The sequence below is a fragment of the Sceloporus occidentalis genome, unplaced genomic scaffold (genome assembly GCF_023333645.1).
Source record: "Sceloporus occidentalis isolate IW3139 unplaced genomic scaffold, rSceOcc1.0.p SCAF_1, whole genome shotgun sequence".
Lineage (NCBI taxonomy): Eukaryota > Metazoa > Chordata > Lepidosauria > Squamata > Phrynosomatidae > Sceloporus > Sceloporus occidentalis.
This window is the reverse complement of record NW_028316981.1, coordinates 152,890,790-153,179,147: the sequence shown is the minus strand read 5'-3', so window position 1 is coordinate 153,179,147 and position 288,358 is coordinate 152,890,790. Positions and strand designations below refer to the sequence as shown.

The following is a 288,358-nucleotide window of genomic DNA, read 5'->3' as shown; positions in this document are numbered from 1 at the left end:
GGACCAAATCTCCTATAACACAGTCTTTCCAAGTGCCAGTGAAGAGGGGCCCAGAAGGAGTCCATGGTGAATGATATTAAAAGCTGTTGAGAGGTCCAGCAGAACCAAGAGGAACACTTTCCTCATCCCCAGCTCCCAGTGTAGAACATCTACCAAGGCAAGCAAAAAGGTAATGGTAAAGGTAGTCCCTTGACATGAATGTCTAGTTGTAACCAGCTGTAGGTAGCACTACTCATTTCCGTTTCTAAGCCGAAGAGCCAGTGTTGTCCGAGGACTGCTCTGGTGATAATGTGGCCAGCGTGACAGCACCGAACACTGTTACCTTCTCAACAAAATGGTACCTGTTTAACTACTTGCATTTGCATGCTTTCGAACTGCTAGGTTGGCAGAAGCTGGGACTAGTGATAGGAGCTCACCCCATCATGCAGCACTCGGGCTTCGAACTGCCAACCTTCCTATCTTCCAATCATCAGAACTGACATCTTAACCACTAAGCCACCTCATCCCTAGGCAAGCAAAGCCATACCTTAATCAGACCTGAAGCTGGAATGAAACAGATCTAGATCATCTGTCTATTCCAGGAACCCTTGGAAGTGGGAAGACAGCACATCCTTCAGTACTTTGCCCTAGAATGGGATATTAGAGACTGGTTGGTAATTATCTAATTTGTCGGGGTTCAGGGAGGGCTGTATAAGCAAAGGCCTTACCATCACCTCTTTTAGGCAGGCAAAAATCCTAGGCCCGTTACAGATGGGCATAAAAGTACGTGCTCAGCACGTACTAGGGTTAGAAAGGGGCATCCCTTCCGGACGCCCCCAACCCTAGTACGTGCTCAGCACATACAAAATGGCGGCTCCCGTTCCACCCTAAACGGGGCGGCACAGTTGTGACGTAGTGGGGCCACGTGAGGGTGCCTAGAGCGCCCTTTGTGCACCCCCGGAAGGAGCTCCATTTTGGAGCTCCTTCCAGCTTTGTGTCTCTGGGCACAGCCTTTACATGGCTGCGCCCAGCGACGCAGAGGAGAAAGGGGCCGAGCAGCCCCTTTCTCCTCCTCCCCGCTGCCACCAGGTGTCCTTGGGGCTTGAAGCCCCAAGGACACTCCTTTCCAGGCCACGGGGAAGCGGCCTGGAAAGCGGCAGATTGGGGCCTCGGAGGCTGCCGTTCTGGCAGTTGAGGCCCCAATACAGCGGGGAAAGGGGCGGGTGCAGGCCGCCCCAAACGGGCAGTCTGTAATCCACCTTACCTTGCTATAAAAAGGCATTTGCCATTCTCCTTAAAACTCAAACAGCCTCCTCTGGAAGCTTTTATAAGCCCAAATGGGCTCAGAATCAACAGATCACCGTGTTCAAGGATTAAGTCCTGGACTGTTCCTGTTTTATTATATACCAATAACTCCCATGGCAGTTAAAGTACTATCAGACTGGTAGTGTAGATGCGCTCACAGCTGATCAAATGTGAGGCCGCATCCCATGTGCCTAATTCCTTCCTTTTACACTGTCATAATGGTAAAAAACCAGCTGTATCCATTAATTCTTTTGAGACTGAAAAAAAGAAATTTGTAGCATGAGCTTTCTTAGGCAGGGTACAGACCGCCCAAAAAGGGTGGTCTGCCGCCGCCTCCATTTCTGCCAGCGGAAAGCCTCAGCTGCCAAACGGCGAGGCTTCCCGGCAGCAGAAAAAGAACCCTCAAAAAGCGGGTTCTTTTTGCATCGCGCTTGCAATGCCCGAGTGCGCAAATGGCGCACTCGTGACGTCGTGCGGACGCTATGCATCCATCGCGTCAAAATGGCGGTGCCTGTGTAGACAGGGGGGTGCCATTTTGACATAGTGAATACGTATTAGGGTTAGGGAGCGTCTGAAAAGGATGCTGCCAGGCAACCCTAGCACGTACTCAGTACGTGCTTTTTGGCCCATCTGGACAGGGCCAACGACTGGGTCTATAAACCAGGATCACTGAGTAGTTAACTTACTCCCATATCTCAGGCACTCAAGCAGGAAAGACCATCACAAGGACAAGAGCAGTGGTTCTCAAACTGTGGGGTTGGACTCCCATGGGGGTTGGTGAGAGTTGCTCAAGGGGGGGCATGAGACTTGGAGGCCATGATCCCTCCTTATCCTCATCCTCCCAAACTTTTGTATGTGTAAAATTTACACATGCATTGAGCTAAATATTGAATTTACTTAAATAAAACTGTTTTAATTTGAACACTGTTATTTTGGGCCTAGCCTGAAGAAGAAGAACCCTTCCTCCAAGCTATCTGTCATCATCCGACCTGTGAGGGAGTGAAAAGGCAGGGCCAGCTCCATCAGGCCTGGCCTCGAGTAAGAAGCAGAGCCCTCCCTCCAGTCCATCTGCCTTGGTCCAGGGAGAGAAGAAAAGGTGGACCTGATCCCCTTCCTCACCACAATTTCCTTCTCCTTTTGTGTCGTGTCTTTTTAGAATGTAAGCCTGAAGGCAGGGAACCGTCTAATTAAAAAGACTGTATGTACAGTGCTGTGTAAATTTACAGCGCTATATAAAGCTTAATAATAATAATAATAATAATAATAATAATAATAATATTTCCTTATAAAATGTTAAAATATCAATATACAAGAATGTGCAAATGAAAATATGCATACTAAATAAACAAATTATTTTTACGTAAAGGGGCATCCCACGGATAAAAAGTTTTTTTCCACCAGACTAGAGCAAGGAGACTTGCTATATGACAAGCAGAAACTGCCAGGCAGGGCAAGTCCAAGATATTTTGCTGCCTGAATCAAGGGACAATCAATTCACATTCACATTTCCACATACAAAAGCCAAACAATGTAGCAGCTGAATCTTTCTTGAACACAAACACTGGTCACAGGACAGTATTCCCTACTGTACCTTGGGGCAAATATGGTGGGGTTGGAGGCTAAAGCCTACACCAGGTGCACAAATACTGACAAATTAGAGGGGGAAATGGAAGTTGATGGATTACCTACTTTCAGTTCTAATTTAGAATGAAGGGGTGGTGCACCATTCCCCATGCAAAATCTGTTGCTCTGGAAATCTCTATGAGTTGGCGAGGAGACCATTTTTCTGGGCATGTGTGTGCCCAGAATGTCCTTTAAAGCCAGTCTCAGGAAATGAATGAGGCCAAAGCAAGGCATTGTGTTCACTTCTGGAGGTATACTTAGGTATATGGAACACACAGATCTATGTGAAGTCGAAGGCTTTCATGGCTGGCATCCATGGTTTTTTGTGGGTTTTTTGGTCTATGTGGCCATGTTCTAGAAAATTTTCTTCCCGATGTTTTGCCAGCATCTGTGGCTGGCATATCTGAAGATGCCGGCCACAGATGCCAGCCACAGATGCTGGCGAAATGTCAAGAAGAAAATCTAGAACATGGCCACATAGCCCGAAAAACCCACAAACCACACAGATCTATCTTCCAACATCCATTACCAACCAGCATCTGCTACCTAATGCAATTGCTTCATTCTATCCAGTGTTAGGACTGGCTTTGCTCTGTGGGCAAGTTTCAGTAAATCTCATGGCTGGGAAATATCACTATGGGAATGCCACATTGGGCCCTGTAGCAGCTATACCCAAGGAAAATCATTAATAAAGTGCCACACAGACAAACTGGAGATTTGCAGCTGCCATGTTTGAGGAAGTACTACAAAATGTGATTCCACCCAAAATTTTCACACAACAACAGCGAATGCAAGCCCACTATGTCCCAAAACCTAAGAAACACTTTTGTTCAGGGCCAGCAGGACTGAACAATCATTGCCAAGAAGTGTGATGTGCTCAAGGATATGTGCCTTGGACATGAGACTTTGTCATCTGTATTTTCTCATCCCCAAACAAAGTGGTAGTGTTCAGAAACACTAATGTTAACCTAAACTTCATAATCAAAGGGGTGTAGGTTTAGGATTTTAGATTCATCTGGCCCAGGATATCCTCTGGAGAAGTAATGCTGATTTATAGCTGTGCACCTGCTTGAGAAAAGCTATGCTTATGCAGATGGATATTTCTAGACCTTCCTCCTGCAGCATGGCCCTTGGCAATCTACCCTCTCCGGTGCTATTTTAATGCTGTGTGAACCATTTGGGACACCCACCCTCCACACATTTCTCAAGTAACTACAGTGAGCTAATAATATTAACAGCGAGACTCTCTTGATTCTTGGTTAGCTTAAACTCCTACTTCTGTATGCAAGGCATTTCTGTTCTCAGTGCTGCTGTCTAGGAATGTGTTCTCTATCATCTCTTTGGTTGAGCTCCCCCTACACGCACACACATGGATTTTTACAGAATGGTTGCCAATGCATACCAGCTTCTTAATCACAGCCCAAACTATGGAAAACAGAATTAGCAAGCCTTAAAACATTACTGGGTCTCAAATGAATAAGCATATGTAGGCAGAGCTGGGTGGCTATATATCTTGCATTAGCACAGAAGACATTGTCCTTTTGAAGGACTGGCTAGGTCTGTAAGAAAGGAAAACAGGGGCCTTAAAGCTGTCCATCAGCTTTTAGCATCCGGACAACAGACTGAGCAGTCACAAAGGTCATCTGGACCCTTTCCTAATCCAATAATTTACATTGTATTTCTATTTTAAATGGCTGTATTTATTTACAATTTGTATCTTGCTGGCGTGTAAGCAGCAGGTGGCAAGTGGGGCTCAATGGAAACCCTTCTGTGCTCACTCTGGGCGTCTCACCAATCAGCTATATGGCAGCTAGCAAATTTGGGCTGGATGGTGAAAGGCTTAACACACTGTCCAACCAGATTCTTTCCAATTTGTCCTGACTTCTGTCCACTAAAGACTGAAGAGCATCCTCTTCCCATCCCTCTGTGTGTATGTTCGTGTGAAACCACAATGGCAACTCTTGATTCTTCCACTGTCTCATTTTTTTTAATGGCCCTCAATGATAATTCCTGATTCCTTTATGGGCTGCTTTTTAAAAATGGCCCTCAAACATGACAACTCCTGAAGAACAGTTGCAAAATGCAAAGTAGCCTTAAACATAATAAACAAAATAAATACCACTGAGTGGTTTGTTGTGATTGTGCTTGAGCATTGGACTATGACTCTGGAGGCCTGGGGTTTGAATCTCCGCTCAGCCATGGAAACTCACTGGGTGACACTCCTCCTTAATTTCTAAGCAAGGATCAGGATAAGGATCCTCAGGGTACTTTTCCTTTTTTCTTAGTTACACTTACCTCCAGTGCCTGAGTGTGTTACATTTCCAGACTACAACTCCACGATTCCTCAAGATAGTATAGCCATGTAATTTTTCCAGACTCTGCTTCTACTCTGCTTTTCTGCCAAAGAGCACACAGTAGAGTATGTGGCTCTCTTCCTGCACTATCGTATCCTCAAAACAACCGTATGAAGTAGTTCAACCCAACATCATGACTGTTCCAGGCTTAACTACTGAATTTTTGTAGTTTAGTGGAGACTTGAATCTGGATCTTCCAAACCTTGGCCTAACACGCTGAACACTACACCACGTTGTCTTTCCAAACATGAAGATATATTGCTCCATGTCTATTTCTTTACAGCTGGGTAGGAGAAGTGCAACCATCAGCTAGTCCCCAGAGCTGGACTTGGGAGCACAAATTTCAGGCAATTTTCACCCCAAAACCATATTTAAAACACTCCAATATAAGGAGAAATTATGCTGCCTACAGTCCAACACCTCCCACAATCTCCCACTCCTCCATACTATCTTTTTAGCCAGACCCAAAATGGCAAGCAGAAGTCGGATGTCACTTCCAATGTGCCCAGAAACAATGGTGCACTCCATGGGAGGGAGAGTTTGGAGTAAAACTTGTTCCCTACCTCTGTTATTTAAAGGCAGGCACACAGAGTGGCTCTGAATATGAGGAATGATGCTAATTTTGCATAAGCAAGACATTTGTAAGCAATTTAAATGCCCACTCCCCATCCTTATACTGCTAGTAAAATATCTGTAGTGTTAGAATAAATGTTATGGAATTTTTTAAATTAAAACCTGAAGTAGTGTTAAAGGAACCAAAATTCATTCCTAACAATGTAGCTGGCATGCAATGGATTTTTAAATGACCTGTGGTGCTGGAAACTATAGTTTTTCTCCTTAAACCCCTTTTACAAAGAACTACCTAGAAATGCCAACACATTTCAAAGGAAACCTCTTTTGCAGACATCCAGTGGGCTATGATTTTGAATAGGAAGCCAGCCTGGGATAAAAAGGCATTCCTTTTAGGAGCAAGGGGAAGCTTAGCTTTATCTAATAAATATAATACAAAAAGCTGGTGTGGGAGAAAATGACAGTAGCTGATGGATTAGCACTATGTATGCAAGATATCTCTTTTTGTGTGCCTCAGTCTGGATTGACACCTGCCCAGACTAGCTGTAGGAAAGAGAGCTTCCAAGTTGCACTACGGGAATTAAACTTTACATAAGCAGCTCTGAAGAAGAGTTCTCTTAGTGTTACAGACTGCCAAAATAAAGCTGCTTCGGGTCTCTTTGGAGGTATGCTGTTTAAATGATGCATGCATTCTAAGAATCCGGAAACTGCACCAAAGCTGCACTCCAGTGCTTAGGAATGGAGTGTGGCTTTGGTGCAACATGCATCATTTAAATAGCATACCTCCAAAGAGACCCGAAGCAGCTTTATTTTGGCAGTCTGTAACAGGCCTAAGTTTCATTGTTAGCCACTTCTTCTTTTTCTTCAAAACTAAGGAAAGGGGCTTGCCATTTTACTTCTCTTTGATTGGCTAGTTCTAGTATCTTAAGCACTAGTTGTTCCAAGTGAAGAATTTATATTCCATGTCTTCTGAGAATTTTGCCAATGACTACTAAAGTCTGCCCCCTTGTGTCCAATTCTCTTTAAGCAATGGCATAATCTCTAGCAACATTTCTAATTTTATTTATTATCAAAACACAAACAATCAGAGACAACATAAAAGAAAACACATAGACACAAAATCATACCAGGCAGACATCCACATCACTACTTATCAAAAAACATTAAACATCATTACTAGTCTAGAAACACTAAGCCTAACATTATTCATTCCTTCCTGTTTTCGGTGAGATTTCAGAGAGTGATAATATAAATATACCTTTTATTTCATCTATTCTATTTGATTTTCTAAGTACCTCTATCTTGTATATACAATGATTCTTTAAAGACTGATGTTTTACATGGTTATTCTCTTCAACTGAATTATAGGAATTGTTGAGTGTATAGCACTGTTGTTATTATTATTATTATTATTATTATTATTATTTATTAACCTTTATTTATGAAGTGCTGTAAATTTACACAGGTATCATTATAAATCTTACAAATTCCTACCTATATAAAACAGGTGTAATTATTTATTCTAATCTCATGGGTATAAACGGGTCTGGATTTTCTATATCTAATCTTTTCTTATGCTGATTTTAGATAATTGTACAGCATGCCCCAGTCTTTATTAATTTTTTCAACTGGAGTATCTCTTAAATGTAGTGTTAATTTGTTGCATTCCATACAATTGTAGAGTTTTATTTTCCAGTCCTGAATATCAGGTATCGCCATCTCCTTCCATCTTCAGTATAAAATCCTGGCTGATGAAATCATGTAATATAAGATTTTCTCAAATTCCTTTTTCATGTTTTTTGTCTATCATTCCCAAGAGGAGGATTTTGGGGTCTTTCTTCAATTTTATCTGCAAAATTTCTGTAATGGAGTCGAGAATGGCTGACTAATATTTATTGGCTTTTTTGCAGGTCCACCACCATAGCAACATTTCTAAATGAAGCTTGCAAAACAAGTTTTAATCAGTAAAGCTTTAGTGGATTAATCAACTAGCATCTGCTTGGTTAGCCCACAGGGCTAAAAGAAGAGTGCACCATTTTGAATGTTCCAGCTATTTTGGTCTACATGAATTAGTGTGACACAGAATGGAAAACATCAGGGATGATTAAAAATGCCCTTTCCTTCTAAAAAATGTGTGGCAGGTACTATCCTTTTTAACTTAAATTATATTTTCAGCAATAGTTCCAATAGCCATTGATACTGATAATTGTCATATTTACAGAGTGATCCTATGGTGGTGGGGAAGAAAAGAAAATGTGTGATAGTTAGTCTTGAAAACTGAAACAGTAATTGATTGATTAAAATATAATTAATTAATTAATTGGTCACTACTTATGCTTTAAGCTATATTTCAGCCCTGATTATGACTGTAAGTTACACAGATCCAGTACGCTACAGATCACATGTAGTGACACTTATTCTAGATTGCTGTAGTAGACCTAAAGAATTGCTATACTTGAACTGAATTGTCCGAAAGGAAAACTGCCCTGCCTGTTTGTTAGGAAATTTGATTGCATTTCTCAAGGACTGAAAAGGGAGAGAGGCTTTCTCATTACTAAATATGTCCAGAGTCCATTTTGTGATATACCTGCTGCCTTTACAGCTCCAATATTAACTTTGTGTTTGATGTTCATATCATCTTTAGGACTCATTTTGGGATTTTGTGGATTTATTTCCAAAGGTACATAACACATTCTGGTAGGGTTTCTTCACTCTCCAGTTAATAATTCTCTGTTTCAGTATTTGATTGCTATCTTATCGTAGATGTTTCTGAAACGTTTCTCTCTTGTTTTTAATGTATAATTTTAGTTACTGTGACTTTAACCCACTGTGAGCACAGGAGTACTCCCAGGTCTGAAAAGGCCTACATGACTGGATGATCTGAGCACACAGGATGCGGCTCAAATGGGAAAGTTGATCTTTGAAGAAGAAATAATGCTTCAGATTGCAACAACATCAAAAGAAAATCTTCTGCATATTTATTTTAACTTAAAATCTGTGTTGTAAAAAAGAAGGTCCAGCCAAAGAATTCAGAAAGAAGCCCAGGTATGTGCAAAACCAGAGGGTAGACATTTAAAAAGTAAACAGAGTAGACCCAGTGGCGGATGTAACAAAACATGAGACAGAAATAGACTGAGGCAATCAATCCATTAGAGGAGAAAGTGGAAAAAGTAACAGCAACAGAATTAAGCCCAGAATGGCATCACTCTCGGCTTTTTAACAGAATGAATGGCCCAGATCTCACCTGCTTTCTTCTCATCTACTCCCAGATCTATGTCCTTTCCATTCATATTTTGTGCTTAAATCTCTCTCTTTCTCTGCCTGTTGGACTGTCTTCTGATCCTCTCTATATGACTTGTGCTCAGCATTCCACTGCCATGAGGAATATAAAAGGAAAATTTGCTGCAAAGTGATCAATTTCTCCAATCGCAAATTCAGCATATTCAGACTTATTGGCAAGTTGCTGCAACCACCAGCTACAAGAACAAGCTGACTGTATTAAATCAATCTATATCCTGTGTAGGTGATGGAAATCAACATTGCTCAACAAGGATGGGGCTAAACTCGCTCCTGGGATTTACTCCTGGGATTACTGGAATTATTGATCCATGAGACTACTGCAAAGGGTTGTTACTATATCAAAATCTCCAGCAGTAAAATGCCAACAATAAAGCAAACTACAAACAGCAGCATGGCCTAGTTTGCAATAGGGGGCCACCTGTTGCTTGAGGATGATCTATGAAAACCTTAAAAGATCACTATTAAAAACTGCTGCATATTTCCACATATGTTCTGCAAGTAATTATTCTGACATGGTCCAGACTCTCCTAGCTCATCCACAAGAACATGTCCTGTGAGCAGCTGATGTATGCAGAAGTCAGATCCTATTGCTGTTTCTGACCCCCCTAAAAAAGGAGCAAAGCAAAATTTAAGAGTAACTTCATGTTACAAGTGTTAATTTTCAAACAAAATAACCATTTAGGTTATTTCTTTCTGAAGAGGAGCCATGGGAATGCACAGGGTCCTTAGCCCATTCCACTTCAGCTACCTTCCATTCAAAATCACCACTCAGTGATCTGGAAGCAATATTTACAAACAAGTGGGGGAGGAATCTGGTACAGATGAAAAGTAGCTGGAAACATGTGGGTGAGTCAGGGGAAAAACTATCTGGCAGAGAAGGGCTTAAGCATATACTGTAACTATAGCTGTTCCTACAAATGACATCCTCCCAAGTCTACTTTATTTAAGTAGTTCTTGGGAATTTGTTGTGCACATTTGTATGTAACATTTTTATTCCTCAACTCTATGCATTTTTATTTCCTTGAGTTTACACTGCATCTCTATCAGCTGATGGTGGCGTATACTAGGATTTGACTGGATTCAAGGGTCTGCCATGCCACTGTCTGAGCCCTGAAGGTATGAAAAAGTATGAGCTACTTGAGGGCCAGAGGCAGGGAGCTGGAGATAGAAAGCTAGAAAGTACTATTCTCTCTTGAGTTCTGAAAGGCAGAAGGCCATGCTCCTATTACTTACACCAGGCTTGGACAATCCAGAAGCTTCAAACTACCTACTGCAAGGGATGATCCTTGGTGTCCATTCCCCACATTCCCACATGTATCCTACCTGTGTGTGGAGTGGACATCCCATGGGAAACTGGTTGGATACTGCTTGTCTTCAAAATGCCAGACCACACAGCCTTTCAATCTAATCCTGCGAACTAGGCTGCCCTACAATTTTTAACCAGCAAGTGCAGGATGCATTCAGCAAATTGTGTTTCATCAGTTTATAGCAATGACATCTGCTACTTGGGAGAATGGGACATAAACTACTGTAAGTCACAGAACTAGAACGTAGTAGTTATAAAGAGACGGGAATCAAGGAACGACTAATTCCCTACCAGTTAGTCTGAGCCCTTGGATATAAGACAAAGGACAAAGATTTAACTCTCTCTCAGCCCATGAAATAAGACAGACCAATAAATAATTCTGTTTTCAAATATGCCAGATGAATATAAGTGGCAATTAACCTGGGCCAAAAACTGCGTGGACTAGGACTCAAATCCCACTTGGCCATAGAAACCTATTGGGTGATCTTGGGCAAATTACATACTCTCAGCCCCAAAGGAAGACAATGGTAACTCCTCTCTGAACAAATCTTCTCAAGAAAACCCAATGACAGAGTTGCCTTAGGGTCACCTTAAGTTGGAAACAACTTGAAAGCATACAACTATAACAACAACAAAAATAGAATTGAAAAATAAACTTTACCAAAATTTTTTACTCTGATTAAAATATAAAGGTTTCCCCTTGGTGCGCTCATCTCCATTACTAAGCCTAAGAGCCAATATTGTAAATAATAGAAATAAAACATGCAAGTTTCAAAAACTCATTTCTTTAAACTAGTTCTTTTAAGTAGCATACATTCATTTTTAACAACTTATGGGCCCAATAAAGCACCATTTCAATGTTATCTGATCAGAACTGACATTGTTCCTGATAACTATATTACTTGGCTATGTATGAGTGAACATTTATTATTGAAGAAGCATGCCACAGATTAAGGGGTGGATGTCTCCTGCCCCCTACAGGCTGCATAGACAAAAAAAAGCAGAGTCTCTGAAACTCATCCACAAAGTAGAGGACTAGCCTGTACTTGTACGTGCATGATATGCATTTTGACAAACTATCACGCTATCAAGCACTTTGAGAAATCATCACTATCAAGCATCAAAATGTAATTTATTCATCTGGGAAGGAAGCATCGACTTTTTTCCCAGGGGTGCAGGAGCATCAAATCATCTCAGTTCAGGCATTAAGTGTATGTGCTTCCAGAGCATCTCACACATGAACAAGTTACACAATAAATGAAACACACAAACAATGTAAAAAATATCAAACAGACTGTATTCTTCAGAAGTCACCCCATCAAGATCTATATCTCCAGCATGGTAGAGATCTCCAGTATATAATAAATAAATGCACACAAGAAACTGAACTGCAGAAGTCATGATGCTGAGTTTGTAGCACAGAAATAAATATGCAACAACACTATTCACCTTAAATAAAAAAAAGTAAAATTGCATGGTTTATAAGAGAGGATAATGAGAAGCTTATCAATGGCAGTAACCACAACCATTAATTTAAAATAAACCCAAACCATTTGTAAGACCATTGAAACCTGCAGTTGTCCTCTCTCTAGTTCCGCAAACTTCCAGTTCTCCAGTTTCAAAAAATGTTATATACAATGCAGTCATTCTTAAATACAAAATCTACAAATAGAAAATTGTATTTGTTGATTCCCAGATCAGTTTCATTGAGATATCCAGAAGTAACATTTCAGCCATTGTTGAGAACAAACATAAGCATAAGTGCTAAAGAACAAGAAGGCAGAACCTGCATACAGCCTGAATATAATACAAACATATTGAATATAAATATGTTCATAAATAAAGCATATAAATATGGGGAAAAGAGAATGCTGATCAATAAAAAAAAAGATTAGAATGTCAGAGGCTCATTCACTCTCCATAATTATAGCACTCTATTCCTCTTTAACTGCTATGGCGACATCCAATGGAAGCCCACGTCTTGCAGTTTAATCAGAGGCACTGGAGTTCTCTGGCTTAGAATTCTAAAGGCCCATCCACCAACCTCAAATTCTGGGACTCCGCAGAATTGAACCATGTCAGTTAAAGTGGACTTATAATGCTATAATTACATTCTGTTAATGGGCCCCTACTCATGAATGACTTTTAGGAAATGGTTTTTTTATTTTATTTTTATTTTATTTTTTGGATTATGAAAATCTGAACACTTGAAATTAATGCCTTGTAATTGCACACTCTGAAAGAGGTTTTGTATCATAATAGGACTATGCAAGGAATGTTGGCTTGCTATATTTTTGTATTCTTAATAACATTACAACACTGTATTTCTAATATATAGTTCAATGTATGCCTTGTGCGATATTTAGGCTGTGTGCAGCTTCCTACTTTTGGTTCTTAGCACTTCTTGCATTTATATTTACATCCCTGTTTAGAACCATTCTTCTTTGTTGATATGCCAATCCTGAAAATGCCTCAGTCAACAGCATCATCAAACTGACCGTCAACCAGCACAGCCTCTACCTGCTTCAAAGTCAGTGGTGCTACATGGTGCAAGCTGGGATCATAAAAAGGCTGTCCTTGAACTGAACATGGTGCTGCTGGATCTTGATCCAAGAAATCTTCACTTTGGATAACATCATCAAAATCTAAACAGATAATTAAGGAATGGGTTTAAGCCAACATAGTATTTTATTATCTTTGACATATCTGGTTGTCTTCATTAGATAATTAGATCTCAGCTTTAATTGAAAACATCCATGCTAAGGAATAAGGACCCACAGCGTAGCAAATTATTTGCATTCCTTAAGAATAAACAAGCTGAAATACAAGTGGTAATGCATGATTTACCAAGGACAAGTTAACCACTCATTTGAGTATGTTGGCAGGTATTTCCTTTGCATTATTGTGATTAGTAAGCTAATACATAAACCTACTCAGTATTAATTCTTAGAAAATATAACAGTTCATGTTCATCTGGAAATTCAGTTGATGCAACCTCAGTCCAAATACGTTAAAGGACTCTTAAAGAAGAGAGCTTATAATGATCTGTCATGGATGATGAAATCTGGGTCTGAGTCAGGGCTGAGTAAAATAATACTGCCAGTGACTTCATTATTTCCAACTTTGAGACGTATGCAACCCTCGCTTTCCTTTTCTGTGGCAACATGTATTATTGTCTACCCACCAGCACAACATAATTTTTTTGACACTTGATAACTCATTCTTCTTTTTTACGTTATACAACATGTCATCAATAGTGCAGCATGTTATGTTAAAAACTAGCAGCTTACCAACTTTCTCTTTTGATTAAAAAAAATTCAGGAAGACTTCAAGACAAAGGACTTTCAAACAAGCCTGCTGTCCCACCCCAATTACACTAGTTTAAGAATGGAAGCATACAGGTTTTGCATAATTTCTTATCACACATTCCCACACAGTACCACTTTGGAAATCCATAGTTGTGTGATCTGTTTTCCACTTCACCAAACACTGTTTTCTAGAGGGAAGGGGTTTGACAAGCAATCATGGCTGCTAACTGCCTCCCGAAACTGGCTGCTGTGTGAATGTGCACACAGCAGCTGGCTTCAGGAAGATGTTGCTTGCCACAAACCTTGCAAGAATGAGAGGGAGAGACAAGCAGAGTCATGCCCAATTATATCACTCATATGACTGCCTGAGAAGGGACTGCAGCACAAAGGACCTATTGGCAATAACAGAATAGCAGCAAGACTGAGACCCTATTGCCCATCAGTGAAAAGATGCACTACAGAGATGAATGGGATGCAAGGCTGGAATATGACTAACAAGTGGCCAAATACACTTTTATCCTATTAAAATTCTGCTTTCCTAGCCTCCTACCATAAATTAGTATACAATTCTTCCCTCTCCCATGGTGTTTATTAAGATTTTCCTGTTGTTATAACATATAAGAATGTTTGAGGGAGAAATAAAATTAAAATTTAGATAAAACCTTACAAGTTATTTAAAAAGGACACACTGTTAGAATACTTCTGGAAATAAGTATGGAATAATCATGTTACATCTCTGTTAAAACAATTACTGGAAACCTAGTTTTCTGTTTTCAACCCAGAATGTAAGAAGTCGTGTATCCCTCAGATCCAGACCACAGCCAAGGCTTGTAGATTCTTTTTATACAATATTGCCAAAATCCGACCATATCTCTCCGCCTCTACTGCCAAGATCCTGGTCCATGCCCTAGTGATCTCACGACTTGATTACTGTAATGTCCTCCTGGCTGGGCTTCCTCTTTCTCACCTCCGTCCTTTAATCTCTGTTCAGCATTCAGCTGCACGCATTATCACTTCCACCCACCGCTCTGACCACATCTCTCCTGTGTTGGCATCCCTTCACTGGCTCCCCCTCCCTTTCCGTATTCAGTATAAGCTTCTGCTGTCCACGTTTAAAGCCCTCCATGGACTGGCCCCTCCCTACTTATCAGACCTTCTTTCTCCTCACCTTTCCACTAGGGCCCTCCGTTCTAGTAGTCAAGGTCTGCTGTCTCAGCCCAGGATTTCCTCTGCCCCATTCCGGATTCGCCCCTTTTCACTTGCTGCCCCTCACTCCTGGAACCTTCTTCCCCCACAAGCAAGAGCCATCACTTCTTTAACCAGCTTCAAAACGGAGTTGAAAACCATCCTGTTCAGAGAAGCGTTCCCAGGCATTGCATAATTGTCGCTTACTATTTGATGTTCTTGTGGTGCCTGTTTATTGAACCCTTTCCTGTATTGCTATGTACTGTATATGTATTATCCTACTTGAGAGTATGTATTTTCCCTGGAAAATGAGTAACCATCCATTATGAAGCCTCCCCCTCCCTCCAGTCCATCTGCCTTGGTCCAGGCCTTGGAGGTAGAGAGGAACTGCTGGACCTCTTACCCTTTCCCTCCACCACTCCCTTCTCCTTCTGTGTCATGTCTTTTTAGATTGTAAGCCCGAGGGCAGGGAATCGTCTAACTAAAAGATTGTATGTACAGCGCTGTGTAAATTTACAGCGCTTCATAAATAAAGGTTAATAATAATAATAATAATAAAGAAACAATATGGACCCCCCCCACTCCTCAAAAAAAAAAAAGAAAAGAAAAAAGAAAAAAATCAAGAGATCTGGGGAAAGGCAAATCTCAAGACTTTTGCTTCCTGTGGTAAAAGACAAGATGGAACTCCTCCACACATCCATGTACAGAATTATGTCTGGAGTGTCCATTAAATCTTACTTTCACATTAGTAATGGTCCATCAACTTCTACTTCGTCCCTAGACACTGATGAACTCCAGTGCTCACCATCCCTGGTCACTGAACATGTTGACTGAGGGTGAAGGGAGCTGGAATCAAGCAACCTCTGAAGGGTTAGTTTCTCAGCTCCAGTTCTGTTAATCCATTGGCTCTCAAACAGTGAGGCGGGACCCCCTAAGGTGGATACATGAGGGGACATGAGACTTGGGAGCCCTGATCCCCCCTCCTCCTCCTCCCAAACTTTTTTGTGTGTAAAATGTACACATGTATTGAATTAAATATTGGATTTACTTAAATAAAGCTGTTTTAATTTGAACAATGTTATTCTTCATAGAAAGTTAAAATATCAACATACATGAATGTGCAAATGAAAATACACACACTAAAAAATCAAAGTATTTTTATTCATATGTTATGTTGGGAGGGGCAATGTCTGCATGTACATGTAAAGGGAGGTCCCAAGGGTAAAATCCCTGTATTAATCCCTTACATTCCTGTCCAGCAGCAGGGACTGAGCTCCACAGTTGGTCCTGGATAGCATCATACCTTCTACGATTTCACAAATGAAAATAAAGATACCCTTGTGCAACTGAAAGGCCCCTATTTTCAGCTCTCTACTAGTAAGCTCTCTTTTACATTCTGAAGCATGACAGTTTATAATCAGCTCTGCTCTGGGGCCTCCACAAACTACAATTCCCAGAATGCCATAGCATTGCATCAGGGCAGTTAAAGCAGCGTCAAATCGGATTATTTCTGCAGTGTGGATGCATCTTATATCAGACAGAAAAACAATAATAGCAACAGTAGCAATTCCCTTTCTCTTTTTGGAGCATTCAGTTTTCTATTTTCCTCAAATAAGGGAGCACTGCAGAGATATTTGCACTGGTGTGTTAAATGGCTGATCCAAGAGAAGCTACCTTTTTCACAAGGCACCTCCCCCTCCTAATCACCTGACTTTCTAACATTCAATTTAATAGAGAGAGAGAGAGATGGAGGTCTCCACCTACCATAAGGATTGTTAATGTTTTCTTTGTCTGCCAGCTCTTTATCCCAGTCCTCTTTCTCATACTGGAGAATAATTTTCATCTCAGGGAAAGTTGTACTAGTAGTGGGCACACTGCCATCTTCACCACATGATTCCCACTCCAAGTCTTCACTGTCTGACTTCAAATCTCCAAAGTCGTCAGAATCTTTTAAAGTGTCTGATGCTTTTTCCACCACACTTCCTGCCAGATCTAGAAAGAAAGTTCCTTTAAAATTGTGGGGGAGGGGGGAATCTGGAAAATGAGTGAGGAGTAAGATGGATTAATGCTATAGACAAACCCACCACTGTACAGAGTTTTTTAAAAAAACTTGCATTCATCTTCAAGGCAATCTTTATAGTAGGAATGGGGAATATGTACCCCATCTAGAGCCTAGATGTTATTGCACTCCAGCAGCCCACAGTGAAAAGGAAGGACTGATAAAGGTAGTCTAGCAACATTTAGAGAGCCATAGAATCAGTATCTCTGCTTTACGTATACAGTATTTGAATATTATGACTTCAAACATGACCATTTTCTATTCTCAACATATAGCTCCTTCTTCCTTAATTTAGTAAGGGAAGCTTTCTGCATCTGCCATATTATGTTGATTTGCCCCCGTTTCTCGTATATACTATATTCTAGGCAAGGAAAAACAGGTGTTACATTCCCAGTGTACCAACAGTGCTCTCCTCTTTAACCCCATCATAGGAGACTTGAAATGTCAATACCCCTGTGAAAGAGCCTATAAAGGGGACCTAATAAATGAACCATCAAGACACCTGCTTCTGGATCATTTGGGAGCTGCACCTCCTGCACCACCATGTTCACAGGAACAATATATTCTCTATGGGGCAGGGGAACATTTATAAACCCAATATTCAAAAGCTAGCTATTCTTCCAACTCCCAGTTAATATTACCATTGAGGACTTGTGATAAAGTAAGCAATAGACATTATTATTATTATTTCTATATATAGTGCTGTAGATTTACACATACATTTACAAATACATTAAGAGCATTGTACCATATTATTTCTATTTAGAGTAGTATTTATTTTTTCTGACTACAAAAACATGCCTTTCTTCTACTATCATCTTATTTTGGACAGCATCAATTGTCTATCTAAATGAGCACTGAGTAACTGCCTCTTTCTTCTTTCCCAGCCTTACGTGCTATGCATCCTTCTCTAAAGAACATGGAAATACAGCCAGCCCTCCATATCCATGGATTCTTTATCCACAGACTGAAGCATCCACAGCTTGCAAATATACAAAAAAAGGTGTATTCCAAATAGCAAACCTTGATTTTTCCATTTTATATAAGAGATATAAGAGAGACCATCTTACTATGCCATTGTATTTAATAGAACTTGAGCATCCACAGATTTTGGTATTCACAAGGGGCGCTGGAACCAAACCCCAGTGAATAACAAGGGCCCACTGCACACTATATACTAATCTGGGGTAATACCTCTCAACCATTATATCCCCACGCCCCACACTTGAATTACCTTTACTAGGCTGCCAGCTGAAAATCTTCAACATTTCTATTTCCTTCTGAACAGCAAAAGCAGATTCATCGTTCCTTATCTGCAGGACAGAAATGCTGATTTAAGTCAAATGATAATTTCCTATAGGAATTTTTATTATTATTATTATTATTAACCTTTATTTATAAAGCGCTGTAAATTTACACAGCGCTGTACATACAATCTTTTAATTAGGCGGTTCCCTGCCCCCAGGCTTACAATCTAAAAAGACGCGACACAAAAGGAGAAGAGAGTGGTGGTGGGGAAGGGGATCAGATCCAGCAGTTCTTCTCTACCTCCGAAGCCTGGACCAAGGCAGATGGACTGGAGGGAGGGCTTGGCTTCTTAATGGATGGGTAAACTTCTTCCAGGGAGGCCTGTTGGAGTTAGCATGCCTCTCTAGTAGGATAATACATATAAAATACAATTCTCTTAAGACTGCTTGATAAGTAGTAAATAATTCTACATGTGAGAATTTTTTTTCCCTGCAAAATTGTTTATTGTGTTCTATGCAGCTGTTAACAAAATATGTGTGACCATTCTGCACATATTTTCTATATTAATGCCACTGTTACATTAAACAATGTTACTGGCTGATGATGATTTGCAACATGTGCTTGGAATTCAAAGGCTTTCTCTTGTAAACCTCATAAAACCAATCCCAAAATCTGTTAGGCCTTTTCCTTTGCCAGGTACACATTGGGATATTTATCCCACAATCTGAAGGAATCCCACCATCCAAACCAGGGTGTCGCCAAATCTATCCAAATGACCATATGTGTATACACACACCCCACTACCCCCAAATTGTTCAAATCTGGTTGTGGCCTGTTACAGACTGCCTAAATAAAGCTGCTTCAGGTCTCTTTGGAGGTATGCTGTTTAAATGGTGCATGCATCCTAAGAATCCAGAAGCTGTGCCAAAGCTGCACTCCAGTGCTTAGGAATAGAGTGTGGCTTTGGCGCGACCTCCGGACTCTTAGGACCCATGCATCATTTAAATAGCATACCTCCAAAGAGACCCGAAGCAGCTTTATTTTGGCAGTCTGTAACAGGCCACAGAGTGTATAGAAAAGTTTCTGTATGTTGGTTTCTATTCTGATCATATAAATCTTTCGCCTTTTATGAAGGATTTCTGCAGACAGAGGAGTTTACTTTTGGACCTAAATTCAATTATTAGTTTCAATTAGAGTGGATCCATTCAATCAACAGAACTTATGTAAGTGTTGCCTAACCAAGGCCTGTTACAAACGGGCATAAAGTACGGACTGGGTCCGTATTAGGGTTAGAAAGCGGCGTCCCTTCCGGACGCCCCTGACCCTAATAGTCTGTACAAAATGGCGGCGCCCGTTCCACACGGGGGCCGCCATCTTTACGTAGCGGATGCGCTGCTGACGCACGCTGCGCCCCAGATGTGACGCCGCAAGTGCGCAAGTAGTGCCTTGTGGCATCCCATCCCAGGCGCAAGAAGAAGCACCATTTTGGCGCTTCTTCTTCGCTGTGTCCGGGAACCGTGCAGTTTGGTTGCTGTGGTTCCCGGACGCAGCAACTGGCGGCGGCGGCAGAGCGCCGCTTTTCAGCGGTCTGTAACCCGCCCAAGTTTCCATTGATTCAATGGGTCGATGTGATTGTTTTATAGTAATCAGAATGCTAATCATCACCTATGGTGGTCCCACCTCAAATCTCTACCCTTTTCCTAGAGTACTGCTGCTACCAGGATCCCTAATGGATTCACAACTGTCTCTGTATATATGGCTGCTCTTTCAGGCTCCTGGCTCCTCATCTCCATTACACTGGAGTGACCAGTCTATAGGAACGCTTATATTAAATAACCAATACAAATTTATTAAATACAATTAAAATGTTACACCACCCTTTAATCTCTGGCATGTTCTAGTGGTTTGAGTGTTAGACTATGACTCTGGACACCAGGGTTCAATTCCCTCCTTGACCATGAAGCCCACTGGGCAAGTCACATATTCTTAGCCTCAGGGAAAGGAACGACAACCTTCTTCTGAACAAATCTTGCCAGGAAAACCCCATGATAGCTTCACCTTAGAGCTGCCATGTCAGAAATTACATGAAGGCACACGACGACAACAACAACAACTCTCCACTACACAAATATTTGTAGACTGCAGCTTTTTCTTTTAATATACTACTGAATAATTAGTTCAGCACAGGAACCTCTCTCACAGAATCTCTCTTTCTCTCTCTGGAACATAGATCATTCCATTAACTCCCAAATTATATTTGTTAAATATGACATCAATCTTGGATAAGGAACTAGAATATAAATATTGGAGGTTAATCCTATATTTGTTGACAGCAGCAAGATTGATAACTAATAGAAAGTGGAAACAAGAAGACATACCTCAAATAAAGGAATGGAAGATAAAATTAACATTGATGGTATATAATAGATCAATTAACAAAGCAGAGAAAGATTGGTTACCTATCACAGTGTGGAGAGAGGAAAATTGGGGCATAAACACTAATTTCTTATGAATGTAACTCACAGGAATGAAATTACAAAGTCAGACACAATTTACAAGGATTGGAAAATAGTTTGTGTTGTAGTTAATGTAAAATAAAGGAACAGGAAGGTGTCACAAGGGGAAAATATATTACTGTGGAAGATATTTAGGTTCAGGTAATTTAATTATGTATTTTATTTTGTAAATTATTTTTATGTTATTGTGGTCAGACCGAGACAGAACAAAAATAAGCGAACCTAATATAAGGGAGAATTTAATATAAAAGAGGGACAGAATTTAGAAGTGCTCTATTGTTCGATTTATGTAGTATGGCAAATAAAATGAACTGTTTATACTGAAAGTTTTTTTCATAATATGTTGGATTATATTCAGTTATATATATGCAATATAAATCAACTTTAAAAAAGAACACAGATCCTTGTCTTCATTGTAAGTATATTCTTGCATAATTGAAAAGTGCCACCGACTACCATTCTCTTAACCTATCACCATCCACTAACTCACTAATTTACTCTACTCCAACTTTCTAAACCCAGAAATTTTCATATACAGTTGGCCCTCCATATTTGTGGCTTTGATTCTGCATCCCACAATTCATGCAGGATGTATGTCTCGTTTACTGTTCAAGAGTTATGGATAACCAGCTGCTTGCCTAGCCTCCTCTAAAAAAAAATAATGAAAATTTGCACAACATTTCTTAACATTACTTCTTTTACCATAGTAAAAGTCAACTGGAGTTGAGTCAATAGCATCACTAAACACAATGAAACTGCTTCCTACCAGTGTGCATCATTTCTGCAGACTGCTCTTATGCACATCCTGCTCCTTTCTGCAGGGTTAAATACCACCTGAAGGACTGTAGCTAGTAAGTTCAAATCAATCAGTTTATGCTGTGAAATGCAGCACAAACACACATCCCTTGGCTTCTTGACTTTTGCTAAGCTTAGGATTGCCTAGGGTCACAATGTTATGGTGCCAGCAGAAGCCAGAACAGACAGGATTGCCCTGTATAAAGCATCCACTGTTTTCTTTTCAGCACACCCTTTTTCTTGAGCAGTCTCATTGGCAGTCATGTTTTTATTTCCCTTCAGACATAGCCATAGATGTTATACACAGTGTCATTTCTTCTGAACAAGTCTCCACTTGGTACAGCAGAAAAATGAAATGCAAGTCAGCTTGCCCAGAAACTCTAAACTGACCACAACAATTGCATTTAAGCATTCCTGATAGTCTGATAATAAAAGGCATCAGAGCCAAGTTAAATGTAATGCTAAACAGATCATTAGGAAGGTGATCCAATTGTTTTGCATGTTTAATTTAATAGCACTGCTTAAGAAGGGACCAATGGAAGTTTATTTTTTTGAGCTAGTAGCATACATTAGGACTATTTTAGTCAAAACAAAATGTAAAACTGGAACTGCTAAACCTCCCCTCTACATGCTTGCCATTTTCAACATTTTCAAGAACAGAGAGGAGTGGAAGTATTATATGTGTAATGTGTTTGTAAGGTTATGTGTTTGTTATGTCTGATGCTTGTTGAAGTAATTTTTATGTTTTGCTTTGTGTGATTTTAGTAAAATATATATATTAAAAAGAAAAATGGACAAGATTCCTGATACAACATTTAGTGTTGTTTGGATACAGGGAAGGGAATGTAGAGAAAGAGTTTGAAAAATTATACAAAGAAATAAAATGAAGGGGAAAAGTACAAAAGAGAACATTTCTGAGATCTGCAAGATCTCAACCATCTTCTATGGGCATTGTGGTGGCTTTGGATAAAGTCCCCTTCAAGAGCAAGTTCAATCTGTCTTAGTGCTGGGGGTAAGGGTGACTTCTTCATTTTGCGTATTAAATGCATACCTCTCAAAATGACAACACTCTCAGAGCTTTCAGAGGCTACTATTCGATTATGCTTTTATTAGGACCAAATAGGCACAAGGTTGTGGGCAAGCTTTCAGAAGAACCTTAGAGCCGAGAAGACTAAAAGCCTATCCAATCCAGCATTCTGTTCACACAGTGGCCAATTAGCTGGAGGAAACCCACCATTAAGCCCTGAGTGCGACTCCACCCTTTAGGTTCAAGCATCACTCCTGAACGGACTGAGGAGATACATAAAAAGGCTGAAGCTGGGGAAGGAAACAGGCATGAAATGGCTGCCTCTTTGTACAAAGATTATAGTTTGTATAATAACAATTTTAAGACTGAGTGCAAAAGGAGTGCAAGAGATGTAATAGCCTCATTAGCTGCTTTCAAGAGGCACTCAAAACTACTGGGCATAATGATGATGATGATGATGATGATGGCTGTGCTGTTCTTGAAAACAGAATCAAGAAGCCATTAGATTCTTTGTTCAGTCCTAATCAGAGCACACAGGAACCTTGTGAGGAAGAAAACAAAACTGGGGGAGGAAAGCTTGGCAATATTGTTATTAGCAAAGTATCTTGAAACCAGTGGATTTAGTTCCCAAAGCCTGGAAAGGTTATTTGTTTATTTTGGGACTCTACTGGCCATGTTGGCTGGGGGATTCAGAGCCTTGTAATAAAAAGTAACAATCTCACCCCCTGCTACTTCCAAGCAAACCATACTTGGAGATAACACTTAATCCAGTCTACTCAGGAGGGCAACAAAGCCAGCCATTATTTACCATGTAAACACTGATTTGAAGAAGGACCTAACATATTACAGGCGTGCTGTTCTGGCCCTAACTTCAGGACTCCTGTTTGCAAATGTCTTTTAAGTATACTAATTTTACTACAGCTCTTCATAATAATTTTCTACCTTATTCGTGCAGCGTAGTAAACTCTTGAAGCATTCCACCACACACCAACCAGAGAGTACAGTGGTCCCTCCACATTCACTGGGGTTAGGGACACAGGACTCCCGTGGAAGTGGAAAAACCGCAAATAAACAAATTACTACTTTTTAACCTGAGACCACCTCTCTAGGAACCTCTAGGTCCTCCATCAGAACTCTATGGTCAACATCTGCCAAAAGCTAACCATAGAATCATGCAAGAGGACATATAAAGGCCTAGAGATCTAGTAATCTCTAGATCAAACCTACACAACTTGGCAGTAGAAAGGGGCCAAAATTATAATGGGCTAAACCTCTTTGGGGAGCAGATAGGTTTTAATTAAATATTTATTATTATTATTATTATTATTATCATTATTGCTTAATAATTAATAACACATATTATTAATATTAATTCTATCCTCATCCTCCTCTGCCCGGCCCTCTCCTCAGGAGAAAGCCAAGCAGTGCAGGGTCCTTGAAGTCTTCGCGGGCTGCCCAAAATCCTTTGGGGCCATATGTTGTGCAGGCCTGTTCTAGATCCTCCAGCACAACCCTATGGTCAATTTCCAGCAGACCCTCCAGTAATCCAATCCACAAATCATCACAACCGCAAAAGTCAAAGAGGCAAATGTGGAGGGCTGACTGTACAGTATTTACAAAATAGTTAACTTCTGTTTGCTCTCCTGTGCCTTCAAGCCGTTTCTGACTTACGGCGACCCTATCACAGGGGTTTCTTGACCAGAATTGTTCAGAGGGTGTTTCCCATTGCCTTCCCCTGAGGCTGAGAGAGTGTGACTTGCCCAGGGTCATCTATTGGGTTTACATGGCGGAGTTATTTGAGTGGCAGAAGGTAAATAAGTGAGCCTTGTGTTTCTGAGGAGAAAGGAGAAGAGAGAGGGAAATTCTGCAGTAACCTATTTATACCTAAGATCTGTTTCAGATGCACTCCCCAGCCCCACTGAGGAGGAGAGGGAGGACCCATCACTGCCTCTCAGCCTGACCACCTCCTACCCCCATAGGGTTGTGTTGTGGGGCAGGGGGACCAGCCGTCCTCCTTTTCCAGGACACATCCTCCATTTCAACCATGCATCCCGGCGGGCATCCCAAAACATCCTCCATTTTGAGCAGCATGAATTTGCATTTCTACGAGTGTTTTGTAGCTTTTCTTTTGGAACGCCTCCCTTTTTTCCCCTTCAACTTCCTCCATTTTGAGGGGGCCCTGTCTTCCTCGGCTTTTAGGACACCTGGGTCCAAACCACACTGCAGAAATGATCCACTTTGAGATCACTGCCACTGCCCTGGCTCAGTGCTAGGGAACCCTGGGAGTTGTAGTTTAATCACAAAACGACAACTCCCAGGGTTCCCTAGCACTGAGCCAGGGCGGCTGAAGCGGTCTCAAGATGGATTATTTCTGCAGTGTGTGTTTGGGACCATGGCTACCCTGGTTGTGGGGATAAAATGGTGGGGGGAAGGCACAGGGATGTAAGGCGTTGAGCCAAGCCTCCCTTCCCAGCATGCCAGCTTCAGTCAAAGTCAATCAAAACGCCCCAGCAGCCTCCACGACTGAGGCTCCTCTCTGCGGCCCCTGCCTCCTTCCTCACCCTCTGCTCCAGAGGAGCCTGCTTCCCAGACGCCTCCATCGCCCTTAAGCAGTCCCTCCCTCCCAAGCGGCCCCTTCTCCTCCCGAAGCCAAAATGAGCAGCAGCAGCTCCCTCAGGCCGCCGAGAGGGAGCAGCAGAGGGTCACGTGACCCCCCTGAGGGGACCGACCAATCAGCGACGCGCGGAGGAAGAGCCTCGCTTCCCATTGGCCCCGTCAAGGCTTCGCGCGCGCTTCCCTCGGGCTGCTCCTGCGTCCACACTGGAGAAATAACCCGGTTTGATACCGCTTTGACTCTTTGTCTGGCTCAAGGCTATGCAGTTCTGGGAGTTGGATTATGTTGTTGTGGGGCCCAGAGCGGACTAGAAACAGAAAATGCAGGCCTATAACTAACGTCTTCAATTCCTTTCTCCTATTTGCCTGATGAAGAAGAAGCCAGTGTGACTTTGAAAGCTTGCAGCATGTAATTGCGCATTTTGGTTGGCCCCATAAAGGTATCATTGTTTGGATGTTATAGGATTTGGTGTATGGCCAACATGGCTAGCTCTAGAAGTCTTATGCTTTTTGTTTGGTCAAAAAGGTACCACTGTTTTGTGGGTTTTGAAGGGTACTGTACTCTGCTCTGTGGCCAAATACCTTTCCTGTCCAAACAAAGTTAGCTTGCTCTCTCCATCATCACTGATTTTTGTTGTATGACCAAGGAACAGGAAAGCCAGTTTTTTGTTATTTATGTGACGAAAATGTGAGATAACTTGAAAATAGCCAAAGCCATGTTAGTCTGTAGAATCAGCACATAGAGAGATCTTGTAGCACCTTTGAGGCTCACTGAAAGAACAAAGTTGGCAGCAAGGGCTTTTGTAGTCCGAAGTCTAGTTCCTCACCAAAAGCCTCTCAGGAAGTAGTCTGAAGTCTACGAAAGCTCATGCTCCAACTACTTTCTTTCAGTGAGCCTCAAAGGTGCTACAAGATCTCTCTAGATACTGAAAACAGATGCTATTGGTTAGCCTGATAAAGGTATGATCACAATATGGATTTCAAAATGGCTGTCTTGTGGGCCCTTTTCGGATGCTTTGAAGGCATATTGAACATGCATAATAAGGTTGACATCTAGTCATGTGGTGTGTTATTTATACTTTTATAAACATACTTTTCCTGAGAAGTGAGAAGCCAACAGTGGCAATGTTTACTGATCCAGTTTCCTTTAGATAAGGGATCACAGGAGACCTTTCCTTTGTAATGCCGAACAGTGGCCACCCCGGTCTGCCTTTGCCTTTTCTCAGCCCCACTTTGCCAAGTGCTCAGTTCAGATCCTGTCCCTATAAGTGACTGCTGATAGCTATTAAGAAATACACTGGTATTGCCAGTTTTGTTTTAACTCTAATCAGGCTTCCTTTCAGGCAAAACTGTGACGAAATTCCCATTCACAGTACCTAGACAATCCTTAACAGCATTCTATGCTACATCCATGAAATCTTTATTTGCAGTGATTTGAATAGAAACAGCATCTTTCTCTCAAACACACATGCAGACACTACTCAAGACATGCAGTACATTTGATGCCAGCTATCACAGTACTACTTTGCTATGCAAGTCTATTCATTGCCAAGTCATTTAATGGAACTAGCATAATATTTTAATATTTGGACTGCCCATCTGAAAACAAATCCAATTTCAGGACAGGGCAGAATTGTTAACTGATGGAAATGGGAAATGAAATCCCAGTTCCTTTCTGGCCGTTCTTTTTTTTAAAAAATAACATATTTTAATGATATGTTAACACAAACAGGTTTGTAAAAGCACAAGACACTACAATGCACAACCCTCTGTCAAAAATGCCACTAAACAAAACAGTAAATATATAAAAAGATAACAAATATTGACTTCCCATTTGCCGAGACAAACAGGGTATTGCTTAATCCTTTCCCGATTCCCTTATATACACTTCCTGTATTCAGTTTACTCTTAATTTTAACATCTTATAAAGCAGGAAGAAGAAAAACACCACTCTCCTTATAACATCATCTCCTTCTTAACCTAAATAAAATGAATAACACTTCAAAACTTGCTGATGCCACCTCCTCCTCTCTAAGCTGCAAATAAGCTGTAAGAGGGTTCCATTCTTCCAAGAATTGTTCTCTGGGTTTCACTTTCATTAGCTGTGTTAATTTATCCATTTCTGCAATCTCTACTAATGTATATATCCACTCATCCTCAGCTGGAATCTTTGGGGTCTTCCAATATTTAGCATAGGTCATTCTTGCCACTGTCACTACATGCTGAGCCAGTCCACCCATCTCTTTTTCTATAAGTCTGTCAAAGCCAAAAAATCCCAGCAGGAATACTTCAGGTATATAAAGTTAATTTTTATTTTCAAGATTTTCTGGTCATTGTTATATATACACATACTGTTGTACCAAATTATGCACATTAGCCAAAATCATGTACCTGGGGGAGGGGGGGACAGCAGAGGACCATTTGTGACTCCTCCCTGTACACACCCTTCCAGCTGAAGCACCCAGAAGTGATCTATTTCATTTTCAGCCGATTTTTGAGAAGTTGAGGGGATTGTTGCATCAAATTGGAGGCTTGGATGAGCAAACTTGCTGTGTTTGTGACACTTTTGATCTATTTTTGGCCATTTGGACATTTCAATATTTCAAAACTAAACTGGGGTAGTGGTATAATAGTTAACGTTGCAAGTTTAATATAGGAAACAAGTGATAAAACTAATCTGTTTTGTAGTAATGAGAATATAAATAGATAGGCCTTTCCATGGCATTTTTTTTTTTGAATCAGCACAGTGTTTGGCACGCAGTGAAACATGTAATCTTTTACTCTAGCCAGGCTAAAAATGAAAAGACTTGTAACTTTCATTTTATGTGCTCAATCCAACAGCATTAGTCTGTGACACTCTGTTCCCCACTTCTAGTCCTTTGCCCTAATGGAAATCACCAGCAGCGCACAGACTAGTTCTTATCTAGCATAAAACTGTATTTGTCTCTGGAAAATCAAAGTATACAAAATGTTTAAGGAAAAAGGGGAATGGTTTATATTGATCCATAGTTCTTCTGATGTACATCAATCACAACAGTTATCACAGGTGACCAGTTTGTAGCAGTGTGTACTTTGAAATAAAAGTGTCCACTTGTTCTCCCTGCAGTGCTTTCATTGCTCTCCAATGAATACTGCCACAGTTCTCTGGCTTCCCTTGGGTATGATTCAGCTCTTCCTTGATGTAATCCAGCCAAAGATCTTCAAACGAAAAGAAAGTCCAGTTAAGACAGTAAGAAAGGGAATGTAACAGAAAGAGAAATCTGTCTAGGCCAAAAATTTAGCAATCCATGATCCTGTGTATTTGTATGGATATACATGCACAATACTTTGGAGCACTGAAGCATAAGTGCAAAGAACTCGAATCTCACTACCACTACAGTCCCATGGTTGCTCCTTTGGAAGAGTGAGTACTCTGCAGCAAAGTGTGTGGGGGGGGATAGTTGCAGCAGTAATAATGACGTGTGAATCTCCATTTCTATCCCACACATCTCTCCAACGACTTAAGCATACTCCTGCTATCCCCTATCTCAGCTTACAGCATACATGTTCCAAAAAAGAGAAAAGAAGGGAAGACATACTGTTGTTCCTTGTCAGAAAAGAAACAACCAAATTCCATCCATGCCTTATTGTCATATCCTGGGTTCAAGAAAGAGAAAAGAAGAAGCTGAAGGCTCCAACATTCCCTTGACTTGAATAAGAATAGCATAAAGAAGAAAGGTCTTCCCCACCACCCTGCTCACCTGGAACCAATTTACGTGGGAACATCAAAATGATGTGGTAGGACGACAGAACAGAGATTTTTAAGGATAAGTCATCTCCCTTAGCAACTAGCTCTGGTTTTGACATCCTGATTCTAATCTAAACAGATTCTACCACTGTCACAAAAAAATCCAAAGAAAGGTTAAAAAAACACCTTTAGGTTAAAAGGAAAGTTAATTTACAGAACATTGTTTTAAAGATACAGCACTTGCTGAACAGAATCAGTAATTGGTATCAAACCATCCCTCGCCTAAATCTGCCACAGAAGAATCACCAGGACATCATTTACCAAGTGCATTTGCACAGCAAATGGATTTCAATTCCAAAGGAAATTTAATTCAAGAGAGATGCTACATGGGCTGCCTATCAAACTAGTTCATGGCCTCTATTGTTGTTGTTGTTGATGTTATGTAGGCTTGGACTTATGGAAATGGCAGTTCCAAGCCTGTGGAAGGGCATTAGGTCGGGACACATTAGGTTTAACCCATCATAGTTCAGGATTTGCCAGGAGAAAGAAAGGATTCTTACCAGGTTCTGTGGCACCAAACTCCCTCAAGGCACGTTCATAATATTCTCGGATATTAAATATTTTACCTGAATCCTTTAAAACAAAACAAAAAAAGTGAAAGACATGACTCAGAATGCTGTTTTTGCCACTTCATGAGAGTTAAAGACAACTGTCATTTGCTCCAATACTAACATTTCTACAGAAGTGTTCACAAACCCATATACTTTTATTACCCTACATCTACTGGGGACCTTCCATGATAAGGGACCAGCCAGAAGAGAAGAGGCAGTGGTGGGTCTGGGGAATGAATTATGAGCTTTTCCATTGGCAGAGGCTCTTTCTGTGCCCCAGTTGCCTACTTCACAGCCTGTGTGCTTCCCCACCCTTTTTGGTATGGCTTCTGCCAATCAAACCGACTGCCAAACATTCTCCTATTCCATCACACCCAATGAAGTTCCCTTTTAGCCACAAAGAAACAGATACACACTAAACAAGGGCTGTAACTGAAAAAGAACACACCAGGTCCATCAGTCAATATCTACGCCTGCCAAATGAATGACATTTTCAACTGAGGCTGAATCTGCACTGCAAAAATAATGCAGTTCGACACCCCTTTAACTGCCATGACTCCATCATATGGAATCCTGGGAACTGTAGTTTGTTACAGAAAAGGCTAAATATATCACAAAACTACAAATCCCAGAATTCCATAATATTGAGCAGCGGCAGTTAAAGGGGTGTCGAACTGCATTATTTCTGCAGTGACTAAGAAAAGGGCAACAAAAATCTTCTAAAGCAGGAGCTTCCAGTGAGTTGATGCGGCTTCTAAAAGATGTTGTCACACATACTCCTGTCAACCGCACCTCAAATAGGATGGAGCATGTGATTAAGGTCTGTCGTGTTAGGACCACAGAGAAGATGGCATTCTATGAAGTCTCAAGGTTTCAAGAGGCTTAAATTGTTAAAATAGAGGTGGCCAACTTGTAACATTCCAGATTTCACTGAATAATAAACAGCACTTTGAATCATATCAGAATTCTGGTTCTCTTACTACCCAATATAACCCTGTATTATAGTGAATTACTTCCCACTTCCATGAGAAACCACACATCAGTACCATTCCTAAACATACAGCATATCATACAATAGAAACCAGTCCTTATATTCATTTAAAACACTTACTTGCTCCTTTTCAATCTGTATCATCTTCTTGAACAACTCAAGGGAAAATGGTCGGTTTTCATGTAAACTAGGACATACAAAAGTCATGTGAGAAATGCAGTTTTTAAAAACAAGTTGGGTGAGGAAAAAAGTATTGTGTTGTGCCTTCAAGCTGTTTCCGATTTATGGAGACCCTAAGGCAAACCTATTACAGGGTTTTCTTGGCAAGATTTGTTCAGAAGAGGTTTGCCATTACATTCATCTGAGGCTGAGAGTGTATGACATGCCTAAGGTTGCCCAATGGGTTTCATGGCCAAGCCAAGCTTTGAACCTGTCTCCAGAATTGTAGTCCAACACTCAATCCAGTACACCACATTGGCTCACAGAAAGAAATAAGGTTTTTAAAAGGGATGTTTTCTAACCTTGTAAAGACCTTCCTTGCTTTTTTATAGCCATCTGTCCTATAAGCCCATTCAAGGTACTTCTCTTTCATGGTTACTGAGTCAACTGGAAGTGTGGCAAGCAATGATTTCTGCAAGTTAAACACACACAAAATCTTCATTTGGAAAACAGTTATGAAGTTTTTACACATTTCACATGGAGTATGAGGAGGTCTATATTTTTTTAATTGTATCCACAAAGAAGAGCTTCTATTTAGCTAGATATCTGACATGTCAAAATGTCCCTTACCCTTCACTGGGACCCTTGGCTCAACTTAGTCTGTCTCCTTTGAACTACAAAGCTCATAAGCTCTGGCACCTATTTATTGAATACATCCAGTGAGATTTAGTCTCTGGACATCCCCCATTTTAGCTAAATTTTTATGGAAAGATATCTTTCAGGATCCCTGAATACACCTTTTATCTATAATTTTCAGGGGCTTGTATTTTCAGGTATTGCCTGTATTTATTGTTGTTTTGGTGTACTGTTTGTTGTCATGTTTTGTTTTAGAATGTATTTTTTTTAAATGAAGAAAAAAAAAACCTACAAAGCTTGAGCTCCTATCATTCCTGTGTTCTCTACAGCACCCCATCACATTCTAAAACAAATGCAACGAAGAGTAATAAAACCACCCAGTTGCCTTCCAGAACAGCTGTACCCATGATTTATAGTTTGATATACATGGCATGTCTGTTACCTGATAGAGAGCTTCAGTTTCAGCCTTGCTGTTAACATTCTCACTCCATTCAACCCATAAAATCCAGAGTGGCAAGCTGTCCTACAAGGAGGAAATGGATAACAGTGAAAAACTAGGCTAGGAAAATGGTAAGTAAGAGGTCTGTTATACACATGATAGCAGCTGTCACCAACACTACCTGAAACCTAAAAGAGGACTAGCAGAAATGAATTGTTGTGCTTATGTGCAATTGTCACCTTCAAACTTTGGCAACCCTATGAACTAGAGACTCCAAGATGCCCTGTTATCAGCAACCCTGCTCAGGTCTTGCGAATTCAGGGCTTTTGCTTCCTTGACAGACAGAATCCATCCACCTATTTAGACAATCTTCCTCTTTTACACCCTTCAACTTTATTGAGCATTATCATCTTTTCTCTTGAGGCTCCTTACTGACGAATATAAAAGGCTGGCAAGGCAGGAATAAAGGGCTTCAGAAGAGACCTGTGAATATTGCTATCACATCTATGTGAGCTGCTCTCTCAGCCTTTAAAAACTGTCACAATGTCCAGTAACTCTGAGATGTGTCACCACAACTGTGTACTACTCACAATGTGATGGTGGCCATTCATTCCAGGTGAGGTAGCAAATAAAAATGATGCAGTTTTTGAAAATATGTACATCAACAACTTTCCTGTTAGTACAACCTCTACCTATTGTCACTTAATGCCCAGAGGCATTCAGAGAAACAACAGCCTGAGCTCTCTGCCGTCTGTTGCCTACACAACCACCACATATGACAAATAATGGTTGGAACACATCCAGAAGAAAGTGGTCAAGATGTTAAAAGGCCTGGAACCAAAGCTCAATGAAGTTTGACATAGGGAGTTGGGTGCACTTAGCTTGGAGAAGACTGAAAGCTAACATGAAAGCCATCTTTAATTATCTGAATAAGTGTTATGTAGAAGAGATGGGACAAGTCTGTTTTCTTCTGCTCCAGACAACAGGGCACAAATGAAAAAATTCAAAACTTCAAGAAAAAAGATTCTGACTAAACATTAGAAAGAAGTCCCTGATGGTATGAGCTCTTTTGACACTGGAACAGACTGCCTCAAGAGGGTGGTGGATGCTCCTTCATTGGAAGTCTTTAAACAGGTTGGATGGCCATCTCCCAGGATTGCTTTAGTTATGCATTCATTCATGGCAGTGTTGGACTAGGCGGCCCAAGCTCCTTTCCAACCCTCTTATGAAAAGTACTACTTCCCTGGCTGCCACAACACGCACTCCTCACTGGTACTTCCCCCAGATCATGAAACAAGGAAAATATTTCCTCTCACCACAAATATTCATCTTCAAATTTGGGAATAGGATATATTTCATGCAGTCCCTTTTCATTCACAAAGAGGTGCTCACAACCATCAAATATTTTCACATAGCCTAGTAGATTCCAACCTGTTGATCCACAGATATTTTTTTGAGCTATACATCTGAGAATCCCTTACCACTGGCAATGACAGCTCAAGCCTGTGAGTGTAGACATTCAACAATACCCTGGGACCGAATCTGAAGGAACACAGCTGGCGAGGCCAGGTACTTACTTTAGCATTAACCACTTTAAAGGCTTCCTGGAAACATGAGGCTACACCATCACTGTTCAGCTTCAGTAACAACTGCAGTCTCACTTCCCACATTTCTACCACCTGGCTGAACCGGGAGGTTGCTGCTGCTGCTATCTCTTCAGCCTTCTTTTTGAGGTCAAGTTCCATTAAGAGCTGAAGCTGGAAAAATGCAATAATTCACAGATAAAATGATATGGTTTAATTCAGAAATTTGTTCCCACCTTCCTGTTTTGTGATAAGGTTTCTTTAAAAATGCAAAGGACTGCAAATGATAGGCATATAGGAAGCTGCTTTATACAGAGTTAGATCAGTGGTCCATCCATACCAGTATTGTCAATTCTAACTGGCAGTAGTGGCTCTCCAGGATCTCAGGCAGGTTTTTCTTTTCCTAGCCCTGCTTGGAGACCATTTTTTCCCCACTGATTCATCACCCAAATCCTAACCACACCCAACCATGTTTAGGTAAGACATGACATGGGTGTGTTCAAGATGGTATGATGGATCCCTTACCCATTGCTTATAGAGGGAAGATGGCAGCAGCTGCAATTCATGGGCTCGACTGTAAACACTCAAAATCCTTTCAAGTCTCTAAAGTGAGCAAAAAAAGAGAAGGGAAAAATGAAATATGCTATCTAAAGCAGACACTGTGAAAAATAAAGTAGAAACTTTGAACATCACAATTCTAAATACTAATAGTAAAGCCATTCTACATGAGCCATTTAAACAATATGGCACCCTTCATGCACAAGAGCATGTGGAAACTCCCAAGTGAAAGCAGATAAAGTCCAATATAGCCTAATACTGAAAATAAAAAATTTAATTTGTTTTCTAGGCACTCTTTTGGCCTCAGAACTTACAATCCTGATTCAGTTACTTCAGTGAAGCAACCAGTAACTGGGGGGGGGGGGGGGGGATGTTATTCTGAAAGGAAGGAGAATTTACCTTCTGCCTTAACTCTTCACTGTTGGTCTTCCGCTTAAATCTTTCCAGGCAAAAAGTGATGTAACACTTCCACATGTCCTCTGAAGGGTTAAAAAAATTGTTGTTTTTAATAACAGCAATTATTCCTTCTAAAAAATGTAACTGTCACACAACTCAGCCACTCCAGCATCAGGAACAAAAGAAACCAACAGGTAAGCAATCTCTATTAAATCAAATTAAAATGGCAAGAACACTCATGATTCAGAAGAGATGGTATATCAGACAAATGTTAACTTGTTCCCTTTATTGCTCTCAAGTCCACATTTTCATAATTGTAGAAACTCTACTATGGAAAGGGGGGGGGGGGGGCTTGGGAGGAGAAAAGCAGTATTTGACTATCCAGACACAGTTTCTAACCTGTGGGGAGTGAAGTGACTGCTTCCTCAAACACTGTGCAACACCGTTCTTCTTTGCGGGCCATGTCTAGTGCTTTTGATTGTTTAGATATATGTTCCAATGATGGCAGAGCTTCCATCTCCAATTCTCGCCGGGCCATGTAGTCCCACACAAGAGGATCATTTGTGTACTCTGCCTGCAAGCTACCAAGAAGAAAATGTATCATGCCAATGTAAATGCACATGTCCCTCTTATTATGAAGTTCAGGAGTAACTAGAAGTGCTTTCATTCTCTGACAAGCAAGCAATCACAATGTCCTTTTGTTCATTCTGATGTATTCTTGATACTGTTCAGATTTTTTTTAAATTGCTTCAAGTGGAACTATATCAAATATGCTAGAGTCTATCAGATCATAGCCTGGTCTTTGTTGTTGTTAACTGCTATCAACTGCAACATGGGGACAGGGTGGATCATGGCCAAAAGATTCTGGCATTGTGCTTACAGCAAATCACATAGTTTAATAAATATATCAGTCTTATAGATAATGGAAGAGCTTTCAAGAGAAAATATGTCCTGACAAGAATGTACTTATCCAACACAGCCAACTTAAATAGAGCACAGGCAGCACTATTGCTCCACACCCCATACTTCTACACCCAACCCAAACTTACTTCTCAATAATTTCTTTTTGAAGGTCTGCAGTAAAATCAAAAAGTTTTGCAATCGAAAGCAATGACAGAAGGAACCCTGCATCTAAAACGGAGAGAAACACACTTTAATCCTGGATGACTTTAGTCTTACAATAATGCTTTTGGAGATGTCATATATTTAAAGAAATGACCCCTATTTATCCTAAACCAAACAACACAACCCACACAAACAACAGAAAAACAAACAAAAAACTGTCTATTTTTTTCTTAAAGCATATGGACTGCTAGTGTTTCTAAAGAGATGGACAGAATAATATATCCTTGCCTACACAATTTCTGGATTTTCAACCAGCAACAGACCAGATGATTGTCTCATTTGGCCTAGCATCCTAAGTCTGAGAGAGGCCAGATCTTTCCATTTCAAGAACCTTAACAAAGAATGCAAGAATTTGCTCTGTTGAAGTAGAATGACATGATCTTGGATCCATTATGCAAAGAGGCTAAGTAATTAATTGTATATACTGTATTAATAAACAGATTACAGGCTATTAATTTAAAGCAAACAACATGTTACCTTTGATTTTTTGAGTGGCATTTCTGTAGACGATTTGAGCTATTTCACCATTAAGCACTTCCTCAGAATAGTTGAACTCACCCTGAAAATTGCAGAAAAAGCCCTCCTACAATTAACTATTTATTTCCCAGATATTTCAATGGAGACAACATTTACAGCACATGACCAATAGTTTTCCTTCTATGTTTAAAGTTGCAAGCTGAAGCTCCACAGGATTCCAAGACCCACAGGGCCATCTATCTGCACAAAAAAGAGCAACCATATACTTTTCAGGGTCAGGCGAACACTTCACAAACAATGGTAGGTTATGACTATTCCTTGATGAAGAGAAGTGTCAGACCTTCCTGCACAGAGTTGTGTTGGCAAAATGGAGGTGCTAAGGCACATGCATCTTCACCTACATCCTGAGCCATGGCTAGCAACTGACCCTACGAATGATGTTGGAACACAATTGGCAATGCTAGCAAGGTTCTGATGAGAATTGCCCACTTCTTCTCAAGAGAGATAAACCACAATGTAATCAAGCCCAAAGTGGAAGAAAGCAACCCCAAACCAATTCATTTTGTTGGAAGAATTAGGCAGAATAAATGAGTTTATTGTTAATCCACCACATGCCCTTGGTAAGGGCTAGGTTTTACATTCAATCAAACAAAAATTAATATACTCTGAATCTGACAATGTACTTCTGACACAAGGTGTGGTCCCTGAAACAGTTAACTGAGTCAATTAAAGGTTATCCATTCTTCATTTTGCATCTATTAACAGCTATGCAAGTCACTAGAACATTTTCACTGTTCACAGATGAGCTTCTCAGACTCCTGACTTGGCAATAATGCAAAACAAAGAGATGTTTTATAAGAGAACAGTAGTGCCCTGTCATATAGAGCGCCTTCATACGCCTTCTGCATTTTAATGACAAATATAAACCTATGTGGCATCTACACTGCAGAAATAATACACTTTGACACTACTTTAACTGCCATAGCTCAGTTCTATGAAATTCTGGGATTTGTAGTTTGTTGTGGCTATCTGACAATGTAAGCTAAATATTTCACAAAACTACAAATGTCATAATTCCATAGCACTGAGCCATGGCAGTTAAAGTGGTGTCAAATGGCATTATTTTGATAGTGCAGATACAGCCCAAGAGCGAATGTCTTGTCTGTTGCATTTGCTTTCAGTTTAATCTATCAAGTGAAAAAGAGCACTGCCTAAGTGTATACTTATTATGAGATCACAAAAGTATACTTCAAATGCTGTAAATCTGAAGTTTGACATTTGAAACTGTTTCTGGTTGGACATTTACTTAGTTGGACATCTATAATAAGTCCTCTAGCTTCTTACCAAGTCCATCTTTGCTTGTTCAAATTCTTTCTTCTCTTTCCTTTGCTTTTCTGCATGCATTAGCTCCATTCTAAAATACTACAGAAACAAAGAAAGACAAAAAGGGGGTCATGAGCCCAAGGGATCCAAGAATCACAGAGCAAACAGCTTCAAACTCCAGTTTTAGTTCCTAGTTAAGAAGAATGTCATGTTAATACTGGCAAAATGTCACTCTTAACTGGCAGAGAGACTCCATGATCTGGTCTGCAATCTCCTCATCCCTAATCAGCATCTTCTGGCTGAGGATGATTAGGGTTGTAGCTTGACACCCCTGGAAGATGTCATATTGGGCAAGACTGCTCACCTGTGCCCAAGACTTCCACTGCTTTATCTACACATCTCCCAAAAAACTTACATAATTTTTGTCTTCATGAACACTGTCATGTTTGTTTTTGAACTTTTTCCCCCCACTACTGTCTTTGAAATTAATTAAGCATTTGCATAGTTTAATGCTTCACCAAAACGTAACATCATGATTATGGTAAGTCTAACACAAGCATGTCTGTTTTACATCTGCAGAAATTGTTACTGATGGACAAAAGCAACGCCACACAGTAGACATTGTGCAAATGAGGCTGTCATACTAAAATCTTGAGGATACAGCTCCCCTTAATTTAAAGATAATTTTAAGATGAACAATTTTCAGGGTGCAATGATGTGTTCACCATGTAGTTCACAAACTCCACCACAAATCCTGCTTTGCCTGGATGGGCTGAAACACAGACTTTAAGGTGGCAAAGGAGGTGGGGCAGAATTTACCTCTTGATAAAGTTTTGGGCACTCAGGATGGAAACGCAAGGCACGGAGGAACAACTGCCGGGCACTTTCAGATGACAAACGATCCTCCATTTCCCACTTTGCAGCCATGATCCACAAAGCTACAACACAAGGACACATGATGTTGTTTAGTACAGTGACTCCAATGGAGAAGCAAGAAGTTATTCCAAATAGCACCATTTATACTTTGTCTTCCTAGAAAAACACCCTCCTGACTTCTGGCCAAATACATTATACTGTATATCTATATTCCAAGACAATTGGTTCATATCTCTTTTACACTGCTGGGAAAGCAGTTGTTTGTTTGTAAAAATGATTATATCCCATCTTCAAGAGCCATGCACATGTCTGTTGCATATTTTCAGACAAGCAACTGCTGTTCAAATGACCTTCATAAACTATGAGTACCTAACATTCTCAGGCTATTCTGAATAAACACTACATATGGAGTGCAGTTTTCAGTTGCTATTGCGACTGCAAACCCCAGAAGCTCTTGTCATCAGAGTCAATGGTGAGGGATGCTGGGTGCTGCAATTTAACATCAACATCTAATCCAACATTACATAATTCCCACCCCTGCACTAGATAAAAATTAGGTAAAAGACTGATATGAACAGTCAGATCTTCACTATACTTACAGGCAGACAACAAAAACCCATCTAACTCTTCACAATAATGGATCATTAATCCTATCTGACCTACTTTCATTACAAGAAAGGGTTAAACTGCAGTACCTGGTTTATTTGGATGAAGGGCTAACATGGATGAAAACACCTTACTCAGCTGTATTTTCTTGTTCTGTTAAGAAACAGAAAATATAATTCACACCCATATACCATTCAGATTTCAAACTAAAATGTTTATCTTCATTACAGAGGACTACTATACTGCTGTTTGCCATACTATAGTGACAGGCACATTATACAACTGCAGTGCAAGCAGTTCCATTTAATACCTGACATCCATCTCAGTAAAAACAGGGATTGGTTGGGTCGTGGAACAATAAAACCTAAATAGCAATATGACTACAGAAGAGTGCCAAGTGTAAGTAAGGCAAAAATGCCCATGGTCACCCTGGAAAAAATACATGGAAGCCATCATGATCAAGTCACACAACAACTGTTGACACAACTCTTCAATGTTCACATGATGAGGTTATCTCAACAGGATTTTAAAACTGGCATAATGTTTAGACTTACCAGGGCAGCAGAAAACGGCAATTTCCTAACCACCTCAAGAGACTACTTTACCTCCCAATAAAAAAAAATCACCTTAGAGTGATCTTTTCAATTAAAAAATTGATTATTAACATTGGTCCACCTTTGATAGAATTGTTTCCTCTTTCAATTGTATATAGAAATGCATGCGGAATAGAGACCCCCATCACACCCAAAAACAAATCCAGCAATTTCAACAAGATTCTACCAAATTTTCTCACATGCTAAGACTATGTTCAATTACTTTATCTGAAAGAAGGCTCTATAGTTTAACCAGTCCACTTGCAACACACACCCAAAATAGGAACATTACACCTCAGTACTCACCCATTTTTTGCAAAATGCAACATGAGACAACCACAACTGAAGGTCATCCTATTGGAATGAAATGGGGGGGGGGGGGGAGAGGAGAAGGATCAGCAGAGAACACAAGTACTATTCATCCATCACAGTGATCCTTTCTACAACAATCAGCAACAAATGTTGGAAAAATGTCAGCATTTCTACAGGCAGCAGTTGAGGGAGAAGTTAGGTGGCTTTATCATCTCATCTGACCAGCTTTTGATAGGCCTGTCCTTCAGGAGAAAGAAGAAACTTTTCAACCTAACATTTTTAGAAAGCAGAAATGCACAAATACAATCTTTATGATTGCAATGAGTGGATTGGAGGCTCTGTTTATTTCTGATATATTTATTGATGGAAATTTAGAATCCACACCATCTTGATTGTCAGGAAGAGGTAATAAAGGTGAGGTTATCTCAACAGATAAGCTCATTAAAATTTAACAGAACATTATGGATTTTAATACACCCTGGTTAGGCTCACATGTAAATACTTGTAGTATTTAAACTAGTACCTAAAAAAAGTGAAATAAAATGGTTTGTTAGCCACTCTAAGTCACATTTAGAAGCCACAATTTGCTGTTGGCTTATGAATACTTATTTGTATAAACCATGGCTTGTCCCATTTGAATCTGCACCTGTGGTTTGCCCCTGGCTTGCTTTGTCAGCTACCTACATGCAAACATCAGCTTATAAAAGGGACAAACCACCGTTTTCATGGTCTTTTGCAGAACAATTTATGTCTAACACAGACAATTGTTTGAACAGGGCCATTATCTCTTGATCTTGGTCTCTCTTCCAGTCCTTCAGGATAAACTCAGACAGAAAGATCTACCAAAACATACTCAGGTTAATTTTCAAGGGGTGGGGCTCCTAGGCATGAGGGTACTTCACTAAGAATATCTCATTATAAGTTCTTTTTCTATCCCCAATCCTCTCTGCATACCTGGAGACAAGCCGCCTTGAATCCCATTTTGGGAGAAAAGCAGAATATAAAACTAATAATAATAATAATAATATAATGTCTATGTGTTTTAAAAAAGATGAGGGCCACACTTCTTGAGAATCCTTATTTTGGTATCACATCTTCAATCACATGCTGTAAAATACACCCACAAATGCATAGGAAATATGAAGCTGTTGCATTCCAATGCCTCTCCTACTATCACTCATTTAGATCAATGAGAGGATATGAGGTACCTTTTGAGCATATTCATTTCATACCAAGTGCCTGCTAGATAAGAAGCAACATTTCATGCAATGTCACCGTGCTAAAGACTATAAAAGATGGCCAGACAACACATGGATTACTGGATTACAGTTTCATCACCCTTGACCTTTAACCATGCTAACTAGGGCTCTAACAATATCTGGATGACCACAGGTTCTCCATCCCCAATATAACATCTGATAACAAGTTAGCCAAACCAATTCCTAGCTCACCTATGTGATTTATTCACTGTTCCAAACTAAGTGACATGTTAATTCTGAATGTAAAACCAATCTGAAAATATACGCTGCTCCCATTTATCTATTTTAGTGCTATATTACAGAAGAGATCATGCAAAACCATGACCAGCAGAAAGAAAAAGGCTTACTTTCCATTTTGCTGTGGCACGTTTGAAGACGCTATGTATTCTCTGCACAATGGAGTACTCTATCTCTTCTTTCTTAAAGGAGTAGCCAATTCGCTAAGGGGAAGAAAAACAAAGTCACCAACTTTACAGTCTTTTAAACTTGCATAAGAATCTCTTCCAAGTTCACAATTTACTTACTGATCTTCTTTTCTTAATCAGTTCCAATAAATTGATTTCATACTGGGGAAGAAAAATATTTTCAAGTTAAATAATATCTTGAGGCTGTTCAAGTTGAGCAGGCAAACACAGGAAAGCCATACAAATTATTTGAGGGGAAAAGAAGATGAAAATTGCAAGTTAGGCAGGTGGTTCATAACAGAGATGCTAATTAATCAAAATCCAATTTAGCATTATTTATACCATTTCCTAAATGTCTATTGAGACAATTCCCTATTGAGAGCAACTCATTCTGCAAGGGACTATTCTTATGTAGCTAGAACACTACCAGCAACACACAAGAGAGCAATATGAACCAGCCTGAGAGAAACACAAGATTAAATATAACGAATATCTTAGAACTGTAGATATTACAATCTCCTTTTACAGTCTGAAATTAGCAAAATGTCCAAGGAGTTCATTTCACAAATCTTAACAGAATGTGATCAGTGGCAATTGCACTTTCAACAATTGAATGTTGAATATGGGCTCTCAACTAATCATCTGGGTTTTGGGCATAACAAATACTAATAAATTATAGAAATAGACAAACTAACAATACATATTGTGTATGGACAGACAAGTAAGTAGACAAAATAATTCATAGGTGATCTGATAATATACGTTCATGAAGATAACTTATATATTGTTATAATTATGGTGTTAATTTTAGGGGACTGGGTTGCAGGGATTGATTTGTTTGTCCCTGCTAAATCTTATAATAAATGAAGTTTTAAAAACTAATGCCAGTGAAGATATTCAAGGCCTTAAATAACTTCTTGATGCTTTCTATATATACCTGTCTCAGGATTGACATAAATTGGAGAGGACCTCCATATGTTCCACCAGTAAGAGCAATACATTGCGAGAAGACTTGGGAGAGAGCCTTCTCTGCTGTGGTACATCAATAAAGAATGCCTTTCCCTTAGAGGTCCAACACAAGTCTGATGCCAAGTCAAAACATGTTTTTTATTAAAGTTTTTGAGACCTAGCTTAGCTTTCACACATAAAACAGTTAAACTGTTTTAAACTTTTTGGAGCTGTTTAAATTATTCTATTACTGTTTTAAACATAGAATTCTTTTAATTGCTTATATTGTTTTGCTTGTACGGTGCCCCGAAATCCCACAACATAGGGCAGAATATAACTATTGAAAAATATATTAATAAAATGCAATATGCATAAGGAATCCTCAACGTTTTGAGAAGCAGAAAAAAATAATTGGAGGAGAAAAAAAACTAAAGGGAGGAAAACATTCTCCTCACACCTGTCATGTGTGGACTTAACCTGTTCAGTGGCAACGTAATTTTGATCATATTGGGATGTGTGTATGTGCAGAATGGAGCATCCTGAAAGAAACCCTAACTGAAAGACTGGCTGGTTTGCACTCTGAGCAGGAGCTTCCTACACTTGTAATAATTTCAAATATTAATCTTAAACTATCATTACAGTACATGGAAAATCATAACTAATTTAACCCTATCTCTTCCACTGATGCTTCGGGAAATTGTGTTTTATTAACCACCTTGTCCGCTTGACTCCTTCCTTTCGAGAAGTCCTCTACCAGCAATCATTCTGGCTTCTTCATCAGGAGAGACAAGAAAGCAAGCTGAGCTCAACTGGCCTTGCTATGGCTGCCATTTTGCTCCTCTCCTCCTAGAATTGCCCCCTTCCATGAGTGGCATGGCTGGCGGGTTACAGTCACCTAGATGTGTTTTATTAAGCATATGCCTTCACTTGTGAGCCCTTTCAATGCCATGTGCTTTATAATACAGTTTATGGTTCACTAGTAAGTAGTAAAGACTCCTGTCTCAAATTAGAGGGGCCCCAGCACAGGGACAGATCACTCAGGCTGCATGCAAAAGGTCTCAGATCTCCAGGTAAGGTGGGACGCTGTTGCCAGTCAGTGTAGAGCACATGTGGAAGTTGTGGAGCCCTCCCAATGTTGCTGAAATGCAACTCCAAGCAGACGATAGATCAGACCCTAGAGATATTTCAGCCACTAAGCAATGCTTTCTTGCATTATGTTATTGGTTCACATTTAAAAGATAAAGGAATCCATGAAAGAGGAAAGACAAAATAATTGTGATGCCTCTCACGTGATGGAAAGAGATTGGCTTTTTAAAAATTACCTGAATATAACTGACAAAATCTTCCTTGTGAAGCGCTCTCCGCTGTATTTTATATTCAAGGGCTGAAGACTTCTTAATGACTGCCCTGTAAGAATGTAAAAAGAAATGGTAAATGTCCTTTCATGGTTCCTGTGGCACATTAGAGTTCATAAAGGGTACCCTTTAGCCAACTGGCTGGGGGATTCTGGGATCTGTAGTAAAAAAAAAGTACCATAACCTTTCCAAATTCCCACCACACACACAGGCACTACATTTTTAAAAGGGGGCCATAAAGTATTAAAAGGTTTTGTTTTAGATGGGCTATTTTTTAACAAACATCCCTCTACAGCAGGGATTAAATACATATGGCCCTCCTTATTTCTTAACATGAAGCTCACATTAGCTCCAATGCATACAGCCAATAGGGAATGAGGCTTTAGCTTGTGCAGATGCAGGTCCACACATTGCTGCTGAACTGATCTCTGTGACTGGAAGCTCAGGTATTGGCAGAACTGCATTTGCACAATTAAGGGTTGTGCATCAGCCATACCGCCTCCCTTAGATGTCAGACCTGGCCACAGTGGCACATGTCTTAGTTACATTCCATTTGGATTACTGTAACAAACACACTGAGCCCATGTATGTGGTTCAAGTGTTGGATCATAACTCTGGAGAACAGGGTTCAAATCCCAGCTTGGCCACATAAGCCCACACTGGGTGACTTTGGGCAAGTCACTCTCTCTCAGCTTCAGAGGATGGCAATGACAAACCCCCTCTGAAGAAACTTGCCAAGAAAATCCCATTATAGATTTGCCTTAGATTCACCATAAGTCAGAAATTACTTGAAGGTACACAGCCACACAGAACAACACACTCTACATCAGGCTTCCTTTGCAGAGTATCTGGAAACTTCAGCTAGTTCAAAGAGCTGCAGAAAGATTGTTAAGTGGAGCTGGCTACAGGGAGCCCACAACTTCCCTGTTGCAGGAGCTCCATTGGCTGCTAGTCTTTCTGGGCACACAGAACACTTCAGCCTACTAATAATGGGAAACACAAGGCGGGGAGAGTATAATCGTACAAGACCTATTCCCTAATCATGATTTCTCAACACCTGTTCATTTGTCTTCATGGTTTTCATTATGCATTGCTTCCATATTTACAAACATTTCTCCAATTTGAGACATTAACTTTATCAAATCTGGTTCTCTGCAAGTGCAGCACAATTTTTTAAGCATTTACTTAGAAATAAATCATACTGCATTCAATGGGGCTTACTGCCTAGAAAATGTGTTTAGGATTAAAGATTTAAATCAAAAAATGCAACCAGCTTTAAGTAGTAATGACATTTTAAGTTCCAATTAATTTACTAAATTATACAAACAAGCAATTCAAATTTTGTTAGAAACTCTGGCTCAAATGTGTATGGACTGTATACAGAGAATAGTCGGTACAATAAATGGGAACGGCTGCAACACAACTTCATAATTACAATGGAAGTTGTAAGTTCTGAATGCGTGCTGCAAACCTCATGGTTTTCCCAATATAATTCCTCTTCGCTCTAAGGAATTTTGTGGTTCTAGTCTACAATTAGACTTTGTCCAAGTCAAAGGGAATAACTGTCAAGGTAGGCTTTTGGAAAAAATTCAGTGGGCAGTCTTGATAAGCTAATTAACTTTGGGGCCATCAGTTATGAGCAAGGCAAGTGAAAGCAAGTGCTGGATAGATGCCCCCTTCATGCATCACAGTGAGACAAATGAGCCCATACAGACAGGCCAAAATAAAACTGCTTCGGATCATTTTGGAGGTATGCTGTTTAAATGCTGTATACATCCTAAGAGGCCAGAAGCTGCGCCAAAGCTATGCTCAAGTCCTAAGAACCCTATGGGCAAGTATTCCCCAATGATTCCCTATGGGGAAGTATTCCTCAATGTTTCCCTATGGGCAAGTACTGTTACATGGATTTGTAACTAGTTGACTGGCTGAACCCAAAGGGTGCTCAACAATGGCTCCTTTTCATCCTGGAGAGAAGTGACCAGTGGGGTCCCACAGGGCTCTGTCCTGGGCCCAGTGCTTTTCAACATCTTTATCAGTGACTTGGATGACAGAATTGGGGGCATACTTATCAAATTTGCAGATGACACTAAACTAGGAATAGTAGTTAATACCCCAGAGGACAGGATCAAAATTCAAGATGACCTGAATAGACTAGAAAGCTGTGCCAAAGCTAACAAAGGGGCTTGATTGATGGGCCCTATAGGGCGCTGTTGTCACGTGTAAGGGGCGGTGCTTTCAGACGCCACTCGCCCCTGATGAGGGTGTCAAAATGGTGGCGCCCTGTACATATGGGTGCTGCCATTTTGATGTGATGGATGCCTAGAGTCCGCATGTCTCGGCGCCTTTATGATGCTGCAAATGCACCATTGGTGCCTTGTGGCGTCACAACGGCGCTGCAAAAAGAACCCACTTTTTGCAGGTTCTTTTTGCTGCGCGAGGGAACCGCACGATTTGTCCACTGTGGCTCTCTTGCCCGGCAAACTAGGGCAGCGACAGACCGACCTTTTAGGCAGTCTGTATCCTGCCAAAATGAACTTCAACATGGAGAAATGTAAGGTACTGCACTTAGGGCAGAAAAATAAAATGCACAGATATAGGATGGGAGACACCTGGCTGAATGAAACTACGTGTGAAAGGGATCTAGGAGTCCAAGTAGACCACAAGTTGAACATGAGTGAACAGTGTGATGCGGCAGCTAACAAGGCCAATGCCATTTTAGGCTGCATCAATAGAAGTATAGTGTCTAGATCAAGAGAAGTAATAGTGCCACTCTATTCTGGTCTGGTCAGGAATACTGTGTCCAGTTCTGGGCACCACAATTTAAAAAGGATGTGGAGAAAGTGGAGTGTGTCCAAAGGAGGGCGGCCAAAATGGTGAAGGATCTGGAAAGCATCCCCTATGAGGAACGACTTAGGGAGCTGGGTATGTTTAGCCTGGAGAAAAGAAGGTTAAGAGGTGATATGATAGCCCTGTTTAGATATTTGAAAGGATGTCATATTGAAGAGGGAGCAAGCTTGTTTTCTGCTGCTCCAGAGACTAGGACCCGGAGCAATGGATGCAAGCTCCAGGAAAAGAGATTCCACCTCAACATTAGGAGGAACTTCCTGACAGTGAGGGCTATTCAACAGTGGAACAAACTCCTTCCTCGGAGTGCAGTGGAGTCTCCTTCCTTAGAGGTCTTCAAACGGAGGCTGGATGGCCATCTATTGGGGATGCTTTGATTGGATTTCCTGCATGGCGGGGGTGATTCTATAATTCTGTAAGTACTGCCATTTGTTTTAGTACATCCCGCGTCAAGCTGCGTTATCCCCACAGTACCGATGCGCCCTTGGAGACAGAGGGATGGCCATTCCAGTTTCATTCAGAGGCAACTCCAGGGGATGCAGGAGCTCTGTTTTTGTGTGTTTTGTATTTGTGTGTCTTGGGCCCAAACACACTGCAGAAGTAATCCAACTTGAGACCGCTTGAACTGCCCTGGCTCAGTGCTAGGGAACCCTGGGAATTGTAGTTTATTGTGGCTCCAGAGCTCTCTCTCTCTCTCTGACAGGGAAAGCTCAATGTCTCACAAAACTACAGTTCCCAGAATTCCCTAGCGTTGAGCCAGGGCAGTTAAAGCGGTCCCGAAGTGGATTATTTCCGCAGTGTGTTTGAGACTTTAATGAAACTGAACCAGAAGCGCGTGGCGTGTTCCGGGAGATTTGATTCCGAGCCAAAGCGACCGATGGACAATGTCCCTATCCCCTGCACTCCCTTCCCAGCCTTCTCTCACCGGATCTCTTTGCGGGTGAAGAGCCCGACCCGCTCCAGCTGCTCGAGCTCCGGGATCCGGTCCTCGATGCGCTGCTCGATCCGCTCCGCCATGCCCGCCGAAAGGGGCCCTTGTCACCGGAAACACCAGGAGCACGCCAGCCCCCAACTTCCGGTTACGCCTCCCCTCTTCTCGTTGGTTTTCCCCGTCTGCCTAGAAGGACCACTGCGTCTCGCTGCTGCCCCCCTGCGCCTCCCAGAGCAACTGCAACCTCCTGCAATGGAAACATTATAGCGCTGCTATTCCACTAATGGCTCTGGCTGCCTCCTCCCGTTGCATTGTGGGATTTGCTGTTTAATGAGGGGCATTTAGAATGCTCAGCCAGAGAGCTCTTAGGCCTCACTGGACTACAAGCCCCAGAATGCAACAGGAGGCAGCCAGGGCAGTAAAAGCGGAATAGCAGCACTATAAGAGTATAATATTTTAGATTGTAAACCTGAGGGCAGGGAACCGTCTAATTAAACATAATAATAAGTAAGCCACTCTGAGAGCCTTTAGGGCTGAAGGGCGGGTATAAATACCCTAAATAGCAGCACTATAAGAGGGCAGTGTGATAAAGCAGTGCTCCCCAAACTGCGCCCTTACTGAAAGATTTTGGACTTCGGCTCCCAGAAACCTCAGCCATGTTGGCCAATAGTCTGGGATTCTGGGAGCTGGATGGCCCTCTGTCAAAGGGGGTGCTTTGAGTGAGAGTTCCTGCATGGCAGAATGGGGTTGGGCTGGAGGGCCCTTCCGGTCTCTTCCAACTCTAGGATTCCATTAAGTTGCAACTTGACATGCATTTGCTTAGGAATAATAGGAACTTACTTATGAGTCAGCATATCTAAAAATGAGCTGCATAATTTAATTAGAAGCAGTAGAGAACACATAAAGTTGCCTAGTAATAATAAGTAAATAATAATAACAATAATAATAATAATTTAGTTAGCTTCAGTGGAGATATATTTGCAAAGCCAAAATGAAGACAATCAAAAAAGCCTTCAAAAAGAGGCTGGGGCTGCTCCAGCTGGAGATCCTACACTTAGCAGGAGGTTGGACTCAGTGGCCTTTGAAGCCCCTTCCATCTCTACAGTTCTGAAACACACTGCAGAAATAATCCAGTTTGAGACCTCTTTAACTGCCCTGGTTCCACACTAGGGAATCCTGGGAATTGTAGTTTATTGTGGCAACATAGAAAAGGCTAAATGCCTCACAAAACTACAGATCCCATAATTCCATAACTTTGAGCTGGGGCAGTTAAAGCAGTCTCAAACTGGATTATTTCTGCAGTGTGTTTTGGACCAGTGTTAGCAGTGTGCAGACTGCATACTTTGCCAGTGTCAGTGAACACAAACAAACATCTGGGCATCTAATGGTCACCCTGTGAACAGAATGCTGGGCTGGAGAGGCCTTTGTATTGATCTAGTATGGCATCATCTGTTCTAAAATCATAGTACACATTTGAACAACCTCAGTATCTCTTTTTGTGTTAATATGCCAAATACAACACATTTCAATTTTGCCTTTAGCTTGAAGTGAAGTAGGACGCAGGTTGTTTGACTCATTTTCCTCAGAAATATGGGTATGGGTTCTGAAAGCAGGAATAGGAAAATAATTTATCATCTTCACTTGTTTCAATTTCTCTAGAGACTCTTTGATCAAAACAGCTAATCATAGACTTTTAACATGAAAGTTGTTAATACTTTGTCCACATATGAGTAAGACTGTATGGCAAAGATGGTCAATTGGCCATTAAAAGCCCTTGTTAAAAGTTATAAAGGCTTTACAGTCTCACAACTGATACAATCATATTTCCAAAGCTGAAACCAGTCTGTATGACCCATAGCTGCTAGGCTTAACCCAGAACAAAAAGAAAGACAGCAGTGTGCAACAGAACAATGTGATTCCAAAGGTTTTCGATTTTGGACTGCTTAAAGCCATGTTGCTAAAAACGCAAGCACTGCGTAACAACCAAGATATTGAAAATGCTGAGGCAAACTCATCTGTGATGTTACGTGAGTAAAGTACAACTGTATTGTTTCTGAAAATCAGCCCCAAACAGCCCCAAACAACAGCCAACAAAGTGATCCTTAGAACAATTAACATTATGGACTGTCAAAACTATTCAGACCAAAGTAATGCACGCAGCACATGGCAGGGAAGCAAAGACTGAATCTACGAGAACACTGCACAGTAGATTTGGAACGCAAATCAAAATGCAACCTGACGTTTCCTTTGTTCTTTCCTCCCTTCAGAAAATCTACTTTCAATGCTTCCCATGTGCCCCTTTTTATAAGCTCATCATCTGAGCAGATCACAGAAAAATAAGTGGGGGGAAGGATCCATTACAAATTGCTAAGATTGGGGGATTGAGGTCTCCAAAATATTACAGGGAAGTAACTAGAAGGAGACTCATAATTGTCTCTCCTGTTCTCCTGCCGCCAATTGTTTGTTCATGTTTTCATAAAAATAATTTGCTCTTGAGCAAATACATGAAGTACCATACATTACCAGAACTTGTGCCCTGAAGATTAAAGTAAGTCACCTCAAACTATGCTGCTAGCTCCTATAAAAACATTAAACTATCATCAGAATGATCACTTTGACTAATTTAAATTCCATTTTAAACAATTTAGGACAAGGTACACTTCCTATTTTAAACAGTATTAAGCACTGAAATCTCTTATGAGAGCAGTGGCCATTTATTCTAAAAAATAACTATACTGAAAGTGGCCTATTTTCTATTAGTGCCCCTTATTTTCCTTCTTAAAATGGGATGGTGATAGCATTAACCCCAACCATTTTTCAAAGAAAACTATATACTAATGTCTATTCAAGCATATATATTTCCTATACTACAGTTCTGCTGCTTCTATAAAAGGAGACTGCAAAAATGCTCTGAATCACTAACCAGAGAAAACAGTGTTAGTATGTTAAAATGTCTCATATGTGAAGGAAGCTAAACTTATATTTTTGCTATCAATAGCAAAAATGCAGCAATGGGCATACATTTTATTTGCATTTGTGTATGAATGCACAACCACCAAGTTCCAAACATTGTAATGTATTCTCCATTTTGAACAGTAAAGATTTGGGAACTTCTTACCTACAACTGAAACATAATTTGAAGCTTTAACTTTTATGAGTCATAACATGATTGCCTATTACTCATTTTCAGAACAACGCTTCTTGGTTGCCTTTGAATTTGCTAATCTGTAGGAAGGCCATTTTCTGTAAGTGATGGGGTTGCCATGACTTCAGTTTTTCCCCATAAATATTAGTCAGCTATATTAAATGAATAGCTTAAATCCAGGATGCAGTCCTATGCTCACTCACCTAGGACACCACACTGAATTCAGAAGGAAGTATGAGTAAACATGGATAGAGTTATGCTTTCAGTAGCTTACTAGCTATTACGGAATTTATTGAGGCATGTTATGCAGTCTGAAATTACAGTACTACCACCTGACAAAAGTTGCATACACATTCGGTAATTTAAATGTTGCTCCTATGTCTTTTAGTAAGGCAACCTGATTATTTAAGAGCTGCTTGCCAGCACTACACCTGTAACCAAGTCTCCAGTTTAGTACCATGTCTCCAGTTTAGCACTTCCCGTTTGTCCCCAACCTCTGTCAGTAAAGAAGAAGTCACAGTCAGTTCAGAACTGCTGCTTGGATCTGGCCAATATTTGGAAATACTCATCACAGAGGCATATACAAGAGTCCCATATAGATGAATGAATTAAACAGTTCCTTAAGATCATATACAAATAAAAGCTACACAACATAAAGCCAAACTGGCTTCCAGAGTAAGCTATATATCTATTTATCCATAAATGTTTATTCATCCTTTTACAGCCATTAAAGACCCACAAAACACATGCATAAATGGACCCAGTAGAGTAGAAAAATATGGCTCCCAGGATGATCTTTCCAAGGGGTGCGTCCCAACATTTTGTTTAAAATCATGCAACGACACTGCCTTGTTTATAGAATTTTATGAACAATTCAGCCTTCCCTTTGCAAATCTTCATTGCCATCTTTCTTCTTAGCCATAACATATTGGTTAAGGCCAGAAAAACAGAACAGCTGCATCATGTTTTTGGATTGGTAGCAGAAAGCATGAATGTATTTTTAAAATATTTTTATTATTATTATTATAAATATACAATTATGTACAAAATGTAACAACAATAAAGGAAAATAAAACAATTAATCTCCCAACTTTGAATTATCTTCTTTTTGGGTTCTGTTCAGTGTAAGCAGTCATTTTAAAGTTCAGTGCTGTTTCTGTATAAATCTAGTCCAGAATGTCTGACCAAAGGTTCAGGTGAGACAGAGGTTGTCTTCTCTTGTTTCTGTCTTTGTCCACAAAGTCAATGGGTGGGAACCATTTGTCCATGAAAGGTCCTGATTTTGGTTGTCCTGCGTTACTTGCCATTCTGTCAGTTTGTCAAGTAACCATAGGCCCTGTACCTTTTTCCATCATGTATCTAAAGACACCTCCAGTGTGAATGTATTTTAATAGTTTTATAGTACAAGTCGGCCCTTCTTATACACGGATTTTTTATACACGGATTCAAGCATACACGGTTTGAAAATGTACCAAAAAGTATAAATTTACCTTGATTTTCCATTTTTTATAAGGGACACCATTTTGCTATGTCATTATATTTAATGGGACTTGAGCATACATGGATTTTGTTATACACGGGGGATCTTGGAACCAAACCCCAGCGTATAACAAGGGTCCACTATATTGTATCTTAACTGTGGGTTTATACGTTCTTGAGTTTTGTATTTTAACGTGTCGTATCCCACCTGAGCCTTGAGGAGAAGTGAGAAAGAAATTAAAATTCATTGTTGTTGCTACTGCTGTTCTTATTATTATCCAGATTCCCTAGCAATTCTGAAATGGTTAGTAAAACCATTGTTTTACTATCCCAAGCCAATTGTTTGATTTAATGCATGTTAGAGAGAGCCAATGTGGCACAGTGGTTTGAGTGTTGAACTATATACAACTCTGGAGACATGGTTCGATCCCAAGCTTGGCCATGGAAACCCACTGGGGGTCTTTGGGCAAGTCACACTCTCTCAGCTTCAGGAGAAGGCTAGGACAAACCTCTCTGAACAAGTCTTGCCAAGAAAACCCCATGATAGGGTTGCCTTATGGTTGCCACAAGTCAGAAACAACTTATTACTTATTTAGTTATTGAAGGGATTTATATTCCAGGTTTCTCCCAAAAGGTGTAACTAAAACACAGATTACAAAAGCTGAGTCCTGCCCAGAAGGGATCCCAAAACGCCCTCCATTTTGAGCATAACTGTAAAGCACGGATTAATATTTCTATGAGCGCTTTTAGCTTTTAGTGGGCCATGTCCACACATTATTGTTGTTGTTGTTATTAAGCTTTAGTTACAAAGCGCTGTAAATTCACACAGCAGTGTACATATACAACCGATTGAAAAAGAATAAAACAAAACCTGCCATTGGCGTACATTCTAGGCAAAACACTTAGAAGTTAGTAATATTAATACGTATAAAATTCAATATAATAAAATATAGCAAATAAACAGGTCGAAATAAGAATTTCACCATTTTAATGCCCTCCGTTGTGTTGTCTTAACTCGGTTTTAAATTACGTTAGCTGCCTTGGGTCCCTATACGAGGAGGAAGGCGGGATATGAATAAAATGAAATAAATATTATATCTATTATATTATATATAGATATATAATATGTGTACATATATTTTTTATATATTTGAAATATAAACTTTGATTTAATCATTGTTTAACGAATGTTAAATGTGCGACCTGACATAACGATGGTTATAATGTAATTTGAGAACATTTTAATAATGATAATGATAATGATTTAAAAGTAAAAGGTACGTATATGCAGAATATCCGGTGAACAAAATTATAGATGAAGAAGGCGTAGGAATAAGGAGTTGTGCTTTGTGTAAAAATAATACAAACCGCTATTAAACCGGCTTAATTGTGAATGTTGAATGCGTAAGACATATGATGACAGTGATACTACATGAATTTTATAGGGTTTAATAGCAATAGCAATAATAATAATAATAGTAAATAATAAATATCGAGAATATGATATCTCTGGAGAAGCGCGCAAGCGGCCTGTGACTTTGGGCATCTGTATGACCCTTTATGGACCATGGCCATGGCATGTGACACAGGGAGGGAGGGCGACCACTGCGGATGCTCTTTATTGTTATGCTTTTAATAACGCGCGCGCCAACCGCCAGTGCCTCAGAAGCGCCGCCTCCCTTCAACGAAATGGGCGCGAATCTGAGGCGGCGTCGAGAGCGAGCGAGGCCCGCTCCCATCATGCACCGCGGCGTGGAGGGGGAGGGGAGGGAGGAAGGAGCCTGCCTCTCTCTCTCTCTCTCTCTCTCTCTCTCTCTTTCCCGCGAATTCAGTTCAAAGGCGAAGGGAGGGGGAGGGGGCCGCGGCGGGGGAAAGCTCCCAGAGGTGAATCGCGCGGCCCAACCAAACTCGCGCAGGGCCATTCTGACGTCACACCGGGGCGTGGCCTCTCTCAACCAATGAGACTCCACGGCGCCACCGCCTTAGCCAATGAGCGCTCGGTTTAGGGGGCGGGAGCCGCGGCCCTGGCGCCGTCCGGTTTGGCTGGGCCGAGAGGGCGCTTGAGGAGAAGCGAGCGGAGGAGGACGCCGCCACTTCCTCCTCGCCTCTCCCCGGGTGGCTGCTCCCCTCCCCGGCTCCGGCCCTTCTTCCTCTCCCGCTCCGGAAAGGCCCTCATGGCTCCTCAGAAGCACGGAGGAGGAGGAGGCGGCGGCAGCGGCGCGGGGCCCAGCTCTGGCGCCCCGAATGGCGGCGCGGGAGGAGGCGCCGTCGCGGCCGCCAATGCCACCGCCATCGCCGCCACTGGAGGGGGGTTCGGCGGATCCACCTCTGCAGCGGCGCCGGGCGGGAAGTCTGGGGGCGCCGCCGCCGTCGCCGGAGGAGGAGGAGGAGGAAGCGGAGGCGGCGGCTATTCTGGCGGAGGAGGAGGAGGAGGGGGCTCCTCGGCGTCTTCTGCCGCCGCCGCCTCGGCCGCGGCCCTGCCTCCGGTGAAGAGGCCGAAGATGGAGCAGATCCAGGCCGACCACGAGCTCTTCCTGCAGGCCTTCGAGAGTGAGCGCGGGAGCAGGGAGGGAGGCAGGCAGGCAGGCGGCGGAAACCCCAGATATACATACACACATACGACATACATGCATATGTACACACACACAGACAGCCGACATTTATACATATACATGCAATATATATGTATGTGCACACACACACATATATGTAGGTATGAATTTGTGCATATATATACACACACACACACACACAGGGCAACCGACATATATAGATACAACACACATATATGTGTAGGTATGAATATGTGTATGTATAAATACACAGTATGTGTGTATATATATATATATATATATATAACATTTATATGTATGAATATACACGAACATATATATAGAGATATGTATGCGCGCACACAGGGCAACCGACATTTATACAAATACATACAACGTGAATATGCACACGTATACATATATATGTTGGTAAGAATGAATATATATATAGACACACAGAGGGCAACCGACCCTCCCGCAGCCTGGTCCCCTGTTGTGGCCCTCTGCCTCCGCGGGTGTCTGTGTGTGTTTGTGTGTCTTGGCGCGGAGAGAGTGGGCCTGGGGCCCTCTGGGCGGGAGGGCCGTGTGTGTGCCCCTGGGGAGGGTGCCTGGGCCCTTGGGGAAGAGGGAGGGTGTGTGTTTGTGTGTGGCCCTTGGGAGAAGAGCGTTTCTCCCCTCTCTTTTGGCGGGAGGTCCGTGGGGTTGTGCCTGTGGCCCTGGGGAGAGGGGTGCCTCTGCCCTGGTTTTCCCTGCGTCCTTTGCGGGGAGTTGTGTGTCTGTGTCCCTGGGGAGAGGCTTCTGGGTCAGAAAGTCTTTGTGTTTGTGGCCCTGGAGAGGGTTATTTCTCCCTTTGCTTTGCTTGTGTGTTTGTGTTGTGTGTGTCGCTCTGGGAAGTGCCCTCTTATTTCTTTGGTCCTTTGGAGGGGGGTGTTTGTGTGTGTGGCCCGAGGAGGGGTATTCATCCCGCTTTTGTGGGGGAGGTTGTGTGCCTGGGGAGGCGTGTTTCTCCCCTTGCTCCTGGGCCCTTGGAGGGGGCTGTGGGTGTTTGTGTGTGTGGCCCTGGGGAGAGGGGGTGCTTCTCCCCTTTCTGGGCTCCCTAGGGAAATCCGTGCCTGGCTAATTGTTTGGTTAATGAGCAGTTGCCACATAGTGCCCGCCCAAGAGAGTTTGGAGATCCTTATTGGTTTCAAGGGGCAAGGAGATTGCACACCTCTTTGGGGCTTTGTGTTATTGGGGGGCTTTGGGGAGGGGAAGGTGTCTTGCCAGTTGGTAGCCTGTTGTTTTGGGTGTCTTCTTCCCACCCTTGAGAAAGCCTTCAGGGACAAAACTAAATGTCTGATCGGAAAGTTGGGTTTCATAAATGGCTTAATAATTCTGAGTGCCTTGCTCTGGAAAGTGTGACTTTAGAAATCCTGATTTTACGCACTGTAACAAAACTGCTTCCTTGCTGTTTGAGGCACAGAAGGTTAAACATATTGGCCCCAGTTTAGAGATTGAACATATTGATTAAGGTTAATAATTGTCCTTGCCTTCATGGGATTTTCAGGATCACCAAAAAGTTTTAGCTGTTTTGGTCTGGTTTGATTGACCAGTTTTTAGATTCAAAGGTCAATTCAAGCATATTGATCAAATAAGGAAACTTGAAAGATCAGCAGAGTGGTTGGCTTTACAACATTTCAATGTTCCTTTTCTGATTCACATGACAAGAACTTTCTTGTAAGATAAGGTTGTGAATAGTAAATGTTTGATACATCACATGGAGTTAGATTTTCCAATCAGGCAGGAGCAGAAGGAAATGGATGTCGGTTGTTTCTTGGAGGTTAGTTTTGCAAAACCTATATTGTGATTAGACTTTTTTCCAGACACTTTGTACAGATACTTATGGCAGGAGGTTGGATCGATGGCCCTTGTGGCCTCTTACAGCTCTATGATTCTATGTTTGCTGAAGCTTCCGGAACAAATGTCTGCTTTCTTTATCTTCATTCTCTCCTGTAGAGGATTGCTGGTTTGTTCTGTGTAAATACAGTATTTTGCAGAAATAAACAATGTTGTTAATTTAAAACCTAAGTAGAACATTCTGTGTGTTAGCACACAATAATGGTTTTACTAGCACCAGTAACACAAAATTAGGTTGTGACAATATTAATATTGGCTTAGGTATGTTTTTATAAAGGTATTTTAGATCCAAGTTATTTGCTTTACCCCTGTATGTTACCAGTGTTTATTTGTACTTGATAAATAGTGCCATATTTACAAATAGCATTGATGTCATGTGGTTGCACTGGTGTGTGTGGTGGTTGTTATTTTATCCCCAGAAGCACCACCCGTCTCACTATGATCAAGGTTTTGTTACATTATGCAGGTGTGATAGAGTGGAGAATGTTGTATATGCAAAAGCCTATTGTATTAGTAAAAAGGCTTAGTTGAGTGTCAAATTATCTGCTTTGTAAAATAGTGTTCTATTTTCTCTCACAGAGCCAACACAAATATATAGATTTCTACGTACCCGCAATCTTATAGCTGTGAGTAACTATTAATTATTGCCTTGAATTTCATACGATCTTTCATGGCAACCTTCAGTTGACCTTTTTCCTTTCTATTGCAGCCAATATTCTTGCACAGAACTCTCACTTACATGTCCCACAGAAACTCCCGAACAAATCTCAAAAGGTAAACTCACTCTTTAGAAAAGGCACTTTGTTTAATATGTTGAAGTCCCTTCCCATTCCAATAAATGAGCTGATTATTATAGTAGACTGAATAGTGTGAAATTAAAATACAGTATGAATTGTATCTACCTCTGAAACTGGGAGTAAAAGTCTTGTGATGGATGTTCAGCTGGATATACATGACAACACAACATGTAGTTATGTAAGACACTGTCCTTTTATTTGTCTTTAATTGCCACTTGGTTTGGTCTTCAGTGTGAGGTTCTTTGAAGATCTGCTTTCTTGTTTAGGAATGAACAGCACTGTGATGATAAAAAATGTTAAAAGATCACATTAGACAAATAAAAATTAACCATAGAACTGGTACAATGTGGAAGTAATTCAGTGTTTGCTAGTTACCATCATTTAATGCTTGTTTAACTTGTTGTATGTGATACTATATGATGTCATAATGCCGTTCCTCAGCTAAGTGTGGCTGATGCCTTTTAATTCTAGCTTCTCAGTATAAAACATGTATTGATAACATCTGGTAAGTTAAACAAAAGATCTGGTATTGCTAGCCCTGAACTGTTCCTGTTTGAGCAATCAGTTACTCAAAATACTAATACACTCTAAAATAATTAAAACTGCCTGTAGCTTTGCTTCCTTGTAGCTTGGTGTTATCTGAAACGGTATAAAGATGAATTTTGCAACTGAACTTGAATGGAATTAGAGGTGCAAAACATTATTTAAGTCAACAAGATCCAAAATGTATGTACAGAGCAGAAAGAGCACAGAAGTAGTAAAATGTGAAACCCTGAGGGAATGGTGTATGTTTGTACAAACAGATACTGTGCAGATTTGTTCCTGAAACATAAAGAGCTGCTGTCAACCATTAATGGAAATTATTTTTCACAGTTTTAAAATAAAGCAAAAGTCAACACATTTAAGTTATATATGTTATTATAGAGGTATATTAAGTTAAAATTTGTTTAGTTGTTAGACCTGGCAATAAAATAAAGTTTAGCAGGCATCTTGCTAAATCCATCATTGGATAGGTGGATTAATTAGATGGATGTGAATGTGTCATCTATTAGTAAGAAGGAATGGATCATGCTTTTATCATATTCTGGTTCTGAGGTAATTTATTGACGAAACTGTAATGATATAGTTTATTGGATGACAAAAAGTATTCCTGCCACATGTAGCTGTATTTTTCTCTTGTGCTTTTCTGTTTCCATGTCTGTATATACTCGTCTATACGTCTAAACATTTATGCCCAAAAATTGACCCCAAAATCCCAGGTCGACTAATTTACTTGTCACTATGGTAATGTGATAGCAGCTCTTTCAGATTTCCCCATGCAGTGTGGAGAGGAGTTTATTTCTCTGGAGCCAAGCAGAAAAAGTCCTGAGTGATTGATTGATATTGCTGTTTGAGTCCCTCACTTTCTCATACATCTGGCTGAAATGAAAGCTGAAATGATGAAGCAGAAAGCCTCAATGAGAGTCTCTCTTGCCATGCACACAGATACATACACTGAAGGAGCTTCTACATTTTACCCTCGACCTATCCATGGGTCATGGCAAAATCCATAATTTTGGCCTCAAAACCTGATCTTGACTTAGACATGAGGTTGATTTATAGTTGAGTACAGTCGGCCCTTTTTATACATGGATTCAAGCATCCACCGTTTGAAAATGTTAAAAAAAGTATAAATTTCAGATATCAAACGTTGATTTTCCATTTTGTATAAGGGACACCATTTTGCTATGTCATTTGTCATATGCATTCTGGTTGCAGGATGGGCTGAACAGAGGGATCGGGAGCAAGAGAGGGGAATTCTTCAGCAGCTGGCCTGCTGTTTCAATGCAAACTGCCTCTTCTCCTCTTTTTTTGGCTTTTAAATAGTTATCTCCTGAAAAAACTGGTCTGTACAGCAGATTGTCTAAATGCAGTGACGAAAGATGGCATGGACATAAGTATTTTAAATTGTAGCTAACTGATAGGGAAATGGTATATTTCGTATTCCACTTTATAAAATGGCCTCTGTTCTCAGCTGTAAGCTGTAAAATGTGTTTGAAAATAGTCACTCGGTTGGTACACTTGTTTGTGGTGAAGAAGAAGAATGTGATATAATATGTTCTTCATGAGCTATGAACTTAAAGCTTCTGTAAATTTAGAACAATTTATTTCTTCAGTTTGTGTGCTGCAAATGATTTAGCATAGGTAGGCTATAGATTATTGGTAATTTTTTTTACAGCTCTTAACTACCTGAGATACTCATAGACTATAATACCATTAGTTCTTAAACAGTGGCTGAGATCCAGTTGCTAATCACTGCTAGATAGACCAATTAATTCATTCAGTGAGATTTATATAAGTGTTGATTTAATGTTCAATAATTGATTCACTGAGTCTCTTCTGGTTGGAACTAGCAATTTGATTTAGGCTGTAGTCATGGAAATGGAAGATGAGGTGTTACAGGGAGTACTTATGTTGCTGCTGACCTGTGGCTGCTTATTTCTGTAAACTGTATTCTATAAGGAGTTAAATTACACAGTTGGTTTTCATTTGTAGTTATTTAAACTTATTTACTCCACTGGAACATGCTCAGGATGCTTTACAATAAAATTCCAAATCATGAAATTCAAGCAAAAACCAAAATAGTAAAAAATCAACATGCAAAATCTGTACTGAACTATATTTGTCTTCACCATTCAGCAGGAAATGGGAAGGGGGGGCACACACACTATAGACACACTGTTCAGCAGTTTGGACACTAGTTCAGAAGGTTCACACCCATGGGCTTTCTAACTATGCTAGATGGGTAGAAAACATAAAGGAGGCTCTCCATTGTAAAATATAGGCCCATTACAGACGGGCTAAAAAGTACGCGCGGAGCGCATACTAGGGTTAAGACGGGGCGGTGCTTCCGCACTGCCCTAATCCTAGTGCGCGCTCTGCGCGCACAAAATGGTGGCAGCTGTTCCACACGGCCGCCCCCATCAATACGTAACGACCGCGCCGCCTCCAAACGAGGTGGCGCGGTTGTGACATATTGGGGTCGTGGCAGGGTGCCTAGGGCGCCCTTTCCGCGCCCCCGGAAGGAGCTCTGTTTCGGAGCTCCTTCCTGGTTTGGTCCACTGGGCGCAGCCTTCAGAAGGCTGTGCCCAGCGGACCAAAGAAGAAAGGGGCCAAACGGCCCCTTTCTCCTTCTCCCCGCTGCCGCGGGGTGTCCTTGGGACTTGAAGCCCCAAGGACACCCCTTTCCAGGTTGTGGGGAAGGGGCCTTTTGCTGCTTCCCCGCAGCCCGGAAAGCGGCGGATTGGGGCCTCAGCGGCTGCCGCTCTGGCCACTGAGGCCCCGATCCGGCGGGGAAAGGTGCGCCTACAGGCCGCCCCAAAGGGGCGGTCTGTAACATGCCAATGTTCCCAGGCAGGTTGATATGGGAGGAGAATATCCCTAGCTCCATACTAATTAGAACTTTGAAGATAAAGTCTAATGTTGTGAGCTGATCCCAGAAGTATGCTGTTAGCTACAGTAGATTGAAGATCTGATCTGCCCTGTGATCAGACATCCTCCTTCTCCAGGTCCTACATTTCAGCCTGTTGTCCAGGAGGAATTGTGAAATGTCTTCTATTTTGAGCATGACTAAGAAGCATGAATTTACATTTATATTAGTGTTTTTAGCCTTTATTTTACAGTGCCTGACATCTTCCTTGAATGTCCTACATGTTGAAGTGCCTTGTCCTCCTTTGCAGTTATGACATTTGGTCACTTTGCCTCCACCAGAGTACAGTCACCCCTCTGTTTTCATGGGGATCCATTCCGGACACGCACACCCCATGAAAATGGAAAATAGCTGATGTTGGAGTCCCTGTTGACTTTAATGGTGGCGTGCGGCACAGCGCACTATTGTGTCACTCCATTTGCCCCTCGTGTATTTTCGAGGGTCGCGGAGTCTTAAGTCCATGAAAAGGGAGGGGCGATTGTGTTCTGGACTTACAGTTTCTGAACTGTCTGGAAGGGCAGCCCTACATGCTCATTCTTCAATCTAACTTGGTGGTGATCTGATCTGGGATTAAGTACCACTTCTTTGGGTACATCTGCAACTCCCCCTGTACAGTGAGGATGAATACTAGATACAGGAGCATTCCCAGGCTGCAGGTCTGTCTGGGTGGAATTGTAGTGCCAACCAAAACAGTCTATACTTTTCTTGCAGCATTGCTAGATTCCCTGACTAGCAGTAACTTTATTTTATCTAGACAAGGCTTCAATTTTTTTCACCCACTTCTAATCCAGAACTACTCCAAGCATCAATTTAGAGCCCCAGTTCCACAATCTCAAGAGAATGAAGGAAAGGGTGCCTTTCACATGGATAATTATTGTGCCAGAGCCTCCAGATGGTCTCCCCAGCAGTTTCATGTAGATTTTACAGTATAGGCAACAAACCTGAATTCTGTAGCACTATATAACGAAAAGCTTGAGGAATAATGGCCCAATGTCACCTGGGACCTATCCTTAGAAACACAGACAACCATAAACCTGTGTTTTAGCCTTATCCCAATAAGGCAGTCTGTAACTATACCTTGTTGATAATACTGAAAGCTTCTGAGAGTACACGAGGACCAGCTGGATTGTATTTTCTCTCTTTGGCCCTATACAGACAGACCAAAATAAAGCTGCTTCAGGTCACTTTGGAGGTATGGTGGCCTGTTACAGACTGCCAAAATAAAGCTGCTTCGGGTCTCTTTGGAGATATGCTGTTTAAATGATGCATGCATCCTAAGAATCCGGAAGCTGCACCAAAGCTGCACTCCAGTGCTTAGGAATGGAGTGTGGCTTTGGCGCGACTTCCGGACTCTTAAGATGCATGCATCATTTAAACAGTATATCTCCAAAGAGACCCAAAGCAGCTTTATTTTGGCAGTCTGTAACAGGCCGGTGTTTCAATGATGCATGCATCCTAAGAGTCTGGAAGCTGCACCAAAGCTGCACTCCAGTCCTTAGGACTGGAGCGTGGCTTTGGTGCAGCTTCTGGACTCTTAGGATGCGTGTATCATTTAGACAGCATACCTCCAAAGTGACTCGAAGCAGCTTTACTTTGGCCTGTGTATCAGGCCACAGTATCCCAGCATGGACCATCTGTGGGGATTACCTTTGTAGCTTTCGTTCCAAGTCAGTCTGGAGGCCAGCCTTTCCAATAATTGCTGCTATCCAAGAAATCTTGGACCTAGTACACTACCACTTCCTCAAGTACAGTGTGCCTGCATCATACTCTGGAAGCCACACTGGAAGACGTGGTGCTGTGCCCCAGAAAGAGTAATGGGACGCATTTGGCACTGCAAGCACATGCCCCATTGGCTTTAATGGAGCTCGAGCATACACGGAATTTCTCTTACGCGGGAGGTCCAGAACGGATCCCCCTTCGTAAGGGAAGGGACCACTGTATTTTAATTAAAATTACAGACTAACATTGTCAAGTCACACAAACTAGGAAGTACTGTTAGAAAAATGGAATGGAGCTCTTATACCAGCTAAGACTAGCTCTGAAAATCAACGTCTACCAGAGTGGATATCAGTTACTATATTTTTGAAGTGTCTTTGGTTGTACAGATCTTACGTATTTTTTCTTTGACCACAATGTAGTGAACTTTTAAAGGATCGTGGCTCATTGGTAGAGCACCTGCTTTACATGCACAAGATTATGGTTCAACTCTAGATATCTCCAGGTAGGGCTACGAAAGAATCCTACCTGAAACCATGGAGAGCCACTGATGCCAGTCAGAGTTGACAGTTCTGGTGATGAGCCAGCAACCTAATTTAGTGTAAGGTACCTTCGTTTGCTCCCAAGCTTGTTCTCCCAATGAGAACAGTGGTTCCATTGCTGAATAGATGGTGACAGATGTAAGATTGCTTCACTGCCATAACACCCCTTAATGGGCTGTAACCTACATGTGTCAGATCCAGGTTACAGCTTCAGCCATTTGTTGCAATCACTAGCCTTTGTTTCATCATTCACTACCTGTTCATTAACCAAAGAGAAGATTTGGTGTTGCTAGATGCAATGCCTGGCTTGTTATGTTCTATGCATCGGGAGTACTAACCATGTTAGCAGGCATCTCAAAACCACACAGATCCAAAATTCAGCAAGGATAAATTGTTCTAATAATTCTCCTGCTTTTGGAAAGGCGAGAGGAAGTTCCTAGCCAATCAGGTAGTGACAAGGAAGCCACATCTCAGCTTCATTACTCAAATATCTCTCTTGGCTTTCAAGTCAACATCACACATATGACTTGCTATATATGAAATACAGTCCAAAGGACCTGAAACAGAGGACTGTTTGCAGTGGTTACCATGAATTCCTGATCTGTATCTTATAAGTCTGCCATTGTAAGGGTGCTGAAGTTTTTAAAGATGACAGGTTAAAGCGCTCTTCCCAGCATTATTTGTGAAATCACGTCTGTTTTTCAGGCAGGGAGAGTGTTGCGTGATAGGGTGGATAAACCTTTCAGGTATTAGTTATAGGTTATTGTCAGGTTGCTGGTTAGAGCCCCCTGGAAAGGGAGAGGAAATTATAATAGACTCCCCTTCTATATCCCTAGTTTAGATGGTTGTATTTACAAAACAAAGCCTTGAACTGCCAGGTATTGCTAAGAGAAATACACACCTTCCATTTCTCCCGATCAGAGTTTGGTATTACTTGTCAGTTCATCTGGAATCAAGTCCTGGATGCTTGGTGCTTTTTTATTTGCTGAGCTGGCTTCCTTAAGCTTAGAGAGCTGTTGAGCCCAGCTGTTGAGCCTGTGCCAAAAGGCAGGCTTAAGGGATGCGGTTGGAGCTAGGCAAGGAGGGCCAGCTCCTTGCATCCAAAAACCCAACAAGGACTGCAAATCCCATCTCTGTGTGAGTAGCTTAGGAAATGTGATAGCTAGTGCATCTAGGCTTTTGTTATGTTTATCTTTTGGCTTGCCTGAAATTAACATCTTGTAACTATGTATTCTGTACCTGCAAGGCAAGGAGGCCTCGCATGAGTGATACCTTATTGCTCTATTCTGTCTACTTAGAATAAATACCTTTCTTTAAAAAGTATCTGCCATCTCTGTGCTCCTATGCACGTGTCTTAGCTTGGTTACTGCTTGTTCAGGTTAGCAAGGGAAGGAACGTAAGTCTAGACTAGAGGATCTCAAGGGGTCTCATTCAGCTCAGCAGGGAGTGGGAACAGAGACCCAGGAGACTCTAGGGGAAATTAAAGGGATCCGCTGGGTCTAAAGGCCAAGAACAGGGTGGCTGTTTGGCCGCTTGGACCCCAGGGATATCACATGTTTATTCCCCAGATCCAGGCCACCGCCAAGGCCTGTAGATTCTTTCTCCACAACATTGCCAAGATCCATCCATTTCTCTCAGCCTCTACTGCCAAGACTCTGGTCCATGCCCTAGTGGTATCGCGACTAGATTATTGTAACCTTCTTGTGACAGGGCTTCCTCTTTCACTACTCCACCCTTTAATCTCTGTCCAGCATTCAGCTGCCTGTATTGTCACATCCACTCGCCGCTTTTACCATGTTTCTCCTCTCTTCTCCTCCCTTCATTGGCTTCCCTTCCGCATCTGGTACAGTCTTTTTCTGCTACGGCTCCAAAAGCTTGGAATGACCTGCCAGAAGAGATTCGCCAGTTATCCTCATTGGAGGCTTTTTAAAAAGCGACAAAAACCCTTCTCTTCTGGCAGGCCTTCCCTGAGTGATAACTGCCCAGAACCGATTCTACCCATCCTTCCTACTATATCTCCTCGTCATTCACAAATTGTAAAATAATCTTGTGATATTGTACTGCATTGTTATATATTTTAATCATGTTTTATGTTAATTTTATAGTTTGGGAGGGAGGGTTAGGTCAGGGTTTTGTGAGTTTAATTGTTTTTATATTGTGTATCATAAACTCTGTTGTTACCCGCCTCAATCCCCAAACGGAAGAGGCGGGATATAAATAAATATTTTATTATTATTTATTTTATTGTTGTTGTTGCCTTTCAAAGCCCTCCATGGACTGGCTCCTCCTTACTTATCTGACCTTCTTTCTCCTTACATTCCTACTTGTACCCTCCGCTCTGGTAGTCAAGGTCTCCTGTCCCAGCGTAGGATTGCCACTGCCCCCTCCCGGATTCGTCCCTTCTCACTTGCTGCCCTTACTCCTGGAACCTTCTTCCACCACGTGCACACCTCATCACTTCTCTACCCAGTTTTAAAATTGAGTTACACTATATTGTTTAGCGAAGCATTCCCAGGGGTGAGCCCCTCTCTGCCCCAGGATGCCTCGTTTTAACTATCCATTAAGAAGCCAAGCCCTCCCTCCAGTCCATCTGCCTTGGTCCAGGCATCGGAGGTAGGGAAGAACTGCTGGACCTGATCCCCTTCCCCACCACCACTCCCTTCTCCCTTTGTGTCGTGTCTTTTTAGATTGTAAGCCTGAGGGCAGGGAACCGCCTAATTAAAAGATTGTATGTACAGTGCTGTGTAAATTTACAGTGCTTTATAAATAAAGGTTAATAATAATAATAATAATAATAATAATAGAGAGTGCCCGTACAGACAGGCCAAAATAAAGCTGCTTCGGGTCACTTTGGAGATATGCTTTTTAAATTATGCATATGTCCTAAGAGGCCAGAAGCCATACCAAAGCCACGCTCCAGTCCTAAGGTCTGGACCACAGCTTCTGGCCTCTTAGGATGCATGCATCATTTAAACAGCATACCTCCAAAGTGACCCAAAGCAGCTTTATTTTGGCCTGTCTGAATGGGCCCTCCGTTGCTAGCAAAGCTACCTGATTTCCCATGAGAAATGGGCAGTGGGGGGGAGGGGACTTGTCCTGGATCACTTTTACCTTACTTAGCTTGACATTTTTAGAGGGGGGAAAATGACTAAAGTGTTGAAATTTCATTATATGTATTAAAAGTCTTGTACGCTCTTGTGGAGGCTGAATTCCAGTGCATTTTAAAAATTCACCATGGTCTTTCAGAAAGAAAGATTTACATTTTTGAGTGTGCTGTTATTTTCATCTACAGTGCTATTAAAACCTTTAAGAACCTTGTGGTTTTTTTACTTGTGTTCTTCATTTTATAGATTGTACTTTAGCTTTATTTGAAAATACTTCTTGCTGTTTTTTTAAAAAACAGGTTGACAGCAGCTCCCTGAGTGTAAATAATATAAATATACCCAGATTAGAAAATATTCATATTGCTACCATCTGAGATTGAAATATTTTAACATTTTTCAAAGTGTCTAGTATGTTATGATTTCTCAGTATGTAAGAGTGAAGGTACTAATGTTCTGAATCTTAAAAAACCTAAGTAATCTAAATCGTAAGAAACAATTTCTTACCATTCCGCATTTTTCATTGTTTTTGTCAGGCCAATACCAATTTTCTCACCTATTTCTAAATGTTTGAACCACCTCCTGATGCTGGATTTTGATGCTTCTGAAGATTTTGTTCTGAACCACCAAACCTGAATGTTAATTTTAATATGAAGAATTTTTGTTGCTAATGTTCACATGAGCTCTCAAAACAAAATAATGCTGAATTCAAATTATAGAAACCTAAAACGGAGATCGTAAATCACGATCTTCAAATCCATGGAATCTTTATCCATGGCTTCAACCACCCACAGCTTGAAAATATTCAAACAAATAACAATTCCAAAAAGTAAACGTAGATTTTGCCATTTTGTAGCAATTTTACTACCGCGTTGTATATAGTGGGACTTGAGCATCAACGGATTTTGGTATCCATGGGGGGCCCTGGAACCAAACCCCAGCGGATACCAAGAGCCCTCTTTACCCTTTTGTGTTTTCATGTTTTTGATGTGGGTGACAATAAAGTGCAGATAGGTACATTTTAATTATGTGTGTCCTTAAACCAAGAGTATAAATATTTAAAAACTAAATAGTTTTTTTTAAAAAAAATTGAAATGTTAAGGGTTGACTATTTCATAGTTAAAAACTAGGATTTCTTGTAAAATTTTGAAAGATCCCACTTTTTTGATGCCAGCGACTTTTCTAGATCTGCAAGAAAGTGTTGTTGGAAGAAATCTTTATGAAGCACAATTGTACTACATAGTGGAAATCAATGAAATTTCAGAAACCAACTTTTATTACAGGAAAACTTTCAGAGTAGACGGGATGCTGACGAAAGTAGAGAAAACAAAGGGAGAACACGACTTACAAAGGTAACATTCATTTTGTCAAGTAATATGTTTCAGTGTTTCAGTAACAATGTTTCAAATGCAGTTGATGCATAATGGGATTAAATATATCCATGTCAATAGAATTCTTACAGAAGTGACAAAATAAATGTTAGGCTGAAGATAATTTATATCTGCTATAATAAAACAAACTGAATTTTGCTAGAGGGGAATGTGTGTTTCTGTTTGTTCATTCTCTGGTGAACTTATGCTTTAGCAGATTTTAACTTAATGAAACACGTTAGCGTTATCTGTAGGCAAGATGCCTACACATAAGCAGGTTTCTGAGTGTATTCACTTTCTGAATAGGAAGTAAACATTCAGATTGGAACCAATGGTTGATTTGTTTATTTTCATTTTTTTATTTTTGGAATTTCATTGATTTCCATTATATAGTCCAATCACCCTTTACTTTTAATTGTATTGAAATGAGCTTTTACTCTGCTGTTGTATTGCAAATGGGAGTGTGATTCCTCATTTACCATTTTAGGTTATGTGTTGCCACATTATATTGTTGGAAGAAGGCACTGTTGTATTGTCATGCTAGTTACTGAATGTTACAAGTTTGATGTAGTCTTTGAAATCACAGACTTTTATTTCAGGATTGCTTCTGGATCTGGTCTTAATCCTGGTTGCTCAGGTGACAGCAGAAGGGACAGTTGACTATGCCAAACCTTTGTCAGAAAGTCTTCACAGAGTTCCTGGTATCGACAGGAATATATATTTGTTGCAAAATGTCTCCATGTATTTGAGATTCTGCAGGGAAAAATCACTGCCTGCTTTATCTCTAAGTAGTTTACAAATAGGTAACAAAACCACTAAAGCAAAATACAGAATTATTTGAGAAACTGGTGCCTGTCTTTGGTTATCAGAGCACTTTGTAAATTTTTACCATAAGTTTGAAGTGAAAAATTTGGTTGTTTTCACCCATAACCCCTTATTAGACAGGCATACAAAACAGAATGCTTTTAAAGAATGGCTTGGGGTACTGTATTGTTTTAATTGTATTTTAAGCATTTTTATTTTTTTAAAGTATTTGATATTTTAGCATTGAATTTGTTTTAATTATTGTAGTAGTTTAATCCTATTTTAATGTACTATTTTTGTATGTTTTTAACTATGGTTTGTTTTTTAATGCTGTAAGCTGCCCTTAGTCCCAGTCCTGGGAGAAGGGCAGGATATAAATAAAACAATAATGATGAGGATGGCGATGATGAAGTTAGGAGGTCACTAGTACAGTGGTGCCTCGGGTTACGAAATTAATTCGTTCCGCTGTCAATTTCGTAACCCGAAAGGCTTTCGCAAGCCGAATCCCCATAGGCGCTAATGGGGAAAAGCCGCTTTTTGGTGCGAAATCGCGCCGAAAAGCACCAAAAGTTTTTTCGTAACCCGAAAAAACTTTCTTAACCCGAAACAGTTTTTTTAAATTATTTTTTTTCGTATCCTGAAAATTTCGTAACCTGGGTAATTCGTATCCCGAGGTACCACTGTACTACGTTGTTTTTGTATCAACAGCTGACAGCTGTTGAAATCACAGTCTTTCAGGAGTGTTTGTGGATCTGGGATAGGTCTTGCATGCCCATGTTGGAGGTTTGCAGCAGCTACACCCAGCTCTTTAGAAAGCAGATTGGACTGTGGTGATGCTTGGTTTAGTTACGTTATATTTTCAGTATGTTCACTATGGATCTGCCTTTGAAAAGTGTTCTGAAACTTGTAAAAAAAAGGTAGTGGAGCTGTTTGTTAACTGGATTTTTGGAAGCTTATGTTACACCATTGCTGAAGCAGGTGCATTGACTCCCATTTTGGACCCAATTCAAAGTGCTAATGGTGACCCTGAAAGTACATACACAGTTTGAGGCAATGAGGTGACATGAAGCACCAGCTTTTCCAGTTTGAGCCTAGTTTGACTAAATTGATTTGGCTCTGTAACTTATACTTTGTGTTTGTGCCTGGGAAGCAAGTTGGTCTTTCATATCATGATCTCCTTTTGCTCTAGAATTTCCTTACTTAAAATAAAGCTTTTCTTTAAGATCCTCTGCCTCTTGCACTCCTTTTTCACATTCCTTAGCTTGGCCCAGTTCTTCCTTATAATTGGCAAGGAAAGTACCAGTGCAATTCCCCAGCAACACCTTGATGTGTTGATAAGGTGGGTTAATTGAGTCATCAAGTGGTGATAGTGAATTCTTTAGATAAAAGGTGGACTCAAGGGGTCCCATCCAGCTCAGCAAAAGAATGGCATCAGTAGAGATCCTCCTTACATGCTACAGAATCATGGTTAAGTAAGGCCAAAGAGAATCTTTCAGTGACTCCTTCTAGACTCAGGAATTTACTATACCCAGGTTCTTTTCACTAGTCCATGATTTTAATTTAATTTTTTTGGCCATGAAGATCTTGCTTTTAAGGAGGGCTGCCATTCGTTAGTGATTTTAGTGATCTCATGTGTAACAGATTTTTACTGCTGTTATTGTGAGCTGTTTTGGGTCTCATACTGGGAGAAAAGTGAGATATGCATTAAATAAATAACAGTATATAATAATAATTGTTCCGGTTTCTTGAATTTTTTTTTACTCTGCTTCTTCTTTAAAATAATGTGTTACAGTTTTATTTTATCTTTATGTGCTTTTCATTCCAATTTCCTTTTCCTTGTTAGCAATTATAATCTTTTCATAAAAGTCTAATATAAACCAGTGTTGGTCAGAGTGGTGTTCCACAGACTGGACTGCCCTATGAGCCCTCAGCTGTTGATCTATTAAGATATTTTCCAGGAAACAAACAAACCCAGTTAAGGTGCTGTCCCCCTACATCAGGTAGCTTAAAAACCCTGATACAAAGGTTTTTAACAAACTGGTTTATTTTATTTTTTAAAAAATGTTTGTTTAAAATTCTTAGCTTAACATTATCACTTTGCTGCTCTTTAATTGAATTCGTGATTTTTTTTTTAAAATCGGACATGTTGCGTGAAGGTTTCTTTTACATCAAAATAAAACACTATGAATCAATGGCTATGTGCTATACTGCTTAAAGTCAAATACCTAAACATAGCACAATAGAAGTCTATTGTATAGTGTACATGATAAGTCGTGAAATTTTCTCATCATAGATATTAGTAGATTGCCAAAACCTCAGGATGAAATATCATGTACAGGTTGAGTCTCCCTTGTCTAAAATTAATTTGTGTTTTGTCTACACCTTGTACTCATAGCCTGAAGGTAATTTTATAAATAATACTTTTAATAATTTTGTGCATGAAACAAACCATTGTAAAGGTTCTCAGCCACTCATGGGGATAATTTTAATTTTGGAGTACTGGTATTTTGAATTTTGGAATTCTGGATAAGGGATATTCCAGTATCTCAATACTATTACACACTCCACTTGCTTGACTTTAGGGGGAAAAACTTTGATTAGCTTTCTGATAATGACTAAATGTCTTCACCTGCCAAATAAAGCAGGGACAGATTTCATTCAAGATCACTTAACAAAACCAACCAACCATTTGGCTAATAAGTATTATTCTTTGCTTTGGAATTTACTGGGCCTGTTCAAGCAGTAGTTTGACCCACCATAGTCTCAGAGGGAGGAACAGATTATGGGTTAAGGAAAGCTTTCCTGATTCTGACTATAGGCCTCTCATAGCAGCCAGGTGGATGCTTCTAGTAAGCTACTAGATAGGTGTAAAAGCAATTACTCCTTCTTTCTCCCTCCTGCCCCAATTATGGATGCACTAGCATGCCACCTTAGAAGAGAAGCTTCATGTAGCCATGGTGGCTAGTAACAATTGCTCTAACCGTATGTCTAATTTGCCCTTTAAACTTTATCTAAAGGTTAAACTGCATTTTTACGCAAGTTATGATCCTTTAAATTAGTATCCATTGTGTCATAGGAAGATGGGAGAAACGTGTTACCACTTTTGTAGCAGTTTATAAAATGATGCATGCTATGAAAGTTGAAACAGATTTTTCCCATTTTATATGCCTGAGACCAGGTTAGACAATTTATGTTGCATAAATGTTAGTGCATATGATAGCTGTTTATAAAATTAGAATGCTTTTAAAGATTTGCATGAGTATGGAAAACAGAATATTAATTTCAATAAATTCTTATTTCTAATTAAAATTCTGTGATGCAAAAATGTTGGATTACCCTACCAGATTGTGTGGCAGCTGAAGTAACCCAAAGCAGCTTTATTTTTGCCTTGACCTGTCTGTTTGGGCCCTAACTTAAAACACTTCAACCAGTAAAGTAATAAATATATCTGTCTGTCTTGCTTTATTTTTAAAATGTGTCTTGTTAGCTTTTAGGAGGGGAACTGGAAAAACATTTCACAGTCAGTTGGAAGACAACATGAAATGAAATCAAGCCACTTGTAGGGAAGGGAGAACATAACATAATTTTGGTTTTCCTACAAAAAAAGCTCTGCCCTCCCTTAGAACTTACACCAAGATTATGGCTCTTTGTACCACATTAGTAATTTTTTTTTACTAATTGTTGAATTTTTGCATTACAGCATGTTTCATTGGTATTTGGAAGATTATGTGCTTAAGTCTAGCCTTTCTTCTTGGAAGATTTTTTTACACATTTGTAATTTTTAAATGCTGCAAATTGACCTTGGTACTTTTACATTGGAATGGTACAGTGTAAATAACACTTGCTGTTATATTTCTGTTGAGGAAGGGATTCAAAGAACTCTCCACCACTGATCCAAATGTTTAAACAGATTCCTATCAAATGGTCTCATACCGGGAAGGACTGCCTTTTTTAAGATGGTGTTTTCCAAGTGTCTCTTACTGTAAAAACGCCACAATCCTCAGGCACCATTGACAGTTGACACCTGTAAAAGGACTTGTAGCTGTCATTTCTGTCTTTCTGTCAAGAACTAGTGCCTGGTCTAGGAAAACCCCAAGGACTCTTAGGTCGCCTTATTCTTCAGCCAGCAACATTCACTTTTTGTGTAAATTAAGCTAACAAGGAGTAATTATAGGATAAAGGTGAGGAACTGGTCAGTTATACTTCAGTTATACTTGCTGACTGTGTTAAGGACAAGAATTTAATAATTTTGCTTATTGTATTACTGTAGCAGTTAAGATGTAACTGTTTTTATTGCTGGCCCCTTCTCATTGATGTTATGTTTTTATGATGTTTTTGAGTGCTCTGTTTGTAGATGCACATAGACTCTTTTAGAAATTATTAATAAAATGTCATACGTACAAAATGTCATATATACAAAAAATAAATATGTGTTTTATTTTGTTTATTTAGTTTGTCTGCTCATCTACAACTCACCTTTACTGGTTTCTTCCATAAAAATGGTATGTATAGCATCCACTTTTTTTTTGCAGTGCCAATTACTGACAAATGTCATTAGTTTCATAGTTAAAGTATGAGGCTAAAACAGTGTAAAAGGCAAACTTGGGTCCTATATAAGGAAACGGTGATATATAAATCAAATAAATAAATAAATGAGAAAAAATTGCCTTGCCTTTTTGCTCATTACACTGGCCTGTAATGGGCAAAAAGGCAATTTTACTCATTTATTATCTTTAGTGTTTGAAGTTAAGATGAAAGTTGATTAAATAACATATAAAATGATTTGCTTTTCTCCCAATAAATTGCATGGATCTTAGTAGTTGTTACTGGTTCAAAATCCTGTAAACACATTTAGAAAATATGGTGGCATTTTTACGGAATTAGTGGCAATCTTGTACATTCTTTTTGCATACATATGGAACATTCAGAATTATAAGTCATAGAACAGGGGTAGGCAACCTGCAGCCCGCGGGCCGGATGCGGCCCGGCGAGGCCTTGGGACTGGCCCCAGCCCGGTCCTGCCACTGATTGCCGCCAGGGCCTTTGGCCTCTCGTGCGCAGGGGCAATTGTCTATAGAAGCCTCAGAAACATGCATTTATATTAACATTTTTTTAAAAAATCAGCAATTTTTTTCATGTGTCCTCCACTTTTTAAAAAAGTATCCACCATTTGAAAATTTGGTTCTACATTTGTCCCGGTTTATTTATTTATTTAATTTTAATTTTTTTAAAAAAAAATTTAATTATTTATTTTTTGGCTTCGGCCCCCCAGTTGTCTGAGGGACAGCAACCCGGCCCCCGGCTCAAAACGGTTGCCTACCCCTGTCATAGAACATGTCCCAACTGAAGTACTAAGACAGTGATGGATTAATATGATGTTATAGAGGCGTTACAAACCGCCGCTTTGAGGCGGTCTCCCGGCGCTGCTGTTTGCTCTGTGAGGGAGCCGCCGCAGCCAAACTGCGCGACTCCCTTACGGAGCAAAAAGGAAGCTCCAAAATGGAGCTTCTTCTGGCAGCACGCTCATGACGCCGCGAGGTGCCAATGGCGCACTCGCAACGTCATTAGCGCCGCACGACGTGCAGTGTCCGTTACGTCAAGATGGCAGCGGCCGTATGGAACGGCCGCCACCATTTGTTATGGACAGAGTCTGAAACAGGAATAGGGGCGTCTGGAAGAGACGCCCCTTTTTTAAACTGGGACGTTCTGAGGACATCCCAAGTGGCGGTTTGTAACCCGCCATAACTGTGTCATGAAAAAAATGTGTTCTACAGAGTGTGAGTATTCCCTCTTCATGGGAAGCTTCTAATGTCAAACTTTTTGGGTGATCTCATTTTGAGTACAAAGAATGTTTCAGCTACCTTGCCTTCAGTGCCTTTGCCATTTCTCCAATTACTAATTTTAGCAAGACCATCTTATCATCTAGTACCATGAAGTTTTTCTAGTTCGCAAGCAGAGGAATGCTTTCATTTTCTGTCACTGAACAACGTGCCCAATAATTGTTCATTGGCTGCAATTTTGTACCAATGAAATACAACATCCTTCATAAGCTCATTTTCCATTGGACAATGATGTCATCAGGGTCAGGTTTCCAAAAGGTCTTTGTGCCCTGAGGGAATGCAATGGACACAAATAATGCTGGATCTTCAATAATTAGACCTGTCTTCTTGCATGTCAGATTAGTGCTTTTTGAGCGGTTAACACCAGACGTTAAGACTTCTGACACCACAGGTTTCTGTTGACTTTTGCTTATCTGTGCCTCCTTTGTTGCATCTTTTTTAGGAATATTGTGTATTCCTCTGGTTTAGGTCACCATTGTATACAGATAGTTCAAGGTTTAGTGATTGCTTCTGGTCATTTTAGCATAAAACTTCTTGTCAGAGGTTGCACTGCCGTGAATGAATCCTGAACTGGAGAAAAGGCATGATATAATAATAATAACAAGCCTTTTCTTTATGAAGTATATAGTAGGTTATTTTCTATGTTGGAAGTATCAAGTAGAAAGTAATGATGAACATAAAGTGAAGCCAGACCTTTGTTGGCAGTGTTATGCAGGCGGAGCTCATCAAGACTGAAAGATAATGAAACAGCAATGAGTGCTGTATAGTGAATGTACATCTGTTATGCCATTAAAAAAAATATCCAGTTAGGTGCAATGCAGGAAACGTGTACAGAATGTAGGTGTCGTCATATTACTTAAAGTCAGTAGCATCATTGGGGGTGCGGACCACACCGGGTGACACCCCAGATAGTGGTGACACCCAGTCACCCTGCTGCTTCTTGCCACAGCCCGGTTTTCATCAGAGGAGAACTGGATCATGGCAAGGAGCCAGATGAAGAGTGTGGCAAGCAGAATGGGCAGTACATCTTCAAAGAGGTGTTGAGAGGCCAGGCTCAGCCTTGCCAAGCGCGAGCACATCCCTCCCCCCCCCTTGCTGTGGCCTGGTTTCCCTCTGAGAAAAACCAAGCTGTGGCAAGAAGGGTCGGGGGTCCTTTCCACACTTCCTTCCAGAAGTTCCTCCCCTTCCACTTTGGAAAGCCCACCTCTTCCTCTTTGGAAACCTTGCCCTCTGCACCGGGTGACACTAGAGAAAGGTACGCCTCTGCTTATAGTGGAGATATGAAAGAAGTGTGGCTTGTCTCAAAATTGTTGATGTCCTTACAATTCCACCTCATCTCTTTTCAGTTCCATTAGGCCATTCCTGGGCTGCCCTTATGAGATTGTAAAATAAATGTCATAGAAACATTTCTGTAACTTTGGTTTATCAGCCTATTTTGGTACTGTAAAGCTAATGCTAATTTTTGTAAAGCTGCCTACAAATATCATATAAAAACAAAATTTTAATTGTACACAATAACAATAAATGTGAACGTGAGTGGCTAGTTTTCACGGTGGTACACTAATGTGTAATGTTCTGAGACCTAGGTTTTTGAATTCAGAACACATTTTCATAAAGAAACATTTCACTGCACTGCTTCCTCAGTTTTAGAAGAATGATCTGGTCTCCCATTCAAATGGTACAAAGGATATGGAAGTGCCATATGTGAGGGACATCAGTAGTCCAGATACTTAACATATTTTATCTTTATCTATAAACTGGCTTTCCTTTTGTTGAGAGAGAGGGAGGAGATTATTTTGGAGAGCAGCTAGTGGAGGTCTGTATTTCTGTTGCTTAACTACAACAGCATCAAATGGCTATTGTAATAATAATAATAATAATAATAATAATAATAATTTGTTTTATTTATATACCGCTATTCCAAAGATCATAGCGGAGAACAGCAAGTAAGCTAATTAGCAAGTAAGCTAATTTGCCCCCAACAGTCTGGGTATTCATTTTAGCGACCTCGGAAGGATGCAAGCCTGAGTTGAGCTTGGGCCCTTTTGCTGGTCTTGAACTCGCAACCTTGTGGTTTCGAGTGAATGGCTGCAGTACAGGCATTTAACCACTGCGCCACCAGGGCTCCATATTGTAGTTTGCTTATGGGCTGTACAGTCAGCACCTGTAAATTCTTTTAATTATGACTTAGCTGAATGGTACTCCCTTTCAAAGTTTTTGTCATGTACTCTTAACTACCAATGACAGAAACTTTGTACTAGTTTATTTATACAACATTTTCTGTTATACAAAAATAAAACGAAATATATTTATTCTCTTTTTATAAGGACTTGGAAATGAGGCAGATTTAAAATTTAGAAACAAGCCTAGGTATTCTGTCCTGGTAACTGAATGTTTTTGTCAGCAGAAGTGGTGGATTGCAGGGGGCCTGGCACTAAAATCTGATCTGGGTGAAATAAAATATATAAAATATTTTGATGAAAGATTTCACCGTTAGTGATCTAACCCCTCTAATTCAATTGGGACATCTCCAGACAGGCACCACTGCCTCTCCACTCTGTTAAATGTTATTGTACGTACATAGATGCTGTGACCACAATGAATAAATACTTATGCACAAGTGAACATATGCTGTGCGCCCTTGCTATCTGCAGAGGATCTGTTCCGGATCCCCCCGTGGATACTAAAAAATGTGGGATGTTCTTCTCAATGGGCATGAGCTCCTGCTTGCTCCACCACATGCACATGCGCCCATTCAGAAAGCCAGTGCTTGCTGTCCACGGAAGCAAGCTCACGCTTGGTGCGGATGCAATGTAATTGCACTAGTGCATTTGCCTCTTGCTCATAAATGGAAACTGCAAGTGTGGTGCCTGGTTTGAGCAGGTCCGGGACAAGATGCCAGGACAAGAGGGATCTTTGACCAGTTCACAAAGACTGGATGAGCATCCCAGATCATAGCATTTCATTGTTCTCCCAGTCACAATTAATAAAATTGCTGCTTTCCTCAGTATTTTAAACCATTCCTCCCTTTTGGGGCTCTTTCAGATAAGCCATTGCAAAATTCAGAAAATGAACAAAGTTCTGTAAACCTGGAAGTACTGCTTGTAAAAGTCTGCCACAAGAAACGAAAGGTAAGTTAAATCCTAGCAAAATACAACAATTTGTGCCAAGCAAAGTTGTGATGTAAAAGAAATGTGTAGTTGAAACTGAAATGCTCTTCCATGGTAAGCTGATAACTAGTGCTATATTCTTAAGCTTTCTGTCTTTTATCTTTTATTTAGAATTTCTTATTTAAAAGTAATCCAGAGCTGATGGTTTTGATGAAACCCAATTACCTATAAATTACAGCCTGTTACAGCTGTTCTCTTTTCATTTTGCTTTAAGAGTTTGCTCAAATTTGGCAGATTTTGGCTGAAACCCTAAAAGATGAGGGGCCACTAAAGGTGGGAGGAATGCAGGGATTCTTGCATCTTTTGGTTTTTATCCCCCCCCCCCCCATGTTCCCCCCACTTTCAAAACTGCTCTTTGTTCACAGAAGGCAGAAGTGGTGTATTTCAAGGTTTAGTATTTTTAAAGTGGTTTTTCTTTAAGGCCAAAAATTGGAAGAAGTATAACTTCAGGCAACAGTGTTCCTTGTAAGGCCAGGGATCTTCAGACACCTTCACTATGCAGCTGCCAAATTGTATTCAGTCTTCCTCCAACGTTGGAGCTGAGTTTGATGGTGGAGTTGCTTGAAAACTGCTTGGCGATCCCCACCCATGTCTGCAGAATGGAGAGGAAAGCATGATACTCACCATATTTGACTCAGAGAGGAACACCTCACTTGTTATAGCTTGGTTATACACCAGTTTCATTTCTAAATCAAAATTATTATTTTTTAGAAAGCAAAAGCAGATTAAATTAGTTGGGTGTATACACACACACACACACCCTGTATATATTATATGTCTATGTGTTTCCAAATGCGCACATATAAATAAATGCCTTTTATTCAATAGTCATTCATCAGATAGTATTGCATTCTTGTTACCAATTTATGTATTGTAAAATATTTATTTAAAATATTTACAGTATGTACAACTTTTATATACATCACAAGCTTATAAATAAAATAAATTAAAAACATTTGAAAAATTAAAAACAGTATAAAATCATTTAAAACAGTTTAAAAGTATTTTATTTATTTATTTACTGTATTTAAACCCCCGCTTTTCAGCCAGTGAGGCCAGATGAGCAGCTTACAGATAGTTAGACATTTCCCTGCCCTCAGGCTTACAATCTAAAAAAGACATGACACAAAAGGAGAAGGGAACGGCGGTGGGGAAGGGGAATATGTGCAGTGGTTCTTCTCTCCCTCCGAGGCTGGATGATGTCAGATGGCAAATAAGACCTGATGGAGGTGGCTGTCCTTTCTCTCCCTCTGAGGCTGGATGATGTCAGATGGCAAAAAAGTACATTAAAAAAGTATTTTAAACAACAACAATTTAAACAAATCCAAGCAGTTTAAAATAATGCAACGGTAATTTTTGGCAAAAGTGGCATGCCCTAAAGGCTTTTATAGCAGTTCATGCTTTAGCCTGGCATCAGAATATTGTGAGAACTGTGGGGCTGAGTTCTGAGTGGATAGATGATAGATTCTGAAGGATGATAAGAGTGGTGTGTATTATGAAGACCCAGATAAATGAGCTAGGAGGGAAGACCCGTCATAACTTTGTCCATAGAACTCTCAGTGCAGCACCAAGCTAACATTAGTTAGGTATTCTGTGTGGGAACAAGTAAGACGTTCTTGGCCCTCATAGAGTACCTACAGTAACTAATGTTAGCTTGGTGCTGCACTGAGAGTTCTGTGGACAAAGTTAGAACAGGTCTTCCCTCCTAGTTCATATATGTGGGTCTCCATAATACACACCACTCTTATCATCCATCACCATTGTCTGTGTTGGCTAAAGCTGATGAGAGTTGGAGTGAGTCATTCGGAAAATTCCATGTCCCCTACCTATTTGAAGCAGTTGGTCATTAACAGGACAGAATTCACAAGTGAGTCATGTCTCATTTCGATCTCAGATGGCACTGACATTTTCTTTGAGAGGAGGAGGGTCATCTCCCCCTTCTAGTTTGAATATAGAGTATACAATCCTAGAATTAAAGAACTGTACTGTTGCAAGACACTCAAAAGGTAATTTAGTCCAGTCACCTGACGAAAATGCTGTTACAAGGCTGGTCCCATTCTAGTATGATGTTAAGTTCCAATTTTGAGAGAAAGGCAGGATATAAATATTGGATGAATGTAACAGTTGATGAGTTGCTAATTATGTTTTTCTCAAAAAAGAAAGTAGGGGAAATTCTATTATGTACCATACCAAGCTTGACTTATTTGAGTATAACTGAAAGAAATTGGCAGCATAAGCTTTTGTAGACTTCATTCTACTTCCTCAGATGCATTTAGGAAGTAGACTGAAGTCTACTAAAGGTCATCCTGCCAATTTCTTTCTTTAAGTTAGTCTCAAAAGTACTATAAGATCTCTACATAATTTATTCTAAAGACTAACACGGCTATATCTTTGAATTCTACCCTTATTTGAGTAGGCTACAGCTTCTAAGTTCCAGTTATAACATGTTCATTATGTTTATTTTTATATTTGAAAATCATTTGGCTCTCCAGTCTCCATATATGGGGATGGACATTTGTATGTGGTTTAATTACCATTGCTGCCCAGGCTGTGCAGAGGTCACCCAGTTAAAGAGTTGATTTAATACCTAGACCCTGGTTCTTCCCCTAGCTTTTGCCTTTGTCTAGCTCCTTGTGGTCTCAATTATCTTTCTGTTTCAGTTTATATCTGTTATTTCACCTTAACTTTATTATCTTTTGGACTTTATTTAGTCTTTCTCACCATCTTATTCTAAAAAAAAACTTTGTTTCTTCCTTTTCCTTGTTTTCAGTCTTTTGCCTTTACTTGTTCTCTTTTGGAGTTTTTTCTTGGCATGGCTTCAGTAGGAAGGTTGACCTCCAGATTGTCTTCTAAGAGGCTTCAGAGGATACCAGTTCATCATATTAAAATTGTAAAAGACACCTGCACAATCCTTTGAAAGCCATTTGGATCATCATAAAACCATTTCTCATTCCTCAGCAGGGAGCACCCTACTATCCCTTGAATTAGAGGTTCCAAGTAGTTAGAGGAAATTATTAATCTCAGTGCTTCTATACTCAGTTAAACCAGCATCTCTGTGGTGTTTGAGGCAAATTTTGGAGATTATAGAGAAGCAGAGGGATTAGCAAAATTTGGCAGATGGAAGCATGGAGAATAAGGGTTGTGGGAGTCAGCATTGACAGTGGTGCCACAGATGCTCTGAAACAGAGTAGTCAGGCTTCTTCCCACCTTTAAGAAAATTAATTTTAATCCATGAGGCATCCTAAACAGAGCACCAGTAGATGGATCTGTTTTTGTGTTTTCTTAGTACTGTGAAGAGGAAGATCAGCTTTCCCCCTAAGGTCTCATACCTTAATGGAAGTGAATAAAGGGAATGAGGGCAATGGGTTGGAGATATGTGTCTGCATATGCTAATGGACCTGTCTGTGAAAGAAGAGGAAGAGTGGCCCAGTTGACCTCATGAGGAAGAATCAAGCAGAAACTGTATATTCTAGTTAAACTTCGCAAATATCTTCCATGTATTTCAGATGCCACCAGGGATTCCTTCACTGTGGCAGTGGTAGTGGCAAGGGGATCGGTTTGGTTAGAGCAGGGGATTGGTCATATGCATTCTTGACAAAAGTTAGCCATAGTTCCCTTTTACGAATTCTTGTCTCTTTGGTGAAGGTGTTGTCAAGGTTATATAAATTGAAAAAAAGATGAAAAGAAGATCATGCTTTTGTTGTAGAGGTGGGAAGACAACCACAGCAATGTTCTTTGATTCATTCTTCCCTACAGAGGATTTTTATGTTCTCAAGACTGAAGAATTTTAAAGCCTGTTTTGTCCCATTCCCAATTCCAATCTAGGTCTCAGGGTGGGTCATCTTATAATTCTGGTTCTGGGACCAGTCTTCCAGAACCAAAACAAATAACTTCTGAGTAATGTGCCCTGGTGGTGCAGCAGTGGTTAAATGCCTGTATTGCAGCCACTCACTCACAAACCATAAGGTTGTGAGTAATACCAGCCAGGGCTCAAACTTGACTCAGGCTTGCATTCTTTTAAGGTCGCTAAAATGAGTACCCAGCTTGTTGGTGGCAATTAACTTACGGTTGTAAACCACTTAGTGACTGCTTAGGTGGTATGAAGCGGCATATAAATGAAGCTGCTATTGCTATTGCTATTCCCCTCCAGTGAGAAGCTTGACAAAAGTCTTCAATAAGTCTGTGGTTCCTAAAAGTCCAAAGTAGTGCTCCAAAGGATTCAGTCATTTCCTCAGAAAGCAGAATAATTTCATCATCCATCTCAGTGTCCTCCATAAAAAAGGGCAAATAGTTCATCAAGCCATGCAGCATCTCATAGACATGGGGTCAGTTAATCTGTTCCCCATTGACTCAGTCCATTTCTGGAGACCTACTTTTACTACCAAGTGTTTTTTTGAGAGGAGCGTTTGCTTCTTATTCCTTTAGTGGTTTGCCATTTTCCAGATCAGGCAGGGTTGCATCCTTTCACCCTATCTGTTCAACTTGTATACCGAAAAGATAATGCGAAGAGCAGGCTTCGACCTGGAGCAACTATTAAGAAAGATCAAAGAAGGAAGGGCAGAGGGAGGCTTACTGCTCAACATAAAACAAAAGTAATGACCATGGAAGATCTACACAGATTCAACCTAGACAATGAAAAAATTGAAATAGTAAAAGAGTTCCCTTACCTTGGTCAAAAATTGATCAGAATTAGGACTGCAGTAAAAAAATAAGAAGACTAGGAATGCAGAAGGCAGTTATGAAAGAATTAGAAAAGATTTTTTTTATTGTAGTCTCTGTTTTGATTAATGACCAAGCCAAGGTATGGAAATCTTTTACTATCTCATTGGCTTCATTGTCCACTTTAAAGTTATATAAATAATCTGTGATCATTATTTTTATTAATGTTCATCTGTAACCCTGCCTTTGTACTTTCTTTCTTGACTTTCTTCCATAGCTGTTCCAAGTCTTTGCTGTTTTCTACTAGTAATATGATGTCATATGCATATATTAAATTAATGTTCTTTCCGCCAATTATTTTCTTTGTGTCTAACCCAGTAAGCCTAGTCAAGTTTGACAGCATTGTCTGTTAGTATTTCCCTGGAAACCATCTTCGTGGACAACTACCTGTTTTGCTCTATCAGCACTTCCTAGATGCTATTAATTGGATAAATGTGTTTCTCTGGAAGTGGCTTTCAAGAAAGGAACACTTCAGCAAGTTCTTTCAGTCGTCCCATGCAGGCTTGCGTCAGAGTTGGCACCCTTCTGGTGCCATATTCTAGCGTGGGTTTATCCAGTATCCTGGATGTCTCCTTTGCCTTGTTCAAAAGATGGTATGTTGAGAACTTACCATGAGTGTTCAGTCCTGTATGTCTCCACACACACCCTCTTCAGTGGCATCTATTCAGTTATCTAGTTTGTGCCAACACTTTTGAAATCTTAGGATACCCCTTTTTTGTTCTGTTCATGTTTTCTTTAGTTTGGCTACAAGAAGTGGAAAAGTGTCAGAGTTCTAGATATTAAATCAAGCCTTTTTCAGTCATGTGTCTTTAGCCTAGCAGTGGCAGGATTTAACCCATGGGTAAATATTAACAACCAAGAAAGTGCATTCATTGTAAATTCCCAATATAAAAGTTGCATAGACAGTGCTGCTTTGATTTCATTCCAGTGTTGAAAATATTAAACATGTGTTTTTTTGTTTGTTTGTAGGATGTTAGTTGTCCCATAAGGCAAGTACCCACTGGTAAAAAGCAAGTACCTTTGAATCCAGATCTCAACCAAATGAAACCAGGCAACTTTCCATCACTTGCAGTTTCCAGCAATGAATTTGAACCTAGTAACAGCCATATGGTGAAGTCCTACTCATTATTATTCAGAGTAACTCGTCCAGGAAGAAGAGAATTTAATGGGATGATAAATGGTGAAACAAATGAAAACATTGGTAAGTAGTCATGAAGGCTATTCATTTACTCATTTCAAATTACAAGGAAAATCAGGATGCTGTTGAAAGAAAGACAGAAAACAAATAACTTAATGTATCACTGTCCGTTGCATAAAAATATTAATTTACAGATTTGTTCATTCTTTTAGGGTTTGCTACCATTGTCATCAGTCAGTATGGTTTCAGAACTTATGTGAAAACACTCAGGACTGAGTAACACAGAATGTCAGATTTGGGGGCTTCTATCTGGACTAGAAACCATATAGACTATAAATTTTTGTCTAAGATCCCGGGGTTAAGCAGATGGGCAGCTTGGAGCAGCCTCTGGCCACTCCAGCCACAATTGCCCTGCAATCAGCCGGAGACCACAACAACCGGATGGCCAACTCTGAAAACTGGCCACCAGTAAGGAGTGGACTTTCATCGCTCCTTTGTATGTGATTGCAGAATGTAATCTGAATGAAGTAGTCCAGTATTGCTGGCCTTCAACTCCCAGAATCACTGATCAGTATTGTTAAGGGTATTGAGAATTTAGTCCAACAACATCTGAGGAGCCAGGACCATCTGCATTTTGTGAAGTTGAAGTCTTTTATGGCCACATACCCCGAAAAATGCACATAAAAGGACCATCTGCATTTGTTGCTTTGACTTTTGCGGATTTCATTATTCATGGATTTGACTGATATGTGTTCTCTAGGAATCTCTAGATCCTCCAACATGACTAGTATTGTCAACACCCACCAGACTGCACTGGAAGACCTAGAGATTGGTAGAGAAAACTTCTCTAGGCATTTGTAAGCTCTCCATCACAATTCTGTAGTCAGCCTCTTGGCAATGTTGACTATAGAGTTGCACTGGAGGGCTTAGAGAAATTTCTCAGATACAGAAATAGTGGGATTTTTGTTTGCTGGTTTTCTATTTTCATGGGAGTCCAGTGTTCTTAACTCCAGGGAATGTGGAGGGCCCGCTGTACTAGAGTACATTAAAAAGCCAGTTCATGGCTCTACTCCTACAAATCTTTGTTTTGTCCCTTGGTGTTTTTTTATTTAGAGAGTATATCTATGCTTCTGTTGGAAGAATGGGAAAATAAAGTATGCTTTTCTCATCTTGGGTGGCATCAGTAGTGTCACTGGGGGGTGCACACTGCACTGGGTCACACCCAGAAGGGGGGTGACACCTGGTTGGCCCCCTCCCCCTTCGAGGCAGCAGGGGTACAGCTGCACCCTTGCTGCCTGCTGTGTCCAGAGCTTCCTCTCTAGGGCGAAAGCCCAGGATGGAGGAAGACCAGCCCTGGTGGACTTGGAAGGCATGGAGTGGCGGGGAGAGCCTGCCTCCCAGTCCAGCGGGGACTTGGGAGGGCATGAGGTGAGGGCGAGGGGAACCTGCCTCTGAGTCCCTGCTGGATTTGGAAGGCATGGGAGGGGGAGCCTGCCCTTTTGGTCCCCCCCTCAACCTGCACCACCAGAAGCCCTGCTCCTGCACTGAGTAAGACCTGGGCTGAGAACATCACAGGGTAGCATATTACCACCTGGTTACTTAATGTACATTTCTCTCACATTCCTCCTAAGTTTTTATTTGATAAGGGCACTTGGGTAGCTCATATCATTCTTTTGTCCCATTTAGACAAAGTGGCCATTCGTTCTGTATTTGAAATAATCACCTTCATGTTTCTGTCCCAATGTTTTGCTCTTCCCCCAGCCTCTGAAACTTACATTTCCACAAGTTATTAGTGGAGTAAAAGAAGATGGTAGTATAGCCCTGTGTCCTACCTGTAACATTTGCTTGATTGTTACCTGCTGGTCAGTAGTGTTATGCTTGTGAAGCCCCTGAAAAAGGTTGGCTGACCTAATAAAGTAACTTAGCATATTTGGTTATTGAAAGAACTAAATAGTTAATACTCCATTCAATCCTGATTTTACAAGTTGCCGAGGGGGGGGGGGGTGTCAATGTAGCTGGTATTAAAATTTCATAACTGCTAAGAATTAGAAGGGTGTCTGTGGGCCTAAGAGAAACAATGGGACAAAGAGTCATGGTAATCAGTGCACCAGGAAAGGAACTTGAGGGAATGGTAGATAGTGAAGAGCCTTGAGAAAAGAGGCAGAGGAGGTAGGAAACCAAACAAAAAGAGGATAATTGGAAAAGAGGAAAAGAACTATGTATAAATGGCATACTGTATATACTCATGTATAAGTCTAGAAATTTAGGTCAAAAAATTGACCCCAAAAACCTGAGGCGACTTATCCACGGGTCAGTGTAAGTACTGTACTTTAACTCTTATTTAAAAGAAGGAACCATCTCCTGATGAAAAGCAAAATTATAATATGTTAAACTCTGACCCCCCTCTACTCTCTCATCCATCCAGTCTTAAGAACAAGCACATAGAGTTATGTCTGCTGGAATTTTATAAGTTCTTTGACATTATTTTGCCTTGCTTCACCCTTTAGATCCTTTGTTATATGCCCCTAAATTTTACCCTCGACTTATCCATGGGTCATAGCAAAATCCATAATTTTGGCCCCAAAACTTGCCCTCGACTTATACATGAGGTCGAGTTATAGTCAAGTATATACGGGCAGTTCTTATGAGGATTGCATTTTATATGTTGGGTGATGAAGGGAGGAGTTGGCTATGATTGACGTGAAGTACACTGGCTCAGAAAGCAGGAGCTGAAGGAATTGAGTGGTGAAGACAGTAAATGGAAGAAGAGAGGAACCAAAGAGGGTAGCAAGAATATAGGGGGAAACTACATTTTGATCTTGAGTTAGGAGGGACTGAATACTAAAGGAAGTCGGCAGTCAAAGGCAAGATCAAATGCAGTGATAATCATTCTGTCTGTTGTAGCTTTTGTTTCTGCAGCTCTATCCTGGTCTGGCACTGGAGAGTCAAAAAGGGGAGTGGTGTCAAAAATACTCATGTTGATTAAAAGTAGCCTTCCTGTTTTCTGGCTGTAGGATTTTAAGTGGCTTTCTATGAACTGCCTTGGGTCCCACTCCAGGATAAAGGCCTCATAATTAAATATAAATAAGCAAACAGCAGGCAAAATGTGGCCACCAAGCTTCCCACCCACTGGAATTTGCCAAAAGGGACACAAGAAGAGCTGAGATGGAGAAGTAGAATTAGTGCTGATGTACTCTATGAGAAGGCTGTAGAATAAAACAATAAACAGTGGGGAAAATTTGACTACATTGGTTCCAAGATCCCCCGTGTATAACAAAATCCGTGTATGCTCAAGTCCCATTAAATGTAATGGCATAGCAAAATGGTGTCCCTTATAAAAAATGGAAAATCAAGGTAACTTTATACTTTTTTGGAACATTTTCAAACCGTGTACGCTGGAATCCGTGTATAAAAAATCCGTGTAGAAGAAGGGCCGACTGTACTACATTAGCAGTATGCCTCCAGTCAACCACCTGCTTCTTGAAGTGTTTTTCCCTCTTCATCTCTATCCAGTCCCAGGCTCTTCAAATTAATGTTAGAGTGTAATAATAATAAAAACTCACGCCAAACTATGACACAAATTGAAGTTGTGGAATGGAGGAAAGACTGCGTGCTGCTGGATATTCTTATTGCTTGGGGATTCATATGTTTTATCTGGTTGTAAGTGCAGTGGTTAACAATTAATTAGCTTTGTATATTTTGTTAAGCTGGGGTAGAGAAGTCCTCCAGTCCTGATATTATGGACAGTTCTGGTTGGAATTTCCGACAAGGGATCAGTAAGGGACCAAGAATCAATTAAAATTTCAACAGAATCATAAAGACTGAAAAATTAAAATTATCTTTCCTGTTCAGCTATACAATTAACAAAGAATGGAACATAAATTTACTGTGTTGAAGCTAAAACTAACTAGTGTGAACTCATCCTAGATGGCCATTAAAAACTGAACTCATTAAATCAATTTTAGCTGCTTTTTTACTGAATTGGGGCAAGAAATTTGTGAATTTATCCCTAACAACTTGAATTTTTGATGTGTTTATATGCAGATGTTAATGAGGAGCTTCCAGCTAGACGAAAACGCAATTCTTCCAACCGTGAAGATGGAGAAAAGACTTTTGTAGCACAGATGACTGTGTTTGATAAAAACAGGTAATACGTTTTCAAGCAGGGGATTTTATGTGGGCAAAATAATAATCTTTATTTGGATTTAATTTTAATCTTTTAAATACTCTTTCATACAATTATTATTGGAGACCTATATTTCCCAAAATAAAATTCAGATGTTCTTTATCATGACAGTTTATAAGAACTGCTTGACACAGGCTTATTTCATCTTCAGTATGTTAGTCATGCATGTATGTTGGCTTCAGAAAAAATCTTATTGCTTTTAGAATATAAAGGCAAGCGTTTTTATTATTTAACACTGTGACTGAATCTTGTTTCTTGTGGTGGAGCCCCTTTGTGTTCACATGTTTACTAATTTATTTTGGTTTGGAGTTGTGTTTGGTATGGTTTGGCTTTTGGCTTCTTCAGTCTTCTGTGCAGTGGGATTATAGTAATCAGATCAGATATTGTGAAGAAGTAAAGCAAAATGCATATTAGATTTCTTTGCTCCATTTAAAAGTTGTACCTGCTAGGATCCTTCCAGTTCATTAAAATTCTCAAAAGGATGGAGCTCAGGCTGAGAATATGGGGAAATAATACAGAAACAGCAACAAGAGGAGGGAATCTTTGGTAACAAATTGAAAGATGGCACTGGACCAGATGGAATAGAGGGCTTAAAGCAGCAGAGAGGAAGAACTTCTTCATCTTTTCACAAGGTCCTATAATGGACCTACAATCATTTATAAGCATCCAACAATACAGTGTATCAATCTCTTGGCAACTATTTCTTATGTTTGAATTGCAACACAGAAAAATTCAACCGGAGTGCTGAAGAGTTTTTTCTCTTGAGAAAAAGAAGCTGTGGAGCTCTCACACTCTAGAGTGCAGATTGCCTTTCAGAACTTTTATCACACTAGTCTTCTGTCCTGCCACAATCGTGCTAGTTTAAGAATGGAAGAATACTGGTTTAACATCATTTCTTATCGCACTTTTCCACATGATAGCATTTGGGCAATCCATGGTCGTGTGATCTGTTTTCTGCGTTGCCTTACAAGAGGAAGGGGGAATGCACGATCATGGCTACCACCCACCTCCCAAAGCCAGCTACCATGTGAATGTGCACATAGCAGCCAGCTTCAGGAAGGTGTTGGCTGCTGCGATTGGTGCTCCACCCTCCCCCATGAACTAGATAGTCTTCATCACAATCTGAAAAGAGTCAAGTTGTTTGATTTCTAATCCTGTTTCCTCAAATATTATATTAGTAGGTGAAACAAACTTCCTCAGATTCCTAAACTTCTCCATACCTTTGTTGCTTCAAACACTGATAATTCTGATTGTGGGTTGTAGATTGGATAAAAGAATGGATAACCTTAGAGAATAGAATGTTATTGAATGTGGAGGGAGACGATCTAAATCCGGGATGGCATGCTTTTCTGGTTTATGGAAATAACACCCAAAACAAATCATTCGCGAATCATGCGCTTAGACGCCCTCTTTTTGAGATTTGGAAAAAGTATAAGAGGCATATCCTTCCGAAAATTTGTGGATGGGTATCTCCACACGAGGCTATCTGCAGAAAGGAGACCAGTGTAGGAACCACTTGGCTCAAATACGAGGATCTGTGGGTCAAATCAGAAGGAAAAATAATCCTAAAAACAAGGGAAGATTTAATTAAGCAAGGGGGTGGCCTAAACATTAATTGGTTTACATATAGGCAAATTTGCGAAAGATTTAAGATGGACGTGAAAACGCAGGGGTTTGAATTAGAGATTAAGAATGTGGAGCTTGGTAAAATTCTGTATTTGGATAAAGACAAATTAATTGGGAAAATTTATGCAACACTTTTATCTTTAGAAATGGAGGAGGAAACGGTTAAAGACCAGATGATAAAATGGGCCACATGTATTGGTCATCCAATTACGTTAAACCAATGGGAAAAGGCTTGGAAAGATGTTAAGATGCTAACTCTCTCTCAAAGTATCAGGGAAAACTTTTTCAAGATGATGTATTTCTGGTATCTTTCACCTTACAAATTGGCCATGATTTATAAAACGAAGAAAGAAAACTGTTGGAAATGTAAAAAGAAAAAGGGGACGTTCTTTCACTGCTGGTGGGAATGCTGCAAAGCAAAAACATTATGGAAAATGATTAACAACTCAATCAACCATATAATGGGAACAAATCTAACTTTAAAACCAGAGTTGTATTTACTAGCGATGATAGATGAAGGAATCAATAAAGAGGATGAAAAGGCAATATTTTATATGATCTCTTTAGCAAGGATATGTTATGCCCAAAGGTGGAAGTGCGAATTAACCCCGTCCAACGAAAAGTGGTTATTAAAATTGTATGAGGGAATAGGAATGGATATCTTGACCCAGGCATTGAAAAATGAATACGGGGAAAAACCGCTGGACAATTGGAAAAAAGTAATAGTTTTCTTTGAAAAAGAATGGGGTAAAGCAGCAACTTTTAATTTAATTTAGAAACTTAATTTAAATTTATAATCTAATTTAGAGTATCCTGCCAATCTCTCTCTTTTTTTTTTAGCGGTACCGGGATATATATGTTTAGTAAGCAATTTTTTTGAAATAACCAATTTAAAAAAAATAATGGTAATGGATAGCCAAGTTCTAACGTCAAGATTCTGACTGGTAGGAAGGAAGTCAATTTGTTGTCATTGTTTAATGTTTGTTAATGTTTGCTTAGTATAAGGTGTTATAGGATAGAGGTAGGATAGAATGGGGGGAAGTGGGTATTAGACTGGGCTGTTGTTCTAATTGTTAATTGTTGTGTTTATCTGATTTGTATTTTTGTAAATGTACGTATATATGTTTTTATGTCTGTTTTTTAATCTAATAAAATTTATATTAAAAAAATCGGTGCGATTGGTGCTCCACCCTCCCCCATGAACTAGATAGTCTTCATCACAATCTGAAAAGCGTCAAGTTGTTTGATTTCTAATCCCGTTTCCTCAAATATTATATTAGTAGGTGAAACAAACTTCCTCAGATTCCTAAACTTCTCCATACCTTTGTTGCTTCAAACACTGATAATTCTGATTGTAGAAAGTTCTGCAACTGGGCTTATTTCTGCAGAAGAATTTTTAAAGCATTGTTTTGAAAGGGAAGGCTACCTAATTCCAGACAAAGTTGGAAACTTGTTACAAGGCTTGTAAGATGGAGTTTCTAACAAATATCAGATAATAAATGATACCTCAGAAATAGGATGTAGGAGAGAAATGTCCAGTTCATCTGGAAAAGGAAATAAGACTAGTCACTTGGCATATATCCCTGGCTGTTAATTAATTGAAGTGAAAAGTATATGTCTTACAGTGGGTTACCTTGCTAGCATAAAAAAAGAATATGTGACTTTTTAAACATTTGGATGTAGCCATCCCTTATCTACAAAATGTATATGTCAGAGGAGCAGAAATAGGAAATTCACAGCATGTATATTAGAATTGGCAGATAAAACTGTATCTTGAACCATATTAAAATTGTCATCTGTGTAAAGCAGAATTTTCCAGTGTGTTTTGTAGTTAGACACTGAGGGCACTCGTTGAACATCTGCTCAGAACAGATGTTCTGGTACTACAGTTTCTGGAGTGTGTCTGGCACTTAAATCTGAAAATACCTGCACACACTATATTTGGTCTGAGCTTCATGCCAAGCTGAAACAGTTGGAATGAACACTTGGGGAAGAAAAGGGAGGGGGGTTGTCAGCTGGCACTTTTGTGCATCATATACATACTACAGAAATGTAGATGAGAATTAACAGCATTCCTGAAATCAAAATATGATGCTTTCTTGAATTGGTTGATGATGCTTTTGTTATCAGCCACTTTAATGCTTGAATGCTATGTTTTCTGCAAATTTGTATCCAACTGTATCCAGTTGGATTCTTACCCTGAGAAAAGAGGTCCATTAGTGGAACACAAGAAGTCCTCCCCCTGGAACATATATTTGGGGAGATGAAAGGCTTCCATCAGCACAGTGTCCTCATATTCATAATGGTAGAATTCAAAGATAGCCATGTTAGTCGGTAGAATCAGTACGTAGAGAGATCTTGTAACACTTTGTGACTAACTGAAAGAAAGAAATTAGCAGCATGAGCTTTTGTAGACTTCAGTCTGCTTCCTCAGATGCATATTCATAATGTTAGATTTTCAGAATATAAATGGTGTTTGTGTGTGTATGTGTGTTTCCAAATCTAGAGATGTTGGCAGTTCATTGTCATTTAAAGTGAACCACATTTAAAATTTTACTTAAAATATTTAAGGCAGCCCTCGCAGTAATTGTGAAGGAAAGCAAATGCAGATCTGAATCAGTTTATCTTCAAGATTTAAAGTCAGGAGTAAGAAAGTCATCTATTTTTCCAGTGGTCGGGGGCCCAGAACTGTGGGGCCACCACCATGGAGAAAGCCCCATTTCTCAGACTTGAAGGCTTAATGTCTCCTGTGTTGGGGCTGAAACATAAAAAGCCTCAAGTGCTGATCATTTAGAGATAACGGCTTGGCATTCATTGTCATCTGTATTTGTGCAAAGCATTCCTGCATAAGAAGGGGTGTATCTATTATGGTACCCAAATGTTACTGCAGACTGCCCCATAACAATCTGCATTGGCTTCAGGGGGAAGGTGTCAAAGCAGTCTGAAGTAGAACTGTGCACAGGCAGTCATCTAGATGTTGGCTATAAAATATGTAAAAAAATTCATGCAGATTATTTTGTATTAAAGTGGTATGCTTATTATACCAACTATACAACTCTCAGTAAATAAAATACTTAACTTTTTTGTCAAACAGACGACTACAGCTTCTTGATGGGGAATATGAAGTAGCCATGCAGGAGATGGACGAGTGTCCAATCAGCAAGAAAAGAGCTACATGGGAGACAATACTTGATGGGAAGGTATGAGTCACTGTTGTTTGCCAAAAGGCTTTCTTGAAAGGAGTGTATAAAATGATAAATTGGTTTTGTTTGCTTTGGAAGTTTAGAACACTTAGTCACTTGAACATATCAAATAAGAGATACTTCGAGGTTATCTGAAGTGGCAGGCAACATTTTCCACTCAGTTTCTACATGAGCCAAAATGTACATTACCATCTAAAACCTTTGAAACTACCACAGTGGATTGGGTTTACCATTGGAGGATGGAACAAATAATGTGAAGAGAATTGATCTTCACAGTATTTTGTTTGAACTATCCTTTGGATCTCTTTTGGTGATAAAGATCTCTGATGTGCCTGAGTGTATGCCCCCTGAATGTTACTTCATATGAACTCTAAATATATATTAAGGCTGCAAGACACACTGCCACAAATGAGGCTATGCAGCTGGGGAAGCCTTCATTTTTAATAGCTGGGCTAACTGGGAACAGGACTCATGCTTAACCTCTGCCACAGCAGTATGCTTGAGTTCATCTCTCTATTTTCCATATAATGCAATAGCAATTAGTCCCTTATAAAATCAGCAACAACCTGCTGCAGTAAGGGCAAAAATCTACTCTGTGGTCTGCACTCTGCCTGGCCTAGCTACCATAGAGATAGATCCCACATGATCCATTTAGAAGGGAAATGTACTGTACTCCTATAGATCTTTGATGTACAAAAACAGTCTCCATACCCTTAATGCCAGGTATTTTGGTAGTGATACAGTTAACAGTGATTTATTTTTTCCATTATGTTTTATTACCATTATTTAAGTCCTGTTTAGTACTTGGGTGGTTGACAGTTAATGAATACCAAGTGTTGTAGGTTATACTTAAGAGGAAGGAACTGGCAAAACCACCTCTGAGTATTACTTGCCTACGAAAGCTATATGAAATTTGTGAGGCACCATAGGTCAACCTGAAGATACAAGGTACACACATACACCATATCTCAAAACTCATAGGTTGTTTAAAACTCCTCTTTGAAACTATCACCAAGCAACATGTTTGTTAATTTTTTTATTTATTTCAGAGGCTGCCTCCATTTGAAACATTTTCTCAGGGACCCACGCTGCAGTTTACTCTTCGCTGGTCAGGAGAGGCAAATGATAAACCTGCAGCTCCTACTGCCAAGCCTCTTTCAACACGCAATTCAGAAAGCCTCCCTCAAGAAAACAAACCCAGTTCTGTCAAACCTACACAGACTATAGGTATGGGACTATTTGCCATGGAATAGGTTCTGCCTCACATAAGCATTGCTTCTTGTTTACTTGCCCCAGTTCTGTTCAGAAGTCTCAGATAATTACTAGGTTAAAATCAGAACAAAATATATGCATGGTATATGTCAGTTTGTAGGATTACATGTACAATACTGAAATGAATTACTCTGATGAACTATTTGTAGAGAGGTTTTGTAGCACTTTTGAGCTCTCTGCAAGCAATTCTACAGATTTAACACGGCTATATCTTTGAATTTTACCTCTGAAGAACTATGTTTGGAATTCAGAATAAAAATGTGGCCTTGTGCAGGAAAGCAGATTGTCTTGAAGAGTTTCTGTTGCTCTAGTGCTGGTCTTACCTTTAAATTTATGCTTTATATTTTTTTCTTATGATTTAGATTTGTTCTTAAAACCAGCTTGAGATGCTAGTGTTTTATTGCCTTTACTTAGAGGTGGAGCCATGTTCTTGTCAAGCTCTGTTCTTGTCCCATTAGTGAAGTCCATATAAATATGGGGCTGAGCTTTTTCCATTGCCTCTCCAACTTCTCTTTCTCTCTCTCCCTATTCTCTCTCCATATATATATATACTTGCCCATTATTTTTACAACTTTCCCTGTAGAACCTTCTTCTACAATAAAATGCCCTGGTGTTGTGGCTTTTTTGTTTGTTTGTTTTTTGTTACTTTTTCTGCTGGTAATTTCACTTCAGTTTTCTATTCAGCAGCCTTAAACTTTATATATTTAATTTTTTTGCTACTTTTCTTTGCTGCCTGAAATGTTTTACATACGTTAGAAACAGTGATGTACACCTTAAAAACAAAGTTGATGGAATTCATAGATAAGTATATTAAAGTTGTCCCTGTGTATCCATGGGTTCAACCATCCATCATTTGAAAATATTCCAAAAAAGCAAATCTTTATTTTGCCATTTTATATAAGGGATACCAGTTTACTATGCCATTGTATTTAATGGGAGTTGAGCATCCATGGATTTTGGTATCTACAGGGGTTCTGGAACCAAACCCCAACAGATACCAAGGGACCACTGTATGTAACAGCTGCCAGCTTGTAGGTAATTGCCTATATGGTCTGTTACTGTATTAAGCAACTAAGTGCATGCTAGTATAATGTAGACGGGTTATTTTAAAAAAAAAGTGTAATTCTGTGTCCATATTCACTCCACTGTGTTTTGGCTCGTAGTTATCCCAAGGTACCTGATGTTCAGCTGTCAAAAATCACATAGCTTGTTGATAGGCATAAAAAATAGATATAGAGTAGTTGTGGATGTCAAGTTTGATTCTTGGAAAAGATGTAGAAAAAGAAGCATTGTGTCTTGTAACTTCTTCTAGGAAGTAGATGCTCCTTGCTCTAGAGTAGTAATACTTACTAACGCTACCATTGCATCTACGTAGCAGTGTTATAAGGGCTGAGAGTCACACTTTTTCTACTTCATTTGGGAAAACAGTAGAGATAATCCACAAATGGACAAAAATGGCTTGCTAAGGATGAGGAAGAATCCCAATAGTGTCTTGAAATGTTATCTCAAATACTTACTAGTCACCATTGTTTGTTTTGAGCATTAAACACTGTACACCTGCTTCCTAGTCACACAAAATTTACCTAACCAAAATCACTTTTATCTTTCCAAAAAGTCGGTGGAGGTGAAATCGTCAGAATCCTATGTGTTTAATCACAGTGACAGACATATTAAAGTGTCTGAAGGATCCTTTTAAATTTTATTTTCTTCTCAGTGGACTAAAATGTTAGTTTTAGTTACAATGGATGCACTGAATCAATGAGAACAATTATGTAACTTCCATTGATGTAGTAGGCCTACTGTAGTTGAAATGAATGATTGGATTTGGATCTTTAATCCAATTATTATTGTGTCATACATATTTGTGGAAAGGAATGCTTTTCTGTTTGGAATACAGCAGTGGATTATTTCCTCTTAGGGCCAGTTGTCCATTGTACTTGCTGAGTAGCTGTGGGCAAGCCACAGTCTTCTAAACAAATTAACTTGAGATAAAAATCTCCATATAGGAAGAGCTGAATGCAAGTATAAGTGAGCCAGCATGGTATAGTGACTTGAATACTGGACTAGGACTCCAGGATTGGAATCACCAGTCAGCCACAAAAAGACATGGGCAAGCCACACGTTCTCAACCTCAGATGAGAGCAATGTCAAATCACTCCTGAATAAATCTTGCCAAGAAATCCCAATGAGAGGGGTCACCATAAGTCAGAAATGACTTGTAGGCACACAGTAGCAATGTATGTATAAGTGTGTGTCTGCTGTATTAGCACAACTGATCACTATACCTTCAGGAGCAAATCTGTAGAGTCTGGATCAATATGGAAACTTCTAAATCTAACGTTAAATGTATGATCTGTTCTCCTGTAAGTTATCTTAATTGGGGCACCTGTCTTGTGTTCTAAATATGTCAGTTCACTCTGTTGCTGCTCATTATGTGAAAGATAAATCATTATGCTCTGTTCAGTGTCATGTACAAATATTATTAAACATGTAAAGTTACTAACTTGTATGTTCACTTTCAGCTGTGAAAGAAACGTTGCCATCAGACCTACAAACAAGAAAAGAGAGAGATGTTTCAAATGAGCCTCGACAAAAGCTCAGAATATTTTATCAGGTACTGGCACTTATATCCTGCTTTACAAGTGTGAGAAACACTTGTTGCTCCCCCTCCCCACTATCTTGGTGCTCTTTCTGTTCACCACTCCTCATTTCTTCTTCACCTTCTGCTCTTTTATTTTCCTGTTGGTCTTTTTTTTTTTTTTTCTCCTCACTGGTTTTCTCTGATATTTGTGAAACCCTTCTCTTTGCTTGAGTTCTTTCTTCAGTTCAACAGGCAAGACCTTTTTCTCACTCTTGATTTTAACTGTTAGAAGAAGAGTTCAGGGGTCATACATAAGGAAGTAGCCTTGGAGCTGACTAGAGCTCATCTGAAGAAATGACTATCCTAGGCCTGACTGCTGGTTCTTTTGTATTCGTTGGGGAAGTCTAGGGATTCAAAACAGTTCTTAAGTAAAGTCGAAGGCTTTCATGGCCGGCATCCATAGTTTTTTGTGGGTTTTTTGGGCTATTTGGCCTTGTTCTAGAAGAGTTTCTTCCTGACATTTAGCCAGCATCTGTGGCTGGCATCTTCAGAGAATGCTTGCCTGGAAAGGAGTTGGGTGTGTGTGGGTGTGTGTGTGTGTGCGCGCACGCGTGTGTATATACTGTGTGAACCTAGGAAGGCAGGAGCAACAGAACAATACACATGCAGATCACTCCTGCCATCCCAGGTTCACACTACACACACACACACACACACACACACACACACACACACATCTCTTTTCCAGGCAAGCATTCTCTGAAGATGCCAGCTACAGATACTGGTGAAATGTCAGGAATAAACACTTGTAGAATATGGCTACATAGCCCAAAAAACCCATAAAAAACTATAGTTCCTAAGTAGTTTCAGTTAGCCTTTAGTTAACTAAAATTAATCTATTAAAATGCAGCTCTAAGACACACATCCTTAACATGAACTTGGTATGCCAAGTTTAGGTTTCTCTGTTTCACCATTTTGTAGTTGTGTTCAGACACATATTCTCTTTCATTAGTAAATATCTAACAGTCTTAATATTTGGTGTTTATAGCAGCCTTTGGTTAATCCTGATGCTTGCAAGTATTTTTGTTTTGTTTTTGTTTTGTTTTCATTCTGCAAGAAAAAGAGGAGATAATCTTTATACACATAACTTCAGGTCCATTTTCACCAAGTAGACAGTGTTGCTGCACATTAAGAGGACTGCTTCTGAAAACTAAAATTATTTGCAATGCTATCTATGCTATAAATGCTATGCTATGTATAAATTCTCTAAAAGTAACTGAGGCGAGGGACAGACTGCCCAAACAGGGTGGCCTGCCGGCAGCCTAATTTCCTCTGGAGGGAAGCCGCAGCCGCCAAATCGTGCGGCTTTCCTACGGAGGAACAAGAACCCAGAAAAAACAGGTTCTTTTTGAGCTGCAGGGGTGGCATAACAAGTCAGGTCGCCCAGGAGCAGAATTAAAATGGCTTCTTTTTGCAGTGGTTTTGGGCTGTGTTTCACGGCCTTAGAGCAGCTTCCGCACACTTTGGATGGGTGTGTCATATAAATGCCCACCACCAAAGTGGCCAGAAGCCGCTTCTTTTGGCCTCTGCATTTTGGGCCTGAGTGAAAGAAGTTGTAGCATAAGCTTTTGTAGATTTGGTCTTCTTCCTCAGATGGATGGAGTTGTAATTAAGACATTTATAATCAGACTATGAACAGCCATAGAAATGCAAAACCTGTGGGTATGGGTGATGAAGTGACAAGTTCAGTTGCAGGCAGGAAGAAGGTATTGCCTAAGTCCTGTGTGTGTGAATGAGCACATGACTGGTGGAGGGCATTTTGGAATGTGGTGTGTGCAGCCTTGGAAGTCTGGAAAAGCTTTTGCTACACTTCTTTCACTCAGTCCTGATACAAACGGGCATAAAGCACTGTGCTGACGCCGATTTTAGCTTACATAACAATGGTGGCACCCATGTACACAGGGCGCCACCATTGTTACAACACTGCACCTTTTTAGGGTTAGGGATCATGCGGTTGCCGCGTCAGCTAAAATCAGCGTCAGCACAGCACTTCATGCCTATTTGTATTGGGCATGTCACAACTCCATCCATCTGAGGATGTAGACCAAATCTACAAAAGCTTATGCTACAACCTCTTTCACTCAGGCCCAAAATGCTGGAGTCAAAAGAGGGGGCTTCTGGCCGCTTTGGTGGTGTGGCATTTACATGACACCCCCCCCCCCCAAGTGTCCGGAAGCTGCTCTGAAGCCAGGAAACACAGCCCAAAACCACTGCAAAAAGGAGCCATTTTAATCCTGCTCCTGGGCGACCTGACTTGAGACATCAGGTGGCAGCCCATTTTGAGAATGGGCTGTGAGATTGCTGCAGTCCTGGCCCGATTGTGATTTGACTGCAGTTGCAGGCCGTTCTTTGCCACCCGTTTGCTTTGCCCTATAGCAGGGGTAGGCAATCTTTTTGAGCCGGGGGCCGGGTTGCTGTCCCTCAGCCAAAAAATAAATAAATAAATAAATAGTTTAAAAAAATAAATAAATATATAAATAAACCAGGACAAATGTAGGACAAAATTTTCAAATGGAAGACACTTTTTTTTAAAAAAAATGGAGGGCACGTGACAAAAATTGCTGATTTTTTAAAAAATGTTAATATAAATGCATGTTTCTGAGGCTTCTATAGACAATTGCCCCCCAAAGGCCCTGGCGGCAATCGGCGGCAGGACCGGGCTGGGGCCGGTCCCAAGGCCTCGCCGGGCCACATCCGGCCCGCAGGCCGCAGGTTGCCTACCCCTGCCCTATAGTCTCAAAGGTGCTACAAGATCCCTTTGCATGCTGATAATTCCATACTAATACTTATCTCTCTCTATAATTCTCTGCTCCTAATGCTTGAGTCTTGGAGGAACATACATGCATTTGTGAAATATTTATTGGAAAAATGTTATATGGATTTCAGAAATAACTTCTAAGCCTGTATGCTTTGCATTGATACAAATTGTTTTTACCAGTTCCTTTATAACAATAACACAAGGCAGCAGACGGAAGCTAGAGATGACTTGCATTGTCCATGGTGCACACTGAATTGCCGCAAGCTTTACAGCTTACTCAAACATCTCAAGCTTTGTCACAGCCGGTTCATTTTCAATTATGTGGTAAGAATTCTTCCTTGTTAAATTTCTTGGTATAAAACTACATATTATAATGGCATTGACTAAATACAAGACTATTCTTGGTAGTATACATTTTTATGGTGAGTCTAAGAGGTAAAAATGGAATAATTTTGTACATTCTAGTTAGAAGAAAGTGCAGAGTGATCATGAATAGTAATGTCTTTCATCTTTTTTAAATGTGTCTCTTTTTTCAAAATAGAATAATGGTAGTTGAAAGATGTTCTGTAATGTTTGGTTGATATTATTAGCAGTGCTTAGTTGTTTCCTTAGACTTATGCTTACGTCGCAACTTCAGTGTCCCTGGGTTTTGCTATAATGAATGACGATAGTGTTTGTATTTCAGAAGCTGGGATTAGGAGGAACCCTGATTGCACTTAATATACTTTCTATGTTAAATATTTGTATATTTTTATTACAGTATCATCCAAAAGGTGCTAGGATAGATGTTTCGATCAATGAGTGTTATGATGGCTCCTATGCAGGAAATCCTCAGGATATTCATCGTCAGCCTGGGTTTGCCTTCAGTCGTAATGGACCAGTCAAAAGAACTCCAATTACTCACATCCTTGTATGCAGGTCAGTGAAAGGATTGTATTGCTCCCTAAATATATGCAAATAAAGATGGTGTTTTTCCAAACCAAGTTGGTATGGTTATTCCACTGATCTCCTGATCTTCATGTTTTCTTCCATTGTAGAATTAAAAATGAAAAATTAACTTCTCACTTTTTGTACAAACATGCAAATTGAAGTGAAGCCAATTATGATGATTTATGTGAACACTATGTTCAGCTTTCTCGAATTAACTTAACTATCACCTCCAGGTACTCTTTTCGTACAGTATTTTGGTTAAATTGAAAGTAGAGTCTGGGCGTGTCCTCCAGCACGGACACACCTAAATAAATCAGACACATAAGCCTTAGCAAAACTTGAAACTATTAACTGAAGAACTTTAATGTGATTTTCGCCTTTTAAAAACATCCCTATATTGTTAAAACATCGATAAACATATCTTTTGATCAGGAGCCCACAACATTTGGCTAAACTCGGTAGCCAAATCCAAAATTGTCCTTGCTTCACATTTGCTGCTTTGACTTCTACGCTTTCCCATGAAATAGTGCCTAGAGAAGGCATTAAGTTGTCTAGCTGACTGCTGTGCTTCAGGTGCCTCAGTTAAGTGGGAATCAGTGAAGCCCCCTGTGAAAAATGGCATGGAGCTTTCCTGCTTAGCCTTTGTACAGCAATGCAATAAACAAATGATGGACAGTTTACCTTCTTTCCTTGGAATTTGGAAGGAGATAGGAATTGATGTAGCTGGGACAATCCCTGCCCATCTTAAACCTGTTCAGCCTCAAGTGACTCTGATGAAGATGAAATTAAGCTTGGTGTCAGCAGCATGCTGATAGCAACCAGATGGAAATGCATATTGCGGATTCCTGCTAGAATGTGTACACACCTACTAGAAATAATGTGTATTTCCTTTTTCAGACCAAAGCGTACAAAAGCAAGCATGTCTGAATTTCTTGAATCTGAAGATGGAGAAGTAGAACAGCAACGGACATATAGCAGTGGTCATAATCGGTTATACTTTCACAGTGATACCTGCCTACCTCTCCGCCCACAAGAAATGGAAGTTGATAGTGAAGATGAAAAGGATCCTGAATGGCTAAGGGAGAAAACTATAACGGTAACTTTGTCAGATCTTTAGAGTCTACCTGTTTTGCAATTAAGTCCTTTTGTTTCATTGAATAATATTTCTGCTTCCTGTTGGACAAAACCAAATAGCCTACCTTCTACTCAGCTGCAAGAATCTTGGTGATGTAAAATAAGGTATATTTTGGCATTGTCTTAATTGTTTAACAGAACAAGTAGATGAGAGGTGTTGAAATCTGATGTAGAGAACAGCAGCAATAATCTTGGTGATGTAAGGGATGTAAGCTTGTGGTGGTTGACATGTGGTTACAATAACATTCTCAAATATTAGAAATCATCGTATTTCATAATGATTGTTCTCTTTCACAAACATTTCACTGCCTAATTCAGGAATGGACAACTTTGCCAGGTTCAAGGGTATGTATTGCTTTCCTTCAGACTTTGGTGGACTGGTGGATTTCAACACTGACCATTCAGCATTGAAAAATATATATGTGAAAATAGACAGTTGGGCCTTGAGAAGGCTGGGGAGAGCAGTTGGCTGTTTAAATGATGCCCTCTCTCCTTTCAGGACCAGAATGTGATTGATCAGTCACAAGTTTTTAAAGACTGCCATCAGCCTGTACATGTATTATGCTATGATTCCATTTTAACTGTCATGGTTCTATCCTAGGGAATCCTGGGGTTTATAGGTTAGCTCATTTACAATTCTCAGCCAGAGAGATTCTCTAGTGCCTCACCAAACTACATTCCCTGGGATTCCATACAATAGAGTCGTGGAGTCACAGTGCTATAATTGAGTGGTGTGAAAGGGCCCCTGCTTACTACTATTACAGCAAAGAAAATGTAATTTGTGTGATTAATATTAATACTGGTAATGGGCTAGTGTGACAGAGCATACTGAAAGTAGGCAAGTTAAGCCTCATAGCAGTTAGCCTAAGATACATTGTTCCAACTGTGGTATTAGATTTATTGTGCAGAACAATTATGGTATCACAAAAAGAAGCCATCCCCGAATCCCACCCTTTTGGATAATTATCAGCCAGTCTCTACCATTTCATTTTTAGGCAAGGTTCTGGAGCGCTTGGTGGCCTCCTAGTTCCTGTGGTTTCTGGATTAAATCTAGGTTCATTTCAATTTGTTACAAGCCTGGTTATAGGACAGAGACGGCTTTGGTTGCCTTAGTGGGATGATCTATGCTGGAACCTAAATGGGGGAGTGGGTTGCTGTTGTTTCTGCTGGATCTCTCAGCAGCTTTCAGTACCATTGACCATGGTATACACCCAGGTCATCTTGCTGGGATGGGACTTGGGGGCATATTTTTGTAGTGGCTCCGTTCCTTCTTGCAGGGGCAAGCCCAGAAGGTGGTGCTGGAGGACTCCTGTTTGACTGCTTGGCTGTTGGCTTGTGGAGTCCCTCTGGATTCACTCCTCCATACTAAGGTGTTTATCACACTATACTCTTATTCTCTGCCTGAGAATTCTAAATACCCCTCCTTAAAACTGAAAATCCCAGAATGCAACAGGAGGCAGCTAGAGCAGTTAAAGTGGAATAGTAGCACTATAAGAGTATAGTGTGATAAACACCTAAGTAACGCATATGTGAAATTGCTGAGAGACATGTTTTGGGGTTGGTTCCATCAGGATGGTGATGACACCCAGCTCTATTATTTCTTTCCAAAGCCAAGGAAACTGCTTTAGTCTTAAACTGCTGCCTATTATGAGTAATGAACTGGATGAATGTGAACAAATTGAAAATTAATCCAGAGAGGTGCTTCTGGTCCATCAAAAGGCAGATCAGGGAATAGTGCTTCCCCTGACGACACAGGTTTGCAGCTTGGATTCAACTCTGAGCCTGGAAATCCTGGTCTCAGCGGTGACTAGGAGTGCATTTGAGGTTGCGCACCAGCTATGCCTTTTCCTTGAGACATCTCGAGACATCAGATCTGGTCACAGTGACACATTACAGTAATCCTGGTTGGATTGCTGTAATGCGCTCTATAGGGGGCTGCATTTGATGAGCGTTCAGAAACTTCAACTGGTCCAAAGAGCTGCAGCCAGATTACTAATGGGTGTCTGGATACAAGGAGCACACACAATTTCCTTGTTGCAACAGCTCCACTGGCTGCTGATCTGTATCTGGGCACAATTTAAATGGTTATGACATTTAAAGCCGTACATGTTTCAGGTCCAGCTTATTTGAAGGACCAGATTCTCCCTTATGAACCAGTCTGTGCTCTGAGATCTGCTAGGGAAGCCCCTCTCTCTGTAGCACCACCCTCACAGATACATCTGGTAGAAACATGGGAGAGGACCTTTTCAGTAGCAGCCCCCAAGCTCTGGAACTCACCAGCAATTAGACTGGTACCCTCCCTGCTTTCTTTTCACTGACAAAGACTTTTCTATTCCAACTGACTTTTGATGAGTGATGATATAAGGCTCATCTTACACAATAAACTGGATATTGCTAATTGCCATGCACATGTGTGGTTATGTATGTTTCAATATATGTTTAACTTGGTTTTAACTTTTTCTGATTATTTAATTGTTTTAACTATTGTATTTGTGGATTGCATTTTTTTAGTGGTTGTAAACTGCTTTGACTCCCAATCTGGGGAAAAGGCAGGACAGAAGAGATGATGATAATGATGATGATGGATGAGGAATTGATGGTTTACTGCATGAATAGATTGTTTAATAATAATTTTTTAATGGTTTGGTTGCAGCAAATTGAAGAGTTTTCTGATGTTAATGAAGGAGAAAAAGAAGTGATGAAATTATGGAATCTACATGTTATGAAGCATGGGTATGTTCTTGAAACTTCTTTTTGAATCAGATCAAGGGGATCAGATTATAGGTACCCTAAGATGTTTTCACAGTTTGCATTTCCTACTATTTTGATGTTCCCATTCATCATGTGAAATATTGAGCATATTTTGCAAATGCACTAATTGTAGAGTAGCAGGTAACACATGGCAGCTCATCTGAAAAAGGATATTGAAACAAACTTGCATTCTTTTCAGAATGTCTGAAATCCACACTTTGACCTTGCAGGCATGGAATAATGACTTGCTCTTTCTTCCCCTTCCCCTGCTTTATGTTTAACAGGTTTATTGCTGACAATCAAATGAATCATGCCTGTATGTTGTTTGTAGAAAATTATGGACACAAAATAATTAAGAAGAACTTGTGTCGAAACTTCATGCTCCATCTGGTCAGCATGCATGACTTTAATCTTATAAGCATAATGTCAATTGACAAAGCTGTTACTAAGCTCCGAGAAATGCAACAGAAGTTAGAAAAGGGGGAGTCCCCTTCTACCACATCAGTTGAGGAGTTTTCTGAAGAACAAACTGAGACAGCTAATGGCTGCAGTGAAGCTAACACTAGGGAAAGATCTTCAGAAATGGATAGTACCTCATGCTTGACAAAACAGAATAGAAAACAGAAGATTTGAAAAGGAAGAGCAAAGGTTATTGTTTGGCCAGATACTGAAGTGACATTCAAAGAAGCATGAACTCTAAAAGGAATGGAATAAGATACACAGGTTCCTAATGGGCACTGCTGGAAACAAAGGATTTCAACAAGCATAGTGTTAATGTGGTTCCTATTGAGTTAATTATGCAAGTACTACATGTATATCAGTTCTAGTGATGTAATGACAATACTCAAAGTTTGAGCATGAAGAGCAATACAATTTTTGGGAATTTTAATTATGAATTGTACTGAATTTACATAACTTGAGTATATGTAAACCAGTTTTTATATAAAGATTTTTGCATCTGTACTGGCTGTCTTTCCTACTGTGGAGTTAAAAATTAGGGAAGGATATGGGGACAGTTTATGCTTTGTATTTAGAAATTCTTTAGGTTAACTTTTTGTGGGAAATAATGTACCATTTAAAGCTTAACTTTATCTTCTTTTCTTTTTTTTTTAATTTGTATTAATAACAGTCAAACTACCAATTGAAATTTTTAAACACATTTTTAAACCTTCAGCTGTAACATAGCACTTCTTTGTCTCGTGCCTGTTTGGGGGGAATCGGTTGCTTTTCTCATTAAAAACTTAGGGAAGTTCCATCTTCATTGTTATAGTGACCTAGTAGAACATGTAGATAACTGATCAGCTGGTGTACTAGATCAAACCTTTAACCTTCTTAAGCAGAACTGTCTAGGGTTATATAATGGCATACTGTGTTAACATCTACAGGCTGTGATAAGCAGTGCCTGGATCTGTGCCTATTTTTTGCTTATGTACAGATTGCAAGATCAAAGCATCGACTTGGGATTTGGATGCTACTGTTGAGGGGGAAATGCACTGTAAAATTGGGCCCAAAAATGTGTTGCACTTCTTATGCAAGTATTCTGTGATGTATTGCATTCAATACAGATGCTAACTAAATAGTCTTGTGCAGTCTTGCACTGCTGTTAACACATTTAAGCATATGTTTACAGATTTTCTTTTTTCCCATGGAAAGTAGTTTCACTACTGGTACAATATCAGCACCAAGGGTTTATTTCAGCAAGCACTGTGGTTGAGTTACATCACCTCATTTTTTTATTCTTAAATAGTTCATTTTTCATATTCTTTATTTATAAAGGATCAGTTCTGTAAATACCAGTATTTCTAATTTTTTATTTCATTCCAGCACCATAAGAAGGCAGTTCCTTTTTGGGGCGGGGTGTAGGAGGGGGAGAAGCTTTCTAATGGGGATGCTCAGAAATTTATAAAACTGTAAATATGACTTTGGTCCCTAAAGATGTGTTTAACTGTGAGACTATTTAACTAATTGTGTGGATGTGATTTGTCATCCAGTATTAAGTTCTTAGTCACGGATTTGTGTCAATAGGAAAGAGGGAAACTACAGCTTTCATTAGACTGCCTAATTTGCCTGCTCTGAGTTATAGCAAACTCTGAACACACCTTTGATAGCTGGTCAAGCATTTCTCTTGGGCTTTAATTTGCTAAAACTGTGCACATATGTAAAGAATATATTTTAGGAGAGACATAGTAGAACTATTGCTTATGTCACTTCTTAAGCAGTTACACTCTTAATGCTTAAAAGGAGGCTAGCATTGTTTGCACAAAAAGTTGGTGACCCCCCCCCCAAAATAGTAATGAAATTACTTCTGTCAAGTAAACTTTGTATGTCACGTCCATTTATAATAAGAGCAGAGAATCCCTTTGTTTCTATTTATAATAAAGATGGATTTTCTATATGTACCCTTAAGACTTTGAAGAAATCATGTAAACTGGTTGAACATTTGAATGGTACAGTAGATATAAAGAGACAATTGTTTAATGGATCTTTTTGTTTTTACATTAAATGTTTATTTGAAATTGGATTTTGTACATAAAGTTCAGTAATATAAAATTTGCCAAAGTGGTGGTTATTCTTCTCTTGTACATATTGTGTAAGGTATGACTCACAGCCAGGCAGACATCAGTCTGGAAAGACTTCATAGATGGTCTGAATTTGGACAGTCTGTTTAATCTGCAGTGACACAAAATGGATAGTCTCTACCTTCATTTGAACAGTTTCTGCTTATTTATTTGGGCTTCTTGTTTTTAATGAAAGATAGGCTGTTAACACCCATTTTATGTAGTATCTCATATGTTCTACTCATCCAACATAGCTGCATCATCATCCAAGAACTCTAAATTTGTTCCTGGATTTGCAAACAAAGGTAATGGAATCTTTAGAAATTGAGGGAAAGTTACTTGCTGATGGCAACAATGTTTTTAAGAACTTTGTAGTCATTTATAACTCATTAAATCTTGCTGACCTCCCACAATTCTTTAGCTGCCATCTTTTGGGGGTGCACTCTGAATAACAGCAAGCATTACTGCAACAGTACTTAGTGGTTAAGATGGTAGTTCTAACGATCGGAAGGTTGGCAGTTCGAGGCCCGGGTGCTGCATTACGGGATGATGGGCACAGTGGGTGGGGAGAGGAATCTCACAAAATCAAAGTACTGCAGTCTATCATATATTGGTGGGTTTGGTGTAAAATTTGCCATGGTTGTATTCTTTTTCTACAGTCATTGTAAAGCCAGCCACAATGAAATAATTTGGCTCCTTTTGGCAAGATATCAAACCAGTGTATTCTGCTTTTTGTGGCTTTATTGTTTTTCTGTTGGAAAGCTCTTTTCAAAGTGTGAAGACAATTTTTGTCTACTGTTAATCCGTTTTCCTGCAAGAAATAAGCATGTTATCCTGAAATTTAAAGAGTAAAACAGTCTCCTCTAAAGTCACGTCACTCTACAGCAGTTGTTGTTAAGAGGGACTCAGACTTCACATAATCTTCCAGTCTGGTTTCATAGAACAAAATGGGATTTTGACTTCAAATCCACAACACTGAAACATCCTTAGTTATTCTACTCCTGCAGTAATACACAGCTCAGTTCCTAAAGTTAAGTGCTGGTGTGGCCTGAAGGAATGCATAGTAAAATTCACTCTTGAAGAATACAAGAAGGGAAGTGTACAGCAAAATGTTTGTGGACTCCAGTTCCATATAATCTTGAAGAGAACCATGTAGTGGTAAGCCTGTGTGTTTCCTTAGTAGATAAATGGGGGTGAGAGGTGTATATCACTGTTTGCTATGCTACAGTCTGGAAATAGGTTAATATAGAAACAGCACACATACTATGTTTCCCTTGGCTTAATGGCCATCACCTTAAAGATATGGCATGCTGTCAGGGGTTCAAGCAGGCTGACACTTCCCCTTGTTGCCTCCTTTCATCCAGCTGGCATTTTCAACAGGTCAAAGATCTTGAACATCCCATGCTAGGCCCATCTTGTTCTTAATGGAGCCCCTTAAAAGGTGCACGAGGAAGCTCTAATACAATCAGTATGAATAAGCAGAAGAGTAAATGGCAGATCAAATGCTTGTTTATTCCTTGAAAGTTTTTACAAATGTTTTAACTGGTGCCAGAAAGAAATGTGTGGAGAACTAAATTTCTAACAGAAGAAAGTTCAAAAACAGGTGCCACATGGAGTAGCCCCTGGGCCTTGCTACTGTAGATAATTGCAAGAAGGGTCTCCTTGTGTGGTTTTAAATCCCAGGTAGGTTGATACTGGAGGATCCTATGTTTTTAAGCATTCAGAGCCGTCTGAGGCTTCACTTTGAATCTTTAATAATAATGGTAATGGAGAAAGCTATTAGGAAGGGGATGTGTGCTGAAATTGATTCATCAGCAATGTTGCCAACCAACCTCAAAGGAAACCCCCCTGGAAATCCCCAAAACTCCCCCAAATTCCCTGGGGCATCTGGGTCAGGGGTAGGATATTCAGGTCAAGGGGCTGCAAAGCACTATGGGAAGGCAAAAGGGGGCGGGGACTTCTGGGTTGGCCAATGTTTTGGGCGGGAAAGGCATTTTCAGCTATTGGGGGGGGGGGAGTGAAATAATTCCCCATAAATTTTTTATACCCAGAAACCGGGGAATTCCCCAGAAATTGGCGACACTGTTCATCAGCCATCTGCAGCTGAAAGACTTAACTGACAATTAATTCAGGGCCAGATTTCCATATGTTTACAGCATCGACCTTGAATATTTTTCAGAATTAACAAGATCCTATTTTTTGTTACCTTCCTGAATTAAAGCAGTTCTATGAATGAGGGACCTCCGAATGCCCCAGTCATCAACTGCCCTGCGCAGGTCTTGCAAGCTCAAAGCTGGAGCTTCATTGAGTCAATCCACTTATACTACATCCTTCCTCTTTTCCTACTTCTTTCTACTTTGCCAAGCATTATTGTCTTTTCTGGTGAGTCACATCTCATGTTAAGTCCAAAATAAGACAGCCTCAGGCCCGGTACAAACAGGTGATGAAACGCTGCTCCTCTACTGCACAGATGCACACTAAAAAAGGAGCCGCTAACAACTGAGACGCACCCCTATGGCACCACTTCTGCCAAGAGGTGTCAGTGCAGTGCTACAGCTGCGCAGCTGTGGCGCCCACCGTGTGGACTGGTGCACACACCTATAATGTCACTAGGGCTGGGTGCCCAATCCTATCAAGCCCTAATATTGCTGCAATGTGCCTGTCTGTACTGAGCCTCAGTTTAGTTATTTTCACTTCGAGGGAGAGTACAGGTTTTTATCAGCTTTCTTCACTGTCTCTCTTTGACAACCATACACAGAAACTGGCCTAGATAATTTTATATTTTTTATTTTCCTGCCTCTCCCAGGTGGATGGAGGCAGGATTACAACCTAATATAAAATACAAATACAAGCATATCAATAAAAATACATAAAAATTAACAATTAAAAATAGATGATTGTTGGGCCACCATATCCACTGACTGATTCAATCATCCAGAGCTTGGAAATATTTAAAAAAAACTAAATTCCAAAAAGCAAAGCTTGATTTTGCCATTTTATGCAAGGACATCATTTTACTATGCCATTGTTTTTAATGGAATATCAGCATCCATGGATTTTGGTATCCATGGGGAGGGGGTGGTCTTGGAACCAAACTCCACCAGACACAAGGGGCCCCACTGTATGTCTTTACACTTGATCTAATCTAGTTCTTTCATGACTGTAGTCTCCATTTTAATGACTAATTTGAAGTATAGGAAAGCTTAACTTTCAATGTTTTTATTACCTGCTTTATTATTACATTTATTTGTATCCTGCTCTTTTCCCAGGACTGGGACCAAGAGCAGCTTTAAAGTTATGTAAATAATCTTTGGTCATTATTTCTGTCTTACAATAGCACTGTAACTGCTTTTGCATGTTCTTCCTTAATTTTTAATTAATCGTTCCGAGTCTTAATCATTCCAGGTCTTTCCTATTTCTACAAGTCCTGTGGTGTCATCTGCATATCTTGTTAATGTTCCTTCCCCATTTTTGCACTTGCTTCCTTGGAGTCTAATCCTTCTTTCCATACAATATATTATGTGCATTAAACAGATAAGGTGATAAAATGCAGTCTTGTCTGGCACCATTGCTAGTTGTAAATCACTCTGTTCATCGATACTCTCATAACTGTGGCCTCTTGTCCAGAGTATAGGTTAGGCATCAGGGCTGTCGAAATGTGACACTTTACTTTCTTTTATAGTGAACTATAATGATCTACAAAATCAAAGGCTTTGCTGTAATCTATAACACACAGGTTGGTTTTCTTCTGGAATTTAGTGCATTTCCTAGAGTCTTTTAACTTTTCTGAATTCATACATTTTTTTAGTGTAACATAAATATGCCAGTATGCAAAAGGATCTTGCAGCACCTTCAAGAATAACAAAGAAGCTGGTAGCATGAGCTTTCATAGACATGCACGTACTTCCTCAGGTGGAGTGGAAAGTCCAGAGACAAACCTATATAAGCCAGTTGTTTGTGAGAATGTGAAATGAAATCCAAAACCATGTGGGTATGGAGATGAGGTAGCAAATTGATGGTGTTGGGGGACAAAGGCAGGAGGAAGGATGTTGCCCAAAGCCAAGGAGAGTGGATAATCATATGAATGAGTATTGGAATGCAAAGTGTGAACCAGAGGTGATGAAATGGTCAAGGGCACCCTCATGAGGTTGAGAAGGTTAAGTGTTGAAATGTGTGTAGTCTAAGCTCTTGACCATTTCATCACATCTCCTGCAACCATCTCTCCACTCCACCCCATGCATCTGAGGAAGTAGGCTCAAGTTTACAAAAGCTCATACTACCAGCTTTCTTTCAATTACTCTCAAAGGTATACAAGATCCCTTTCTACACTGAGGGCCAAAACAGATGGCTGTAAAGGTTCAGCTTAACGCACACCGTGGCCCCAATCCGGTGTTTTTCTGCTCCTTTTTGGGGTGGGAAAAAGATGACCTTTCTGCTGCCGCAGCGTTTTTTCCACACTTCTGCGGTGCATGTAAATGCTGTGATGCCGCCAGCAGAGCCAAAAGCTCATGTGTTTTGCCGGTCTGCTTTGCCCCTAAGTTTCCAAACTAACATGGCTATGTCTTTGTATAAAAATGCCAGTGTGGTTATGCTGGATCCATCAGTTGTGCAAAAGGTGCCAGGGCCCTGAGTAGAATCATCAAGTAGCTCACCACCCAGGCAGTCAAAAGTGAGGTGGGATGTACCTGGATAATGACTGACTTCACTAGAAACTGCACTTACACAACCTCTGAAAAAGCATAGGAAGTTGTGCAACAATTTTTGTGTTACTGTAGTGCAGGGGTAGGCAACCTTTTTGAGCCGGGGGCCGGGTTGCTGTCGCTCAGACAACTGGGGGGCCGAAACCAAAAAATAAATAATTAAAAATTTAAATAAATAAATAAACCGGGACAGATGTAGGACAAATTTCAAATGGAGGACACTTTTTTAAAAATATGGAGGACACACTAAAAAAATAGCTGATATAAATGCATGTTTCAGAGGCTTCTATAGGCAATTGTCCCCCTTGCCCGCCGCTTGCTCCTCTTGCCTGCCCCTTGCCCCCCTCCTCCTGATAGGCCAAAGGCTCTGGCAGCAATCGGCAGCAGGACTGGGCTGGGGCCGGTCCCAAGGCCTTGTCGGGCCGCATCTGGCCCGCAGGCCGCAGGTTGCCTACCCCTGGTGTAGTGCTTCGTCACTATTCTGGAATTAAGGAACTCATTGATACCCAGAGAATAAGGACTCAAGGCAGGAAAATATGAAGTCTTAAATAGAATATTGCCATTATGAGGCTGGCTTGTGTAACGTTCAAATGGCTGCTTTATGATCCATGCCTCTCTATGGGTTAAAATGCAGTAAAAACAATTTTTAGAGAACTACCTCTCACACCTCATAAAGTCATAGAAGACTGAGGTTACAATACAGAATCTTGCCAAAGTTTTGGGTTTTGGTAGGTAATTATTTATTTTTCTAACACTATTAAGTACTACTTGGAATATACACAAAGCTTTCAACATCGTGAGGTTAAGAATAAAACAAAGTCACAAATAGGGGAAAGAAAACAGTCTCAATCTCTATCTTTACACACACATCAAATTGCAACATTAGAAAAAAGATACCATAATGATCTGCATCCCCAAAGTCTTGCAGCATTGTGCCAGGACCAGGTGAATCCAAATTGAAAGACCTGCTAAGCGAGTGAACAAGTCACATTTTGGATAACCCACCATTTTGTGGAGAAGTAAAGTAATTATGCCACTCCAAGATCTGTGTGGGAGGATGAGATGATTTCCATGTAATAATACTAGTCAAACGGTTTAACAAATTTTATTATTAAAGTCGTGATACAAAGTATCTTGAGGTAAATACATACGTGGTTCATAAACATACTTCTATTTCAGCTTTGGTTTCTAATACGGACACCTCCATAACACTATGGGTAGGGTGTGAGAAAGGAGCAAGCCAGACATTTTATCAGTGGCACACTTCATGATTGATGCCTCTGAATTTTGGTCCTTGTATCAACAGCCAGCTAAGGTTCTGAACAGCTCCTAAATTATGGTCCTTAGGTCAACTTGCTCAAACAAGCTTTTTCCTTCTCAGATGGATCAGACACCATATCAATTTTCAGTGGCATAGAATCATACAATACTGTCTTTTTTATGAGGGGGGGAGGGAGAAATGTCCTGTATCTCTTATTAGAAAACTACTCGTGCTAAATGGGAGTGTGAGATCTAACCAAGTATTTGTTACAGACCATTGACTAAGAATGGATTTTTAATGAAGTCTTTGTATTCCTTCCTCATTCAGGAAGGGGTGCTGGGCTGAGAAGTTAAGACCCTGATTGAACTCTTTATTGGTTTCATTTAGCCCTACATACTGTACACTTGACACACAGGAGTCTACTGCATGTACAATTTTGGTTTCTCCCATTTGCCACAGGTAGAAAGCATGGAATGAAACAAGGACTTTGCATATATACATCTGTGAGTAGCCTCTACCCATTCCTTTGGCGGTGGAGCTGCTAAGTCATTCAAGAGGTGTATTCATATTCAGGAGTACAGATATATAAGCCCTGATTTACATAAACAAACTGGGAGGGCAATCGACTCTCTGCCAAAAAGCAAGGCACACCCCAGTACTAAATGTGAATTGGCCCCATTCTTACACTATTACAATTTAAACACTGGTTTTGTTTATTCTGTTTCAAGTATGTAGTCACAAAGATCAATACTGAGACATAGAAAGCCCATGGGTGGGGTGGCTTGCTTTAGACAATTTTATAGAGGAAACCAAACACTACCATCCACATCCTACACTAGCATGAAAATAAGGCAAATGGATGATTGCTTGGATGCAAGGGAAATCTTTTGGTATGGCTTAACGACTGGGAGAAAAATTGGTTCTGTATGGCTCAGGAAAAAAAAAACATGAAGAAACCACAGTTTAAAAAACAAACAAAAAAACAGCAAATTGGGCCTCAGTATACTAAGAATCACTATCCTATGTTCTGCTCTATAGATACGTTCCATGACAAAATTATCTCCAGGGTCCCAGCTGTGCTTGCCTGGAGAAAAGCTGCTTAACGCTATTGACAGGTTTCAGTACAAAGAAGAAACTAGTGCTTGCTGCAGAAACTGGGTTATCCCCTTGCACCCCCAAACCCAGGGCCCACTGGAGATCTTGTGGCTGCCTGGGGTGGCCAAGTTCTAGTCTAGGTTAAGAGCTGCAGATAATATTCAATGGTATAGTATAGCTGCCATCAAAACTGGAAAACACGCTAGTTATTGCAATGGGCCATTTGTACAGAATGTGCTATTTTAACCAGATGCTAGATCTCTTTGATAACTGCTAAAATTACTTGTTTCCTTTGCACAGTCACATGTGCCTGAACCATGTGGGCAAGCATGTAAGCAAGGCCTTCACTGCATATGGTGTGCAAGCCCAGTTTATTATTTTCTGCCCATATGTTAACTCTCTTCAAAACACAGCAAAATATAGAAATCCATGGTGAACATATTCATATGTCCCTTTTTCTACAACAGTACCTCATTTACTGCAGAATTCTTATAGCACAGGGTCCTTTCCCAGTAAATTACTGCAAAATTGCATAGATAAGAAGGGAGACAGAAACTCTGATTCACAACCATTTTGTCTGCCACTTCATATTGGGTTCCCCAAACAGACAGTTTTATGTGGGAATGTGTGATAGGATCACAGTCAAGGCACTACCTGTGGCACTCAGCGCAATGCTTTTCTAAAGCAAAATACACACTAGTAATATAAAGTTCGACCTACATGCCAATAATTTAGTGACACAACTGAATGAAGTAGGGTCATAATTTAAACTTCTTCAACACCTACAATGCTGTTCAACAAAAGCTTGAGAACTAAGGCACACAAACAAATGCTTCAACTCAGGCATCTTTGTTGAAGAGGCGAACAGCAAAAATTCCACCAGAGGTAGAAGATATCTGACAGGCCAAGCAGCATCAATGCTAAGTGGATAGCATGCCAGCTACCATTTACCGTTTCAGTACCTTGCTCTAGTGATTAGGATACCATGCATGTAACTTTGGTCCATAAACCCTGAGCCAAAAGAATACCATTAGACAAAACTGGAGCTGTTGTGTAAGTATACCCATTCATAGACATGAGTGCAAAAATATTATAAATTCTAGCTTCTCCTCCTGAAGAATTCCCCCACTAAAAAGACATGACGTAACAGCAATCATGAAACCCTACATAATTTTCCAGGTTACTCAAAAGTGTTTCACCAGTATTTTATGTGAATCCAGTAAAAAGGACAGAGTTCAAGTAATGTTGACCAGGCTGCATTAAGGGACTCACTCTCTTACAGACCTACAACACTGTATTAAACACACACAAAGTGTTGAGTCTCCACTAGTAAATCATTGCATCACCACGCCCAGCCACCTGAGCAACCATTTAAAATGATCACTGTTTCTGAGATCAGAGGTTAGAACACCAACACTTTCCAGCCTGGATAGGAGAATGAACATCCAAAATAAAGAGAGACACAGCACTGGTCAAGTACCCAGTCAAAGACCACTTCCCTGTTGTTGGAGCTAATTGTCACTCTGAGTCTGAAGTTCCCTCCCTCATTATTGTTTGAAGGACCTATATTCACAGCTTCCATGTCAAATGTCACAGCTGAGCCCGAAGTGAATGCAGGCAACTGGTTTGTCATCTCTTTTCCATTTACAAAGACAGCCCCTGAAAAAGAACAAGGTAAGAAAATATTAGTATGCACATATAAACAAATATATCTCTGTGCAGTCATGAAACGCCCATGAAAAACCAATAAATATTAATCTGTCTTTTAAAAACCTTACAAATGAATCCTGAAAAACTACCAGTCTGTAAGAAATCTACATATTTGCATATTTACTCTCCCTTGCTGTGTGCCTTCATGTTGTTTCTGACTTATGGTGAATCTGCTCACGTTATGCTATTATTAACAGATTGAAAACTCTCTTAATCGTAATATATTGAATTCCTTTTTAAGGGGGGGGGAATTATAATTTTATGTACAATATTGTATATGGATGTTTTAGTTGGTAGCCGCTTTGTCTTGCTACAGAAAAGCGGGACAGAAATAAGAGTTTTATTTATTATTTATTTAACCTTTTCACAGGGTTTTCTTGGCAAGACTTGTTTGGAAGATGCTTACCTTTGCTTCCTTCCTTAACTAGTTCTAAATAGTTGTGGAATTTAAAACAGTATGTTGGAATAGCTGAGGTCTAAGAACCCTAAAGGCAGCAGATCCCCTCTGATCTTGGAAGCTAAGTAGGGTCAACTCTGGTTAATACTTGGACAAGAGACCGCCAATGAATACCAGACACTGTAGGAAGGAACTGGCAAAAGCAACTCTGAGTATTCCTTGCCTAAGAAAACCCTATAGAGTTTACGGAAGTCACCACAAGTTGACAGGCAACTTGAAGATACATATCCACATACATGTTAGGATACATTAGAGGTCACCACAGATCATGTGGGCTAACACTTCTATCTAAAAGGAAGAAAAAAGGTGGAAGTATAAGAAAGTTTGCATGGGGATGTACTCACCGTTTGTGCTAACGCATACCGCTTTATCTCGCTGTAAAGAATCCCAGCCATTCCGCTGCTCCACACAAACACCTATGCTGTCCCTTTTGTCTGGTTGGCCAACTGTTTCAATTCTGTGAAGAAAACAAAAGAAAGACTGGTCTCATTAGATGTGACCATTTCTTGCTGGTAATGGATGAGGAACAACTGATTTCAGAAGTCTCCATGCTTTCAGGACTAAACAGTAGTGCTGGATTAGCCTCAGAGCCACACCACTGCTGAGATACAGTCCATTGCACTAAAATGGGCTACTCTGACACCCTTGTTTCAGCTTGATCAGAAGTCATTTCCAGAGAAAAACTGTTAATTATCTGTCATTCACTTGAATGGTTGCATCTTCATCAAGCAGCTGTCTGGGACAAAAACTCAACCCAAGAGTATGGGCTTGGGACTTGTCCATTCACTTCAGTGTTGGGGCAACTTGGTGGTTTTCAGCCAATGGACTCTCCAAATGCACACTAAAACTACTGAATTCAGGGCAGCTTTAATTAAAGGGGTGCTGCTATTATGCCATTTTGAGGATAGTTACTCCAAGGACAGTGAACAATCACATCAATTCAGAGTGCTAAGCCTGGGATGCTGAACCTCTGTATAGGAAAAAGATCCAAAAACAAAAAACAAACAGCTTCATTTATATACCGCTTCATACCAAACTAGCAGTATCTAAGCGGTTTACAACTGTAAGCTAACTGCCCCCAACAATCTGGATACTCATTTTAGCAACCTCAGAAAGATGCAAGCCTGAGTCAAGCTTGAGCCCTTTTACTCGTATTGAACTTGCATCCTTATAGTTTTGAGTGAGTGGCTGCAGTACAGGCATTTAACCACTGAGCCACCAGGGTTCCTCTATCCTTGCTCAAGTAGCAGGGCTCCATTATCCTTGCTCATATTCTATTAGTATGTTATTTTAGGTTTACAGTGAAATATTATGAAAGAAAGTACCTCCAGATCTGATCTCTACAGGATGAGAAGCCAATATGCTCCAAATGTTTAAAGAGTTGCCTCCTTCTAGTCATCATATTAGTGTCTTCAGGTTCAAGAAATAAATGGGCACAGTTGTTGTTTTTAAAATACATGTGATAATGTCTTGTAGTCTGTAGTGAGAATAACTGGTTGTGGAATGTGTGCTCAGACATAAATAAATTTTAAGCAAAATGTTTTAAGTGCAGGAAAATAGTTTTGGCTTTGCTTATTTTTTTTTTAAATGGTAGGCTGGGTAATAATGGTTTAATGGAGATTATCGTACTAGTCCCGCCTCACTTTTGCTGCAATCAAGTGACTTAAAAAACCCACAAACAAACCTGTTTTGGAACTTTTAATACTGCACTTCTCTTCAATAGGGTGATGGGACTTTTTGCACTATCAAGGGTCCCTGCACACCCTCTTCCTCATTCTCCTTTAACCCTGCCTCCCTGTCTTAGTCACTTCTCCCCCTCCCTCCTACCAAAGAAGCAATGGCTGCCTCCTCATAAGTAAACAGCCATTCCTTCTTTGGCAGGCTGCAGGGGAGCACAGAGAAGCCTACTTCTTTTGTTCTCAGCACTGGAAGTAGAATGTCTATGGATGTTCAGGGACAGAGGGGTAAAAAAGGGAGTAATGTCCACACACACCACGTGGGACCATCAATCTCTGAAGTACCCTGGAATGACCTATTGCATATACCTCAATAAGGTAAACAGCTTAAAGAGCTATGCACAGGATTTTCCAATTCATTAAAAGTTGAGGCATAAGCATGGATTGGCTACATGATAGCTACTGCCCAGCCACGAGATCGTGCAGTAGGATCTTGCTATTACAGTTAAAATCCTGCTTCTATTCCACTATTTAAGAACAGTATGATAATCTCCAATGTTTCATGCTATAATTCAAAACTAGAACCATACTGTGCTGCTAATACTCTGAAGGAGAGGAGGATAAACACATATTTCAACAAGAGCAAAGTAGGAGGCAGACTTTAAGTGCTGATAGATGGTCCCTTTAAAAGCCCAATATGTTTTGAACTTTATCTAAATTGGCCTTCTTCAGGAGCTACACTATAAAATACAACTAAAATTCCATTAAATATATTAACCCAAACAACACAAAATCAGTTATATTCTCTACAAACATATAAAATACATTGTTCAATGTGCCAAAGTGTGCATACATACCTTGAAACAGAAATCCGTTTCTGATTGAGACTGGAACATGTTGGGTTATTTAAAAACAATAATAAGAAAATAAAGAAGTGGCCATCTATCAGCACGTGGAGCTTGTCTCCTATTTTGTTTTTCTGTTAATTATCTAGCCAGCATTCTTGTTCTCCAGGAAACTTCACAGATAGCTGAAGGATTGCTTTACAATATCAAGGCAGGAGGAATCTATATCCCTTACATCATGGAGCAATCTATAGTTTAGAATCTTTCTTAATGTTTTATCAGTGTGTACCATTTAAAAAAAATATTGTCCCGAACTTATGCACTTAGAAGTGAACAGCTCAGATGTCTCTCAAAGCCAATGTGTTTGCCTTACAGCAGCAGTAGTCCCTTAGGGTTTACTTAATGCCACAAGTTCATTTTTGTACAAAAATAGTAAGAACTGCCTTACAGGATACAACCATCATGTCTAATGTTTGGTTTACAAAGGTAACTGACCACTGTGGGAAAACTCCTAAGCAGGGCAGAAAGGAGACATCACTTCTTTAAGGCAATAACTTTGTATTCCACTGAGTTCTTATAGTTGAGGTTTGCTCTGATCCATCTATATTTTGCAGGTATGGTGGTTGGGGAAAAGATGCAAAATAAAATGTTTTGTCACCCTGCTTTGTAAAGCAAGAACAAGTCATCATTTTCATGTCTGGACAAAACAGAAAATTATGAGGTGCCTGAGTAACAGTTAGAATTACCATAGAGGCTCAAGGATCATGCTGGCTCATTTTAATTATAACCAAATGCACTGTGACCACTTTGTGAACCTCCCTGGGGAGGGGATCAAACAGCCTAGGTGTAACAGTCTAATAGACCTAGGCTCACATCTCCACCCAAATAGCCATAGAAAGCCAGAAAATCCAAAGCATGGCCTCCACTAATGACTTATGACAGCCATATGGAGCTTGTTAGAGCAGTTAGGAAAGCCTATTAAGGAAGAACCACTCAAGCTAGGTGACAGTGTAATCAGAGAGTGAGTCTCTTACTTTAATAATTACAACTGGCACCAGAGCATTCCCACAGAGGCCTTCCCATCGCCAAGACAGCATTATCTTGGGGGAAGCAGCTCTGTTAAGATTTTTAATTGCATTATATTGAATTAGAAATCTTAATTCTGAAAGCAAACATAGCCCAAGCAGCCTTTTCCCACAGGGAATGTCCACCACAGCCAGCCCTCCCAAGTTCATCAGAACTATAATTAAGTGGGAGGTAGCAAAAGCTGGATACAAATGGATCTGTACTGTCAATGTGGAAGGAGAAGTAACTGTTATAAGAGCTCCAGGGGGAAAAAGCGAGCTTCTCTATGAAGAAAAATGACTAGTTAAGGGATCAGTCAGAATAATATTGGGTAAATGGGTTGGAAAAGATCTTTGAATTAAGACACCCAAAAATAATTAGCAAGTCCTGGAAGCTAGCAAAGAGAAATGCGAAGAAAATGTTTCCGTTTCTCATTCAGCCCATAGAAGAATATTTGTAATGTACGTTTATAGCAATCCCTTGACATATAGTAAAGAATCTCCTTGGATAAAACAAGGGACACTACTTGATTTATGTAGCATTACTTACCGGAAGGTCAATGTCTGACCACAGTAGTAGGTTGGAGCCTTGGAGTACAGCACTCCACCTGCTTGTGAATCATTTCGAAGGGCTATGTTTCTTCGGCTGCTCAGGCTGTAGCCTTCAAAGCCAGGCGTCCACTCTATCAAAGGAAGCATAAATGGTAGCTAAATACACAAACTGACCATCATCTAAAGAGGCTATAAAACACTATTTTGTATTCTAGATTGCTGGCACCACTAGTTTATCCTTGGAGAAATATATCCCATATTCCTTTGGTGTGAATATATTTGTATGCATTTCAAAATGGGAAGCCTCTGCTATTCAGAGGTAGGAAAAAACTCTGCAAGGCCCATACACTTTAAAATTTTCATAGTTACACTAATGATCCTAAGCCTATAACCTGACAAAAAGATGAGTATTGCATCCTCATAATAATGTTCAGGATTACAGTCTCACTTGGATGTCAATGGTCCGTTACAGACGGGCTCTTGAGGCGCCCCCCATCATGTGCTAGGGGTTGGCCGGGGACCTAGCGTCCACACCGGCCTCACCCCTAGCACGTGACGGGGGCGTAATAATGGTGGTGCCCTATACACAAGGTGCCGCCATTATTATGTGTTGGACGCATAGCGTCCGCACGTTGTGCGGCGCTTATGACGTTGCAAGTGCGCCATTGGGGCTTCTTTTTTGCTACATGCGGGAGCCGCACGGTTTGGCTGCTACGGCTCCCTCACGGAGCAACCACCAGCGCCGGCAGACCGCTGCTTTTAGGCGGTCTGTAACGCGCCAATGTAATTTAAAATAAGTGTCTCTGTGATTGAGAATGCAAAATCCATTTAAAACTAAGTATTTTACCATGAGCGACATTAGCATCTAAGGAACAAATTGCCTATTAAAAAAAGGTCAAGCTTGAATTCTGTGAGCTGGAACAAAGCATGAGAAGTGGTAGGCCGGGGAGGGGGCAGAAGAGGGAGGGAATTAATATTATGGGAAGAGAGAGACTGAAATATTTGGGTGATATCATATAATGTCTGACATCAACACAAAATAAAAACAGCAACCAATACCATGAGGCACTAATGTGGAACGGCCAATTTGAGAAACACTCCATGGACTCCATTCCTGACGGCCATCTCCTCGCGCACAAACTCTGAACTGGTAATCAACATTGGGATCAATATGCAGTACTATGAATTCTGTGTCTGAGCCAACATACACATCTTCAAAGTGACTACCAGTACTCTTTCGATACTGAAGCCTGTAGTCTTGTGGGATGAAGTCTTCATCAACCTAAACAGAGTAATTTATAGTATTTACACCCACTCTTTCAACATCTTTTAAATATAATCTATCAAGGCAATATTGTAAAGTAGTGGTCACACACATCCTTGCAGGTCTAGACAAATGGCTGACAGGAAGTCATAAAACTCCTTTTCTGTCCCTGAAGAAGGAAGTTTGATAGTGAACAAAGAGGTCCACCTTGAAAAGTTTCCGATGTCAGAAAAGTAAAGGCTGCTGCTGCTATTTGTTTGCCATTAGAAATTCAACAGAAAAGCAAAAAATTAAAAATTAAAAAAATTAAAAAATTAAAAAGAGGTATTCTAGTGGCAGGCTTGGATGAAAAGTTATCCAAAAAATCCAAACCATTCCCATCTTCATGGCACACACCCAAGAATAGATGGTAAACTATACGACTGGAGCTGGCATAGTTTGTGTTCCGTTGGAAGCAATGAGAATTTTTTTTTAAGAAACCCATCCAGAAAAGGCGGGGGGGGGGGGGTAGGGGAGGTCAAATACACACTTCTCTTGTGTCCTGTCAGCAAAAGCCCAGAAGGGCATAGGAAGTGGCACAGATCCACCCTTCCAAAATCCTCCTGAATTGCTCTATTAACCACAACCAAAAGGAGAAAGTGTCTATTATAATGGATCTTAGAAGTACTCTGTTACCCACCTTGCTCCACCGTACCAGGATACCTCCAGGCTTCTCAATCAGTTCTTCTATCTGTACTGGCGGTCGAGATGCAACTGTACCATGGCTGAAGATCTGACTTCTCACGACTGTAAGGAGAGAATCATCCAACTGGGCGGATAAACAAGGCACATCAACCAGTGACGGCACTTCAGGTAAACTAAAGAAAGAAAACATTGACCTAACTGGTAAGATAAGTTTTTCATCCAAATCATTAAAAAAATCATTAAGATTTTGGAGCTCTTGACCAGGGATCAGAGAAAGAGGGCGAAGCAGATACAGCAAATGTATTTGCTTATTCATCACCCACACTCTCAAATCTAGTTGCTAGATTATCATCAAAAGTGTTATAGGTTTTTTAAGCCTCAGTTATAAAAATGATTTATGATTAGCTGAAATTTAGCCTAATTACACTACTTCTTCCTCTGGTGTTCTGTTCCAAAATGAAGTTTTTTCTGAGAATTAAAATGAGACTGTATTTGAAGGGGAAATAAATCCCAGTCCCACTGGTTCATTATCTGAGCAACCCAAGAAAATCTAAACTTACCTTTATAATAGGTAAGAGTCCTCCTTATTCAGATCAACTGTCCTAAGTGGCAAAAGGCAGATATAACCTTTTATTTGTTTATTTAGAGATAAGACCATATCTCATCATATGAACATGCCAGAACCCCAAAATCTTCAGGGAAAGGCTTTCTTGTGGTCTCACAACATCATAGGCTCATTTGGCGAGGACATGAGAGAAGCCTTCTCGGTGACTGCTCCCACCCTCTGGAACTCTCTCCTGTGAGATGCTAGGCTGGTTCCCCTCTCTGCTCTCCTTTCACTGGCAGGCAAACTTTTCTTTTCAAGCAGGCATTTAATACATAATTGTGCCCAGGGAGGCTTCTTATTGGGGTGTTTGTTTAGTACAGTGGGATCTCCTTATCCACAAATTTGCCATTCGCAGATTTGAGCATTTGCAGATGGCAAGCCTGTATTGCCATTAGGCACAAAAGTCCTTCCCCCTCCTTCTTTTCCTTCTCCCATCCTCCTTCCTTGCTTCCGCCGAGGCTTCTGCCCTGGCTTGGCTTTCAGGGTGGACTCTGCTGCTCAATCAGCTGGGGCCAGGGCCAGCGCTGAGGCTTGAGTCTCTGAGCCCCTGCCCCCCCAGGCCCAGCACCTGGGACGGAGCACATGGGCTCTGAAAGCCAAACCTTGGCCCCAGCTCCGGCCCTGGCTGACTGGGCAACAGATTCCACCACCATAGCCAAGCTGGGGCAGATGCCTCGGAAGAAGCAAGGAAAGAGATAAGGAAGGAAGAAGGAAGGGAAGGAGAGAGGGGGGAATTCCAGTCACATTCTCCCTAATGGTGGTGCAGCCAGGTGGCCACGCTGCCATTAACAATACAATTTGTGGATTTTGGTATCCGCAGTGGGAGGGTGTCCATAATGGATCCCCACAGATACCAAGGGCCCACTGTATTTTTTAATGGTTTTATATTTTTACCTTAGTGATTTTTAAAGGATTGCTCATTTTTATTTGTTATAGTAATATTGATTGAGAGTTCCTGCATGGTCTTTTCCAACTCTATCATTCTATTATTATTATTATTTTATGGTGTTTTAATTGTGTTTTAAAACGGTACTGTTTTATTGTTGTTTTTAAGCTTTTGTGAACCACCTTGGGTCCAAGACAGAAGAAAGGCGGCAATATAAATGAATGAATAAATAAATAAATAACCCTACAGTTTATCACTCATTCCTTCCAGTGTCAAATGTCATTTTGAATTCTGATTTTACTCTACCTAATTTGATTACATCTGCAAATGTATGTCTCTTACCTATCCAGCTGAATATGCAGTGCCTTTTTGGTAAAGCTGCAAAGCTTGTCATTGTTCTCCCCTGTAACATCATGAATAGCACTTTCTCCTGGAATGAAAAAACGTAAGATATTCCTGTTGAGAAAAAATAAGTTCCCTTCACATCTCAGTAGGGATCTCAGTAGGGAAGGAGAAAAACCTGGCTCTCCAGATGTTGTTGGATTGCTATCTCCCATCACACCTTGCTATTTACTGACAACAGCTGATGGGAGTTGTAATCTAACACTATTGAGACGTTGTCTGGATTTTATATATCAAGATATGATTTATCATTCTCTGCCTGAACACAACTACTTAACACCTTCTTTTACATTAGGATGGACACTATGTGGCCTCCCAGATGCTATTATGGCAGCTAAAAATGTGATACTGTTGCATCAATAGAAATATAGTATCTAGTGAAGTAATAGTGCCACTCTATTCTCTATTCGACTTTCAAGTCATTAGTAAATATGTTCCACTAGTAACTTCTCTTAAAATGAAGAGGAACCACTGACAAGTGCTATTTGGGTTCGATCCTTCAACTAGTTACAATTCCATCTAACAGTAGAACTGTCCAGCCCTTATTTGAACAGCTTGTCTGTAAGAATATAATGAGAAACCTTATCAAAAGCTTTAGTGAAATCAAGATGTACTACATCCAAGGCAGTCCCCTGAATGAAGACCATCATAAAGCATAAGCTCTAGCAGACTATTAAATTATGTTTATTGCTGATACACATCACTCCTTTTCCCACTGCCATCAACATGTGCTGTTCACTCACTCTTCAAATATCACAGATTGTTTATGTTAGAAAAAGAGACTGTGGAATAATGTGTTTTTAGACGACATTGTTCCACTGCAATTATTGAAGTGCAGAACTAACTAACTACAAAAATAAGTTGATAGTTCAAAAAGTGACACGTTCTTAATATGAAAGAGTTTAAGTGCCTCTGAACACATGCAGATTATTCTTCTGAGCTACCGAATAACTGCATCCTCTGTCTTCCCACTCTTGCATAACCTCCAATGATCCATGTTACAGCACATGTTTTGCAGAAATTAGATTAGAGTCCCAAATTCAATCTGTGCAAATTCTCCAGTTTCTAACAACCCCTGTTTTCAATCACTCTCTTCCTCTTGCGACCATGCTTCAGCAACTAACAAGGCAAAGCCACTTATTTACTGCATCATCGGAACAGTTAATCCTGTTAACCAGCAAATTTGCTTTCTAAGCCTTGTTGGGGAAAAAGAGTAATATATTTTTAAAATACCTACTTAAATTTAACTAGCCATTTCCAAGCTCTGAGTGCCTACTAATCCACAAATTGATCTGTTAAGATTCGTTGGGTAAAGGGAATAACTAATTAGCTCTGACACCAATATTCTGAGTCAATAGAGAGCAGTTTTGTACATACGTAAGTTAAGATAGAAGATTTAGGAGTCTCAATTGAAGATATCAGAGGGTTGAACCTGGACTTTCTGCATGCAAACTATGTGCTCTACTACTAAGCTGTGGCCCTTCCTCATATTTCCTGTGAAACAAGAGACACAAAATTTCCCTACCCCAAACAGGTGCAAGCCAAAGCTGTTTTTATGTGAGTAATGCAGCTTGTTATGATCTAATTCTAAAATATTTCACATTCTAACATTAATTGCGCAGTCAGCCTAATCATGGTATTGTGTTTGGCACAGCAAATGAAATTAAAGAAATGGTAAGGAACACAAAAACATATAAAACATATTGGATTCTATTTGGGACAGAAGAGAAAGCTACTATGATGGCTCATCCTGCCCAACCTTAGACAAAGAAAAGGAGAGAGACCTTAAGGTTTATGGAAGAGCAAATATTAGCAAGTTTGAAACCACCACTTCAGTCCTTAGGATCTCCAATTAAAGCATATCCACAGTATCAAATATGCAACATATTTGCAGAAGACATATGGTTACTGCTTATTCACATCTGCATGGTAACACAGTTAAATAAGATACATGACACAATCTTATGCTCCACATTTTCCTTGCCCCACTACGGCCTACCACATGTGGAGCAGGGAGGTCAGGGAACAGCTAAATCAAATAATGTCAAGTACTGGGTTTAAGCCACAGAAGATGTGGGTCTGGGGCAGACAGCCACACGTCTACTCTCAAAAGCAACCAACACGAGTTGGGTACCCTGGGCTAGACAGTCCAACATGCTAATACTCCAACATTAGGCAGGCTCTGTTTCAAGCAGCTCCTGATATCTTTGTGCATACAGTTCAATAAAAACAATTCCAGAGAGACATTCTGATCTTCATTTGGGGATTACAATGTCCACTGACTTCTGAATTATCAGATTGGCTGTAGCTGTGGTCTGTCCCCATGCATTTAGCATGAGAAGTAGCACAGTAGTAGCATAGGGGCAAAGTCAGAAGGGCAGGGTTCCTTATGCCACATCCCCTTCTAAGGATCTACAACCTTATAAAAGAATATATTAACAATACTCAGTGACTGAGGGTTTTGGCAAACTTGAGGCTTGAGAGATACTCTTTGTGTTTTGTTTCATTTATTTTTTTCCTGTTAAAACCCCAAGGTCTACCCAGAAAAAACAGAGTAAAAGCAGTTGCTGAGATGAGTGAGGGGCACACTCTCGAACTAGGGCACCTCCTGGCACATGCTCAGCACAGACCAAGGATTTCTTTATACAGAAATGAATTCAGAATCCTTTCACAAATAACCCATCCCCTTTCTTCTCTGTAGCTGGTAAATTTGGTAGGGAGGGTGGACTTTTCTGTTGTTGGTGTGATTGCTAAATAGGTTAGCTGCCAGAAATGTGTGCCAAAATACCAACTCAGCCAGAGACATCTCAGGAGTCTAATCTTGTTCCTGGCCAACCAACCAGAAAAGAGGTTGGGTAAAAAGTGTTCGCAAGAGGACTAATGTCCTCAACTGGGAAGACACGAAGGGGAGACAAATACTTCTACTGCAGCTGCTGAAAAGGAGGGAACCACCACCAATGCAATACAAATAAGAGATGCCTGAGGAAAAAGGTTGCAACAAGGAAGTCCCTCTTGGCTGACCTTGAGCATCTGCATCTTAGGACATCCAGCATATTTATGTTGCCAACTCTGAGGCCTGGAAACATACATATAGAGTACAGAGTATAAGATATAATGCAGAAAGCAGCCTGGAGAAGAGAAGGTTAAGAGGTGATATGATAGCCCTGTTTAAATACCTGAAGGGAGGGAGCTAGCTTGTTTTTTGCTACTCCAGAGACTAGGACCCGGAGCAATGGATGCAAGCTACAGGAAAAGAGATTCCACCTCAATATGGAACTTCCTGACAGTCAGGGCTGTTCGACAGTGGAACAAATTCCCTCAGAGTGTAGTGGAATCTCCTTCCTTAGAGGTTTTTAAACAGAGGCTGGATGGCCATCTGTCGGGGATTCTTTGATTTAGATTTCCTGCATGGCAAAGGGTTGGACTGGATGGCCCTTGTGGTCTCTTCCAACTCTATGAGTCTATATGTATTAGAATATTGTGTTACTAGGAACAAAGAGGCTAATGTAAGATAGAATTCCTATTCAAAGGTCAACAAAGAGATGAGACATCTGCATTTCTATCAACATTGAGATATGAGCAGATTTTACCACTAATAAACCTTGCAGGTGCAATAGCTCATGTAATCTGATGGAAGGCAGCCAAAAACCAAGATCTAGCTCTACATGGTTTTAGCTTCAACAGGATCCAAAATGCTGTCACATTTAAGATTTCTGTTTTAATTGGATGACATAAACACCTTTATTTTGACAGGACAACTGACAGCAATCAGACTGTTTTGCCAGTCTCCATCATATGAAGAGAGGGATACAACATAGCCTAGAAGCTATGCTGCTCCTGATAACTTGCAAACGGCCTAGACAAGGTGATGCTGGCAAGATAGAGATAATCTTTACTCTCATCTAGGCTTTGCCAAAATACATTTACAGTGGACCCTTGGTATCTGCTGTGGTTTTGTTCCAGGACCTGTGGATACCAAAATCTGTAGATGGTCAAGTCCTATTATATACAATGGCATAGTTAAATAGTGTCCCTTCTAGAAAATGGCAAAATCAAGGTTTGCTTTTTGAATTTTATGTCTTCTCGTGTTATTTTCAAGTTGTGATTGAATGACTGAATCCATGCATAAAGAATCTGTGGATATGGAGGGCAGACTGTATAGCCCATTATGATTGTAATGGATGCTTGTTAAGATGCTTTGGAGCTGAAACCGATGGGCCCAATAAAGCGGTCCATGGCCGCTGTGGTGCAATTTGCACTGGGGCCAGGGCAATCCCGATCAGGGCAGCTGCCACAGTTTTGAACCGAGCTGGCAAAAAGAGCAGTCATATACTTTTTTACCACTCCTTTTTGGTCCAGTTCTTTGTAAAAGATGCAGCCTTGGTGCCATTTCCAACAGCTCTCGGGGCGTGCATCATCTAAACCAGTGGTTTCCAACCTGTGGGTCAGGACCCCTTTGGGGGTCGAATGACCCTTTCATGGGGGTCACCTAAGGCCATTGGAAAACACCTATTTAATTACAGTTATGAAGTAGCAATGAAAATAATTTCATGCATTTGGGTCACTACAACATGAGGAACTGTATTAAAGGGTCGCGGCATTAGGAAGGTTGGGAATCACTGATCTAAACGCTTTGTCCCGGATGCGACTAGAAACCATTTTATTTGGCCCGTTTGTTTCAGGCATATGGATACATAATATATGCTGTTAAATTTAACAATGCTCGATGAGATTTAACAGTGCTCGAGTAGCCTGTGTATTCACAGATGTCTATTTAGAGATGTTCTGCTCCTCAGCAGATGAGATGGTATTTCTTAATGGAGAAAGGGCTGAGCTAGATTGTTTAAAAATGTACTTCTATGTGATCTTTATAGAAAAGCCTGCTAGAGAGATGCAGAGAGAGATTCAGTCCCTATGAGGGTGTAACATCTTATTTGCCATATACTGTAACATAATCAATGTATGATGCTTTATATGCAATATAATGTGATGGAAGAACAGTGCCAAGCCTTAGGGTCCCCCCAAGTGGTTTAAGTGGTATATATCTAAGAGGACTGTATATATATCTGTATATCTATAATTTCATATAATAAATAATTTAAAAGATTCCCAAAGAGGCTGGTCATTTCCTCATATAAATATCCTACAATTCCAAGATTTAAAGATGCTTAAGGGAAGTGTTGATGGTAAAAATCAGACAGACACAGTTAACATCATTATTTGGATGCCCAGGTGGCCAGAAAGTAGTAATGGGACCACAGACAGAATCCAGATACCATAAGTGACAAATAGCAAAGGACCCTCATTCTAAAGAGATAAGGCTGGGAAACCATGCCTGTTTTACAGAACTACTCTCCTCTTCCCACTCAAATGGAGCTGAATCACTTTCACCTTGGCAAGATCATGAAGCCTTTTCCATGGGAACAGCCCATACAGAAACCAGGATGGATGAATAAGGAACTTTCAACTGAGCTAACTTTTAAACAGAACATGTATAAGAAATGGAAAAATGGGGAAATCATCAAAGAGGAAGGAAGGATCTATACAACTATGTTGGTACACATGTAGGGCCAGTTACTACCTGGTTCAAAGGGGGTGACATCAACCAAGGGATGAGACTAGTTGATGCAGCCCCTTCGTACATGCTCTCAGTGTACACAGTAGTTTGTGCAGAACACATACAATCTAAAAGAAAAAAAATTAAGACATCCTATTACCTTCCCGGAGGAGCTTATCAGCAGTACCAACTCCATGTTCTATTAGCTTTTGGCACTCATCCAATGGTTTGATGCTTTCCTGTTCTATGGCATTCACTTCCTGCAGCAAGGACACCAGTCGTTCATCCAGCAGCTTCCTCAAGGTCCCTTTTAAGTCATTAAAATGCTGTTCAAGTACATCCCTTGTCAATGCAGCACTATCTTTGATCTATATGGAAACAAGAGAAGTAAGTGCAGCCTTCAGAAATGATGGACCAAAACCAGCAGCTCTTGCCATTCTTAATGTGGTCACCAGCAGCATGTCAGACCAACATTCACATAATCATGTTCAGACACATTCAACTTAAGTCAAGCATCACAGAAAAGGACCCAGCACAGAGAGCAGAAAGACACATAAAAACTTTAGTGCCCCTCCCCAAAGGGGAAAAACCCACATCAACAGAATTTACATACAGGTTTCTACCCAATCCAATTCAGAAGATCTATTATCATCTAATTACCCTCCACCCCCATTCTTGCCTTTTATAACCCTATCTAAGGAAATAAAGGATAACAATGCAAATTAAGGAAAGATTTTGGGGGGAAGGTTTTCTCTCTGTCCCACCACCATCACATGCATGTCTGGTGAGGACACAGGAGAGAGTTTTCCCAGTGGCTGCTTCCAGGTTGTGGAATTCCCTTCTGTGGGAAGTTCAGTATACAACACCTTCTCTGCCTTCCTTTCACCAGCAGCCAAAAACCTTTTTATTCAGATAGGCCTTTGGTTTAAAATCAATGTAATAAAGTGTCTGTGATGGGGTTGTGTTTTTAATGTATTTATTATGTTATGTGCTTTTATATTGCTTTAATTTTCTGCTTTTAACTTAATAGCTATTTAATTTTTTCCCAAAAAACTTTTGTATAAATAATATTTTAATTATACCCCTTTTTCTAAATGCTGTATGCCAGCTTGGATCTTGCATAGCGAGAATGGTGGTATATACAGTGGACCCTTGTTATACGTTGGTGTTTGGTTTCCAGATCCCCCGTGGATAACAAAATCCGTGTATGCTCAAGTCCCATTAAATATAATGACATAGCAAAATGGTGTCCCTTATAAAAAATGGAAAATCAAGGTTTGATATTTGAAATTTATACTTTTTTGGAATATTTTCAAACCATGGATGGTTGAATCCGTGTATAAGGAATCCATGTATAAGAAGGGGCGACTGTAAATCAAATAAAGAATATCAGTAAACATATGGCAATATAGCAGAATTTCAAAACAGATGTCCCAACAACAATAGTTATCAAGATGTCTGAAAAGTTTTTCAATGGAAGAAGACTGATCCTTTCATGAGTTTCAGGTTCTTGCACATCCATTCCTCTCCAGCAGAGAAAAAATAAGAAACTGGATTTGTACGAGATTTATCTGAAGGTGGGACAACATAGTTCAGCTTTTACTTTCTTCCCATAAGGAGAGAGTGTGAAAAGACATCATTACAGAAAGAATAAAGCTTGCAAATCCATAAAGTACTGAATAGGAGAGAAATCAATCAGGAGCGAACCAGATGGGAAAGTAAAACTGACTCATATACAAAAAAGGCTGCAGAGATATTAGCCAGATGTAACTTCTTGATCTTTAGAGGTACCGAGAAACAACACAGGATGCTCTACGACGGTTATGTAAAGCTGACTTCCTGTTTAAGCTGCATTCAAATGGCTTTTTAGTCCTCCTACAATTAAGCCTTCTTCACATGTTATTTCAGGACTTCAAGGGGTGGGGGGGGGAGGAAGTGTGTGACTACATACATAAACCAGAAGAAGCAGGAGAGGAAACAGGAAGAACTTCCTCAATTTTTAATGTACTGTATCTTCGCCTTAGGGCCTCCATACATCGGAAATAACTTGAAGGCACATCACCACCACCACCACCAAGTCAACTGTTTGGCTATGCAAAGTAAAAAGCATATAGGCCCAGGATCAGATGCAAAGGCTTTCCATTAATCAAGTCTCTTATGCAGTGATTGTCAACCTTTGGGCCTCCAGATGCTTGAATTTCAGTTTCCGTAAATTATAATCATTACGTCTCATGGTGATGGAACTACTTGGCCACTGCTATTAGCTTAAAGTATAAACAGAATAATGAAACAGTAGTACACAGCAGTCCAAGAAGTTTGCTTTTGTTTTCCAAAGATATTTCCTGGCACTTTCTTTATGGTGGAGAAAGCAAATCATTGATCTAAGTCCTATTTAGTGCTAACCCACAAACTCCATTCAACATTTGTTTCAGTAGGTCTATTCTAGTTGGAAACTAAACAATTGGAGTCAGGCCAAGCATTACAACTGTTCACATGTGGAACTGGAGCCTCATTATGAATAACATACACCTAAATATCACACTGGTATATACAGGTATACACTGGTTAAGGAAGTCAATGGGTTCCAGAGCATCAATCTTTCACAGAAAAAAATGGTACTAAAGGTGGAAATACCATAGAATGAATAGGGATAGATTCCTGCACCACAAAAAAGAACAATTCAGTGTGTTTCAGCAACCTTTTTACTGTTCACACTTCCTCAGGAGTTCTAGCAGCAACAGCAGTAGCTTACTTTGCCCATTGTAGGCAGGCACACATGGCTACAGCAAGATTGGCTAGAGTAAAATCCCATTCTTTCCCAAATTTCCTTGTATTATATACTGCAGACATACTGCTGCAACCTAACACTATAACTTTCCTTTTTCCTCCCAGCCCCTCCTTCACATATTTCCAAAACTGACTGTTTGAAAAACAACTACTCAGAGGATAAGGAGGAAAAGCAGGGCTGGGAGCCTTGAAAGGACTTTGTTAAGGAACTTCTTTGTCAGATGCTTTAACTAAAACATGTCTGTAATTTGAATTACTAAGTACTTCCAGACTTTTATGAAGCTAAAGAAACACACAAGAACACCACTATGTTTTTTATTGGGTGGGCACCTTAACATATTAGGCTGATACCTACAGACTAAGATCAAAATCCTATTGATAGCCTCCACCAAAACTGTCACATTTTATTAACTGTTGAATTATGAGTAAACCCTTAAGTAAAGTCAAATGATTTATAGAACCTTCTCTAGCTGGGACTAAGAGGATTCTTAAATATAACTTTGAAAATAGCAAATTTTAAAAAGTGGCTTTAAGTACTTTTTTCAACATGTTGGACTCTTTCAGATATATAAGTACTTTTGGCAAATTCTCAGCCATGCAGCAATAGTTCCCCAGCCCCATTAAATATTGCTTCTCAGGATTATTATTATTATTAACCTTTATTTATGAAGCGCTGTAAATTTACACAGCGCTGTACATACAATCTTTTTAGTTAGATGATTCCCTGCCCTCGGGCTTACAATCTAAAAAGACATGACACAGAAGGAGAAGGGAGTGGTGGAGGGAAAGGGTAAGAGGTTCAGCAGTTCCTCTCTACCTCCAAGGCCTGGACCAAGGTAGATGGACTGGAGGGAGGGCTTGGCTTCAAAATGGAAGGTTAATCTTCATCCAGGGAAAATACATACTCTCAAGTAGGATAATACATATACAATACATAGCAATACAGGAAATGGTTTGATAAACAGGCACCAAAAGAACATCAAATAGTAAGCAACAATTATGCAATGCCTGGGAAGGCTTCTCTGAACAGGATGGTTTTCAACTCCGTTTTGAAGCTGGTTAAAGTGATGGCTCTTGCTTGTGGGGGAAGAAGGATGCCTTTAAAAGCAGACAATTAAGAACTAACTAGGATGGTTATCAGAACATATCACAATATCACAGATATGCATCCACTACCCAACAACTTTGGATTTTTTCCAAAAAGAAACACATCCGGTTTTATGCAATACCACCTGGTCTGCTATTATTTTTATCATTATTTAAATATGGTTTTTTACTTGTTGTTAACCACCCTCAAGACACTCTTGACCCATGGCAATCCTGTGGATGAGACATCTCCAAGACCCCCTGTCTTCCACTGCACTGCCTAGTTCCTGCAAATTTATATTTGTGACCTTAATAGAATCTAGCCAGCCAGCCTTCCTCTCTTTCTACTCCCCCCCCAGCTTTCCCAGCATTATTTTTTCCAGTGAGTTGCGACTTCTCATGATGTGTCCAAAGTACAACAGCCTCAATTATATATGGTTACCATTATGAAAATATAAAGCTACCCACATTTGGTAACTTTAGAGACATGAGCACACAGAATTGGAAATCAAGAGTTAACGTTTCTTTTTAAAAAAGAGAGTGACCACTGAATCCTGTCTGTATGTTTCTGGGTTGTTTCTACTGGATGGATGGGGAAGCCAACATCCATCAGCTATTAAATGTACTTTTGTCCACTGCTGAATGGGAAAAGAATTTAGAAGGAACAGCATTGAACACTTTTAGACCCAACAACCTCTCTCCTTGCTTCCCTTTAATGATACATATATCTACATATGTACAGGTCCTGGTAACATTTCACTAAATCAATGAAGTATGCATAACCTACCATGGCATTACTTTCCACATGGTGGGATTACTTGTGTCTGGGAGGCAAGAGGTTACGCTCATGGAAGCAGTAATGCTAGCAGGGTCTTCCATGTCAGGAAGGCTTTTGTGGAGGAGTCAGCGTTAAGTGTATGTTATTTAAATGTATACCAAACAGCTACTGGACAGCCGCAATAGTAGGGGGTTACACTGGTGGAGGATATCAGATTCGGTCCAAATTGGATGCTACAATTAATACAATGTCAGTGGATGTTACCTTGGCTCCTACTGGTCCAGTGTTAATGGATACTTTTCAACTTGTGCAGCCTGATGATGTGGACAGAATCCTTGGAAAGATAAGAGCCACCACATGTGTCTTGGACCCTTGTCCTTCTTGGCTTATTAAACAGGCCAGAGGGGGACTGACTGAGTGGGTAAAGGAAGTAATCAATGCCTCCCTACAACAAGGCAGAATTCCATCCTGCCTAAAGGAGGCTGTTGTGAGGCCTCTGTTAAAAAAGTCATCATTGGATCCCACAATAATGAATAACTATCGGCCAGTGTCTAACCTACCATTTCTGGGCAAGGTTCTGGAACTTGTGGTGGCTTCCCAACTCCAGCGGTTTCTGGATGAAACGGATTATCTAGATCCATTTCAATCTGGTTTCAGACCTGGTTATGGAACAGAGACAGCCTTGATCGCCTTGGTGGATGACCTATGCAGGGAACTGGACAGAGGGAGTGTGTCCCTGTTGGTTCTTCTGGACATCGCAGCAGCTTTTGATACCATCGATCATGGTATCCTTCTAGACCGCCTCTCTGGGATGGGGCTTGGAGGTACTGTTCTACAGTGGCTCCGTTTCTTCCTGGAGGGGCAAACTCAGAAGGTGGTACTGGAGGACTCCTGTTCGACCCCTTGGCCATTGTCCTGTGGGGTCCCTCAAGATTCTGTGTTGTCCCCTATGCTGTTTAACATATACATGAAACCGCTGGGAGAGGTTGTCCGGAATTTTGGGGTGCGATGTCATCAATATGCAGATGACACTCAACTCTACTACTCCTTCCCACCTCAATCCAAGGAGGCAGTCCTAGTTCTAAACCAGTGCCTGACTTCAGTAATGGACTGGATGAGAGCAAACAAGTTGAAACTTAATCCAGACAAGACAGAGGTGCTCCTGGTCAGTCGGAAGGCAGATCAGGGAATAGGGGTCCAGCCTGTGTTAAATGGGGTCACACTCCCCCTGAAGACACAAGTTCGCAGTTTGGGGGTAATCTTGGACTCAGCTTTAAACTTGGAGGCCCAGGTCTCTGCTGTGACCAGGAGTGCTTTCGCACATTTAAAACTTGTGTGCCAACTGCGCCCGTTCCTTGAGAAGCCAGATCTGGCCACGGTGGTACATGCCTTGGTTACATCCCGTTTGGACTACTGTAATGGGCTCTACATAGGACTGCCTTTGAAAAGTGTTCGGAAAATTCAACTGGTTTAAAGAGCTGCTGCCAGGATGTTAACAGGCGCCGATTACAGAGCCCATACAACTCCCCTGTTGAAACAGCTTCATTGGCTGCCAGTTCGTTCCCGGGCACAATTCAAGGTACTGGTTATATCCTACAAAGCCCTACATGGCTCAGGTCCACATTATTTGGCAGACCGTTTCTCCTGGTATGAACCTGCCCAGACTCTGAGATCCTCTGGAAAAGCCCTTCTCTCCATCCCAACACCTTCACAAACACGTTTGGTGGGGACACGAGAGAGGGCCTTCTCAGCAGCTGCCCCTAGACTCTGGAACTCCCTGCCCAGGGAGATAAGAACGGCTCCCTCCTTGATGGCTTTCCGACGGCAGGTGAAGACCTACCTGTTCAAACAGGCATTTAAGGAATCACTATAAGAACAGGCAGGAATGTTGGACTAGTTTAATCATTCTGTTTAATGCATGTCATTTATCTATTTATTTTTTAAATGTTTTAATTGTACTTTTTGTTGGGGTTTTTTGTTTTTTAATTGCTGTGAAGCCGCTCTGAGTCCCAGTCCTGGGAAAAGAGCGGGATCTATCTATCTATCTATCTATCTATCTATCTATCTATCTATCTATCTATCTACCTACCTACCTACCTACCTACCTACCTACCTACCTACCTATCTCAGGAACAGCAGCGGTGGAACCATAGCTAACACTTGTTCGTACTGCACAGAAGGAGACATGATAAAACCCTTCTGAATTATTTTTTAGAAAGAAAACCCTATGATGAGACAATCCAAGATGAAACAAGAGGTAGTGCCAGAAGTTGGAACTCCCAAGCCAGATAACACTCAATGAGTTACTGCAGCAGAAGATAGCTACAAATAGTACTGTGGCTAATGACAGAACTGGTCTCAAGCCAAAAGGATGTTCTCCTATTGATATGCTCAGAGGTAAAAGGAAAGTCTGAAGCTGCACAACATATATTGTAGGAACATGGAATGTGAGAAGAATGAATCAGGGGACATAGTAAAAACATGACATAGTAAAAACAAGAAAAACAAATGTTGCAATATTGGCATGAGGAAAATGAAATGACCAGGAACAGGACATTTTGAGTCAGACAGTTACATAGTTTTACATTAAGAAAAAAACTGATAATTTATATAACTTTCAAGTAGATGACAAAGACACATTGGCGGTTTACAGACCGCCCTTTTGGGGCGGCCTGTTCCTGCCCCTTTCCCCGCCGGATCGGGGCCTCAGCTGCCACAGCAGCAGCCTCTGAGGCCCTGATCCGCCACTTTCCAGGCCACGGGGAAGCGGCAAAAGGCCACTTCCCCGTGGCCTGGAAAGGGGTGTCCTTGGGGCTTCATGCCCCAAGGACACCCAACAGCGGCGGGGACAAAGAGAAAGGGGCCCCTCAGCCCCTTTCTCTTTTGTGATGCTGGTGTAGCCGTGTGAAGGCTTCACCCAGCAACACAAACCTGGAAGGAGCTCCGTTTCGGAGCTCCTTCCAGCGCTGCAGAAAGGGTGCCCCAGGCGCCCTCACGCAGTGCCAGGACGTCACTTACACGCCGCTCTGTTTGGAGGCAGCACGGTCGTGACGTCTCAATGGCGGCGCCCATGTAGAATGGGCACCGCCATTTTGTACATACTAGGTACATACTAGGGTTAGGGTGTCCGGAAAGGACGCCCTTACCTAACCCTAGTAGTATTTTTTGCGTGTCTGTAACGCACCATAGTTAAAGATTTTCCATACCTTGACTCCTCATGAATCAGAATAAAGACTATAATCAAGAAATCAGAAGAAGATGTACTTTTAAGGCCTTAAGGACAGATTTAATCAAGATAAGAGAAATGCAGCTATACATGGTGGAGAAAATGTTTTATTTAGTGTTGTGTAGGGATCATGACCACATATTTTAAAAAGTGTATAAATGGCTTTTGAAATTAAAGACAGAAGATGAGCTGGTAAAAGAGTACATGACAAAGTGGGCCCAAAATTTTGGGCACAATGTCTATATGGATGCAGTGGCATCAGTAAGGGAGTATGGGGGGGTGAGGGCTGCACTGGGTGAGACCCCAAAAGAGGGATGATACCTGGTAGAGCCTTCTTACCACTGCGGGTGTCACACTGCTACTGCCAGTGCCCACAACTACTTCTTCACTTCTGTGGCTCCCTCCTTGAGGAAGCCAAGGCAGCAAAAGAAGAGGAAGGGTGAGCATGCCCCTCTTGGCTTCACCTCCATGCAAGGCAAGGGAGGGCAAGCCTGGTCCTCGTGGTTTCGCCTCTGTGCAGCTCTCTCTTCATGAGGAAGACAAATTGAGGCAAAGGAGGAACCAGCTCGGCCTTTCTAGCTTTGCCTTCATGTGGCTTCCTCGTGAGGAGGGGGGCATGTGGAGACTTTTGGGGGGCGGGTTGAGACCAGCCCTCCTGGCTTTGCCTCCATAGGGCTTCCTTGTGAGAAGTGAGCCTTGTGGAGGGGGGGGAAAGTCCAGCCCTCCTGGCTTCGCTTTTGTGCAGCTTCCTCAAGAGGAAGGAGCCACACGCTTTGCACTGATTTAAAAGGAAACCAGTATAAGGGCTAATCCACACTGCAGAAATAAAGCACTTTCACACCACTTAACTATCACAGCTTCATCCTGGCGAATCCTGGAATTTGTAATTTGGTCAGGTATTCAGCCGGGTTTGTCAGAGAGCTCTGGTGCCTAGACAAACTACAAATCCCAGGATTCTGTAGGATAGGGACATAGCAGTTAAAGTGGTTTCAAAATCCTTTATAGTTGCAGATAACCTTTAAGATAATGTATAGATGGTATCTAACCCCAAATAAACTGTCAAAACGTCTCAGAATGTTTCAAATCAATGTTGGGGATGTCAAGATATGGAAGGCTCTATTTTTTATATGTGGTGGACTTATAAGAAGATGAAAAATTACTGGTCTTTGATTTATATGTCAATCCAAAACATTTTAAAGGTATTTTTTTTAATGTATAGTCGAAGGCTTTCATGGCCGGCATCCATAGTTTTTTGTGGGTTTTTCGGGCTATGTGGCCATGTTCTAGCAGAGTTTCTTTCTGATGTTTTGCCAGCATCTGTGGCTGGCATCTTCAGAGAATGCTTTGCCTGGAAAAAGTTGGGTGTATATATACTGTGTGAGCCTGGGAACGTTTCTTGACAAGTTTCTTCAGAGGGGGTTTGCCATTGCCATTTGCTGAGGTTGAGAGAGTGTGACTTGGACTAGGTCATCCAGTGGATCTTTATGCTCGAGAAATGGAACCTTGCTCTGCAGAGTCTTTAAGTCTGATGCTCAAACCACTCTGTTATTCCTTTATTATTGTTGTTGTGTGCCTTCAAGTTGTCTTCTGACTTATGGTAACCCTAAGGCAAAACTATCACAGGGTTTTCTTGGCAAGTTTCTTCAGAGGGGGTTTGTCATTGCCTTCCTCTTCAGCTGAGAGTGTGACTTGCCCAGTATTGCCAATTGGGTTTCCATGGCTGAGCCAATATTCAAAATCATTTCTCCAGAGTCCTAGTCCAACAATCAAACCACTACACCCGGCTGGCTCTCTCTGCTACTCCTCGCACACCAGTCAACAATCTGACATTCTGGTTTATGACAGACTGGGAATGTGTTGTTGATGTGTGCCTTCGACGTCTTTTCCAACTTACGGGGACCCTATCATGTGGTTTTCTTGGCAAGATTTGTTCAGAGGATGTTTGCCTTGGCCTTTGTCTGAGGCTGAGAGAGTGTGACTTGCCCAAGTCCACCCAGTGGGTTTCCATGTGAAAGCAGTGATTCGAATCCTGGTCTCCAGAGCCGCAGTCCAACACTCAGCATCACCACACTGTCTCAGGGCCAGACTGAGAGGACTTCCACCAAACGCCACTCGCACACTCCCAGCATGGATGGACATGGCACATCCACACTGCAGGAATAACACAGTTTGACACCCCTTTCGGTGCTGCAGCTCCATCCTATGCAACCCCTTGGATCTGTAGCTTTACAGGGTCTTTTAAGCCTCCTCTGCCAAAGAGGGCTGGTGCCTCACCCAACTACACTTCCCAGGATTCCATGGGATGGAGCCAGGGCAGTTAAAGCATATCACAGCTGCGTTATTTCTGTGTGTAGATGCACCTTGAATGAGGAGGGACAGAGATTGATGGAGAGAAGAATACACACACACATATATATAAATATAGTACAATACATAATATATATTATGTTTCATATATATATATATATATATATAGAGAGAGAGAGAGAGAGAGAATATACATTGCTATATATATATATATATATATATATATATGAATATATAAAATAAAGCACTCCCACTGCTGTGCATGGTCCTTTCCTGTGCAATTCCCCTCCCTGCCACTTCAGGGCAGAACTAATCCACTTTCAGACCGGTTTAACCGCCTCAACTCAATAGCTAGGGAATTGTGGGGATTTGTAGTTTTCTAAGACACTCTCTGTTGAGAGCTCTGAGGCCACAACAAACTACAGGTCCCAGGATTCCTCAGCACGGAGCCGTGGCTGTTTTAAAGCGGTGTGAAACCGGGTTATTTCTGCAGTGCGGCTGCAGCCGGAGTCCCACCCGACCCGAGATACCTGCTGTCGGGCCAAATGGAGGCCCCTGAGGCGCTGCTGGAGCTCGCGGCGGTAGCTCCGCGCGGCCTCGATGCTCTCGCGGGCCTCCTGCAGGAGCGCCTCCGTCTCCAGCTCCATTCCCTGCTCGCAGGCCCCACTCCTGGCAGCGGCCTCACACCCGGAAGCCAGCGCATCCGGGGATCTCGGCGCGAGAGGAAGGGGGCGGGCCTTCGCCTCCCTCCCTCCCTCCCTCCCTCTGCTTTTTATAATGGCGGACAGTGGGGTCCGTCCACAGCAGAGGGTCCCTTAGGTCTTTTGGACTTCAACTCCCAGAAGCCCAGATAGCTTGGTCAATCGCAAGGAATCCTGGGAGATGAAGTCCAAATTAAAAAACCCAACAACATCTGAAGGACCAAAGTTTGGGAACCAGCGCTCTCTAAACTGTGGGAATAAAGTACACCTGTCCCTCCATATTCATTAGGGTTAGGGGCAGAAGACCACTGTGAATTTGGAAAAACCGCAAATAACAAAAGCCCCCCGTTTTTACCTGAGAGGACACCTCTCTAGGAATCTCTGGGTCCTACAGTGAAACGTCCGACAGACACTGACCATAGAACTGCCCTGGAGGAGCTACAAAGGCCTAGTAGAGCATTCTCTCAGGAATCTCTAGGTCCTCCAGTGCTACTTTTAGTTAAAGTTGACCATAGAGTAGCACTAGAGGAGCTAGATATTCCTAGAGAGAACATATTCACCAAATCCTTCAATAATCAAATCTCCAAATATCAAACCTGCAAATATGGAGGAATGAGTGTAGAACTGGGATGTCCTTAGCAGCCAAGGAGGGCAAGGCACCGTCAAATGGCAAAAAGGCCAAACAAAAGTTAAAAACACTCCTGGAAATATACATTCATGCTCCCTAGTCCTGCTCAAAATGGAGGACAGTTTTGGAATTCCTCCTCCTGGACAGCAGAAGCCTGAAATGGAGGACAGGTCCTGGGAAAGGAGGATGGCTGGTCATCACCCTGTGTTGCTCAGTTTTATCAATCTCAATCTGGGATTTGCAGTTTTACAGGGTCTTTTTGAGCCTTCTCTGTTCAAGAGGGCTGGCGCCTCACAAAACTGCAAATCCCAGAATCCCATAGGATGGGGCCATGGCAGTGAAAGCGGCGTCAAAGTGTGTTATTTCTTCATGGCGTAGTGGTTTGGGTGTTAGACTACCAATCTGGAGACCAGGGTTCAATTCCTTTCTCTAGTATAAAAACCCAATGGGTGACCTTGGGCAAGCCACACTCTCTCAGCCTCAGAGGATGGCAATAGCAATAGCCCTCTGAAGAAACTTGCCAAGAAAACCCTATGATAGGTTCGCCTTAGAGTCACCATGTCAAAAATGATTTGGAGGTGTACAACATATACGTTGCCCGCGTTTGTGTCTCTGTGTTGTGTGCCTTCAAGCAGTTTCTGACTTGTGGCAATCCTATCAAATCCCAGGAAACGAATGGGTCTTCAGACAAATTAAGCCTGAACTCTTGTTGGAAGCCAAGATGGCTGATGCCATCCCACTTTCTTTCTACCATGAGATGGCATGACTTCTTGGGGGGGAATGGGACAACGCTTGGCAAAGTGGAAGGCAATAGGCAAAGAGGAAGATGATGGCATTCAAGTTACTTAATGATAATAATAATAATAATAATAATAATAATAATAATAATAATGTTTATTTTTCTCCCACCTCTCCCTCGGGATTGAGGCGGCTTACAGCAGGGATAAAACACAATGTAAAATACATCACTAAAATACCTATTGTTCCCTCCCTCCCTCCCAAAACAACCCATAATAAAATCAAACATCATTAAAACAATCAAGGAATCAACAAATAAACAATAAATAAATTTGTGAGCCGCCTTTTAGGAGAAAGGCGGCATTTTTAAAAAGAAAGAAAGAAAAGAAATTTATTTATTTATTTATTTATTTGATTCCCACCCAACCCCCCAAAATGCCTCCTTTCTCCCAAGGGCCAAGACAGAGGCGGCTCACAAAAAAAACAAAGCAAGTGTAGCGCGCGCCCCGCTCTTTGGAGAAGATTGCCGCCAAGAAAGAGTGAAAGCAAAGCAAGCTAGGGGCGGGCTTTATGACTGAGAGAGAGAGAGAGAGACCGTTCTTCTCGGGGAGGCTGGTCACGTGACAAGGGCGGGAGGGACTAGGGAGGGAGGGAAGAGTCGAGGGGCGGGGCCTCGCTCTGGGCGCCCCTGTCACGTGCTCCTCCAGAGAGGCACGCCCCGCCTTCCGGGAGCTGGGGATTCGTTCTCCGCGCGCGCTTTTCAGCTTCTTCGCCCGACGGCGGGGTGGCCTCGCGCGCCTCTTCCACTGACAGCGGCCTCAAAGCCAGTCACTCAGTCCTGAGGGAAGGAGGAGGAGGAGGAGGAGGAGGAGGAGGAGGAGAGGGGCGCCTGCATTCGGGCGGCCGTTGAGGGGGAAAATGGCGGCGGCGGCGGCGGCGGCGGCGGCGGCTGCGGCTGCTGCTGCTGCTGCTGCTTCCCCCGCAGACGGGGACGTTCAGGTGAGAGACCTCCTTTCTGCGTGGCGAGGCATCTTTCCCCATCTGTCACTTAATGTAAGCCAGTTAGTCTGTCAGCTAGTGCAAAATGGCTCCCAAGAAAGGAGCGTAATAATAAATAACAACAACAACAACAATAATAACAATCTTCGTGGCCAGCCTTTCATTCAGCCTAAAGTGCCTCTAATTTAGGTCCAAACACACACACACAATGCGGAAATAACCCACTCTGAGGCCGCTTTAACTGCCCTGGCTCAGTGCTAGGGAATCCTGGGAATTGTAGTTCTGGCTCCAAAGCTCTCTCTCTCTCTCTCTCTCTCTCTAACAGAGAAGGCCCAGTGTCTCACAGAACTAGTTCCCAGAACTCCCTAGCACTGAGCCAAGGCTTAAGTTAAGGCGGTCTTAAACTGGACTGTTTCTGCAGTGCGTTTATCCTTTTGCCCCTTGTTCTGTGGCAGGAGTTTGTGTCAAGAGCTGTTCAGGGCTGCTTCCATTACTATAAGCAAATCCAGCGGTTATTTTCTTCATCCGCCTCCTCTATCAGCGGAATGACCTTCTGGAAGAGGTTCGGCAACTGAACACTCTCTCTGAATCTAAAGAGCAGTAGAGTCCAAATGCCTTGGGCCAGGCTTTCCCAGATGATATTTAAGTTGTGGATGTTAAATGATGAATTCCAGGTGTGGCTTCCAGGCACAGGAAGAAACTCTTCTAGAAGGCGGCCACAGAGCCCCCCCAAAAACCCACAGAAACCTTAGATGTGGATTGTTTCAACATCTGTATACTGTATGTTATTTGCCCTTTTAAACTGACGTTGTTTATCTGTTAATGGTTGTTGTTCCCACCTCAGTCTATGGGGAGAGGCGGATAAGAAATAAGTATCATGATTATGATTATGATTTTACTTAACTGCGCATGTCACTTTGTCCTTCAGGCACAGATTCCTTCTGCCTGCCTTAGGAAATAGAGGGACTGAGTTGGGAGGCAAGACATGGGCTCCAAGAGTGCATCCACACTGCAGACATTATGCAGTTTGACATGGCTTTAACTGCCATGGCTCAACTCTGTGGAAATCTGGGATCAGTAGTTTTGTCAGATATTTAGCTTCCTCTGTCAGAGAGCTCTGCTGCCATATCAAACTACAAATTCCAAGATTCTGCAAGATGGAGCCATGGCAGTTAAAGCCATGTCAAACGGCATTATTTCTGCAGTGCAGACGCAGGCCAAGTGATTGAAACTTCAGACAAGAACAAAAACTACAAGGTAAATATTCAATCTGTTTGACAAATCCAAACTCAGTGTCTTCTTCCTTGGTTTGATCCTTATGCAAATTTAAAGCTGAGGCCACTGGTGTCTTGGAAACACATGTTGACTAGTTTGACAGAACACTGTGTTGGTGTGCTGTTGCGTTTGCTTTCTAATGTCGTTTTAAAAGCCTGGCTAAGTTTAAAACAGCTACAGTATTTTCATACTAGACCCGTGACATTATAATTAAAGCCTCGCAAAGTGCAGCAGTCAGAATATCTGGTCTCAGTTTCTAAAAGATATGTGGAAGTGTTTTAGCTGATCTAAATGGGTTTAAATACAATCTGTTGTAGTGTCCAAGAGCTTATAATAAAATCTGATCTGCTGACCTTCACTCATTATTCTAATACTATATTGTTTTCATTAAGTTTCTCCGGTCCTGCTCTAGAGCGGCCAAACGTCTTTGGAGAAAGTCCAAAGAGTGGGCTGATTTTATCCATTTCAAATTTGTTTTTTCTTCCTTCTCATGCGCCCTCTCTATGGCAAAACAGAATTATTACAAATCATTGATTTCCGCCAATGAGAGGCGCCCGCAGCGTTTGTTCTCCACCTTCAACACTTTGCTTAAACCTCCCTCTCCTCCTGTCTCTTCATCATTCTCTCCTAATGACTTTGCTAATTATTTCATCTCTAAGATTTCCACTATTCGCTCTGAGATAGTCCCCCCCAATTCTTCTTCTGCTCTTAATCTTCTATCACCCTCGCCTAACAAATTTTCTGTGTTTCCTCCTGCCTCTTTGGATGAACTCTCTACACTTCTGAACTCTTCCAAACCTGCAACCTGTTCTCTTGATCCAATTCCTACTCGTCTTCTAATCTCTATAGCTCCCTCCTTTCTGCCCTCGCTTTTCCATATCTTCAATCTCTCTCTCTCTACAGGCTCCTTCCCGTCAGACTTCAAACATGCTCTCATTTCCCCAATTCTGAAAAAACCTTCTCTCGACCCCTCCTCTTTGTCTAGCTATCGTCCGATTTCTCTTCTTCCCTTTCTTTCTAAGGTTTTGGAACGGGTTGTTTATTCGCACTGTCTTGAGTTTCTTGAAGCCAACTCCATCTCCGATCCCTTTCAGTCTGGTTTTCGCCCAAGGCATTCTACTGAGACAGCTCTCACTAAGATTTCGAATGACCTTTTACAGGCCAAGGCTAATGGCCTTTACTCTGTACTCATCCTTCTTGATTTGTCTGCTGCCTTTGACACTGTTGATCACTGTCTTCTAGTTGATATACTTTCTGACCTTGGGTTCTCAGACTCTGTTCTCGACTGCTTTAGATCTTACTTGTCTGGCAGATCTTTTGCAGTAGTTGCAGGGGGCCAGACTTCTTCTCCTGCTCCCTTATCTGTTGGAGTTCCCCAGGGCTCTGTTCTGGGTTCCCTTCTGTTTTCTCTCTACACACTGTCCTTAGGAAAACTCATTAGCTCTCTTGGCTTTTCCGACCATCTGTACGCCGATGACACCCAGTTGTATCTTTCCGCCCCTGACCTTTCTCCAAGGCTTGAACAGCAAGTTTCGTCTTGCCTCACAGCTGTCTCGCAGTGGATGCGCCATCGGCGTTTAAAGCTCAACATGTCCAAGATGGAGCTTCTTGTCTTTCCTCCTAAGTCCACTCTTCAACACTCCTTTTCTGTCTCTGTGGACAACATTTCTGTTCAACCAGTCCAGCAAGCCCGCAGTCTTGGTTTTATCTTTGACTCTTCTCTGTCGTGTATCCCTCAGATCCAGACCACAGCCAAGGCTTGGAGATTCTTTTTGTACAATATTGCCAAAATCCGACCATATCTACTGCCAAGATCCTGGTCCATGCCCTAGTGATCTCACGACTGGATTACTGTAACGTCCTCCTGGCTGGGCTTCCTCTTTCTCACCTCCATCCTTTAATTTCTGTCCAGCATTCAGCTGCACGCATTATCACATCCGCCCACCGCTCTGACCATATCTCTCCTGTGTTGGCATCCCTTCACTGGCTCCCCCTCCCTTTCCGCATTCAGTATAAGCTCCTGCTGTCGACATTTAAAGCCCTCCATGGACTGGCCCCTCCTTACTTATCAGACCTTCTTTCTCACCTTCCCACCAGGGCCTTCCGTTCTGGTAGTCATGGTCTACTGTCCCAGCCCAGGATTTCCTCTGCCCCATCCTGGATTCAGCCCTTTTCACTTGCTGCCCCTCACTCCTGGAACCTTCTTCCCCCACAAGCAAGAGCCATCACTTCTTTAACCAGCTTCAAAACGGAGTTGAAAACCATCCTGTTCAGAGAAGCCTTCCCAGGCATTGCATAATTGTCGCTTACTATTTGATGTTCTTTTGTTGCCTGTTTATCGATCCATTTCCTGTATTGCTATGTATTGTATATGTATTATCCTACTTGAGAGTATGTATTTTCCCTGGAAAATGATTAACCACCCATTATGAAGCCAAGCCCTCCCTCCAGTCCATCTACCTTGGTCCAGGCCTCGGAGGTAGAGAGGAACTGCTGGACCTCTTACCCTTTCCCTCCACCACTCCCTTCTCCTTCTGTGTCATGTCTTTTTAGATTGTAAGCCCGAGGGCAGGGAACCGTCTAATTAAAAAGATTGCATGTACAGCGCTGTACAGCGCTTCATAAATAAAGGTTAATAATACTAATAATAAATAATAATTTGTACTTCTGCCTATACTGTACAAATTTAAATTTAAAATGCAGAAGTAAATAAATAAAAGCAAAGGGTAACCATGGATGATGTTTCTCTGTTTCTCTGGATGAACTCTCTACGCTGCTAAATTCTTCCAAACCTACTACCTGCTCTCTTGATCCTATTCCCTCCCGTCTCCTAATCTCTATAGCCCCTTCTCTCCTGCCCTCGCTCCTCTATATCTTTAATCTCTCTCTCTCTATGGGTTCCTTCCCTTCTGACTTCAAACATGCTCTCGTTTCCCCAATTCTGAAGAAACCCTCTCTCGACCCCTCTTCTTTGTCTAGCTATCGTCCAATTTCTCTTCTTCCTTTTCTTTCTAAGGTCCTAGAACGGGTCGTTTATTCTCGCTGTATTAAGTTTCTTGAAGCCAACTCCATCCTGGACCCTTTCCAGTCTGGCTTCCGCCCACGGCACTCTACAGAGAGAGACAGCCCTCACCAAGATCTCAAACGATCTCTTGCGGGCCAAGGCAAACGGCCTCTACTCTATTCTCATTCTTCTTGATTTGTCTGCAGCCTTTGACACTGTTGATCACTGTCTCCTGGTTGATTTACTTTCTGACCTTGGGTTCTCCGACTCTGCTCTCGACTGGTTTAAATCTTGCTTGTCAGACAGATCTTTTGCAGTGGTCACGGGTGGTCAGACTTCATCCTCTGTTCCCCTGTCTGTTGGAGTTCCCCAGGGCTCTGTCTTGGGTCCCCTTCTGTTCTCTCTATACACACTGTCCCTAGGTAAACTCATCAGTTCTTTTGGTTTCTCCTATCATCTGTACGCTGACGACACTCAGCTGTATCTCTCCACCCCTGACCTTTCGACGGGGCTTGAACAGCAAGTTTCTTCTTGTCTGACTGCCATCTCTCAGTGGATGCGGCTTCGGCGCTTGAAGCTCAACATGTCTAAGACTGAGCTTCTTGTCTTTCCACCTAAACCCACCCTTCACTATTCCTTTTCTTTTTCTGTCAACGACACTTCTATTCAACCGGTTCATCAAGCCCGCAGTCTTGGCTTCATTTTTGACTCTTCTCTGTCATTTATTCCCCAGATCCAGGCCACCGCCAAGGCCTGTAGATTCTTTCTCCACAACATTGCCAAGAGCCATCCATTCCTCTCAGCCTCTACTGCCAAGACTCTGGTCCATGCCCTAGTGGTATCACGACTAGATTATTGTAACCTTCTTGTGACAGGGCTTCCTCTTTCACACCTCCATCCTTTAATCTCTGTCCAGTATTCAGCTGCCTGTATTGTCACATCCGCTCACCGCTTTGACCATGTTTCACCTCTTTTATCCTCCCTTCATTGGCTCCCCTTCCCCTTCCGCATCCGGTACAAGCTTTTATTTTTGACTTTCAAAGCCCTCCATGGATTGGCCCCTCCTTACTTATCTGACCTTCTTTCTCCCTACATTCCTACTCGCACCCTCCGCTCTTATAGTCAAGGTCTCCTGTCACAGTGTAGGACTACCACTGCTTCCTCCCGAATTCGTCCCTTCTCGCTTGCTGCCCCTTACTCCTGGAACCTTCTTCCCCCACATGCACACCTCATCACTTCTCTACCCAGTTTCAAAACTGAGTTAAAGACTATATTGTTTAGAGAAGCATTCCCAGAGGCTAGCCCCTCTCTGACCCAGGAAGCCTCCTTTCAACCATTAATTAAGAAGCCAAGCACTTCCTCCAGTCCATCTGCCTTGGTCCAGGCCTCGGAGGTGGAGAACTGCTGGACCTGATCCCATTCCCCACCACCACTCCCTTCTCGTTTTGTGTCGTGTCTTCTTAGATTGTAAGCCTGAGGGCAGGGAACCGTCTAACTAAAAGATTGTATGTACAGCGCTGTGTAAATTTACAGTGCTTTATAAATAAAGGTTAATAACAATAATAATAATAATAATGTTGTGATGCACTAGTAGTACCTAACGTAAAGGGCTGTTGTGTTTTATTCTTAATGACAGTACTGTATGACATATTCCGTTTTAGTATCTCTGAAGACTCACACCTTAAGACTACAATCCTGTTTAGATGTATCTAACTGAACTTTATTAAAACCTTAGGGAGTAGTTCCTGGAATTTAAATATTTTAAACGAAACATACCATTGCTCACTGGAATTTATCTACACTTAAGAGATGTTTTCTTTAAAGGTTTTGGCAGCTCTTCCATCTCTTTCCCCAATGAAAATTTAGCAATTCATCACTTTCAAGGTATCACAGTGGTAGAAAGTGGTGTTCCTTGTTCTAGGGCTTCCACATTCCATTCCACACTTTCTATACTAGCTAAGCTTGCATCTACACTGCACAATGAATCCAGATTGACAACACTCTAATTGTCATGACTTAATGCTATGGAATCCTGAGGTGTGTAGTTTTGTCTTTATTTAGACTCTATTTAGTCTTCTCTATCTAAATACCACAACAGACGACAGAACCCAGGATTCCATAACAACCATGTTAAAGTAATGTCCAACAGCATTATTTCTGCATTGTGCCAGCATTGTAAGTTTATATGCAGCAGAGATGAGACATTTCTTTCATCTCTTCAGATAATAACAGAAAAGTCTGGTAACTCCTTAAAAACTAATAGACATAGTGGTTTTCATGAACTAGGGACTGCTTCATCATTTAGTTCATGAGCAGTTAAAACTAGCTGTGCCCATTCCTTGAGACATCTAACCTGGCTATGGTGACACCCATTTGGACTACTTAACAAACTATGTGGGGCTGCCTTTGGAAACTGTTCAGAAATTTCAATGGAGCCAAAATGCTGACCAGGGCAAGTTATAGGAAGCATAGAACTCGCTTGTTCAAACAGCTTCACTGGCTACCGGTTCATTTCCAGGCACAGTTCACAGTAATCGTTGTGAGCTATAAAGCCCTATACAGTTTAAGTCCAGAATATTTGAATAACTGTATCTCCCCATATGAACCTGCCAGAGCTGTAAGATCATCAGAAGAAGGCTTTCCCTCGGTCCTGCCACTATAGCAGGCTTGCCTGGTGAGGACACGAGAGAGAGCCTTCTCAGTGGCTGCTCTCACCCTCTGGAACTCCCTTCCATGAGAGGCCAGGCTGGCTCCGTCCCTGCTTGCCTTTCATTACCAGGCAAAGATGTTTTTATTCAAGCATGCTTTTAATGGTTAGGAAGAGAAAGTTCTTATTTAAATGTATGTTTTATTTGTTTTAAACTTTTGTATGATTTTAAATCAGTTTTATAATGTTTTAATGTGGTGGTTTTAAATTGGTTTTAAAACTTTTTATAAATGTTTTTAATTTGTTCTGTAAGCCGCCTTGGTTCCTGTCCTGGGAGAAAGGCAGGACATAAATAAAGTTAAATAAATAAATAACTTGTCTTAATGACCCCTTTAAAGTTGGAATATAAAGCACTTTTTTGTTAAAAGCATAACAAGCATGTTAAGCAATTGGGGTTTTGAATAAGGAAGAAGATATATGAGCAAGGTAAAGATGTGCACATTTCTAAAGTATATAGATAGAGCATTTCTAAAGATATAGCTGTTCTATTATTGTTCTGTTATGCAAACAATTCTCTTTTTCCTTCTCTTTATAGCCATGTAAAAAACGAAAAGAAGATGATCCTTCTATTAAAGCAATTACAAAATATTTTTCACCTTTAGAAAAAAATGTTGATAGAGTGGCGTCACCTCCAAAGCCTAACAATATAATGGACTATTTTAAAAAAACATCTCTTACAAATGAGAAGATTGTTTCACCTGTAACAGAGAAAGAAAGCAAAACAACCAGTTTATCTTTGGAAAATTCTTCAAAATCTTCAACAAGGCTTAAGCGAAGGGGAAAGAGGTGCAATTTAACCAATACATTAAAAGATGTGAAAACACTTGACGTATTGATAGAAATTAATAGCGATGATAGTAGAGAAATACTGAGTCCAGAGGAAAAAGATCCTAAAGCTAGTTCCATTAGTCCCAATGTTTCTACATTGCTTGGCCCCACAACTGTAGAAGAAACGTTAAATGCTTGCAGCAAGAACCCTGTCAGCATGGTTGGCTTCAAAAATCAAGAAGAAAAAATTAAGATGGAGGGAGATAAAATAAAGGCTAATGTAAAAAGATCAAAGAAAAGGAAACATAAAGATGAGAGTGACTTGTCTGAAAGTTTTGTCATTGAAACCCAACACAAGGATCTGTATAAAGTGGTTGATGAGAAGCAAGTTGTTAATGAATATGAGCATAAAAACTTAGTAAATATTCAAGATAATGACACTAGTGCTCGTGAGACACCACAAGTAAATGACAATACTGTGACTATATCATTTGAGGACTTTCTAAAAAGTCAAAGAGAAAATAAAGTTGATCACATTCCAAAAGCACAAACATTGGATAATTGCATTGCATGTGATGAATCAGACAAATGTGAAGAGATTCAGCAGTTACCACTTAAGAAAGTCACTGTCCTTGCACAAATCCATTCTGTCCCCCCAAAATCATCTTCTCAGAAAATAGCCTCAATTTTTTTAAAGCAGAAACCCAAGAAAGTTAAAAGACAAAGCAGTCCATTAGCCTCAGAGGCGGAAGTTACTGAACACATGACTCAGAAAAGAAAATCTAACGTGGTGATAGCAGAAGAAGAGTTAGAACTGGCTATATTGGAAACTTCAGGTTCAGAGGCTGCGAAGTCTAAGTGCACTGCAGAAGAAAGGTACCAGTTTATGAAAGCTTTTAAACAACCAGAATCTGAAACAGTGAAGACTGGAGCTAAAAGGGGGTCTGGTAAGCAAAAGGAAGCAGGAGGAAAATCTTTAAAACACAGTCTGGAAATGGAAGAAGGTGAGGATGTTTCTAATGAAAAGCTAGAAAATGAAGTATCAACTGTTAATACTAACAGCAGTTCCCATGATAAAGATAGCAAAAGTGACAGTGGCAGAGTAAGAAGTGACAAGCTCAAGAGGAAAAAGAAGATACCGAAAACAAAGGAGAAAGATTTAAATATAAATACCAACCAGAAAGGTGAAGTTAATGATGAAATTAAAGCAGGGACATCAAATGAGATTCGCAACAAACTAACTCAGAAAAATAAGGGATTGAGGAGAAGTCCACGACAAAAAAAAGACAAAGATATGATACAGTGTACACCAGAAAAAGCAGAGATTACTGAGGCTGTTACAGAAAGCACACCACCTGCTATCCCTCTGCAGGCTTCAACTCCAAAAACAAACAACAGGATGCTTAGTAAAAGTAATCTGTATAAAGCTGAGATGATTATTGAATCTTTGGATTCAAAGAGCCCAATAAGGTAAAATTATATTTAAATTCTTTCTAGAGTACAAGAATCTTTTGTTTTAATGCAGTGCTGCTCAGACCTGGACCAGTGCCAGTCCCTGAGCTATTGCTGATCCTTGGTAAATTTCCAGGAAAGAAAAATCATTGTAGACAATGGGCACAAATATGGTGCCATTCTGTGGCATATTGGAAGAAAATAATTGCCAGGCCTCCATATCAGATAGTTTGCAAAACAGTGTTTCTAATACATACTTTTTATCTAGAAATGTCAGCTCTAAATGTATGCAACTAGGATATTTTTAAAAATGGTATTAAGTGGGATCTTTTTTTTTTTCTTATTCAGGATGAAATTTACCAGAATTAGTATAGCTGAGCGATTTATGAAACAGAATATAAAGGTATTGTATTGAATTAATCTGACTATAATTAAACTTCATGTTGAAAAATACATTGATGCAGTTGAATTAAGTATTCCTTGGTGAAGTTGTAAAATTTGAATGGGGTGTAGGGTACCTGTTTTGTGCACCAAAGAGGCTATTTAAATGATGCTGTTCCTCCCCTTCAAGCCCAGACATTTTTATACAATGCTTATGAATGCCCTTGTTCTACCCTTTTCATTGCAAATAGAATGTTACACTTGAATTGGGAAGTACCATCTTCGTGACCCCTTGATCCAAATTCCGCTTTGAAATAACTGCAGAACTGCACAGCGGTTATGTTTACACATATAAATGGGATGTATGAGGAGGACAAAAGTATAGCCTTTCTAGTCTTTCCATGCTTAGAAATATTGAGTGAAAACTATTGTCTGTAAAGGCTTGCCATAGGTGAACTACTGGAGTATTTTTAGAAGTAATACACAATAGTTCTTTGATGAAGTTTTTTTTTTTAAAAAAAAGCCTATATCTTTCACATTTTCTAATTTCAAGATTTTTCTGGATTTAGAAATTAAAATATGAGTCAAAGCCTTATGACATGACCAGCTAGGAACCCTGATTTATGTACTTCTGCTTGCATCAGGAACAGCTAAACAAACCATTGTTTTTCTGCCATATGAATACAGGTGGCTATCCTTTGATTTGTTGTAAAAGAGGCAAAAAAGTAAAAAGCAAATCCTTATATCATTATTCTGGCTTTTGGAAATGAACAAAACAGAAAAGGGTTTTTTGTCCACATATATAAGAGGATAAGTGACCTATGGAACAAAATTCCATGGTTTTCTGACTTATGTCATATGAATTTGCTTATGGTATCACGACAGCATATCACACAGCTCTCCAGATATGGTTGGATTACAACTCCTAGCAGTGTTTCAGATCCAAAGGTGTCCTACTTGTGCGGAAAGCGCTTTGTTCATGTACTGTAGGGTGCCTCACTTTTTGCCAATTCTCCCTACATGCTGTAACTCCCTTCGTCATATCCCATACTATTCCAGATGGTCTCCCACCTCTCAGAATCAATGGGAGGGTAACTACTCCAGGTAGAGGGAACTGGAAAAAATTGCACCGGGCGGGCAAAGTAACTTCTGCAGAGCCACAATTTGTCTTTGCAGTACTTATGACCAAGTAATTATTAATTTTAATTTTATGGTAGGTGAACACCAACTCTAACAACATGTCCAAAGCAAAGAAATTAGTTGAGAAAGCAAAGGTTCTACAACATAACCGAAAAACCAGGATTGTTGAAGATACATTACATACACCTTTGAGACGTTCATCTAGACAGCAGGCAATCGCTGATAGGAAAAGGTCACAGAACATGGAAGTAAGTTTGTAAAATCTAGGCTATATATGAAATCCTTTTTGGCTTTGTAACTGATGTGCCCTAAATAGTCTTCTGTCTTGTAGTATCAGACTGTTTAAACAGACTTGTAGTGATAGAGCATAAATATTACAGTGAATTATTTAAAAATGGGTGAATATCAACACTATTGGGTAAAAGCTGACAGTCTCAGACTAATTTTATGAATAATACCAAGTAGACACATTTTAAGTGACTGTCACTGATGTTCTCAAGCATCCATAGAATTTGGGCTTGTCTGTATATATGAGTGTGAATATTTGTCGTAAAATAGTATGTAAAATTTCATTACACCCTGAATTTGAATGATTTTAAATCAAGGTTAAGCAAAAATTTTGAAGCAATGATTACTGAATTTTTCAGTAAAAATAAAGTAGGCTTTCTAGGAAGGATTGCATTATTACTAACTATTTCTGGAGCAGTTTAATACTCAGAGTAACTTCCAATCCACATTGTGCTTGCCTAGGAAGCTAGGCTGCCAGGCTACCTTTTTTCTGTATGGGTCGTTGAGGGTAAGGACAAATGCTTGTTCAGGACTGCCAAATGAATTTATGGGTGAGCAGGAATTTTGCTCATGTCACCAGTATTCTGAAAATGTGCATACTCATTCTAGAGGAGGGATCAGCTTCAGCTAATTATAGGAAGATGTTTGTCTGAAAAAATGTTCAATTAAAATTTAATAACAAAAAATAGGCACATTACAGTGCTATCCAAATGTGTGCTGGGCTCTAATGACATCACAGGTACAAGAAAGCATGTGTTTTCTCTTTCATGTTCTTATTGGGGAAACCTCCATGACTGCACTGAGGTCAAGGGTATTAGTGTTTATTCAGTAGTTAAGTGAATGGCAAATGCCCTTTCCATATAGGGCTTCACACGCATACTAAAATTGCATCAAGGTATAAAACTATAATAATTTGTAAGAGAAACTTTACATTAGGAAGTATTATGTGATTTCTTTTACAAATCTGAGGAAAAAAATGTCAAGAGAAAAATATGTGTATGCAAGTGCTAGGGAACAGGTGATTAAATGTTTTTACTGCAGGTTGAGTCTCCATTTTCAGAATTCGAAAATAAAAAATATTCCAAAAAAACCCCAAAACTTTTTCATGGGTGGCTGAGAGAGTGACACCTTTCCTTTCTAATGGTTCAGTGTATATAGAATTTGTTTCATACACAAAATTATTAAAATATTGTATAAAATTACCTTCAGGTCATGTGTATAAGTTATATATGAAACATAAATGAATGCTGTGTTTAGACTTGACTCCCTTTTTCAAGATAATCTCATTATGTACATATATTCAAATATGCAAATATATATGCTAATTCCAAAATCCAAAACAATCTGAAATCCAGAATACTTCTGGTCTCAAGCATTTCAGATAAGAGAGACTCAGGGGTGAAACAGATGGTCAAAAAGAGCCGGCTTCCTAGCTGACTGGGGGTGTGGCATTCAGATAGTAGCACAGCCCAAATCTGCCGGGAAGCCAAACAGCTGACTGCATATGGGGCGGATCCATGGCATTTCGGCAGCACAGCATTTACATATGGTGCACCGAAGAAACACTCAAAAAATGCTACAGCAAAAAGCACACTTTCCCCAGTGCAAAAAGAAGCCGCTTTCTGCCACTCCTTTTTGCGCTGGGAAAAGGCTGTGTTGGGGACATGGCGTGTGGTTGCTGCGGCCTCAACCCAGCAAGCAAAGGGGCAGTGGGAAGCCGCCCCTTACCAGCTGTCTGTTTCATCCCTCAGTCTGTAGTGTAAAAAGTCTGCAACTTTTTCTGTCAGTAATAAAGTATTTATTCCATTTACGTTCAGGATTCAGTAATTATTTTGGATTCATGCACAAGCAATATCGCTACTGCTGTAGGAAGTGTGGACAAACAAAGGAAACTCCAAAATCTGAATGATGTATTGGGGAAAAAGGCTGGAAATGTGAAGGCAACAAAGAAATCAAATGGTATATAATTTTACCTAATTACAGAGTATTAACTACCCACCCCTCGGATTTCTGTTTCTTCTACTGAGCAATTAACAGGAATGTCCATAGCTCCTTTCCCTACCTAAATGGAACACCAAGTGTAGAAGGACATATTTCAAAGCCAACAATTTTACTTTAAGACTGGTATCATAATCTCATTAAGTGTTTATATTTTTCTCCTGTTTAGGCACAGGTCCTTGTAAAAGTATAAGAAATGCAGAATTTTTATAACTGAGCACAAAATTCACGGATTGTTGTATCTATTTAGTAGCTACTTCTGTGTTATTTCTTTTAGTTTTATCTTGTTTTGACAATTCGTACAGTTTGAGTCTCTCTTATCCAGAATTCTAAAATCTGTAGTATTCAAAAAAACCAACCAACCATTTTTTTCATTGCTGGCTGAGATAATGACACCTTTGGTTTCTGATGGTTCAGTGTTCATGCTCAAAATTCTTTAAAATATTGTATAGAATTACTTTCAGTCTATGTGTATATAGTGAATGTGAAATCCAAGTTTTGTGTATAGATTTGGATCCCAACTACAAGAGATCTACTCATGTACGTTTATGCAAACACAGATATCTTGAAATCCAAAATTCAAAACACTTCTTTTTTCCAAGCATTTCAGATAGGGACCCAGCCTGTACAAACATTTCTCCTGTAATGTGTGCAAATTTGAGGACAGATTTCCAAGTTAACATGAGAAAACATACAACATGTTTAATAATCTATGAACCTACTATCATAAGTGGGATAGTAGGTTTTTCGGGCACACTACACATTGGAAATAAGATATCAGAATTCCTGTCTACATTTTTCAAAAATTTGCTTGGGGATGAATTCTTTTTTTATATATATAATATATTTTTATTTCATTTATATACAAACATTATTACAAAAACAAAGATGGGTTTAAAGTAATTGCATTTTTCAGTCACAATTCACCTTTGCCTTCTTTACTTCCAAATTAGTCATCTAACCACATAAAAGATTATTATCCTTAGTGAATGTTATCCTGTATTGCATGTTATCATTTCCCCTTTCAGTTACACATTACATTGAGTTCTTATTTATCTTATTCTTTTTTATATGTAGAAATGAATCTTTACCTATTGGTATGAATATTAAATTATATCTGTAAATAATCACAAAACAAGTTGTGTGTGTGTGTGTGTGTGTTTGCCTTGTGCCTCCTCTTCTAACCTAGATGATTATATTTAGTTATTTCCACCAAATTAATATTTTTCTTTACTGCTGTTTGTGTTTATCTCTACTGTTCAATAAATGTATTTAGTATCTTGGGGAGCAATTCTGATAAATCTTTCCCCTGTGCTGTGTTTTGATAGAAGTTTCCAATTTCTTTGTCCTGTATATGTGATCTTGAACCATTGAAACATGTTTAATTATAAACTAAAAATACTGTACTGTTGTTGCACTATGAAGGGAATGAAATTGTGTACTTCAAAAATTAATTGTTAAGAATATAAAAGGTTAATGTTTATGTGGCTAACTGCATGTATCTTTGTTCCTTCTGCTGTTTCATGTTGTAATACAGTTATGCTGTAGTGACATCTGCTAATCCAGAAATATGTTATGTTTAAAGGAAAAGAAAACATATCTTCCTTACAAAGGAAAAAAATCAAGAAGCCTACAGAGGAAGAAGCTATTACCATATTACATGTAAACAGGTAAGTCCACTATAGAATAATGGGAAGATTAAATGTTTATGGGAATCAATAATTTCTAATTATACTCTGAAAATGAAAATGACATTTGCTGCTACAAGTTTATCCCTCTGGTCAGGGATAGTCTCACCCCTCAACTTTCATGTGCTACATAGAGTTGAGCCTGTGGAGGGAATTGGTATTTGTGGAAACACCCTTGTGCCTGAAGAACTGTCACCATCACACACACAAAAAGGTGGGAATGTAGGTGAGGGGAGCTTAATTGGGATCCTGTGACCATTCAGGTTTCATTCCCATTCCTTGTGACAGTGCAAACATATGTCTGCAAAAAAAAATGTTAAAAATAAAAGCGTCCTGTTGGAGTAAGTGCGAAGTCCTTGCTGCTTTGCTCCATCTGCCAGTGCAGATGAGTAACTCAAAAGCAATCATGATACAGCCACATAATAAAGTCAGGTAATATGGAACACATGTAGCTATCTTACTCATCCTATGTCTGAGGAGCTATAAACTTTGTGGTTAATAGTTGAACTGTTTTAGTGGGAAAAACTAGGTTTAAAACCATGTTCAGACATAAAGTTCACTGGATAAACCTACTCCTTGGAAGAAAGGCATGGTGATATTATAACATAAATATGATTAGTATAAAAATGGAAATTTTGTGAAGGGTGCAATAAAACAAGCAATTGTATTTCACAAAGTAAAGAGTGGAAGATTCTGCTTGCTATTACCACCTAAATGTTGCTACTGATCAACCAGACACTTATGGGAGAGGCAATGCTGGCTAAAATGATGTGGGCCAGGCACAATGATAGTCATTCTGAGGCTGATCATTGCCAGTTCTTCTCTGACAGTTGAGCTGCACAACTGTTTTTCCTACAACTTGAGCATAAATTAAATTGTTAATATATTCCACTGTCATTAGCACTGCATTGTGGCTGTCAGTATAATGGAACTGTAAAATCACACTAAATAATTCACACTAGTTTTGATTAAGTGTTCATTGCCATTATTTTAAAATAATTATTTGTACTCTCAAAATGAAAGGAAAATTTTAGACCTGGACTAGCAATATGTGTGTATACAAAAATGTATCTCTCAAAAGGAAGAAATTATCAGGGATTGTTTCACCTGTGCTTGTTTAACAATAGATATGGAAAGCCAGTTTTCTAAAGCCAGTTTCATAAGCAACTCCAGACAACAATAATATGTAAATCATAGGGATTATATTACTCCATTATGTCAGTAGTTCTCACAAATTTCTTTGATCAAAGAAACAGTTCCATGTTCATTATTTTACTGAAAAAATTGTGTTTCACAAGTACACAGTCAGTTCTTGTGGCCTTAGTTCTGTCTGATCTCATAACTGTCCCTCCGCAAATGAGAACATACTCTTATTTACCCAGTATTAATCATGGCCAGATGTTACAGGTGAAATTGGTACTTAAAGGCAAGTGGTCTTTTGGAAAAGCTTGCCTTACATTTCTGATCTCTTCACTGAGAGATGTGGTAAAACTCAAGATGTTCTTAAATGTAGCTTGAAAACCATTGTGGAAAGTAACATATAACCTTACCGTACTATAAACTGAAACATAAATACTTCTGGTTGTCATTTGCATTAGTGAAGATGATTCTGAAAATTTTCAAGATGATAAGCAATTCAGAGCAAAACGTGAATTTTTAATGAGTGGTTTGCCAGAGTCTTTAAAAAGGCAAATTACAAAGAAGGCAGCAGCACTGGAAGCATATTCCTTAGCTAATTCCTGTTTTCGGACAGTTGTTCACGTGCAGCAGAAGGATGAGGGTGAGTACTGACCTACTGAAATTATTAAAGCCTTTGCCTTAAGAGGAAGCTTATTGCCGTTTTTTCCATTTTAGGAGCAAAACAGATTTTTTTGGTGCTTCAAGCTTAAAAAGTTTATTGACTGTCACTAAACAGGAGCCAGGTTCCAACTGTACCAAAAGGTTCTGAGAAAGATGTCTGGTTCCTTTTTTTAATAGACACCTCCTCCTTCATCCCCACACCAAGATACTGCATAAATATGCCAGGTGAAAATTTTCCTTTGCCAGCATTATCTTGGATCTTGGCCACTATAAATAGTTTTCTTGACTTAGTTAGCCTTTCTCAATCTTTTTAATCTGGAGAAACCCTTAAACTTATTTTAAGGTCTCCAGAAAGATATTATCTACAATAATTTCTTGATTATGTCGCTCAGCTAAAATGTGCATTTAAAAAAAATCACAATCTGTTGCAGAACCCTAATTGGAAGACCCTAGCTTAGAGGATGATTGATTGCTCTCGCTTGGAGAGAACAGAGGAAACCCTCCCCTCCCCTGCAAAAATGGAAATTTGCAAACATTCAAGACCCATTCGCTTGAATGGCCTCATGCTCCAGGGCATGTGTGACATTTTAACCCTCCCCGCTTGCCCGTTCACAAAGGACCGAGATCACAGACTCAAAGTCCGTGAAAATGGAGGGATAACTGTACATATACCTAAGGAAATATGCACTTTTGTGTGGAAGGTGTTAAGGAAGCAAAGTAAACTGTAATCCATTCCTTCCTCTGTATGCCTCAGCTCAGCTATAGGATTTAGCTATGGGACCCCCCCCCCCGGCTTGGATGACAAAAACTGTGGGACCTTAACTCCTGGAGTCTGTAATGGTGACACATTCATGTACTGTCACTCTCCCAGGGCTATGTGCACACATGGCCTTTGAAATCGATGCAACCTGTTATCTCCGGATGCTCAAATCCATGGATGGCAAGCCATGGTTGGGCCAGGTGCACTGTATGCACATTCTTTTTAAAAAAGTGTTGGGTGTAGGAACTAACATCTATACTCTCTTGGCGGCATATTACATCAGGAAATTTATAAGCAGGGTAGGAGTCCTATAAAAGATTATAGATTAAGTACAGTTGCATAAGAACAGCTTAGAAATGAAAATATACCATATTTTTAAAAGCAAAAAGTATACTTTTTAAACACAGCACAAAAGGGATTGCATAGTACCAACAGTGCACTAATTTTATACCAAGATTAGAGGATCAGTGGTTTCTTGTTCAGAGTACCAGACCTGATAGGTTCTGTTATTCAAGTATTGTATATACTCATCTATAAATTGAAAAAATTATGGCTCAAATTTGATGCCAAAATCCCTGGTTGACTAATTTATGGGTCAGTATGGTAATATGATAGCAGCTCTTTCAGATTTCTCCATGTGGTAGGGAGAGCATTTTCTTTCTGTCCTGAGCAAAGCAGAAAGAGTCCTGGGTGATTGCTGTTTGTTTAAGAGTCCCTCTCCTTGACTTATACATGAAGTCGACTTACAGTCGAGTATATACAGTATATCCCATGAGTCTGAATGCATCTTTTTTTACAGTACTGTTTCAACATTCTTCACAACTAACCTGGCTAATTACAGAAAATATGTTACAAGTAGGTGGATAATCCCCCATCGTTTAATTCTTCTGTAAAGCTATATAGCAATATCTTTCTAAAACTCATTTTAACTGATTTTTTTACATTCCTTCATAGGATGTTTGATGTGGAGGTTGATGTTGCCTTCATGCCCTCTCTTAACTAACTTAAGAGAAGTGGATTTGGATGTAACTGATGTCGCAAAACTCACTTTTTCACTTGGTGAATTTTCAGTTTTAAATGCACAGCCTCACAGCACTGATTCTCAAATGACTGTGGTTAGTACTTTGCACATTTGTATTGTCATTGTTTTTCAGTATCTGCTGTTCTAGAATTTTGAAAATCATGTTGGCACACAAGTTTGACTTCCCTCACCAGAGGAAGCGGCTTCAGTAAAGAGTAGTTTGTCAGCCAATGGCTAAGGGACCAGCATGAATCCAGGGGTCACCACTTTATGTAACCTGTTGCTTGCATAATGTGTAAGCTAGGAACCTCTGAAATGCTGACTTATTTGCTAATTATTTGCATCAAGAATGCATTTCCCCTATCACTTTTTATTGCAACATGAGTCCTACCTACTTAAATTGTTTTGACATTGTCTGATTTCTATTAGATTTCCTCTGTGCATTGTTTGTTTTTCTTAGGCGGGTTATAAACCGCCGCTTGGTCCGCACGGGAGCCGTAGTACCCACACCGCGCGGCTCCCGCGCGGACCAAAGAAGAAGCTCCAAAATGGAGCTTCTTGTAGCGCCTCTGTGACGTCGCGAGGCGCCAGGGGCGCATTCGTGATGTCACAGACGCCGCGACACGTTCGGACGCACAGCGTCCGATACGTAAAGATGGCACCGGCCGTGTGGAACGGCCGGAGCCATATTGTACGGACAGAGTCCGTACTAGAGCCAGGGGCATCTAGAAGAGACGCCCCTTTTTTAAAATGGGACGTCCTGTGGACATCCCAAGTGGCGGTTTATAACCCGCCCTTGTTTTTTTTTTTCATACAGAAAGTTTTACTAATGCATACATTTTTTTTCCTGTTTGCAGCCATCTGGATGGCGACCTGCATTTTCTGATGCACAAAAGAACTGTTTGTTGGAGGAGATTCAGTGTTGCAACATGCATTTTCCTGTGAAACAATTTTTTGATTTAATCCTGAAAAAACAACCTGTGCCTGAAAAAAATAAACAAGGTTAGTGGTACGTCTAAGATTAAAGCATAGGTATATAAGTAATTTGTAAACTTTTACAATGCAATCCTATGCATATTTATTCAGAAATCTTTGTGTTAAATAAAACTATTCTCAAAGAAATATGCATTGATTTCCAAGGTAGCTGGCTTAAAAGGCCTTAAGCTTGAATCCAGACATTCAGTATGTTTCTGCAGACGTACAATGGTGCCTGGAATTTTGCTGGTTTTTCTTTTTCTGGCAGTAGCCTCTCTCCCTCATGGACTGCTGCTTCAGAAAGTTCCCCGACTTTTTAAAAGCACAGTTTGGGAATACAGGAGATTACCAGGAAGGAGGGAAAAGTCCACATGTACACTTGGAACACTGCACAGAGTACTTATAGCCTTCAACTCTTGTGATTAAGGCCTTTATCACACAAAGCTCTTTTTCTAAATCGCAATATTTGTAAAACACTATCCTGTCACACATTAGGAACCATTCCAGGTTTTCAATCTTCATTTGTGCTAAAAGCTCATCACATAGGGCATTTGGGACTGCCACCCAGTATTAACTAGTACCTCCTCCAAGACATTACGCCCACCTTTTTCCAAATTTGACGTGCATGCATGCATACACACAGATACCCCTCCCAACACAGAAATATAAATGAAAACTATCTTATGTTTTAAAAAGGCCTTTTTTCCTTCTAGGGAGAGGGAGCTTTTGGATTGGGATAGATGAGATGTCTAGCTTCAGGTAACTAATCACTGGCAGATGAAGGCCAGCAGCTACTGATCAATCGGTCTGATCTGTAGCAATGCTGGCTTTCATCTACCAGCAATAAATTAAGTCTAAAGCTAGAACAAAGAGCAAGAAAGAGGTTGAGGAATAATAAAATAAATACACTTTTCAAACTGTAAGACTCATTTCCACTTATCTTTCTAGGCATGTGTTTATGGGAAGTGGGGGAAGAGCGAGAAATATACTCCCGAAAGGGGCTACAAGGTGTTGGCACTGAGCAATGTTTTGGTTTCTCTAGCAAATCCCAGTTGAGAAGTGGGTAATCATTTACCAATGGATTTTTTTTTCTGTAGAGAAAAAAAGTTTGAAAATCTCTCTGTTACTTTGCCAGTTGAAAAGAATTCAAATTGAAGCTTCTGCCCCTTCTCACTTTACCATCAGGGCACCTAAGCTATGTCCAAGCACTGAAAGCATTCCAATGGCCACCCCCTGATAACTCAAAAAAGGTATTAAAACTTTTGCTTTGGAAATCATGGCAGGACAGTAGCAGGAAAATGTACTGTAAATGAAGCTTGTGAAAACAAAAATGATAGGATTGTACTCAAAGCAGAGATAAATCCCTTGTCATGGATAGAAATGAGATATTTGGACAACTCAGAAAATGGCTTACTCCATAAAGGAACAATTCAAAAAGACAATCTATCAAATAAAATTGACCCTATCAATACCAATATTAGCTGTACCTACCCAATTGTGGAAGCCATTGAGGAAATAACTGCTAGACCTGAGGATTTACATCCAGTCCTAGAGATCCCTTCTCATGTTGCAAAGATGAATTTATGACCTCAGGTAAAAGCCTCACTCAAAAATACAAAAAATATTAAAATTTCTATCTTGGAATATTACTGGTTGGAGAAGGAATGTTGGAGACCCTTCCTTTGTAGAGTTTATTGGCTTTGATATAATACTTCTTTAGGAGACTTGGTTGAGGGAAAAGATAGCCTTAAATGTTTTATAGCACACTCCATTGAAGCATCTATGTCTGTCAAAGGTGGCTGTCCTAGAGGTGGCTTGTCTATTTTGGTCTCTATTAGAATCAAATATGTTTATTCTTTTGTTTCTCGCTTGACAGATTTGGCCAACACCTTGCTGGCTAAACTCAAAGATATCTGTCTACTAATTATGAATGTTTATATCCCTCCTTTACAATACAAGAATATGTTAAGAGATGCATGGTAGCAGGAAAGGAGGTCATTAATGGATTTTTTTTAGTTAATAAAAACACTTTCAGATGGTCTCCCACAGGAAAACAACAGAAGAGGAATGGCATCATGTGATAAACCCAACCGTAGTCATTATTATTCTGGTGTAATTGGCTCAATTTAGACGGGCCTTTGCGGCGCCCCCGTCACGTGCTAGAGGTTGGCCGAGGACACACCGTCCATATTGGCCTTAACCCAGCACGTGACGGGGGTGTCAAAATGGCACGCCCTGTACACACAGGCGCCGCCATTTTGGTACGACGGACGCATAGCGTCTGCAAGTCGCATCGCGCTTGTGACGCTACGAGTGCACCATTTGCGCACTCGGGCGTCGCAAGCACAACACAAAAAGAACCCGCTTTTTGCGGGTTCTTTTTCTGCCACCGGGAAGCCTCGCTGTTTGGCGGCTGAGGCTTCCCACCGGCGGAAATGGAGGCGGTGGCAGACCGCCCTTTTTGGGCGGTCTGTATTCCGCCATTGTGATTTATCTGCCTCATATGCCTGCACTTCACTATTCATCATTGATAGTAACAATGAGGTGCTAGGATCTTGACATGACATTGCATATTTTGTTTTTCTCTGGTCTAGTAAGTATATGTGAAGTTGTAAATCCTGAAACAAGCAAAAAAACTGATAATCGGAAAAAAGCCAAAAGAAAACAACAAACTGAAGATCACAAATCCAGAAGAAGGAAGCCAATGGAGAACACAGAGATTGACTTGCTAAATAAAGTTTCCAAAGTATTGAATGTAAAGCAGGCTGGCATGGAAAATACAAGCCACATAATAGATATACATGAGACAGAAGAGTCTGAAACTCTAACAATAGAAGACTCTGACCTTGGAACAGAAGTTAGTGCTGTGTCTGGTAAGTTGCACATTATCTATTGTACAGTAGTTCAAAATCAAGTAGATTCATTAACTAGATTTAAAACAGTCCTATAGTCTGGAATGACCCCTGCTGACATTTTTATATAGGATTCTACTGAAATTCTTAGTCTTTACAGTCTACAGTTGGCTGTGCAAATTCATGGGGTTCAGATTTGTGGTTTTGACTATTCATGAGTTTGTAGCTGCTGCTTAACAAGATCAGCCTCTTCACTCCACTACTCCTTACCCTTCTTCCCAGCCAGCCAAAACCAACACTGTACATTCCCCTGCTTTTCCAAACTTCCTTTCCAAAGACCACCCCTTTCAATCTCATGTTTGCAGCCATCCTTGGGAGGATCTAATTTTTCTCCCCTCCTCCCTCCCCCCCCCCCCCACTTTCCTGACCAGACAACATACTTTCCCTTACATCAGGTTCAGACTGGAAAGCGTTTGGAAATGAGGAGAATGCAAAGTTTGAAAAAGTGAGGAAGATACAGTGTTGCTTTTCTGTGGGCGGGAGGAAGGGGAAGGAGAAGAGAAAAGAGAGAAGACGGATTATTTGCAGCGCTAGCTGCTAACATTAGATTGAAAGTGAAAACAATTTGGGGAGGCTGTATGTTGCAAAGAGAGTTACGGGTGGTGCTTTTGGTGGAAGAGGACTGTTTATCATTCATGTTTGAGGGGGGTAACATATTCATGGTTTTTCCACTTTTTGCAGGGCTCCTTAGCCCCTAATCCCCACAAATGTGGAGGGATGACTGTATAAATATTCTATTCACAGTAAAAGTCACCAGAGCAAAAAAAACAAAAACAAAAAACCATCTTGACCTAAATGGGTTTAATACATTGTGTGTACTAAAAATTCTGGCTAAAATCATGGTCGCTTGTATGCAGAGATTCTACTGAATGAACAGAAGGCGTATCCATGTGTGCAAGAATTAAAGACGAGAGATTTCACCACTTTCTTCCATAATTCCTTAAAAACTGAGGTTGACTAGGTCTTCCAAATCCCTGGAACCAAGGAGTAGAGGGGAGAGTGTAGAGTACTGCAAACAGGAAAGGTTTTTGCTGACAAAGACATGCACATGCTTGCACGGTAGAATTGTTGAATGTAGATTTATTACTTTTAGTGGTATATTTTTGTTACAATTCAGGCCTTTGTTAATGCAGTTCTATGTCCAATTTCACTAGTTAGATTTTCACAAAGTACAGTTTTCAACCAGTTTATCTTCAATTCTGCCCTGAAAATAATAGAATTATTTCAGAGTAAGTAGTTGGAACATTTTCCTTGGATTTCATTTTTTTCTAAACAGGAAATTAATCTAAATCTGACTTCCAGTTCAGTTGAGTGAGATCTTAGACTTCTAATTGGCCAGTTTTTGTTGTTGAAAATACAGTATGTCAAAGAGGGTTAAAGCCAAGATGTTCAATAATAATTCTATAATTTTTGTAATGAGTGAAGGCAACTGAAGGTTATTAAAGTATAGTGTAATTACAGAATGGGGCAGTCCCATTTTGGCTATGCTTGGCTGTCACTGCTGTATCATAATTCAACATGACAAGAATAAACTGCAATGAGATTTAAATTTAAGCACTTCCCCTTCTTCTGGCAGTGCTGTGAAATAAAGTTGGAGATTTTTGCTTCCACTTTAGATTAACTGTGCCTTTTCTTGTCTTCCAACAGACTGATTAATTTTAATTATACAGTCAGCCCTTCTTATACACTGATTTTTTTACACACGGATTCAAACATACACGGTTTGAAAATGTTCAAAAAAAGTATACGTTTCAAATACCAAACCTTGATTTTCCATTTTTATAAGGGACATCATTTTGCTATGTCATTATATTTAATGGGACTTGAGCATAAACGGATTTTGTTATATATGAGGGATCTTGGAACCAAAACCCCAGCATATAACAAGGGTCCACTGTAGTTTATAGGGTTGTTTTGAACAACGCCAACCACAGATTATAAAACAGGCATGGGGCAGGGTGTTATCAGTATGCGGATGACACCCAAATATATTTCTCCATGTCCCCATCAGCAGCTATGACAACAGATGGCTTTTCTCCCCTCAATCATTGTCTTGAAGCAGTAATGGGCTGGATGAGGAAAAACAAGCTCAGGCTGAATCCAGACAAAACGGAGGGACTTACAGTAGGGGCCCTCAAACCAGGTATAGGGTTGCAACCTCCAATCCTAGATGGGGTCATGCTCTCCACAAAGGACCATGTTTGCAGTCTGGCGGTGCTCCTACATCCGTTGCTTCACATGAGAAATTAGGTGAATGCGATGATCAGGAGCTCCTCTTATCAGCTTCGGCTGATACGCCAGCTGCACCCTTTCCTATAAGTAAAGGACCTAAAAACTGTTGTACGTTCACTGGTATCTTCACGACTTGATTTCTGTAATGCGCTCTACATGGGGCTACCCTTGTGCCTAGTTCAGAAACTTCAACTAGTGCAAAATATGGCAGCCAGGCTGGTCACTGGAAAAACTAGGAGTGGCCGAATAACACCCATCTTAAAATCTCTTCATTGGCTGCCTATTAGTTTCTGGGCACAGTACAAGGTGTTGGTTATAACCTTTAAAGCCCTACATGGCTTGGGCCCAACCTATTTGAGGGATCGCCTGCTCCCACATAATCCGCCCCGCACCCTCAGGTCCTCTGGGAAGAATTTATTGCAGCCTTTAAAAACCAGACTAACTGCTACTTCCCAGAGGGCCTTCTCTGCAATTGCTCCCAAACTATGGAACGGCCTGTCGGACGAGATCTGTCAAATTGCCAGCTTAGACAGCTTTTAAAAAGCTGTCAAGACAGATCTCTTCCGGCAGGCCTTTCCTGAATAAAAGTGCCCAGCCACAGAATGACTGCCCCCCACATCATGTATTAGCCCACTGCTCTGTCCTCGTTGTATTTTTTAATTGTGTTTTTAATAGATATTTTAATTGTAATATGTTTAATCCTGTTTTAAGGGGAGGGGAATTTGAGACATGATTTTGTAAATGTGGATTTTAATGTGTTGTGAGCCGCTTTGATTGTCTCATCACAGAAAAGCGGGATACAAATAAAAGTTTTATTTATGTTATTTATTATTTAAGCTGTCCTATTTAAATAATCCATAGTTAACATTAATCACAATTTATGGTAAGGATCACTCACCAAAGGGTCCCGTTCTTTATATAGTCTGCCACAAGAAAAGATCCCAGAAAATGGATATTTGAAGTACTAGATAAAAAAGAGAACAATCCTGAAGACTGCAAAAGGCAATATCCCAGAGTCTTTACTTAACCAATGTTAACATCAATATGCCATTGCATACTAAAACACCACAAAGTTTTCTTATAAATTTTGATCAAAACTGATCCCGATTTTCTTTATGTAGCTCAGACTTTTATTTGGCCTAAATACACTTCCCAAAATTGTGCTAATCTTCACATTGTTTTGCTTATTTGCATTGGGTAGTTCTTAAAATTAGTAGTTTCTATGTTCATGCCTGCAGATTTTACACATGAAGACATCCTCTGGACCGAAAAATACCAGCCACAGAACTCCAGTGAACTTATAGGCAACACTATAGCAATTAAAAAGCTACACAGGTCAGAGATAATTGAAATTTTTTACTTTGTCTTTTTTTAAAGCTATTTGTTGTAATATTTGCACTTTCTCCAGATTTATATGATAATCTTTTCTGCTAGTTTTTAAGCCATACCTCTGGTTAATACAGTGTAGTTTATTGTGACAAGAGGTGCATGAGAAGATGGCCAGCTCACCAACACATAATTTTGCTTAAGAGTTGGATAGAGCTGAATGTACATCGGTTAAACAAACAGCTATGATTTTCTTTTTTGAATATTAACTATGTATCTTTCGCATATCAGTGCCTGCCAATAGACTTTGGAAGTCCCCCTTGCTGTCCTCTAGTTAGCATGCAAAGACTTTTTATTCAGACAGGCTTTTAAAATTGAAGGCTTTTAACAAAAGGACTATAAGTGCTGTATTGTTTTTAAATTGCAATGTTGTTAAAATCTGTTTTTATAGTGTGTGTTATTAATATGCTTAACAGTTACATTTGGTTTTAAAGTTGACTTTTTGTATATTTTTAATTGTTACCTTGTAATGTGTAAGCTGCCTTGAGTCCCTTGGAGAAAAGATAGTATATACTGTAAATAAAGGAGGTTGTGGTGGTGGTGGTGGTGGTGGTGGTGGTGATGATGATGATGATGATGATGATGATGATGATGATGATGATGATATCCTCCATATGTTCAGTTGTATGTTAAAATTTCTTTTGTAGTCAATAGATTTGAAATGCAACAAAAAAGGTATTACATCTGTATTTTTAGATGGCTCTGTGAATGGAAAAGAAGAGCTGATTGGGAAGAAAAGAGAAATCAAAAAGAAGAGAGTGACAGTCCACAGGGTATCTATGACTTTAGCCCTTAGTTTGTAAAATACAGTGTTTTCAAAATACCATAATAAATTATTTGAGTTTTACTTTCAATATCAAGTGCAGGTTGACAAGTGGATAAGAGATTTTAGAATAAAATAAGATTATTTTTAAATAAAGTAACATTAGGTTTTTAAGATTTGTAAACTACTTTAATACTGATTTTTTAGGTAGGAAGGATATAAATATTCTGATGAATAAAAATATTTAATAAAGGCTGCCGTATGCAAAAATTGCTCTGTGTCCACATACTCCTTGTTCTCATTTCCAATATGTTTATTTTGATATAACTTACTAGAATTCTCGGACAGCATGGATTTCCAAGATGACAAATCGGACAGTGAGGATGAAACTATGCTATGTAATACTATGCTACTTATTGGTCCCCCAGGCATAGGCAAAACTGCTGCAGTTTATGCTTGTGCGCAGGAGCTCGGCTTCAAGGTTTGTAGAAGATAACTATTTGTCTAATAAATGTAAGCCTGCGAGTAATTTTGGTATCAACAAATCCAGTATTTATAATATTCCTACAGATATTTGAAGTTAATGCATCTTGCCAGCGCAGCGGGAGACAAATTCTGTCTCATCTGAAGGAAGCTACTCAGTCTCATCAGGTGGACAAACAAGGTGTACATGCTCATAAGCCATCCTTCTTTAACAGCTATAGTAGCAGTAAATCACCAAGTGAGTAAGATGCTTCTTTCTTTTATCTATGGAGTTATAAAAACCAATTGCCCTGTTCATGACAGAAAAAAGCCTACACATTCTATAACACATACCATATATACTTGTGTATAAGTCAAGGGCAGGTTTTTGGGGCAAAATCATTGATTTTGATATGACTTGTTGATAAGTCAAGGGTCAAATTCAAGGGCATGTAACAAAGGATCTAAACATAGGGGAAGGAAACACCACTTCACTCCTTCCTTCTCTCTCTCCCAAGGGTCACAGTCTGGGCATGCAAAATGTGGACACAGACCTCCAATTTCCCTCCCTTCCCCACAAATTTCCCCAGCTGATGGCTTGCAAAAGGTGGGGGGCACAGACCTCTCATTTCTCTCCTCCCTATCCTCCCTCCCTTCTCCACAGCTTTCCCAAGGCTCACGGAGAAATATTATCATATTGACCTGTATATACGTCTACCTAGGATTTTGGAGCCCATTAAATTTTTCGACTTGTAGACAAGTATATATGGTACCTTGATTTTCCATTGCCACCTGATAATAATGGTAACAATGTGGTATTCCTTGTCAGGGCTACCCTTTGCCTTCTTACACCTTGGTAGTATTAGTGACAGTGCTGACCAGGATTATGGAGTATTACTTCCAGTACTACTTTGCCACATGAGTACTTGAGGTTGTACATGCTGTCTGGAAGTACAGAGGGGGCAGTGCATCTGAGCAAGGTTCTCTAAGTAAGAGAATCTAAAATTAACATTTTCTGTTTTTTATAATGATAGTTTAGTTTAGAAATTGTGGTACAGCACTTAGTTTAGTTCAGAAATTGTGATACAACACTTAAGAAATTATGGTGTATGCAGCCACACAGAGTTTAGGCATGTTGCTGGAACTTCTAGCATGTCCCAGGGATAAAGAAGCTGTGCTGCCATCCCCACTGCTTCCTTAAGATTGCCTCTCCTTTGCCTAAAGCCATTGTCAGGGACTCTTTGCACTTTCTCATTTCAGGCAAACAATCACTAAGATTGTGAAGTTGAAGGCTTTCTTGGCTGGTACCCATGGTTTTTTGGGGAGTTTTCGGGCTATGTGGCTGTGTTGTGGAAGAGTTTATTCTTGATGATTCACCAGCATCTGTGGCTGGCATCTTCAGAGAAATTGCTAGGATTGTAGAGGCTAGTTCCTTAGAACTTGTCCTAAACTGTGTTATGAAAGTGCTTAAGTCTTGTAATAGGATGTTTTTCTTTTTGTAAGCTTATAAGCTAAAGTAAAATTATTATTTCAGAAAAAAATTCTCCCAGAACAGACTGGTCTCCAAGGAAATCTCCAGTTTCACCCAGGAAAGTTGGATTAAAACAAGGTTTGGCTCCCAGAACACTAGCAAACTATTTCAAAATTTCTTCCAAGCCTCCAAATAAGGAAGAAAATGCACAAGGAAGCAACAAAGGTAGGTTTTAACATCAGATCTGTATGTTTTTCCTTTAAAGATGGCGACGGGGCCATAGCATGTTTAAGATATGAAATCCAGAGATTCAAGCACAAAAAGTGATCCGTCATCTACTGCAGTTTTGCATAAAATTGCTGGGGAAAGTTGCCCATTCTGCTTACCTTGCCTGCTACAGAAAAGCTGCTTATGGTGACAAATCCCACCTACCTCATCCCCATGTATTACAGTGGTGCCTCGGGTTACGAAATTAATTCGTTCCGCTGTCAATTTCGTAACCCGAAAGGCTTTCGCAAGCCGAATCCCCATAGGCGCTAATGGGGAAAAGCCGCGATTTGGTGTAAAATCGCGCCGAAAAGCACCAAAAGTTTTTTCGTAACCCGAAAAAACTTTCTTAACCCGAAACAGTTTTTTTAAATTAATTTTTTTCGTATCCTGAAAATTTCGTAACGTGGGTAATTCGTATCCCGAGGTACCACTGTATTTTCCTTTTCTCTCTTCTTTACCTGATACCCCCAGCAATATGGATCCTATACTAAGCATAGTGCTTCTTCATGTTCTCTGTGACTCACATGTGGGCTATTCTGTGCCTGTGAAGAGATTTTTGAAAGTTTCTAGTGTTATGTTTTGGTGATAATCCCATACCCTTACCTGCTAACATAAAATGTGAACACCATGTGTTCTTTCCAAAACCCAGTTTCTTTTTGTCTGCCAATGCTGTATAATTGTTAGCAACTGTCAGCGTTTCACCATCTGGCAGTTCCTTTTCTTTCTCTGGGAGCTTTTGGCTTCAGAGATTTTCTTCAAGAAGTGTCTAGGCTGTACGGCAAAGCTCTCTTATTCTGATGGTTATGCATATGGCCTCCCCTGTTTAGGCAAGGACCACACAGTTGTCTCATGCCTGTACTGCTAGATCTTTATGCAACAAGCAAAGTGTAATAGAATTTTTTGTCATAAAGCTCTTCAGTAGGAAAGGCCCTCCAAACTGTGGCCCTTGCAGCCCAGAATAAGCTTCTTTATACAGTTTTTTGTGAGTTTTTCAGGCTATGAGGCTGTATTCTAGAAGAGTTTATTCTTCTTTATACAGTTTTTGTGACTATTTGCTCATACATTCAGTGAGCCAGACTCCTTCAGCCCTGTTCAAGCATCTCTAGAAGACAAATCCATGCTATCAGACCTGACATCCAGGGAGGCTCCTAAGAAATCTTCCAGGGCTTCAGAACACACAAAAGCATCACCCATCATTATCCTCACCTCTCCAGTGTCTTCACATTACCCACCTAGCCCAATTCTGGAGAGTAGCACAAGTTTCTGTATAGAATCACTAGAGGTAGATGCGCAGTCAAACAAACCCATGCTGTCATTTGACTGTCACTTCTTCTGAAGACAGCTTGCCTTGTCACCATAACCTGTGCTTGTAAAGCCAGTGAATTGCAGCACTTAAGATGGTCCTACTTGTCTGTTCATAGAAATAAGATGGTCCTCTTCTCTCCCTAAGGTGGTTTCCACTTCTATCTTAATCAGCTGCTCGTACTTCCCACTTTCCTGTCATCCCCATCTCCACACCATTCATACCCTAGATCAGGGGTAGGCAACCTTTTTGAGCCGGGGGCCGGGTTGCTGTCCCTCAGACAACTGGGGGGCCGAAGCCAAAAAATAAATAATTAAATAATTTTTTTAAAAATTAAATAACTAAATAAACTGGGACAGATGTAAGACAACATTTTCAAATGGTGGACACTTTTAAAAAAAAATTTGCTGATTCTTAAAAAAATGTTAATATAAATGCATGTTTCTGAGGCGTCTATAGACAATTGCCTCTCTTGGGCCTGCGCGCGAGAGGCCAAAGGCCCCGGCAGCAATCGGCGGCAGGACTGGGCTGGGGCCGGTCCCAAGGCCTTGCCGGGCCGCATCCGGCCCGCGGGCCGCATCCGGCCCGCGGGCCGCAGGTTGCCTACCCCTGCCCTAGATGCTAAATAGGCACTTCTCTCAGGGAAAGCAATTTCAGAGTCTCCTCTGTTCTTTGCCTATAGTATGCATAAGAAGTAGGGCGATCCCATTTTAACATTTCTCTCAGTGAGTGGTGAACACTCTCTGCCTTTCCCAATCATTTGCTGGGAAACTTCTACAAGAGGTCAAAGCTCATTCAACTTTTGTTGGCATATGTCAGAGGAATTCGTTTCCCAGAACTTTGCTGCAAGCTACATGGTTGTAACTGCCAGCATTCCTGTTTCATTACAGACTGGATGCTCGGTCCCAAGCCGTTGTGTCTTTTAGTAGGGCGGTTCTGTCGTCAGTCATGCATGACCAATTGTTCTTAGTGAGTTTAGCTTATTCTCCCATATATGTGAGTCGCAGATCATGAAGAACAGATTGCTATTTTGTAACTGTGGTTCTTCGAGTGGTCATCTGTGAGCTCACATAAGCTGCCCTCCTCCCCTCTTTATGCCATCCCTTTCTCCAGGTCTCCTGATGGTAGACTTGCAACTGGGTTTTGGCAGGAACACAAGGCTTATATGCACCTGGGTGAGAGGGTGAGATCATTGCCAAAACACAGCTCTAAATGTTTCCGAAGATCTCCATACAGGTGCAGAATGACCCATATGTGTGAGCTCATAGCTGATCACTCAAAGAAATAATAATAATAATAATAATAATAATAATAATAATAATAATAATATGTTTTATTTTTATACCACTTTTCCGAGGTGATCAAAGCGGTTCACAGAATCAATAAAAATTAACACATCATAAAAACAACCTCAAAAAACCCCAATAAAAATAGAACAACATGCAGTAAAGACAAGCAAGATGGTGGTCGGGAGGAGGGCTTGTCTTCTTAGCAGGCAGAGGCCTGTTGTTGCTGGCCTGCTTCTCTCCCCCTCAAGATGGTGGTCGGGAGGAGGGCTTGACTTCTTAGCAGGCAGAGGCCTGTTGTTGCTGGCCTGCTTCTCTCCTATCATTATGTAATTATATATATATATAAAAGCACATATAATTAAAATTATATAATATCATATTTAACACACACACACACACACACATATATATATATATATATATATATATATATTCAATAATGTAAAATATTGATTTAATTTTATTAAACTCCTTACGTTTCGACGCGACGCGACACACCCGTGTTCACACTTACTATTCATCCAAAAGCAACGTAAAAAAATTATTTTCTTAGGTATTCTTGACTCTGGAGCTAAAAACATTTACTTATTTTAGTGTTGCCCTTTTCTAGTTCCAAACTGATAAACGTGGATCCACCAAAGTTTGTTATTTCAGAAATGATTCACAAGACTCATGCACAGCCTCCATGGTTTAGCCCTGCATTGGACCAGCATTATGAAAGCCACACACAGAGGGCCTGTAAAGACAGCATGAGGTGTGTGCAAGTGGCATTTTCTACAGCAAGCGGAACATGCCTCACTATTGCTATAGCTGACAGGATAAGTGTTAATTTCTAGAGGTTGAAAATGAAAGATCTTGAGAATTCTTGAAAATGAGCAATGTGTTGTGCTAGACCTCCAATTATGCTTCCAAATACTAAAAGCCTATGTCCCTTGGTGAATGGTTTCCCCAAAATGTGTAATAGAAAATAAAAAGAACCTAAGCAAACCATAAATATTTTAGGTATTTGTTGATTGACTTACTAATACCAAGATGTTAGTGATATCACCAACCCTTTCAAAATAGGCATCATTAAACTTTAAAATAATTCTCATTCTAATTAATTTACTCCTGATCTTAGTTTTCAATTCCCTCCCCCTTCCCTCTACATCTTAGAATAAATATTTCATGCTACAGTAGACTGTTCCAAATACTTTTTTAGTTTTCTTTTTCCTAGATATTAAACCATTGTAAAATTAGACATTTAAAATTGTGATCTCAAGCATTTTTGTTGTGTCCATGGTATGCATGTTAAAATGGATTTTATGGGCCCTTTAAAGTTCGATGTATATGGCGGCCATTTCTCTAATAGTATGAGTTATGCTGTATTTATTGTCCATGCAGAAAATAAGGAAACCTTATCTGGAGAAAATACACAGACAAAATCAGTAAAGGGGGAAATCAAAGAAGATGAATCAAGTAAAAAATGTGCAACTTCTCTTATCCTCTTTGAAGAGGTAAGGCATATAAATCAGAGATGGGCAACTGTGCAGGGGGCAGGAGCCTGTTCCCCCAACACCCACCAGGCAGGCTGTGTCACCATTTTGGCTGATTTTCAACTAATTGAAAATTAGTTGTGTTACTGCTGGCCACCATTTTGGCTGATTTTCAACAATTTTTCTTTAATTGGGGATTTTGGCGGGGTGGGGGGCTTTGTTGGCTCTGCGTGGTTAAGGAAAGCAAACTGTTCCAGGTTTGGGCATTTTGGCAGCTTTTGGGTGGATTTTGTAAAAACTTTTGCCCCAAAATCATCCTAGGAGGGGGGATTTAAATCTTGTGGTCTGGAGGGCTTCACTTAGGAGTCCCAGGGACCATATTCTGGTAGCATCCTACCAAAGCATGAGTTAGATTCCTCACATGGAATATAAACATGTTATTTGTTTTGTCTTTGCTGAACTGATGACAGAGCAAAACAGAGTACTACTTCAGAGTATGTGTTCAACAGAAGATGTAGTAGTAGACTTTCTGGTTCCATCCAGAACAAATAATGGATTCTGAGCCCATGAAACCAATGTCCCTAAGGTCTCCCTTGTTCAGCCTTCTGTTTTCCGTCTACTTGCTTTCTTTCATTTGTATACTATCATAAATGTTCACAAACACCATTGGAAGATCACCAGTGGCACATACATATTTTAAATCAGTTTATAAATAGGTGAGAACTCATTCAGTTATGAAGATATTTGGAAACCAGAAAGAGTCTTCTTGGTGCTCTCAAAACATAGTAAAGTAAAGTGAAAAATATAGCCATTCAGTTCTTCATATTTATAAACAGTTAGATTTAAGTGCTAATCTGTTCTCCAAATAAATTTTGTATTTGTTGTAATGGTTTTGTGTTAACTGTTTTCAAATTTTATAATTGTTTAATTGCTTTTTCACTTTTATAAGCTCTGAATTTTTTAACTGTTATAAGCTGCCTTTAACTGTTGTAAACTGGGAGAAAGACAGGGCAGTAATAACAACAACAACAATTCTTCATAGTATAATTTGAATTCTTCATAGTATAATTTGATCTAGAACACCACACATCCAACTTATTATTATATTAATGTTAGTGTTAATATTAGCTTAAAATATTTTAACCTCATACATTGGAAGGGCTTATGTTGCTATTTCTATGCTAATTTGCAAAGTAGAAAGCAAAGACAAGAACTGCACAGTAACTAAGCACTTTTAACTTTTCATAGGTTGATATAATCTTTGATGAAGATGTTGGTTTTCTAAATGCAATAAAGACATTCATGACAACTACCAAGAGGCCTGTAATTCTTACTACTAATGGTGAGCATTATTTTTAAGTGTCTGAGTAGTTTGTGAAATGTCTTAAAATTATATTGAACTCACATTTGAAAAAGGCTTGGGGATTTAATTGATTTAACTTAATCTTTTATATTCAAGAGGCTATTTCAGGAAATGTAAACATAGGGCCTGAACAGGCAGGCCAAAATAAAGCTGCTTCGGGTCACTTTGGAGATATCCTGTTTAAATGATGCCGGAGGCCGGAAGCTGCGCCAAAGCCACACTCCAGTTCTAAGGACTGGAGCACAGCTTTGGCACAGCTTCTGGTCTCTTAAGATGCATGTGTTATTTAAATATAATACCTCCAAAGTGACCCAAAACAGCCTTATTTTGGCCTGTCTGTTCAGGCCCCTAGTTATCGTACTCTTTTCTCCAGTTCAGTAACCCTTTTGTAGCTAAGTTAATGAATGTGAATTTTGGACTGTATATATTTGCAACTGAATTCCTTTCTTGCTTGTCTGTTTCTTCTCTCTTATAGACCATCTTATTTTCTGATACTATTTCTTGCATCCTTTTCTCTTTGTATCTTGGCAGCACTTGTTCCATTATTCATTTAAGAGATGTTTTCTCACATAGTAATTTGGACTTTGTGTAGGATCATAGGTCATGGGAGGAGAGAAATACAGAGAGCCCTTGGTATCAGCTGGAGTTTGGTTATATCAAAATCTATGGAGTGTCAAGTCCCATTATATACAATAGAGTAGTAAAATTGTGTTTCTTATAAAATGGCAAAACCAAGGCTTGCTTTTTGGGCTTTAGATTATTGAATATTTTCAAGCCATGGATGGTGGAATCTGTGGATAAAGAGGACTTAGTATATTGGAAGAGAAACAATGCTTTTGTAACAAACAATTGTTGTTATGTGAGCCATTAATTATACCAAAAGTCAGAGTTCAGTAATGCCTTTATTAGACCCACTAAAATATAAGTCTTGATAATGCTACTAGATTCTTCCCCATCCATTTTCTTTTTTATGGCAAATCCAAAGATATTTTTCTACCTGGAGCCTGCATTCACTGCTATTACTGGTATTACCACTCCATGAAAGAATAATCTGTAGTAACTGGGTTCCACATAACAGCCAATCAAATGTACCACTCTGCAAGTCTGAAAAGAACATCCCTCTTATATAATCATAGAATCATGGAATCATAGAGTTGGAAGAGACCACAAGGGCCATCCAGTCCAACCCCCTGCCATGCAGGAAATCTAAATCAAAGCACCCTGACAGATGGCCATCCAGCCTCTGTTTAAAAACCTCTAAAGAAGGAGATTCCACTACAGCCCAAGGGAGTTTGTTCCACTGTCGAATAGCCCTTACTGTCAGGAAGTTCCTCCTAATGCTGAGGTGGACTCTCTTTTCCTGTAGCTTGCATCCATTGCTCTGTGTCCTAGTCTCTGGAGGAGCAGAAAACAAGCTAGCTCCCTCCTCAGTATGACATCCCTTCAAGTGTTTAAACAGGGCTATCGTTATCACCTCTTAACCTTTTCTTCTCCAGGCTAAACATCCCCAGCTCCCTAAGTCGTTCTTCATAGGACATGGTTTCCAGGCCCTTCACCATTTTGGTTGCCCTCTTTTGGACACGCTCCAGTTTCTCAACATCCTTTTTAAATTGTGGTGCCCAGAACTGGACACAATATTCCAAATGGGGCCTGACCAGAGCACAGTAGAGTGGGAATATTACTTCCCTTGATCTAGACACTATACTTCTATTGATGCAGCCTAAAATCGCATTGGCTTTGTTAGCTGCCACATCGCACTGTTGACTCATGTTCAATTTGTGGTCTACTCGGACTCCCAGATCCCTTTCACACGTAGTCTCATTCAGCCAGGTGTCACCCATCCTATATCTGTTCATTTAATTTTTCCGCCCTAAGCGCAGTACCTTACATTTCTCTGTGTTGACATTCATTGTTAGCTTTGGCCCAGCTTTCTAATCTATTAAGGTCATTCTGAAGTTTGATCCTGTCCTCAGGAGTATTAGCTACTCCTCCTAATTTGGTGTCGTCTGCAAATTTGATAAGTATACCCCCAATTCTGTCATCTAAGTCATTGATAAAGATGTTGAACAGCACTGGGCCCAGGAAAGAACCCTGTGGGACCCCACTGGTCACTTCTCTCCAGGATGAAAAGGAGCCATTATTGAGCACCCTTTGGGTTTAGCCGGTCAACCAGTTACAAATCCATGTACCAGTTACATTGTCTAGCCCACATTTCCCTAGCTTGTTTGTAAGAATGTCATGGGGAACCCTGTCAAAAACCTTACTAAAATCAAGATATACTATATCCACAGCATTTCCACTGTTGCTCTGATGAAAACCTCTCTGTTGGAGCCTCCCCCAGGCTCTTAAAAGCCCAAAGTTATTTCACGAGGTGGCCCTGTTCTTCTTTGTGGTCTCTGCGAATCACACAAATGGGTTAGTCTGTGCCTATGCAAAAAGCTTCAGAACCTTCTGGAACCACTAGGGAAGACTTTTTGGTGGTAGCCCCACCCATCTGTATACAGTGCGCCCACGTCATACACTGAAAGCCGTGCATTGAGAAAGGGCGGCGTGTCCGGTAGGGATGAATGGGGCATGCGCGTGCTGCCACACCACCACATGCACAAGCCCCATTCATTTAAATGGGCCTTGAGCATAGGCGGTATTTGTTTTACACTGGGGAGTCCGGAATAGATCCCCCATGTAAAGAAAGGGCGAACTGTATATATTCTTAGCATTCCCACTCTTTCCCCAGTTTCCTTCAGTCCGCCCCATGAGCAGCTAGAAGAAACCTTTGCTGGAAATCGCTCTATTCTCTAATGTTTTGGTTTTTTTTACCTCGGATTGGATCTCATTACTGTATTCGGATTTGGATTGGATTTATTCACTGAGGTACCCGGGCTCTGCCCATTTCGCGCCACTGTGACTATTCAGGAATCATGTTCTCTTACTCCTTTAAGAAATGCACCCAGTGCAGTGGTAAAAATCTGGGCCAGGACGGACACTCTCACTGTCTGCTCTGTTTGGGGGAAAGCCGTAACATCTTGGTCTGCGCTCATTGTAAAGCATTTACTCCTCAAGCCTGCAAGAACAGGGAAATTTGACTTAAATCAGTTCTGTGTTCTCAAATCCTGAACCCCACTACTTCCACTGGGGGATCCAAGAAGTCTTCCGCCGTGGATTCTGTTCACAAAAAGCCCCAGGAAAAAGACTCTCCCCATGAGCCAAAATCTAAGCGTTCTTCAAACTGCAAACAACATCAGGAGAACCACAATTCTGAAGGTCCCCAAAATGAAGATGATCTATGTAGGGCTCTCAGGGTTCTGAGAAGAAGCATAAAACCCCTTCCACCAAACGTGGCACTGACAAGGATGAGGTGCGTCAGGCTGACCAAAAAGGCCTGAGCCTCAAACCAGAGTGTCGAACCCGACACGACCAATAAGCCGAAGAAATCCATCCCAATGGCTTGAGCTGAGGACAACATCCTGGAGAAACTCGATCAGAATACCCTTCCCAGGGAGGAAACACCTGCACGGGTTTAGCGGTTGCCTACCCATCCCTCAATGTTACTGGGTCGACGTGGGATCTGTGTCAGAGGGTGAGATCCATGACACGCCCCCCCCTCAAAACACTTGACCTCGTGGCCCTTCCAGCCAGGAACTTCGACTAGGACGCGGGAGTGACTATCTGCCTCCCAGGATATTTTTTATGTAGAGGAAGAAGAGGAAGCTGATATTCACAATCACACTGATCCTTCATCCCATGATCTCATTTTTGATTATTACATAGGTCTATATTATATGCCACTTGACCTTGCAGATATCTGCAATGGTTGATTCCTCTGGGACTACTGGGCGGGGAGGAGCCATTTCCCTGCCTCAGCTTCTGTTCATGTCACCACTACATCAACTCAAAACCAACCAGCTACGACCACATCCCAGACTGCAGCCAGGATGTTCGAGCAGGATCCTCCTAAAGTTCTCCCTAAGGAGCGCTCAGCGCATTACAAGCCTCTACTGAGGACCCCTTCTGATACTTCCTTGGCATCTGCTGAATCCGACTCGGCTTTTTACGATCACACCCCGCCGCGCTTTCCTGCTCAGATGTTGGTCATCCATGACTCGGCCTCCCCAATGGACATTGGCCAAAGCTTGTCAGTCTAACCCATTTGTGTGATTCACAGAGACAACGAAGAAGAACAGGTTGCTTATCTGTAACTGGTTCTTTGAATGGTCATCAGTGAATTCAGACAATAGCCCTCCTCCAACCACCATCTTGAGGGGGAGAGAGGCCCGGCCTGGAAGACAAAGAGCCCTCCTCCAACCACCATCTTGAGGGGGAGAGAGGCCCGGCCTGGAAGACAAAGAGCCCTCCTCCAACCACCATCTTGAGGGGGAGAGACGCCCGGCCTGGAAGACAAAGAGCCCTCCTCCAACCACCATCTTGAGGGGGAGAGAGGCCAGGCCTGGAAGACAAAGAGCCCTCCTCCAACCACCATCTTGAGGGGGAGAGAGGCCCGGCCTGGAAGACAAAGAGCCCTCCTCCAACCACCATCTTGAGGGGGAGAGAGGCCCGGCCTGGAAGACAAAGAGCCCTCCTCCAACCACCATCTTGAGGGGGAGAGAGGCCCGGCCTGGAAGACAAAGAGCCCTCCTCCAACCACCATCTTGAGGGGGAGAGAGGCCAGGCCTGGAAGACAAAGAGCCCTCCTCCAACCACCATCTTGAGGGGGAGAGAGGCCCGGCCTGGAAGACAAAGAGCCCTCCTCCAACCACCATCTTGAGGGGGAGAGAGGCCAGGCCTGGAAGACAAAGAGCCCTCCTCCAACCACCATCTTGAGGGGGAGAGAGGCCTGGCCTGGAAGACAAAGAGCCCTCCTCCAACCACCATCTTGAGGGGGAGAGAGGCCCGGCCTGGAAGACAAAGAGCCCTCCTCCAACCACCATCTTGAGGGGGAGAGAGGCCAGGCCTGGAAGACAAAGAGCCCTCCTCCAACCACCATCTTGAGGGGGAGAGAGGCCTGGCCTGGAAGACAAAGAGCCCTCCTCCAACCACCATCTTGAGGGGGAGAGAGGCCTTGCAATTTTTGTATTTTATTGCAATTTTACTGTACACCGCTATGATCATTGCGGAATAGCGGTCTATAAATATTATTATTATTATTATTATTATTATTATTATTATTATTATTATTATTATTATTACAAATCCCTCCCATCCTTCTCTCTAGTTTTGTCCTGCTCATAATTCTTATGCATGCTACTTTGTGGCATTTTTAGAAACTGAGGAAAGAGCGGGAGTGCTAGGAATATATATACAGATGGGCGGGGTTACTACCAAAAAGTCTTCCCTAGTGATTCTAGAAGGTTCTGAAGCTTTCTGCACAGGTGCAGAATAACCCATTTGTGTCAATTCACAAATGACCACTCGAAGAACCACAGTTACAGGTAATTAACCTGTCCTTTTTCTTCTTGAGAAATCATCTGTCTACTTCTCTGTACTGCTCCCTGGGGAAACAAATTATTCGGTTGGTTTACTTCAAAGCAGCATGTTGAACTTGCTTCTTCCTGCAGCCTCATCCATTGTGCTCTCTTCCTTTCTCTCTCTCCCCTCCTCCATTGCCAACCTTACAAATTTGCCTGCTCTTCATCTCACTTTATCATCTTTCTTTCCAGTGTTGAACTACACCCAGTAACTCACTGACTGATTTTTTTTCCACTAGCACTTGTGCAAATGTTTGTAGAGCAGTTCTAGAAGCTGTCTTCCTATTCAGCAACTATTTAGGTATAAATAGCTTCTCTTCCCTTCTTTCTCAGCTTGCCTTCCTTTTTTCCAGTAGCAGTTTGTAATTATTGCATACATAAAGGTTACATATGTTGTTGTTGTTGTTGTTGTTGTTGTTGTTGTTTTTAAAGTAATAATTTGGGGAGTTAAATATAGTCATGCATAACTTACTCATAATGTACTCTTACATATATTTAAAAGAATTGACCAATAATTGCACATTTAGCTTATGTGTTAAATTTAAAATATGTATTTATATATTCCAGCAAATACATATTCCAAAATTTAACCAGTGAGTTCCAGTATATCATAAAATTTCTTACCCCCCTCAAAATTGGACTGAATATGTTTTAGTTGTATACCATATGTATACAATATTATCCAACCAGTCATTTATTTGTGGATCTTAGGCTTTTTCCCATTTATAATGCAAAGAAGTAACCTTAATGGTACTATGTAAAATAATTGCTGCAATAATTTCAACAGCTTTCATCAAAAATTGTTGAATATTTCCAGGTACCATAAGGGCAACATTGTAATTTACCCTTTTAGGTGTTGCAATTTCTCTCCTAGGAGAGGAAAAATAGGTCATAAAAAGCCTTACCAGTGACTTTTTTTTTTAGATCCATCATTTGGTTTAATATTTGATGGCTGCTTTGAAGAAATCACTTTTAGCACACCTTCCTTGGTAAGTCTTTCACATTTGAATATAAGAGATATTTAACTTCTAGATTTATGAAGTTTATACCTCAGTATTAGAATTACCCATTGGAAGGGTTTTCATTTCAATTTCGTGTGGTAAATTAATACTTCTAAACCCTCCATATTTTGCTGTCCACTAATCACTCTAACAAAGATCTCATGTCCTATCTTGATTTTATTTCTATCTAAAGACCATGTTTTTCTGAGAAGGTAATTTATACATGGCCAGGTGTTCTGTTAGTATATTTATCATATAAGAGTAAATAGTTTGTAATTGTTAAGAAAATCCTCCTCCTGTGTCTCACTAGTGATATGAGTAATACTACATGAATGACTTGCTTTTCACAGGAACAAGACCAAACACTGTGTGTGTATATCTATCCCTAGTGAGCTTCTTTGTTTTAAAAGATGAAAGCTTTTTAGGTTGTTTGGTTTTAGTTCAGAAGTGCTCCAGTTTACAACCAACCTGTGTAGTGTGGTTACGAGCATCTTACAATTCCCATTTATTTCATTTGGCTGAATTTAGTCCAGCCTCAGTCATTGACAGTCTTATCAAACTGAGCTAGGAGGTACCATTTCTTGAAGAATTGTACTTTTGTTACAGTTTTTTTTTAAGTAAGCATTGCTAATTTTTGAATCTGTTTTGATTTAGATAAATGTTGCCAGCTACCTCCAAGTTCTCTGTTTGGGTGAGAACTTAAGAACAGATATAAAAGATTTTGCTGCCTTGTTAACTTCAAATAATTGTGACATCAGGCAGAGTATTCTACACTTACAGTTCTGGGTTAAGAGTGGTGGTGGCTATTTGAAAGAAAAGGGGTTGGCCCTACAAGGTGAGTATGACCCAGTTAAAATACTAATTTTAAAAAAATCTGTGATATTATTCTGAAATATTATTTAGTTCATTTTATTAGACTGCTGCAAGGCACTCTACGTCAGGGTGCTCTTGAAAGCAACATGAAAATTGTAGCTAGATATCTGACTGGAATCCATATAACATTGGTTTTAAAGGAATTGCAGTGGCTGCCAATATACTGCTCATTTGAATTCAAAGTGCTAGTGATAACATTTAAAGCCTTAAATGGTTTAGAACCTTGTGCTTGAGAGAGCACCTCTCCCTTTATATGTTTGCCTGAGAACTGAGATCTGTTGAATGATCTGTCCTCTGTATCCCACCAATGTGTGTATTGCACTTTGGGAGGACATGGGTCAGGGCCGTTATGGAATACTCTTCCCTCAGATTGGTGCCAGTGCTGGTGTGATTCCAACACCAAGTCAGAACTTGGTTTTTATAAGAGCATTAGAGTCTAATTGATTTTACCCAGTTTGCATATGTGCTGTGATTGGCACTATTTTAAATTGTTTTAACTATTTTTAAATTGTCTTCCTTTAAGTCAGTGATCTCTAAATTGTTTTGGGCTGCTGACCCCTTTCCTCTTAGGTGACAACCCTAGTGTCCCCAAATACTTGTTCTTGATTTTAGGTCTACTGCTCTACTGCAGATTTAAAACAACCAGTCTTGGTCACTGCTCTCTTTGCAGCCAGTCACCTTGAGAGCAGCAGCTGAGCAACTGGCTGAGCAGTGACCGAGAAACCACTAATCCATGCTGGCCAGTGCAAGCAAGAAGCTTCTTCGTCACTGCTCAGCCAGCTGCTCAGTTGCTGCTCCCAAGGTGACCAAGTGCAAAGGGAGAAGCTTCTTCCTGGCAAGGAAGGACTCTTAAACCTGTTTTGTTGGGGTGGAGAGGGGAGCAGCTGGTGTGTATATCGTTGGTTTACAGAGGCCAAATGGGCTGGACTGGAGATTAACGTGGACAGGGAAAGGGAAATGTTTTAATTACAGGAGCCACTCCAAGGGGAAGGACTCTTTCCAAGAATCAACCCAATACTTCTGCACCTCCTTTCCCAGAAAAATGTCTTCCCCATACAGCTATATCTCCCCCCCCCCCCCCAAAACATTATTTCTCTTACTACTACTTCTCTTGGCCTGTCTGATGAAAGAAAAGAAGAGAAACAACATAACTCCAACCTGCCAGTCATGTCCCAGCAAAACTCACAAATCTTAAGCAAGGTCGCAAATTTGAAAACTCCTTTTTGCCAGCACTTCTCTCCTATTGCCACATGCTCCAACCCCTTGCTCCAGTAAGTCAGTCTGTCCCCAGATGGCACTGCTTCAAGCCATGGAAAAGATGCCCTGTGCCCAAGCCTAGCAAGAGTTTCCTGCCACTACTAGCAAAAGATGTGGCTAAGGGAATGAGCTTAGGCAAAGAGCAGGAGACACCACCACATGAAGCAATCAGTAAGGTTTCATGGTAGGTTTAAGGAACCCTGAAAAGAAGCTTCATGCAACCTTTATCCCAATCATGGTCCTAATGGCTGCTGGTTCCCCTTGTCTTTCTTGCACATCAATACTTTGACTGAAGGACCCCCTGCACCCTCTTTTCCCCTCACTCCTCCCCTGCTGTCCCAGCAGGGGTATACTGCCCACTTTGGGAATCAATGGTTTAAGTGCTGAATTATTTAATGCCGTGCTTCTTAATCTATCTGATATGGCACACCCAGGAAAGTTTTCCCCCCCAGTATGCCAGAGACAGACCTTGCCTTTGTTCCTTTAGGATAAAACTACTTATTTCTTGGAAACTTTCTATGTACTTGCAACCAGTGGTTTGCAGACTGGCACCACTTTCTGTAGCACTGGTTTATATATTTTTTAGTCTTTTAGAATTACTCTCATTGTTTTAGATTATCCTAGATTGGTTTTCTTGTATGCTGCTGTAATCTGCTCAGATTCAGGATGGAAAATAAATATTTTAATAAAATAAAGAAGGAGAAACTACCTGTACTACAGGCTGGAAATTTAAAATTGGATATAATTTCTCTTGTCTTTAAACACATCTTGAGACAGGGAGAAGTAGAGCCAAGAGAACAGAAAGAAACATGCAGAAATGCTATAGTACAAGAGGGCTGCCAGCCTAAACAATTCCTGTACGGAACAGGAATATCCGTGGGTGGAGGTAATAAAAACTTCCCCATTGATCAAGGCTGAACTTAAAGCCACTGTCCATCCCATCAGGGGTGGAGGACCCATTAGAATGGTCCGCCCTTGAAGGCTAATGGAACCAATTGGATTCCAGAAAGCCTTGGAGGGTTCATTGGTTGGTAATGCCGGTGTTTCTGTCGAAGCTTTGGAATAACGATCCTACCAAGTGTCCTTGCCAGCCCGGTTCAAACCGCCGACTATGGTATACAGAAGAACTCAGAAAGATATACAGTATAGGAAGTAATGCTATTCATTCTTATATTTAGGAAAGAAATGTTGATTAACAATTGAAAAATTAGATAAGATAAACAATGGATACCAGTAAGGAGAAGAGAAGAGACTAGGCTAATTGGATCGATCACAGTTAGGGGGGGAAAGTGGGGAGCCATTATAGTAGCATGGTGGTGGAAAGGGGAATTTGTTACGTGGTGGTTATATTCTATGTTATGTATGTCTTTGATAATTATTAATAAAAAAATTAAATAAATCAAGAAAGAAAAAGAATGGATGGGCAATTGTAGAATAAAGTTTCACTGAAGGGAATTTAGATTACAAAAAGCAAATTATTGAATGAGTTAGGGTAAAACCTGGAAAAAAGTAATCAGGTTTGAAAAACTATATTTGAAATTCCACTAACAATCATGTTTTGCAAAAAGAAAGAAAGAAGGGAAATGCTATGCACCTATCATAGAATATCTGTTCTATAACTTCAACTTGAGATTCTTGTGCCTAGGGCAAGGGAAAGAAACAAGTGGCACTGAACAGGGTGTTTGCATCAAAGAACCAACCACCACCAAGATCAGGAATCCTGACCCTCTTGTGAAGATTCCCAAATGTAACACTGGCTGCATTGAGAACATACTTGGCCTTACAAACATCTTTTTGCCTTCAGAAGATCTGTTTTCATTTCTTAAGGTATTTTTGAACTGTTTCAAAATATTTGCATGAAATGAGCTACAATATTTATGAGCAAATGGGAAGAAATAAAACATGTGATGTTGCTATTCTGGATTCTAATTGTTTTCATTCAATTCCTTTTTCTCCCCCCACCCCAGGTTTTCCATTCTCCAATGGTCAGTATACATTTAGTGGCCAGTAAAAATTCAGTGTCTCTTTTTGACATTATCTCCTCCTTCAAATTCTTTCTACAGCTTTTTTTTTTAAATACACATTTGTGATAACGTCAGACCAGCAGATCTCTCTCTTTTGTGTGTGAGTGTTGCCACTTTGATTTCATTAGTGATAAGAATCTAAGCCAGGACATTGGAAATAGAGGGAGTAACCAGGGCTGGTAACAGAGTGTTGATGTGTAGAGTCCTTGTCTTCAGGTTTCCATCCTTCCATCAACAGTTTGTAAGCATGTCATGCCCACTGAACACATCTGGACCCCATATGGTTTTATTTTAGGTGGCTGGGCACTGAGATTAATAAATCTTGGATTTATCTGTTTGGGCAGCTTTCTGTCTCTGAGGATGTTTTTAAAAAATAGCTTCTCATTGTACACTAGTAAAAAAGTTATTCAGAAAACGAGATGTTTATCCTTTTATATCTGTCAGCCTGTCTTCCTTTGGCCTCCTTTCTTACCACTGCATTTCCTTCCAGCTGATTCTTTATTTTGCTCTAAACAGTCAGCATTCCATGAACACTAGTATGCTCAATCCTTATTGGGTTTCCTCTTCCTAGGGTTTCTTTTGAAAAGCGTTTTGATCTTCTGCAAACTTTAGGATTGCCCTGAGTTTGCTAATGCACATGGATATTTTCTTATATGTGGGTATTGCTGTTTTGGCTACAAATGTGGCAGCACTCAAATAACTGAATGCAAGAGACTGAATAATGCTATATTTTCTTTTGCAAATAATACTGTTTGTTCAGTACTTCTGTTTTAACAGGCATCTCCCCTACAGCAAACTAATAATTACTAACAGAACAGAACAATTATAGCACATTGCTGTATGGCATTCTTAAGACAAACAAACAAACAATATTTAAAAAATGATGTGCCATGATTTTTGTAGTTGTTACCCAGCCTCAGACAGGAGCATTCTTTGTTGTTTGTTGTTAACCTTTCTCGAGTCAATCTCAATCCATGGCGACCCTGTGAATGAGACATCTCCAAGACTCCCTGCCATCCACTGCTCTGCTTAGTTACGGCAAATACATACACGTGACCTCCTTAATAGAGTCCATCTATCTAGCATGTGGCCTTCCTCTCTTTCTATTTCCCTCCACCTTTCCCAGCATTATTGTTTGTTCTAATGAGTCCTCTCTTCTCATGAAACGTCCAAAATATGACACCCCTAAGTTTTATCATTTTGGCTTCCAGGGACATTTCTGGCTCAACAGTCTTCTCCAGCACCACATCTCAAATAAATTTCTATCTTCCTATCTTGTTTCTTAATTGTCCAGCTCTCACATCCATACATGGTAACAGGGAATATAATGGCTTACACTATTCTTTTATGCTCAGTTGTATATCTTTGATTTTAGGATCTTTTCTAGTTCTTTCATAGCCATTCTCCCCATTCTTAATCTTCTGATTTCTTGGCTGTAGTCCCCATTCCTATGAATGTTTGCTCCCAGGTATGAGAACTCTTTTTACTGTTTCTGTTTGTCCAGGTTCAATTTGTGTAGATTTTCTATGGTCATTATTTTTGCATTCTAGGGGTTGGTAAATTTCTCCTGGCAGTAAGGCAGAACTGCTACTGTTCTTACAACTCCACCAATAAGGAAGAGGTACAGACTATGGCAGCTGCTATTCTTACTGCCCTAAGAAAATTACTTGGGCTGCAGCAGAGTTGATTCTCCCAAGTTGCATCTGCTGCTCCCTCAAACTGTCTCTCTTAGGAACCATAGAGCCTGATATTCAGGAAATAGCTGTTTCTATAGAGCAGAGCCAGCTGCTAGTAATTATTAAGCTGTGGGCTGTGCCAATTCATCAGTATGTCCTTCCTTGGCTTCCAAAGAGATTACAGTGGACCCTTGTTATACGCTGAGGTTTAGTTCCAAGATCCCCCGTGTATAACAATGACATAGCAAAATGGTGTCCCTTATAAAAAATGGAAAATCAAGGTTTGATATTTGAAATTTATACTTTTTTTGAACGCTTTTGAATGCTTGAATCCGTGTATAAGAAATCAGTGTATAAGAAGGGCCAACTGTATTTGGACAGGAGACAGATACATCCAAATCTGCCTTCCTGAAAAGATGGTATTTTTTTCTCAGCTTGGTGCACCAACTTCTCCTCCAGCAGCAGTGTTCTCCCAGCTCTGCCAGTGTTGGGTGGGGGGCTTTATGCCGCAGGTAGCTGGAGAACTGGGACCTTTTGAAAAGTTTTGTTCACTGGCGAGTGTGCTGCTAAAGACTGAATCTACCTGCAGCAAATTTCTTTAGGTTGAAAAATACAATGTAAAACTGAGCTCACCAGCTTCACGTATAGTTGTATCAGAAGACTTCTACCTGGAGGGTGTGGGGTGGAGTGACAGAAACAAGCAGGGATAAGTCAGGGCAAACAGTTCATGTGGGGAGCATCTACCCCCTATTAACGATGCAGCCACTTGGTGAAGCCCTGATGGGTATTCCAAAGGTGAATATCACTCGGTTTCCATCCTTTCCCTTCCCAAACATTCCAGTCCTCTTCTGGCCCTTTCCTGCCTGTTTTTCTTTTTTCTTTCCTTTCCTTTTTTCTTGTCAAAAATATTCCAGCCGTCTCTGTTGCCTCCTACAAAACACAGCAGGAGTGCTGCTTGTTTTTTAAACACACAGAGAAAAACTATAATCTATACTTGGATAAATTAAAAACATTCCATACGAAACTCAGATTCTCAATGTTCTTCCAATCACTCTGAAAAAGTTATATATAAAAGTTAGTTGTTAATGGACCAGATCTTTCCATAAATTTACATGAAGAGTTGGTATGCTGAATTAATCTATATTACTTCAGCATGAAGTATATAATTTTTGTATAAAATTTTTCATTGTACCAATCATAATTTCTTAAGGAATGTGCATATGAGGTGACTTTTTTCTTTAGTGCAACAGACCATAATTTTTCCCTCCATTGTAAAATTGACACACATTTTTACTCCAGTTTTGTGCAATAATTAATATTTTTCTCAGACAACAAAAACTGATCAGGACTTTTATGTAAGCAAGTTGCTAGGATTTGTAAATAGGAACAAAAGACCCAAAGGAGGGGGCAGTTTTATAAATCGGTTGCTGGTTATCTCTTATTTCAGCAAACACTTTCCCACCAAAACTGTAGCCAGCACTTACATATGAATATAAGAGCTTCTGTCTCCACCATAATAGTAACACTCATATGTAGTGCCCTTCTTTAAGGGGTGTAAAATATCAATTATTCACATGTTTGAGATTGAGCTCCCTCCATTTACCAGACAAAGAATACATTGGTGATCTCTTCCACATATCCTTGAAAGCATTAGGATCTAGAGCACCCATGTCTTTCCCCAAACATCTTTTATGCCAAGAGAAATTGAGTATATCTGAAATAAAGATATTTTTAAGCATTTGCAGCTAAATAGACACCCTCTGTCTTAATACCTGTGTTTGTGGTGAAAAATATACAGCTTGAAATATTTGAAACTGGATGTAAGGACCATTAGCAAGTTTCATTTGAATTTGTTCTCCAGAGTTTGGTTGAGAGCCAACAGTTAGATCCTGAACCTTACTTTTTCCAAAATTGTAACTATGACCACTTATCTGACACACACACAATATTATATACATACTAGAAATAAGATGTTCAGCCATGCTTTCCAGATCTTAAAAATATTGTGAATGGACAGGTTTGAAATTGTTTCCAGTTAAATTTCTCTGGATGGATGGGGGAGGGACCCACAGTTTTATTCAGTTCAGTATCTTCAACTTCCAAGGACAACCAGACACATTCCTAGAAGCTACATCATAAGGATGAAGGGTGGGTATCACCAAATACCCTGCTTCTATTTATGAAAGCTGTTAGAGTTAAAAACTGGATTATTTACTCCATAAATATGAATAAATTTAGACAAAACCCTTTGCCTGTAAGATTAAAAAAAAATGTCCTTATCCCCGTTGGAATTATTCACAAGGGGTAAGTTCTTTTAGGAGCAATAAAATTTTAACAACAGTAGACCAACCTAATAATTTCAGTTTTTCTCATTCCTTTATTCTGTGCCAAAAGTGATGCAGAAGAGACTTATAATTCAGTGTATTAGTTTTGTTCAGTGCTTTAGGTATCAAACTCCTCAATATTTCAGTGGTGATGAAATCAGAGAGTAAAACTTTGTAAATAAATTCTAATTATAGTTGATAAATGTAGAATCAACGTTTTACATATGTTTAAATTAACTTGGAGCCTAGCCATATTACCATAACTTGGGATAGTTTCTATCATTCTTGGAGTTGCCAAGTTAGGGCTGTTAACAGACTGCCAAATCATCATCATAAAGGTTTAAGAGACCTCTTTGGCCATTAATACTGGTGTCTCAAGATCATTCTGCAATAAAGTAGCTAAGTGCTATATAACAAAGATGACCAACAGGGGTGAAAATGGACAGCCTTGTTTAGTTTCTCTCCTGATGGAAATGGGATCTGAATCAGTATGCCTGTTGAAATGTGGGTAGACAACAAGTATGTCTGAGAAAAGAAAGTAATTTTTGTCCATTTCATTTTTACAGAATGCAATCACAACAAAGGAAGCGTGGAATAAACTGATACATCTGCTCACAGAATTCCAGAGGAAGAATATAGATTTTATTTATAGCAATCTTGAAAACATTTTACCTTTACCTGTTAATATACTTCCAGAACCAATGCATATGCCTAATCTTTTAGATAAGAACTTTACAAAAAGCTCATCAAATAATGACAGTGACTGCTTGAGGGAAGCTAGTCCTGTGAAAATGACTAAGCAGACAAAGCGCCGGAGGAGGATAGTTATATTGGATGATAGTGATTTATTTGAGAGTGAATTAGACTATTCTGGATTCATTACTGTGCCATCTGACACAAATGGCTCATGCTTAGAAGAAAAACCTGAGCGCACAAGCACAGTAGCATTGAATGATAAAGCAAAAGCAAAAGACTGTGCTCTTACATTCCAGTGTCTAAATTCACTAGCTGAATTTGTTGACAATATGTCTCTCTCAGACTCTTGCTTCAGCTTCAGGACTCAGGCATCAACACAGTCTTGTAAGTACGAGGAATTTATTTGGACAAAAGGAAAGATAAAAAATGGTCTATCTGATGAGTTTAGTATGGAGGATACTGACTGGTGGAGGTCCCAAAGCTCTATTGAACTGAAAGCAACAATGGAGGCACTAAATTTTAATAAATGCTTTAAGAATATTTCAAAAATAAAGGAAAATGCATTGAACACTGCAAGAACTCCTGGGAAGAATGAATTGGAAGATGTTCCCCTCCATATTTCAAAAGACCAACCCAATTTATACTTTGGCCAGCAAGCAGCTAATACAAGGTAAGGTCAACATTTTTCTGGGGTATATTGCTTGAAGGGAACAAGGGACGTTAAAGCAGAAGTGTCAGAAAGAACAAGGGCTTTGTCTATTTTGTTGCAAATATTTCTTTATGCTATCCCTAAATATAGTTAGCTAGCACCCAGCATGCTGGATTCCCTTTAAACTACAATCAGTCACCTTGGAGTTTTGGCTAGAGGGCACTAACTTTTTCTTCCAAACACTCAACTACTAAATCAGTGCAGACCTTTTGCTTCTTTGCTTACCCACCTGCTCTTTCTTTCCTTCTTCTGCCATCTTGGTTTCCTCCCCTCCTGATGGAGAAGGGAAAAAGGGGGAGGAAGTTTGAACTGTTTCTTCCACAAGCAACCATAAAGGCAGGTTGCTAGGATTTTGTTCTCGAGGACTGGTGTTTTGCTGGGACATTTCTCCTCCCTGTCCCCCCCCCCCCCGACTTCTCCACCTTTCCCATCTCTCCCCTGTAATAATCCCGCAACACAGAAATGTGCATGTGAACACTTTGCAAACACCCAACATGTTGCTTCAGGTTGATGTGGTGGTAGAGGTGGTGGAGTTGAGACACAAAGGGTTTTTGTTGATGGTCTTGCTGAAGAGAGTTTGAAAGAAGGGGTGTCCCTTTCCCCAGTTGTATTCCTTCCGATCCTTGTTTTAGGTGTCCTGGAAAGGAGGGGTGGGGAAGAGAGATAAAGGTGGTGGCTGTCATCTCTGTTGCTCAGCCTGCCCCCTCCCTGCAGCAGAGTAGCCATGTAGCAGGAGCCAAGGCAAAGGCTAACTGGCTGACCTCTTCTCTCCCCCTTTGGTTTCTCTTGGAGAAGGTATAACGGCTGGTGCAATTCAAAGATATAGCTGTGTTATTGATGTAATTGTAAATGGTTTGTAAATTGTAAATGGTATTATTGGTGTAATTGTAAATGGTTCAATGTCCAAGTACTACTATTACTACTACTACTATTATTATGCTTTTAAATCTTGAGTTAAGTGTTGGGGATTCATGGCAACAAAAATATATATAAAGAAGGTCCCTAGCATAGAAAAGAACTACTGTTCTGGAGGGTTTCAAAGGATGGAGAAAAATGTGGGAAATGGCACAAAGTGTGAGATGCTGTAGTGAGAAGAGGGAATTGATGAAAATTACTTCTACTCCCTAGAAAAGAAAGAACCCTTCTCTTCATATAGGGCATGTTGGAATCCAGCCTGTAATCTGTAAAGTGCATATTACATGCTTTAGGCAATCCTCAAGCCTTTTTTTGCCAGTAGTTGTTCTCCCAGGATTTTTTAAAAGCTAACATTGTGGTTTGCAGGCAGCAATCCACTAACAACACGTGTAATTAATGGGACACTCGATATCACACTGAGTTTAGTCTCTGTTAGTTTAATTTAATAAACAGTGTTATTTATGCCAGTTTAAGTATACTGAAGTTTCATTTATATATCAGTATCAATTTAATAAATACAAATACAGTCGCCTCTCCTTTTTTGTGGAGGATCCATTCCATACCTCCATGGCAACTGTCCACCTCTGGTCTAATATAAATTCAGAATATTTGCTTTAATTAGGTACTTATATAAGATCAAATTCAGCATTCAGAAAAACATGACTTCTGGAATTAGATGCTAGTTAAGCAATACGAGACATTGGTTGTAGTGTTTGAGCCCATCTTATAAAAATTTAAAACTTCACCGATAATAGTTAAACCATAATCCTTTTTTTCTTTTTTGCAGAATTCAGCATAATGCACAAAAGAGGTTAGAATTGATTGAAACTGTGTTTTCTGGTAGAAGCCCTCTAAATTATACTAACAGACAAGCTAGTGTAATGGAATACCTGCCAACTCTCCGCAACATCTGCAAGTCAGAAAAGCAGAAAGAACAGGGGAGAACAAAAAGAAGGTAACTTTTCATTTATTTCAATAACAGCACAAATCTGTTCATGTTTTTTCAGAAATAAACTGCTTTGCATTCACTGGGCCTTACTTCAGAAAAAAGTACTGTGTGTATGGTTGTAATTTTATTGTGTGTCATACAAGACAAAAATGTTAAATAACCAGGTTGGAATTAGTCAAGTGACTTGACTTCATATGGGTTTCATCATAATACTTTTTGATCATAAGTTCATTTTCCCTTTTCCTTTTCAAACAGGTTTCTTCACTACCTTGAAGGAATTCATCTTCCCAAAGAAATTTTGAATAGTTTGGCAACAGACTTCCCTTAAAATAAATCCCAATAGTGACTTTGTACATGTAAAAATACTGTATATTCAAAGTGCTTGTTTATATTTTGATATTTTTAAAGTATTTAAATAACAGATATATATATATATATATATATATATATATATATATATATATATATATATATATATCTTCTGTCAAGGTGCTTTTCATATTCTAAATAATTTCCCTAGTGCAGAAATCTTTACCCAGTGAGTTCAAATACGTCCTAATCTTTGAAGCACATCAAGCCTTTTGTTAGAACTATTGGACTGATTTTTTTTAAAAGAAATGGATTCTGTTACCAAGTTGTTGCCACCAATAAGTCCATGTATTCAGTGATACTATTTAAAACCACAGCTCTGATTTCCACCTCTGTGTGGTACTTCCTATCAGATTACTTGAACTGCAAAACTGCACATATGTATGCATAAAGATCAACATGAAACAAAGGCAGCAGAAACAGCTGTGCAAGTGCCTTTTCTATACTGATATTACTGTAGGGTCATTAGGAATATTTAAATCCAACCTTGTATCTTTTATTTTCATACTGTGTGTTTTATTTTTACTATTGCTTCACTAAATTTTCCTTGGCCAAATTTATGTATCTGCAGTGAAATAATAAATATGTGGAGTTTTGTAATTTCTTGCAAGGTGACCTTTTAGGCATGAAAACGTGTTTTGTTCTGATGAACTGTTCTTAGATTTTAGGATGTTACCCATCTAAATGTGAAAATGTTTACAGTAAACCCTTGGTATCTGCTGGGGTTTGATTCGAGGATCCCTCTTGGATTTTTAAGTCCTGTTCAATACAGTGGAATAGTACAATGGTGTGCCTTATATAAAATTACAAATTCAAGGTTTGCTTTTTGGAATTTATATATTTTTAACCTGTGGATGTTTGAATCTGTGGATAAATAAATCCATGGGTACAGAAAGCTGACTATACTATATTCCTGAGTCCACTCAGAAGGCCTTCCCTTCTTATCTGTAATTAAAAAAATAAGGTACTTGTGGAGTAAATGACTGAAGATCCTATACACTTTTAGCACAGTGTAAATATAGACCAGTGTAGTTACACACCTGACCCAACAGTTGTGCAACCAATTACAAAGCAAGCACCATACTGAACGTATCCAATGTCTAACTGTGAAATACCACACACACACCAAAAACACAACCATTTCCATAAATATTAACGTAGTGCTCTAACATAACTACAGCCTAAGAATACTAGTGTATTTCATGGTTGTTGAACCCTACTGCATGTTGCCTAATTAGAAGAAATAGCTGTATTACAACTGTTTGTGATGAAGCAGCCTCAAGTACAAAAGCACCGTGGCTGTTCTGACCCTTTGACACATTTTGGGAGCTCCAAACATTTAAATTAGCTTATTTAACTGAGGCTATGTACTTATTAATGATGATCTTACGATTTTGAAATCTGTTTTTATTTATCCAGAATTTATAAGGGTAGTAAACTAAAAGGAAATTGATAGTTTTGTCAAAGGAAAAATACCCACACAATTTATAGATTTAATGTTTCAGTGTTGAGATGCTACAGAAGATGTTTGCCCAGTTGTCCAACATCCCACTTCCAAATGCATTAATATATAATTTATTTCCTCTGAAATAATCAAAACTTTCAACTGAGTGATGTAATAAATTGTATTAAGTAATCACCCACTACTTCAGAAGAAGAACTGAGTGGAAAAAGTCTTCTCTCACACATTTACTAGAGCTGTACAACAGCACAAATTAAGATTGTGTTAGCTGGCTTATTTTGCGCTTTATATCTGCATGTAAAAGGTTTATATGGATTCCATTCTTTAGCGGTTTTCCAGACAGTACAACTACACCAGTTCTGTTGCTATCTTCTTGCATAGAGGTCAGCTACACAGTTGATGCATCTTCCTGCAGTATGTTTGCCATTTATATTGTATGTTCCAAAAACCATATATACCAACAAGTTTAATGAAAATGAATACAAGTAAGAATTAACCGGTGTTATTCAACAATAGTTCATAAAAAGCTACTGCCTGTAGCAGTGAGTCACACAGCTCCTCTTCTCGCCTTTGTTTATTTGATGACAATATATTTCTATAATAAACCACTTGGTCTCTTGGAAAGCTCACACGGGACTCGGCTTGGGTAACAAATTCTGAGAGGAACTGTTTTACCAGATCTATTCCACTAGTTCGGGCATCCCCAACCATCAGTCCAAAGTATTTTCCTACAGCACTTCGTGTCATACTTAGTACTTTGTATTGGCCATCCTGTGCAAATGTTTTGTGTAACAATGCATACAGCATAGCTTCCACTGTACGGAGATGTAATGTTACTGGAAACAAAGTTGCATTCAGAGCAGAAAGTCCAGTCTTTTCTAAAACGTAAAAATCTGCTTCTGGAACCTTCGATACAACAGAGGAAATCTGAAATAAAAATAATGAATACTAGCATACTAGATAAGTTTGTTTGTATAGCATATGCCATTACAAAAAGTAATCCATATAAAGCTTAAAATATAAACATTAAATACATTGTAAAAATAATACATTGCATTACTAAGTTAAAATTATCTTTAAAAAAACACATTGAGGGCTCAGATGAATCTACATAGGCACAAGGACCAGATACACTAAAACTATATAGCACTGGTTTGCAAAGCTGAGGCTATTGAAGAATAATTGAGGTTCAAATCTATCCTGTAACCCAACCATCATCTTTACAAAGCTTCCTCCTTATAAGTGATGCTTTAAAAGCAAAACAGACTACTTTTTCAGAAATGCTTGGATTGGTGTACCCTAATAAAAAATTGATCAAATTGAATCACAGTTATTTGGTGCCAACCCTAAGTCTTTGAATAAGGCATGTCTTGTATCTTTATAAACTGGGCGCTCTAATAAGTAATGAGTTAGATCTTCAAATGACTTGGAGTCACATGAGCAAACTCTTTCTTCTCAGATGATCCTTTGATAACGCCCTTGCACCACAGCTGTGGTCACTGACTGACAACGAAGGGCTGTGAAGGCATTTCTTTGTTTGAAGTTAGTTATATTATTTAGATATTGTGGGTAACTTGTTTGGACAGGGAGTTTGGCATACCAAGGAGCACATTTTGATAAGCCAACAGAGGTACAATCTAATTGAAAGTCCTGTTTCAGAATGTGGGACTTCATATATTTTACAGCTCTATCATAAAGAGCACAGTGAGCCCTTTGAGAGCCCATACAAATCAATAAGTTTTAGAATTTCTTGATTCCAAGATAAAAGTGTCTTATTTTCAAATATTATCATTTCTTGGAAAACAATCAAAATTGTGCCTATTCCTTTAGTAAGTTTCAGCCAGTATTTAATAGCTTGATCCTGAGTTATAACCTTTACCGAGTCCACCTTCCAACCGATGGATAGAGGTCTCAGTTTCTTTGGACAGGCCTAAAATTGCCCGTGAGTAATTATTTTGGACTGTTTCCAAATTAGATTTTATCTTAAGCCCCCATATTTCATCCCCATAATGTATCTGAGCTATACCTTTAGCCTCATAAATTTTAATAGTTGGCGGAAACTGTTTACCACCTCTGCTCCAATAGAGTTTTAATAAAGAGTTGGCTGTATTAATAGCAATTGCTTTCGTTTTTTCAAAATGTCATCTCCAAGATCCAGTTGAGAAAAAATTTAGACCTAAATATTTGAAGGACTTCATTTGTTCTATAGGCTGCCTATCAATTCGCCATGTATGTTTTATGTACCTATTGGCAAAAACTAGTATTTTTGTCTTTTTATTATTAAACTTGTCTTGTGATGCTAGTTGACTAAAAGCTTTTAATAATCTCCTTAAATCTTGCTGGGATTGTGACAATAAAATAGTATCATCCGCATACATGAGAACTGATATTTTCATAGGTCCCAATTTAGTGGGTACATAGTTGTCATTATCACTTAAATGAATTATTAATGAATTAACATAAAGATTAAACAATGCTGGTGCTAACTGACAGCCTTGATGGACACCTCAAATAGTTGATATCGGGTTTGGTAGTGAGCCAGCAAGATCCAATCTGACTTGAATTTTAGTATCAGAGTGGAGGGCTTGTATCAGCATCAGCAGTCTATGGATGTGTCACTTAGTTTAATCCAGAGGTGTTCTCCACTGATAGATAAATGCAACATATAGACATTTTCATTTTAATCTGACATATCTGTGTATGAAATGGCATAACACAAAAGAGTGATCAATTGATGAACAGTTACAAATCTAGACTAGGCTCTGGGGGTAATAAGGATATATCCTCAATAACAGCTTCCCCACCTCGGGAGGGGAGAAAGTTAGTGATTTTCCTTTGTTTTTTTCCCTTATTACCTGGTCAATCTCCAGATAGTAACTGGAGCTGCTTTTGCTTATAGCCCTGTTTGGTAAAATACATTTTCAGTAAATAAAATTGAATATAAAATATAAAGCAACCAAATTAAATAGGCATGGTCTGAGTAACAATAATCCCAATCAAGATAGTGGTGCAAAATATGAGGCTGTTTTTGAAGCATCCACCTCAGAGACCTCTCTGCCTTCTTCGGTCTGGTAATGGAAGGAAAAGCAGTTTTTATAGTTGCAGCCTTGGCATTCTTCCTATCTCCTGCAGGGTGGTGATAGAGGGAAGGGAGTGGCCTCTGGAGACGAAACCTATAGGTCCTCCGTGTAATGAATATATAATATCACTTCATCAAAAGTTTAACATCACAGATCCTAAAGTGTGCACTTTTCCTCCAGGCATTATCTGTAGTAATGTATTTGAATGATGAGTCCCTGCCACCTACATAGATATCTATACCTTTTTAAAAATCCATTGTTTAAAGAACCTTTGAATCTTTGGGATGGCCATGAAACTGAACTGATGTGTCATGGGTAGGGAATTTAACCACTGAATGGCAGCAAAGCCAATGTATAGAATAGGTTGGCTCTACTATAAGGATTTTCCAAATAAAAGGTGAGGAAGTTTTTATGATCCATCAAAGCTTTTCTGCTAGCTGAATAAGGGAAGGCAGTGAATTTTTTTCTGATTTCTTCCACTTGCAGTTCCCAGAAAATCTCCACAGAACTGAGCAATCAGTTGAATAGTCAGGGAGGTAGCAATGGTGTGTTGCAGAGGGAACTGAAAACTTGATTCTCCCTACTTTCTGCCAGGAGAAACATCAGACCTCTACTCAGAGATTCTTCAACTAACAAGACTAAATGTGATCCATACAATCACTTGGGGAAGGGAAGATTTGGTTGTTCTGCATCAGCTACCAAAATGCTTTTGAGCTATTGTTTATATTCTATGAGGCCCAACACACATTTAAAATAAGGATGTTCAAACTCTGAATCAACAGACAACAAATATCTGATATAAAATAAATAATGTAGCTAAAATACTAGCCTTGTAGAGACAGTTCCGAAACCTTGCTAGGTAGTTCATAGTTGTGCTATTCCCTAATAAATACACTGAAAAAACGGGCACTGAAACTTCATGTCGCTTACCTCTTCAAGATACATTGATGGGATGTACGTTCCTTTCATAAACACTGTGCATTCTTGCTGCTGCCAGTCCTGAACAGCCAAGTGCCTATCAACGTGAGCCCATGCAATTTTGCGGGTACCAAAGACAATAGACACAATACTGTTGGCTGTCTAAAAGGAGAGCATGGGAAAAGTTTATCGCTATCTGCATTCTTTTTTCTAGCAAAGATTAACCTCAAATTCCCCCCCCCCCCTTGATATAGGACATGAAATTTCTCTAGAATGAGGGATATAAATCTCAAAAACACCTACTACTTCAGTTTTAGGAAAGAATACAGATAATCAGAACGCTTATAAACATTAAGGAGCACTTCTTTATTCTGAGGCTGAGACCCTTCATTGCATAGCGTAAATGTTTTGCAGGTGGAACTAAGCTACAGCTCCCTCCTTAACACCCAGAACTCATGGCTTTACTGAGATATCCCTCATGATCAGCCATTCAATGTCTGGTGAAGAGCACAGGGGATCAAAGAGGCCTCTGGCTATTATTTATTTTATTTATACTCCACTCTTAGGCCAAGGCTATCAGAGTGGCTCACAATTTATTAATTAGACATTTCCCTGCCCTCAGGCTTACAATCTTAAAAAAAAAGACAAGACACAAAAGGAGAATTGAATGGTGGTGGGGAAGGGGGAAAGTCCAGCAGATTTGCTCTCCCTCAGAGGCCTGTTGGAGCTGGCTTCTCTCTCTCTCCTTCCAGATGGTGGCTATGCCCCCTAAGCAAATATTTCTCTAATATCAGTCTTTCCACCAGTCAGGGAATGGCCTTTCAGGAAAGTTGTTACAGCAAAACCATGAGCTGGGGAGCTTTGGTTGTGTTCAGTAGAAGAAAATACCAACCTCTGCAATGACCAAAAAAAAAAAAAAACCCGAGAAGGAAAGAAGGAAAGCCAAAGGCATACATAAGTGTCAGGTAGGCTTATGTATGTTACTAACAGGAGATCCAGGATGGTGTAGTGCATTGAACTATGACTCTAGAGAACAGGCTTTGACTCCCTTTTTGGCTATAGAAACCTGGGTGATCTTGAATTGAGTTACCCACTCTTAGTCCCAGAAAACTCTGATAGTGTTGCCTTAGGGTTGCTATAAGTCAGAAATGACTTGAAGGCATACAGCAACAACTGTCACTAACAGCATGCTGGCCCAAATGTGACACAGTCTAGGACTTGAGTTTTAGGTGTGTGCACCACTCCTTAGAACAAAATAACATTCCATATGAATCAGAGCATAAACTTTAAGAAGTTACAAAAGAGCCCCCTACTCTGTAATCTCTTTGCCACAAAAAATGAATGGAGGAGTTGCACAGGAAGTCAGATTTAAATGAACCTGCAATATGCCACATTTGAGTGGGCTCTCTGTTTTTAAAAGCCTGCAAGACTTGTTGGAAGGCTAGCTCCATGAATACCTTTCCTTCTGCAGTGTATATTGGCCTGTACCTAGTTCTACGCACCTGAGGGAACTTTTGCCTTGTGTTTCTTGAAAAGCAATTCACTGTGCAAAGCAGCAACTCTATTTTGAAAAGGATAACAGTTTTAAAAGTAGGTTATGATATGACCTGGTGGGGCAAGGACTGATCAAACAGCAAAATTATTGCTCTGTGCACACTGAGGCAGTTTCATTTCTGTTGTTACATGGTATTGTATTGAACAACCTAAACGGTTAAGAGTCACTGTGTTCAATTTTTTTTTCATATGTACACAGAAGAAAGCCCTACTGACTTCAACAGGGCTCTCAACTTGTATGCAAGCAAAGACTTAAAATGAATATGTGTTAAAAATTGTTGTTTGTTAAAAAAAGAGACAACCCCCCCCCCCCTTTCAACAACAACAAAAAAAAATCTGGAAAGAATACCTCCAATCTCTCTATTTCTATTTCAGGTTTGATGTATTTCATTACAGATGTCAGATTGTTCATTTTTTTCTCTTTCCTTTCTTCTTTTGCAAGGGGATTGAGAATAAAGTTACATACTTTAACAGCTGTTTTATATTGAAAAAGAGGCACATCTAGTAAACTTTGTAAATCCTGAAATGGCCCATGCTTCTCCCTGTACTCTATTACATTAATGGACTTCCTTCCTCGCATTAGTTTCACAGCTGAAAGTTCTTCTTCAGAGGCTGAATTGAGTAACTGCAAAACAGCAGATCTCTGCTCAGAGGAGTACAAGTCATCTATTCCACATTTTACTTCCTTTAAATTCTCAGCTACCGATACAGAGTCTTGCTGTGTGACAGACGTTGACTTCTTGTAACACCACAGAACCCGAGATGACCCAACTGGAACCTGAAGAAAGCATCTTTTTCCTGGGGAGGAAAAGGATGTCCATCAAACTGAATATCATCATCCCACTTTTTTCTCAAAACTGACTCAAAGCAGCTTATAATTTAAAAGCACAGTACTATTAAAACATACAAAGGTGGTCATTACAATAGAATTAAACTATTACCTGTACAATATTAAAACAGATCACTTGTTAGAATACAATCATATCCAGCATCAGTAACAGAATTAGCTGAAGCAGATACCATACCTCAGACACAAAATACACAGTAAAATAGCCCCCCAAACCCTCACTATCAGGAACTTCTGTAAGTTCCTCTCCAAATACTTTCAATGATCTTTTGACTAAACTGTAATTGTTCTATCAACAGACAGGGAGCAGTCCTGCATATGACCTTTTTTGCATCATAGTAATATGAACAAAGGCTATACCTGCTGAACTTTTTGCCATACAGCTATTAAAGACACAAAGAGGAACAGTCAGGAGGACATCTGAATAAACATGCATAATATCATAATAAGTGTTGTTTACATACAGCCATGTGACTTTCCAGATGTTGCTGGACTGCAAGTCCCAGAAGGCTTAACCCACATACCCTATACAGCGAAGAATGTGGGAGCTGCAGTCCAAAAGCTAGAGGATGACTTCATTTCCACTAGTGCTTTGAAGATCTCTCATCCTGGCTTCTATGCATTAATCCTCCATCTCACTGTCCTGCTAGATCAGACCTACCAGATGTGGATCAGAAACCCACATGCAGGGCACAATGGCAATCACCCTCTACTGTTGTTGCATCTCAGCAACTTGTACTTGTTGGCTTACCATAACTGAATTGAAGGTTCTTTAAAGCCATTGTTAAATGGCTTATGGTTATTGACAGACCTATATATACACTATGAATTGGTGTTACAAAGGGACAGGAAAACTGATCAATGGACCAGATATGCCCCATGCAGTTTTCCATCCGCCCCATTGCTTCTTTTGCTGTTATCTCAAGTCTGAATCCTACTATTAGTTCCAACAAAAACAGACCCACTGAATCCATGGTACATGTGTAAGTACTGAATTCCCACATTAGTATTGATTCAATATAGCTACTCCAGTTGGAGTCAATAATAGGTTTTAGGCCCAAAGCTTGTTTAAAACCTGGGGAACAGGCTCTAAGCTGTATTACCCCAGCTCATGGCAATCAAGTTTTATAAACCAATTTGGCATTGTGGAAAATGCTTTTATCTCCTCCCAAACATTTTAGCAGTTTATATAATGGGATGAAATGATGTAATCATGTATGTTGTAATATTATGAAAAAATTGTATTGTTTATTGTACACTTATGTTTATTGTTTCATGCACTTTACTATTTCACAAACTATTAAGTTTAAAGAGCCCTAAATGTAGTCTTTCTTTACAAAGCAAACGTTTCAGACTTCCTACACACATGGAACTCTGTCCACATCAGCTACACAAGATGTATCTATCCTACATATTGCAGAGGATTCTGTAACATACACAAAATTCTTGCTGTGGAAACTTGGGACTGTAAGAGTTAACAAGCATCTAAATTCATATGGTTTTATGTTTGACACACCCAGACACCTACATTCCTGCTTTCCTAAGGAGACAACTGTCCATAGTGACTTATTTTTTTTGCAGATTTATAACCTGTATTACGTTCCCATGATGTTCAGAAGTCCATTTCTGTAAGCAAAGGGCCTAAAAAGAAGTCTCGTGTATCAAGCTTTCATTCTTCAGGTGAAGCTACACAGTCATGCTTTCTGAAGTCCAAGTTTCTCTGCTAGGAAGACAGACTTTTTTGACTCAGCTACTACTTCCCAGAATGGATCTTCCATAGTTTGCAAGAAAACCTCCCTCATCTGTCAGATGGTTCACATTCATAAGTTTAGATATCTAAGGAGCTAGAAACAACATTTTATCTGTGTATGAGAGCCAGCATGGTGTAGTGGTTTGAGCACTGGACTATGACTCTGGAAAGCAGGGTCTGAATTCCTGCTCAGTCATGAAACGCACCAGGTGATCCTGGGCAAAGTCACAATTTCTCAGCCTCAGAGGATGGCAATGGCAAACCCCCTCTGAAGAAACTTGCCAAGCATCCCTGTGATACGTTTCCCTATGGGTCTCCATAAGTCTGGAATGACTTGAAGGCACACAACAACAACAGCTTAACAGACTGCAATGTTAAAGTCATATAATACATTCCGATCTGGGTAAATTCTTGATATATTTTGCTCCGCGCTGTCTTGGATTCCTTAACCAAGTTACTAAACAGATGCATGTTAACTCATAGGGAGAGACTGGCAAAGCGGTTGTGGTTATTCACCCTCAGGTTAACTTCAACTTATGGTGACCCTTTGAATGAGAGACATCAACTGCTCTGCTCAGGTTTTGCAAACTCAGGCTTTTTTGGTTAAATCAACCCTAAGGCGAACCTATCGTGGGCTTTCTTTTTCCTGGTTAAATCAACCCAGCCTTATCTGTCCTGTTCCTAGATCTTTTCTCAAAACGAGGGGAAGCAGAGATTGACTGCTTTGCCTTGCTTTTGTATCTCCAACAGGGTCGCCATAAGTCAGAGACGAAGGCACACAACAAGAAGAAGCCCAGCTCAGCACCAGGCAGGCGTCCCTGGCTGCAGAGCCTTCGCTTCCCGCCTGCCTACCTGTCCAGAGAAGACCGAGAAGCCCTCTCGCGCCCATCTTCCAGGCTTTTCTGGCGGCGTTACACCCTTTTAGTCCCCCCAGTGCTGCTCCGTGAGTCAGAGAAAGAGGTCCCCCGGGCCCCAAGGCTGGGAAGGATGGTTCCGCCACAGCAAGGAAAGCGCGCCCCCTGGCGGCCCCTTGGAAAGTGAAAGCTGCTCAGCCTGCCTCCACTGGAGAGGGAAGAGGAGGCAGAGGGGTCTGGCTGGCTGTTCCTCCTCTGTCCTTTTAAGTTCTGGAGTATTTCGCTTTTAATAAAAGAAACGGAAAGTCCCCTAGAGCCCTGCCTCCTTGGATCATGGCCACTGTAGCAGCAGCCCTCCGCCTGGAGAAAGAGTTGCAAGAGGAATTGACTTGCTGCGTCTGTCTGGACTTCTTTAACAACCCAGTATTGACTGTCGGATGTTCCCACAACTTCTGCAGAGGGTGCATCTCTCAGCATTGCCAAAAGATGAAGACCCAGGCATCCTGTCCCAAGTGCAGGGGGAAGCTTGATCCAAAACGCTTGGTAGACAACCGGTGCCTTGCCAACATAGTGGAGATCTTCCAGAAGGTGAAGAAGGCACCAGGAGCGTGGCCAAGGAAGTCAGCCCACTGGAGAGAGGACCCAGAAGGCCCTGGGCCAGATGGACATCCTCCTCACCTGCTTAAGGCAAGTGCCTTCTTGGTAAGATCCCCCCCTCCATATGCACACATTTTTGTCATTAGGTGGCTGCAACATCGTGAAGAAGTTGCCACCATAGATCGAATGTGACTGGCATAAATTTCATATCAGAGATACTGTATATACTCATGAACAAGTCTAGAAATTTTAATCAAAAAATTGACCCAAAAACCAGGGTTGGCTTATCCATGGGTCAATGCAAGTACTGTACTTGAATTCTTATCCCAAAAGGAACCATGCCCTGGTGAAAGGTGAGAGCTTAATCCCTTCTCAGAGCACCTAAAAGAAGCATCAAGCTCTCTACTCTCTCATCCATCCAGCCCTTAGGGTGAGCACAAACGGTTATGCCTGTCAAAATGTTTAAAGATCTTTAGCATTGTTTTCCTTTGCTTCATCCTTTACATCCTTTGTTACATGTCCCTAAGTTTTACCTTAGACTTATCCATGTGTCATATCAAAATCCATAATTTTCACCCCAAAACCTGCCCTCGATTTATACATGAGGTTGATTTATAGTCCAGAATATGCGGTACTATTTGTCAGTAAGATGAGACTTGATGTTACATTTTTGAAGGCACTGCTGCTGCAGTTGTAGGTACGCCTTGCACAAGCGGTTGCCTGAGCACCAGATGCCACAAAACTCTTTTGCTGCACCCTACAAGGTGGAAGGCAGCAGAAAGAGAGGAAGGCCACACACCAGATGGCTAGATTCAATTAGGGAGATCACTGGCATGATTCTACAAGTTCTAAGCAGAGCAATGGAGGTTAGAGAGTTGGGAGATGCCTCATCCACGGGGTCGCCATGAGTCAAGGATGGCTAACAATAACAGAAAAGGCACTGGATCCTGTCAAATCCTGGAAGCTAAATAAGGTCAGGCCTGGTTAATATTTGGATGTGAGACTAATGAACACTAGGTGCTGTAGGCTGTATTTCAGAAGAAGGAATGGTAAACACTCCTCTGAGTATTCCTTATCTAAGAAAACCCTATGAATTCATGGGATTATCATAAATTGACAGGTAGCTTGAAGGCACATACATGCATGTATAGGGTTAGGGCTTAAGTTTTTTTTGTGTGAATTTGTTTGTGTTTGCACACAGGTGTCCAGCGTATTCCAGATGAACTCTTCTGCTAGTTCATATGTAATCCAATTTACTTGGCTTTCCAGCTAAGATTTCTGAATGAACATTACTTCCCTGGGAATATGCTCCATTGGCTTTAGTGGAATTTAACTACTGAGTAAACACAAAAGTAGGATTGCCCTGCTAGATTTGTAAATCAACTATTCCTCATGTCAGATAATAATAAGCTCAGTTTGAGTGTGAACTGTCAAGTTCCCCACTGGCAAGGAGGGAGCAGCTCAGAGAAAGAAATTCTGGAAAATAATAAGCCTTCTTATATTGAATTGGACCTTATCTGACTTTGTACACCCTGCATACCCCACGTTATTTTGAGATAAAATGTTATATTTTTTATAAGAGCAGTTATAGAGGGGCCATAAGCATGAATCTTAAAAGGTCAGATGACCTTTAAGTGAACTTCTGCTGACTGGTCACAGACCTGAGGGTTTGTGGAAGGAAACCCGATAACATTATGGCAGTGAATATTGCTGTTTCCCCACAGCAGTGTGCATTTCCTCTCGCAGGTCACAGCAAAGGTTTGTCAGCCTAAAGGATTAAGACAGTATTTCTGCTAGCCCCCACTGTACTTTCCCTCACCCCATCCTAACCCAGGATTGGGTTGTCCTGATCTTACTGCTACTTGCTTAAATCAATGTCACTGCCATCAACCAAAAATATTGCTTTTGTAACTCTGAAGTTAAAACCATCAACCAGGTGGGGATCCCATGTTTCTGGGATTCCTAGAATATCCACCCAACTGCCTCAAGACTATAAAAAGCCTGCCTTGACACTCACACGTTGGGTCAGTCTGAAATTAGGTAGGAATGCTGACCCCCCCACTTTCACCTCCACTGATGAAAGTGACTGGTTTCCCCCACCTCTGCCAGCTGCTGGAAAGTGAACAGGCAATGATGTAAAACAAATTCATATGATTTTTACAGGTATTTGGACTGCATCCCCATCAGGATGGGAGTTGTAGTCCAACATCATCTTGAAAGTCACAATGTACTGTACCTCTGACGCAAAGGCTGGAAGATTCTGACCTGTGCTAAGGATAGCCCAACTGCTCTATTCCCACCCTGCCCAGTAAAACAAATTGTTCAGAAAATATATAGCCTCTAAGAATAGTTGTCCCAAGCAAGTCCCTTCATCATGGAGCATTCCTTAGGCAAATTCAGATGCTCCTTGTACATTGCCTCTGCCTGCCACTTTGGAAGGACTTCCCACTGACACTAGCAAAGCTTCCAAGCAAATATTTTTAAGATTTAGGAGTAAAAAACTTCATGTGATTTGTATTTTTCTTTCTTTCCACCTTCAGGATGTGGTGAAAATAACTGAACTCCCCCAACAAATAGAAAGGGCCCTTGAGACAATTGCCAACTGGAGGAAGGACAGCACTGAACTAATGGTTGGTATAAAGATGTGTTGGCATGAGCCACTCTTTTTTTTTTTTTACCCACTTCTGGATTACCTGGAAGTCCTTTCCACAGATTTTGTTGTAGTCAGCCCCCCCCCCCCCCATTTCTTGGTTGTTCCTTAGGTTGCAACTGTAAGTGGGTTACATGTCCCATCATCCAACCAATGTAGGCTTTCAATTTTCTTTCATTCACCATCCTCAGTCCATATATTGTAGGGCTGGATAACTTGCTTTCCTCTGGATATGATTGGATCCGAATTCCCTTCAATTCCTCTTAGCCAGGTCAGTGCAAAAGGACAACAGGCATAGTAGTTCATTGATATTTGGAGTGTCATAGGAGGGTCCCTAGTCCTGCTGTTCAAGAAGACATTTATTCATCCAGTAGGATCAAATCGTATGGAGGTGCTTGGATGATGCCTGCTAGTCTATTAGTCAGAGGTCATATATTTGAATATATTGGTGGTGATGGTGGTGGTTTACAGAAAATTAGCATCCCTGGAGGACCACAGGTTCCCTACCCTTAGTTTAAGCCTTCTCTACCAATGTGTAGTGGTGCTAATGCAGTTCAGGGTACCAGTATGTTTTCTCTGAAGCAAAATAATAATAAGAATAATCAAGCCTTAGGTATACACTATGTAAATCCCTCCTGATCAGTTTTTGTTTTTTGTTTTTTTGGTTTTGTGGGGTTTTTAAAAAATCCATGTCTACCATCACTCGCTCCTCTTAATTTGCTGATCTCCCTGAAAGATGCACTCCAGATGTTGTTGGGCAGCAGTTCCTATCAGTACTAGCCAGCATAGCCAGGGGTGAGGGAGCTAGGAATAGCAGTCTCTATCAGTTCCCACCAGAAGGAGGCATAACTTCTGGTAGGATGCCTACTTTTGTGGTAGCTGAAATAAAGGAGCTGACTGTAAGGGAGATACTGTACAACTGGTTCCTAGAAGCAGCATGTTTTAGTTTTAAACAAGAGGCAGATATTCCTAGAAGCAACCCATTTTTGTTCTAAAGAGAGATTCTGAGATTAAAACGGTAGAGGTCCAGTCTAGCAGCAATTGAAGAATTGTGCTGTTTCACTAAAGGGGAAAAACAATGATCTGAAAGTTTTTTTCCAAGTAAGTCCTTAACTTCTCTCTCTCTCTCTCTCTCTCGATTATAGGATTATGTATCTTGTGTCAAAAATTCAATTGCAGAAGCCTTCAACATTGTAAAGACACATCTCAGTGACCAAGAAAAAATGGTTCTGAATGTCATTGACAAAGAATATGTTGCAGCTAAGCAAAAAAGAGATACAATGAATGAACAGCTTACTGTAAGACTTGACCAGCTTTTGGAGTTGCAAAAAGAAGTGATAAAGGTAAAAAAAAGTGGTTGTGGGGGGGGGGGGGGGGAGAGAAGTGTCTTTCATAATGCAATCTTGAGTTAGTTTTCCTTTTGAATAAAATCTTTTGAAAAAACTGTGACTTTCTTCAGAGCAAACAAGAATAAGATTGGCTGTGTGGCTATCCTATGCATGTTCACCTAGGAGTTTATCACACAAAAGGAGATTGAAAGTTTATCCTGTGAATATCTTGGAAAAATTGCATAATTATGCAAAACGATATCACACGACGACCTCCTATGTGTTTGCCCAGTGATTTTTTAAAAAATGGAAATTTAGATCCAGATTCTACTGCTAAATCCCATAGTTGCTAGCATCTATTGCTTAGGCCTCATAACAGCATGTGTTTGTTACGGAGGTTCTTTGCAAGGAAACTGTCAGGTTTGATAAAGGCAAAAACAAAGTTTTGTTCTGCCCAGTAGTGTCTGTAGGGAGTGCAGAATGTACGCATTGCGCCGGGTGACACCGTCAGAGGGGGTGACACTAAAGGCTCCTCCCTAGAAGGAAAGGAGGGACTCTTCTTGTTGTGCTGCTCCCCTTTGTAGGGGTGAGGATGGGGTGAAGTTGTGAACTTTTCTGTCTGCTCCCCGTCTTGCAACCTTCCCCTCCTAGTCTGTTTGGCTCCTTTCTGCTGTTGCCCTCAAGGAGCGGGGCAGGTTGTTTGGTATGACTTCCTCCTTTCTTGAAGGTGGAAATCTTTTGCAATTAAAAACTGTTATTGCTCAGGGATGCATCCTGTCCTTACTAACTTGGCTGGTGGGGATAGTGGCATTAGGATGTTGAGTTCCTCGGGGTCAGAATCTTCTCCCTGTCCACATTCCCATCTCAGAGGGACCATAGGGATGACACCATGAGTTGCTACACTGGGTGATAACAACCCGACTCATGTCACTGGTTCTGCCACTCTTATGAAATAAGTTGATTTCAGTCTTTGACTGATGATTTTATTGACACTTTTCATGATTTTCCAAAAGCCATTTTTATCAGATCTTTATTTTCCATATGATGAAATACCCTTGAAAATCTTTATTTTCCATGAGCTCAACAGAGGTGTGAGAAAGCAAATATATGGGCTAAAATTGAGGAGTCCAAAATTTTAATTTGTTTAATCATAGTCTTGAAATTAAAATGTCTCATTTCCTTTGTGTAAATATATGTCTCTCCAGTGCAGTACCATTCTAATTACTCAGTCATTGGAGATACTGATGGAAATCTTATTTTTATTTTCATTCTTGTTTTTTTTAAATATATAATTAGAACACTTCATTGGAAGAAGAGGTTTGCATTGGTGATCCTATCAAAGAAAATGAAGTTACTCTTTCTGTTCATAAAATTAGTAGCATTGCATGCACCGTAGAAGAATTCAAAAGGAACCTGGTAAAATTAGTTGTGGAGAATTTCCCAGCACAGTGGCCAATTGGTGAGTAACAATTTAATTTGTCCCTTAAGCAGTAAAAGCATGCATGATGTGTTTTGTGCTTTCTAGTTGGCCCAATAAAGGTATCATTGTTTTTTGGGTTTTGACTTTGATAGTCGAGATCTAGATATGTGGGGATGATTGCCGTTAACTGTGAGGGTGATGAAGAGATGTGACATATGATGACGGATGTTTAATGTTATTTCTACCTCCCATTTTAATTCTATTTTACTTCCTATGGTAGTAAAACTGTTTGATCGTTTTAACATCTTTATTCTTACCTGTTTATTTGTATATCTTTCAGTACATATTGTATATTTTTATTCAGATTTTTATAGTCTGTTTATAAGCTGTGCATGTTTAGGCTATTCATACATATCTATATTGTATTGTGGTATATTGTACTTAGTGCACTATATTAACATTTTATGTGTGTGTGTGTGTGTCATTGCTCGTATTACTATGTTTTGAGGTATTTTGAAACGCCCCTCAGGCTATTCAATAGACATATTGATTGATTGACTTTGGTTGCATTTTGCTGCATGGCCAATATTGACACCTCCTAAATATGTCTGCTAAGAGAGGGAAATACAACCTTTTTGTCTCTGTCTCCATGAAAATGTTTGCAGCTCTTATCTCCCTATGCCACTACTGGTTTTGGGAAGGGGGAGCTATTTGAGCTCCAAAAATCTGATAGGCCTTAAAATAGCTTTAAAATGAGAAGTGTATCCTCTGGAGCCTTATAGGGGCAGAATTTTGCATTTGGAGGCTAAATGGTTGCATGATGAGGGGTTCAGGGACACACTGGAGGCCTTGGCAACCCACATCTAAGCAAGCAATCCACACATTTCCCACTTCTGGGAGTACATTTGTTATGAACTGCTGGAACATGTACCCTATGTGGGAATTTTAAGAAAATATGATCAAATGCTAATGAGGTTGATGATAGCCCTTATAAATTATTTGTTCAGAATATTTTCCATAAAATATCCTTGAAATGGGGATTACCATTTATATGCTTCAGCACTGAATCTGTTCCCTAATGTGTAGCAGCTATTCCTGCACCTTCTGTTGTTGACTCAGAATAAAGAAAATTATGTAAAGAGTTGGTGCTGGGAAGACTGAGCAATTCACTTCCTAGTAGTCCAAACCTGGCCCATGACCACCACTTCTCAATTTCTGATGAAGGCTTCCTTGCTGTTGGACTAATTGCTGATCAGGGTCTTGCAAGAACCCTCTTAGTTGAGGTTATCTTTTTATTGAAGAAGGAGGGTCTGAGACTGATAGGCTGCATCTACACTGCAGAAATAATGCATGTTCACACTGCTTTAACTGCCATGACGCAATGCTATGGAATTCAGGGATTTATAGTTTGGGGGCACCAGAACTCTCAGACAAGGAAGGCTAAATAAATCACAAAACTTTTTAAAAGCCACCTAAACTATAGCATCTTCTTTCCCTCATTCTCACCTTTAGAACTCATGGTTGCCACTGAGGAACAAATTAAACATTACAAGTCTTAATTCATATAGGTGATCCCACATAATCAATGAAAAAAAATTGTCCATGCCATGTTATTATCAACCTTGTGAAAAATCTAGATATGGGAAGTTGAGTGAAGAAGGGCTTTTTGTTGGCCTCCACAAAGGCTGCTGCCACACTGCAGAAATAAGACAGTTTGACGCTACTTTAACTGCCATGACTCAATGCTGTGGAATTCTGGGTTTTGTAGTTTAGTAAGATATTTAGTCTTCTCTGTTAGAGAGCTCTGGTATACAACAAACTACAAGTCCCATTATTCCATGGCACTGAGCCATGGCAGCTAAAGTGGTGTTAAACAGCATTATTTCTGCGGTGCAGATGCAGCTATAGATGTAAGATACTTTCTTAAAGAAGCATACTGAATTTGTAATTAATGCAGATTTGAATTGAGGTCTTTCTGGGTCATAACATGGTCCCTTAGCCTTACACTACATTAGCTATCATGTAGACGATATACTTGAAGATGCACCTCCTCTCTGTAATTCTGATTAATCTAGACCAGAATGACAGAATTAACCTACAAAGGTGGAGTAGCATGCTAGTTGCTGTCTAGATCATTTTCAAGTCTGAACGAGTAACTGAATGTCCTTCTTTTTGCTACAGAGCCAACACCAGGAACAAGCCAAATCCAAATGGATGTAGCAGAGGATGAGGCAGCATCCTCCAGTGGTTCCTGTATGTAATTTATTTAGTGAACCTCATTCTTTTACAGGCCACTATTGTTCTTATGTGTCTGAGCAGTAATTGTACAACATGGAGCATCTGGACAAAAATGTATATGCTTGGGGTTAAGCAAGCGATGGGAAGAGTGTTTTCTGAGGGAGCTTTCCAAATCTTCCTCAGGTGCAGGATGCAGTACCAGTGAGACTACAAAAGATAGACAGACAGAGTTTCCTATCTACTAAGAAAGCCTAACCTGTGTGATCATTTGGTAAATCTGTATTTGCCACATCAACAAGGGCTCTGGGAAAAGTCTAAGTAGACTTTTGCCTTTGTCACCATTGCCATTTTGTTGTAATAATCATGCCCAAAGTTACTTTCATGCATGATCCATAAGGACACCTTGTCTCTTTCTAGGAACCATGTTCGTCAAACTTCTTATATCGAGTATATTTACCTGACCCTGAAGGCCAGTGACAGCTTAGGGATTTTGTTGGTATACCGGCCACCTCGTGCGCTGACTGACTCCCTGGACGAACTGACACAGCTGGTCTCGGAGGTATTGTTGGAGTCTCCCAGGCTTTTAGTCCTGGGTGACTTCAACATTCCCTTCGCGGCCAGCTATGTTCCATCCGGTGCAGTTCGTGAATTCATGGATACCATGACTTCCATGGGGCTGTCTCAACTGGTCTCGGGTCCAACGCATTCTGCGGGTAATATGCTCGATTTGGTTTTTTGTTCGAGCATGGAAAATCCGTGGGCGGAAATAACCAACATTTCCCCCCTGTCATGGACGGATCATTTCCTTGTGGAGGCAGCGATCAAGGCGTCTACCCAGATCCCCCTCGGAGGTGGCGGACCTATTAGAATGGTCCACCCACGAAGGCTGATGGAACCCAAAAGGTTCCAGGAAGCCCTAGAGGGGCTTATGGATGGAAATGACGGCGATTCTGTTGATGTCTTGACCGGTATTTGGGATACCGGTCTCTCCAAGGCTATACACAGTATCGCTCCCAAGCGCCCTCTCAGGCCTGCTTCCAAACGAAAGCCCTGGTATACAGAAGACCTCCGGGCACGGAAGCGGGTTCTGCGACGGCTAGAGCACCGCTGGCGGAAACACCAGCGCTTATCCGACCAGACTCTCCTAGACCATCTTTTGAAGGACTATGGAGAGGCGATACGTGCAGCTAAGAATTCGTTCTATGCTGCACGTGTCGCGTCCACGGAGTCGCGTCCGGCAGAGTTGTTCAGGGTAGTGAGGGAGCTAACTCAGCTCCCTCCTGCCCCGAACCAGATCCTTGAACCTTCTAAGGCCTGCTGCGACCAATTTAACAACTTCTTCGCGGATAAAATCTCTCGGATAAGCGAAGGTCTTGAGGCCAGCCTTAGAGCAGAACCTAGAGTAGAGGTATCCAGGGCTTCCGTGAACTTGGTTAGTCTGGATCAGTTTGAGTCTGTCAGTACCGAGGATGTGGACAAGATCCTTGGAAGTGTTAGGAAGACAACATGCCCTCTCGATCCCTGTCCCTCATGGCTAGCGGCACAGGGGGGCCTAGCTGTAACCTTGTTGTTACAGCGGATTATCAACACCTCACTGAGGGATGGGCAATTTCCAACAAATTTGAAATTGGCCGTAGTTAAACCTCTATTAAAAAAGCCCTCCCTTGACCCCCTGTTGCATAACAATTATCGGCCTATCTCACTATTGCCATTTCTGGGGAAGGTGATCGAGCGGGCGGTTGCAATCCAACTTCAATCGATCTTGGATGAAACGGAATATCTAGACCCATTTCAAACCGGCTTTCGGGCGGGTTACGGGGTTGAGACTGCTATGGTCGCCTTGGTTGATGATCTCCGTCTGGGCATGGACAGGGGAAGCGTGTCCCTGTTAGTGCTCTTGGACATCTCAGCGGCTTTCGATACCATAGACCATGGTATCCTTCTGGGGCGCCTGGCGGAGGTGGGAATCGGGGGCACTGCGCTCCAGTGGTTCCGGTCCTACCTCTCCGGGAGGTCCCAGATGGTGCAGCTTGGAGACGTGCGCTCCGATGAGAGGGCCCTTACATCTGGGGTCCCTCAAGGAGCCATTCTGTCTCCCATGCTTTTTAACATTTACATGAAACCGCTGGGAGAGATCATCCGGAGACATGGGGCGCGGTGTTATCAGTACGCTGATGACACCCAAATAGTCTTCTCTATGTCTCCGACTGATGCAGTGACCGGGATTGGCGTCTCTCCTCTCGTGGCCTGTCTGGAGTCGGTAATGGGCTGGATGAGGGACAACAGACTCAGCCTGAATCCAGAGAAGACGGAAGTACTCGTGATAGGTTCCCCCGGTCCGGGGTTGGCGGTGGTTCCACCAGCCCTGAACGGAATCACGCTTTCCGTGAAGGACTCTGTACGCAGCCTGGGGGTGCTCCTTGACTCGTCGCTTCACCTTACATCTCAGGTGGATGCGACGGTCAGGAGCACCTGTTATCAGCTTCGGCTGATACGCCAGCTGCGTCCCTACCTCGACCGGGGAGACCTTGAAACGGTTGTACACGCCCTGGTAACCTCTCGTTTGGATTTCTGCAACGCGCTCTACATGGGGCAACCCTTGTACCATACCCGGAAGCTGCAACTTGTGCAGAATATGGCAGCCCGTCTGGTTACTGGCACTGCCAGGGCCAGTCATATAACACCAGTCCTTAAAGACTTACATTGGCTGCCTATTCGCTTCCGGGCGCAATACAAGGTGTTGGTTATTACCTATAAAGCCCTAAATGGCTTGGGCCCAGGGTATCTGGAGGACCGCCTCTCTCCGTACAATCCGCCCCGCACACTCAGATCATCAGGGCAGCTATTGTTAACCGTTCCAGAGGCGAAATATAGTTCTACCATCAGGAGGGCTTTCTCCATCTCAGCCCCCAACCTCTGGAACGCGCTGCCCTTCGAGCTCCGCTCAGCCACCTCCCTAGCCCAATTTAGGAAGGGGCTAAAGACCCACTTATTTGAACAAGCTTACCCCTGACCAGTTACTCTCCCCCCCTCCCCTTGTCAGCACTGTCTTGCCGGCATGGATATTTTGTTATTTTTATTAATCTGTTTTTAATGTTTTGTATGACTTGTTATATTGTTCGGAATTGTTGTTCACCGCCCTGGTTTTTAGAAGGGCGGTATACAAATAAAGTTTTTATTATTATTTATTATTATTATTATATGCCAGGGGGAAAGTGGGCAGAAGGGTAGGTACAGAAAACCTGATATTTGAAGAGCTCCTAAACCAAGATGGGAAGGGCCTTAGTAATAAACTAGATGCTTGGCATGCAGAACATTCTGTATAGAATTCTTAGCGTCCTCAGAAACAGCTTGGAAAGACTTCTTTCTGAAAGCCTTGAGAGTCATTGTCACTCAAGCTACATCAAAAGTAGACAAACTGTGGCTCATGTATTGCATATGGTTCCCAGTGCCTCAAACCCTGGGAAAAATTGCCACATAAATGGTGAATTGTGCATTTCAACGTAATCTACCCCCAGTCTGTTTTAGCCAGAAAAAGTACTATCCAGTAACCTCCTGTTTTGAAAAAATGACTGGGTTAAAACTGGCCTAAGGGATATTACACTTAGATGGCTAGTCACAACATTTCTGGAGAATGTGTGAACCATTTAATAGCAAAACTGAGGTGACCCAAAGGTGGGGCAGGAGGCAGGCTGCCAAGGTCTAATGAATGGGTAAATGATTCCTGAACCTCAGAAATTGCCCATCCCTGCTATAGATAGTATGAGTGAGGCAGGCCAATGCCCTGACTTGGTCTAAGGCAGCTTCCTTAGTAATATTTCAGTGACTTAATCATGTGGAGAAAAGATATTTTGATGGTCCCTCTCTTGATAGGAAGCAGATTCCACAGCTAGGCCCTGTGTAAGTGACACTACCAGTTTGGATGAGAAGCTTAAATGTCAGAGCATATTCATGCTACCTGCTCTATAATATTAAGGTAGCCCCCCCCCCCTGAATCTTACCAAGAAAGGTAATATTTTGAATTGGTATCTAGTGCTATGCACCATAAAAAATAGCACAGCTTCTTTTTGTAGTCTTAGGCCAGGCTTCTGTAGTCAAAATATGGTATATGTTACAATACATGTATTAACTGGCAGCATCCCTTTGTTATATGTTGAAAATTGCTTATGTGCTTTCAGTTAAATTAAAAACTAACAAGACAACTCTGTTTTGCTTCATTAGCATCGAGTCAAAATTCACGTCTAGAAACTAGCCACTCTTCTTCAACAGTGTCATCTCCTATAGATAGGACAGTGCCAAATGTTTCAAGTCAGTTGTCTCAGTGTAAGTATACATATTAAAGCAGATACAAGATGTATGGATAAGATGTCCACCACTTCACTTTCAGAAAAACAAATCAGCAATGGACTTCCCCTCTAAGAAGATCAGCAAATTTATGTCCCGTTTAAGACTAAAACCTTCTTTTTGAATTCAAGGTTTTTACTTTCTTTAAATCTAGCATGGACAATATACAGTATGGCATCACCTAACATTTAAAAATAACTAATTACTTTGAGCAGTTGAATAGACTGATACATTTTGTTTTAAAGAATGTTGGGGTGTTTGTAAACTTCCCAAAATTGTACAGAGTTTCCCAGCCATAGAAAACCTCTTATTTTATTTGAAAACTTATAAATAGACTCATTCAAAGATATGATGGCAATGAGCAATAACTACCAAAAAAAAAAAAAAAATCAAAACACCAAAACTCCACCACAAAATGTAATCAGAACAGTAAATCACAATCATACGACAATAATAACTGGCAATAAAAAACATAAGAGTTTGACAAGCATAAAATGCCTGGGCAAACAGAAAAGAATTGACCTGGTGCCAAAATGATTTGCAAATCTTAAGACCCAACCAGATTGACATAAGAAGAGGCATCAGTTCAGATCTATTGGCCCTAGGCTGTTAAAGGCAGACACCAGCATATTGAATCGGATCCAGAAGCAAATAGGCAGGAAGTGTAGTATCCTTAGGACTGATTAAATATGATTGCATTTGACTACACCCATTCTAACAGATCCATTGCCTTAAAGGTCAACCCTACAAACAGCATATTACAGTAATTTGGTCAGGCTACTGGCACATTGATCACTCTGACCAGACCAACCCTATCCAGGAATGATCATAGCTGGCAAACCAGGTAAAGCTGTTAGTAGGCATATAGTGTGGGTGAACGTTCCTACTGTTGTTGACTGAAAAGCCTATTTCCCCTCCCCAGAATAGCTAATGGTTAGAGATAAGGGGAGTTGCAGTCCAACATCTAGAGGGCTACACACTACGTCATACCTGATCTAACAAGATTGGCTTGGAAAATATTTTGTACTTGTTGGCCCTGACACCCAAAGTGGAAATTAATACAAGTGCCTTATCTTAAGGCTGTTTTGTTTAACTAAATATCTGAGCTATTTCATGTTTACAAGAGCTGACATAAAAGTGATAAAAATAATGATCTGACTTTAGCCGTGATATAGAATTTGAAGAATTGGAATAGCTTGTTATCTGAGAGCCATGGTCCACAGCACAATGGTTCTCAGATTTTGGTCCTCTGGATGTTTTGGACTTCCTACCACCAGGAACCCTGCCAGCAGGAGTAAAGGTCAGGCATTATGGGAACTGAAGCCCAAAATGTCTTGATGAAAAGCTGGAACCACTGCTGTAGCGGTTGAATCACTTGAACAACGAAAACAATAGGTCTCTATTCCCACACAGTAACGAAGCTCACAGATTGCCTTGAGCAAGTCACACCCTCTCTCTACCTAATTTCACAGACTTTTCACAACTGTAACATGAAGCAATTGGAGGAAGGCTATGTATACCTTACAGATAAATAAATGAAATCAAGGTGTTTAGGAGTGAACATCTCATAACTAAACATTTTGGGACTGTGTGTTATTGTATGTTTTCCTTTAATTTTTTAAAAAATATTATTTTTAATTATTGAAAGTTATAGTCATATTACTCTGTAAAAAACAGTACATAGAGAGATCTTGTAGCACCTTTGAGACTAACTGAAAGAAAGAAATTGGCAGCATGAGATTTCATAGACTTCAGTCTACTTCCTCAAATGCATTTATAAAGATCAAGAAGATCCCATCACATAGGCACATCAGTTGTTTCATTAATCTTCTCTTTAAGTAATTTGTTCTTGTCTTCTGTTACACACACACACACACACACACACACACTATATATATATATATCTTTCATACAGGATTGAGTTTATCCATTTTATTCTGTTTTTTCTTATTTATAATTTCATCCTTTCTTGCTATCCTACTTAATATTAAACTCAGACGTTCAGATTGTATAAAGGTTTTTGTCTGCTCTTTAACAGATATATCATAGCTTTTTTTCTTACATCCATTCTCTATATATAACCTCCTGTGTTTATTGTTGTTTTTTCATATAAATTTATCTTTATTCTATATCCTTTTAGTACATTAAGTTTTTGATTGCTGGTTCTCCCCATGTTCCTCTTAGATAGGTTCTCACATCAAGTATTCCTTTGATTGTTAACGCTTCTTAGTTGAGAACACTTTCATTTTTCTTTTCTATAGGGGCAACTGATGTGACGTTTGATTTCAAGAGAATCAATCGCAGTCTTGAACTTTCAGAAGATAAAAGGAGGGTGGTTGTTTCCCGCTTCCCTCCCAAATATGACTACTCTGCAAACAGATTCCGCATCAGCCAGGTGATGGGGTCCCCAGGTTTCTCAGAAGGGTGTCATTATTGGCAAGTCAGCACCAAAGATGCTACTGGATGGGCCATTGGTCTTGCCCATGAAGAAATTGAGAGTACCGACAAACTGGGGAGGACTGGGTTATCCTGGTGCATAGAATGGTCAGATGGACGGCTCTCAGCATGGCATGGGAACCAAGAAACTCACATTAGCCAAGAAAAACCTCTGCAGGTTGGAGTTTTCCTTGATATTCCAAGAAACTGTGTATCTTTTTACTCTCAAATGGATACGGAAACTTGCTTACACACTTTTGAAATCAATGTGGCAAATACTGTTTACCCTACTTTTTGGATTTATGGTATGGATGTTGGTGGATCCTTAACTATAAATGAAATCAAAAAGTGTTGAGACATAGCAGCGCTGTAAATGTTTTCACACCAGCTTACCCCTTTCCTAGATTTTAGGAGCTGTAGTTTAGTTAGGTTGCACCTAGTAGTGTTCCATCATTCCCTCTTGCAAGCTACGTAGTTCCCTCAGTGAGAATGATTTCTAAACCATCTAAATTATAGTAATCCCAAATGTCTACATTGTAGACTCTGTAATGTCAGCAGGATGCAAGCTAGAAAATATATGGCTGCAGAGAGACCTTCAGGTTGGAAATACACAGGAGCTTACCTCTGCTCCTATAGATGTAATTGTTCAGTTGGTCCAGCTGAGCAATACATTTAGCTAATATATCTTTTATCCTTGCAGCAGTTTCATGGTTGAGTCCACTGCGTTTAAATAGTATACCTGCGGAAAATGGGGAGAAAATTTTGAGATGTCTGTATTCCCCTAAACTTTAGAAATTAATTCAGTTCATAAAATACAAAATTTACAGTATGTTGAAATACTTCACCAATGTTTACACCTATCAGAATCTTACATTTCCAAGAACTAGTTTACTGGAAAGCAGTTAAAAGACTGCCTTCTTTCTTTTAATATAAATACAAGTTAATTTGGGAAGAACAATAACATTGTTGGCAGGAACAACAGTTTCATAAAGTTTATTTTTTCATTCTTCTACAAGAAAAAAAAATCTTGAAGTTGGGGGCAGGCTGGTAGTACAATAGTCAGAATTTCTCAAATAGCTCAGAATTCCAAACTGTTGTGGTGGGTGAAAAGGCAAATACAGTACAGTACTGTCATTTAGAAAGCAAATTAGCTCCAACTCTTTTCTATCCACCTTTCCAGAGCTCCCCATATAATCTCACATTTTATTTTATTTTTTGTTAGAAAGAAGATTCTTGAGCCACAAAAATCTTACTGTAGGGCAGGGGTAGGCAACCTATGGCCCGCGGGCCGCATGCAGCCCGCTGAGCCATTGGGACCGGCCCCTGCTCGGTCCTGCTGCCGATTGCCGCCGCCAAAGACCCCACGGGGCAGGTGCACGGGGCCTTGGGCCTCCCGCGCAGGCCCCTCAGAAGCCGGGAAGGAGCCTGCGAGGATGCGCGCGCGGGTGTCCCCCGCCTCCTTCCTGGCCTCTGAGGGGCTTGGGGGCCCCTCAGAAGCCGGGAAAAAGCCGGCGAGGACCCCCGCGCAGGCGACCTCCGCCTCCTTTCTGGCCTCTGAGGGGCCTCCCCTCATTTTACAGCAGGAGGGGCAGAGAGAGAGAGAGGAGTGTGTGTGTGTATGTGTAAGAGCAGTGTGTGTGTAAGAGAACGAGTTGTGTATGTGTGTGTGTGAGAGAGAGAACGAGTTGTGTATGTGTGTGTGTGTGTGAGAGAGAGAACGAGTTGTTTATGTGTGTGTGTGAGAGAGAGAGAGGGGGGGAAGTGGGTTGTGTGTGTGAGAGTGGGTTGTGTGAGAGGGTGTGTGAGAAGGGGAGGTTGTATGTGAGAGAGAGATGTGTTGTGTATGTGTGTATGAGAGAGAGAAAAGTGAGTTGTGTGTGAGAGGGAGAGATAAAAGTGGGTTGTGTGTGTGAGAGAGAGTGGGTTGTGTGAGAGAGAAGGAGGTTGTGTGTGAGAGAGAGAGATGGGTTTTGTGTGTGTGTATGTGTGAGACACACACACAGAGAGAAGTGGGTTGTGCATGTGAGAGAGGGGGTGGTTGTGTGTGTTAGACAGAGTTTGGTGTGTGTGTGTGTGTGTGAGAGAAGTGGGTTGTGTGTGTGAGAGAGCAAGTTGTGTGAGAGAGGGTGTATGTGAGAGACAGGGGGAGGTTGTGTGTGAGAGAGACAGGCGTTTTGTGTGCGTGTGTGTGTGCAAAATCCCCTCTCAGCACCTTGTGCCTTTCTGGGTTGAGACAGTGTGCATGCTTTCTTCTTTTTTTTGAATTGCTTTGTAGTAGTTTCCATGCTTGGAACTACTATTATTATTGTTATCACTCTGGGGGCGGAGCATGTGGCCCCACCCCTGGAGTGTGGAAGCTCCACCCCCAGCGTGCGGCCCCGCCCCCAGTGGGTGGAAACTCCACCCCCCAGCTTCGGCTCCCCAGTTGTCTGAGGGACAGCAACCCGGCCCCCGGCTCAAAAAGGTTGCCTACCCCTGCTGTAGGGAGTCAGTCATATACCACAAAAAGGAAGTAAGGTATGTGCAAAGGATGTAAGACACATGCTCTAAAGTGGGCTGGGGAAGCAAACTTTGTTCCATGCATTATTAAACTATTGTATAAAATTACTTTCACACCTATGTGATTAATGTCTATGTGAAACATAAATGAATTTTGTGTTTAGACTTTGATCTCATCCTCAAGATAATGTATCTCATTATGTATATGAAAATGTTCCAAAGTCCAAAAATATCCAAAACACTTCTTGTCCCAAGCATTTTGGATAAGGGATACTCAACTGGTATATTTCCATATTCTGTGCCTAACTTTTGTGCATTATCTCTAGAGCAGGGACTAAAACTATAGACCCCCTCCAGATGTTGTTCTATTGCACATCCCAGTAGTCCTGGCCAGTATAGTAAATTATTAAAAAATGCTGGGGTCTGATGCCTAACAACATCTGGAGAGACACATGATTCCCATGTGATGGCGAACTAATGGCACACATGCCCTCTCTGGCACACAAAGCCATTTATGAGGGCACACAGAGCTGGGCAGGTGGGTGGGAAGAGGCAGCTGAAGGCTGTTCCTCTTCTTCCACCTCTGCCTGCCTGGGCCTTCAGCTGCCTCTGGAGAGACATCTTTTGTAGTGCTTTTAGGTTTAATACTTGATATGAGGCATTTTTATAGTGCATTTATGTTTTGGCTCTTGGTCTCTAAAAGGTTTTATTTATTTATTTATTTTTATCCCGCCTTTCTCTCAAAATGGGACCCAAGGTGGTTAACATACCAGTATATAAAACACAACAATTAAAATTGTACAATTAAAATCATAAAATATAAAATATAAAATTTTCAAATATAAAATTTAAAACATACAGAGTTAAAATTGATAATCTAAGACCAATCCTCTCATCCCCCAATAAAACCAAGCCTGCCAGATCTTAAAAGGCCTGTTTAAATAAAATAAATAAGGTTTGCCATCACTGCTTAGGTGTTTTACAGTCTTTGATGCCACCTTTTTATTCCAACAGTCATAGTTCAGTTAGACAGAAAAGAAAAAAAATGTATGAGTTATGAGTTGTATATCTGTGTACATTCAAGTTTCATATCAACTTATGGGGATTCTATGAACTTCATTGCTTTTTCTTAGGCATGGAACACTCAAGAAAGGTTTTGTCACTGCCCTCCTCTGAAATATAGCCAACAGCACTTCATTGGCAGTCTCCTATCCAAGTACTAACCAGGATCTGGTGCCTTCAGTATATTTAGTTAGGAGTTAGTTGGCCTCATACGTAGTCTTGTGATCAGTATTAGAGCTCATATATGTGGAAGGATAGCAAGAACTTTGAAGGTTACAGAGGCCTTCTGAAGTGATAAAAAGTCTAGAATATGGGTCTGGAATGAATAAATGAATGCTTGCTTCATTTTAATTACATAATGTGTGTCATTTTCCATAAGTATTTTAAGCAGCCATCTTACAAACAGATGTGTGAATTGCTTGCATAAGAAATCTTTGATAAATTTCATCAATAAAAGTGTTTTATTTTTATTTATGTATTTATTCAGTGTAAATATGTGTAATGCAGAGATATGGCCTCACACAGCTTCTTACAAGGCACACATAAATATGTAAAACAACACCATCAGAGCTGCAGAACTAGTCAGAGATTATCGTCTCTAAGCACTATAAGAGGTGCTCAAAGTTTTTAAAGCTGCCGTCAAAGCCTGCACTAGAAGTATAAGCATAGTGCAAAGTGTCAGAAAAAAATTGTATAGGCATCTTTTATAGTGCTTTCCCCCGGTGTTCACATAAACTGGTGGACAATTACAACTTCCATCTTCCTGATAACTGGCTATTTAGGCTAGGGATGATGAGAAATAGGAGAGATGAGACACCTCTAGAGAGGGCCAAATATTCCCAGCTCTGACATACATGATCTCAACAGAGCTTTGTAAGAATTTCAAAATACAAGTGAATGTAGTACTCCCAGCACTATAAGTTGTTGTGGGGACTGAAAATAGAGAGAATGGTGCCTTCCCTCCAACCTAGCTGCAATCCTTTAAAAGATTACTTAGAATAAAGCCCTGTTAAAATTTTGTGAGAGTGTTGTTTGGATGATATGCCTAGGATTGCATTTGAGATGAGATTTAAATTAATAGAAACAACAAAAATCTTATACTACCTTAAAAACGAACTAGTTTTTTTTAAAGAGTTTTAAAAAGTTTTTTTTTAAAAGAACATTTATATTTGAACACCTAACTTCATCAAATGCCTGGAATCTGTCAAGTGATTATTATAACTTGCTTTAATTTGCTTTAACAGTCGCTATTAACAAACAGCCATTGGATAGTAATACAGTCTTGCATAGCTGATTCTCTCTCTTTTTAAGCATGATACAAGTTTATTTTCTGAATTTACCAGAAAGAGTGCACTAACCATACCCCCACTATTTCCACTTCGTACACATGAAGGGTAACAATATGGAGTGGAGAATCTGTGTCTCCACATGATTGAGAACCCTAATTTTCCACTGTTCTTCCATGTGTAGAGGGCAATGGAAGTGATGTCAGGGGGCGCGAGGCATGTGTAGACATCCTGTACTTGTGCACTTAATATAAATATGTTTGCATCACATCTGTTTTCTCAACCTGAGTTTCTCCTATAGTTGATTATTCCTGTTTACCAGGAGTATCCCATGGAGTATCCTGGCCCATGCAGACAGGGCCCTCGTCGTCTTCTGATTTATTGACTGGAGTCCCCATTTGATTAATGACTGAGTCAAGCTTTAGGAAATATTTCACTATCTCAGTGTTCTCACTGTTTTATTTACAAAATTATGTAAATCATCTGTGGTTATTATTTTTGTTAATGTTAAACTGTAAGCCTGCCTTTGACTTTTACTTTCTTCGTAGTCATTTCAAGTTTTTGCTGTTTTTGTTAGAGAAAAAGGATCTTTGGGATGGTTGATGTCTCGTGCTGCCGGTGGTTTGAACTGGTACCAACTGGAACAGATGCAGTCTTCTCAGCTACTCAGGATCAAAGTAACTTCCACACAGATTTTCACTCAAATGAGGGTTTATTGACTTTGTTGGTATTTACACTTTCACAGCAGGCTACTATACATCTATACTCTTTCAGTCCATGCTAGAAGCTTGAATGTGACATCAGTCTTTGTTCTCTCACAAGATCATCTTTCCCACCAAGTGGACACACCTCTTTCCCATGAAGTCACCATGCTACACAAGAGCATAACAATAATACATTTGTTTATATTATGTCTCAGCACATGTCCTTGAAGACTTGTTCTTCCAGGCCTAGGCTTTCAATACAATTTAGAAATATATTTTAACTGTTTTGTACTCATAAGTATGGTGTCATCTGCATATCTAAAATCACTGATATACCTTCCTACAATTTTAACACCTTCCTCATAATCTAATCCAGTTTTGCATACGATACATTCACCATACAAGTTAAACAGACAGGGTGATGAAATGCAGCCTTGCCTGACCCTCCTGCCAATTCTATCCTAACAGTGCCCTCTTGTTCTCAGTTCAGGTTATGGATTAGGATAATCAAATTTGTGGTACATCCATCTCTTTAAGAGGGACTCATAGCTTTTTCATGCTCTAGTTCTACACAATCAAAGGCTTCGCTAAAATCTAAAGAACAGGCGACCTTTAAAAAAGCTTTTACTGCGCTTCATTAATTAATGTTTGTTTACCATATGATCTCTCATGCCTCTTCCTCTTCTGATTCCAGCTTACTCCACATATGGTAAAAGTCATTGGTGTAGATTTCTGAACATCTTGCATGATAAATTAATGCTGTGGTATGGTGGTTACTGCAATCCCTGGTGTCCCCTTTCTTGGAGACTGGAGCATATAGTGCGCCCTTACTTTATGGATCCGTTCCGGACTCCCCCGCGTAAAGCAAATTCAACCTATGCTAGAACCCCATTTAAATGAATGGTGCTTGTGCATGTGGCAGCGTGGCGGCACCCACACCCCATTGTTCCCTATGGGACACGCCACCCCTTCTTTACGTTCAGCTTTCAGCATATGCTGAAAGCTGCTTCAAGCGCGCCTGTGTATGATGCAGGCACATGGTACTGAGCTTTTCCAATCAGTGGGCCATTTGTTTTGTTTTCCATCTGTTGACAGACTTAGAATTTGAGGGGATTCTGTCTGTTTTACTTGAAACAGATCTATTGGTATGCCATCTGTTCCTGGTGATTTATTTTACCCAAGTGTCTTGGGTGTATCTTCCATTTCACTTTCTAAAACTGTAGGTTCATTTTCAGATGCTTCTTCCTCAATTGAATCTGTCACTCTTTCATTTCTTTTATACTCTTCACTGTATTGTTTCTCACTCCATCTGGGCACCACAATTTGAAAAGGATGTGGAGAAACTGGAGCATGTCCAAAGGAGGGCAACTAAAATGGTGAAGGATCTGGAAACCATGCCCTACAAGGAACGACTTAGGGAGCTGGGGATGTTTAGCCTGAGAAGATTAAGAGGTGATATGATATCCCTGTTTAAATACTTGAAGGGATGTCATATTGAGGAGGGAGCAAGCTTGTTTTCTGCTGCTCCAGAGACTAGGACCTGAAGCAATGGGATGGATGCAAGCTACAGGAAAAGAGATTCCACCTCAACATTAGGAGGAACCTCCTGACAGTAAGGGCTGTTCGACAGTAGAACAAACTCCCTTGGAGTGTAGTGGAGTCTCCTTCCCTGGAGGTCTTTAAGCAGAGACTGGATGGACATCTGTTGGGTATGCTTTGATTGAGATTTCCTGCATGGCAGAATGGGATTGGACTGGAGGGTCCTTGTGGTCTCTTCGAACTCTACGATTCTATGATGCTGAATGGTTCCGGTGGTTGCAATCCAACAATGTGTATGGACATGCAGGACAGGAACCCCTGTCTCTATGCCACTCTGTTCACTTGCCCCAAGGCTCACTATAATTCTTGACTCTTTCCCAGTGTGAAATGAAGATGCCAGCAAACACAAGAAAAGTGTGAGTAGCTCTGTGCTTTTATTTTTTATTACAAACCAACATAAAATACTCAACATACAAAGACATACATATAATTAAAGACATACATACTGTATAAATAAACTCAGGTACAAAATTCATATAAACTCTTTCATCTCCATTATTTTCTAATTCAAATAAATTTTTCTGTTTCCAAAATTTAGTCTCTGTGGTTTTTGATGAGTAGTAAGATGCAGGCTGCATCTGCACTGCAAAATTAATCCAGTTTGATGTATCTTTAACTGCCATGGGCTCAATGCTGTGGAATTCTGGGAATTGTAGTTTCATGATACATTTAGCCTCTGCTGTCAGTCATAGTGCCACAGCAAACTACAAATCCCAGGATTCCATAGAATGGAGCCAGGACAGTTTGAGGCTGCATCCGCACTGTAGAAATAATCCAATTTGACACCATTTTAACTGTCCCGGCTCAGTGCTGGGGAATCCTGGGATTTATAGTTTGAATGTCACAAAACTGCAGCTCCCAGAATTCCATAACATTGAGCCATGACAGTTAAAGCGGTGTCACTCTCTGTTAATTTTGCAGTATGTGTTTTGACCCTCAGATAAAACACTTCAACAAACGGCTGTCGACTATTTTCCCCTTCAACAACAGCGCTGGCCACGCCCACTTCCGGTACGAAAGGGCGCGAGGGAGGCCGCTTCCGGTTTCGTTCGAACCAATTACCCAAAATGCCCCTCCGTCCGGGCGGCCAGTCTTTCACCATAGAGCGACGAGGGAGCTAGAGCGGCGCCGAAATAGCCCCGGAAACTGATGTGGGTGCGGGGGCACTCTAGCCTCTCCCCTCTATGGTCGGCGCCGGGGAAAGGTTGCGACTAGCAAGGCAGCAGCAGCAGCAGCAGGCCCAGGCCGCCGCCCTGATGTGATCGGGGCCCGGGCCCAGGAGGGAGAGGCCATGAAGAAGGACGTCAGGATCCTGCTGGTGGGAGAACGTGAGTGAGAGAGAGAGGCCCTGGGAGCAGCAGGCAGAGCACGTGGGGTGTGTGTTTTGACACAAGGGGAGCTGAGGGAGGCTGGGCAGTGAAGGAAGGCAGGCATCCCATGTCTGTCCCTGGCCCCCACTCCACCAAAAGGAAGCCCCTGCTGCCAACTTCTTTTCCCCAGTGAGTCTCAAGAGGCTACAAGGTCTCTCTATAGACTGATTCTGCAGACTTAACACACCTGTTATATCTTTGAATTCTCAGCCCCAGGGGGAGGCTAAGGGAAACCCTCTGAACAAAAGTATAGCCATGTCAGTCTATAGAGTCAGTACATAGAGAGATCCTGTATCACCTTTGAGACTAACTAGAAGAAAGAGCTTGGAAGCATGAGATTTCGTATGCACAGATACATCTGAGGAAGTAGACTGGAGTCTAGGAAAGCTCATGCTGCCAATTTCTTTCTTTCAGTTAGTCTCAAAGAGGCTACAATATCTCTGCAGACTGATTCTACAGACTCACACAGCTATGCCTTTGGATTCATTCGAGATGAGGTTTCAGAGAAGAGTGCTGAGGATGGGAAGTCGAAGGCCTTCATGGCCAGCATCCATAGTGGTTTTTTTGGGGAGGGGGGTCGGGCTATGAGGCTGTGTTCAAGAAGAGCTTTATTCCTGAAGATGCCAGCCATGGTTGCCAGCGAAACATCAGGAATAAACTCTCTAGAGCACGGCCTCATAGCCCAAAACCCCCCACAAAATGCTATAGTGCTGAGGATCCCATGGGTGGCCAAAAGGATAAAGACGTGGGTCCTTGAACAGATTCCTGGAAGCCAAGATGATCAGATTAAGGCTGTTGTACTTTGGCCACATCATGAGAAGGCATGGATCATTAGATAAGACAGTAATGCTAGGAAAGGTAGTAGAAAAAAGAGGGAGAGAGAGGCCACAGGCCAGGTGGATCGACTCAATCAGGGAGGGCACAGGCATCCATCTACAGTACTTGAGCAGAGCAGGGAGACTTGGAGATGCCGCATCCACAGGGCCACCATGAGTCAGGGTCAGCTTGAGGGAATTTAAGAACAAGAGAGCAGAGCAGCCCTGAACTCTAGAAGCCAAGAGAACAGTTTAGTTGTATCTTGGCCATATCATGAGCCAAAATACTCATGATGGGGGGGGGGGAGTCTAGCTGGACCTTTAAGAGTAAGGGATTTTATTGTAACATGGCAGGGAGTTGGACTCCCTAGAATCCTAGATGGTCCTTGCAGCCCCTTCCCACTCTTAAGATTCAATTATTCTGTAAGCTTTTTATTCTGTTTTAGCATGGACATTTTGTGGACATAGGTCCAAAACACACTCCAGGAAAAAAAATCCAGTTTGAGACCACTTTCACTGCCCTGGCTCAGTCCTAGGGAATCCTGGGAATTGTAGTTTATTGTGGCACCAGAGCTCTCTGACAGAGAAGGCTAAATGTCTCACAAAACTACAGTTCCCAGAATTCCCTAGCATTGGGCCCGGACAGTGAAAGTGGTCTCAAACTGGATTATTTCTGCAGTGTGTTTTGGATCATAGTTCTCTTTCTCTGATGAAGTGACAAAATGAGAGCACTCTGCCACTGCATCTGAGGAAATAGGTTAATATCTACAAAAGCTGGAAAGCTCCTGCTAACGTAGAAATCATTCTTAAATGTGCTATAGATTCCTTTTCTCCCCTCACCTTTTTCCCCCCGTCTTTGAAGTCTGTGTGGGAAGTGGAGTAATGATTGGCAGTCCATTCTACCCCCTGGAAAAGAAACAGCATTTGTGTTTTTGTTGCTGCTGCTGTTCTCTTTTTTCCATCTTTTTTGAATGTCAGCTCATCTCTTTTTATGTTCTTGCTGTTAATGCAAGCCAACTACTTTTACTTTGTGATGTATTCCTCTGAGGAGCCCAGACAGGTGCAATTCTGCACAGTGCGCAGGCACTCCTCTCTTGAAGATTATTTGTAGTTTTGAAGAATATATTGTTCTAACCATTGCTTAAATGCTGTTTTAACCTACTCTAATGGTTGATACCTGGCTAAAATGTTGACTCACTCTGGATTAAAGTCTAGAAGTGTGGAAGAGATCTATAATGTAAGTACAGAAACTGTAGTTATTCACTCTGGGGTATTTATAAGCTTGCATACTTTAAGACTGCAGAGAGTGTACAGAAGGCAGCATAGACACAAGGTAAACTGTTTACTTAATTCTTGAGCCTCTCTGATAGGATATCTAGCTCACAATTACCATCATTTCTATGCATGTTTTGCTGTAACCTACCGGCTTTGCTGTGCACTTAAATGTATTGTAATGTGCGATATCATTAGGTGATTGAAAACATTAAGTTTGCCTTCTGATTGAAGTGTCTGCAGAGTTCCAATAAAGAAAATATAGAACATACACTATAAATAATAATAATAATAAGAAGAAATAAACGCGGCTCACAACATATTAAGCGGCTCACAACATATTAAAATCCACATTTACAAAATTATGTCCCAAATTCCCCCCCTTAAAACAGGATTAAACATGTACAATTAAAATATCTATTAAAAACACACACAAAAAATACGAGGACAGAGTGGTGGGCTGATACATGATGTGGGGGGCAGTCATTCTGTGGCCGGGCACTTTTTTTCAGGAAAGGCCTGCCAGATCTTTTAAAGCTGTCTAAGCTGGCAATTTGACGGATCTCGTCCGACAGGCCGTTCCATAGTTTGGGAGCAATTGCAGAGAATGCCCTCTAGGAAGTAGCAGTTAGTCTGGTTTTTAAAGGCCAGGAGCAACATCATACATAGTAATGCACTAGGGAGACCCAAGGCATATCCTTTTGAATGCTTATTATTAATTTTTTGTAACATATTCTCAATGCAATGCTATACCAAACACAAAAGTATCTTAAAGCTGATTTTAAAAGCCCAGAGCTTTCATGATCATCAGTATACATCTTCACTCATATGTTCTGCCATGGACTGGTCAAACCAGTTTTATTGGTTTTCATTGTATATGAAAACAAAAAACAAAACTGGCACTGCTGCAAGTTACATTTTCAGTGTTGTTTGCATTGTCAGATTAACCTTCACAGCATGCAGGCATTCTTTCTCTTTCTCCAACTCCTACATTGCCCACAATATGTCTGATTGGAAATTGTCTGCTGTCATGATTAAGAGACTTGAGATTCTGAAAGTATTTACTGGATACGAGCGTATTACACTATGCCCACAGATATATTTATTTAAATTCATGTTTTGTGGGTTGAAGAACACATGTAAATATAGCTTAAGATAATCTTACACTGATTTCCAGGTACTAGTAAAGATGCAGACTTAAGTGAAGTAGAGAGCGATGGCAACATTTAGGATCCTAACATGAAAATGCAGCATAGGTACTGTTAAACTATATTTATTAGAGGAAGTAGCACACTGTTTTCTTGACAAGTGTGCATGCTCTTTAATTTCACTTGTATTTTTTTGTCTGCCTTGGTCCAAAAAAAAACCTCCTTCAAAACATATACATTACCATTCTTGCAAACAGTATTAGAAATACCCTATATTATGAGAGGCATATTCTCCATTTTAGTGACAGTTATTTTCTTTCTTTAGCCATCTTGAATCCTGCGTTGAGAGAAAGGTGGGATATAAATCAAATAAACAAATAAAATCGTTTATAACATTTTTATTTCACTCTTCAGCCAAAAAGGTACTCAAAGCAGATAACCTATCCTCAGGTTTACAGTCTAAAAAAGATGTGCCACAAGAAGAACACAGGGTGATAGGGAAAGGGATAAAGAGCAAGTGGTGTTTTCAGTGAGGCTGGAGATTGCTGTCAAAAGCTTTGGCTCAGTAAACTCTTCTTGATGTAAACATTTATATAGATAACTTTTCTCTAAGCGAGGCTTTGTACAGTTTCTCTTCAGAGTTTTCCCCGAAGTTTTTGGACAGGAGTTGAATAGCTGATTTCTCTTGGTCAGGCCGCTATTACAGCCTCGCCTGATGAGTACACGAGAGAGAGCCTTCTTTGTGGCTGCTTCCACCCTCAGGAACTCCCTTTCACTAGAGGCCAGGCTGCCCCCCCCCCACCTTTTGCTGACAAGTAAAAATGTTTTTATTTATGCAAGTTTTTAAAATAGTTTTGGAAATAATTGTCATTAGCTCTTCATTATTTTTGTTCAATTCCTCACCATGGGCCACCATAAGTTCCTCATTAAAGCTTGTTTAACTTCTCATCATAACTGTTAAAGGACACATGTTTTGAAGACTGTACAATGGTTGAATTTGCTGGCTATAAATTTTGAATGGACAGTATTTTTTTAATAACATCTGTTTGCATCATGGACCTTTAGGTTTACTTTAATGTCGATTATTCAGCTGCTTGTGTAATATTGATTACGACCCCCATGGGTTATGTTTTACTTACCTATGTCTAGGAAAAAAAGTTTTCTCTAGGCATTTTCTAGGTCTTCCAGCATGACTCCCTGGTATGCTCCCAGCAGAAGTTGACCATAGAGTTGTGCTAGAGCACCTACAAATGCCTAGAGAGATTTTCTATCTAGGAATCTTTAGATTCTCCAGCATGACTTTGTGGTCAACTTACACCAGAAGTCATTCATTTCAATAGGATTTACTATTGTCTGTGCTTTCACATTTCCATGTTAAGTCTGGGAATGTATGGATCCCCTGTAGATACAGGGGTCATGCTATATAGAGAATTAATCTTCACTGTGTAACTGTTGTTGGACATCACATGTGCTCAAGTTATTTTGTTTGTATATTGATTTTATTTTATGAATTCTCTTATTTTATGCTCTTTATAATTTTCATAACAGGAATTACTTTTTATCTTCCCCTGCTTGTTTTATTGACTAAAAAAACCCCGGTCTAGTATTGTACAAGTGAGGCATACTGCTTCCTTTATTGTATTTGAAATACAAATGCCAAATTCATGTTCCCTTGCCTAGATAAGATGGAAAGAAAAATAAGGCCAAGAGAGTTTACATGTCATCTAGGTAACTCATCCATTTTTAAGGTGCCTCACTTCATATTGTAAAGTTGTCAATATCAAACATACTATGAACAGCATGACTATTTCTAACAACAAGCTTCAGCCACAAGAGGTCTTTTGAGTTTCCTGTTCAGACAGCAGCCTTTTTATTTCAGTGGTTATGCCCATATCTCACAAAGGCCATTTGTCTGAGAATAACACTCCGTATGGATCAGGTGAATTTCAAGGGCATCTGGTCCTTGAATATCTTGTAGCACTTTTCAAACATAAGATTTCGCAGACTTGATCTACTTCAGTCTGTACCCTAACATGTGCGAGTATTAAAGAGTATATTCCTGTCCAGTGCCAAAGAAACACAAAAAGCTTTTTTGTAAAAGAGCTTCATGTGGGTATAAGTTACCTTTGCTAAGGAGAGAATGCTCTCTTTTCCAGTATGGTCCTCAGATGCTTAACCCTTGGTTTACTTTCAGGGGCCTTTGCAAGAAGGATTGACAGTGAAGCCTTGGCTTTGGTAGAGCTGAGGAAAAAAGAAATCAAATGAATAATTTGTGGAGAAACGCCAAAATTCCATACATCAAAATTGAACATTGAACACCATCTTGTTCCTGTGTGGAGGAAAACTGACATATACTGAAGTGTGGTGTTTGAGTATTAAAATAAAATCAGACTAATAAAGGGTCAGTTCAGGTTTAAGAGATCTAACTATAGCTCTGTGCTCTTCAAGCAGAAGTGTTCCAAAATAAAAATAACAGTAAGGGTTGAAGATGGTGCCACGTTGCAGCTCAGCTCAAACTTTAATGAAGTGTTCCAAAACAATTTATTATGCTGTATAAACAAATAAGTTGCCTCAGTCTGCAAGCATTGAAATCTCCACCCAAACCAATCTAAGGTGTAAAGGAACACTATCTATATTAGGACAGATTATGTCTAATTAGCAGCTCCTGCTTTAGTTATTGAAATAGGATGGTGATGATTCCCTCTCCTCTCCCAGGTCTGTTCCAGAGCATAGGAGGATTCCTCAGAGCAGATGTATGGAGAGTTAGTCTTTCAGGGGTGTGAGGCAAAATGGAAGCCTTACACAATATTGGATCTCTTTCTGGATCTGCTCCTGAGAATGCAAACAACTGGTGGCTATTTTTCAGCATCAATAAATTTTGTATAAAGCAGCAGTTTGAGGAACTGTACAGTCCTAAACCTGGTTAGAATAGTATGTAAAGAGGTCTTGTAGCACCTTTGAGACTAACTGAAAGAAAGATGTTGGCAGCATGAGCTTTTTCTAGACTTCAGTCTACTTCATCAGATGCATTTGGTGGAGTGGAAAGCCAGGGGCAGACCTATATAAGTCACTTGTAGTCATAAGTCAGCGTCTGATTTTCCACTCCACCGAATGCATCTGAGGAAGTAGACTGAAGTCTAAGAAAGCTTATGCTGCTAACTTCTTTCTCAAAGGGGCTACAAAATCCCTTTACATACTGATTTTACAGACTAACATGACGATATCTTTGGATTCTATTACTATGGTAGTGCTTCAGCAAAAAATGAGTCAGGAAGCAATTAGAGGAAGCAGATGACAGGCTACCATCTTCCCATTACAGTAACATACCTGATTCTGTTCCTAGTATACTTGACAGGTATGATAGGGAAGTTTTGGTAGATGTGATCCATGCACACATGTTGTACCATGAATGATTGGTATTTATATGGGAGACATAGCTTTGGGCAAGTTCAGAAGGTTTATACTTAGACTGCTATGATTGCTCCCCACAAAAAGGCGTTTGTGCTCTTGATAGAGATTACTGTTAGCATACAGATGACTTCCGTGTCTTACTTGATGTCCTGCCTTCTTGAAAATTAGCTGTAGTTGTTCCCAGTTGGGATTTAATGTCGTATTGTGGGACAACAATATGTAACATAATTTGTCAGCTCAGATAGTTTACAATATACAATCTCGCTGGACTTCATGGCTGGATGTTATATTTGCTTGCCTTTATATGTTGCTGGATTTTGCTGAAACAGGATTCCTAGAAACTGTGCTAGTATATTAGAGAGCAGGTAGGCTAATGCCAAAAGAAGGACTAACAGCAGGACATTGGAAGACTTGTCATGCTCAGTTTCCACGATTCTGTCTATGAACAACTGACTTCTCATTGGTGTGGAAAGCTAGCTGTTAGTCAGATGAAGACTGTAACAGGCATTTGACAAACCCCCAAGATCTCTGTTCTAGTTGTGTTTGTGGAGGGTGGGAGGAATGGAAAGGTGTTTATAATGCGGAGGAAAGACCCTCAATAGGTTTCCACACAAGCAGTTTGACTCTTGGGCAAAAGATAGTTTCTCGTCTCTTAATATATAATATTTTTTACAGGCACATTTAATGTTCATCTACATAAGACTTTCTTAAATTAAAAAAAAAGCCCTGTGATCTTTCTGTTTTGCTTTACATTCCTTTTGTAACAAAAAGAAATGAGTAAAATCAGTGACTCATGCTCTTTTCTAAAAATATGGCAGATTTTCTAGGGCATGCATATAATAATCTCATTCTCTTGTAGTTTAAAATATTGAGCTACTTTAAAAACTATCTTCCTCGTATTTGTGAATTTTCTACTTTCTGGTTCAACACAGGTCTCTCAGAACATCATTGGAAGTAAATTTGAAGCTCTGGGAAGGGGAGCAAATCTGGCAGTGGCTTGAGGAAATGGGGTCTCCCCTATCCCACTCCTTAATAAAGAGAGAAAATAGATTTTTGGAAGAAAGACTGGAAATAGTTGAGAGGAAAGTGCAGGGAAGTGTAAAAAAGTGTGTGAATGGGGATGGATGTGATACAGCCCTTGTAGAAAGAAGTCTGCAAGGCATAATGCCCAAGTAGCTATTATTAGGATAAGCAGTTGAGAGAGGAGATATAGGAGTATAGTATAGTTTGTTCTCTGAAGGAAAGACACCAGAGGACGAATCCTACCCTTTAAAAAGAAAACAAAAATACATTGAGCTGATGATATCTGCATAGAAATACCTTCAGAACATTTTCTCTCCCCCCCCCTTTTTTTTTGTTACTCTGAAGTTATGGTTTTTGTAATGTTGTAACAAAAATGATATTTTGTAAACTTTATTTTTCATGTGATTCATAAGCTACCAAATCATCCAGTGGTCAAGAATATACACAAGTAAAATTCTGATAGCAAGTTACATAACCCATAATAGGTTACTGTAATTTATGCAAAAAGTATAATGGGTTGGGTCCAAATATTGGACCATGCAACTGTATTGGCAAAAGCAGGCTTCCTAGGAGAGGGAAGAATTCTGCACATTGCATAGATCAGTGTTTCCCAAACTTCGGTTCTTGGAGTGTTTTGTACTTCAACTCCCAGAAACCCTGGCCAGTTTGGCCAATAATCAGAAATTCTGGGAGCTGAGGTCCCAAACATCTGGAAGACCAAAGTTTGGGAAACACTGGCATAGATGCTTTGAAGGGATTTTTCAAGCTTTGCCATAGGTACAGCTGATAAAAGTACTGTGAAGCTGTGACAGTATAATCCAGTATATTTACTGGCAGTCTGACATTAAAGACAAACTTAGCAGTAAGCGAATGTGATAAAATATGGTAACTATATATAGCTAAAATAGGCTGGAAAGTTTTTTGTGTGTTTTCTCCTATATTAAGATAGCTAGAGAGAACTGGATTTCATGATTTGTATGATCTGTGAAAATCATACAGAAATTGTGCAGTGTCTTAGCTTGCATAATTTTCTGTGCTTAAATTATTTCTCAGAGTTTCCCTTCTAAATGAAGGGAGAGAAAAACAAAGAACTGTACAAAACATCGAAGCCTTATCATCTGATCACTGGAAACCTTGCTATCTGATCCTTTCTGTTCTTTTGAGAAACTATATATGTCTAGGTTTGTCCATATTCTTCTTAGCCTCTAAGGAATTCTGTCTCAAATAGGGAACGATCTTTCTCTGAAATGTGCATTATGATGTGGACAGGTTTTCACACCACTTTTTAAAAAGATCATTGTGTTAATCTGTTTCAGTATAAAAAGGAGGGAGGAATTTTACAGCATGCTGAAAGCAAAGGTTCTTTTAACATAACATTTTGTAATGTCTAAGATTACAAAATGTTTGCCATTAACTGATTTCTTTCTCTTAGAATTTTATTTGAATGCATTAGCATATAGTGTATTGTTAAACTTTAATAATATTTATTTTTAATGAAGAGGCATTTGTTTTATAGAGTTCCAACATAAAGTTAGAGCCAGCATCAGTTACTATACCTATGCAATAGTAAAGTAGGTGTAAAAACAGTCAGTACGATCCTTCTAATTTGTCAGTTAAATTAAATACAGAACTCTTTTCATTATGAGGCTATTTTCAGGTGGGAGAACTGGATTTCATGATTTGCATGATTTGTGAAAATCATACAGAAATTGTGCAGTGTCTTGGCTTGCTCCATCATCACCCCAAGAAACCAAAGCAATCCACCAGAGAAACGTCCTGTTCTGGAGCAGGGGAGAGGGGGTGCTTGGGAATGAAAATCGAAAGTGATTTGTTTTCATTTCCAGGTGGAAAATAACCCCAGATTGCAGTGGTGTGGCTCCTGCACCCAATACACTGCCCACTCCTGTTTTATGCTCTTGTTTTTTTCTTCTTTCCTAATTGTTTTTCATCTCTGACGCCCTGATTGTGTGAAGTGTACTAAAGTTGTTGAAAAGAGAAGAGACGTTTGTAGAAATGTTCCATTGGTCTTAGAGTAGGTCTACACCTGCCAGAATACTCTTGGCTCCTCCCAGAGTATTCTGGCCACGAAGCTGCCCTGAAACCAGTGTTGCCAACAAGCCTCGGAGATAATTCCCGGAAATGCTTGTCCAAAACCCGCTGAATCGCCTCACATCACACTGAATTTTCAGTCACAATTCCCAGAAAATTCCCATAATGTTAAAATGGCGGATGTTTTGCAAATAAACGTAAATATAATTGAATAAAAATAATTGTAACTTATTTCAACTCTCAAAATCACCATTGAACCAAACAAAGAATCTTTCAGTCCTTTTAAGATATTTATTTTGACATGAAGGGGGTTCAGGAAGCTTTGTGCCAAATAGAAACGTGTTCGGCTGCAACCGCACTGCAGAAATAAATCCAGTTTGACACCCTTTTAATTGCCATGGCTCAGTGCTAGGGAATCCTGGGAATTCTAGTTTTCTGAGACATTTAACCTTCTCTCTCAGCAAACTCTGGTGTGACAACAAACTACAATTCCCAGGATTTCATAGCACTGGGCCATGGCAGTAAAAACAGTATGAAACTGGATTGTCTCTGGAGTCTGGAGTGAAGATGCAGCCTGAGTTGGGTCCAAGACACACAGAAGAAATAAACCAGTTTAAGACTGCTTTAACTGCCCTGGCTCAGTGCTAGAGAACCCTGGGAATTGTAGTTTTGTGAGAAAGAGCTCTGGTGCCACAATGAACTACAATTCCCATGCATCTGAGGAAATACGCTTAAGTCTAGGAAAGCTCATGCTGCCAACTTTTCTTTCAGTGAGTCTCAAAGGTGCTACAAGATCTCTCTATCATCATCACCATTATTATTATTATCATTATTATCATTATCAAATCCAAATGCAGCTTAAGAACTGGACTTAAATTGGCAACACTGAATCCTGTAGACTCATTCTCTGGGGCTGTGATATGGAAGTGTGCAGGCAATTCCCTTGTTCAACCAGGGAATCCTGGGAATTGTAGTTTGTTGTGACATGAGACACTGCTTTTACCGGCAGCCAGGGCTCCATGCATGAAATTCTGGGCTTGGTGGTTTGTTGTGCCCAGAATCCCATCATCGCAGGGAGCCTTGCAGTTAGAAGCAGTGCCAAACTGGATTATTTCTGCAGTATGGATGGCAATGGAAAAGAGAACGAAAAAGAGAGCCACAAAACAAACTTCTTGGAAGACAGAGCAGGGATGCCAACTTACCAGGTGCTCTGCCCATGCTCAGAGGCATATTTAATCACTAACACACACACACAGTCTCAGGGACATCACATTCACATCACACAACTAACTAGTAGGGCAGCCCATGGAAGGGAGGGAAGATGGAGATAAACACATCCCTGATTATTCTACCCAGGTGCTCTGCCCATGCTCAGAAGCACCTTTCCACCTCTTTTTCTCCTCCATTCTTCTACTTTTTCCCTACTAGATTTTCCTCCCATCGACCCAAATGGTCCTCCTCACAGTACAACAACAACCCTGAGAGGTAGGCTTGGGGCACTCTGCCCAAGCTCAGGAATTCAGAAATTCAAATGTCACTCTCAGGCACACACAGTAGTCCCAACATCAACCCATGATACCATTATCAACTATTGCCTTTGTGATTGTGTGCCTTAAAACTTATGGCTTACTTGGAAATTCAAGGCAATTGGGATTAAGCCAGCCAAATCCCTCACTCCTCCTGGGCAACACTTTGTGCCTGGGTTGGTTGCTTGCCCAATGCCTGCCTCTCTCTCTCTCCAGCAGCCGCTTTGCCTGGAGCGGAGCCTGAATGCCTGAGGGGGGGGGGGCAATCAATCACTGTCCTCCTCTCTCTCTGATTGGCTGAAAAAACTGTTAGTGTGATTCCAGAGTTGGTTGGTTTGCTCTTTGCTCCGTTCTGAACTTCTGGCTCTCAAAGGGAGTCGTTGGAGAGAGAGAGAGAGTGTGTGTTTTCTTCAGCCCTCTTTCTGATTGGCTGAAACTGTTACAATCCAAAGGGTTGGTTGCATGCTGCAGGCAGCTTTCAGGCTGGAGCTGAAAGTCGCCGAAAATGCACTGAAATAGAGGAGGGCACGGAAATCACACGAAAAGCTCTGAAAAGTCACCGTTTTCGTGTGAAAGTCGCGAAATTGGCAACACTGCCTGAAACCCCCCCCCCCCAGTTACCTGGTTACTACAGGTTGATGATACGTAGCTGTCTTCACTCATGTACTGCTGTACCATTCAGTATCACGTGAGTTGCTTTCTGAGGCCACAAACAAGGCCCCTGGTGTGGAACACATGGCTGGATGCCTCATGACCTCAGAGGGAACAATTTGTGCCAGTGGCAGCAGTGCTGGATGGCACAACAGGATGCTGTGTAAACAACCACCTGGCATCGCTCCAGATTTTCCTGGAAAATCCAGAGCAAAAGGTAAGTTTTTAAATTTGCTTTAAGACAGGGGTGGCCTGGATTCAGCGTGGAACTGGACAGGTCATGGTGAGGTCCGGGGGAGGAGGGAACCTGTTTTAATGTCCTGTGTAGACATGCCTCAGTCTCGTTAAATTTGTCATTTTAAGAAGCTGTGCTTCTTTTCTTGAAACACAGCTTGTCTGCACTGAAGATTTACTGTGTATCAGTAGCAATTAGATTCTGATTTCACAATGGCCCACAGTCTCTGCCAGTAATAAGGCTTGTGTTTATAGAAATTGTATAAGACTAGACAAATTTATCAAAAGGAAAACCTTTACCTTTGTTATAGATATAATTATCTAATTTGTATTATGTGTTAAATTTCACAGCCAGAGTTGGGAAGACATCACTTATAATGTCTCTTGTCAGTGAAGAATTTCCGGAAGAGGTACGTTCTGTCAAGAAAACTAATTGGGTTTTTTAAAGCCCCATTTTAAAAAGTTGAAATACTATGAAAATATCACCAAAGAATATACCATAAAATAATTTTTTTTAGTATAAAAAAGTTTTGGTATAAAATACTGTTTTCTTTTATGCAGAAACATCTGAAAAAGTAATACAGGCGGGGTACATACCGCCACTTTGCGGCGCTCTACCGCCGCCGCCAGTAGGTCCGCGGGGGAGCCGGAGCCTTCAGACGGCCCGACTCCCGTGCGGACCGAAAAAGAAGCTCCAAAATGGAGCTTCTTTTTTCGTCGCGTTTGCGACGTAGCGAGGCGCCAGGGGCGCGCTCGCTACGTCACAAGCGGCGCGACGCGTACGGACGCTTAGCGTCCGATACGCAAAGATGGCGGCGCCCATGTGGAAGGGGCGCCGCCATCTTGTACGTATTCTATACGTACTAGGGTTAGGGGGGTGCGGAAGCACCGCCCCTTCCTAACCCTAGTACGTATAGAAGACGTACTATATGGCGGTATGTATCCCGCCACAGTCTTTCTGGGTTTTTTTAAAAAGACCTAACACATATAAAAGAAGAATAACATGTGAAGTTGAAACAAAACAGTGTTCTAAGTGTGTGAACTTATTTCAATCTGTGGTATTATGAATTTGAAGTCATTTTGCTAAGTCATTGCCAATTTCCGGGGAATTCCAGGGTTTTGGGATTTTGGTAAAACATTCCGGGGAATATCTTCGAGGCTTGTTGGCAACACTGGATTTCAGTTACTAGCACGCATTGTAACATTGGATGTGTTTCTGTGGTATGACAAGCCAGAGATCCACAGATACATTGCTGGTGTGCACTGTTGGATATGAAACAAACTCTGGGTTTTGTTGGTTTATTTTGCCTTCTGGTAGTGAGCAGTTTCCCTTCTGTGGATTGTTCTGTCCGTGCAGAGCAGAGAAAGAAGCTAAAAACAAAACTTGGATTTGGGGTAGAAGATAGTGCAGGAAAGGAAAGTTGTCCATTGCCCTACAGCACAATGAAACAGTGAATCAGTCAGACAGCACACATGAGCATGTTACCTGTTCATTACAAGCCCAGCTTGGTAGAGTCATTGGCTATCTTGAGAACAGAGTAATGGGCCCTAGCTGATTCATTGTTACCCATTACATAGCCCATTGCAAATTAATGAAGAAAGCAATATGGATAAAGAGGCTAGGAATTTACAGGATTAACTTGCTTAACCCTGTTAATAATGGTCTTCATTGATTAAGAAGATACATTGGAGCAATACTTCAGGCTGTTTGTGTAGTCACTACAACATGAATTTAAAATGTGCTCATCCATTAATTACAAGGCACTCAATTACAAGGACAGACTCTGAGAAAATAGAAAAGGGCTTTGTTTTCAGGGGGGCTATAAAATCAAGGAAATTAGCAGTGATTAAAAACCTGAAATCAACTTGATTTGAGTTATTATCCTTCCTAATAGAATAACATACAAGTAGTTTCAACAGTGTTTCTTTTTCTTACTAAGGTTCCTCCACGAGCCGAAGAAATCACCATCCCCGCTGATGTTACCCCAGAGAGAGTGCCAACCCATATAGTAGACTATTCAGGTAATAGTCTGTTGCTTTTTTCAAATTATTTATTTACTTAATTTATAACTCATCTTTCTGTGAACACAAGATTCAAAGCAGCTTACAACTTAAAAGAAAAGTACAGCTAAAAACCTATTAATTTAAAAGTTAAAAACAATTAAAAATTCAGTTTAAAAACACTTAAAACAGTTTTAAATAGTTTTAAATGTGAAGTCGAAGACTTTCATGGCCAGCATCCATAGTTTTTTTTTGTGGGTTTTTCAGGCTATGTAGCCATATTCTAGAAGACATACTAAACATACAAAAAAGATAAAATGCACCACATCTTATTAAAAGCTCTGTCTTAAAAAGAGTAAGACACATATATTGTCATCTCTTTTCTTGTGAAGGATCACAGTATAACTGACAGATTAGAGGAAGATATATTAAATTGTTGGGTAAACTGAAGACATGCTGAAGGAGCCATGAAATGTTCTCTCCCTGTGCACCGAGAAGACACCGCTGTCTTGTCTCTGTAGCTTGTGTCCATCCATTAACAAATACTGTAGCCCAAAAGTGAGTTGGTTTGCCTCTCTCTTGAGTCCCACAAATACCATTCATTCTTTCTTTGTTCATACTCGCATAGCTAATTTATGGAAAGAGAGCTGGAATCATTTAAGGTCTGGAAAATCTGCATTATATCAGTGCTTCTTAGGCTTTCTGATGCGGAGAACAGCATTTTTGCTCTCTAATGTGCTCTGGTACTCATACCATGGTTGTGTCCACTGGCTACAACTGTTTTTTTTTCTTTTCCTGGGAGCAACATTACATAACTGGAACTAGTTCATCAGGCACTCCCAGATACAATCAGTTATATTTGGCTGCTGCCTATAGATCAGGAGCTCAGAACTTACATCCCTGCAAAAGCTGTAGAATTACAGTGTCTGCCACACTTGATCACTGTTCAGACTGGCTGAGGCTGATGGAAACTGGAACAAATTATTGGAAGACCATAGGGGATCTAAACTTTTTGGATCATATGTTAGTTGAGATGGGAATGTTTAGGTAGAGAAATGGTTGATAAGACTCATGATATCTGTTAGAGCTTCTACCAGGTATGAAATGGAAGACTGATACTCTGCTAGCTTCTGCCAAATTTTGGGAATAAAGTTAATATACAGTGCACCCACACCATACATGGACGCACTACGCGCTGCTTCCTGCTTATGCGGAAGCTGCATGACAATAAAAAAAATGGCACGCACACTGCCATGACCACACACTCCATTGTTTGTAACGGGAATGGATCCCCCTGCATAAGCGGGGGCGCTGTATTTGTAACTGATAGATTTGCCCCATTTGCAACTGACATAGAGGTGGAACAGACCGCCCCAAAGGGGTGGCTTGAAGCTGCCCCTGTGAAAGCTGGATTGGGGCCATGGCAACTGCACACCACAGTCCCAATCTGCTTTTTTTCCATCCCAAAAAGAAGCGGCAAATTGCAGCTCCTTTTTGTGCTGGCAAAAAGCTGGCTTTTCCTGTCCCACTGTGGCTTTCCAGCACTCCTGCAAACGCTGCGCTTCCAGAGCACCTGAAGGCCAAACCACATCTGGGCAGCCGAGCAGCATGAAGCTGGCTACCAGGTGTCTTGGTCCTTGCATTATCAGCTGGAAACCCACTTTGTTGTCCAGTCTGTTTTGCCCCATAGATGTAATAGAGCATGATGCTGTGTGTTTAGTTGATAATTACCCTGCCTGACAGAATGTCTTCTATCCCTCACTTCCATTTCATCAGAAGTCATAGGCTCTTTTGGCTGATTAATTCTCTGGGATCTAGGAAAAACAGATGGTTCCTCTTTGTCTGCAGGCGAATATATGTAAATATCTTCACTGTTGCTTTAAAATCCTTTCTTTTCTCGGTTGTGATATTATTTTCCCATGACATTTTTTCCCATTCATGTCTGAATTATTTCCTACTTCCCCATGGGAGTTGACTGTACAATAAATGCATCATTTCCTATGTGTCCAGATGTTAGGACTTTCTTAATCTTCTTGTTTATCTAGGCAAAATAGCACCACTCATGTATAAGAGGAGAGTATCAACAGGCTTGAAGGAACCTCATCTTTTGAAGAAGTTAAGGAGGCCCCACTGGGAGAAAGAACATTAATTGTGGCTAGGAAATGCTGACTATCTGTTTGTGATGGGCAACAGAAGTATGGATAGGAAATGAATTGAATGAAGATGAGCATGGCTGGTTGAGTGGAACAGCAAGCAGATCGCTCCATGCTGCAACATCTTGTTATAAATCCAATCTGTTTTTAATCAGTAGTAAATTTTATATGAGTTCCACATATGTTCAAGATTGATATTTTGGGGAAAAACAGCACCACTCTTGCCGAAAATTGCAGTTTTTTTTAAAAAAAAATCCTTCACTTGTAAACATTGTAAAAACAGGACAATCGTCTTTTTAACTAAAGTGGTTCAAAACAATGGCCTGATTGCCTTGTTAGTCCTACATAGTGTGGATCCATGTAAATCAATGTGACTTAAGTTAACTGTGACTAATGTGCCCCATTTGTTTCAGTGGGTCTACTCTAGATCAGATTCACATTAGATTTACCGTAGTTCAGTGTTGCCACGGATCCTTATACCACTGTGAATTCTTGTGGTAAGAAATATTTTAAGATTTGAAATGCAGCAACATCTAGTGGGCTACATGATTCCCACTCCCTGGTTAAAGGAAAGGCATTTATGCATTAATGTTGTACTAGTACTGCTTTTCTGGTTTACAGCTTTGTATAAAATACAAACTATAACAAAGGCAAGTCATCACTTATTGAGATAATGCACTTCTAGCTGAAAGTTTGGATTAATATTATCTTATATCATAAACATGCTTGATGCAATTGCCTTATCCAGACAAATAAACAATATTTGTTAACTTTTCCTGTTTCATTGTTTAGAATCTGAACAAAGTGATGAACAACTCCATCATGAAATATCACAAGTGAGTGTCATGCATCGTCTGTTCTGAAATTACTTCTTTTATAGCTGTCTTCTAAACATAAAGGTTTATGAAATGGATGCTGCCTATAAAATGATGAGTGGGCGAGTAAAGGCCTTTTTGTTAATAAGAGATTATAACAGCCCAGTTTCTGCAAAGAATAATCTATATATCTGGCAAGCCCCTAGAACAATAAATATCTGCATTTTCTATCCTTACCTATTCTGCTAGTAACTGAAATGATATCATTGTGACTGTATGTTTGGTCACAAAAGTCAGATCCCTAAAACTCTATAATTTAAAAATCAGTAGGGCGGAAACCCTTTGAGCCTCTATAAGCAGAACAATGCAAAAAGCGATCCTTAGCAAAATGAAATTTACTTTTCAAAGGTAATATTATAATTTGAAAACCTTGCAGTTATAATCAAATTGTTTTCTTCTCTGTTGCAGGCAAATGTAATTTGCATAGTATATGCTGTTAACAACAGGAATTCAATCGATAAGGTATGAGAGCAGCCTTTTTTATTCAATTCTGGCTGGCGTTAACATATCTCTTTCCTTTGAATGAGAAAGTTTGTCTCCAGGTGCATAGGTTATCTGTTCAAAACATTTTGAATATTGAGAGATAATTTATCTGTCTATGGTAACCAACTTCAACAGTGTGCCTATTCAACCTTTCCCCAAACAGTCTTGAAAAGAAGATGATAACTTCATTTTTGGCTTAGTGTGTTGACCTTGGTGGACTCCTTTGGGAAGACAGCAGTTTTGTTCATACATGATGAATTAAGAAAGAATGAGAAGGGTAGACCAGTGGCTACTTGCTTTTTATAGTCTGCTGCATCAGTCAGAATTTGTCTTTTAGACATAGCATGGGGAAAATATGTTGAAATAACTTTGGGTATGACATGAGCTATCTAACTCAATCTCTGAAAAAGTCCAGTTTGAAACGACTGGAACTGCAGTTGCTTCATGGTGAGGTCCTTTCAAAAGTAGGTTATAACTTCAGAACATGTTTGTAAGGAAGATACACAAGAAGTGAGTAGCAAATATACACATATGTGTGAAATCAGTGTGCAAAAGCATATTCTCTTTTTTGTTCTTCATCATCTAAGTTTGAAATCTTCTTCTTGGTACCTGTCATTGAAGAGGTGCTAATCTAAATTCTGTACACCCACCATAAGCATTGAAAAGTCTTGTCCATCTGCTCACGTCACTTGCTCACTCTTTACAAATACATTTCCAACATCTAGAAAGTGGATTGAGTGGAAAGAGTAGCATTATTAATTAATATTAACTTGTTGCTTTTTAGGTAACAAGCCGATGGATTCCTCTCATCAATGAAAGAACAGACAAAGATAGCAGGTATATTGAAAACAATGCAAATTGATTAAATACAAATCCTAGGGTTCTGGGAGGGATGCTGAAAAAAATCCATTATGAAGGACATTCCATTTCAGTGATCTGCTCCTTGTAGAATTTATACAATATTTGGCTGCTTGTTATTTGGGATAATCAATGAAGTATAGGATTGTCACACTATGAACTGCAGTATAGTACAGCATTCTCTCAAGATATATGCCCTATGCCTCTATGTAGGCTCCTATTCGTTTTCAGGTAAAGTAGTTGAGCAGTTATAAGTTCCAGGAGAATAATTTTGGAAGCTAAAATTACAGCTGCACTTGGATGAAGACTGAAAACCATGTCAAGCCATTCTTTCCCAAACATTTTGCCTTTCTAGATGCAAATTAGATCTCAAACAGTGAACACTAAACCTCAGTTTACTTCCACATGCATACTTTTAGAAAAGTTTGTGCATATGCCTAATGCATTAGCTATTTAGTTAATTGATGGTGCATGTCTATATATAATATGTATATGAAATTTCCAGACTGAATTGTTGCATATTTCATGTATATTTTAAAGTGCCCATTGGAGCATTCTAGTTTGAGTATCGTAAGGTGGTGTAACAGATGATATTGGGAAGTATTCCAGAATGTATGACTTAAATTTGGCATCCATTTTAATGAAATGGTTGCCTTGTGTTCTTAATTAGGAGTGTTGTTGTTATTGTTGTTTAAATCCTACGATTCCCCAGTTTGGGACTCAAGGCAGCTTACAACAGTGAAAACATAGCAAAAAGTTATCAGCATACAAAAGTTACGAAACAACCAAAATTATTGGCATACAACTGTTATAAAGCATCAAAAAATGTGTAACCATTTAAAACAACAACAACAAAAATCCAGCACATTATGCAAGGCTAATCCTGAAAAATCAATTCTCAAAGGCCTGCCAGTACAAACAGGTCTTCACTTGTCTGCGGAAAGCTAATAAGGAGGGTACCAGGCTAGCTTTCCTAGGAAGTGAGTTCCAGAGCCCGAGAGTAGCTCTGAGAATGCCCCCTCTCACGTTTCTACTGGATATACAAGTTGCAGAGAAAAAATCTCAAAACATGGGCATTTTCATATTGGAGAACACAGTCCTTCAGATAACCTGGAACTGAATTGTACAGGGCTTTCTAAGTGATCACCAGCAGTTTGAATTGTGCCTGGAAAGAAAAAAATTATATGTCTTCTGTTTGGAGGAAAGTTGTTTTAGTTTTATCCAGACTTACTCTGTTCTGTAGCATTGGAACCCAGACCTGCTAATATCATAAATCAGCAGCTTGTAAGAATGATGAACATGCTTGTGACATGTCAAATTAGCAGGTAATATCTTCTTCACTGTAAGAACTTTTTATATCTGATTTTCAGGCTGCCTCTTATACTGGTTGGCAACAAGTCAGATCTGGTGGAGTACAGTAGTATGGAGACCATCCTTCCCATCATGAACCAATATACAGAGATAGAAACTTGTGTAGAGGTAAAAAAAAGTATTTGTTTAGCAAATGAAATCATTTAATATGGTGCATGAATGACATAGTTAACTTTCAGTACACTTTATTTGCTAAAATGAGAGGGACACTTTGCCACCAGCTGGAGGAACAAGGACCAAGGGAAGCTGTGTCCATTTTATTTTTGAAAAGATATCATGAGAAAAGAGATCCGCCTGGCTGCCGCCATCAATCTCTAAAAGAAGTAGCTGCAAGGAACTCGCTCCCCATCCCTCCCAGAAAGAAGTCCTTTCCAACTGCCAGTTTCCCTGCTGTTTTTGTCTATTGCAAGCAAGAAGAAAAGGCCAGGGCACCAGGTAGTTTCTTCAAACCAAACACACAAGAGGATAAGCTTGTTGTGAATGGAGCCAAATGGTTGCTTGTTCCTCCTTTTCTCATTATGACAGTCAAACTGATCTTTGTCTTCTTCTTTCTCGCTACTCCCCTTTCTTTTTCTGTATCTTTAATGAAAATCTGAAGGAAGATCTTTTGTCTTTATTTGTGATGTGAGCTGCTTTGGGGAACAGATTTTTGCATGGATTTGGAATTAAAATATGAAATAATAAGAGTACATATAATTGAACCTGCCTTATTGTTGTTGTTATTATGCTTTATTTATATAGCACTGTAGATTTACACAGCGCTGTACATACAAACAATTACATAGGTAAAGTAAACTTGCCCATGGCGTACAATCTAAGAAATAATAACATAATACATATGAATAATACATAACAATACAGGAAAGAGTTCAGTAAAGTAAAGCAGGCAACAAATTAAAAATGTCAAATAACAAATAATAGTCAGGCAATGCCTGGGAATGCTTCTCTGAACAGGATGGATAGCCTTGATGCTATCTCTAGTACATAGATACTCTTATAAAGTCTATTTTTATTTTGTTTATTAATACTAGATATTTATATCTTGCTTTTCATGTAAATTAAATTTCCAGGTTGCTAAAAAGAAAGCCACACCCATGGTTTAAAACAAAGGTAGACCTATGTCATGGTAAAGCTCTTCACACATGTTCACAATTTCATTTTTCTTTAGTGCTCAGCCAAGAACTTGAAGAATATATCTGAACTATTTTATTATGCACAGAAAGCTGTTCTGCATCCTACAGGACCCCTCTATTGTCCAGAGGAAAAAGAGGTATTTTTATATTTTGGTCTCATAAAATCAGCTTTGCAAATGATTTGTCAAAGCTTGTGTAGCAGCATGATATCTGTATCAAATGTGTCTCAAAGATGAATGAATTTAAGTTAGGGGTAAGATCCATACAGCCCTCTAGGCAGTGGTGTAGGCCCAAGTTGATTGACTTGGACTCAGGTCAGACTCAGGTCCTTTCAATGACTCTACTTGGACTCGACTCGGCAATAAATGACTCATTGACTCAACTCAACTCATGATTGTAAATTTTAGCGGCCAACTTGCTGGCTTAACTTCACCCAGAAACAGTAAACCCATTAGCCAGTGAATGGGCTTGAGATGTGGGTTGAGGTCCAATCAGCAGCATGTCCTTGCTGCACATCAGAGGTGCCTTCTAAAGCTTTTGTAAACCTCAAGTGGAATGTGTTTGCTGTTCTTGTCTATCATCCCACACTATGGGGACAAGTCTTGCCTGCTGCTGTTCCTAGGAGAAGCTTTAAAAGGCTCCAAAATGTGCAATGTACAGTAGGGTCAGGTATTTAAGGGGGAGCCTTAGGTTCATTCCACTGTACTTTTATTCTTATTCTTCTTCTTATTATTATTATTATTAACCTTTATTTATAAAGCGCTATAAATTTATTCTTATTGGTTTTCTGCTGTGATCTGGTGGCGCAGTGGTTAAATGCCTGTACTGCAGCCATTCACTCGAAACCACAAGGTTGCGAGTTCAAGATCAGCAAAAGGGCCCAAGCTCGACTCAGGCTTGCATCCTTCCGAGGTCGCTAAAATGAGTACCCAGACTGTTGGGGGCAAATTAGCTTACTTGCTAATTAGCTTACTTGCTGTTCACCGCTATGATCTTTGGAATAGCGGTATATAAATAAAACAAATTATTATTATTATTATTATCTCTGACTCTTTAGATGAGTATTTTTTTAATCCTGGATTTTATTGTACTTTTCTTTGAAACTATTTTGGATGTCTTTCATTCAGAAATTCTGGATGTTGATGTTTTTAAGATAAAGCAGATCTATATTATCAAATATGAACAAAGTGTTTTCATATTTTATTCACATATTGCATATTCCAACTAGAGCAGACCTCTTGAAAGATATGGAAATGTTAGACAACCATTGATTGAACATATCTACTGTAGTTTGAACAGGCAGTTAGATTAGGGAACACATATTCTGACAGCTTCTTGCTGATGAATTCTTTTCTCTCTTTGTAGGTTATAAAATAGTGTTACCTTAACTGATATCATGGGAATGATTAATAACTTAGTGCTTAATTTTCTGTATTCATTAGCTTCTTAATTGTGTGGTCAGGGAAACCCTTGTCTTGAAATATTTCATTCATATAGCAATTGAAATTTTATATAACGATTGAAACTTGAAAATTCAGCTAAGATATTTTGAATGTGACACATAGAGGATTGAATTGGCGTTTGTTGCTGATTTTCTCCCACTTGAATCATCAGTGGAAAGTAGAAGATACAAAGAACATGTGCTAATTGCTAAAAATATTATTTTAGAGGGCAGAAATGTTTTTGTTCAAGCTTCAGTCAGGAAAATGTCATATTAGGGTAAAGTTTCTGACTGTCTCTCACAGTGCTAGAGCCTAAACTAGGTATCTTATTCTTGTGTTCTATTCTTAGTGTGAAAAATCTCATGAAACTAGGCTGGCAAGTAAGATGTTCTTGATAGCAAATTCTGACATGAGGTGTCATTCCTATTAGTACAGAATTTGGATTGGAATACAGTGGACCCTTGTTATACGCTGGGGTTTGGTTCCAAGATTCCCCGTGTATAACAAAATCCATGTATGCTCAAGTCCCATTAAATATAATGATATAGCAAAATGGTGTCCCTTATAAAAAATGGAAAATCAAGGTTTGGTATTTGAAGTTTATACTTTTTTTGAACATTTTCCAACCATGTATGCTTGAATCCATGTATAAAAAATCCATGTATAAGAAGGGCCGACTGTATTGAAATTACATCTTCACTGTGCAGGCGCACCATATTTTAGCAAGGTGTTACATTGTTTCTCTGTTTAGTCTTCGTAAAGTTTTGCACTGTTGCCATTAAACCTCAATCAGATTTTTGTTCTGGAGCTGAGGAAGAGTTTTGACTGGAGGGGAAGATTGTTGTTTGTAATTTATGTTTGTTAGCAGCCCTGGCGTGTTTGAGTAAAAAGCCCTATTTACAGAAACAACTATTCACAGCCTTTGACTATTGGCAGTCTTATTCATCCTTAAGGATTTAGGATGAGTAGCAGAATTCCACAGCAAAAGAGAATAAGGTCCCATCGCATAATATAGACTCATTAGTAGATCAAGTGTTTGAGTCGAAAACAATGTGAGAGTCACATAAAATGTTGTACTTAAAACCTGCCTGTCCTTTGCATTACTTTAGGAGTCGGGCTCAGACCTGGAGCTGAATGCAGCCCTCCCAAGAACCACTTTCTCTGTTACATTTTTGTTTGGTAGTTGGTTTCCCACCTTCTCTGTGCAATTTTTCCCATCTTGAAAAATTGAAATGCCTCTCCCAAAGATTTAATTACAGGCAATAAGAGCTTTAAATTAAAATATGTTTGTGCTATTGCTGGTTGCCTTTGACCACACCCATCTCTAGTATGTGGCCCTAAGAATCTCTCTAAACTGGATTTTAGCCCAGTTAGAAATAGTTTCCCCATCATTGCATGAGTCTCCCCCGGCCCTACTACCAACAGTTTTCCTGATAAATGTAAACAAAACTGTTCTATTTTATATGCAGGAAACATGGAGCCAATAGTGTGAGGATTCTTTGTTAGAATGCTCCTGGTTGATGTCTTCTGTCACAGATTTTGTGTTTCATATTTAAGGGGAAAAATTCAAAGTTGTCAGAAGAAAATAATCCTGTCTCTTTACTGTCCCTTGATCTGCAGATGAAACCTGCCTGTATAAAAGCACTAACTCGGATCTTCAGAATTTCAGATCAAGATAATGATGGCACCCTTAATGATGCAGAACTCAACTTCTTTCAGGTCTCTCTCTCTCCCCTCATTTGCTGCTTCTTTTTATGTATGGCTTCTATAGTCAGCAAGCAAGTGTATCACCTGGAATCTGCTGGCAGCATTTTAATGCATTGACAAGGCCTCTGTGCAAACGTTTCAGAGTATTTCTGTCCAATATGTAGCCTTTGTGTGTAATGAAGGTGTCTGTGACTCACATAAACGGGCTTTGCATCTGTGCAGAGCCACCTTTTACAATGTGTACCAACAGTGATGTGCCAGGGCTATAGAATCTACACTTGGAACCCTTATATAATATCTACAGAAGTTCACTTTATTACTTTTATCGCCCATGTGTTGTTTGTCATGGCTGTAAGCAAGTGCCTAAGTACAGGACTGACTTAAGAGTGATGCTCTGGTTTCTAATTTTTATTTATTAAGTTTTGGGCCATGGTTGCCATGATGCATTCTGCCACCATGTAAACTAGGAGTTTGCTATTTTATTGGCATGAAATCTCTAGTATGAGATCATAGACCACAGTAAACTGCTCAGAGAGTCATGTGTGGCTTTATATTGCCAAGGCCTTATTTGAAATATTTCTAATATCCCCTCCCCTTGTTTTTTTTAAAGAGAATTTGTTTTAACACACCATTGGCACCTCAAGCACTTGAAGATGTAAAGAATGTAGTCAGGAAAAATCTAAGCGATGGAGTTGCAGATAATGGATTAACACTGAAGGGTAAGTACTACATTTCTTCACATTAAAATATGGAGATGAGATATGACTTGCTAAAATGGGGGAAATGGCAAGAAAGCAATACTTCATTTCCTTTTACTACTATTGAACCCAAACATTATGAAATGGTTCTGCATGTGATACACTGAGGTGACGTTTAAATTATGTTGAGGTGTCCTTACTTGTGGCATGTAATTTAGAACATTCTTTTTTCAGGCTTTCTTTTTCTACACACACTATTTATTCAGCGAGGAAGACATGAGACAACTTGGACAGTATTGCGGCGCTTTGGCTATGATGATGATCTGGAGCTCACACCTGAGTATTTATTTCCTCTGTAGGTATCAGTAACTATTACTTTTATATAATTCTAAATATACTTTGTGCTTTGTGCTTGTAAAAAGAGATCCCTCAGTGCTGATAGCTGTGGACACTGTTCCTTTGCTGGACTGAACCACAAGCCATCTGCTTCCAGTGTTTTTTCCAGTAATGGCCAACCAGATACTTCTGGAACATTTCTAGCCTTCATAGCAACATACATATTGTCTAATCTTGTAGTCCAGATTACTGAATTTGCAATATTTTTCAAAGCAGGGGTGGGCCATGACACATAGATGAAGGGAAACAAAACCAAGACTGAAAGCTATTTCCAGGATTTTTTACATTCTTTGCTGGGTGCAGGATATTTAATCTCTCTTTTTGAAGCAAAATGGATTTTAAAACTTGAGCTGTTTCATAATCTTTCTGCTCATTCTCAGATCCTTTCCCCCATTTAATGTAGGAATATTACATAGTTCACAAGACTAAAACAAACAATAATAATCCAAAAATTCTAAAAAAATAGTGGCCAGAATTTCTCTGTGGCTTCTTATTGTTCAGATGTATTCCTTCCTTTGTGCTGTGTCTCTGTATATGTCTCCATGTTCTGATAGAATACTCAGCAAATAATGACTAGTGATCATGGCACATGATATCTTGTCTCAAGGCATAGAATAACAGAAGCTGTAAAAGCTGTTGCCCCTTATGTTCCTTTCGAAGGATGGGGATGGGTGGGTACTCTGGGTTAGATAGGCCTTTGATCTGATTCACCAGGGCCCTTACATTCTTACTGTGTTTACAGGGCAATAAATTATGGAAGGGTGGGGAAGGGAAAATTAGAGAACAAACGAATGCCTTTTTTTTCCCAAAGATGCTTCTTTCTCTTTTACCAGTTTAAAAATACCTTCTGATTGTACAACAGAGTTGAATCACCATGCATATTTGTTCCTCCAAAGCATTTTTGATAAGCATGATTTGGTAAGCTTTTAATCTTATTTAGGGGATATTTTTATAAGGAATGTTTGAAATGCCATTCTTACAGTCTCTGCAGTGAAACTATTGGGAAACTAACCTGTCAAGTAATTTTTAAAAGATGTATCATATTTTTATTTGTAGCTTATTGCAGCAGCTCAGATGATAAGTGATTGTGCTATAGAACAAATGTTCCCCTGACCCAAAGATTCCTAATCTAAATTATTAGAGGCAGGGCTCAAAAGTGTACTGAAGAAAGCAGAATGTTGATACTTGTTTAGTAAAGTTAACTGTTTGCTTTTATCAGACATGTAGTAATGTTAGTTAGTTAAATATAAAAAGGAGTGTTGTGGCACCTTACAAATAAACTTATTATTTTTCATGCTGAGGAACTGGGCTGTAGTCTTTGAAAGCTTTTGCTGAAACAAGTTAGCTAATTTGTAAGGTGCCACAACACTTCTTTATTTGCTTCTAGTGTTTGAATTTTACTTTTGCTTCTTTACTTTCTTATTGCAAGCCCATTTCCATATCTGAAATGTCATTGTTGTAAGTTTAACAAAGTGGCTCTAAATATAAATGGTTTCAGTTTTCATTTAATCTGTTTTCAGGACCGGGATTGTGCATTGTCTCCTGATGAACTCAAGGATTTGTTCAAAATCTTCCCTTATATGCCATGGGGACTAGATGTCAACAATACTGTCTGTACCAATGAAAGGGGTTGGATTACCTATCAGGGATTTCTGTCTCAGTGGACGTACGTGCAACACATACTTGAATCAGCAGTGCTTCCGTATTCGTTCTGCTTCTGGAGAGGATTGTATGATTCCACAAATTTGTTTTCAAAGGCACCAAATGGAAATTATCAAGTGCACTATGAGTTTGAAAGGTTCAAAACCTGTGCAATCAGAATCAACTAGTATACCTTTACTACTACTGAATCACTTCAAGCTGCAGGTGCACAGTAACAGGACAGAAGATTCCAGTTGGTTGAGAACAAACATGTCCGAGGGAGAGGCTAGGCTGATTCCTTTCTTGAAATGCTGTTTTTCTACACATAGTGGGGGTTTGGGGAAGGGGTGTGCATCAAGCAGTCCTTTGTATGTAGTACAAGAAAAGTTGACTTCGCTGCATTTGAAAGTTGGCAAGTCTCTTTAAAGTGTTTTCAGTTTGTTTCTTCCCTCAGTAGTGAGAGCTTGGTTGATGGAACATGCTGAATGTATGTAACACAGCAGGCAGCATAATTAAGAGATATGAATTATTGTGACTAGAAGTAGGAAATGAATTCCTTTCTCTTGTCTTTCTCTCTACTCTATGCTATTCACATATTTTGGTATTTTGTTATCCTTTTGAGTTACGGAATGCAAAATGATAAATCTATCATTTACATTCCCTTTTCTATAAGTCTTTATAAATGTGTAGGCACATGTCTTAAGTGTCTTATTAGAAACATACATTTTCTCTACTAGACTTACTACTTACTTGGATGTACAGCGCTGCCTTGAATATTTGGGATATTTGGGATATTCAATATTGACTGAACAGGAATCCCAAGCCTCAGCAATTACAGGTAATACTTTGCTGTATTCCAGTATATTTTGGAAGGGTTTTAGAAAGCAAAAGCTTTCACTTCCCTAATTAACTCTTTCCAATCAACTGAACATGTGGAACATTGTGGGCACAAAACCCAGAGGTATAACTCTAAAGGAGTGAGGTAGAGCACACAATAAAGCAATAACACTTGAGGTCTAAATGAGATACCATGGGCAGAGGAATGCAAACATAACCAATCTGCATCTCCTTCAGCAGCTGTCCCTTATTATCTAGTGTGGAGGGAGGGGACTGCATAATAGTGTCCCTTCCACCTGCCCCCATTCTACTTCATTGGCTTTAGGTTAGGAGTGGATTGGTAAAAAAATGAGGCAGTGATATTACATCACAGTGATTTTTTTCTATTGCATGTTTCCAGTGCATAGCATCTTCAGCCTCACTCATAAGCCTCTCTTTATTGTCTAGTTTGGATTCAAGAAAAGAGCAGTTGGGAGAGACACATGGGGATTGTTAAGTCTAGATCCAAGTTGCATTGAAATCTTCTGTCACCTGGTGTTTTTGTCAATCTTACAGGGACAGTGAGCGTGAAAAGATGGATACTGAATTCCATATACAATTTAAGGTCCTAGATCCAGCTGCACATTTCACTCATGTAGACTAGCAGCTGATAACTAGATGGTTCAGGATAGTAGCAATCATACAGCCCTTGCCATACTACTCACCCTCTCCACTCCCACTCCCCTTGCCCCTATCCTGGCCGACATCATTTAGAATCTTTTTTGTATGGAAGAGTTTAAGGTGATTGTGCTCCCGTTGTTTCTTTAAAACTTTAAACAATCTTGCTGGAAAGTTCTGAGAATTCATTTTTGTCTTGCATTCTTAATGTTGTGCCCATGTACACTGCCAAGGCAAACCTTGATCACTGACCAGGCTGTTTGATAGTTAGATTTCAGATCTGTAAAATGAAGTAATAACATTAATCTGATTCTGGTTTTGCGGTGTCTTATTTCTCTTCCTTTTTAATGTGTACATCTGTATGAATTCTTTCTTTTCAAAGTAACAAGAGATAAAAAAATTGACCTTCAGAAAAAACAGACTCAGAGGAATGTGTTCAGGTGTAATCTAATTGGTATGAAAGGCTGTGGGAAAAGTGGAATCCTCCAGTCGCTGCTTGGAAGAAACCTAATGGTAAGAACCTTGTTTTTATTATCTACAAGCAAAATCTATTATACTATCACAGTTAGGAACTGCCTGCCTGTTCAGAGCTCCTGAAAATGTCAGTTACTACAATAGTAGCAGATACAATCTTAAAATAATGTTTTAAAATCTATTCCTTCTGCTGCAGCTTTTCTTGTGTCCCAATTTCATTTATTTGACCCCTCTTTCTTTGATCTGGAAGAACTAGGCATGTGCGGCCTGCCTCTCAAAAGCTACAATAGCATCACAACTCTTAGTTTTAGTTTGGAAGGTGAAACTAAGGTGCTGTTGCTCTGAGCCTTTAATGGCCACGAGAGAAGGCTGCACCTGCACTCTTGAGTCCTTGACTGGCCCAGAGAAGGTGCAAAACAGTATTGTAGCTGTACCTCATATACCAACATTTGAAAATTAAGAAAAAAAGCATGACCAGTGTCACATGGGTATTTTTTCTAAATAAGGAAATGCTTATGTGTTCAAATCTTGACTGTATTGTTGGTATATTGTTAGGTTTTAAAATACAGTCTTCATCTGAGACACTTGGGGATGTCTTCATAATGCATGATACATTACACTCTCATTGTGCCTAAATCACATGCCAGATATGAACATGTTTGCTCTAATTTCTGAATTCTTTTATGCTTTCAGAGGCAGAAGCATATACGTCCAGACCACAAATCTTATTATGCAATTAATACAGTATATGTGTATGGGCAAGAAAAATACTTGCTGGTAAGATTATATCCATCTTCTGATACATTAATAGGAAGCTCTCTTCTTTTGTGACGATGTACAGAGTATCAGTAATGTGGTTTTAAAGTTTTAGAATCCATTTATTTTTTAAATTGTACATCCTTTATTTCTTATTAATGTGAACATTCATGATTCAGGTACATAATAATTGGTTGTGAAATGTGTAACTCATTCTAAACAATTTTTCTCATGAAGCTCAGTTTTTTTTCTTGTTGCTGAGGGGGTGGAGCTTTTGTGAGTCACTAGGGGATGGACCTAGGAGTCTAGTTCTATATAATTCCTCCCAGAGGCATGTACCAAAAGCACAGCACAGGCAGCAGGGGAGCTGGAAACTTCGTTTTAAGAGGTTCTCCTTTAAATTTTTTACTTTTTAAAAAAGGGCTTTGGGTTGTTTTTTTTTCCTCAGAGGAAGTGAGTCAGAAACCTGCCTCCAGAATGAGCTAGCAGCCAGGAGATCTCTATAAATTTATATCCTCAGTAAATTGAGCTCACTGACTGAGATTGGTGAAAAGGTCAGGCCATCAGGGGCCTGTTACGTTGCTGTTTACCAGGGGACTTTTTGAGGAGGAAGCCCACAGTCCTGTTTCAGTGATTACTTAAGACTACTCAGTATGGACACTGAGGGAACTACTGCAGTCACCTGCAACACTTGTGGGATGTTTGCCTTCTTGCCTAGGGATGTGAGGAACTTCAAATGCACCAAGTTGGTAGCCCTCTTGGAGGAGTTCAGCAGCTGGAGTGCTGGATAGCTACACTTCAGCATATTAGGGAGCAAGCGGTTTTCCTGGACAGGACGGAATGATGGTCTTGGATGGGGACCACACAGAGGAAGTTGCTGGGGAGGAGGAGGTCACTTCACATACACAGGAGGTAGACAGCTGGAGGAATGTCACACACAGAAATAGGGAAACCAAGGATCGTTCTGGGAGCTTGCAGCTACAGAATTGATTTGAAGCTCTTCTCCCTTAACAGGGATGATGAGGAAGAGCAGCATGGACGGACTTCAAGGACAGAGCAGGGGAGTCTGAGAGCACCACCACAGGGAATAGTTGCTGCTAAGCCTTGGAGGAGGCGAGTGGTGGTGGAGAGGGAATCCTTGCTGAGGGGTACAGAAGCAGTGATTTGTGGTCCTGACAAGATGTCTTGGTTTGTTGTCTCCCTGGAACAAAGATCTGTGATGTGACAGAGAGGCTGACAAGACTTGTCAAGCCTACTGACCATTACCTCTTCCTTTTGGTCTGTGTGGGAACCAATGAAATTCTTAGCAAAGAATGATCAGCCTCTGCTAAATATCATTTACACATTTGCTGGTTGTGTCTTTGGTGTGCTTACAAGAAAAAGTAACAGCTGAATGTAAATGCAAATATGTTTGGCCTATATTTTGTAATTTTCAAAACTCCTATTCCCTTGTAGCTGCATAATGTTCATGAATCCGATTTCTTATGTGATGCTGAGATTATATGTGATGTTGTATGCCTAGTATATGATGTCAGCAACCCCAAATCCTTTGAATACTGTGCCAGGATTTTTAAGGTGTGTATCTTTTTTTGCCTTCTAAAAACAATTAAAAATTGGAAAATCGAAAGTTGTTATTCCTTCCTGCCCAGTATGTGGCGGTGACACAGCAAACTTCTGGTTACCATGTATTTGCTTTTAGCCAATGTGGTACAGTAATTAAAAGTATACAGCTTTATTTTTGTGAGTCTCAAATGCCCACTAGCCATGAAGCCAGGTCACTTAAAGCCAGACATACTCTCCCAGATTAACCTATCTAACAGGATGGATTTGAGGCTCTTGTAGGAAAGGTGGTGGAAATCCCTAAAAGGAGAAGGAGAGAAAGAAAATACTTTGATCTCCAGGAAAGGATGATGGTATAAAAGTAAATTCTATTTATCTAACTCTCACATTACTTCAATAAAAAAGCTTTATGTGGAGGATGCTTCACATACTGTAAAAATCTACACACAGGTACATTCTGCAAAGGAATTTGCAAGTCCTCTGCATGTAAGACTGTAAGGCTTCCTTAACATATGTAACTTGCTAAATGTTGGTACTGGAAAGGTCTTACTAACACACCAGTTTATAGTGATATAGACTTCAAATGTACAGTGTTCATTTGCAGATGCAACTTCAATCGTAAGTATAAATAAATTTCATACAGTGTGCAAAACAATTGTTCTGGGGTTTTTTTTAAGTCCAAAGCATTTAAGAGTTATTTTGTGGAGTAGTAGGGGAAAATAGCTGAAAAACCACTAGAACCTCCAGATCTCACAGCAGGATTTGAAAACTGAGTTTAAACCTTTAAAATTTAAACTGAGAAGAATACATGCTAAAATGCAGAACAAAACTCAAATTCCAATTTCTTGTTGCAAATCCATTAACATGTTTACTTAACTGAGACCTTTCTTTGTAGTACTAATTTGGGGTATGTCCACTGATTTCATTGAAATGTAAATAAAAATTAATATACCTATGATACCTGCATTTAAGAAAACTAAATCTGAAATTTTAACAATGTGTTAATGACAGCAACTAACCTAAAAGCAGCAATCTTCAGAATGTCCACTTGAACTTAATTGAAATAACTTCTAAGTATTGATTTATCTGTATGTCTGTTAAATTTTGTCATATAAGCACATTAACTATGGCCAAGATCCAGTTGTGCTAGTGCAGAGCAATTATTAGTCTGTCTTTTGCTTAACCATTGGTCCGCAGATTATATTACGAACTGCTTTTTAAACTCATTTCAGCATCAAAAGCAACTTCACTGTCTGGGAGAGAGGGAGGGAAAGTCTTTAAGTTCCTTGGACTTATATTGTAGAATGGCAGTTCTGTATTTCTCCCTTTAATTCCCTTTATTTTTTTACTTAAAACATGCAGCAACACTTCATGGACAGCAGGATACCTTGCTTAGTGATAGCTGCCAGGTCAGATCTTCATGAAGTTAGACAAGAATACAGCATCTCCCCAGCTGACTTCTGCAAAAAACACAAAATGCCTCCACCACAAGCCTTTTCTTGCAACACAGTTGATGCACCAAGTAAGGACATCTTTGTGAAGCTAACAACAATGGCCATGTATCCGTAAGTATCCAGAGTGCTCCTGTATTCATATTGCATGGTTCACAACAACTTTGCATGTTGTAAATACCATAAGGATGGAACTCTGTGCCTCACTGAAATTATGTTTAGCAACAGAGGGAGATGTAAGTGATGCAACTAAATGAGAAAGTTAATTACTCAATTGGCAAAGCAATACAAAATAATAATTCTTTTTAAATGCTGGTGTGCCAGCTATTACTGCACATAGTGTACTTTTGAGAAATATTTTTCCCTGAATACATTGCAGATTTAGATTTAATTTATAAGACATGGGGTTCGATTCTCTCCATGTGTGCATGCATTGCATTGCTCATTGTCATTACTTATTCATTAACGAAAGAGTTGTAAGTGTGTCCCAGGAAAAAGGGATTTTGGTTACTGAAAATAAGCCATACATAATTAAAGCTTCAAGAAGAAGCTAATATTTATTTTTTGGGAAATCACTGGTGCAGAATTACATATTTTCTGAAAGAGATACAAGGCTGACTTCTAAGCTACACACAGAACATTTGGCTCTCAAGATGACATCTGGTTATCAGTCTGGTGTATTACCCAGAATGTGGACATCTCTTCAGATAACCCTTTTGCATATAGCAAAAATAACAGCTCTGCATGCCACATGATAAATTACACCTGAAGTGGTCAGAAATGGGGGAAATCCATTGAGATGTGGCATAGTGGAGCTGTTATTCACAGAAAACAAGTCACAAATCCTACTTGGACCCTAGGAAAATATATCCTAGCTATTCATATGATACAGAGGCGGGTTATAGACCGCCCATTTGGGGCGGTCTGCACCCGCCCCTTTCCCCGGTGTATCGGGGCCTCAGTGTGCAGAGCGGCAGCTGCTGAGGCCCCGATCCACTGCTTTTCAGGCTGCGAGGAAGCAGCAAAACGCCGCTTCCCCGCAGCCTGAAAAGGGGTGTCCCTGGGGCTTCAAGCCCCAAGGACACCCCGCGGCGGCGGTGAGAAGAGAAAGGGGCCGCTTGGCCCCTTTCTCTTTTAGTCCGCTGGGCGCAGCCGTCTGAAGGCTGTGCCCAGCGGACTAAACCAGGAAGGAGCTCCGAAACGGAGCTCCTTCCTGCTCCGTGTTCAGGGCGCACTAAGCGCCCTGGCGCGGAGCAAGGACGTCACGTCCGCGCCATCCCGTCTAGAGGCGGCGTGGTCGTGACGTCCTCACGGCGGCGGCCGTATGGAAGGGCCGCCGCCGTTTAGTGCGTGACGAGCACGCACTAGGGTTAGGGCGGTGCGGAAGCACCGCCCTTTTGTAACCCTAGTGCGTGCTCGTCACGCACTAAAGTGCCGGTCTGTAACCGGCCTTAGATTTTAAAATAGTGATGCGAGAGGACAGTCTCTTTCTAGGAGACTAAAACTATTTTTTCCAGTAGGACCCAAACACTACTGGGCATATTAGCCAGTTTAAGAAGTGTCACAAGTCAGGCACAGAGTTTCTGGGTGCCAGGCCAAGGGGCTACTGCTTCTTGTGGCAATTCCATTTGCCTTAGTTTGTTGAACATCCCAGCAAGCTTGATGTGAAAAAGCCATACCAAAACTCAAATGAACACAGCTTTAACGTTTTCTTTAAATCATGACTACTTGTGTAATATTGAACATAATATTCTAATTACAGTGCTTAACATAAAGCACTAGAAAGCCTCATAATAAGATGCAATGATACAATAATACTGTTATTTATTATTTTGGTTTCAAACTGTTCATGGTCTCAGTTACCTAAATGAGTGAAAAACAGTACAGTAACTAGTGTTTATTGACTTTAGAGACTTTAGATACATATCATATTATCTCTGTATATTAATGTGAAAAGGGGATACTTTTAGCAAGTTCATTATAATTATGCCAAGAAAACCTGACCTGTAATTATTAGTAGACTAAGATATAATTTAATGCAATACTTACATCATCTCATAGCAGCACTGCTGAAATGTTCATGACAGTTCTCTTGCTTGTTTATCTCTGTGTAGGTCACATGTTACTTCTAAAATTTAGTATATCTCTTGTGTTTCATACATTTTCCATAGACACTTTTTCAGCTTGAGATTTAGCATGTTTAAAGGTTGCTGTTTCTCACTAAGCATCTCGCTCTGTTGCCAAGCAAACCCTATAGCTTAGAACCCAGTTGCTAATCTGAGCTAGAGTAGACCCATTTTACTGATGGGATTTTCATATTTATTTATGGTCATTCAGCAGTTGATTCAGTGAATCGAGTCTAGGTGAGGCTAACAACTGGATTCAGGCCTTCGTGTCTAGTGGGCTAAACCTCTTCTACAACATTAAGTCACACATCACTTAAAATAGAAGATTGAGTAAAATGAAATAGCTGATATCCAGTGCAGTCTAGGACTCCATTTAAGATGTGAAGGGTTGATGGAAAAACACATGAAAATGTTTTCCTCCCTTTGTAGCTCTGGGGCTTCTTATCTGTGACATTGTTAGAACAGGAGCGTTTTGTCCTCTGCAAAGCAGCAATACAGAAATTCCTGTTAGATATTCTCTGTGAGGTTTTGAGGGAGATTAAGATGATGGTACACTTCACTTGCTTTGCCTCAAAATTGGTAATCTGAAGTATATACTTTCTTGGGCATTCTATCTCTTCAGCAAATAGCCTTTGATAGATATATTCATGGATGATAGGCCTAATTATTTTTTACACCACTTTAAATGTTTCTGTGATATTGTAAAGCACAGGGAAGTGCCTGAAGGTAAACGCACCAATGCTGCAGAGTTATGATTTTCAGCTCTACAATGAACAGTTGATCTGGAAAGTAGGGGAGACTTAATGCAGATTTCCTACCACCATTCTCCCCAGCCCCAATAATGCATTCAGCCAATGTGGAATAGTCAAGAATTTTGAGAAGTATATGCAATAGTATATTTAACTTTATTATCTTCCCTTGATCTTTCCCTGATATTAAGCATGTGTATGTTGGCTGGGATGGAAGAGGTAAGGGTAGCTGGCTTTTAAATAAGTTGTTCAGTTTTGAGAATGCAACTTAATTAAATTTTTCTATGGATTAAGGAGGAGTTCCATTCTACTTCTCTTTCCAAGCTCAACATAAAATAAAAGCTGTTTTTTCTCTCTCACAGGAGTGCAAGCGTATCTGCATAATGCATTTCTCTTTAAAAGTCTCCTGAAAAATCTGCATAGTGTTGGCCTACCCTTGCCTCAGTCCCACCCTTCCCCCATGTTCCTAAATTATTCCCACTTCTCTTGGTTTTGGCTCAGCTCTGGTTTCTGCTTGAGATCTCAACTCCTGTCCTTCTGTGTGTTTTCGCAGCCATGCCCGGTTACGCTGTATGTGCACCTGCAACAGGTGTACATTTTGCATCTGTCAGAACCTCCTCAACTCAGACTTGCTGCAATCTGTAAAGAACAAAATCTTCACTGCAGTTCTTAACAGGTCTTTGATTTTACTTACTAGGTACCAGGCGTGCTTTAAAATTACTTTTTTAAAAAACAAATTATTGTTGCACTTTGTAATTGGGACAGACCTTCACTCCATATCCATTGAGCAGGCACATGCTGCTGACATTGTTAGAAATATTAGTTTTCACCTTAAAACATTTCTGTTCAAAAGGTGCATATTCCAGCTGTCATATGTCCAACTGCACAGCAGTTAACAGAGTTAACAGTATAATAAGAACAGAATGTAGAGGAAATCAGAGTTGCTTTTAAGATGGCTGCTAAAAATAAATGCATCCCTTGCAATTACTACAGACAGTTGTATCATGAGCGGTATATGTAATTTTGATATAGGTCTTAGAAATACATTTCATGGAAAAGATGACACACAAGCTAAGCAATGAGGAAATATTTACAGTTTTGATCAGTAGCTAGTTTTCCATAGGGTAATTTGGAGAAAGAGATGAAGGATGATGGACCATTGACTCATTTGTCTACCCATAAAACTGCATATGCCATCATGTTCTGTTACCTCTGAAACCATGGTCACCATATTTTGCCCCTTGCTTGGTGGCCAGTTGGCATAGTTTGAGAGCTAGACTTGTCCAAAAACCTCCATGTGCTGATTCTAGTATTAATCTGTGTATAATTTGGTTTATAAAATATTCTGGATACTAGTGAAATTGGCCAGTGTTCGGAATACATGTGTTTTGACCCAGTGAATGGATATGGTGCGATGACATCTGTGGCATTTAACAGTGACGTTGGCTTTAACACAATACTACCTATTCACACATTCGCAGAGTAAACCTTGGTTAGTTGTTCTCTGTTCAAGACATTCAGACACTTTGGATGAGTTAATTAGCAACAGACATATTCTATAAAGACTTCTAAGTGCTGCACCATTCTCTCTCTCTCTCTCTCTCTCACACACACACACCTCTCGTTAGGAGCACATGTTTGTCAAACCATAAGAGGATTTAGTAGATTACCCTAATGTTAAATGCATACCCCATGTTATATCAAAGTGGCCCTGAAAATGAATGGGAGTTCAAATTACAGTTCTATGCTCTAGTTTTGTTTAGCTGGTAGCCTTGTTACATTGACCTCTGCTTGTAAATAGTCATTTCAGAAAATGAAGTTTAGAATAGATTACGTGGTCTGATTTTGCAAAGTTTCTGTGTGTTTTACAATTTAAGTATGAAAGTACTGATGATATGATTAAAGTATATGAAAGCCATTGTGGCAGAATGTCCATTTTAAAGCACAACTGTTCAGTTATCTAGTAGGAAGCACTACAAGGAATATGGAAGTGTTTGTAGAATGAGAACTTCACACCTTATATACATGGTCATTTACTGATGCAGGAAACTTTATGAAGCAAGAATGCCTCTTAATAGTGCTGCACCATTGTCCAGGTTTCCCCTTATAGTTAACTCTGTAGCTTAGGTTCTGATTAATTAGGTTCCCTACAACTAGAACAGGGAGGTTGAAGACATTATCTTGACCTTGGTCCCTTTCTGTGGAGAGGAGAAAGCTGAGCAGTGTTGTATAGTGCTGACACCATGTTTCATGTTTTATCATTCCTGTGATGGACACTCCGAGAAAATACATCCTCCACTTGAGGGCATGAGAGCAGCCAGGCTGGGCAAAGATCTTTCTGACAGAGCTGTATAAATGACTACAGGACAGGAGTGGAACAGGTTTCCCCCTCAATCCACAGTTGCCTTACTTTTTCACTGTAGAATGCAACGGTCTGCAAAGGGTTTATTTTTTGAGCATGCAAGCTTTTCTCCAGCACAGAAGGACTGTGGGTGAGAGCTCATGTAACTGAATAGCCTTCTACCATATCCCCCCATGATTATTATTATTATTATTATTATTAACCTTTATTTATGAAGTGCTGTAAATTTACACAGCGCTGTACATGCAATCTTTTTGGTTAGACGGTTCCCTGCCCTCGGGCTTACAATCTAAAAAGACATGACACAGAAGGAGAAGGGACTGGTGGAGGGAAAGGGTAGGAGGTCCAGCAGTTCCTCTCTACCTCCGAGGCCTGGGCCAAGGCAGATGGACTGGAGGGAGGGCTTGGCTTCATAATGGATGGTTAATAATTTTCCAGGGAAAATACATACTCTCAAGTAGGATAATGCATATACAGTACATAGCAATACAGGAAATGGTTTGATAAACAGGCACCAAAAGAACATCAAGTAGTAAGCGACACTTACGCAATGCCTGGGAAGGCTTCTCTGAACAGGATGGTTTTCAACTCCGTTTTGAAGCTGGTTAAAGAAGTGATGGCTCTTGCTTGTGGGGGAAGAAGGTTCCAGGAGTGAGGGGCAGCAAGTGAAAAGGGGCGAATCCAGGATGGGGCAGAGGAAATCCTGGGCTGAGACAGTAGACCTTGACTACCAGAACAGAGGGCCCTGGTGGGAAGGTGAGGAGAAAGAAGGTCTGATAAGGAGGGGCCAGTCCATGGAGGGCTTTAAATGTTGACAGCAGGAGCTTATACTGAATGCGGAAAGGGAGGGGGAGCCAGTGAAGGGATGCCAACACAGGAGAGATGTGGTCAGAGCGGTGGTTGGAAGCGATAATGCGTGCAGCTGAACGCTGAACAGAGATTAAAGGACGGAGGTGAGAAAGAGGAAGCCCAGCCAGGAGGACGTTACAGTAATCAAGTCATGAGATCACTAGGGCATGGACCAGGATCTTGGCAGTAGATATGGTCGGATTTTGGCAATATTGTACAGAAAGAATCTCCAAGCCTTGGCTGTGGTCTGGATCTGAGGGATACACAACAGAGAAGAGTCAAAGATAAAACCAAGACTGCGGGCTTGCTGGACTGGTTGAATAGAAATGTTGTCCACAGAGACAGAAAAGGAGAATTGAAGGGTGGACTTAGGAGGAAAGACAAGAAGCTCTGTCTTGGACATGTTGAGCTTCAAACGCCGATGGCGCATCCACTGCGAGACAGCTGTGAGGCAAGACGAAACTTGCTGTTCAAGCCTTGGAGAAAGGTCAGGGGCGGAAAGATACAACTGGGTGTCATCGGCGTACAGATGGTCGGAAAAGCCAAGAGAGCTAATGAGTTTTCCTAAGGACAGTGTGTAGAGAGAAAACAGAAGGGAACCCAGAACAGAGCCCTGGGGAACTCCAACAGATAAGGGAGCAGGAGAAGAAGTCTGGCCCCCTGCAACTACTGCAAAAGATCTGCCAGACAAGTAAGATCTAAAGCAGTCGAGAACAGAGTCTGAGAACCCAAGGTCAGAAAGTATATCAACTAGAAGACAGTGATCAACAGTGTCAAAGGCAGCAGACAAATCAAGAAGGATGAGTACAGAGTAAAGGCCATTAGCCTTGGCCTGTAAAAGGTCATTCGAAATCTTAGTGAGAGCTGTCTCAGTAGAATGCCTTGGGCGAAAACCAGACTGAAAGGGATCGGAGATGGAGTTGGCTTCAAGAAACTCAAGACAGTGCGAATAAACAACCCGTTCCAAAACCTTAGAAAGAAAGGGAAGAAGAGAAATCGGACGATAGCTAGACAAAGAGGAGGGGTCGAGAGAAGGTTTTTTCAGAATTGGGGAAATGAGAGCATGTTTGAAGTCTGACGGGAAGGAGCCTGTAGAGAGAGAGAGATTGAAGATATGGAAAAGCGAGGGCAGAAAGGAGGGAGCTATAGAGATTAGAAGACGAGTAGGAATTGGATCAAGAGAACAGGTTGCAGGTTTGGAAGAGTTCAGAAGTGTAGAGAGTTCATCCAAAGAGGCAGGAGGAAACACAGAAAATTTGTTAGGCGAGGGTGATAGAAGATTAAGAGCAGAAGAAGAATTGGGGGGGACTATCTCAGAGCGAATAGTGGAAATCTTAGAGATGAAATAATTAGCAAAGTCATTAGGAGAGAATGATGAAGAGACAGGAGGAGAGGGAGGTTTAAGCAAAGTGTTGAAGGTGGAGAACAAACGCTGCGGGCGCCTCTCATTGGCGGAAATCAATGATTTGTAATAATTCTGTTTTGCCATAGAGAGGGCGCATGAGAAGGAAGAAAAAACAAATTTGAAATGGATAAAATCAGCCCACTCTTTGGACTTTCTCCAAAGACGTTTGGCCGCTCTAGAGCAGGACCGGAGAAACTTAATGTTGGGGGTAAGCCAGGGCTGAGGTCTAGTCTTACAGGAAGAAGTGCGTACAGAGACAGGGGCAAAATGGTCAAGAGTTGAGGAAAGAGTGGAGTTAAATAAAGACATAGCTGAATCAGCAGAATCCCCGAGATTTAGGGAAGAGAGAGATGAAACCAGGGTCAGACCAAGATGGTTAGAGTCAACAGATTGAAGATCACGAAAATGGCGTTGAATAGTATGGCGAGGAGGAGGAGTATAAGTAAGAGCAAAGGAGATTAAATGATGATCAGATAGTGGAAAGTCAAGTGCCAGGTAGTCAGAAGTTTGCAGCAAGAACTAGGTCAAGACAGTGACCAAGAGAATGAGTTGAAGAGTTGGAGTGTGGTTGGAGGCCAAAAGAAGCTAGCAGAGAGTTAAAGCGAGATGTTGTAGGGTTATTGGAATCGTCAATGTGGATATTGAAGTCGCCTAGGATCAAAGTGGGGACTGAGTCTGAAAGGAAGAATGTCAGCCATGATTCAAAGTCAGAGAGGAACTGGGTGGCAGAACCAGGAGGGCGATAGATAACTGCAACCCAGAGCTGTAAAGGAGAGAAGAGTCTAATAGGATGAAACTCAAAAGAAGAGAAATGATAGCTGGGGGGAAAAGATAGAACTTGAAACTGGCAGGAGTTAGATAGCAAGATACCAACCCCTCCTCCTCGACCCTCAGGGCGGCTTGTGTGGGTGAAGGAGAGACCACCAAATGTCACTAGAAACCAAAAGTCAAATCATAGCCAAGCCTTCTCCCTAACCTATTCGTTTTCTCAGTTTAGGAGTGCTTGTCTTTTGGAAGAACACAAAAGAGAGGCCATAGCTCTGTGACAAATGTTCTGCTTCACAGACAAGAAGCCTCGGGTTCAATCTTTAGCATCTCAAATTAAAAGAATCTTGGGTATCTGGGCTGAAACACCTGTGTGTAAGACTTTGGAGGGGTTTTACCAGGCAAGAGTTGACAATACTGAATTTTGTAATATTCCTATTCAAAGCATGACAGGACTACTCTGTAAACCTTGCTCAGATCAGAATTACTGATGAAGTTCAAAACCCCTCCATGGCTGTCCTAATTGTTTGTAATACTGGGATTGTAATATCCCAGACATAACAGTAGTTCAGACATTGGAGCATGTGTGGGACATTCCTTCCTGCAATTGTCTCTATTGGTGCAGCCCTGGGGCTCATCAGATGGGTTTTAGATCCTTTCAAGCTCCCCAGTTTATGAACTGGGCTTGGGCTTAATCAAGATGATCCACTGTTTGACAGAAAAATTGCTTGATTTACTGAGTCAAATCATATTGGGAAGTGAGTGACTGGTACAATAAACAATAGTAGAACATGTGGATAAATAATCTGGCGTTGTAGATAGCTCAACCCAACTCAACCAATTCAGCTAAGCAGAGACCTCATCCAAGACTATACCCATTTCACATATCTAGTTGGGAGCACTTACTGTTCCATAAGATTAAACAGGGTTAGAAATAATCTGAGAAATACGCAGTATGCCAGAGATCTACCATCATATCCCAGAAAGTTCTAGAGCTTTCTCCATGGATACTTGCCTTCTGTAGAGCTCCCAGAAGATTGGTGAAATCATCAGGTCTTCTAAGCCTTTACCCAGCATTCACCAAATGCATCTGAGGAAGTAGACTTTAGTCTATGAAAGCTTATACTGCCAACTTCTTTCTTTCAGTCTCAAAGGTGCTACAAGATCTCTCTACATACTGATTTACCCACCATTGTAAACTTGGTCTTGTTTGCCAAGTTGGAACTATCACACTGTCTCTCATCTTACTCTCACGTGAGGGGGGGGGGGGCAGGACACACTCTTTCTAGGTTGTGCGTCCCTTGGTCAGTGTGTAGAGGAGGCCTTTTTCTTCTTCAGGTTCTGATTTTTTATTTTAGTTTTTTGTTTGGTAATTTGGTTTGACAGTTCCTGTTAGCATAGAGCTTAATTGGTGTTGGAGTCTGGGGAATGAAGAAGAAAAACCTTCCTGTTTGGCATTTACCACAGCAACACTAGAGGAAGGCATTTTCCCAAGCTAATTGCTCTCCTTAAAAAAATGAAAAACACAGCTAATTACAAACTTTACATTTTTCTGTGTTGTGTGATATGTTTATTTTGCTGTTCTTATAGAACAGCTTCATGCTGATCAAGATATAGAAGCTTTGATGGTGTGGGAGGTTTACATGGGAGGCCCCTTCAGTGGGCTATGGTACTCAACAATAGGGCTTTTGATTTTCATATGTATTAGCTAATGTAGCTATAAAGCAGGGGTGGGCAATCTGTGACCCTCCAGATGGTATTGGTCTGCAATCTTACATCAGCCCTAGCAAGGGATAGCCAGTGATGAGAGTTGATAGGAATTGTAGTCCATAATTGGGGGCTGCCGCTGACACTCATTCCCCGTTCCTGCTACAAAGAAAGTAGGGAGACAGACTCTTCACAGCACAGTTCCATACCTGTCAATGCAGTACTCAGTTGCCGTGTGCTTAAATGAGTGAAGCAGTAGTTCTTGACGTTTTGTGCTTCGTTACTAAGAAGCCTGAGCCAGCACAGATGGTGGTCAGGAATTCTTTGAGCTGATGTCCAAAATATATAGAGTACCAGAGAATGAGAACCACTGGATTGCAGCCTTAATAAGTTGGAGCCAACTATAATACAGAAAAGATTCATATCAAGTGAGAATTTTGCATCCCTCTAGGTGTTGTTAGATTCACCTCACAAGAGCTCTAACTAGGGCAATGAATGCTGGGAGTTGCAACCCTGCAAGGCCAGGATGACTGCATAATTTCCACCCCTGCTTTATATCTTCCTGATGAAATTTCTCCAACAGAGAAAATGCATTTTGTTACTTGTAGTTTGGTAAATAAATAAATAATCTCTTGATTCAAAACTTTATGTTAACTGGTAAGTAGGAAATGGCAACACTGAAGTTAGAAATCTCCTTATCGTCTTGAGAAACTGCAATACAACAGTCTTACAGCCCATTAGCTAGAACTACTGCAGAAATAAAAATATATTGTGTTTCCATCATATTGGTGGCCTAAACTACCCAGGATTTGTGCTTTTATAGGTACAGCTAAGAACATATCTGTCCTAAAAACCACTGTCCGCAATATAAAACAGGAATGGGGAATGTGTGCGTATGGCCCTCCAGATGTTGCTGATCCATAACTCCTCATGTGTTATTCTGGCTGTGGCTGATCGGATTTGCTGTCCAAAAAGAGGGCCACAGATTCCCACTCTCACTTTAGAGAAAATATTTGAGTCATACTGGATTCTTTTTATACAGTATTTAATTTGTTTTTTTTCTTCAGGTGTTCGCTTTCATTTGTCTGGCTGGCACTTACTCTCCTCTTCCTGCATTCTTGTGCATCCTTTTAAAAATATCATCTTCAAGTGTGCCTGCTAATTCATGATGTGTTTCCAACTCATCTGCTCAGTTTTTTTGGTCACCAGCATGTCTTGTGGATGTCAGAGACTTAGCTTGTGTATTTGACTTGTTTGCTTAAAATACTAAGATAGATCCAGGTGTGTAGTTAGCAGCACTTTACTCTGTCTTGAATCCCTGAATGAGTAACACTGAGGGCCCATTCACACTGCATTTTAACCTGGGCTCCAATCCGATTTAAATGAGGGTCATTCATACGTGCGCCGGGGTTTCATGACCTGAATTGGGGGAGTCGTTCATACTTGCACTGGGGTTTTCTTACCCAAAATGGGGGGTGGGGTGTAAATCCCCCTTAACCCTGGGTTTTTTGCCATGGATTTTCTTTCGGTTCTTTTCAAAAGAACCATTTTTTAGCCAATGGGAACTTGAAAATCATTCCCATCCGATTTCTTCCTTCCTCCTCCTCTCCCTCAGCCACCCCCATTCTTGCCTCCCTCCAGTCACCTCTGATTGCCCCCTCTGTTCTTGTGCTTCTTCCTCCTCCCTCCTCACCCCCAATCTTGCCTCCGATTGCCCCCTGTGTTCTTGTCATTCCCTCCAGCCACCTCCAATTGCCCTCTCAGTCCTTCTTCTTCCCTCCAGCCATCTCCAATTGCCCCTTTACTCCTGCTCCTTTCCTCCAGCCCCCTCCGATTACCTCTTCAGTCCTGCTCCTTCCCTCTGACCCCCTCCAATTGCCCCCTCAGTCCTTCTCCTTCCCTCCAGCCCTTTCCAATTGCCTCCTCAGTCCTTCTCCTTCCCTCCAGCCCCTTCCAATTGCCTCCTCAGTCCTGCTCCTTCCCTCTAGCGCCCTCCAGTTGCCCCCTCAGTCCTGCTCCTTCCCTCCAGCCCCCTCCGATTGCTCCCCTCAGTCCTGCTCCTACCCTCCACCCACCACCATTTGCCCCCTCAGTCCTGCTCCTTACCTCCAGCCACCTCCAATTGCCCCCTCCATTCTTGTCATTCCTTCTCTTCCTCTCCCTCAGCCACCTCCACTCTTCCTCATCTTCCTCCTCCCCCCCTCTGCCAGGATCGTGGCAGTTTACACCATTGCAAATTGTGAACGGAATTCCGGGGTAAAATGCCACAATCATGGCAAATCAATGCCACGGATAGAATCGATCGTGACATTTCAGGGAAATAATCCGGTTCCCAAACCAGGTTATTTTTCAGTGCAAACGGGGCCTGAATCTTAGGCCTGTTACAGACTGCCAGAATAAAGCTGCTTCGGGTCTCTTTGGAGGTATGCTGTTTAAATGATGCATGCATCCTAAGAATCCAGAAGCTGCACCAAAGTTGCACTCCAGTGCTTAGGAATGGAGTGTGGCTTTGGCACGACCTCCAGACTCTTAGGACCCATGCGTCATTTAAATAGCATACCCCCAAAGAGACCCGAAGCAGCTTTATTTTGGCAGTCTGTAACAGGCCTTTGTTAAAAGTAGGAGACTTCCACTGATTCATTGATACCATGAAACTGGAATTATTCTAATGGAAAATCTTTTTTCTTCATTGGAGAATTTCAGGATTGGTGGAGATATTTAATAAGATCTTTAACTCCAAAGTCAGGATCTTCATATATTATATTGAGCCCAAAGTGTGTTGATTTCACAAACCTTTTGCATTTTCAGCTAAATAGTATTACAAAGCCACCTGTCTCTCAGTCAGTGTAAACTGCATTATTGTTCTTTTGTTCTCTCCCATTTTGAAGATTTCAGAAGAGAGACAATTTTTTTATCTTAGGCTGACCTTCCTTGCACTGTAATAGTGTTTAAGCATTTCTTAGCTCCCATCCAAAGGTGCATTGTATTAAGTAGGTTTGGGACTACACAGATGACTCTTTGATTTGTAAGTGCAAGTCCACTTTGGTGTGGATGGACGCTCTTCTTTTTTTTCAGGCTTCGTGTATCCCTGCCTGCATTTGCTTTCAGCTGAGGGTTGCCTTAGATCTGACTGAAGAAATGAGGCATAGTGAACTATTCCTTTTCAATCTTCATGAAACTCAAACCACATGTGGTTGTTACAGTCCTGTGGTAGGAGTGTGGATAGCAAGATGAACTGTATCCTCCACCTGAGATATAGAGCTGAGAGCTAATGGAACCACAAAATGTACCAGCTCTGTTTTACTTCCTTCTATTCCCGATGCTATATATCTTTTGGGTTTGTCTCTGTTTTCATTACTGCTAACTCAGGCAGACTTGTTGCTACTTGTCTTCACTGTTGTACCTATACCTGTACACAGGATAATACCCAAAACAGATAAAGGAACATACATGCCTACACCTCTTCTTTACATTGCTTTTCCTTTCTCAAGAAGGTCATGCCCCTTTATCCCAACTGATCTTTAAATCTTTTAATTTCAAAAGCAGTCTGTGGGGATCTGCCAGGGAGACAGGAAAACACAATTCCCTGTTTTTAAGAGACTGTAGAAGCTGAAGAGGATGCAGTGGGTTTTTGAAAAAAAAATCTGGGAGAAAAACAAATCCGGTACCATTTCTCAATGTATTTATCTGTATTTATGACAGATTAATTTTTAACCAGAGGCAGTGTGTTTAATGGTTGGGCTATAATTCTGGAGAGCAGTGTTTGAATCTCCACTCAGCTGTGGAAACCCATTGGGTGGCCTTGGCAAATCACAGTCTCTCAGCTTCGGAGGAAGACAAGGGCAAACACTCTCTGAACAAATCATGCTAGGTATTACCTTAGAGTCACCATAAGTCAGAAATGACTTGAAGGTACACAAGAACAAAATGTGTGGTCAGTGCCTTAAAATGAGTTACATTAAATTGAGGTAGAATCCGACCTGGTGTTTGTCCACATGAACTGCTGCTTACTATACATGTGGATAAATTGGTGGGATGCTTCATTGTTCGTTAATGCTGTTTATATTTCCCATAGTTAACATTAAGAATTTTGGTTTTGTTATAAACCTTGCTATATACTACTGACACTTGCAGAGAGTAAGAACTGAACACTGCATTAAATAGTTATTTTGGCTTTCTAAATGTCTCTACCTCTTTTTAAAAAATAACATTTTGGTTTTTATATACCATAACTGGTCTTATTAGTTCTTGCCACTGATAGCAAAATAACAAAATAACATGACTAAAAGCTGATGGACAGGTGTTGTTTTGTTTTTACAAACCCTGTCTGGTTTCTGTTTGGGAAACACACTTTTATGTAGAGAAAAAAATATTTCCAAAATCTTGATAAATGCTTGTGCATGTGCTCATTTTAAAAAACACATCGAAGTCAAATTCAATACATATTGATACTGTACTTATATGACGGAAGAGTCTTTACTGCTTGATAAAAGTGTACTGTCAGCAGGTTTGAGGGAGGGGGTGGAATCCTGCTTATTCTGTATAGATTCAAGTCACTCTTCCCTAATCATACTAACATAGTCCAGCTATTGCTTTCCAACTTCCCTTTGAGATTTTTTATTTTTTTATAAGGAGTGCACCATATCTATTTAGTCTTAAGGCATTTCAACAGTGTATCTCACAGTGTACATCCCAGGGCAGTTTCCAATGCAGACATAATTTGCTTTGGCACATCTGACAACCATCAGCCCCATTCAGGTATTGGTTTCCTGGTTTGAAATATGGAAAGAGAGGTGGGCCTGGCATCCCACCCCATCATCCCTTCTCATGTAGAGATCAACAGGTCTGAAGAGGGAAGTGCCTGTTTGTGTGAAGACTCTACAAGATCAAAGATGCTGGAAAATCAGAGTTTTTGTTCTTCTCCTCTTCATACTTGTCACTTTCCAAGTCAGGAAGGCAATGATGGAAGCATTCTCCCATCTTTGCATATGGATTCAAACACTACATGTATTCCTTTTCTTTTCTTTTCTTTTTTACCTTTATGAGTTTATAGCCCATTAATTTTGGATTGAGCTGTTAGAGGCTTAATTCTCAAAAGTGAAAAACTAAGCTTGAGTCTAATCGATTAAAAATTAAACTAAGTAGTAGAAAAGTGGGCTAAACTTCGTTTTGAGCTAACAAAAATATCCTCTGGGCAGCATCCCTTTGAACAGAGATTCTTAATTATGTTTTTGGAAGAAATGAATGTAAGGCAGAAGCTAGGCAATATCTACACAAGTGCCTTTAGGTTAACATTCAGATGGCCTTTTTCAAAATTTCAGAAATGTTAAAATATAAAGAACTTTCTCTATGGATAGAATCTAACTTATTACAAGCAACTGGATTTCATTTTTTTAGTACTTGGGAAATGAACACCTAAATATGCAGCAGCTATATTTGCATATCATGCCAATTTCTGGTATAGTAAGGTATAAATGACTCCCTAGGTGCTCCTCCCCCCCCCCCTCTCTCACACACACACACAGACACCATGTCTGCAAAGAGATCAGAACATTCTGTTTGTATTTTTGACAGCCTGTAATTTGTTGTGTCCTCCAGAAGCCAGACAAATGGACATCTTTTCTTTATTTAAATAAATAAAACCATCTTCCAAACCGTTGTTTCAAAGGGTTTAATGCTTTTACACATATATGATGCTTAAGTGAGAATTTGCTTCTAAAATGAGCTGCAAACACATTTCCTTCTTAAAGAAAAATGACACATTTTAAAGGAAGCACAGGATTCCTAGGCCCATGTTTGCCTTACAGTGCTGCAGGCAGGGGCTGGGGGTGGGAAGCTTGTTTAATCACTCCTTTTCCCCTGCTACTATTCTATAACATAGTGTTTTCTAGGAGAACTAACAAGAATGGTCAAGTATTCCATCTAGATCCCCCTTCATTTCCCTATGCATTAGGAGCATCTAGATGTCTAGAATATCAGTGTTCACTAGTGTAATATTCTCATCACAAAGTGACACTTGTTAATTCAGCACAGTAATTTCCATGTTTACCCATAAAAACTGCATTCCAATAAAAACACATTTTAAAAATACACTGAATAAGAGGCGCGTTACAGACCGCCCTAAAGCGGGCGGTCTGCCACCACGGTCATTAGCTACGCCGAGAAGCCCCAGCGGCCAGATGGCGAGGCTAAAAAGGAGCACCGAAATGGTGCTCCTTTTTGGCCCCTGGAAGTGGCGCCACGAGGCGTGTACTCGCAGCGTCACTTCCACCATGCCACGTCCGGACGCTATGCGTCCGAGACGTAAATATGGCAGCGCCTGTGTGGACGGGCGTCACCATTTACTACGCGCTCTGCGCGTCCTAGGAACAGGGCCAGTTAGGAAGGTGAGACCCTTCCTAACCCTAGCACACCCCTTCCTAACCCTAGTACACGCGGAGCGCGTACTAAATGGTGGTGTGTAATGCGGTAGAGTTTTACCAAAAAGTCCCCTCCCTTAATTTTAGGGTACAAATTTGAAATAACAAACAAATGTAAAATTATTTTGACAGATCAGTTCTGTCCTAGGTATATTGCATGTTTAGCAAGACAACCTCAGACGATTAATTGCCATGTCACTTCACCATATTGCAAACAATCAGTGCTTTGTAGAGACTAAGTCTCTACATCCTTTGAATCCATAATTAATTTCCACATGCTATTTTTATTAACCTGTGCACAAGAACAAAGGCTGTCATATTAAAAAGAGATGGGTAGCTGATGATAAGCTGTGTTGGTATGTAACATGCTGTTTTGAGTAATGCTATGAACTGCCAACTGTGTGCATGTGTGTAAAAAGGTTAAGAGCCCGTGTAGATGAGTTGGGTGCCATGCTGTTATCAGACGAGGGGAGCAGTGTTATTCACCAAGTGCACGCCGTCAGCTCTGTAGAAGATTCCATCTTCATGGAGTCATCTCTTGATCCAGAGTTACTTGAACACAGGTAACACATTCCTGACTGGCTTTTCCTTAGAGGAGAACCCCATCAAATGCCTTGCTTTTCATGGGAAGTACTAACTCATGCTAGACATTTGCTTTTAATCTGTTTCAATATCATGTGAAACAGAAACATAAGATATCAAGATTGATTGTAAGTGGTTTTATACCTTGCTTCACAGATTTCCTGGCTGTAAACTGACAAAGCTGTCAATGTTGTATGGATTGTCAGAATGATTGTTGTCTAAGTTCCTAAAAAAATTAAATCTGTTTTGGCCTATTTGTGGCAATGTGTAACAATGGCACAATCACTGTGTTTTTGAAGAAGCCTGCTAGTTCCTTGATTTTTACTTGAAAATCTGCTCTGCCTGGCATTATGGAGTGTATGCTATGCCTGGAGGCTCTTTATGTCCTGTACTTCTGTGGTGATCCCATTATTTCTAATTTGGATTGGAAAATGCCTCAACCAGAGAATTCTTTCTAGTCTTCAGTGCTATGGAACAATCTTAAATCTATTCAGTAACAGTCAATTAGAGAATCAGTGTGCCTTAAATTAAGGTCACTGCAATAACCTTTGCTTGAAAATGTTCTGTCTGTCAGACTGTGGTAAACTACCTTTTAAAATGTAATCTAGCTGAGCATGTTCACAAACTGGTATGTGGTTTTGTCTTGTCAAGCTTACTATGGCTTTCTTTCATCCATCATTCTCATGCTGTTCTGTTCCATTGTATTTTCTTTTGTTGATGTTAGTGCTTGTTTTGCTAACCTTTTAGTCTATGTACCAGATTTAGCTTTATGATGTAAATGATTAGATATTATGGTTAAGCCCTGCCATTGGACTTAGGTGTCATGTCAAAGGTGCAGCTTCATCCTCTAAAACAGAGGAAGGAAAACTGTGACCCTGCAAGTATAGTTGAACTCCAGTTCCCATCAGCCCTAGGCAAGATAGCCGGTGATCAGGGATGGAGGGCTAATCTTTTCCCAGCCTTCTACGAGCTGATCAGTAGATGTGCTGGGTTTTTTTCCTAGTCTGTTTTTCTTTTAAAGATCTAGTATTAACATAGTTAAGCAACAGTGTATATTAAAGATTGACAGCCTGATGTCCTGTAAACATTTTGAACTAAAACTCCAGTAACTCTCAGCAAATGGTCAGGGATTATGAAAGTTGCAGTTCACAGGTGCAGTGTTGGGTCCAGATGATACAGAGAAAGCGGAAGGGCAGCCATTTTTTGGCTACATATTTACTAGAAATACTTTGAGACAAATCATCATGACTATGTGGAGGCCAACAAGAAGCCCCTGTTTACTCAACTCATCATACCTAGGTTAGTGATAACATGGCTTGGGCAAATTTTTCATTGATTATGTGGGATCATCTATATCAGTTAGGACTCATGATATTTAATTTGTTCCTCAATGGCAGGCATGGATTCTAAAAGTAGAGATGAGGGAAGAAGGATGCTAGAGTTTAGGGGACTTAAAATACCAGTGGCCAGCCTTGCGCGTGTTCTTCCGATGTGGTAAAGACATTTGCCATGATAAATAAAGTTGCCATAGTACTGTTCTTGTTCTTTGGAAAATGTTACACTCATCAGTTCACAGTGGAATGAACTATTTCCCGGTACCCAAAATCTTAAATCATGAAACACACAAATCTAAATACAAATTCTAAAAAATTATCTTACTAATAATTCAATATGTCTGCTACTACGCATGAAACCAGGGGATGGCTTGTTCTCATGGTGTGCAATTCTGTTGCCGCTTTCTGTAATCAAATATTTCTGCCATCTAATCCCAACCAACAAAAAGTGGTAGTGTGAGATGGTTCAAACAGATTCTTGAAGAGCATCCTAGCATGTTGGGTCCAGACTCAAATATTGCCAATTTGTTTATTACACTGCTGTCAAAAGTAGATTGGATTACAGTTCAGTCTAGTTGACCTAGTAACCGAGCCATAAATACAATACTCTCAGCAGAAAAAAGTCAGTTCTTATGAAATACTGAGTTTCTGTAACTGGTGTTAAACTGACAAGTGTAATAGTTTCCAAGAGCAAGCTTACATGTGTGGTTGTGTGTGTCTTTTTTGGATGCTGCCATCAGAAGATGGTTTCATTTTCTTTTCAATTATCTTTGTATTGCAGGCATGTGACACAAGCTGACCTCAAGAGCTCTACCTTTTGGCTTCGAGCAAGTTTTGGTGCTACAGTCTTTGCTGTTTTGGGCTTCGCCATGTACAGAGCATTACTAAAGCAACGATGATCTGGAGGAAAGCATGTTTCTTGGGGAGGGGGGAGGGACCTATCAAAAGGGGAAAAACTTTTATGTACATTCTAAATCTGCTAGAAATATTTATATATGCGAGTTACTTTATTATTTGTAATTCATGGATAAGATTATTTTAAATGATATTCCTAAACTTGTAGTATTGCATAGGTTCTGGAAAAGAGATTTTGCATTACAGTGGCCACAAGTGGCTACATTTGTAAGGCCAAAAGGGAATTATTGTAGCATAACTTGTACATATTAAGGCAGTGAGGCATAATGTCCCCCCAGAATATTAGAAGTCGTATTGTTAGGTGTTGCAAATGGAGTGAGAGAGTGTAATTAGAATTTATTTTCAGCAATGTAGGTTCAAGTCCAGGATCACTACTCATTTATTTATTTATTTCACAGGCATCTGAACTTCTCTTTTTGAGAAGTCTGTATGGGGTTTGGGGATGGGCGGCTCTTCTTTTTCTTTAAGTAACTTAACTGCTCATTTACTCACTAGTTGTATTTTACAAAAGTGTTCTACTGTGGCCAGTTTGACTGGACTTTGATTGGTTTTTTTGTTTGTGTATGTCCTACATTGTACAGCTAAATGTGCCACAGCTCAAGGAGGAGAGGCAGAAGAATGAGTCTTCCTTTCTTCAGTGAAAAACAAGTATTGTCAATTACTTGTCAACATCTGGCGCTGTGTGCCATTCTGTGGCTCTCTTATTTCCCAGTTGATGTTTTGTAGCCTTTTCCAATTCATTGAGAAATCAGTTTGTATATTATAACTGTTTATAATTCACCTAAAGTGTTTGTTTCATCCCTTCACTTCTGCAAGTCCTTCTTCTAAAAACTGTGTATGAATAGAACTGAAATAGTACACAGCGCTTTTACTCTACTCAGTAGTAGACTAGTTGCATGATTTGCACTGCATCCTAAACTTGGCTGGAATTACCTGTAGGTGGCATTTTTAAAACAAAACAAACAAAGATGAGGGTCATTGAAAATTCCTCCTGTTTTCCCCACCACTGGCCTTTTCAAGTATTTCAATAAATAAGTGTACTGTGCTATGGTTTGAATGCTCATTCTTCTACTGTGAGAAGCAGTATTGATTGCATGTGAACAGTAGTAAAGAAACATTATCTCCAGCCATGTAATGCACCTCACATTTGAAAATAGGACCATATTCAATTATTGGTTTAAATCTTGCTCAGTTGTAAATCTCAGTGGTTGGCACTGGCTAGTTACACCCAGCTTCTCTTGCCTTGGAGAGCCATGAACCCCAAGCTGGGAAAAGAGTAAGCACAGAACTGCTTATAGTCCTATGACTTTTAGTAGCAGTCAGGCAGCCCTACATGCTTCTGCAGTCCCCACAGGAGGAACACTCTATGAACAAACAGTGGAAGTTTTAGCCATGCTGTGTGTTAGCAGTAGAGTGAATGGTTAGGACTTTCTAACATTTAAAACTCATGGTGCTTGCTAGGGACATAGAACACCTCACAAAATAAAACCACTTCAACTGTCATTGCTTTCTAGTTGGCATATAGTTGGGAGTTCCATTGCTACAAAAGATGTAAGTAATCATTCTGGAGCTACTGGGTCAGGCCTGTTTGTCTCTTCTTCTTCTCACTGGTAAAGTGGATATTCATAGAACTGAAGGAAATGGAGGGTCACCATTGACTGCTTTTACCTTAGGTTGAGACAAGGACTGGACAGTCTCTGTGGGTCTTGGGACCTAGTATGAAACCTTGAAGGGCAAGTGATGCAAAAAAAAAAAAAGACTTTTTTTAAAAGCAAAAACAAGACTGATAGGACATATGAAGTGTTAATAGACTTTTCTCTACTAAAAATAGGATTTCTGGTAAGCTGCCTGGGCTGCTGTTATCCTCACAAACATAAACTGTGTATCTTGTTTTTATAATTTTTAATGGGGGCTGGTGATGGCCCTTGGAAGGCCACAGAAAGAAATGGGGGCCACACATTGCTCACCCCTGCTCAGAAAGTTGGACAAGATGGTTTTGGAGGTTCATGTTGCAGAATTTGGTGTTTAGCTCTGATAGATTTCTTTAAGAAAGCTTCTGTAATTCAGGTTGGATTTTGTCTTCCCACACACCAGCTGTTAACAGTGCTGTGAGACTTTGAAGCTGGTATTCAGAAAAGAGATAAACCACCGGTTAAGGGCTTGAGCTTAGCCTGGATTTCTACACTATTACTGTAATTACCAGGAAGATGCTGGTTATAATGCTGCTCTTTGAAGAAGTTGTTTTTGTAGTTTGCAGGTGTTCCCTTTCAGTTGTCCCTGGGATTTTTTCATTACAGATAATATTAATGATTGTGGGCACAAAGCAGAGCTACAAGACTAGCCACAGAACTCCTGAGGCTGGCTCAGTGAAAAAAGTGGTAACTGCAGAAAAAGAAGTGGTACCAAACTCAAGCAATGACCATTCTAGTTGAGTATCTTAATTAGATTGTTTTATAACATGAACATTAAAAAAATCTATTTGCCTACTACACGGGTTTTGGTGATTTAAAACCCATGTTATGCAAATTGGATAGATAGTGGTGAGTGTGAATTTTTTGAGTATTTGTGTAGCCCCCAGGAGCAAGTGAATCCTGATGAAAACAGAAAACACACTTTGTACCATGAGAGGGAAAAACAGCAAATTAAATTCTCGTCCTACATTAAACTCATGAGAGTATTGTAAAAGTGATGCCTCTTATTCTAGTTCATCTAGCCAAGTTTGGTGTCCTCAGAAGCAACATGATCTATCCCAGGCCTGCTACCCTTTAATGTGATCCTTCAGATATCATTTAAAATAAGTTTAATGGAGCTATCAACTGAACATTTTGAGCTCAAGGCCTGGTGCCTGATTAATCTGACATTGCCCCCCATATTATTTTTCTAGCAAGTTTCAGTCACTCTCTTCTAATATGTTGCTGTGATCTTGTGAAATATTAAGTACATTTGTTTATAACACTTCAGGGTGTATATGTTATAATACTCGTATCTGTGGCCACCACATAAAAATGCCAAAGAAGAGACTGTTTGGTTGCCTTTGCTACATCTGTGTTTAGGTGACATGAGACAAAGAGAGAAACCGTGGGATAAGTTCTCCCCACCAGGTGTTTTATGTTTCCTTTTTAAAAATCCACCTTATCTTTCTGCTTAAAGCATGTTTACAATTTCCTTTGCTTTATTGCTGACTGGCTTTACTTTCAACAAGAACTAGAAAAGGAAGCAGATTGCTATGGCAATGTATGAAAATAGCTTTCTAAATCACCTGATTGCTATATCTGGCTTTGCCAGATGGGAATATAGTAGGTGATCAGTACTTAGGAGAGTGTGTGATGGAGTGGGCTGAAAGCTGCAAAGAGATCTGTGTGTTCTGCTTATTTAGCTACCTGCTTGACAACTTAGATTTTCAAACACTGATTATGTTGGCTCTCTACAGTCTTCCTCCATTTGACCTGACATGGCTAATGCCATGCCAAATTAAAGCAGCTATATAAAGCATTAATGACTTGGAATTAAGCCATTAGTAGCCCCTCTATATGCAGTTAATCATAAGTAGGAAACTGGCTCTTTTCTCTTTACCTACTGGATGCATATGTCCATCTGCTTTGACCCCTTTTTTTTTAAACACCAAAGGTATATCTACTGTATACTCGATACCTATAAGGAAAGTACACTCTGAAGGGGCAGCATGGTTTGTCTCCTGGGCCTGGCCTTCCTCAGCTATATGGTCAGCCCACAGACACTGGGGCCATTATCTCGACTGGTATTTTGAGGGGAGCCAAATTTGTTTTAAAACTTTTACCTTCAAATTTCCTGTATTATTTCTGTTGATACTGGGAATAAAATCTCTGCAAATCTCTACATTTAATAATGGGCACATCACTTTTGCCAGTCTTTAGCTCTTCGTGTGAATTGGGTTTTGGATTCGACTACTACAGTGTTAACTTGTTACACCCTTTGATGAGTGTCTGGAAGTTACAGAGTAGAAAGCAGTTACCTGTATCTTCCTCTGTTTGAATTGGTGGTCTGTTTTCTAGGCACTAGTGAGGGTGATAGTTTTGATTCACCTGGCTCTTTACTGGCTTGAGCCATAACAATCCTGGAAAACTGCCTTATGCCATATAGTCGATCTTTTGAATCGGTCTGTGATTTCCTCATTAGAGAGGCATTTGAAATTTAAAAGGTTTCAAATCCTGTTTATTGCTACTTATTTATTGAATGTATACCCCAACATTATTCCAAAAATAGGGGTTCACAGTAATAACTGATTAAAAAGTATAATTAAAACATGAAACAAAGCCTGCTACTGAAACAAAATTAGATTAAAGAGACAATTTTAAAATGTGCCTTTAAAAATGGTTTCTAAGCACCTGGAAGGTTTCCGAAACCCTATCTGAATTTTTAAAAAGAGTTTACCGGCTAAACAAGAAGGCAGCCAGCCTCACCTACCTCTCAGTGTTCCAGTGCCCACGAATGATGACTGCAAAACTGTTGAAGACCATATGTGGCCTTTTCTCCCTAGCAAACAGTCTGGGCCCAAGCCACAATACTTTATGGGAAAGCTATTTTATGTTTTCCATTTTGAATTTGTATTCTCTAGCCAGTTACACATCTGTGTGCAGTAACCCTACTTCTGTTCCTTGTGTGTGCCTGTTGTTGCATATTGTTTACTTTTTCTGCCACAGAATGCAGCTGCCAGGAGTAAACAAGATAGAAAGCTGCCCTGTCCTGTCCTACATGAGCAGTTATGAAAGGGCAGGCAAAAATGGCAGGGGTTAGGAGCCTCTTGGCTCCTGGTGAGAGCTTGCAAAGTTCCCAGGGTTCAGGCAGAGGGTTCTTACTCTGAAAAATGTAAATGATGGCCGAGAAGTCTCTGTGCTGTAATTACAGGTGATCAACAAGTGACTTGCAAAATGTGTAATATGAATAAACTTTGAAATAAAGGATTTTGTTTTGTTTTTTTACAGAAATCTTTTATGCTAGTAACAGCATGTTGCCACCAAGTGGCAGTACAGTTTGAAAAAGATTCCTAAGCCCTTTGGCTTCAGTCTTGGTCCTATGGGTTTGTGTAATAGTGTTTGCAGAGTCTGGTTGAAAGGTGTGTGGTGTGTTCTCGGAATAATAGTTTCTCTTTTTTGTACCCTAAAAAAATCCTTCAGCAGCAGTAAGTTTTTTATCAGGAAGTCAAGATGGGCAAAGAAGATGGCTTGTAAGCCTGAAGGCAGGGAACTGTCTAACCATTTTGTAAGCTGCTCTGAGAGCCTTTGTGGCTGGAGAGCAGGGTATAATTACGCTAAATAAGTAAACAAACAAACAGTACATTTGAGGATAATGTTTGTTTACTCACACAAAATAGAAAATGAGACTGTTCACAGATAGGAAGATGCATTGTTTGAGTCATAGAAGGATGAATGTGTTCTCTCACATTGCCAAACATGATGTTAAAGGTCATTCATTAATTTGGTCGCTCCAACCCCCTTCTTTTAGGGCCACAGTGGACAGTTGCTGCCGCTCAGATGTTCGACCACAGCTCCCATCAACTGCTAGCCAGCATAGACAATTATGAAAGATGTTGAGAGTTGCAATCCAATGGCATGGAGGACCATAGTCACTGTGCTAGAGGTGCCATTCAGTCCCCAGAAAAAGCAAGAGTGCTGCTGAATAACCGATTGGTCCTAAATTAAATGCAAGTGAGCCAAGTTGGATATATCCTTTTTCAAACTTGAGAGATCCAAATATGAGAGTGCTTGACTTGGACTGGGACATACCTATACTTTTGAAAGCGATTTCAAATAAACGCAGCTGCCTAGTACAGAAATAATTCTCCCTACAATTGATACTCATGTACAGTCAGTTCTCTGCATCCACAGATTACACATCTAAGGATTCAGTCAACTGTGATTTGAAAATACTCTCACGCCCACCCAAAACCCAAAAAGCAAACCTTGATTTTGTCATTTTATTTAAGAGATGCCATTTTAGTACCCTGTTGCATTGACATGAGTATCCACAGATTTTGGCCCCGTACAGACAGGCCAACATAAAGCTGCTTCAGGTCACTTTGGAGGTATGCTGTTTAAATGATGCATGCCTCCTAAGAGTCTGGAAGCCACACCAACAGCAGATCCTGGAACCAAACCCCAGCAGATACCAAGGGCCTGCTGTATTTATTCTGCATAGGTATCTAGCATCAATAGATTTTCTCCCTCTTGATATGATGTCTAATTTACTGTGCCCTCGTCTGGCTTGAGATCTAACTTGGTATTTCTCAACTAGAGTTCCCTGGAGCCCTAGGGTGCTGCAAGAAGTCACTAAGGGCTTGTGACATTGTGATTGGGAGGATTTTAAAATGAGCTATACATGAATTCTCTGAGAGCTGGAAATTATTTCAAGGTTCTTCCAGGGCAAAAAGTTTAAGAGAAGCTGAACTAGCCAGTTTCCCCCCCTTAAAATTAGATTCCTATGGTTTCTTCTCTAAAGAAGGTTCCATTTGATTTGAACATCTAGAAACTTTACAACATCCTTTGCAGTTTCCATTACTTCTCTCTGCTGTATTATAAATTGCTGCTGAGGTAGGGGTATGCATGGAAAGAAATCTGCTAAATCCTGTTTCTCACATGCGTATTCAAATCCCACCAATCAATGTGCAGAGCCCTATTCAAGCAATGTCACGCTGCATTGGATTATTATTTTAAGTTGTGCTGCATCAAGCCCCCCCCCCCCCCCCAGTTCTTTGCAGCTTCTGTTTCAGTTAATGAGGCCACTTGAAGGGTGGGAAATTAATTTTGGAACTGAATTAAAGCCGAGACTGAGCAAAGGAAGATAATTCTTAATAGCAAGTTGTCCTTCACAAGGAGGAAAAGAGGCTGACCGGTTAAGCATTACATAGGATTTTGATTCCTTTGTTTGAAGGGGGAGCTAAGCAAACACATCACAAGCCATCAAAACAAACAGGTGCCTCTGTTGCTCCAAATAAAAATAAACAGTAGTGCACTATTTTTTGTAAGCAAAGCCAAGCAAAACATCCAGACTAGTGAGGAGGCTTTGAGAACCAACAGCATTCTTCAGCAAGAGTCAAAAGGGGGAAATAGCATTGCTTAGCATGTTGGAATATACAGTACATCTGCAACTTTCTAATAGCTTTATAGTGGGATGAAAAAGGAGAGCCTTGATGGGACCAGGGATGGAATCCCTGTGACCTTTGAGGTGGTGATGCACTCCAAGTCCCGTCAGTCCCAGGCAGCATGGTCAGTTGTCAGCTGTGATAGGAGTGGTAGTGGGCAGGAAGGGAGTCCTGCCTCTGGATTAGACTGTGCTTGCAGCAAGACAAATTATAGGTGTTCCTCCTGTGAAAGTAGAAGGTATAATGTTATTTTGGTTGGTCTGCTTAGGGAATTACCAGGTTTAACCATCCCAGAGTGGATTGTTCTCCAATCCAACTAATACTAGCTTTCCAGTTTGGCCTCTGTACCTAGTGCATTAATTCAAGTTAATATCCTACTTTATTAATAGAAGGGCTTACTGCTGTACTAATACGAGGATTTTTCATCTTTCCCTAAAATTAAAATAGTGTTTGCTGTTTCATCCTAGCATTCCTTGCTGCATCTCTTCATACCATGAAGATTCAAACCTCTTTAAGCCTCCATTTCCCTTCCTCCCTTCCAATTTAATCTTGTTGCCAACTATTAGACCTGTAGCCTTTTTGTCAGGTTGTTCACCCTCTTTTTGTTGTGGAATATCCAACCATCCAAGAGTCTTAGAAGCTGGGATGCAGAACAGACATCAAGATACCATGGATTTCAGTAATACGTATTGTATTATTATGTATTATTGTATCGGCCTGAGAGGAAGGAGACTCCGCCCTCCATAACTGCCATCCACTGGCCTGAGAGGAAGGAGACTCCGCCCTCCATAACTGCCATCCACCGGCCTGAGAGGAAGGAGA

General features: G+C 40.4%; 8 protein-coding genes across 13 annotated transcripts in view; 4 read left to right on the top strand and 4 right to left on the bottom strand.

The window, feature by feature from the left end:
- The window catches only part of LOC149322457 (uncharacterized), a 34,134-nt gene extending 8,959 nt beyond the window's left edge, over positions 1-25,175 (bottom strand). The window contains exons 1-4 of the mRNA XM_089527333.1: positions 25,137-25,175; positions 18,224-18,302; positions 16,695-16,964; positions 12,958-13,082 (exon numbers count right to left, since the gene is read on the bottom strand). Coding sequence (XP_089383459.1) covers positions 12,958-13,082; positions 16,695-16,964; positions 18,224-18,302; positions 25,137-25,175 — 513 coding nt within the window. The remainder of the gene's footprint in view (positions 1-12,957; positions 13,083-16,694; positions 16,965-18,223; positions 18,303-25,136) is intronic.
- Positions 25,176-27,372: 2,197 nt separating this feature from the next.
- UTP6 (UTP6 small subunit processome component) lies at positions 27,373-47,473 on the bottom strand. 2 transcript variants are annotated; one of them, XM_089478088.1, is made up of 19 exons: positions 47,336-47,473; positions 43,534-43,618; positions 41,384-41,425; positions 41,207-41,299; positions 39,595-39,642; positions 38,785-38,848; positions 38,033-38,151; positions 37,235-37,312; positions 35,891-35,972; positions 35,338-35,419; positions 34,688-34,869; positions 34,292-34,371; positions 33,860-33,937; positions 33,329-33,508; positions 31,755-31,835; positions 31,039-31,148; positions 30,638-30,704; positions 29,476-29,548; positions 27,373-28,386 (listed from the first exon to the last, which is right to left on the bottom strand). In XM_089478088.1, exons 1-19 carry the CDS (start codon positions 47,425-47,427, stop codon positions 28,229-28,231), a joined length of 1,794 nt encoding a protein of 597 aa, XP_089334214.1. In that variant the 5' UTR covers positions 47,428-47,473; the 3' UTR covers positions 27,373-28,228. The 2 variants fall into 2 exon arrangements, with proteins under 2 accessions (XP_089334214.1, XP_089334223.1); XM_089478097.1 differs by lacking the exon at positions 41,384-41,425.
- A 6,575-nt stretch (positions 47,474-54,048) lies between these two features.
- Positions 54,049-106,130, top strand: SUZ12 (SUZ12 polycomb repressive complex 2 subunit). The gene is made up of 16 exons (XM_089478075.1): positions 54,049-54,515; positions 56,993-57,039; positions 57,123-57,187; positions 67,322-67,390; positions 72,665-72,714; positions 77,098-77,183; positions 82,911-83,142; positions 87,124-87,226; positions 91,986-92,091; positions 93,144-93,321; positions 95,889-95,980; positions 98,946-99,089; positions 99,526-99,683; positions 100,593-100,791; positions 103,483-103,562; positions 103,865-106,130. Exons 1-16 carry the CDS (start codon positions 54,140-54,142, stop codon positions 104,211-104,213), a joined length of 2,334 nt encoding a protein of 777 aa, XP_089334201.1. The 5' UTR covers positions 54,049-54,139; the 3' UTR covers positions 104,214-106,130.
- A 5,797-nt stretch (positions 106,131-111,927) lies between these two features.
- On the bottom strand, positions 111,928-139,734 carry LOC149322454 (cytokine receptor-like factor 3). Of its 2 annotated transcripts, none has more exons than XM_089478052.1 (8): positions 139,613-139,734; positions 129,059-129,266; positions 123,282-123,369; positions 121,442-121,619; positions 120,558-120,780; positions 119,497-119,629; positions 115,706-115,818; positions 111,928-114,853 (listed from the first exon to the last, which is right to left on the bottom strand). In XM_089478052.1, the coding sequence occupies exons 1-8, from the start codon at positions 139,727-139,729 to the stop codon at positions 114,597-114,599; spliced, it is 1,317 nt and encodes a 438-aa protein (XP_089334178.1). In that variant the 5' UTR covers positions 139,730-139,734; the 3' UTR covers positions 111,928-114,596. The 2 variants fall into 2 exon arrangements, with proteins under 2 accessions (XP_089334178.1, XP_089334187.1); XM_089478061.1 differs by having other exon boundaries at positions 123,282-123,366.
- Positions 139,735-142,043: 2,309 nt separating this feature from the next.
- ATAD5 (ATPase family AAA domain containing 5) lies at positions 142,044-194,634 on the top strand. Of its 2 annotated transcripts, XM_089478036.1 has the most exons (24): positions 142,044-142,148; positions 149,670-151,372; positions 151,703-151,757; positions 152,953-153,123; positions 154,981-155,122; positions 156,747-156,831; positions 158,448-158,629; positions 160,364-160,524; positions 161,288-161,432; positions 162,354-162,413; positions 164,000-164,278; positions 167,788-167,884; positions 168,632-168,708; positions 169,034-169,179; positions 169,269-169,419; positions 170,695-170,856; positions 174,877-174,989; positions 176,217-176,310; positions 182,718-182,782; positions 183,449-183,629; positions 186,570-186,751; positions 191,515-192,314; positions 194,056-194,223; positions 194,473-194,634. In XM_089478036.1, the coding sequence occupies exons 1-24, from the start codon at positions 142,068-142,070 to the stop codon at positions 194,543-194,545; spliced, it is 5,373 nt and encodes a 1,790-aa protein (XP_089334162.1). In that variant the 5' UTR covers positions 142,044-142,067; the 3' UTR covers positions 194,546-194,634. The 2 variants fall into 2 exon arrangements, with proteins under 2 accessions (XP_089334162.1, XP_089334170.1); XM_089478044.1 differs by lacking the exon at positions 162,354-162,413.
- A 1,900-nt stretch (positions 194,635-196,534) lies between these two features.
- TEFM (transcription elongation factor, mitochondrial) lies at positions 196,535-205,108 on the bottom strand. Its single transcript, XM_089478030.1, has 4 exons — positions 205,050-205,108; positions 201,950-202,398; positions 200,059-200,208; positions 196,535-196,975 (listed from the first exon to the last, which is right to left on the bottom strand). The coding sequence occupies exons 1-4, from the start codon at positions 205,084-205,086 to the stop codon at positions 196,541-196,543; spliced, it is 1,071 nt and encodes a 356-aa protein (XP_089334156.1). The 5' UTR covers positions 205,087-205,108; the 3' UTR covers positions 196,535-196,540.
- Positions 205,109-205,249: 141 nt separating this feature from the next.
- Positions 205,250-224,095, top strand: LOC149322451 (E3 ubiquitin-protein ligase TRIM11-like). The gene is made up of 7 exons (XM_089478022.1): positions 205,250-205,732; positions 208,183-208,278; positions 209,444-209,641; positions 210,923-211,085; positions 213,228-213,299; positions 217,506-217,607; positions 219,890-224,095. The coding sequence occupies exons 1-7, from the start codon at positions 205,385-205,387 to the stop codon at positions 220,417-220,419; spliced, it is 1,509 nt and encodes a 502-aa protein (XP_089334148.1). The 5' UTR covers positions 205,250-205,384; the 3' UTR covers positions 220,420-224,095.
- A 4,188-nt stretch (positions 224,096-228,283) lies between these two features.
- Positions 228,284-285,351, top strand: RHOT1 (ras homolog family member T1). 3 transcript variants are annotated; one of them, XM_089477923.1, is made up of 21 exons: positions 228,284-228,542; positions 241,065-241,123; positions 242,654-242,735; positions 245,660-245,703; positions 246,151-246,204; positions 247,010-247,062; positions 248,454-248,562; positions 249,623-249,724; positions 252,650-252,748; positions 253,347-253,455; positions 253,669-253,789; positions 254,664-254,748; positions 255,351-255,496; positions 256,209-256,309; positions 257,348-257,478; positions 258,133-258,216; positions 259,651-259,770; positions 261,118-261,320; positions 264,635-264,778; positions 278,008-278,151; positions 280,286-285,351. In XM_089477923.1, the coding sequence occupies exons 1-21, from the start codon at positions 228,506-228,508 to the stop codon at positions 280,401-280,403; spliced, it is 2,145 nt and encodes a 714-aa protein (XP_089334049.1). In that variant the 5' UTR covers positions 228,284-228,505; the 3' UTR covers positions 280,404-285,351. The 3 variants fall into 3 exon arrangements, with proteins under 3 accessions (XP_089334049.1, XP_089334057.1, XP_089334065.1); XM_089477931.1 differs by lacking the exons at positions 228,284-228,542; positions 278,008-278,151 and adding an exon at positions 240,248-240,696 and having other exon boundaries at positions 264,635-264,757; XM_089477939.1 differs by lacking the exons at positions 228,284-228,542; positions 264,635-264,778; positions 278,008-278,151 and adding an exon at positions 240,249-240,696.
- Positions 285,352-288,358: the final 3,007 nt, after the last annotated feature.

Coding starts and splice junctions, on each gene's coding strand:
- ATAD5 (XM_089478036.1), top strand. CDS start 142,068: ATGGCGGCGGCGGCGGCGGCGGCGGCGGCGGCTGCGGCTGCTGCTGCT. Junction 161,433..162,353: donor GCCTGAAAAAAATAAACAAG/GTTAGTGGTACG, acceptor TTATCTTTCTAG/GCATGTGTTTATGGGAAGTG. Junction 164,279..167,787: donor AGAAGTTAGTGCTGTGTCTG/GTAAGTTGCACA, acceptor TCATGCCTGCAG/ATTTTACACATGAAGACATC.
- UTP6 (XM_089478088.1), bottom strand. CDS start 47,427: ATGGCGGAGCGGATCGAGCAGCGCATCGAGGACCGGATCCCGGAGCTC. Junction 34,870..35,337: donor CAAAAAGAAATTATTGAGAA/GTAAGTTTGGGT, acceptor TCTTCTTGGTAG/CTTGCAGGCAGAGTACACAA. Junction 33,509..33,859: donor CTTCCCTCTATAAGCAATGG/GTAAGGGATCCA, acceptor GCATTTTTCCAG/CTTCAGCTCTTAATGGAACT.
- RHOT1 (XM_089477923.1), top strand. CDS start 228,506: ATGAAGAAGGACGTCAGGATCCTGCTGGTGGGAGAAC. Junction 245,704..246,150: donor TCCATCATGAAATATCACAA/GTGAGTGTCATG, acceptor TCTCTGTTGCAG/GCAAATGTAATTTGCATAGT. Junction 253,790..254,663: donor CCTGAGTATTTATTTCCTCT/GTAGGTATCAGT, acceptor CTCTTTTACCAG/TTTAAAAATACCTTCTGATT.
- SUZ12 (XM_089478075.1), top strand. CDS start 54,140: ATGGCTCCTCAGAAGCACGGAGGAGGAGGAGGCGGCGGCAGCGGCGCG. Junction 87,227..91,985: donor ACTGTGTTTGATAAAAACAG/GTAATACGTTTT, acceptor TTTGTCAAACAG/ACGACTACAGCTTCTTGATG. Junction 103,563..103,864: donor CTACATGTTATGAAGCATGG/GTATGTTCTTGA, acceptor TATGTTTAACAG/GTTTATTGCTGACAATCAAA.
- TEFM (XM_089478030.1), bottom strand. CDS start 205,086: ATGGGCGCGAGAGGGCTTCTCGGTCTTCTCTGGACAG. Junction 202,399..205,049: donor TCTCGGTCTTCTCTGGACAG/GTAGGCAGGCGG, acceptor TTTCCTCCCCAG/GAAAAAGATGCTTTCTTCAG. Junction 200,209..201,949: donor TAGAAATAGAGAGATTGGAG/GTATTCTTTCCA, acceptor CTCTCCTTTTAG/ACAGCCAACAGTATTGTGTC.
- LOC149322451 (XM_089478022.1), top strand. CDS start 205,385: ATGGCCACTGTAGCAGCAGCCCTCCGCCTGGAGAAAGAGTTGCAAGAG. Junction 213,300..217,505: donor AGCATCCTCCAGTGGTTCCT/GTATGTAATTTA, acceptor TTGCTTCATTAG/CATCGAGTCAAAATTCACGT. Junction 217,608..219,889: donor TTCAAGTCAGTTGTCTCAGT/GTAAGTATACAT, acceptor TCTTTTCTATAG/GGGCAACTGATGTGACGTTT.
- LOC149322454 (XM_089478052.1), bottom strand. CDS start 139,729: ATGGAGCTGGAGACGGAGGCGCTCCTGCAGGAGGCCCGCGAGAGCATC. Junction 123,370..129,058: donor TGATAAGCTCCTCCGGGAAG/GTAATAGGATGT, acceptor TTTTCATTCCAG/GAGAAAGTGCTATTCATGAT. Junction 114,854..115,705: donor GGTATGCGTTAGCACAAACG/GTGAGTACATCC, acceptor GTTCTTTTTCAG/GGGCTGTCTTTGTAAATGGA.